The sequence below is a fragment of the Salvelinus fontinalis genome, chromosome 28 (genome assembly GCF_029448725.1).
Source record: "Salvelinus fontinalis isolate EN_2023a chromosome 28, ASM2944872v1, whole genome shotgun sequence".
NCBI lineage: Eukaryota > Metazoa > Chordata > Actinopteri > Salmoniformes > Salmonidae > Salvelinus > Salvelinus fontinalis.
The window spans coordinates 1,199,114-1,477,068 of record NC_074692.1 but is presented as its reverse complement, the minus strand read 5'-3'; the positions used below and the strand labels follow the sequence as shown (position 1 = coordinate 1,477,068).

The following is a 277,955-nucleotide window of genomic DNA, read 5'->3' as shown; positions in this document are numbered from 1 at the left end:
CCTGCAGTTCCACCACCCACATATGCGATGACATCACCTGGTTTCAATGATGTTTCTAGAGACAAGATCTCTCTCATCATCACTCAATACCTAGGTTTACCTCCACTGTATTCACATCCTACCATACCTTTGTCTGTACATTATTCCTTTAAACTATTTTATCGCCCCCAGAAACTTCCTTTTACTCTCTGCTCTGGTAGCTCTAGGCGACCAATTCTCATAGCTTTTAGCCGTACTATTATCCTACTTCTCCTCTGTTCCTCTGGTGATGTAGAGGTGAATCCAGGCCCTGCAGTACCTGGCTCCACTCCTATTCCCCAGGCGCTCTCTTTTGATGACTTCTGTAACCGTAATAGCCTTGGCTTCATGCATGTTAACATTAGGAGCCTCCTCCCTAAGTTTGTTTTGTTCACTGCTTTAGCACACTCTACCAACCCGGATGTATTAGCCGTGTCTGAATCCTGGCTTAGAAAGACCACCAAAAATTCAGACATTTTTATCCCCAATTACAATATTTTCAGACAAGATAGAACGGCCAAAGGGGGCGGTGTTGCAATCTACTGCAAAGACTGCCTGCAGAGTTCTGTTATACTATCCAGGTCTGTTCCCAAACAATTTGAACTTCTACTTTTAAAAATCCACCTCTCTAAAAACAAGTCTCTCACCGTTGCCGCCTGCTATAGACCACCCTCTGCCCCCAGCTGTGCTCTGGACACTATATGTGAACTGATTGCCCCCCATCTATCTTCAGAGCTCGTGCTGCTAGGCGACCTAAATTTGAACATGCTCAACACCCCAGCCACCCTACAATCTAAGCTTGATGCCCTCAATCTCACACAAATTATTAATGAACCTACCAGGTACCACCCCAATTCCGTAAACACGGGTACCCTCATAGATATCATCCTAACAAACTTGCCCTCCAAATACACCTCTGCTGTTTTTAACCAAGATCTCAGCGATCACTGCCTCATTGCCTGCATCCGTAATGGGTCAGCGGTCAAACGACCTCCACTCATCACTGTCAAACGCTCCCTGAAACACTTCAGCGAGCAGGCCTTCCTAATTGACCTGGCCGGGGTATCCTGGAAGGATATTGATCTCATCCCGTCAGTAGAGGATGCCTGGTCATTTTTTAAAAATGCCTTCCTCACCATCTTGAATAAGCATGCCCCATTCAAGAAATTTAGAACCAGGAACAGATATAGCCCTTGGTTCTCTCCTGACCTGACTGCCCTTAACCAACAGAAAAACATCCTATGGCGTTCTGCATTAGCATCGAACAGCCCCCGTGATATGCAACTTTTCAGGGAAGCCAGAAACCAATATACACAGGCAGTTAGAACAGCCAAGGCTAGCTTTTTCAAGCAGAAATTTGCTTCCTGCAACACAAATTCAAAAAAGTTCTGGGACACCGTAAAGTCCATGGAGAATAAGAACACCTCCTCCCAGCTTCCAACCGCCCTGAAGATAGGAAACACTGTCACCACCGACAAATCCACTATAATTGAGAATTTCAATAAGCATTTTTCTACGGCTGGCCATGCTTTCCACCTGGCTACCCCTACCCGGGACAACAGCACTGCCCTCCCCTCTGCTACTCGCCCAAGCCTTCCCCATTTCTCTTTCTCCCAAATACAGTCAGCTGATGTTCTTAATGAGCTGCAAAATCTGGACCCTTACAAATCAGCCGGGCTAGATAATCTGGACCCTTTCTTTCTAAAACTATCTGCTGAAATTGTTGCCACCCCTATTACTAGCCTCTTCAACCTCTCTTTCGTGTCGTCTGAGATACCCAAAGATTGGAAAGCAGCTGCGGTTATCCCCCTCTTCAAAGGGGGGGACACCCTTGACCCTAACTGCTACAGACCTATATCTATCCTACCCTGCCTTTCTAAGGTCTTCGAAAGCCAAGTCAACAAACAGATTACCGACCATTTCGAATCACACCACACCTTCTCCGCTATGCAATCTGGTTTCAGAGCTGGTCATGGGTGCACCTCAGCCACGCTCAAGGTCATAAACGATATCGTAACCGCCATCGATAGGAAACAATACTGTGCAGCCGTATTCATTGACCTGGCCAAGGCTTTTGACTCTGTCAATCACCACATCCTCATTGGCAGACTCGACAGCCTTGGTTTCTCTAATGATTGCCTCGCCTGGTTCACCAACTACTTCTCTGATAGAGTTCAGTGTGTCAAATCGGAGGGTCTGTTGTCCGGGCCTCTGGCAGTCTCTATGGGGGTGCCACAGGGTTCAATTCTTGGACCGACTCTCTTCTCTGTTTACATCAATGATGTCGCTCTTGCTGCTGGTGATTCTCTGATCCACCTCTACGCAGACGACACTATTCTGTATACTTCTGGCCCTTCTTTTGACACTGTGTTAACAACCCTCCAGGCGAGCTTCAATGCCATACAACTCTCCTTCCGTGGCCTCCAACTGCTCTTAAATACAAGTAAAACCAAATGCATGCTCTTCAACCGATCGCTGCCTGCTCCGGCCCGCCTGTCCAACATCACTACTTTGGACGGCTCTGACTTAGAATATGTGGACAACTACAAATACCTAGGTGTCTGGTTAGACTGTAAACTCTCCTTCCAGACCCACATCAAACATCTCCAATCCAAAGTCAAATCTAGAATTGGCTTCCTATTCCGCAACAAAGCATCCTTTACTCATGCTGCCAAACATACCCTTGTAAAACTGACCATCCTACCAATCCTCGACTTCGGTGATGTCATTTACAAAATAGCCTCCAAAACCCTACTCAATAAATTGGATGCAGTCTATCACAGTGCCATCCGTTTTGTCACCAAAGCCCCATATACTACCCACCACTGCGACCTGTACACTCTCGTTGGCTGGCCCTCGCTTCATACTCGTCGCCAAACCCATTGGTTCCAGGTCATCTACAAGACCCTGCTAGGTAAAGTCCCCCCTTATCTCAGCTCGCTGGTCACCATAGCAGCACCTACCCGTAGCACGCGCTCCAGCAGGTATATCTCTCTAGTCACCCCCAAAACCAATTCTTCCTTTGGACGCCTCTCCTTCCAGTTCTCTGCTGCCAATGACTGGAACGAACTACAAAAATCTCTGAAACTGGAAACACCTATCTCCCTCACTAGCTTTAAGCACCAGCTGTCAGAGCAGCTCATAGATTACTGCACCTGTACATAACCCATCTACAATTTAGCCCAAACAACTACCTCTTTACCTACTGTATTTATTTATTAATTTATTTTGCTCCTTTGCACCCCATTATTTCTGTCTCTACTTTGCACTTTCTTCCAATGCAAACCAACCATTCCAGTGTTTTTTTTAGTTTTTATTTTACTTGCTGTGTTGTACTCACTTCGCCTCCATGGCCTTTTTATATTTTTATTTATTTATACATATATCTGTTTGCCTTCACCTCCCTTATCTCACCTCACTTGCTCACATTGTATATAGACTTATTTTTTTTATCTTTTTCACTGTATTATTGACTATATGTTTGTTTTTACTCCATGTGTAACTATGTGTTGTTGTATGTGTCGAACTGCTTTGCTTTATCTTGGCCAGGTCGCAATTGTAAATGAGAACGTGTTCTCAATTTGCCTACCTGGTTAAATAAAGGTTAAATAAAATAAATAAAAAATAAATAGGTAATAGAGTAGCAGCAGTTTTCCGGGGGGGGGGGGGGGGGGGGGGGCATGCAAGTAGTCTGGGTAGCCATTTGATTAGCTGTTCAGGAGTCTTATGGCTTGGTGGTAGAAGCTATTTTGGAGCCTCCTGGACCTAGACTTGGCGCTCCAGTACTGCTTGCCGTGTGGTAGCAGAAAGAACAATGACTAGGGTGGCTGGAGCCTGACCATTTTTAGGGCCTTCCTCTGACACCGCCTGGTATAGAGGTCCTAGGAAGCTTGGCCCTAGTGATGTACTGGGCCGTACGCACTACCGTCTGTAGTGCCTTGCGATCAGAGGCCGAGCAGTTGCCATACCAGGCAGTGATGCAACCCATCAGGATGCTCTCGATGGTGCAGCTGTAGAACCTTTTGAGGATCTGAGGACCCATGACAAATCTTTTCAGTCTCATGAGGAGGAATAGGTTTTGTCGTGCAAGCTTCATGACTGTCTTGGTGTGCTTGGACCATGTTAGTTTGTTGGTGATGTGGACGCCAAGGAACTTGAAGCTCTCAATCTGCTCCACTACAGCCCCGTTGATGAGAATGGGGGCGTGCTCGGTCCTCCTTTTCCTGTGGTCCACAATCATCTCCTTTGTCTTGATCACATTGTGTTAGAGGTTGTTGTCCTTGCACCACACTGTCAGGGGTCTGACCTCCTCCCTATAGGCCAGGTGTGGGCAATTCCAGTCCTCGGGGGCCTGATGGATGTCACAGTTTTGAGTGAATAGGGAGTACAGGAGGGGACTGAGCACTCAACCCCTGAGTGGCCCCCGTGTTGAGGATCAGCGTGGCGGATGTGTTGTTACCTACCCTTACCACCTGGGGGCGGCTCGTCAAGAAGTCCAGGATCCAGTTGCAGAGGGAGGTGTTTAGTCCCAGGGTCCTTAGCTTAGTGATGAGGTTTGAGGGCACTATGGTGTTGAACGCTGAGCAGTAGTCAATGAGTAGCATTCTCACATGATGTTCCTTTTGTCCAGGTGTGAAAGGGCAGTGTGGAGTGCAATAGAGATCTCATCATCTGTGGATCTGTTGGGGCGGTATGCAAATTGTAGTGGGTCTAGGGTTTCTGGTATAATGATGTTGATGTGAGCCATGACCAGCCTTTCTAAGCATTTTATGACAACAGATGTGAATGCTACGGTTTGGTAGTCATTTAGGCAGGTTACCTTAGTGTTCTTGGGCACAGGGACCATGGTGGTCTGCTTGAAACGTGTTGATATTACAGACTCAGACAAGTGTAGTACGATTTGATCTTTGTCCTGTATTGCCTGTTTGATGGTTCGTCGGTGTGCATAGCGGGATTTCTTATAAGCTTCTGGGTTAGAGTCCCGCTCCTTGAAAGCGGCTGCTCTAGCCTTTAGTTCGATGCGGATGTTGCCTGTAATCCATGGCTTCTGGTTGGGATATGTACATACGGTCACTGAGGGGACGACGTCGTCGATGCACTTATTGATGAAGCCGATGACTGAGGTGGTTTAGTCCTCAATGCCATTGGATGAATCTCGGAACATATTCCAGTCTGTGCTAGCAAAATAGTTGTGTAGTGTAGCATCCAAGTCATCTAACCACACCCATATTGAGTGAATCACTGGTACTTCCTGCTTTAGTTTTTGCTTGTAAGCAGGACTCAGGAGGATATAATTATGGTCAAATTTGCCAAATGGAGGGCGGGGGAGAGCTTGGTATGCATCTCTTTGTGTGGAATAAACTTTGACTGTGATCAAATATGTTTGCCTGGGGCCTCTGGACACTATATGGTACTTATAAAGCACTGTGCAGGAAAAACAATTGATTGTGTCCATAAAACAGTGGTCCAGTCTGCACTTTTGTACACTCGCTTTAAGGGCTGTAGAAACCTTTTACTGCATCGTTGTATTTAAGATGATTTTTACACTCTTTTTAAGGGCTGCAGAAGGAGCAGTGACACTCTTCTGGGTGTTAACTCTGTGGATTTGGAAACTAGAAGTGCTCCTGAGTAGAATGGGCCCCCCTTTTACAGAGACACAGCGCACATCACGATGCAATAAATCACAGTACATACACAAAAAAACATTGTTGACAAAAAATAATTTTATGTATAATGTATAATAACAAGTATGAAATATAAAGGTGGTTGTGCATATTTTCCATCATTTTCAACCTGATTATTAATTTACTAAGTATACAGGACTCTTATTCTGAAGGATTCCAAAATTACATAACCCGGAACTACTTAATTATTCTTGCCTGCTTCACAGCGGTGGATTCGGTCATAGCTTTAGGGTTGCATGCAAACGGAGCTGGAGGAAATGCGAGAGGGGACCAATTAATTCGATTTACAATTCATTGGGTAAGCAACCCTCAAACGAATCACTCGATTGATAATGAAATGCATGGACTCAGACGACCACTAGTTTCCATGGGAGTTATGAGGGTGCATGGGACATTTGTGTATAAAACTGGTTTGTTGTTTGCATTTCGAAATCATGTCAGACAGACCATATACCTTCCCTTCCTTTGTTCGCTTGCGCCGTTTTTGTACACTGATGCGGGGTTTGTATGTACTGCTGGTTCAACATGGCTGACATTGTTAGAATCAAGTCAATCCACCTATTTGGCACTCGAGCGAATCAGTGCTTCAGGATGCACATGTGTTTACATATGCAACTGCAAGCAAAATAGTTCCTCCCTTTGACTTTTTATTTATTGTATAAATGGCAATCCTATACGTTCTTGGGTCACTCCAGAGAATATTGAGTAGATTTACTTAGCTATAACTGCTTTCCATGTCTGTTAAATAAAAATATAGTTAGGTCGGGGGAAATGAGACAGATACACATTGTTTCAATGTTATCTGTAGGTAAATATTTTTTGAAAACCATGTATGAACCGGGTGGAGCTAATTCTAATCCAAATTGTGTATACATTTTCAGGAATTACAGCCTATTAGGCTAGTGGCAAGGCTCCCACATTTTCTTGTTACCCCTATCTGAGGTAAAATAAACCACGTTTATCTCATGGACAAAGTGGATGGTTGTGTGACATTTGTTTTTACTGTAAAAGTGGTTAAATTGATAGATAGATAGATAGATAGATAGATAGATTGTGACACACACCCTTAACTCAAACAGTGCTAAATGATCCTGCCTGATAAAAAATACATACAGTAACACTTTTTATTTTATGTTGTGGCTATTGTAATCTGCTCTAAAGAAAACCTCCCCCTAAACTCAAAGTGCAGAATAATGCCTGACTGAAGAGAATGGGCCACATAAACTCATGTAACCCAATATTGCAAGCTCTGATATTGCTCTAATTTGGAATAAAAGTAGTCACCTGTCAGCCCTACATACATAAACAAACAGCATTAGGCTGTCTGAATGCATCTTGGAAATATAGACCTGTAAACACACAGATACAATAGGTGGAAATATCTATAATACACTGCTCAAAAAAATAAAGGGAACACTTAAACAACACAATGTAACTCCAAGTCAATCACACTTCTGTGAAATCAAACTGTCCACTTAGGAAGCAACACTGATTGACAATAAATTTCACATGCTGTTGTGCAAATGGAATAGACAAAAGGTGGAAATTATAGGCAATTAGCAAGACACCCCCAATAAAGGAGTGATTCTGCAGGTGGTGACCACACCATTTCTCAGTTCCTATCCTTCCTGGCTGATGTTTTGGTCACTTTTGAATGTTGGCGGTGCTTTCACTCTAGTGGTAGCATGAGACGGAGTCTATAACCCACACAAGTGGCTCAGGTAGTGCAGCTCATCCAGGATGGCACATCAATGCGAGCTGTGGCAAGAAGGTTTGCTGTGTCTGTCAGCGTAGTGTCCAGAGCATGGAGGCGCTACCAGGAGACAGGCCAGTACATCAGGAGACGTGGAGGAGGCCGTAGGAGGGCAACAACCCAGCAGCAGGACCGCTACCTCTGCCTTTGTGCAAGGAGCACTACCAGAGCCCTGCAAAATGACCTCCAGCAGGCCACAAATGTGCATGTGTCTGCTCAAACGGTCAGAAACAGACTCCATGAGGGTGTTATGGGTGCTTACAGCCCAACACCGTGCAGGACGTTTGGCATTTGCCAGAGAACACCAAGATTGGCAAATTCGCCACTGGCGCCCTGTGCTCTTCACAGATGAAAGCAGGTTCACACTGAGCACATGAGCACATGTGACAGACGTGACAGAGTCTGGAGAAGCCGTGGAGAACGTTCTGCTGCCTGCAACATCCTCCAGCATGACCGGTTTGGCGGTGGGTCAGTCATGGTGTGGGGTGGCATTTCTTTGTGGGGCCGCACAGCCCTCCATGTGCTCGCCAGAGGTAGCCTGACTGCCATTAGGTACCGAGATGAGATCCTCAGAGCCCTTGTAAGACCATATGCTGACACATGCAGATTTGTGGCCTGCCGGAGGTCATTTTGCAGGCCTCTGGCAGTGATCCTCCTTACACAAAGGCGGAGGTAGCGGTCCTGCTGCTGGGTTGTTGCCCTCCTACGGCCTCCTCCACATCTCCTGATGTACTGGCCTGTCTCCTGGTAGCGCCTCCATGCTCTGGACACTACGCTGACAGACACAGCAAACCTTCTTGCCACAGCTCGCATTGATGTGCCATCCTGGATGAGCTGCACTACCAGAGCCACTTGTGTGGGTTGTAGACTCCGTCTCATGCTACCACTAGAGTGAGAGCACCGCCAGCATTCAAAAGTGACCAAAACATCAGCCAGGAAGCATAGGAACTGAGAAGTGGTCTGTGGTCACCACCTGCAGAATCACTCCTTTATTGCTAATTGCCTATAATTTCCACCTTTTGTCTATTCCATTTGCACAACAGCATGTGAAATGTATTGTCAATCAGTGTTGCTTCCTAAGTGGACAGTTTGATTTCACAGAAGTGTGATTGACTTGGAGTTACATTGTGTTGTTTAAGTGTTCCCTTTATTTTTTTGAGCAGTGAATATATATTTATTTTGGGGGGGTTTAATGTTCCTTAAAGACTTTTGTATCTTTTAGCCCCTAGTATTTCAATAAAGTCATGGGGCCATCACATATTATCTTTATATTTTGCCTCATTCAATATGCCATCCAAAATTATTATTTTCCCCAGAATTGTGTAGTTTACAACACTTATGACTATAAAGGCTGGTGTGAATCAATTTGATTCAGAATCCAATATGGCCAACATGATTACACTCCAACACCTTCACCTGCACGTAAGTAGCCCTTGTTCATTTTGTATGTGTTATTCTGTCTTTTAAAATGGTTTCATAAGGCTCTTGGTATATCTTACTATGAGTGGCACTGCCATGACTCTGTGTTTCAATAGCCGAAGCCAACTTCAATGTGTTTGTTTTAATCTCATTCACACACTTACAGCATATCAACAATGGGCAATTCTACAAAATATAATAACAAGCCTTTCACGACAGAAGCACACAGTAGCGTAACCAAGTTACAGGAAAGCAACCATGATACCACACTCAGCTACTCTAGTAGTGTATATGTATAGCCCTCTTTTACCCACTAAAATTAAGTTTTGCAAGCTTGATCCAAAGTCTTTGAGGTCTCCAGGAAATGAGTGTGTTTTTAATAAAGGGAGAGGAGACAAAGTAGCTAGTTGTGGTTGTAGTTCTGGGGCCTGACCAGCTTACACAGCTAACTGGTCATTCTGGGCAAGCTGCAGCGGCAAGGGTGGTATCCTTCCTGTATGACTGGCGGGGTATTGGGGCTGTTGGGTGATCAGTTTCCATTTACACGGTTCGCTATAGGCAGTCAGCAGATGCAGCTTGCATACCAAAGAGACCCATTGACTAACTGGAATGTTATCGAAGCCTGAATGACACTGGGGATACTCCAGTATTGGAATGGTTGGTTGTCTGGTTGTGAGGGAAAGCCAGTGAAAGGGCTGTCACAAACAGACTTGCCTTTAGATCTTTCCAATGCCTAATTGGCCTGTGTGTAGAGTTTCTTATGTTGAATGTAGCAAAAAGTCATGCTAATCAATACTGTCATGTATGCAGTCTGACGAGATTGTTTAACTTTTTAACTGGATAAATATAAAGAGATCTGCTTACTTGGTAGCCATCTTGAAGGTACTGGCAGATGTGTTGCTTCATTCAAAATCAAACTTTATTTAAAATTCTCAGTCCTTCAAAAATGTTGCGGAGGATGACATCAGTCATGGACACTTGATTTTTCCACTTTTTTCATTATTATCATACATGAATATTCAGTTAATATTTTTTCTGTCATTTGAAAACATCTATTAGAACATCCATTTTTTTTTCTTCGGGATATTTAAATGTTACTCTGTTTAAATTACAACATAACATGCATTCAGACAGAGCTGGACGCGTTGCGGTAATGAGAATTTCATCAGAAAATGCTGTAAAATACTAAAGTAATTCATTCCTATGTTGAAATTACTCTTTGTGCAAGGTAGAGAACACATCTTTATTATGATATTTTGTTATATTACTAAATGACATGTTTTATATTTAAAAGCATTACTGCCATGGCATTTTAATGGTTTCATGAGAATGACCCGTGAAGTGTCAGCGTTTTTGTTGCTTGCATGTCATACCTAAGTTTGCTTATCTTGCCAATGAAAAGTCATTAAAGTAGTTGGTAATGTCAGTGGGTTTTGATGAATGAGCCATCTGATTCAACGAACGATGGAGCTGAAATGTCATTCTAAGGTGCTCTAAAGCTTTTTACTATCATTCTTTATATCAATAATTTTTTGTTTCATAGTATAGTTTCTTTTTATCTAGTTTAGTCGCATGATTTCTTATTTGCAGTACGTTTGCCAATCAGTTGGGCTTTCAGACTTATTTGTCATACCTTTTGCCTCATCCCTCTCAACCATACCGTTTTTCAAATCTTCATCAATCCATGGGGAGTAAACAGTTGTTAGGTTCTAAATAAAAAGAGTAAAAACTACCGGACAACTAGGACAAGCTCAAACCAAGTTTATTCACCCAATGGTTCAGACAGTTGAACAGACAAAATATATGTTCCCACCAGAACAAGCATGTACTCCCCACTTTAGGTGATGTCTCTTCCTTTTCTCTAAACATTACATCTTTATTGCTAGGCAGGAAGTTTAAGTGTGGGTAATTAACTGTTCCTTCTCCCATAATGTGACCTGACCTCGGCCCCCATTCTTCACTAATCCACAGCTCTCCACCCTTATCAGTGACCTCAACCATGTGATCGCCTATCCCTTACTCAGTAACATTCCCAAGCCCCTGGCTCATATCTAACCTGCATTGATCCCTATTCCCCCTACAGATAACCATTAACTTTTGGTGTAGCAAGTATTTCAAATTGAAACCCAACAACTGAAACCAGACTGTGGCCATTCTCCTTTCCGTAGGATACCTGATGTCTAACAATATCATGTTCTGACAGAATGTAAACGTTCTGGATTCCCCCCTCTCCCTTAGTGACTTGATTAAGCATATTTCAAGTTTATAGTCAGAACCCATCAGTTTTTACAGTCATTTTCTTAATGGGTGCGTGCTTATTATTAGCTGGAATAAGCAATTTCATAAATCTGTCAAGTGCAGTGTCTGGTTGCTCCAAATTAAACACCACAGACAAGCAAATATTCTTTACATCAACATATGACTCACTACAAAACGTATTGTATGACCTCTTATTCACTATATTATGCCCAGCCTTTGGAACTTTAGTTTTAGTTTTCCTAGATATGGCTACTATATTGTGATCCCTACATTCTATGGATACTGCTTTAAAGCAAATTTCTGCAGCATTAGTAAAGATGTGATCAATACATGTTGATGATTTAATTCCTGTGCTGTTTGTAACTGCCCTGATAGGTTGACTGACAACACCTTTTCTTGAGTGGGCAGCTTGATGAGAGCCAGTCTATTTAAATCACCCAGAAAATATACTTCTCTGATATCACATGCATTTCACACACATTATCCAGATACTGACTGTTTGCACTTGGTGCTCTATAGCAGCTTCCCACAAGAATGGGCTTTAGGTGAGGCAGATGAACCTGTAGCCAATTAAAACATTTCCCCCCCAATGTTGGCACTAAGGCAATTCCACAAAATACACAACATGAGCAGCATCAGATTAGCAAAAAATGAAATGGCACGTTATCTAAACAGGTTGTTGAATGGAAGCCTTTAGCCTAGTGTATTTACTTCACAAAAAGTCTCTATAAAAAAGCCTCTACAGTATAGCTTATAAAAGAATGTGTGCCTCTCTGACCTGTCTCTTCAGACAGTCACAAATTTGATAGGTCAATGAACAATTCACTACATATGCATCTCTGTCATAGACATGAAGTCTTTTAACAATACAGAGAGACATGAGGGAAAATGCTATCTTCACCTGTCCTAGAGCCTAGGATGTTTTCCTTTCCAGTCCCAACCTCACTAAAACCCAAAATCCTGACTCCCGTCTCACATGAAAATCCCAAACTTTGTTCTGTAATATGTAGGTCGCATTATCAAAGCATGTCTCTCCCCTATGCATGTCAAAGTACCTGTTAAGATACCTTGATATTTAAACTTTTTGCACTCTTCATCTCTCTGTTATTCATGAGCTGATCTGCTATCTGTATAATCATCCATTCTATTTTGTCAAATACAGTATAGGAGAAGTTATTCTGTAATTCATTGGAGGTTCTCTAGCAAGCTTAGCAACTTTGTCATTTTACTTTTGTCATTTGACTGCCGTTACAACATTTGTATAATTTAACAATGCTATACTCTGGGTGCGTCCTGAGCGCGCTCAGTGTCGAGATGAAATGCGATGAATTAACCGAGGAACATAATAACGCTCTGAATTTGTGAATGGCCGGTTTGGCAAAAAGAAAAACAAACACACAATACCCCATAATGACAAAGCAAACAGGTTTTCAGGAATTTTTGCAAATATATGAAAATTAAAAACATACCTTATTTTGTTAAGTGTTCAGTCCCTTTGCTATGCATCCTGTTTCCATTGATCATCCTTGATGTATCTACAACTTGATTGGAGTCCACCTGTGGTTAATTCAATTGATTGAATGATTTGGAAAGGCACACACCTGCACACACAGTTGACAGTGCATGTCAGAGCAAAAACCAAGCCATGATGTCAAAGGAATTGTCCGTAGAGCTCCGAGACAGGATTGTGACGAGGGACAGATCTGGGGAAGTGTACCAAAACATTCCTGCAGCATTGAAGGTCCCCCAGAACAGTGGCCTCCAATATTCTTAAAGGGAAGAAGTTTGGAACCACCAAGACTCTTCCTAGAGCTAGCCTCCCGGCCAAACTGAGCAATCGGGGGAGAAGCGCCTTGGTCAGGGAGGTGACCAAGAACCCGATGGTCATGCTGACAGAGCTCCAGAGTTCCTCTGTGGAGATAACCTTCCAGAAGGACAACCATCTCTGTAACACTCCACCAAATCAGGCCTTTATGGTAGAGTGGCCAGATGGAAGCCCCTCACTCAGTAAAAAGGCACTGAGTTTGCCAAAAGGCACCTAAAGGACAAGATTCTCTGGTCTGATGAAACCAAGATTGAACTCTTTGGCCTGAATGCCAAGCGTCACATCTGGAGGAAACCTGGCACCATCCCTACAGTGAAGCATGGTGGTTGCAGCATGTTTTTCAGAGACACAGACTGGGAGACTGGTCAGGATCGAGGGAAAGATGAACAGAGCAAAGTACAGAGAGATCCTTGATGAAAACCTGCTCCATAGCGCTCAGGACCTCAGACTGGGGCGAAGGTTCACCTTCCAACAGGACAAAGACCTTAAGCACACAGCCAGGACAACACAGGAGTGGCTACGTTACAAGTCTCAATGTCCGGACTTGAACCCGATCAAGCATCTCTGGTGAGACCTGAAAATAGCTGTGCAGTGACGCTCCCCATCCAACCTGACAGAGCTTGAGGATCTGCAGAGAAGGATGGGAGAAACTCCCCTCAAGCTTGTAGGGTCATACCCAAGAAGACTAAGCTGTAATCGCTTCCAAAGGTGCTTTAACTGAAGTACTGAGTGAAGGGTCTGAATACTTAAGTAAATGTGATATTTACATGGCTTTTATATTTATACATTTACAAAAATGTCAAACCAGTTTTTGCTTTGTCATTTTGGGGTATTGTATGTATATTGATGAAGGGGAAAAAACGATTTAATCCATTTCAGAATAAGGCTGTAACGTAACAATGTGGAAAAAGTCGAGGGGTCTGAATACTTTCCGAATGCACTGTGTAGCCCAACATTTGTATTACAACTAGAGTAACTTTAATAACTCTAAGCATAACCGCTCAACACAGAATAGCCTCATGTGCGCACTCCCTCAAATCATTTGGAGAAAGTATATTTTCTATTTTATTCAGCTATGTTCAATTCAGCTGTTTTTTTTTCTTCAAGTAAGACAACCAGGTGTGGAGAGTTCCGTACTAATCATTGACCTTAATTCATCAATCAAGTACAAGGGAGGAGTGGAAACCCGCAGACAACTCGGCCCTCTGTGGAATGAGTTTAACCCCTGTGATATAGGCTATACCCGCATTGTATCTGCAAGCTGTTGGCTAGAGCGCAGGTGCTAATACTAGTGGGCACACTCGCTATATACCACAATATTTTTTGGTGAGAAAACCATCAGAGTTGAAAATGTGGTGGAAACCCATTTAACTTGTATTCTTTTCGATACATGGGAATTTAACCGCAAAATGTATTTTTATGTGCACTACGTCATCACGCACACTACGTCATCACGCACACTACGTCATCACGCACACAGCCTTTTATCCACAACAAGGCAATTTTATGACAATGTTTAAATGCAAATCTTTACGTCTTCGCATGAAAATCTGTCGCCAATTGGGTGGAAACCTAACTAATGAGTTGACATGAGGAATCCGAAGAAATTGTCAAAAGCATGCCACGGACCCAACACATCCCATCCCACAACTAATATATAGTATCATTTCTCTATGTCTGACAAGTCGTATGTAGCTGCGGCTCAGAGTATTGTTTATTCATCCTATGTAATGTATTTCCAGTGAATTTGGTTATTTCTTTCCCCATCGTGTTCAGAGACATTAGTAATTGAAGTGGTTACATTTATGTCCAATTCTACATCCTGATATTACCAAGTTCTGAGCACTACATGGTGCTGTTTCAGTTGATTTTATTTTTTAAAGAACCCCCCCCCCCCTCCCCCACCCATTGGATGTGTGCATTTAAAACATTGGTCAGGTAAACAACCAATGCATGGGTTACTGTCATACCTTGTCCATAAACTGCTAACAGGGTAAGGAAACCAATACGGGATTTGGTGAACTATCCCTTTAACATTGGGGGTAGGGGGTGTAATCTTTAAAAAATAAATAACATAGTAGGAACAGCACTATCTAGTGGTCAGAACCTGGTAATCACAGTGTAGGATGGGATGTGAAATGAAATTAACAATTTCTCTGAAAAGATGGGGAAAAACCCACCAAATTTACTGATAATACATAACATAGGAGGAAGAAACCATACTCAGAGCTGCAGCTCCATACTACTTATTAGACATAGAGAACTGATTGATACTGTATACTCATTCTTAGAATGGGATGGGGGGGTCCATAGGTGGCTTTTGACAATTACTTTGGATTCCTCATGTCTTACACATTAGTTAAAAAAAATATTGAAAAGTTGGTCCAAATTGGATGTTAGGTACTATATTTATTGAATGTTATATGAATCCTATAAATTAAAATGGTATATTTCGGTGCAATCAATTAGCTTAATTTCTCAAAGCTCAAATTATATTTCAACCAAAAAATGTTACAGGAATGCTTATCTTATCTAACTACAGAAATTACTTCAGAACAATCTGAGATGGTGGGTGTCATGGCTTGCTGAAATGACATGGAACGATCTTATCAGGATGTTGGGATTATTGCAGTATAACTATGCATTTTTGTCAGGCAGGACCATACAGCACTGAATGAGCAAATTTGACTTTGAAAGTTGTATATTGAACTGCTACCAAAAAGTAAAGTTTACGTTCATCATAAATATTCATAGTTAATATTTCCGACTGTTGTATCTATGTGTTTAGAGGTCTATTTCCAAGATGCAAATAAAATGTTAATCGTCACATGCTTCATAAAAAACAGGTGTAGACCAACAGTGAAATGCTTATTTAAGTGCCCTTCCCAACAATGTACAGAAATAATAAAGTAATAACGCTTAATGAACAATAACTTGGCTATATACACGTGGTAGCAATACCGAGTTGGAGAGATTTGAGGTAGATATGTGCAGTTGAAGTCGGAAGTTTACATACACTTAGGTTGAAGTCATTAACTTGTTTTTCAACCACTCTACAAATTTCTTGTTAACAAACTATAGTTTCCAACAATTGTTTACAGACAGATTATTCCACTTATAATTCACTGTATCACACTTCCATTGGGTTAGAACTTTACATACACTAAGTTGACTGTGCCTGTAAACAGTTTGGAAAATTCCAGAAAATTATGTCAAGGATTTAGAAGTTTCTGATTCTCTCGTTAACAGTGTTGACAAGGACAATGCTGGAGATCACTCAATCACTGCTGATTGAGTTCGAATAACAGACTGGAAGCTTCAAAAAGAGGGTGGTGCTTGGAATCATTGTTCTTCCTCTGTCAACCATGGTTGCCTATAGGGAAACACGTGCCATCATCATTGCTTTGCACAAGAAGAGCTTCACAGGCAAGAATATTGCTGCCAGTAAGATTGCACCTAAATCAACCATTTATCGGGTCATCAAGAACTTCAAGGAGAGCGGTTCAATTGTTGTGAAGAAGGCTTCAGGGCGCCCAAGAAAGTCCAGCAAGCGCCAGGACCATCTCCTAAAGTTGATTCAGCTGCGGGATCGGGGCACCACCAGTACAGAGCTTGCTCAGGAATGGCAGCAGGCAGGTGTGAGTGCATCTGCACGCACAGTGAGGCAAAGACTTTTGGAGGATGGCCTGGTGTCAAGAAGGGCAGCAAAGAAGCCACTACTCTCCAGGAAAAACATCAGGGACAGACTGATATTCTGCAAAAGGTACAGGGATTGGACTGCTGAGGACTGGGTTAGTCATTTTCTCTGATGAATCCCCTTTCTGACTGTTTGGGGCATCCGGAAAAAAGCTTGTCCGGAGAAGACAAGGTGAGCGCTACCATCAGTCCTGTGTCATGCCAACAGTAAAGCAACCTGAGACCATTCATGTGTGGTTGTTGCTTCTCAGCCAAGGGAGTGGGCTCACTCACAATTTTGCCTAAGAACACAGCCATGAATAAAGAATGGTACCAACACATCCTCCGAGAGCAACTTCTCCCAACCATCCAGGAACAGTTTGGTGACGAACAATGCCTTTTCCAGCATGATGGAGCACCTTGCCATAAGGCAAAAGTGATAACTAAGTGGCTCGGGGAACAAAACATCGATATTTTGGTTCCATGGCCAAGAAACTCCCCAGACCTTAATCCCATTGAGAACTTGTGGTCAATCCTCAAGAGGCCGGTGGACAAACAAAAACCCACAATTTCTGACAAATTCCAAGCATTGATTATGCAAGAATGGGCTGCCATCTGTCAGGATGTGGCCCAGAAGTTAATTGACAGCATGCCAGGGCGGATTGCAGAGGTCTTGAAAAAGAAGGGTCAACACTGCAAATATTGACTCTTTGCATCAACTTAATGTAATTGTCAATAAAAGCCTTTGACACTTATGAAATGCTTGTAATTATACTTCAGTACTCCATAGTAACATCTGACAAAAATATCTAAAGACACTGAAGCCGCAAACTTTGTGAAAATTAATATTTGTGTCATTCTCAAAACTTTTGGCCACGACTGTACACCTGCATTGCTTGCCGTTTGGAGTTTTAGGCTGGGTTTCTGTACAGCACTTTGAGATATCAGCTGATCTAAGAAGGGCTATATATATACATTTGATTTGATGTTTCTCTGAGTCGTGGCTGGACATGGATAATATACATCTTGCTGTTTTTTTCTATGCTTTGTCAAAACCGTACGCCAGCGTTGGGTAAGGTTAGGGGGAGGTATGTGTCTCTTTGTTAACAACAAATGCTTGTGCGCGATCTCTAATATTAAGGAAGTCTCGAGGTTCTTCTCTCCTGCGTTTAGAATACTTCATGATTAGCTGTAGACCATACTATTTACCAATAGATTTTTCATCTATATTTTTAGTAGCAGTCTATTTACCACCACAAACCGATGCTGGCACTAAGACAACACTCAACGAGCTGTATTAGGCCATAAGCAAACAAGAAAATACTCTCAGAGAAACTGAAATCCATTTGACCTAATTTCTATTAACATTTCACCTGCGCAACCAGAGGACTTTTACTCCACACACAGAAACGCATACAAAGCTCGCCCTCTATTTGGCAAATCTGACTAACTCTATCTTCCTGTTTACAAGCAAAAACTCAAACGGGAAGTATTTGAACAGGAAGTACCAATAATGAAGTGGTCCGATGAAGCAGATGCTAGGCTACAGGACTGTTTTGGTAGCAAAGACTGGAATATGTTCCGGGATTCATCGAATGTCATTAATGAGTTTACAACATCAGTCACTGGCTTCGTTAAAAAGTGCATTTACGTCGTCGTCCCCACATTGCCCATATGTACATATTCTATCCAGAAACAATGGATTACAAGCAACAGCCGCACTGAGCTAAAGGGTGGAGCTGCCGCTTTCAAGGAGTGGGTCACTAATCCGGATGCTTATCCACACTGCCCTCTCCCACCTGGACAAGAGGAACACCTATGTGAGATTGCTGTTCATTGACTACAGCTCAGCGTTCAACACCATAGTGCCCTCCAAGCTCATCACTAAGCTAAGGACCCTGCATCACTGCTTGGTAAGGCAACTGCTTGGCATCCAGCCGCAGAGGGTAGTGCATAGGACCCAGTACATCACTGGGGCCGAACTACTTGCCATCCAGGACCTCTATACCAGGCGGTGTCAGAGGAAGGACCTAAAGATTGCCACCCAAGACATCAACTGTTATTTTTGTTACCGCATGGCAAGTGGTACTGATGCACCAAGACTGTAATCAACAGTACTCTGAACAGCTTCTACCCCCAAGCCATAAGATGGCTAAATAGTTATCCCGGTTAGCTATTTGGTTAACTATTTAACTATCTGCATTGACCCTTTTTTTCACAAACCTTTTTGACTCATCACATACGCTGCTGCTACTGTTTATCTATCCTGTTGCTTAGTCACTTTATTCCTAGTTATATGTACAAATCTACCTCGATTACCTTGTACCACTCCACATCGACTCAGGACTGGTACCCCGTGTATATAGCCAAGTTATAATTTCTTATTGTCTATGTATTATTAGTTTTATTACATGTTATTACTTATCTATTTTATCTCTTCATTTTTGGGAAAGGCCCGTAAATATTTTACTGTTAGTCTACACATTTGACAAAACAGTTTGATTTGAAAGCCCTTAAGTAAGCCTGCAACAAAATGATTTACTGTTTTGCCGTTGTTTTTAGGCAGCTAAACTACATGACTGTGTAATTGCTGAAGGATATGTCTATAGCACACATGAGTCAGCATGACTGACTGTGTTCATAACAGTTACATTTGGAGATAATTGCTAATGATGGCATTTTCTACCCCAAAGTCATTCATCATAATGTTGCAGAGTTTCTCTTCTGTGCCTCATGTTTAACACATGTTCATTTTTCAACAGTCTGTTTTCCTGCACTGGATGGGAGTGTCCCTCTCTCTCCTGATTCCCTAGTAGATACATTGTCACCCTATAGTCTGGCAGCCTGGCTGCTCACCTACATGTATATCAATGAAGACCCCATTTGGAAAGACGCCAGGCCAGCGCCCCAGAGCTGATGGGGGTGAGGGAAACTCACGGCTTGTGTACATGAATGTAGCCGAAACGTTACTACTGAACCATATGTTTTTTTTAAAGATATAAGTATGATACAGTGCCGGCCTTCAGAAAGTATTCACACCCCTTTACTTTTTCAACATTTTGTTCTGTTACAGCCTGAATTTAAAATTGATTACATTTAGATTTTTTTGGTCAATGCTCTACACACAATACCCCATAATGTCAAAGTGGAATTATGTTTTTAGAAATGTTTACAAATGAATAAAAAAATGTAAGCTGAAATGCCTTGAGAAATGTAAGTATTCAACCCCATGTTCACAAAAAAATGTGCTTAACAAGTCACATAAGTTGCATTGACTCACTCTGTGTGCAATAATAATGTTAAACATGATCTTTGAATGACCTCATCTCTGTACGCAACACATACAATTATCTTTAAGGTCCCTCGGCGGTGAATTTCAAACAGATTCAACCACAAAAACCAGGGAGGTTTTCCAATGCTTTGCAAATAAGGGCACCTTTTGGTAGATGGGTAAAAAAAACATTTAATATCCCTTTGAGCATGGTGAAGTTATTAATTACACTTTGGATGGTGTATTAATACACCCAGTCACTACAAAGATATAGGCGTCCTTCCTAACGCATTTGCCGAAAAGGAAGGAAACTGCTCATGGATTTCAGCATTAGGCCAATGGTGACTTTAAAACAGAGTTTAATTGCGGTGATATGCGAAAACTTATAATTCACTATCACACTTTCAGTGGGTCAGAAGTTTACATACACACCTAGTTGACTGTGCCTTTAAACAGCTTGGAAAATTCCAAAAATGATGTCAATGCTTTAGAATCTTCTGATGGCCTAATTGACATCATTTGAGTCAATTGGAGGTGTACCTGTGGATGTATTTCAAGGCCTACCTTCTAACGCAGTGCCTCTTAGCTTGACATCATGGAAAAATCAAAAGAAATCAGCCAAGACCTCAGAAAAATTATTGTAGACCTCCACAAGTCTGGTTCATCCTTGGGAGCAATTTCCAAATGGCTGAAGGTACCACGTTCATCTGTACAAACAATAGTACGCAAGTATAAACACCATGGGACAGCACAGCCGTCATACCGCTCAGGCTGGAGACGCGTTCTGTCTCCTAGAGATGAACGTACTTAGGTGCGAAAAATGCAAATAAATGCCAGAACAACAGCAAGGGACCTTGTGAAGATGTTGGAGGAAACGGGAACAGAAGTATCTATATCCACAGTAAAATGAGTCCTATATTGACATAACCTGAAAGGCCACTCAGCAAGGAAGAAGCCACTGCTCCAAAACCGCCATATAAAAGCCAGACTACGGTTTGCAACTGCACATGGGGACAAAGATTGTACTTTTTGGGAGAAATGTCCTCTGGTCTGATGAAACAAAAGTAGAACTGTTTGGACATCATCACCATCGTTATGTTTGGAGGAAGAAGGGAGAAGTTTGCAAGCCGAAAAACACCATCCCAACCGTGAAGGACGGGAGTGGCAGCATCATATTGTGGGGGTGCTTTGCTGCAAGAGGGACTGGTGCACTTCACAAAATAGATGGCATCATGAGGAGGAAAATGATGTGGATATACTGAAGCAACATCTGGAGACATCAGTCAGGAAGTTAAAGCTTGGTTGCAAATGGGTCTTCCAAATGGACAATGACCTCAAGCATACTTCCAAAGTTGTGGCAAAATGGCTTAAGGACAACACATTCAAGGTATTGGAGTGGCCATCACAAAGCCCTGACCTCAATCCCATAGAAAATTTGTGGGCAGATCTGAATAAGTGTGTGCGAGCAAGGAGGCCTACAGTCTTGACTGTGTTACACCAGCTCTGTCAGGGGGAATTGGTAAAAATTCACCCAACTTATTGTTAAACAATTTAAAGGCAATGCTACCAAATACTAATTGAGTGTATTTAAACTTCTGACCCACTTGAAATGTGATGGGGGGGAAAAAAGCTGAAATAAATCATTCTCAATTATTATTCTGACATTTCACATTCTTAAAATAAATTGGTGGTCCTAACTAACCTAAGACAGGGAATTTTTACTAGGATTAAATGTCAGAAATTATAAAACTTAGTTTAAATGTATTTGGCTAAGGTGTATGTAGACTTCCGACCAACTGTATGTATTTCATTTTCAATACATTTCTAAATTTCAAAAAACTTGTTTACACTTTATTTAGGAAAAACACGTATTTAGGAAAAATATATATTTAATACATTTGCAATTCAGGCTGTAACAACAGAATGTGGAATAAGTCAAGAGGTATGAATACTTTCTGTAGGCTGATTTATTCTTGTAATTCTGGGGAGATATTTCATGCACATGTTTGCTTGTCATTTTAGGGAATACTGGGGTATCTGCAAATCTGATCAAGAAGAAAAATTCCCACAAGTAAGTTCTCATTGTGTAGACACAGCATAAGACCGAAAGCAGGTTGTCTTCCAAACAGACAGATGTGTGGATATATTGATTTGACATTACGTACCTCCTTTCGTATTGGGATCTCTATAGGAAGCAGAAGAATGTTGGTCCAAGCAAGCCTATTGCCCAACCCAGACGAAACATGGTGGGCTGCAGGATAACGCACCAGTGGAAGGAAGATACCAAGGTTTCCCAGTGGAAAGGAACAGTTCTCGATCAAGTCCCTGTCAACCCATCTCTCTACCTGATCAAGTATGATGGATTTGACTGCATCTATGGACTTGAGCTTCACAAAGATGAGAGGGTGCAAGGCCTGGAGGTTTTACCAGACCGAGTTGGTAGGTATTGTGTAGACATGACAAAAGTCGGCCTTGCTCTACCATAAGCATATTGCATTTGTCTGTATAGTATGAGTATGTTAGAACCAATGCACTCGTGCTAGATGTGTATTTGATCATGCATACCTTATAAACTCTGCAAAAAAAGAAATGTTCTCTCACTGTCAACTGCGTTTATTTTCAGCAAACTTAACATGTGTAAATATTTGTATGAACATAATAAGATTCAACACGTGAGACATAAACTGAACAAGTTCCACACACATGTGACTGACTGAAATGGAATAATGTGTCCCTGAACAAGGGGGGGGTCAAAATCAAAAGTAACAGTCAGTATCTGGTGTGGCCACCAGCTGCATTAAGTACTGCAGTACATCTCCTCTTCATGGACTGCACCAGATTTGACAGTTCTTACTGAGAGATATTACCCCACTCTTCCACCAAGGCACTTGCGGGTTCCCGGACATTTCTGGGGGGAATGTCCCTAGCCCTCACCCTCCGATCCAACAGTTCCCAGACGTGCTCAATAGGATTGAGATCTGGGCTCTTCGCTGGCCTAGGCAGAACACTGACATTCCTGTCTTGCAGGAAATCACGCACAGAGCGAGCAGTATGGCTGGTGGCATTGTCATGCTGAAGCGTTATGTCAGGATGAGCCTGCAGGAAGGGTACCACATGAGGGATGAGGATGTCTACCCTGTAACGCACCACGTTGAGATTGCCTGCAATGACAACAAGCTCAGTTCGATGATGCTGTGACACACTGCCCCAGACCATGACGGACCCTCCACCTCCAAATCGTTTCCGCTCCAGAGTACAGGCCTCGGTGTAACGCTCATTCCTTCGACGATAAACGCAAATCTGACCAAACCGCGACTCGTCAGGAAGAGCACTTTTTCCCAGTCCAGCAACGGTGAGTTTGTGCCCATAAGCGACGTTGTTGCCGGTGATGTCTGGTGAGGACCTGCCTTACAACAGGCCTACAAGTCCTCAGTCCAGCCTCTCAGCCTATTGTGGGCAGTCTGAGCACTGATGGAGTGACTGTGCGTTCCTGGTGTAACTCGGCAGTTGTTGTTGCCATCCTGTACCTGTCCTGCAGGTGTTGTTACACGTGGTCTGCCACTGCGAGGACGATCAGCTGTCCGTCCTGTCTCCCTGTATCACTGTCTTAGAGTACAGTACGAACATTGCAATTTGTTCGCCTGGCCACATCTGCAGTCCTCATGCCTCCTTGCAGCTAGCCTGAGGCACGTTCACGCATATGAGCATGGACCCTGGACATCTTTCTTTTGGTGTTTTTCAGAATCAGTAGAAAGGCCTCTTTAGTGTCCTAAGTTTTCATAACTGTGACCTTAATTGCCTACCGTCTGTAAGCTGTTAGTGTCTTAACGACCGTTCAACAGGTGCATGTTCATTAATTGTTTATGGTTCATTGAACAAGCATGGGAAACAGTGTATAAACCCTTTACAATGAAGATCTGTGAAGTTATTTGGATTTTTACAAATTATCTTTGAAAGACCTGGTCCTGAAAAAGGGACGTTTCTTTTTTTGCTTAGTTTGTTACAAATTAGTTTACATGTCTTTTTATAGCCATATTTGCTATTCATTTGAAACTGCTCTCTGTAATGCAGCTCCAGCTCGCGTCAGTGATGCACAGCTAGCAGAAACCATGATAGGCAAAGCAGTGGAGCACATGTTTGAGCAAGATGAAGGACCAAAGGAGGAGTGGAGGGGCATGGTGCTAGCACGGGCTCCCATTATGAACACATGGTTCTACATCACTTACGAAAAGGACCCTGTTTTGTACATGTACCAGCTCTTGGATGACTACAAAGAGGGGGATCTCCGGATAATGCCTGATTCAAGTGAGTCCATCAGAAATGATATTTAGTGTTAACACTGTAGGCATTGTTTAATTTACATTTAATGTCTCTATATCACTCTTTCTTTAATAACATGTAATTCTAAGTTGTATTACGGTAGATAATCATACTACATAAATGTAGTCAACAAATTATCTCACTAAAGCTGGTAATATTCTATGCTTTTGCAGATGACTCGACCCCAACCGAGAGAGAGCCTGGAGAAGTGGTGGATAGCCTTGTTGGCAAACAAGTGGAATATGCCAAAGAGGATGGTGGCAAAAGGACAGGCATGGTTATCCATCAGGTTGATGCCAAACCCTCTGTGTATTTCATCAAGTTTGATGACGACTTTCACATCTACGTCTATGATTTAGTAAAAACGTCTTAGGATATTGAGAAAATCATTGATTCACAGACCGTGGCAAATGTTTTCAGGATTTCTTTGAGACATCAATTTCCAGTTAAATGGACAATTCCTTCACAGGCTACGAATGTGAAACTTGTCATTTCCTGTGTCACTGCTTCCAATGCGAAAGCTTTTAGTGTACTTTGTCTGAAGTCCACTTTTGTTTGAAAAGAGACCTCTGCAGAATTCACCATGTCTGAACATTTACTCTGTTCAATTGGGCCAGACACCAGGAGCCTAATCAGTTTTTCTTAACGTGAAAGAAAAGTGAGAATTTTTTTTTTCATGTCTATGATGCTGTAAATGAATTCTTGTGAGGTTCTCGTAACATGTTTCCACCACTTTTGTTAACTTGTGGGTTTAACATCCTCAGAATTTAGCATGCATCAGTCCAACAGCTGTGGTCCTTTGTAGCTCAGTTGGTAGAGCATGGCACTTGTAACGCCAGGGTAGTGGATTCGATTCCCCCATCCATATGTAAAATGTATGCACGCGTGACTGTAAGTCGCTTTGGATACAAGCGTCGGCTAAATGGCATATTACTGTATCAGTCAAACACCCTAGTAATCAGTTTAAAAAGAAGGGTATTACATGAAATTCTGTGATTTCATTTTATTCCTTACTTCTGTACTTGTATGAACTGCCATTGTGAAATTGTCCTTCACATAAGGCTAGTTTCTGAGACCAAGGAAATCCAAGCGCTTCTTCCTTTTAGTTTTTAATCAGTGTTATTTTATGTCGGCCACACTTGCATTCTCCCGATATGGGTGTCTAGACCTCTTTTACTCTGTCAAATCGAAATTGTATTCGAGTAATTTCCCTCAGCAATTTGGCTGATTGATTGTGCAAAGTTCATCAATTATTTAATTATAATATTTTTTGTTTACTGTGGCTTTTAGAATTCATTTTAATTTCCTTCAACCTGAAATGATTCGTTTTGTTATGTAATACTCTGTATCATCCAAATCTGATTTAAAATGTGTATTAACACATTCCACTCTTACCCCTTTGCTAGAGCTACTGTATTGCAACTTTGTCAAAAACACTAAAAGGATAATGATTGATACACATAACTAACTATACACTGAGTGTACAAAACATTAAGAACCCCTTCCTAATATTGAGTTCCACCTACTACCATACCCCACCCTGGCACCTACTACCCCGTCCATAGGCACTTAAATAGGCACTTGCCTATTCACCCTTTGAATGGCACGCATACACAAGCCATGTCTCAATTGTCTCGAGGCTTAAAAATCATTTTTTAACCTGTCTTCTCCTCTTCATCTACACTTGTAGTGTATTTAACAGGGGACATCAATAAGGGGATCATAGCTTTCACCTGATCAGTTTATGTCATGAAAAGAGCAGGTGTTCTTAATGTTTTGTACACTCAATGTATATGAAAGACGATTATAAATGCGGCTTGCATGAAATATAGTTCATCAATTATCTTCTTGTTAGCATTGTGATACATTTGGAAGTATTTTTACGACTTACCTTCAATTCTACATGCCCATTTTGCCTGTTTCATGTCTGTGCCATATGTTTTCAGAGTGATAGATCTCAGAAATGTTTCTATCAAAGAATGTGTGGTCTAAATTGAATAAGCAAAGGGTCTGTTAATGTTCTAATGGATTTTGGGTCATATGCTACTGAGCCACCTACCATCAATGAGGTTAATTTTGAAAATGTCATTGTTTAATTGAATTCAGCATCAATCCAATCCATACGCTTATTTCTCATTTAAGTAAATATGAATTGCTTGCTGTTTTCTGACCTGAGCCTAGGTTGATTTCATGATTTAACTTGATACTGTATAATAGTATTATACATCACTTGCAACATTTTGAATTTCATCCAAGGATTTAGAAAGCTATTTAAATGGTCAACATGTCATGGTTATTTTAGAATTGTTGTATTGTTAGCATGTTCAAATTGTGTTACTGAAGCCTATAGTGCATTTGGTTAAGTATTCAGACCCCTTGACTTTTTCCACATTTTGTTATGGTAGGTACAGCCTTATTCTAAAATGGATTAAATATTTATTTTCCCCTATTCAATCTACACACAATAGCCCTTTAACAAAAGCATAAATGTTTTTTTTTTAAATGTATTAAAAACAAAAAATGCAAATATCACATTTACGTAAGTATTTAGACCCTTTACTCAGTGCTTTTGTTGAAGCACCTTTGGCAATGATTACAGCCTTGAGTCTTCTTGGGTATGACGCTAAAAGCTCGGCACACCTGTATTTGGGGAGTTTCCCCCATTCTTCTCTGCAGATCCTCTCAAGCTCTGTCAGGTTGGATGAGAAGTGTTGTTGCACAGCTATTTTCAGGTCTCTCCAAAGATGTTTGATCGGATTCAAGTCGTGGCTCTGGCTGCGCCACTCAAGGACATTCAGAGACTTGTCCCGAAGCCACTGCTACGTTGTCCTGTTGGAAGGTGAATCTTCACCCTAGTCCTGAGAGCTCTGGATCAGGTTTTCATCAAGGATCTCTCTGTACTTTTCTCCTTTCATCTTTCCCTCGATCCTGACTAGTCTCCCAGTCCTTGAGGCTGAAAAACATTCGCAACGCATGATGCTGCCAGCACGATGCTTCACCGTAGGGATGGTGCCAGGTTTCCTCCAGACATGACGCTTGGCATTCAGGCCAAAGAGTTTAATCTTGGTTTCATCGGACCAGAGAATCTTGTTTCTCATGGTCTTTAGGTGCTGTAGAGATGGTTGTCCTTCTGGAGGGTTATCCCATTTCCACAGAGGAACTCTACAGCTCTGTCAGTGACCATTGGGTTCTTGGTCACATCCCTGACCAAGGACCTTCTCCCCTGATTGCTCAGTTAGGCCAGGATGCCAGCTCTAGGAAGTCTTGGTGGTTCCAAACTTATTCCATTTTAAGAATGATGAAAGCCACTGTGTTCTTGGGGACCTTCAATGCTGCAGACATTTTTTGGTACCCTTCTCCAGATCTGTGACTCGATAGAATCCTGTCTCTGAGCTCTACGGACAATTCCTTCGACCTCATGTCTTGGTTTTTGCTCTGACATGCACTGTCAACTCTGGGACCTTTTATATAGACAGGTGTGGCCATTTCCAAATCATGTCCAATCAATTGAATTTATCACAGGTGGACTCCAATCAAGTTGTAGAAACATCTCAATGATGATTAATGGAAACAGAATGCACCTGAGCTCAATTTTGAGTCTCATAGCAAAAGGTCTGACTACTTTTATTTTTTTATACATTTGCAAACATTTTTTACCTGTTTTTGCTTTTGTCATTATGGGTTATTGTGAATAGATTGATTTAATGTAATACCTTTTAGAATAAGGCTGTAACCTAACAAAATGTGGAAAAGGGAAGGGGTCTGAATACTTTCTGAATGCACTGTATGTCTGGAGCTTCTGCAGGTTTGCTTGCCACCACTAGTCACACTCCCGCACAAAGATGAGATCCTGCTAACCTCTGTAGTATTATTAAGACATCTTGAAAGCGGTCAACAGGTCTATTTAAAATCCTTGATTGCCCCTTCGTGATTTCCAAAGTGAGGAAATCATCATATGCTGCCAATGGCTGTGGGAGTCAAAGCATTTAACATTTTACATTACTATTGTAATGTACTGTGTGTATTGTCAGTTCCACTTCTGAAAAGCAGACTTATGTCGCATGCATATAGCTAAATGTAAGTTGATGTGAGTTGCATGTAAGTTTGTTTTCAAAGTTATTAGCATATGTCAATTGTGACATTTTGTTGTTTTTGTACTGTGCATTACAGGAACGCACTGATCATGCTAAATGAGTGCCAACTAAAGGTGCCAGTCTTGTACAGCATTTAAGGGGTAACATTTGTAAATAAATCATTTGTCAGTTTATTTAAAAAAAATGACTGGCTTATTTATATGTATCCATAAAGAGCTTTCCTTATTTGATTGGGAGAAATGTGTGTGCATGTAAGGATGGACCTTGTGCGTACATATTCAGTCAGTCGATATGTTAAAATAGATTTAAATAAGGGACAGTAGTAAAGTACTTTTTTTTTTAAGCAATTTGTATATGTTTATATATCAAAATAGAGGTAAAATTCTGTCTTAATGGCCTTTTTTTTAATGAAAATTGTTACAGTTTAGTCATCTGGCACAAACACTTTAATGTTACAGAATTCTTTAAGAAGAATTGATAATGAAGGACTAACCTGAATATTAAAAGAAATAAGTAGGCCTATGTAATGTTTATTTTTTTAATGTTATGTTTCGTTTTCACACAACAGTGGAAGATCCATTATTTGTGTGGCGGGTGTAGTAGTCCAAATGGGGTCCATGGAAAAGCTTTCTTAATATTGAGTGTTGCAGAACTCACATACTAGCCATTCCCTTTGTCATGCCAACTCTGAGAAATATGAATATAATTACATACAGAATATAAATTGTAGGATCTTTTGTATTTAGCTGCAGAATATTATCAAAGTTTGTATAATTTATTAGTTGATTTCTTTATCAATACTCAGGCATATCGTGAGCAGAAACAATAGTCTAGCTAGGCCTTAAATACTGCGTTTGTGATGTCTGAGGGTTGGACTGTGTCCCTGGCTGTCCATAAATACAAATATAAGAACAAGATAATTATGCTGTCTGATTTGCTTAATATAAGGAATTGGATGTATAATATTTGAGTACTTTTTCCACCACTGTACTTATATTTTAAACCAGAAACTTTTACTCAAGTATTATTTTACTGGTGGACTTTTACTTGAGTCATTTTAGTTTTTACACAATTTTTGTTACAAATATAGTACATTATTTATATACTTTACATACGTGGTACTTTTATACACAGTATTACATGATAAGAATACAGTTTGACATACACATTACACATGAAATGGTACTCATCATTACATTCTCTTGCAATAAGTGCCATGGGATCTTTAGTGACCAAAGAGTTGGGACACCCATTTAAAGTCCCATCTTCTTAAATTTTATTGAGGAACATTCCATTGTCAGTTAGTACTTCAACATTATTAAAATGAAATTAATTTTGTACAAATGTATAGTATAAATTACAGTGATCTGTCGTAGAAATGACTGCCGCCTTGTTCAATTCAGCAGCATATTTCTCTTTGGCTTTTGCCTTTCCCCAGGTGGCATTCATGTCTTCGTGCCCACAACTTGAAACGGAACACCATTGAATGGGAGACTTTTCCTCTCCCAACTTTGTTTTTTTCCTTCCAAAGGCTGTGCATGTGTTGAAGGTCAAGAATATGATGTATTACTATTAGAATGAAAGGCTTGTAAGGAACCTAATAACATTCCTCTATCAAATAGAATAACTCCTCTGTGCTTGGATAGGAATCCCTTATGTTACGCTAGCTCACTCATTTTAGATAAGAGTAGCAAAAGCTTATCTTAGAAAGAAAAGACAACTGAATTATGTGAGAAATGGCGGTGGAAACGCTTGATATAACACATTTTCTGACAAGCAAGCGCTTAGATATGGACATTTTTACGTTTACATACATTCATAGAATGTTTAGCAATATACTGTGTGAAAGCAGCCCTGCATTTGGACAATTAATAGACACTGCAGTAAATAAACCTAATAAAAACATCTGTCTTGTCCAGGACCAGAGTCTACACAGACTGATGTGCCATAGCCAATCAGAGCTACAGTAGGCCTTTAGAGCCACACAGTGGAAGTGTCATAAAACCTAGTGGTTAAACAGGGAAATGGTTCCAATCGTTTTTCCAATATTCATTTTTCACATAGGGTATTTTAGAAACACTTAAAATAAGGGCTGTGTTTCGTGTAGGCCTACCCTGGAATGACGTTTTAATAACCATGTATATCACGGACAAGGTGACTTTTGTCAATGTATTTGGTCTCAGTTTTGAAAATGCTAATTAGCATCAAAGTAGACATGCAAAACTACAAATCCCTGCAAGCTCATGCACGTCATCTCTAGCTGATACCTTTGCTAATAGGTATTGTCAATTTAAAACTTGCACAAGAAAGTTCACAGAATTGGCCATTTAAAGAAATGTATACTCTTTATTAATGACTACGGTTAGCTAACATTACATACAGTGCATTCGGAAAGTATTCAGATCCTTGACCTTTTCCACATTTTTTTACGTTACAGCCTTATTCTAAAATAGATTGATGATAAAATAAAAAAAAATCAATATACACACAATACCCCATAATGACAAAGCAAAAACAGGTTTTTAGAAAATGTTGCAAATGTATTAAAAATAAAAAAACACATCTTATTTACATAAGTATTCAGACCCTTTTCTATGAAACTCGAAATTGAGCTCCGGTGCATCATGTTTCTATTGATCATCCTTGAGGTGTTTCTACAACTTGATTGGAGTCCACCTGTGGTAAATTCAATTGATTGGACATGATTTGGAAAGGCACACACCTGTCTACATTAAGGTCCCACAGTTGACTGCATGTCAGAGTGGGAAAAAATCTGCAGCATTGAAGGTCCCCAAGAACACAGTGGACTCCATTCTTAAATGGAAGAAGTTTGGAACCACCAAGACTCTTCCTAGAGCTGGCTGCCCGGCCAAACTGAGCAATTGGGCCTTTATGGTAAAGTGACCAGACGGAAGCCACTCCTCAGTAAAAGGCACATGACCGCCCGCTTTGAGTTTGCTGGTCTGATGAAACCAAGATTGAACTCTTCGGCCTGACTGCCAAGCACCATGTCTGGACGAAAACCTGGCACCATCCCTACGGTGAAGCATGGTGGTGGCAGCATCATGCTGTGGGGATGTTTTTCAGTGGCAGGGACTGGGAGACTGGTCAGGATTGAGGGAAAGATGAACGGAGCAAAGTACAGAGAGATCCTTGATGACAACCAGTTCCGGAGCGCTCAGCACCTCAAACTGGGAGCGAAGGTTCACCTTCCAACAGGACAACGACCCTAAGCACACAGCCAAGACAACGCAGAAGTGTCTTAAGGACATTCAGAGACTTGTCCCGGAGTCGCACAGCCAGAGCCTGGACTTGAACCCGATCTAACATCTCTGGAGAGACCTGAAAATAGCTGTGCAGCGACGCTCCCCATACAACCAGACAGAGCTTGAGAGGATCTGCAGAGAAGAATGGGAAAAACTCCCCAAATACAAGTGTGCCAACCTTGTAGTGTCATACCTAAGAAGACTCCAGGGATTAATTGCTGCCAAAGGTGCTTCAATAAAGTACTGAGTAAAGGTTCTAAAAACTTATGTAAATGTGATATGTTTTTTTATGTTGCAAAAATGTCTAAAAACCTGTTTTTGCTTTGTCAATATGGGGTATTGTGTGTAGATTGATGAGGGGAAAAAACTATAATCCATTTTAGAATAAGGCTGTAACATAACAAAATGTGGTAAATGTCAATGGGTCTGAATACATTCCAAATGCATTGTAGTTAATCCAGAGATTCTTACCTTAGCCTTGTTTCGGAAGTCTCATCCAGATCATCATGGCATTTGTAGTTTATGATAACCATAATAGCAGATAATTAGCATTTCATTTTGGGGGGGTAAATACAGGTGAATATACTGATAAAAGTTATCTTGTCCGAGAGAGATTTCCACGGTTATCAAAATCTCAGGCCAGGGTAAATCTACATGAAACACATCCCTTATTTGAGCTAAACGACTATCCCTTAACTGAGCTAAACGACTATCGCCCCATAGCACTCACTTCCTTCATCATGAAGTGCTTTGAGAGACTAGTCAAGGATCATATCACCTCCACCCTACCTGAGACCCTAGACCCACTCCAATTTGCTTACCGCCCCAATAGGTCCACAGATGACGCAATTGCAATCAAACTGTACACTGCCCTAACCCACCTGGACAAGAGGAATACCTATGTAAGAATGCTGTTCTTTGACTATAGCTCAGCATTTAACACCATAGCACCTTCCAAACTCGTCATTAAACTCGCCCTGTGCAACTGGGTTCTGGACATTCTTACAGGACGCCCCCAGGTGGTGAGGGTAGGAAACAACATCTCCACCCCGCTGATCCTCAACACTGGGGCCCCACAAGGGTGCGTTCTCTGCCTTCTCCTGTACTCCCTGTTCACCCATGACTGCGTGGTCATGCACGCCTCCAACTCAATCATCAAGTTTTCAGACGACACTACAGTGGTAAGCTTGATTACCAACAACGACGAGACAGCCTACAGCGAGGAGGTGAGGGCCCTCGGAGTGTGGTGTCAGGAAAATAACCTCACACTTAACGTCAACAAAACAAAGGAGATGATCGTGGACTTCAGGAAACAGCAAAAGGAGCACCCCCCTATCCACATCGACAGAACAGTAGTGGAGAAGGTGGAAAGTTTTAAGTTCCTCGGCGTACACATCACGGACAAACTGAAATGCTCCACCCACACAGACAGCATGATGAAAGGCGCAACAGCGCCTCTTCAACCTCAGGAGGCTGAAGAAATTTGTCTTGTCAACAAAAACCCTCACATACTTTTACAGATGCACAATCGAGAGTATCCTGTCGGGCTGTATCACCGCCTGGTACGGCAACTGCTCCGCCCCCACAACCGTAAGGCTCTCCAGAGGGTAGTGAGGTCTCACCGGGGGCAAACTACCTGCCCTCCAGGACACCTACACCACCCAATGTCACAGGAAGGCCAAAAAGATCATCAAGGACAACAACCACCCGAGCCACTGTTCACCCCGCTATCATCCAGAAGGCGAGGTCAGTACAGGTGCATCAAAGCTGGGATTGAGAGACTGAAAAACAGCTTCTATCTCAAGGCCATCAGACTGTTAAACAGCCATCACTAACATTGAGTGGCTGCTGCCAACATACTGACTCAAATCTCTAGCCACTTTAATAATAAAAAATTGCATGTAATAAATGTGTCACTAGTCACTTTAAACAATGACACTTTATATAATGTTTACATACCCTACATTACTCATCTCATATGTATATACTGTACTCTATACCATCTACTGCATCTTGCCTATGTCGTTCGGCCATCGCTCACCCAAATATTTATAAGTACATATTCTTATTCATTCCTTTACACTTGTGTGTATAAGGTAGTTGTCGTGAAATTGTTAGATTACTTGTTAGAAATTACTGCATGGTCGGAACTAGAAGCAAAAGCATTTTGCTACACTAGCACTAACATCTGCTAACCATGTGTATGTTGCCAACAAGATTTTATTTGATTTATTTTAAGTGCTTCTAAAATCCCCTATGGGAAAAATGAATGTGGAAAACGACTGAAACCATTTCCCTGTTTGATCTCTTGGTTTTATGGGTATTATGACTTATACTGTGGTACTCTAGTCTGTTCAACCTCTCTTTCGTATCGTCTGAGATTCCTAAAGATTGGAAAGCTGCCGCGGTCATCCCCCTCTTCAAAGGCAGTGACACTCTAGACCCAAACTGTTACAGACCTATATACATCCTACCCTGCCTTTCCAAAGTCTTCGAAAGCCAAGTCAACAAACAGATCACTGACCATTTCGAATCCCGCCGTACCTTCTCCACTGTGCAATCCGGTTTCCGAGCTGGTCACGGGTGCACCTCAGCCACGCTCAAGGTACTAAACAATATCATAATCGCCATCAATAAAAGACAGTACTGTGCAGCCATCTTCATCGACCTGGTCACGGCATTTAACTCTGTCAATCACCACATTCTTATCGGCAGATTCAACAGCCTTGGTTTCTCAAATGACTGCCTCGCCTGGTTCACCAACTACTTCTCAGATAGAGTTCAGTGTGTCAAATTGGAGGGCCTGTTGTCCGGACCTCTGGGAGTCTCTATGGGGGTACCACAGGGTTCAAATCTCAGGCCGACCCTTTTCTCTGTATATATCAATGATGTCGCTCTTGCTGCGGGTGATTCCTTGATCTACCTCTACGCAGACGACACCATTCTGTATACTTCTGGCCTCTCTTTGGACACTGTGTTAACTAACCTCCAGACAAGCTTCAATGCCATACAACTCTCCTTCCGTGGCCTCCAACTGCTCTTAAATGCAAGTAAAACTAAATGCATGCTATTCAATCGATCACTGCCTGCCCGTCCAGCATCACTACTCTGGACGGCTCTGACTTAGAATACGTGGACAACTACAAATACCTAGGTGTCTGGTTAGACTGTAAACTCTCCTTCCAGACTCACATTAAGCATCTCCAATCCGAAATTAAATCTAGAATCGGCTTCCTATATCGCAACAAAGCATCCTTCACTCATGCTGCCAAACACCCTCGTAAAACTGACCATCCTACTGATCCTCGACTTCGGCGATGTCATCTATAATATAGCCTCCAACACTCTATTCAACAAATTGGATGCATTCTATCACAGTGCCATCTGTTTTGTCACCAAAGCCCCATAGACTACCACCATTGCGACCTGTACGCTCTCGTTGGCTGGCACTCGCTTCATACTCATCGCCAAACCCACTGGCTCCAGGTCATCTACAGGTCTCTGCTAGGTAAAGAAATAGCAGCCAGGAAAAGGTTGCTGTTGGGGAGACTGTAACGGTCCTGACCTGTTTTATGTTGTTTTTGTATGTGTTTAGGTCAGGGCATGTGTTTTGGGTGGGCAGTCTGTTATCTGTTTCTATGTTGGTTTTGGTTGCCTGGTATGGCTCTTAATTAGAGGCAGGTGTTTTGCGTTCTCCTCTAATTAAGAGTCATATTTAGGTAGGGTGTTCTCACTGTTTGTTTGTGGGTGATTGTCTCCTGTTTCTGTGTCAATGTTACACCATACGGGATTGTTTCGGTTTGTTCGTGCGTTCTTTGTAGTAAGTACTTGTTCGTTCGTTCTGCGTGTGTTATGTCAGTTCGTCGTATTAAGTCTGTCTACTTTCGTTTTGTTATTTTGTTAGTTTATTTCAAGTATAGTTTGTTTCGTTTCGTCTTATAAATAAAACTCATCATGTTTTCACAACCCGCTGCGCCTTGGCTCGATCACTACACCACCTCTTCTTATGAAGAGAGAGAGGAACGCCGTTACAGAATCACCCACCATTCCAGAGCCAAGCAGCGGAGTAATTGGAGTAAGGGACAGGAAAAGAAGGAGCAATGGACATGGGACGATATATTGGACGGAAAGGGTTGCTACACATGGGAGGAGATCCTGGCTGGTAGGGATCGCCTCCCATGGGAACAGCTGGAGGCACTGAGGAGAGCAGAGGCTACCGGAGAGAGGAACCGGAGCTATGAGGGAACGCGTCTGGCACGGAAGCCCAAAAAGCCCGTAAGTAATTCCCAAAAATTTCTTGGGGGGAGGCTAGGAGGTAGTGGGCCAAGGGCAGGTAGGAGACCTGCGCCCACTTCCCAGGCTTACCGTGGAGAGCGGGAGTACGGGCAGGCGCCGTGTTACGCAGTAGAGCGCACGGTGTCTCCTGTACGAGTGCATAGCCCAGTGCGGGTTATTCCACCTCCCCGCATTGGTAGGGCTAGATTGGGTATTGAGCCAGGTGTCATGAGGCCGGCTCAACGCGTCTGGTCTCCAGTGCGTCTCCTCGGGCCGGCATACATGGCACCGGCCTTACGCATGGTTTCCCCGGTTCGCCTACATAGGCCGGTGCGGGTTATTCCACCTCCCCGCACTGGTCGGGCGACCGGGAGCATTCAACCAGGTAAGGTTGGGCAGGCTCAATGCTCAAGAGTGCCAGTACGCCTCCACGGTCCGGTATTTCCGGCGCCACCTCCCCGCCCCAGCCTAGTACCTACAGTGCCTACACTACGCACTAGGCTATCAGTGCGTCTCCTGAGCCCAGTTCCTCCTCCACGCACTCTCTCTGTAGTGCGTGTATCCAGTTCGGTGCCTCCAGTTCCGGCACCACGCACAAAGCCTCCTGTGCGTCTCCAGAGCCCTGTACACACTGTATCTTCTCCCCCTACTAATCCTGATGTGCTTGTCCTCAGCCCGGTGTCACCAGTGCCGGTACCTCGCATCAGGGATAGAGTAGGCTTTGAGAGTACAGTGTGCCCTGTCCCTGCTCCCCGCACTAGTAGGAAGGTGCTTATCCTTAGCACGGTGCCTCCAGTTCCGGCACCACGCACCAGGTCTACAGTGCGCCGTATCCGGCCAGAGCCATCCGTCTCCCCAGCGCCATCTGAGCCATCCGTCTCCCCAGCGCCATCTGAGCCATCCGTCTCCCCAGCGCCATCTGAGCCATCCGTCTCCCCAGCGCCATCTGAGCCATCCGTCTCCCCAGCGCCGTCTGAGCCATCCGTCTGCCATGAGCCTGCAAAGCCGCCCGTCTGCCATGAGCCTGCAAAGCCGCCCGTCTGCCATGAGCCTACAGAGCCGTCCGCCAGACAGGAGCCGCTAGAGCCGTCCGCCAGACAGGATCTGCCAGAGCCGCCAACCAGACAGGATCTGCCAGAGCCGCCAACCAGACAGGATCTGCCAGAGCCGCCAACCAGACAGGATCTGCCAGAGCCGCCAACCAGACAGGATCTGCCAGAGCCGCCAACCAGACAGGATCTGCCAGAGCCGTCAGCCTGCCATGAGCGTCGAGAGCCGTCAGCCTGCCATGAGCGTCGAGAGCCGTCAGCCTGCCATGAGCGTCGAGAGCCGTCAGCCTGCCATGAGCGTCGAGAGCCGTCAGCCTGCCATGAGCGTCGAGAGCCGTCAGCCTGCCATGAGCGTCGAGAGCCGTCAGCCTGCCATGAGCGTCGAGAGCCGTCAGCCTGCCATGAGCGTCGAGAGCCGTCAGCCTGCCATGAGCGTCGAGAGCCGTCAGCCTGCATAGACCTGCCAGAGTCCCTCAGCCAGGATCTGCCAGAGTATATCAGCCGGGACCTGCCCCTTGTCCCGGTGTTGCCCCTTGTCCCGGTGCTGCCCCTTGTCCCGGTGCTGCCCCTTGTCCCGGTGCTGGTCTTTATCCTGGTGCTGCCCCTTGTCCCGGTGCTGCCCCTTGTCCCGGTGCTGCCCCTTGTCCCGGTGCTGCCCCTTGTCCCGGTGCTGCCCCTTGTCCCGGTGCTGCCCCTTGTCCCGGTGCTGCCCCTTCTCCTGGTGCTGGCCATTTATTTAGGGGATGTGAGTTTTAGGGTGGTCATTGGGAGGGGTAGACAGAAGCGTTGGGTGACTATGGTGGTGTGGGGACAGCGTCCAGAGCCGGAGCCACCACCGTGGTCAACTGCCCACCCAGACCCTCCCCTGGACTTTGTGCTGGTGCGCCCGGCGTTCGCACCTTGAGGGGGGGGTTCTGTAACGGTCCTGACCTGTTTTATGTTGTTTTTGTATGTGTTTAGGTCAGGGCATGTGTTTTGGGTGGGCAGTCTGTTATCTGTTTCTATGTTGGTTTTGGTTGCCTGGTATGGCTCTTAATTAGAGGCAGGTGTTTTGCGTTCTCCTCTAATTAAGAGTCATATTTAGGTAGGGTGTTCTCACTGTTTGTTTGTGGGTGATTGTCTCCTGTTTCTGTGTCAATGTTACACCATACGGGATTGTTTCGGTTTGTTCGTGCGTTCTTTGTAGTAAGTACTTGTTCGTTCGTTCTGCGTGTGTTATGTCAGTTCGTCGTATTAAGTCTGTCTACTTTCGTTTTGTTATTTTGTTAGTTTATTTCAAGTATAGTTTGTTTCGTTTCGTCTTATAAATAAAACTCATCATGTTTTCACAACCCGCTGCGCCTTGGCTCGATCACTACACCACCTCTTCTTATGAAGAGAGAGAGGAACGCCGTTACAGAGACTCGATAACTGTGGGGTCACTGCAGAGACCAAACAGAGAGGATGGACGATAGTGGCCGAGTCTGTCTCTGCCGTCGGGGGTATGGCAAGGGACAATGACGCCGTAAAAAAAGATGTGGGCCGACATCAAATCGGCTGCTAAGAAAAAGGGATCTGAGAAAAGCAGGGAGTTGAAGTAGACTGGAGGGGGGGTATCGACCGTTCAAGTGGATCAGCTAGAGGAGAAGGTGTTGTCCATGACAGGACAGACGTTGGTAGAGGGACTGCGTTCGGCGCATCGACTTGGACTGCGCGACCGGTAAGTTATCTAGCTAGCTAACGCGAAACAACATTAACGTTAGCTACTTAGCCAACATAGCTAACGATGTTAACGTTAGCTAATTTAGACAAGTTCTTCTTTGCAAATTGACGAGCTAACTCTAGCTAGATAAATCACGTTTAATTAGTTTTCTTGCCTTATTTAAATGTTCGGCAGCCATCTTTGGCAGTGGCCCAAGATTACGTTAATGGTTACAAAAGTATCCAGTCGTGCAGCTAACGTCACACTTGTTTACTTCTCTCATCATATCGAGCCTACAGCTCCTGAAATGTTGTTGTCATGCCAACACGATGTGTATGATCTTCCAGGAATAACACTGGACCTCATCCATATGCCCATGTGGCCGGATGTGGGAGCCATGGATCATTATGATCATTTGACAGAAGAACAAGCAAGAGGTACAGTGGTTCCTCCTTTGAAAGTTGCGAGCTTACACCGCGGGACTTAAAGGTACCCAGCGGCACGGCTTCATTGCTCCAGACCACCACAAGGGGGAGTTAGAGCACTCATTATGCATTTGGGTCCCAAGGTTTTTATATGACCAATCATATCGAGTGGTTCCAATGACGAATTTGACGCAAACCACCCGTCCCTGGTGACTTTATGGTGGAAGCAAATGTATGTAATTATAACGTCATAACAGGTCAAGCAAAAAAATTACAATTGAGAGGAATATGTTAGTTAATGTAGAGACAAACGATTGTGCATATTTGTTTGTCATAAAGTTAATTTACAAAAATTTCTATTTAGCAAGATTTTTCCAGTCATATCCAATACCAGGTGTATCAAACTCCATTCTTTGAATGATGCTGTGTATGCATGTATGTATTAAAATTATACACTTCAGTTTTTACCACTCCTGCTCCTGGGACATCGTAGATTACACATTGTAACTATGCAATAGACTAGACACATGATTTAACTAAAGGCTGATTTGTAAATCATATAAACAGAATAAAAAACAGTACATCCTTCCAGCACGCCCACAAGCGAGCCACTCAGGCGGAGAATGACGTGTGTAAAAGAGCGAGGAACGAGATGGAAGTAACAAGCCAGGCTATTTGCTCTGAGACCGGCATAATAATGTAATGAAACAAGCAGGGAGCAGGTTTCGAACCCTCAACAATCTAGCCCGAAGTCCAGCACAATATTGATTAATTGCACCAAATGTATTAATTGGGGTTGGGGTCGATTGTGTTTAAAAACACTTTATCAACTGGAATCTTTAACATGTGGAAAGGGAAAAAATATGATTATTGGTTTTCACAAGCGTAGCAGGATGGGCTATTAGCTGAACAATAGACTATTCAACCTTTACTAAAGAATTGTCTAATAGCCACGCCAGGTGTGAACCCCCCTCCCCCTCAATTTGCCATGACATCATGGCTCCAGAGTGGCTCAGCGGTCTAAGGCACTGCAGCTCGGTGCAAGAGGCTTTACTCCAGTCCCTGGCTTGAATTCAGGCTGTATTACATCCGACCGTGATTGGGAGTGCCATAAGGTGGCGCACAATTGGCCCAGCGTCATCCGGATTTGGCCGGGGTAGGCCGTCATTGTAAATAAGAATTTGTTCCTACCTGTCTTGCCTTGTTAAATAAAGGTTCAATTTAAAAAACTGGAGGCAACAACAGCGCAATCAATAAGAGGTGAACAGTGGCTGGTGCTGAAAATATAGCTAACTTGTTATGCAAGTGTTGCACACCAACAGATGGAGAAAACCTACACCAGTCAAGCAATTCATTTCAACAATAATCATTATTTTAATTTTAATTTACAAAAAACAAGAGGGCTTAATTTGAGTCTATTTCTTCAGAGCCTATATAAAATAACTTAACTGGCTGAGGTAGGCTATGAGGCAAACAGCCTAATATTAGTAGGATTTCTTTGCACATTTGTGGCCTGCTGGAGGTCATTTTGCAGGGCTCTGGCAGTGCTCCTCCTTGCACAAAGGCGGAGGTAGCGGTCCTGCTGCTGGGTTGTTGCCCTCCTACGGCCTCCTCCACATCTCCTGATGTACTGGCCTGTCTCCTGGTAGCGCCTCCATGCTCTGGACACTACGCTGACAGACACAGCAAACCTTCTTGCCACAGCTCGCATTGATGTGTCATCCTGGATGAGCTGCACTACCTGAGCCACTTGTGTGGGTTGTAGACTCCGTCTCATGCTACCACTAGAGTGAGAGCACCGCCAGCATTCAAAAGTGACCGAAACATCAGCCAGGAAGCATAGGAACTGAGAAGTGGTCTGTGGTCACCACGTGCAGAACCACTCCTTTATTGGGGGTGTCTTGCTAATTGCCTATAATTTCCACCTGTTGACTATTCCATTTGCACAACAGCATGTGAAATGTATTGTCAATCAGTGTTGCTTCCTAAGTGGACAGTTTGATTTCACAGAAGTGTGATTGACTTGGAGTTACATTGTGTTGTTTAAGTGTTGCCTTTATTTTTTTGAGCAGTGTATATTGATTGCAGTTATTCCCGAATGAGTTTTCATGTTTAAAGGATTAGCATTTCAATTAATATAAATATCAACTGTGTAGTGATTCCTTTTTTGTCTTTCCCGCTGTTCACAGTCCACACCCACTTCCCTTTGTCCACCAAGCCGTCATATCGGCTTAGCCCACTAGGGAACCTCCCCTATCATTTCCTTGTAACCTTATCTACTGTTTGTTTGTTTATGCATTTCTGTGATTATTTTGTTAGTTAGTAAATAAATGATTAAGACAATTGGTGTATGGATGATTCATAGTAAAGGCTGGGTTCGTACAGATAACCAACAATTTACGATGTTTGGAATGAGACTAACGTGAGGTAAAGAATAATTCATTAATTAGAAGACTAATTGATCAGATATTAAATTATCTAAGGAGTTATATTAGGAAAATATAACTTTGTAATCTGAAGATTTTCCTTGGTGCCTCGACTTCCTAGTTAATTACATTTACATGATTAGTTTAATCACGCAACAATAATTACAGAGAATTGATTTGATAAAATAACAGGCTTCACTTTAATGATGCCAAAGACACGATACTACTGAAATAATACATTTTGATGGTGTGCAAACTCTACTTATGTAGACATATTTTGACAGAAGCTGGTTATCGTCACTGACCTTTTCTGCCACATGGGTCCCATCCACAACACCAAGGACATTGGGGAAGTTAGCCACCTCAAACTTTTGTTTGGTGCTTATTTGTTCAGCTGCAGTTGATGAGAACTTGATGAATCTTTGCACATGACGACACAGTGCATCACACACCGCACTAGCCTCCCGACTCACAGAGGACTGACTAACTCCCACTGTCCCTGCAAGCAAGGCTTGAAAGGATCCCGATGCTAGGAATCTCAGTGCTATCATGATCTCATGGTCTTTCTTTTTAAGTTTTCATTTAGAAGATCAGCCAAGTACATGATAGAGTCTCGTGCTAGTCGATATTTCCTCACTAGAACATGGTCAGGGACATGTCGAGGATTCATCCGATCTCTGAGAGGTCTCTGTGGGTTCTCCCTCTCTCTAGCACCTACCCAAAGAATCATTTAATGTACAGTATTAGAAAAGCTTTGAATTACTAAATATTCCAGTTTGATTATTCTGTTTTTTGACTTATGTTATTTTAATAGCTTTTCTAATCAATACATTTGGCGTTTGTCATCATTTGATATTATGACCATTTCAAAAATTATAATAATAATATTAATTATTGTCAAATATGTCATTAAAAGCTTTTCAAATTAAGGTTTACATTGGTGTTTTTAGTTATGATGTATTTTTAAAATGCTCACCTCCTGGGCCCAGTCTGCAAACGAGAAGGGTTTAGCTGTCCTAAAGGTACATTTCCAAGAAGAAATCCTAAAGCATTATTTTCAAGAATCCATTTCTTCTGAAGGAAGAAACTCAGGAAAACAATTAAAAACATTTCCAATAACTTTATTGAGGAATAGCAACTTTGCTTAACTTTCTTCTTAAGTCTATAGTTAAGGAAAAAATGGCAGTTACTGAGAGACTGAAAAACAGCTTCTATCTCAAGGCCATCAGACTGTTAAACAGCCATCACTAGTACATTAGAGGCTTCTGCCTATAGGCATAGCCTAGGAATCACTGGCCACTTTAAGGAATGGAACACTAGTCACAGATCTGGCATTACTGATCTCATACACTGCTCAAAAAAATAAAGGGAACACTTAAACAACACAATGTAACTCCAAGTCAATCACACTTCTGTGAAATCAAACTGTCCACTTAGGAAGCAACCCTGATTGACAATAAATTTCACATGCTGTTGTGCAAATGGAATAGACAAAAGTTGGAAATTATAGGCAATTAGCAAGACACCCCCCAAAACAGGAGTGATTCTGCAGGTGGTGACCACAGACAACTTCTCAGTTCCTATGCTTCCTGGCTGATGTTTTGGTCACTTTTGAATGCTGGCGGTGCTCTCACTCTAATGGTAACATGAGACGGAGTCTACAACCCACACAAGTGGCTCAGGTAGTGCAGTTCATCCAGGATGGCACATCAATGCGAGCTGTGGCAAAAAGGTTTGCTGTGTCTGTCAGCATAGTGTCCAGAGCATGGAGGCGCTACCAGGAGACAGGCCAGTACATCAGGAGACGTGGAGGAGGCCGTAGGAGGGCAACAACCCAGCAGCAGGACCGCTACCTCCGAATTTGTGCAAGGAGGTGCACTGCCAGAGCCCTGCAAAATGACCTCCAGCAGGCCACAAATGTGCATGTGTCAGCATAAGGTATCACAAGAGGTCTGAGGATCTCATCTCGGTACCTAATGGCAGTCAGGCTACCTCTGGCGAGCACATGGAGGGCTGTGCGGCCCCACAAAGAAATGCCACCCCACACCATGACTGACCCATTGCCAAACCGGTCATGCTGGAGGATGTTGCAGGCAGCAGAACGTTCTCCACGGCGTCTCCAGACTCTGTCACGTCTGTCACATGTGCTCATGTGCTCAGTGTGAACCTGCTTTCATCTGTGAAGAGCACAGGGCGCCAGTGGCGAATTTGCCAATCTTAGTGTTCTCTGGCAAATGCCAAACGTCCTGCACGGTGTTGGGCTGTAAGCACAACCCCCACCTGTGGACGTCGGGCCCTCATACCACCCTCATGGAGTCTGTTTCCGACCATTTGAGCAGACACATGCACATTTGTGGCCTGCTGGAGGTCATTTTGCATGGCGCTGGCAGTGTACCTCCTTGCACTAAGGCGGAGGTAGCGGTCCTGCTGCTGGGTTGTTGCCCTCCTACGGCCTCCTCCACGTCTCCTGATGTACTGGCCTGTCTCCTGGTAGCGCCTGCATGCTCTGGACACTACGCTGACAGACACAGCAAACCTTTTTGCCACAGTTCGCATTGATGTGACATCCTGGATGAACTGCACTACCTGAGCCACTTGTGTGGGTTGTAGACTCCGTCTCATGCTACCACTAGAGTGAGAGCACCGCCAGCATTCAAAAGTGACCAAAATATCAGCCAGGAAGCATAGGAACTGAGAAGTGGTCTGTGGTCACCACCTGCAGAATCACTCCTGTTTTAGGGGGTGTCTTGCTAATTGCCTATAATTTCCACCTTTTGTCTATTCCATTTGCACAACAGCATGTGAAATTTATTGTCAATCAGTGTTGCTTCCTAAGTGGACAGTTTGATTTCACAGAAGTGTAATTGACTTGGAGTTACATTGTGTTGTTTCAGTGTTCCCTTTATTTTTTTGAGCAGTGTACTATATTCCATACTATTCTACGGTTTCTTAGTCACTCAATAATGTTTACATAGCTGGCATTACTCATCTCATGTGTATATACTGTTTTCTATACTATTCTACGGTATCTCATTCACTTAATAATACTTACATATCTTGCATTACTCATCTCATATGTATATACTGTTTTTATATGCTATTTTAGTGTATCTTAATCCGTTCCGCTCGGACATCGCTAGGCCATATGTATATAGTCTTAATTCATTTCTACTTAGATTTGTGTGTATTGGGTATATATTGCTAGATATTACTGCACTGTTGGAGCTAGAAGCACACGCATTTCGCTACACCCGCAATAACATCTGCTAAACACTTGTATGTGACCAATAAAGTTTGATTTGATGGTTTCTCATCGACCGAGGGATAGTGAAATGATACATGTTAAAAAAGTGGACTTTCTATTATTTATTGCAATGGTCATAAACTGTACAGCACAAGCGGAGGAGAAGTCTAAGACAATTGGAATGATTGTGAATGCAGCTGAACGTTTTTGGGGTCTTTGTGATTTCACAGCCGAGGCCTTGAAAGAAATCCTGTTGTTGAATGCTCTGCCATCACAGGACCCTGAGCGTGTGTATGGATGTATTTTGGAGTGGATTGTGATTGAAGTAGTATGGGTTTTGTTAGTTGAAGTGTTTAATTTTGTATGATGTCGTTTTCCCCCTTTTCCCGCAGTTTTTGTTTCTTATTCAATACCCCGTCCAGCTGGTGGCGGTAATTGCACCAATAAACCCCATCGAAGAGGAAGCAATTATACCATAGAAGAAGAAGCAGGCTCCTAAACATATCACTGTTGCTTTTGTGTGTGCTTAGCTGTCAGTTTCATCAGGACACAGAGGGCAACGAGAACGAGGTAATTTAGGAGCCACTGGATTAGCTCATTCAATCGACTTGATATTGAAAGTAGGTGATTTTGTGAAGTTTATACAATGTTGCTTCAACGAGGGGCATTGTCAGTCCAGTAGTCGCTGCGACGAAGTAACGTTAGCTAGTTCTGGTGGGTGGGTATAATTTGGGGAACGTTCCAACAGGAATCTGTTCCCAAAACTGCGTAAATAACAAGGATGTCAACAAACAATGCATACAACGTAACATGATCAATTCACCTAGCTAACTAGCTGCCGAATAGGCATCAACTCACCACGTAGCTTATTCTTAATGTTTGTCCATAGGCTACCAGTGTGAGGTTGGACATTTTTCGGAATAAACGTGGTGAGTGGAAAAACTCAACAAAATTTCTCACTCCCTACCTGGTATCTTACTCTGCCGCTATACAACGTTGTATGCGTTGTTTACGACGTTTCTGGAACAGATTCCTATTGGAACGTTCCACAAATTATACCAACCCAGTTCTGGTTTCTCAAGAGTTGGCTATCCAGCAATTATTGGGAACTTTGTTCCTAAAAAAAAAAAACATTCACACTTTTCAATGGTTTGTGGTAAGTAATGGTCGATATCTATGTTATCTAGCAGATAGTTAGCGGCTAAAAGATAGATAACGTTAGTTGGATAACTAGCCAGCTAACGTAAATTCGCTCCGTTAGCTACTAGCTAGCTATCTTTTGTGTGCGAGAGAATCATGTCATTGAAGCAGGCCCCTCGCCCGGCTTAGTATATCATTTGACTAAAGGTATCTAAATAAGTATAGAAACTACAAACCAACTGTTAGAATTCAAAATATGCTTCCTGTTAGAATTCAAAATATGCTTGTTTGTTAACTGACGTTAGAACATTGTGTTTTGCGAGTCGGAAACCCATGTCTTGTATGAACAAAGTTTTTGACAGTTGGTCCTGTTTTCATGCGGGATTCCATTTAGAGAACCAATGGGCTCTTTTAGACAAGCAGTTTTAGGCGGCTTCACATTAGGTGGTGAATGAGAATATTTAAAGTATGAATGCAAGATCAAAACAGGTGTAGCGGCCATTGCTGCTATTTTTAGCCAGTTTTCAGACCCCTCCAGCGACTTTCATTGGTAAGAGGCTAGCGACAAATCTCATGCTGATAGTTTTGTTGCCCGCTCTACAGACGGCTATATCCGTGCGGATACTACAGAAGTAGTAGTAGTAAAGGCCCAGTGCACTACTTTGGTGATATATATATATATATATTTATTTATTTATTTTTCATTCCGATTTTTCAGGGGGTCCTGCAGCACCCCATCCTATGCACAGTACACACCACAGCATGCCCACACTTGTCCACGAATGCACAAAACATAGCCTCTAGGGTTGGACTGTATTCAGATTTTCATACTGTCTATTTTTTTTTGTCTAATTTTTTTAGTATTTATTTAACTAACCAAGTCAGGTAAGAACAGTCTTATTTACAATGACAGCCAAACCCGGATGACGCTGGGCAAATTGTGTGCCGCCCAATGGGACTCCCTATCACGGCTGGATGTGATGTGACGCCTCTTGCACTGAGATGCAGTGCCTTAGACCGCTGCGCCACTCGGGATATACGTTGCACAAGGGTGCGCCAGAAAATTAAGAAATAACCATTACATTTGCTAACGAGCCCTAACGAAAATAACCAAATTGCAAAGATAGGCAATCCAACTCATAAAGTTTATATATGTGTGAGGGAGCTACCGAATGTCATTTTTGGTGAGTTTGGACATTTACAAGCGAATGTGAACAAGAGACATTGTGCAAATGAACAGTACTGGCTGTGGAGCAGCATGTGTAGGCTACACGTTGTCTGTCTGGAGTCCCTAGGGCAGGGCTGTTCTGATCTCCCTGTTCCTGGAGATCTACCATCCTGTAGGTTTTCACTCCAACCCTCATCTAGTGCACCTGATTCTAATAATTAGCTGCTTGAAAAGCTGAATCAGGTTGGTTACAACTGGGGTTGGATTGAAAACCTACAGTAGGATAGCTCTCCAGGAACAGGGTTGGACAGCCCTGCCCTAGGGCAACAGACCTGCTCTACTCCGAGAACAGGGGAGAGAAGACTTGTCAAACACGGCAGAAAGCTAACACAATATGATGCCCTGGCACTTACTTGGATTAAATAGCATGTTGAATTTAGGGGTTGTGTTAATGCAGAATTCAGAGTATTTCAACCCCCAAAAATTGCTTGCAAGATGAATAATGAACCAAAATCCCAACCCATAGATACAGTACAGATGGTTTATCATAGCTAGTCACCATGCATGAAATGCTGTAGTATGAATCTGCAGGTAGCAAAAGCTAACCAACTATGTTCAATGTCAGCTAGCTAACATTATGCTATAACTAGCAATGTAAATGGGATTTCTGAGATACAAATAATATTAAGACAAAGATCATACACGTGGTGTTATCTAGCGAGCCAACAAGCTAACATTCGATGGCTAGCTAACATTACACTTTAACCTGCAATGAAAATGACTTTCTGACGAAATTAGAAACATAATATCTGAAAATGTAGCTAGACTCTTCCAATATCCATGGATTAATGCTTTTTTTTGCCCGTGGTGTCAACCAATCTGAACTAATCTCATGTCCAGCCCATTAATTCTCAGCCAATCATGGCTAGCGGGAAGGTTCCTGGCTTTTTCCGTGGCTAAACCAACTAGACTCGTAATTTAACAATCTTATTTGTATTTACAGATGGCATGCAAGTTTGTTATTGAGGCACAGGAAATTTCATATGTTCCAGATCATTTTTTAAAAACGTTCTAATGCCTTCTGTGAAGTAGTGACATACGCCTAGCTTCCTGAAATAGGTCACAAATTGCATGGTATCAATACACTTAGGTATGTCACACCCAGGTTTACCATTTCCACTAAAATCTACTTTCTACGCTTGAAAATTAAACTAGAAATGGGCATTATTTCAGTGTTTCTCCCAACTCACTTTGACTACTGATACAGTTAAATCCAGCTGCTGGCTTGCTTTTAAAGCTAAGCAGGGTTGGTCCTGGCCAGTCCCTGGATGGGAGACCAGATGCTGCTGGAAGTGGTGTTGGAGGGCCAGTAGGAGGCACCCTTTGGTCTATGAAAAAATATTCCAATGCCCCAGGGCAGTGATTGGGGACATTGTCCTGTGTAGGGTACTGTCTTTCGGATGGGACGTTAAAAACGGGTGTCCTGACTCTGTGGTCACTAAAGATCCCATGGCACTTATCGTAAGAGTAAGGGTGTTAACCTCTCTGGGATATGTGGGACGTAGCGTCCCACCTCGCCAACAGCCAGTGAAATTGCACGGCACCAAATTCAAAACAACAGAAATCCCATAATTACAATTCCTCAAACATACATGTATTTTACACCATTTTAAAGATACACTTGTTGTAAATCCAGCCACAGTGTCCGATTTGAAAAAAGCTTTACGACGAAAGCAAACCAAACGATTATGTTAGGTGAGTGCCTATTCACAGAATAACACAGCCATTTTTCCAGCCAAAGAGAGGATTCACAAAAAGCAGAAATATAGATCAAATTAATCACTAACCTTTGATCTCCATCAGATGACACTCATAGGACTTCATGTTACACAATACATGTATGTTTTGTTTGGTAAAGTTCATATTTATATCCAAAAATCTGAGTTTACATTGGCGCGTTACGTTCAGTAGTTCCAAAACATCTGCACTTCTCCTTAATGAAACCGCTGTCAGATTTCAAAAAAGCTTTACGGAAAAAGCAAACCATGCAATAATCTGAGGTCGGCGCTCAGAGCCCAATCAAGAAAAAATATATCCGCCATATTGTGCAGTCAACATAAGTCAGAAATAACATTATAAATATTCACTTACCTTTGATAATCTTCACCAGAATGCACTCCCAGGAATCCCAGTTCCACAATAAATGTTTGTTTTGTTCGATGAAGTCTATCATTTATGTCCAAATACCTCCTTTTTGTTTGTGCGTTTAGTACACAAATTCAAACTCAGGAGGCGCGGGCAAGTCCAGGCGAAAAGTCATATTACAGTTCGTAGAAACATGTCAAACGATCATAATAATATCCAGAAAATTTCCCATATCTGTTACGATACTCGTTTTGTCCTACTACTCGGCACACCCCTAGTAAAAAGTGAAGTTTTTGGTCCCATATTCATACAGTGACTACAAATTTGTTGGATACATTTGCTGTTTTTACTTTTTGTACTTGCCAGTTAACAGTTCTGTTGTTAGCAGCCAATGGCTAGCCGTTTCTTAATGGCGATTAAAAACTGATTGCCATTTTTCTGAGTCATTACTGAATTATTTAATGTAACAAATCAAACATTAAACCTTAAACAGTTAATGCTATCTTTGTAAACAATTCATTTAGAGCCATTGTTTATTTGCTGAAATGTGTGCCATTGTCCGGCTATTAGAAGGGACAGGTGGCTATTTGAGACTGCATTTAATTGAAGTTTTGAAGTACATATTTTTTTGGGGGAGGGGTGTAAAACTCGAGGCCACACTTGAACGTCTAAAACTAGATAAAGTCTAGAAATTATACTGAACACCTTAATATTGAGTTGCAACTCCCTTTTTGTCTCAGAACAGCCTCAATTTCTTGGCATTCCACAGGGACTGCGTCCCAGTTTTCAAGTTGGCTGAATGTCCTTTGGGCCGTGGACCATTTTTGATACGCGGGATATTGTTGATTGTGAAAAACCCAGCAGCGTTGCAGTTCTTGACACTTACCGGTGTGCCTGGCACCTACTTACCATAACCCGTTCAAAGGCACTTAAGTATTTTGTCTTGCCCATTCACCCTTTGATTGGCACACATAATCAATGCATGTCTCAATTGTCTCAAGCCTCCTACCTTTCTTCGATACTGATTGAAGCGGATCATAGCTTTCACCTGGATTCACCTGGTCAGTCTGTCATGGAAATATCAGGTGATAAGGTTTTGTACACTGTATAATGGACCTATATATTTTCAAAAGACTAGCCTTTTTCTGGACCGCAAATCAATTTTGATAAACAAATTGGTCATAAAAAAAATCTGTGCGTCCCACAGTTTGAATTTAGAAAATCCGGTGTGGCCCCCAAGGCCACTTAATTATAGTATTTTTTTTTACCCATCTGAGATGAACTTAAGTTTCAGTCATGAGATGTTTTGGAGCTTTAACCCAGCCCTCATTAAACTGTACTCTCATGCCCTTAAAACAAATTATAAAATTTTAATTTTGACAGTTTATTACTCTCTGTGTGTGTATATAGCAGGGGTCTCCAACAGGTAGATCGTGAGCTTCCAGTAGCTCGCAGCCCACCTATGAGTAGCTTGCCATGCAATTCTGGAAGGAGGCTACATGCATTGTTTTTTTCATATTTTTTTCAATTTCGTTGTTTCTCTGAATAACTGTAATATTGAGAAAAAAAATGTATTAACCATTTATTGTACACCAAGGACCCGGGGAAGAGTTGCAGGGTAAAGCAGAAGAATGGGACTATTTGAAAGCTATAAAAAAACACTAGCTTGTGACGTTTCTTTTTTTTTTTAAAGTAGCTATCATGCTAGAAAAGGTTGCTGAACCTTGGTGTATAGAATAGTACTGGCAGTGACATCAATCAAAGTTGGCTTTGCCCTGTTTTATTTTAAGTATCGGGCTGTCCCTTTTCCTCTCTGTTATCATTGCCTATATATTCACACAACCTCTCAATCTTTTGCAGGTCAGGAAACAAAGACCGCTGACAAGTGGAAATCGAAGGCCCTCTGGAGAAATAGGTTTCCAGTGGATCATTTGACTGCAGTTTGGTTGAAGTGAAAGTAGTCTCAAACCTGCTCTGTGGTTGTTTTGGAGAGACAGGCGAGTTGTGTGTGTGCTAAAGGACTGCGATGCACCGCTTAAGGACTTGTGCTGCCCGGCTGCGGCCACTGACTGTCTCTCAGACCTTTTCACAGCAGAGGCCTGCGGCCGTACCAAAGACGTTTCAGCCAGTCAGGTGCTACACTTCACCTGTGGCTGCAGAGCCTTTCCTCAATGGAACGAGCTCTAATTACGTGGAGGAGATGTACTATTCATGGTTAGAGGACCCCAAGAGTGTGCATAAGGTAAGGCCCTTTACTTCCAGAATATTGGGGTGCTGGAGGGACATCTACCTCCTATAGAGGGAGATGTTCATTCTCTCTCCTGTCTCTGGGCGTTCTCTTTTTTTTGTGGTGTGAAATACATGGGCGGTTACAGTGCAGAGAATGCAGCATTGTTAACATGTATGATGGTCTAATTATCATAGACATGATTCAGAGGCATTTTTCTTTGGTTATTTTTAAAAACCGCTTGCAATACCAAGTGGCAAAGTATTTGTAGACTGCATCCCCAAATATGCCCATGCGTTACAAGGGTTTTTAATGTTTTGTTAATCCCCCCCCCCCCAAAAAAAAACCACGGTTATTAACCAATACTGCCAATGAAACATTCTCACTACTCGAACATTACAGTCCTGTGGCAAAAGCAATTGCTCCAGAATGAGTTCTGCTGCCATTTAACATTTAACTTACTCTTACTCCGTGCACACGCCAATTGTAGCTTTGAGTGATTGTTTGATGGTTTTAAACGTTACCAGTTTACATAATATAATGAATTTAGGAAAGCCAGGTTAATTATGTACAGCAGCATAGGCACCTGTTTGACAGCAAGGTCACATTGCTGGGATCCCTGTTTGTGTATTTATAGCTAGCTACTGGAGCGTTGTCATAGGATTGCTGTGATCTCTGACCACGGTCTGCCTGTCCTGCTATTATTAGGCTAGCCTTTAGCCTGAATGCAGGTCGGCAGTATAGACCAGAGCCAGTCCTCTGGCATTGCGATTAGTGCTTTGGTTATTAAAATAATAACGGTTTTGGGTTTCAATATTTTTTTCCAAAGCCAAAAATAGGAAACATTCAATTGCCAAAACATCCCATTGTCTCAGTCAGGTCCACATTGGGTAGACATCAATAGGAAATTTCTATGAAATAATAAAATATCTCCATTTGTGTATATTTCTATGTTTTTATTAGACTTTATTTTTCATTCCTTAAAGTCATCAAGTTCAAGCTCTATCCAACAGTGCAGTAATCAATATCAAAATAGTATAACTAATAAAATAATCTGTGTATATACAGTGGGGAGAACAAGTATTTGATACATTGCCGATTTTGCAGGTTTTCCTACTTACAAAGCATGTAGAGGTCTTTCATTTTTTATCATAAGTACACTTCAACTGTGAGAGACGGAATCTAAAACAAAAATCCAGAAAATCACATTGTATGATTTTTAAGTAATTTGCATTTATTGCATTTTAAAGATACTTGTTAATCCCACCAGTGTCTGATTTCAAAAAGGCTTTACGACGAAAGCATACCATGTGATTATGTTAGGTCAGCACCTAGTCACAGAAAAACACAGCCATTTCTCCAGCCAAAGAGAGGAGTCGCAAAAAGCAGATGGAGATAAAATTAATCACTAACCTTTGATGATCATCAGATGACACTCATAGGACTTCATGTTACACAATACATGTATGTTTTGTTCGATAAAGTTCATATTTATATCCAAAAATCTCAGTTTACATTGGCGTGTTATGTTCAGTAATGTTTTGCTTCCAAAACATCTGGTGATTTTGCAGAGAGCCACATCAATTTACAGAAATACTCATCATAAACGTTGATGAAAATACAAGTGTTATACATGGAATTATAAATATACTTCTCCTTAACCTGTTGGGGATGGGGGCGCTGTTTAGACTATTTATGCTAATTGGGTAATTTTTGAAACGGCTTCCCACAAAATCCTTGATCGTACAATATGCATATTATTATTATTATTATTGGATAGAAAACAGTCTATAGTTTCTATAGGAGTTGAAATTTTGTCTCTAAGTGGAACAGAGCCCATTCTACAGCAATTTCCCTGACATGGAGTCAGATTTGAGAAATGTTGGCCACTGTTCTGAAGTCAGTTAAAAGGGCACTGTCATTGCTATGACTATACGGACACTTCTTACGTCTTCCCCTGGATGCCTTTACGTGATGACGATTCCAATGGGGTCGATTGCGCGTTCACAGGCACTACAAATGAAAAAACCCTGAGGCTAGTCATTCTTTTGGAGCTGCGTCATGCGCCTAGAGGACACCGGCCCGCACCTGTTCCAAGCGTTAGTTTAGCCTGTTATATTTCTCCGGTCATCTTTTCACTCGTTATAGGAGTTAAAAACATCATAAGGTAGTTAATTTAAAGCGTTTTATAGCAATTTATATCCGTTTAGTGCGATTTTGGGACATTTATTTTTGAAACGATGTGAATAGTTGGGCACGCTTTTCAGTTCATCCCGAACGCAGTTGGCATTTCCACATGGCAAGAGGACAGCTTTCCACCAAAAGACGCTTACTCCCAAGAAAGGATCCTTTGCCCAAGATACTGATGGAAGAACAGCTCAAGGTAGGACATTTTTATTATGATAAATCGTGTTTCTGTCGAAACATTTTAGTGGCTTAGGACGCCATGTTTTTTGACGTAGCTTCGCTTGGCGCAAACTGTATTGAAAAGTAAGGATAAATTAAAAAATGTAATTCCGCAATTGTATTAAGAATTAAATTGTCTATCAATCCCTGTCCACCCTATATTTTTTAGTCACGTTTATGAGTATTTATGTATAAGAGTAGATCACTGTCTAAGTGGCGCAAGGACATATTCTGACCAGCTGAGTTACATTTCACATTGTCTAACCATGATTTTGGTGGCTAAATATAAACGTTTTCGATCAAACTCTATATGCATTGTGTAATATGATGTTACAGGAGTGTCATCTGAAGAATTCTGAGAAGGTTAGTGAAAAAATTTATATATTTTTGGCGATGTTGACGTTATCGCTCACTTTGGCTAGAATCAATGCTGTGCTGCTATGTGCTATGTGCTATGCTAATATAACGATTTATTGTGTTTTCGCTGTAAGACACTTAGAAAATCTGAAATATTGTCTGTATTCACAGGATCTGTGTCTTTCGATTCGTGTATGCTGTGTATTTTTACGAAATGTTTGATGATTAGTAAGTAGGTAAACACGTTGCTCAATGTAGTTTTTCTATTCCATTTGTGACGGTGGGTGCAATTGTAACCTATGCCATCTACCTGAAATATGCACTTTTTTCTAACAAAACCTATCCCATACCATAAATATGTTATCAGACTGTCATCTGATGAGTTTTTTTGTTGGTTAGGGGCTATAAATATCTTAGTTTAGCCGAATTGGTGATGGCTACTGGTGTTGGTGGACAAATAAAAGATGGTGGATTATGCTAATGTGTTTTTAGGTAATAGATGTACATCTTTACATATTGTGTCTTCCCTGTAAAACATTTTAAAAATCGGACATGTTGACTGGATTCACAAGATCTGTGTCTTTCATTAGCTGTATTGGACTTTAATGTGGGAAAGTTAAATATTTAAAAAAAATATTTTTTTTGAATTTCGCGGCACTGGTTTTTCAGTGGGGGGGGGGGGGGGGGTGTGCCGCTAGCGCCACGCTGATCCTAGACAGGTTAATGCAACCGCTGTGTCAGATTTCAAAAAACACCATGCAATAATCTGAGTACAGCGCTCAGAGATCAAAACAAGGCATACAGATACCCGCCATGTTGTGGAGTCAACAGAAGTCAGAAAAAGCATTATAAATATTCACTTACCTTTGATCTTCATCAGAATGCACTCCCAGGAATCCCAGTTCCACAAATGTTTGTTTTGTTCGATGAAGTCTATCATTTATGTCCAAATACCTCCTTTTTGTTCACGTTTAGTTCACAAATCCAAATTCACGATGCGCAGGCCAGATGAAAAGTCAAAGTTATATTACAGTTTGTAGAAACATGACAAACGATGTATAGAATCAAGCTTTAGGATGTTTTTAACATCTTCAATAATTTTTCAACCGGAGAATTCCTTTGTCTGTAGAAATGCGATGGAACGCAGCTACCTCTCACGGGGGCGCGCCTGACTGAGCTCATGGCACTCTGCAAGACTCAGCAGTCATTTGCAGTGCAGTTGGTGCCTCCACATTATCACTAGTCTGCAACAGACTACTTGGCACAAACTATTGTGGTTTTGACTGGTGTTTAGGAACATGATGAAGTTTTAATTAATCCAATATCCTTTGTCTTCTTGCATAATAACATTGCTCTGGGTTGTCCATATACAGTACAATGTCAAATAGCTCTTGCATATCACCTCAATAGATGGTTATCTGCATTAGCCATTGTAAGCCAAAACTCAATTCTATGTTAATACATAGTATTAACGATATACTAGAATCGGGCTTAGCGGATGGCAAGTTGGCCTATTATCTGAAAGAGGAAGATTAACGTCATGTTTGTGTCCAAAATGGCACCGTATTCCTTACATGGTGCACTATTGACCAGAGCCATATGGGCCTTGATCTAAGTATTGCACTATATAGGGAACGTTGCCATTTGGGATGTAATTCTTGGCTCTCTAAACTCAAGGGGTCGACAAACAATACACAAACAGGTCAGACGGAGCTTAGCGCAGTGCTGCAATGTTTTTCTTCACGAAAGGAGCGACTCCTTGTAATATGCTCTGGGGGGCAGTATTGAGTGAGTTTTTCAACTGAAGTCCCGCCCCTCTGTCTACATCACATCCCTTCTAGTATAAACATGGAAGAGATGGACCTTCTACTAGCAACCTTTTTTCTCGATTTGCTGCGCACAATTATGCATGTCCAGTTTTGAGTGTCTGTGCGAGCTGGTGAGAATAGGAGAACCTTTACAACCTTTCGATACGGTTGTATTTGGACAAGCATGAAAAAGACAACCGCTGGGTAGAGTTCACGAAATTTGATCACTGATGCTGATATCAAAGAAACATGGAGAAAGAATCGGGACCGGTATGTTGGCAATCTGAAAAGGTGTTACGTACGCTTCTTGGAGGGAACGCAACACCCTGCTACACTCAACTCACCTCCCCGTGGAGTGAAAGAGGTATGTGATTGTAGGTGCGGGTAAGGATGACGGAGGCAGAGACAACATCCGGTGAAATTGCAGAGCGCCAAATTCTAATTAAATTGCTATAAATATTTAACTTTCATAAAATCACAAGGGCAATGCATCAAAATAAAGCGTATCTTGTTGTAAATCCAGCCGCCGTGTCAGATTTCAAAAGAACTTCAAAAAGACTTACGGCGAAAGAATACCATGCGATTATCTGAGGACAGCGCTCGTTTTGTTCGGTAAAGTCCCTCTTTATATCCAAAAACCTCTGTTTTGTTAGCGCGTTTTGTTCAGTAATCCACTGTCTCAAACAACATCCGGTGAAATTGCAGGGCGTGAAACTCAACAAAACAGAAATTCTCATAAATCGCATGGTTTGTATGCATGTTTATCTGAACAGCGCCCAGCAGACAAATCATTACAAGCAGTAACCAGCCAAGTAGGAGTAACAAAAGTCAGAAATGGCAATAAAATGAATCACTTTCCTTTGATGTTCATATGGTTGCACTCCCAAAACTCCATGTTACACAAATGTTCGTTTTGTTTGATAATGTCCCTCTTTATTAGAGGTCAACCGTTTATGATTTTTCAACACCGACACCGATTATTGGATGACCAAAAACCGCAGATTCCGATTTAATTGGCCAACTATTTTTTTTAAATTTGTAATAATGACAATTACAACAATAGTGAATGAACACTCATTTTAATATAATACATAAATAAAATCAATTTGGTTTAAATAATTCAAAAACAAAGTGTTGGAGAAGAAAGTAAAAGTGCAATATGTGCCATGTAAGAAAGCTAACGTTTAAGTTCCTTGCTCAGACCATGAGAACATATGAAAGCTGGTGGTTCCTTTTAACATGAGTCTTCAATATTCCTAGGTAAGAAGTTTTAGGTTGTAGTTTATATAGGAATTATAGGACTTTCTATATATGATTTGTATGTCATATACCCTTGACTATTGGATGTTCTTATAGGCACTTTAGTATTGCCAGTGTAACAGTATAGCTTCCGTCCCTCTCCTCGCCCCTACCTGGGCTCGAACCAGGAATACATCGACAACAGCCACCCTCGAAGCAGCGTTACCCATGGGTAACAACTACTCCAAGTCTCAGAGCGAGTGACGTTTGAAACGCTATTAGCGCGCACCCCGCTAACTAGCCATTTCACATCGGTTACACCAGCCTAATCTCGGGAGTTGATTGGCTTGTAGTCATAAACAGCCCAATGCTTGAAGCATTGCGAAGAGCTGCTGGCAAAACTCACGAAAGTGCTGTTTGAATGAATGCTTACAAGCCTGTTGGTGCCTACCATCGCTCAGTCAGACTGCTCTATCAAATCATAGACTTAATTATAACATAATAACACAAAGAAATACGAGCCTTGAGTCATTAACTTCTTCTGGCTGCAAGTCCGAGGCCGGCCACAATATGACAACAGCCACTTCAAGTGCAGGGCACGAAATTCAAAATATATTTTTTAGAAATATTTAACTTTCACACCTTAACAAGTCCAATACAGCAAATGAAAGATACACATCTTGTGAATCCAGCCAACATGTCTGATTTTTTAAATGTTTTACAGCGAAAACAGCACGTATATTTATGTTAGCTCACCACCAAATACAAAAAAGTACAGACATTTTTCACAGCACAGGTAGCATGCACAAAGCCAACCTAACTAACCAAGAACCAACCAAACTAACCAACAAACAACTTCATCAGATGACAGATTTATTGAATAACATGTTATAAGACTATGTTTTGTTCGAAAAATGTGCATATTTCAGGTATAAATCATAGTTTACATTGCAGCTACAATCAGAAATTGCACCGAAAGCAGCCAGAATAATTACAGACACCAACGTCAAATACCTAAATACTCATCATAAAACATTTCTGAAAAATACATAGTGTACAGCAAATGAAAGACAGGCATCTTGTGATTCCAGCCAATATTTCCGATTTATTAAGTGTTTTACAGCGAAAACACAATATAGCGTTATATTAGCTTACCACAATAGCCAGAAACACAAGCCATTCCCCAGTAGCAAAGGTTAGCGACCGTAACAAACCAGCAAAAGATATATAATTTTTGACTAACCTTGATATGCTTCATCAGATGACAGTCCTATAACATCAGGTTATACATACACTTATGTTTTGTTCGAAAATGTGCATATTTAGAGCTGAAATCAGTGGTTATACATTGTGCTAAAGTAGCATATTTTTCCCACAACGTCCGGATATTTTTCTGACACTTTTTCTGACATATTCTGACCAAATAGCTATTCATAAACATAACTAAAAAATACATGTTCTATAGGAAATGATAGATACACTAGTTCTTAATGCAATCGCCGTGTTAGAATTCTAAAAATAACTTCATTACGACATACAGCTTAGGTATAGCGAGAGAGTACCCAAAAGCTAGACGCAAACGACTAGCACAACAAGTTCGACAGATATATGAAATAGCATCATAAAATGTGTCCTACTTTTGCTGATCTTTCATCAGAATGTTGTACAAGGGGTCCTTTGTCCAGAACAATCGTTGTTTGGATTTAGAACGGCCTTTTTCCCTCTCGATTTAGCAAGCACACTTGCCAAGTGGCGCGAATCTCTCCATGTCAACAAACGGAAGAGAACGGAACACGGCAAAACTCCCGAAAAAAATTCAATAATCTGATGAAACTATATTGAAAAAACATACTTTACGATGATATGGTCATATGTATCAAATAAAATCAAAGCCGGAGATAGTAGTCGCCTATAACGACAGCTTTTCAGAAGGCAATCCCCGGTTCCTTCTCGCGCCTTCCTGAAAACAGGAAATGGGTGACACGTCATTCCAAGAGGAATTATTCCACTTCAGACCAAGATAAACACTCCATTTCTTCTCTCACTGCCTCTTGACATCTAGGGGAAGGTGTATGACGTGCATGTATACTAATACGTATCATGCCCATTTATAGGCAGGACCTAGAACAGAGCCTCGATTTCAGACTTTCCACTTCCTGGTCAGGAAGTTTGTGCCAAATGAGTTCTGTTTTACTCACAGATATAATTCAAACAGTTTTAGAAACTAGAGTGTTTTCTATCCAATAGTAATAATAATATGCATATTGTACGAGCAAGAATTGAGTACGAGGCCGTTTGAAATGGGCACATTTTATCTGGCTACTCAATACTGCCCCTGCAGCCCAAACAGGTTAATATGGTCGAATCCGGAAACTATCATCTCAAACAAAACGTTTATTCTTTCAGTGAAGTACGGAACCGTTCCGTATTTCATCTAACGGGTGGCATCCAAAAGTCTAAATATTCCTGTTACATTGCACAGCCTTCAATGTTATGTCATAATTACGTAAAAGTCTGGCAAATTAGTTCGCAATGAGCCAGGCGGCCCAAACTGTTGCATATACCCTGACTCTGCGTGCAATGAACGCAAGAGAAGTGACACAATTTCACCTGGTTAATATTGCCTGCTAACCTGGATTTCTTTTAGCTAAATATGCAGGTTTAAAAATATATACTTCTGTGTATTGATTTTAAGAAAGGCATTGATGTTTATGGTTTGTTACACCTTTTTCGCGAATGCGCACTGCATCGATTATATGCAACGCAGGACACGCTAGATAAACTAGTAATATCATCAACCATGTGTAGTTATAACTAGTGATTTATGATTGAATGATTGTTTTTTATAAGATAGGTTTAATGCTTGCTAGCAATTTACCGTGGCTTCTTACTGCATTCGCGTAACAGGCGGGCTCAGAGCTTTGGACTAGTTAACCGTAAGGTTGCAAGATTGAATCCCTGAGCTGACAAGTTAAAAATCTGTCGTTCTGCCCCTGAACAAGGCAGTTAACCCACTGTTCCTTGGCCGTCATTGAAAATAAGAATGTGTTCTTAACTGACTTGCCTAGTTAACTTCTCTAGGCTAGGTGGGATGTTACATCTGGTGAAATGGCAGAGCGCAAAGATTCTAAATACACCATTCGTAGTATTAAACGTTCTTGTAAATACATGTATCTAACATCATTTAAAAGCTTAATCCAACTGCTGTGTCAGATTTCAGAAATGTTTTTTGGCGAAAGCATACCTTTCGATAATCTGACGACAGCGCGCCGCACACACAAGTATAACTAGCATTTTCCAACCAAGCAGTAGCGTCACAAGTTAGAAATAGCAATAAAATAATCAATTACCTTTGAAGATCGTCTTTTGGCAATACTAAAGGTCCAACCTTCACAATAAATGGTCGTTTTGTTCGATTAAATCCATTTTTATAGCATAACACGACACATTTTGTAAACGGCTTGTCATGAGTTCCGTCTCCAACTTTCGACGAAACATTCGATGTAATTACTCACACTAAATTTACGTTTATCTAGTCATGGTTGGTTTCATTGCAATCCTCTGTTAGTAACACAACCATACCTGATGGTTATTTGTACGGGACGTATTGACCGAAAGTAACTGATTTGAACACACCAAACAATGACCTCATTGCGCGCCAATGATATGACCAGTGCTTCTTTGACTGTATTTCGGCCCAATGACCACTGATCGTCTTGAAATCTAGCTTGGTAGATAGCCAATGAGCTGAGGTAAAGAGCAATATCTAATGGTTATATCCGGGAAGACCAGCTCTTGAACGAAAGTCTAGTTACACAGCCATTCGCCATTGAAATTTCTACCTGAAGGAGCCACTCTGTTTGCGTGTAGCAGTATTGAGTCGATCATTTTCCGCTATTTTATTGAAAGAATTATGGCTAGTAAATTTGGAAACTAGAGAAAGTGACAGAGTTACTAGAAGGTGAGACAAGATTGGATTCCCAATTTTGAAGAAATGTTTTTGTATGGAGAAGACGCAATTCTCGATTGGTAAGTAACTCTCATGCCGTTGTTTGAAATTAATTATATCAAATATTATTCATTTGAGTCTGAGATTTTTTACATTTATTTTATCTAAACATGGAATAGAACAGATCACCAAAATGATTGAGGTTCCCTACTCTCAATATAATCTGTGTGTCTGTGTCTTTATTTCACAGTCCCTCCGATTCTGATTGGGAGCCCCCACTGCCAAGGTGCCCATCCCCCACAGGAGTTCGTTCATCTAGCCGGACCCCTGCTGTCAATTCAATTCAATTCAAGGGGCTTTATTGGCATGGGAAACATGTGTTAACATTGCCAAAGTAAGTGAGGTAGACAATACACAAAAGTGAAACAAACAAAACGAATTAACAGTAAACATTACACATACAGAAGTTTCAAAACAATAAAGACATTACAAGTGTCATATTAAATATATACAGTGTTGTAACAATGTACAAATGGTTAAAGCACACAAGTTAAAATAAGTAAGCATAAATATGGGTTGTATTTACAATGGTGTTTGCTGTCTCCGGCTCCACACCTACCCCCGCCCTGCCAGGTTTGAAGTCTGTGACAAAGAAGCGGAGGTGCGGAAGAGATAAACCTGCAATCAGAGAGGAGGAGGGTCGTTGGCACTCTGTGCTGGAGGAGGATGTGGCGCCTCCACCTCCAATATTCAGACCGAAAAGGACATCAGGACCTCAGCTGGACATGACCTCCAAGTACAGCCCCATGCAACTTTTTCAGCTGTTTTTCACCTCATCTTTTGTTGATTCCCTGGTGTTGAACACTAATAAGTATGGCGCTAAGAAGCAGGCAGGCAAGAAAGAGGGATGGAAGCCCATTTCCATGGCAGATCTTTTTTGTTAACTGTCAATGGTCATTTACATGGGTCTTGTGGAGCTGAAAACCCTGAAAGACTACTGGAAAACTGCTCCCCTCTATCAACTGCCTTTCCCCTCCACTGTCATGTCATGCAAGAAGGGCACAGTGAGGAGGCGTCGATGTGCGCTTTGTCACAGGAAATGCCCCATCACCTGCACCACTTGTTCAGTAACCCTCTGCTTTACAGCAGAAAGAGACTGCTATTGGGTATGGCATCAGCAGCACAATATTGTGTAGAGGACTGAGGGTCTTCACAATATTGTATATTATACATTGAATGTGTGTAAATAGTTTCCCTTGTTATAATATTTTTTTTCTTCAAATTTTCATATTTTTTTTGTATAAATATTTTTTGGGGTGTGTGTGTTAGAATAGCATTTTAGTATTTTGTATATAGTCATTTACTTAAATGCATCACTGTACCAATTTGGTCACTTGGGTACATTTGGGCAACTTGTGTGGGACACCTGGGTGACTACATGCTCAATGTCATGTAGCTCACTTGTTCCTGAAGATATCTTTCTGAAACTTTTTTTCAAATACTGTTGCCTTATGTTCTGCATCAATTATCCCCAGCATCATATCTGAATGTTTTGCTGTTCTTGTTCAGTTGAAAGATGATGCAACGACAATAAAAAACAGAAAACGTATGTTTATTTCCTTGTATTTTCTTCTACCAGATCTATGGTGTTATATTCTCCTACAATCAATTCACATTTCCACAAATTGTGTTTTCTTTCAAATGATACCAAGAATATGCATATTCTTGCTTCTGGGCCTGAGCTACAGACATTTAGATTTGGGTTTGTCTTCAGGTGGAAATTGAGAGAAGGGGGGATTATCACAAAAGTTAAATAAAGGTGTAAAAAAATATATATATATATAAAATCAGCTAAATCTGCGTCCAAAATAACCGATTTCCGATTATGAAAACTTAATCTGCCCTAACTAATCGGCCATTCCGATTAATCGGTCGACCTCTACTCTTTATTTTCAAAAACCTCCGTGTTTTGTTCAGTCATCCATTGGAACAAAGCGCCGTCACAGCAGGCAGACAAAATCAAAAAGTACAATAAAATTTCATAGAAACATGTTTATAATCAATCCTCAGGTTGTTTTTGTCATAAATAATCGATCAGGACTCATGTCAGGACAGTGGAAATTTCCACTCATTGAAAGTAATGTTTCTCCTGCATTTTTTCAGAGTAAAATCCTGAAACAATGCCTAAAGACTGGCCACATGTAGTGGAAGCCATAGGGATCGTGAACTGGGTCATAAGTCTTTGTATGGTGGATAGGCTTTCAATGGAAAAACAGCCATTTCAAAATAATAGCATTTCCTGGATGGATTTTCCTCAGGTTTTTGCCATATCACTTCTGTTATACTCACAGACATTATTTTAACAGTTTTGGAACCTTTGAGTGTTTTCTATCCAATTATATGCATATCCTAGCTTCTGGGCCTGAGTAGCAGGCAGTTTTCTTTAAGCATTCTTTTCATCCAAAATTCCGAATGCTGCCCCCTATCCCCAAAAAGTTAACAAGGAATATATTTCCTTAACACTAAATGTCTGGAAAAGGGGCTGGACGGAACCAAAGCAAAGATAGTAAAATAGTCCCCTCTCCTACCTTACCTACCTATACTTAATGCAACCTGGCGCGCTAACCAAAATACCAGGGGTGGTCCGCCCAGGTCTTACCTAGTGTGCATAGACAGAGTACATACTACGGGAATATGTATCCCCGCAGGCCTCTTGCCTAAACACTCCCAAGGTGCCTTCCCCTTCGGGAACAAAAACAGATTAATTACTAAAGTAAAGTGAACAATTTCAATAATCAATAACAGTCCCTTTGGCATACACATGCCTCTGCAGGACCAACAATTTACCTAACCAACACAGCACATACCAAGAAGCTCTCTTTTCCCTAACAAAGGAACACTGGCTTTTATCCAGCTGGAGAAGGAGTTTGTAATTGAAACCAGCTGTTTCCCCTGATGAGAGGGATGGTTCAGAGCTTCAATCGTAGATGGGGCCGACCAATCAGTTGCTTAGAATCCAAGGAAGCCGTTTCCTGAAATACACACATACATATCCAAAACAACACAGAAACTGGGCGATGTAACATGGTGAAAGAGATGAGTGAGGCTGCCGCTCGTGTGCGTGTCCCACCGATTTTCTGACAATTGGATTGGCTTCGTGTTCACGTGAAACATCGTCAGACACGGTATACTCGTCATAAAGCCGAGTCCTTTTGTACTGTGTTGGATCTTATGTTTAGCAGACCTAGTTAGAACATGTGAGATTTGGCTCTTTTCTGGATTGGAGAAATTATGAGTAGGAAATATTCAGTGCTTGTGTTGTCAAATCATAATGATTAGCAGGGCTAGTTCAAACATCTGAAAACAGATTGTGTGTGCTAATTAGATTGAGACATTTATAAAATCAGTTACTTTGGGTATACATTTTAACTCAAATGAGCCAATGGAGATGTTTTAAGATTACTTGCGCTGTCGTTCGCCATCTGCTTGTAGGTTTTGGAGGGGGCAGAGCTTGAAGGCACATCTACAGCTGGTTCATCACCTCCCTGGACTTTTCCCCCAACCCCCAGGCCCTTCTCCCCAACACCCAACGTACTGTCCAGGAGCACTCTGTTCTGCAACTCCATCAACCTCCGCCCCATCTCCCTGACCCAGCTCCAATGGAGGAGGAAGACAGCTGAGGATCCTTTGGACACTGACATTATGCAGCAGATGGATGACTTAAAGAAATGGCAGCAGGAGTTACAGAAACGGCAGCAGTGTCCAGCAAAGGCCGTCTACAACGTCAAGGATGGTGTCTATTTTTGCTGATAAGTGTCTCCTGTTTGTCATGGACATGACAATGTACTTTCACAGGACCATCGATCAGTACTGTGTCCGCTCCGTCCGCTCTTGAGTGAGACAGAGCCCTACTCAACCCAAAAACTGGTTGTGTGCTTTTTTCTTAACGACTTAAAAAAAAAAATTACCTATTAAATCTGTGAATAACACTTGTATCTTTTATTAATGTTTATTATGAGTATTTCTGTGATTTGATGTGGCTCTGTGCAAATCCACAGGATGTTTTGGAGGCAAAGCCAAATGTAAACTGAAGGTTTTGGATATAAATATGAAGTTGATCGAACAAAACATACATGTATTATGTTACGTGTTGTTCCAGGAGTGTCATCTGATGAAGAATATCAAAGGTTAGGGATTAATTTTATCAATATTTCTGCTTTTTGTGACTCCTCTCTTTGCTTGGAAAATCGCTGTATGCTTTCTGTGACTAGTTGCTGACCTAACTAGAGGTCGACCGATTAATCGGAATGGCGGATTATTAGGGCTGATTTGAAGTTTTCATAACAATCGGAAATCGATAATTTTGGACGCCGATTTTGCAGGTTTTTTTATATATACACTGCTCAAAAAAATAAAGGGAACACTAAAATAACACATCCTAGACCTGAATGAATGAAATATTTTTATTAAATACTTTTTTCTTTACATAGTTGAATGTTCTGACAACAAAATCACACAAAAATGATCAATGGAAATCAAATTTATCAACCCATGGAGGTCTGTATTTGGAGTCACACTCAAAATTAAAGTGGAAAACCACACTACAGGCTGATCCAACTTTGATGTAATGTCCTTAAAACAAGTCAAAATGAGGCTCAGTAGTGTGTGTGGTCTCCATGTGCCTGTATGACCTCCCTACAACGCCTGGGCATGCACCTGATGAGGTGGCGGATGGTCTCCTGAGGGATCTCCTCCCAGACCTGGACTAAAGCATCCGCCAACTCCTGGATAGTCTAGTGCAACGTGGCGTTGGTGGATGGAGCGAGACATGATGTCCCAGATGTGCTCAATTGGATTCAGGTCTGGGGAACGGGTGGGCCAGTCCATAGCATCAATGCCTTCCTCTTGCAGGAACTGCTGACACACTCCAGCCACATGAGGTCTAGCATTGTCGTGCATTAGGAGGAACCCAGGGCCAACCGCACCAGCATATGGTCTCACAAGGGGTCTGAGGATCTCATCTCGGTACCTAATGGCAGTCAGGCTACCTCTGGCGAGCACATGGAGGGCTGTGCGGCCCCCCAAAGAAATGCCACCCCACACCATGACTGACCCACCGCCAAACCGGTCATGCTGGAGGATGTTGCAGGCAGCAGAACGTTCTCTACGGTGTGTCCAGACTCTGTCACGTCTGTCACGTGCTCAGTGTGAACCTGCTTTCATCTGTGAAGAGCACAGGGCGCCAGTGGCGAATTTGCCAATCTTGGTGTTCTCTGGCAAATGCCAAACGTCCTGCACGGTGTTGGGCTGTAAGCACAACCCCCACCTGTGGACGTCGGGCCATCATACCACCCTCATGGAGTCTGTTTCTGACCGTTTAAGCCGACACATGCACATTTGTGGCCTGCTGGAGGTCATTTTGCAGGGCTCTGGCAGTGCTCCTCCTGCTCCTCCTTGCACAAAGGCGGAAGTAGCGGTCCTGCTGCTGGGTTGTTGCCCTCCTACGGCCTCCTCCACGTCTCCTGATGTACTGGCCTGTCTCCTGGTAGCGCCTCTATGCTCTGGACACTACGCTGACAGACACAGCAAACCTTCTTGCCACAGCTCGCATTGATGTGCCATCCTGGATGAGCTGCACTACCTGAGCCACTTGTGTGGGTTGTAGACTCCTTCTCATGCTACCACTAGAGTGAAAGCACCGCCAGCATTCAAAACTGACCAAAACATCAGCCAGGAAGCATAGGAACTGAGAAGTGGTCTGTGGTCACCACCTGCAGAACCACTCCTTTATTGGGGGTGTCTTGCTAATTGCCTATAATTTCCACCTGTTGTCTATTCCATTTGCACAACAGCATGTGAAATTTATTGTCAATCAGTGTTGCTTCCTAAGTGGACAGTTTGATTTCACAGAAGTGTGATTGACTTGGAGTTACATTGTGTTGTTTAAGTGTTCCCTTTATTTTTTTGAGGAGTGTATATATTTTTTTATACATTTATTTAACTAGGCATGTCAGTTAAGAACCCATTCTTATTTTCAATGACGGCCTAGGAACGGTGGGTTAACTGCCTTGTTCAGGGGCAGAACGACAGATTTTTACCCTGTCAGCTCAGGGATTCAATCTTGCAACCTTGCGGTTAACTAGTCCAACGCTCTAACCACCTGCCTCACGAGGAGCCCGCCTGTTACGCGAATGCAGTAAGAAGCCAAGGTAAGTTGCTAGCTAGCATTAAACTTATCTTAGAAAAAACAATCATTCAATCATAATCATTAGTCATAACTACACATGGTTGATGATATTACTAGTTTATCTAGTGTGTCCTGCGTTGCATATAATCGTTGCAGTGCGCATTCGCGAAAAAGGACTGTCGTTGCTCCAACGTGTACCTAACCATAAACATCAATGCCTTTCTTAAAATCAATACACAGAAGTATATATTTTTAAACCTGCATATTTAGCTAAAAGAAATCCAGGTTAGCAGGCAATATTAACCAGGTGAAATTGTCACTTCTCTTGCGTTCATTGCACGCAGAGTCAGGGTATATGCAACAGTTTGGGCCACCTGGCTCATTGCGAACAAATTTGCCAGAATTTTACGTAATTATGACATAACATTGAAGGTTGTGCAATGTAACAGGAATATTTAGACTTATGGATGCCACCTGTTAGATAAAATATGGAACGGTTCCGTATTTCACTGAAAGAATAAACGTTTTGTTTTCGAGATGATAGTTTCCGGATTCGACCATATTACTGACTCAAGGCTCGTATTTCTTTGTGTTATTATGTTATAATCAAGTCTATGATTTGATAGAGCAGTCTGACTGAGCGATGGTAGGCACCAGCAGGCTCGTAAGCATACATTCAAACAGCACTTTAGTGCGTTTTGCCAGCAGCTCTTCGCAATGCTTCAAGCATTGCGCTGTTTATGACTACAAGCCTATCAACTCCCGAGATTAGGCTGGTGTAACCGATGTGAAATGACTAGCTAGTTAGCGGGGTGCGCGTTAATAGTGTATCAAACGTCACTCACTCTGAGACTTTGAGTAGTTGTTCCCCTTGCTCTGCATGGGTAACGCTGCTTCGAGGGTGGCTGTTGTCGATGTGTTCCTGGCTCGAGCCCAGGTAGGAGCGAGGAGAGGAACGGAAGCTATACTGTTACACTGGCAATACTAAAGTGCCTATAAGAACATCCAATAGTCAAAGGTATATGAAATACAAATGGTATAGAGAGAAATAGTCCTATAATTCCTATAATAACTACAACCTGAAACTTCTTACCTGGGAATATTGAAGACTCATGTTAGGAACCACCAGCTTTCATATGTTCTCATGTTCTGAGCAAGGAACTTAAATGTTAGCTTTCTTACATGGCACATATTGCACTTTTACTTTCTTCTCCAAAACTTTGTTTAAGTTTTCGTTCAACGTTTTCGTTCAATTGCGCAAGTGTTTGGACACGTGAAATACACATGCTAGCCAAAGTTGCTAATTTGACATAAGTAATGGACATTATAAAACAAAAAAAAACGATTTATTGTGGAACTAGGATTCCTGGCACTGCATTCTGATGAAAGATCATCAAAGGTAAGGGAATATTTATGATGTAATTTCGTATTTCTGTTGACTCCAACATGGCGGAGAATGGCTGAGCGCTGTCTCAGATTATTGCATGCTATGCTTTTTACTAAAGTTATTTTTTAAATCTAACACAGCGGTTGCATTAAGAACCAGTGTATCTTTTATTATATGTTAAACATGTATCTTTCATCAAAGTTTATGATGAGTATTTCTGTATTTCACGTTGCTATCTGTAATTACTTTCGCTATTTTGGAGCCATTTCTGAACATGGCGCCAATGTAAAACCACGATTTGTGGCTATAAATATGCACATAATCGAACAAAACATAAATGTATTGAATAACATGATGTCATATGACTGTCATCTGATGAAGTTGTTCAAAGGTTAGTGATTAATTTGATCTCTATTTGTGGGTTTTGTGAAAGCTATCTTTCCTGTGAAAGAATGGCTGTGTTTTTTGGGATATGGTGGTGAGCTAACATAAATATATGTTGTGTTTTCACTGTAAAACATTTTTAAAAATCGGACATGTTGGCTGGATTCACAAGATGTTTATCTTTAATTTGCTGTATTGGACTTGTGATTTCATGAAATTATATTATATTATATCCCTGTGGCACTAGGCTAGGCTATGCTAGTCAGCGTTTCTGATGACAGTTATCCCGGATCCCGGATGTGTGGTCCAGAGAGGTTCATTAATGCCAATTATTGTTTCTCTTCTCTTTTCCTTCAGTCTTGGGACATTTTCTTCCGCAATGCCAATGCAGGTGCTACCCCAGGCAAGGCACACCAGAGCCCTCTGAGCCTGGCCGGGCTGCCCCAGGCCCAGTCCCTGGTGGGGGCTCAGATCAATGTGGAGAAGCTGGTGGAAGATCACCTGGCTGTCCAATCCCTCATCCGTGCCTACCAGGTCAGTCTAGTCAGTCACCACAGGGTCTCACAGAGCTGTAAATTGAGAAAACGAGGACGACCATGTCCATATCTTAGTGAGCATGCCAAGTAGTCTAACCATTACAACAGACAGAAAGCTGTAACTGTTTAACAAAAATATTTTGTAAAATGCGTCTAGAGCTGTGGCTTTCGCGTAAGGTCGGAAAACTATTTCAGCCAAAGAATTGAACCAGTATTGCCTGTCCTCAATATTTGAGCAATTTCTACCTGTGTTTTAAGGTTTAAGATGTATAATCTGTTTTCTGTAAGCAAAGCTAATTATTTCCAACCAACTTAATGATGGACTAACATTCTAGTGAAATAGTGTCTTCAGAAAGTATTCACTAGACTTGATCCACTTTTTGTTGTTACAGCCCCAATTTAAATTGATTCAGTTGAGATTTTCTGTCACTGTTCTACACACACGCAGTACCCCATACTGTCAAAGTGGAATCATGTTTTCCAAAATGTTTACAAATTTAATGGCAAACCTAAATAAGTTCAGGAATAAAGTTACTTAACAAGTCACATTGTTGCATGGACTCACTCTGTGTGCAATAATAGTGTTTAACATGATTTTGGAATGACAACCTCATCTCTGTACCTTACACATACAATTATCTGTAATGTCCCTCAGTCAAACAGTGAATTTCAAACACAGATTTAACCACAAAGACGAGGGAGGTTTTCCAATGCCTCGCAAAGAAGGGCACCTATTGGTAGATGGATAAAATATAAAAAGCAGACATTGAATATCTCTTTGAGGATGGCGAAGTTATTAATTACACTTTGGATGGTGCATCAATACACTCAGTCACTACAAAGATACAGGTGTCCTTCCTAACTCAGTTGCTGGAGAGGAAGGAAACAGTAAACTACTCAGGGTTTCACCATGAGACCAATGGTGATTTTAAAACAGAGTTTAATGGCTGTGATAGGAGAACTGATCAACATGAATTATTCCACAATACTAACCTAATTGACAGTGAAAAGGAAACCTGTACAGAATAAAAAATATTCCAAAACATGCATCCTGTTTGCAACAAGGCACTAAAGTAATACTGCAACTGTGGTAAAGCCAATAACATTTTGCCTCTCATTTTTAACTTGTTAGCAAACATGTCGGATCAGCAACTGTAAGTCATTTTACTAGCTATGTAACATTGACAAGGGTTGACATTGGTTACGATTATGACCTTTGATGCATTTCAATCAAATGTATAGGCATGACGCAAGATAGGATTCCAAACAGATGTAAATGACAAGTATTGCATATCTAAGCTAGATAGCTAAATTTACTAACAGTGAGGAGAAACAGTAATACAACAAATTACTGTTGTAAATCTCTAAAACTGAAGCTGGTTTTACAATAAAAAATATTTGCCTGATAGACATGGCTGTAGGTAGATACTGTCTACCTACCTACCTAGGCTCATTTGTACAGTCTTGTCACTGTGCAAAGGTTGAGGGTTATGCCCTATTTCTATCTATTAGGCTACATATTGTTGTAAATGTAATCTCTGTGCCTGCGCACATGTATGTTCACATGTTCAACTAGTCTACCTTCATATTGATGTTATGCTGGCCCGGTTCAACTGTTGTTCGAGTATCATTTGGTTTGTGTTTTGTCTTAAAGACAACCTGGGCATCTTCCTGGAGTGGATTCTAGATACAGAATTTCTTTGCCTGTGTGTGTCATTGTAGCTGAACTGTATCCCTGGTTGTAGAGGGTGCAACAGGTCAGCACCTCAGGAGTAAATGTCAGTTGGCTTTTCATAGCCGATCATTCAGAGTATCTCTCTAGAGAGTTGAAAACAGCAGGTCTGGGTCAGGTTTCACATCCGGTGAACAGGTCAGGGTTCCATAGCCGCAGGCAGAACATTTGAAACTGGAGCAACAGCACGACCAGGTGGACTGGGGACAGCAAGGAGTCATCAGGCCGGGTAGTCCTGAGGCATGGTCCTAGGGCTCAGGTCCTCCGAGAGAGAGAAAGAAAGAGAGAAAGAGAGAATTAGAGAGAGCATACTTAAATTCACACCGGACACCGGATAAGACAGGAGAAGTATTCCAGATATAACAAACTGACCCTATCCCCCGACACAAACTACTGCAGCATAAATACTGGAGGCTGAGACAGGAGGGGTCAGGAGACACTGTGGCCCCATCCGATGATACCCCCGGACAGGGCCAAACAGGAAGGATATAACCCCACTCACTTTGCCAAAGCACAGCCCCCACACCACTAGAGGGATATCTCCAACCACCAACTTACCATCCTGAGACAAGGCCGAGTATAGCCCACAAAGATCTCCCCCACGGCATAACCCAAGGGGGGGCGTCAAACCGGACAGGAAGATCATGTCAGTGACTCAACCCACTCAAGTGACGCACCCCTCCTAGGGATGGCATGCAAGAGCACCAGTAAGCCAGTAACTCAGCCCCTGTAATAGGTTTAGAGGCAGAGAATCCCAGTGGAGAGAGGGCAACTGGCCAGGCAGAGACAGCAAGGGCGGTTCGTTGCTCCAGTGCCTTTCCGTTCACCTTCACACTCCTGGGCCAGACTACACTCAATCATAAGACCTACTGAAGAGATGAGTCCTCAATAAAGGCTTAAAGGTTGAGACCGAGTCTGCGTCTCTAACATGGATAGGCAGACCATTCCATAAAAATTGAGCTCTATAGGAGAAAGCCCTGCCTTCAGTAGTTTGCTTTGATATTCTAGGGACAATAAGGAGGCCTGCGTCTTGTGACCGTAGCGTACGTGTAGGTATGTTCGGAAGGACCAAATCGGAAAGATGGTTTGGAGCAAGCCCATGTAATGCTTTGTAGGTTAGCAGTAAAACCTTGAAATCGGCCCTTGCCTTAACATGAAGCCAGTGTAGGGAGGCTAGCATTGGAGTAATATGATACAATTTTTTGGTTTTACCAAAATCCCCTGCAATATGCGCAGGGGATATGGTCACTAGTGTAACCAGGAGGTGATGCCTCATTTAACACAGTACATTCATCAGGCTTAAGATACTGTTGGTAGCAGGCCAATCACATCAAGATTCTGATCATTGACTTTAACTGCCTTGGAAGTGAGGGATCTAACATTAAGTAGCTCTATTTTGAGATGTGAGATCACAATCTCTTTCAATAATGGCAAGAATGGAGGAGGTGTTTAGTTTTGCCCAACCTAGATCGAGGCATAGACACGGTCTCAATGGGGACAGCTGAGCTGACTACACTGACTGTGCTAGTGGCAGGCTCAACTAAGCTGGCGGGCTGGCTATCTCATTGTGGAGCTAGAGCCCTGTCTATGTTTGTAGGTAAGATACTGTTTGTTGTAGCACAGATCATTTTCAACCAACCTTAGAGATACCGTCTTCGTCCTTGATTCAGGGAAACGGGTGTCTCATAAAAATGTCTGTGTCCAGTTGCAGGGGGTCAATTTTGAATTTAGAAAATGCTCCTTATTCAAATTTTTTTTTTTTGCACTATAATGTAATCCCAACAATATGGCCGCTGCCATCGTCTTTCAAGTCTTTTCACTCATTGATTGAGACAGGTCTCTCATCATGACATGCAGCACTTTGGGGTGGACACCCACCTGTCTCGATCAATGAGAGAAGACTAGAAATAGACAAGATGTCAGCAAAAATCTTTGGGTAAATCACTATCTGGTGTACAAATCTAGCTACAGTTCTCAGCACCTGTCTTTACACCTGAGACACACTGACATTTACTGCACTGATAAGACATTAAAAAAAAACTTTTACCATATAACGTTGTTGAATACCCACTTCTCTTGAGGTCAGCATTAAAATAGTGTACAATTTCTTGTATTTTAGATATCCAATCTGAATGTCTAGCATCTGTTTGATGCTACAGAGCCCTGTACAGCTCATATAAATATCTTCTGTGAATCCATAAGGGCTGATATATTTCCAATTTTATGACGGTTCCAACCCTTTTTCCTGATGATCTACTGCCCTGTAGGTTTTCACTCAAGCCCTAATCTAGCACACCGGATTCTAATAATTAGCTGGTTGATAAACTGAACCAGGTTAGTTACAACTGGGGTTGGAGCAAAATCCTACAGGAGGTTGGCTCTCCAGGAACAGGGTTGGAGACACCTTTTCTACATGGTTTTATGCCAGGGTTCCCAGACTTGGTCCTGGGGACTCTAAGGGGTGCACGTTTTAGTTTTTTTTTTACATAGCACTACACATCGGATTAAAATAATCAACTAATCATCAAGCTTTGGTTATTTGAATCAGCTGTGTAGTGCTAGGGCAAAAAACGAAACCCCAGGACCGAGTTTGGAAAACACTGTCTTATGCTGAGCCATACTGGCTGCGTTTACACAGGCAGTCTAATTATGATCGTTTTTTCCATTAATTGTTCTTAATCATATCAGATCTGATTGGTTAAAAGACCAATTTAGTTTGAAAAAATATCAGAATTGGGCTGCCTGTGGAAATGCAGACTTAGTCCTTTATCCGGGTTCGGTACACTGGCAAAGGTGGGCTGAAGAAGATGTGCTTATGGTCTGCGGTAAACGGCTAGCTGAATAAGACACTGCCGAAAGTGCTGTAGGGCTTCTTTAAACACCAACTGTTTGTTTCTCTTGCAGAATATCTTATGGTACTGTACGGCTACTGGAAAGACACAGTTGTGGTCTTTTTGTTATTATTTTTGTGGAAGGGACGTAGGGAAATGGTATCAACTGAATTGGACCGGCTAGAGTATTGTTTAAGGACAATGAGGGGATAGTGGGAGTGAATGGGCTGGGGGGCTAAAGGTGTGAAAAGTCTTCAGAAGGCAGTTCTTACACAGTATGAATTTTTGTGTATGTGAGATTGAGGAGAAATGGCAACAATTAATTTACTGTCTAAGCACAACCAAAACCCCCTTCATCTCAAAGTACTGTCTAAACCTCCCCCAGCCCATTGACTTTGACAGATCATTCTAGTCATTCTAATAGTAGCCCTTTGCAGGGGAAATTTGTAGACATGTCTTTGTATTGTGTTGTTGAGAATCTGCATAGGGAAGAATTAGGTGGTTGTCATTACTGTTTTAGTCTTGATTTTATACCTTTTTTTGTCCCTTGCTGGTTTCTGTCCAACAGTCTTGTTGTGCTCTATAACGGTCTGCTCCTTTATGCTTGTGTACCCACAATACCCTTGCTTTGGGGTATTTTTCAGCAGTGCACTGGAATGACTCCAGATAACCTGAGTTTTACATAAAGAGAAGAGGGGTAGACTACATGGTTTGGAAGATACTCTGTGATCCTCAGGCTACCTCTAACCACATGTAACCCCATAACACAAACACTACCCAATTCATGTTTATACCATGCTTACTGTAATTTGTAAATCTTAGCTGTCAGCTTGTAAATATTTTAACTTACCGTTCACCTTGTGCAGAGCTAGTTGTTGGAAGTGCATGTTGGTGGAATCCGATTCTGTACGAACTACAACAAAATACACAATTTAACCACTCCACTAAATTGGCAGCAAGATTGCTAGCTTGCCAGCTGAGACTGTCTGAGAAGCAACCATAGACAATTTATACACATTCATAATTTCTACCAACACACAGAGTGAGCTAGATACTGTATATCGACAGTAACGGAGTGTTTTCCAGGCGAGGGTGGAATAGTTGGCTCCCAAATTGACTCTTCTTTGCTGACATTAGCTAGTTTACGTTAGTCAAAGATAGAACAAACATGTTTACTATGCTGAAGGTAGCTACCAATCTAGCAGTGACTACCATGGCGTAGGCGAAATGGATTGACAGTGTGCATACCAAAAGATAGATAAAAGATTTAGCTGATGGCTTTCAGCGTTCAATACCGGACCGTAATGTTAGTGAAAACAAAGGTTAATAAAAAAAAATCTTGCCTAGAGGAATTCTGAGATTACTGTGTGTTGATGGTTCGATGCAAACGATGCCATTATTCGAGGGCACTACCTAGTGGGCGGTATCAGGATTTGCTATGAATGCTGGACTTTGTGGTTCACTATGAGCAGACGAATACACAGGGAGTTGACTTCCTGATTCTACCAGTGAAATTAAAATGTGCTTGTTCTAGTTTGTGGTTTGGATAATTGTGACGTTTATGATAAAAACGTAATGTTGTTAATATCGTAATGACTATATGCCCTGGTGAAATTCCCCTTTAAGCACAGGCAAAATTCTAGAGGGAAACCTGGTTGGCTGCTTTCTACCAAACACTGGTATATGAATTCACCTTTCAGCAGGACAATAACCTAAAACACAAGGCGAAATCTACACTGGAGTTGCTAACCAAGAAGACAGTGAATGTTCTTGAGTGGCCGAGTTAGTTTAGACTTAAATCTACTTGAAAATCTATGACGAGACCTGCAAACGGTTGTCTAGCAACAACCAATTTGACACATCTTGAAGAATTTAAAAAATAATAACGGGCAAATGTTGCAAAATCCAGGTGTGGAGAGCTCTTAGAGAAGTACCCAGAAAGACACAGCTGTAATTGCTGCCCAAGGTGCTTCTACAAAATATTGACTCGGGTGTGAATAGTTATGTAAATTAGATTTATGTATTTCATTTTCAATACATTTCTAATATTTCTTAAAACATGTTTTCAGTTTGTCATTACAGGGTGGTGTGTGTGTGTGTAGATGGGTAAAAAAACAACTAGTTAATCCATTTTGAATTCAGGCTGTAACAACAAAATGTGGAATAAGTCAAGTGGTAGGAATACTTTCAGAAGGCACTTGTCCTGTGCTGAAATGGTTGACATTTGAAAGATGGGACAAGATGAGATGTCTGTTTTTATCCCATAAAGAACTAGTTACTTCATAACAGACATGCCTATTATGATATACTCTTGAATGTTTCATATTTTGATGTTGTATTGTTGTTTTAATTGAATACCTTGTTTTACCATGTGACTAATGTTACCTTATTTCCAGTTGAATGGCCATCACAACGCAGAACTTGATCCTCTTGGCATCAGTTGTATAAATTTTGATGATGCCCCAGTAGCTACTGGGGTTCAGAATGTCGGTGAGAAATGTTCCCTCACAGCTGTGCGAGACAACAATGAGCTTGTTTGTATTAATGTTGCTTTTCCCATTTCCTCTCTCTTTTTTCTCTTCTCTGTTTCCTTTCAAATCCCTTTCAACACTTATGTCTCTACATTTGTGCCCCCCCCCACCACCACCTGTCGGATGCTTTGTTCCATTTCCACTCAAACCTGTTTATGTAGATCCGTGGGCACCATGTTGCTCAGCTGGACCCTCTAGGGATAATGGATGCCGATCTGGACGCTCATGTCCCCAATGACATTATAACATCCTCGGATAAACTCGGTGAGAAGAATGAGCCACTCACTACAGAGCCTTCGTGAGGCTGGGAAGCTCTGTTTGGCTTGAAATGCTGGTCTATGTATCACCTACGCCGGCCTTCTCTGTAAACGTGCCCGTTTGTCCCTGTTTTCAGTCTGCCCACTGTCATGAAAGGGCTCCTAGCACCCTGGTTTTCTGAAATGCCAAATATATTTATGCTTTCTGACTTAACTTCAACCGTCCACAGTTGGAGTATGAATGGTTTTGTTTTCTGTAAAAAAAAAATTTAACAGCTGGATGGTTGATCCGCAGTGGTCGTAGATCATTTCCCTACAAGGCTTTATGATTAAGAGGTGGACTGTGGTTCATCTGACTGCTGTCCCTAGACCTGTCCATTTTGCATAGACTTGCCGGGAGTTACCTCCAATGGGCATAGCTCTGAGGGGTCATTGAGGTACTCAAGCCCCGTCACCACGACAAGGTGACAGTCCAAAAATCATCAACACAAATAGGCAGCTTCGTGGTTAGCACTTCTTTCTAGGACAGCTCTGTCTGACTTCTCTGTCTGCAGGCAGCCAAGCACAAATTGAACCGTCATAACAATATTGTCTGGAGTGCTCCAGTGTTAAGTTCACCTACAGTAGCCTTGTTGAGGACACACAGGTAGATTCCCAATTTGAAGCCAGTGTTGAACCATTGGTTTTTATGATATGATTTCATTGTCCCATTACACATGTGGAGGGACATTTCTAGACTGCTTCAGATTTCTTGGCTTAGCTTCTAGCTCTACTAACCTTTTTGCATGCCTTAAAACCTTCCTGGACTGGACCACATTTTCCCTCACATTACTCACACCCTTTCTTGAGTATGGTCGAGAAAGCCCCTCTGACTATTAATCTACTTCTAAGCGTGATACGGTGACAACTCCCAGCAATTCAACGCATTGGTCGTTTCCTGCTGAATGATGGGGGACACAGATGAGTTTTTCCTCTACTGCTAACTATAACATTTAGGCCTTAGTTGTCACTCACTGCTCACAACAACAGCTACCGTATGATTCCCAGCAGTAAGAGGTTAACTGTTTGAAAAGGTAAATCGCCTTCAACTTAGATTATAAGAAAAAAGGGTAGGGAAGGGACATCCCCAAGCAGCAGTTTTTACGCACCAGCATGCCCCTAAACCTTGGACCTCGCTTCTTGTTGATGACTGAATATCCTAATTAGTAGTACTCTCAAGGTTTGTATACCTTATGCGTGTCGTATGGTTGTCCTTTCCAGTACAGCATGTCTCAGTCTGCATGGGACGTTTTTCAGTGAGGCTTTGATCCAGGTGTGATGTTTGCATTTGTGCAGCCAGGCAGGTGTTGCATTTTCTATATATGATTGGCACCGAAAGCTTTGTTTGCCACCCATGTTGTGGTCAGTGCTGTCGCTAGAGTTCGGAGGCAGTCAATCAGTCGGTGTGTTGCTGTAGTGATTGACGTTGTGTGGTGAAGTCGAAGTTTGGGTGCTTCTCGCAAACAAAATCTAAGTTAAAATAACAAGCCAGTGGCCTAGCACGCTAAGCCACTGCCTCCGGCACATGTCTAGTGTCTGCATATGTTCCAATCCAGCCTACTGTCCTTAGACACAACCTCCCCTATCTTTCCCCACTGTCATCCGCTCTCTATAATGTCCAAAACTAGATACATTTAAAAAAAAAAAAATACCTGTTTGTCAGAGGTGTTTGCAACTGAAATGTTCTAACTTAGCAAACACCAACCCACCACTGTCTGATCAATTTAATTAAGTGGTGGGAGGGTTCCCAGTCGTTTATGCCTGCCCTGGCTGCTGACCATCATGATGGTGGTCTCTGGTATGCAGAGATGGTACAAATATTACCAAACTATCTTGGTGTTACATTCACACAAGCACTTTTCCATAACTAGGTAGCTAGTTATTTTGTTTCAAGGTAACTTGGCTGTGGTTGCCACACCCGGCAAAAACAAATGCTATTTATCAAAAACAATGCTCTTTGAACACTACTATTTTGTGAGCATGATAGCTGTACTTAAGCGTTCTCAACAAGTTCGAAACACATGAATGGACACGACTCGTTGCTCCGAGTTTTAAAAGTTGTATTTCGGAAAAGTCAGATTGGACATACTCGTGGTATTAGCTAGCTACATAGCTTGGTGTTGGCTACATCCCATACAGTCTGTTTATGGCAATAAATTAATTAAATAGTACCAAGTCATAGCAAAGTTGACAACCTGCTGCCACACATCACCAGCAAAAGATACTAGTGGCACTAGTAGCGCCACTTACTGTATCTGAGTATTATAGGTGAGAACATGACTTCACAGAGTATAATTTGAGAAAAGGACATCTTATTGTCTTCGAGAACCACCCACAGTTCCACTTCGATTCTAGTTTGCCAACCCCTTCGAGGTGTTTGCGTGAGTAGTGGTAGAGATGGCCCCCATGTCCATGATGGGGGCATGAGTCACTAACCTTTTCTGGGTCTCTCGCCCCCTGATGCCTCCTTCAGACCTGGCAATGTTCAAGGACCGTCTCAGTATTCTAACTGTTGGAGGTATGGAAACATAAGTCCCTGTAGTTCTGTCCCTCTATCTTTGTGCGTGAGTATTTGCTTTTTGTATTGTTCACGTAGGAACTTCTGCTTTATCTTTCTCATGTCTTTTTCCTCTTTTCAGAGTAGAATGCACTTGATAAACAACTAGTGGTGATGGGGGAAGAAATCGATGCAATTTACATATCGTGATATTATTTTTAATGTATAGTTTTGAGAATATCGCAATATTCTTTTGCGCTATTTGGCGGTACCTGCACCCAAACTCCAGTATTTTTCCTTCATAGCTTGTTCTCTGTCTTAAATAAACAATTGGTTCCCTATTATTTATTTTTTATCAGATGATTGGATGCAAAGCCGTTCAGACAGCCGCCCTGAAACAAAGACTGAGAAAGATAAAGAGCCTCTCTCTGTAGCAGCCCTAGTGTTTGGGTGTCGGAGCACACGGATGTCTTAAAGGGGAATGGAAACACTAGGATTTAGAACGCCAGCTAACTGAAAATCGCCATGTTGGCATTGTTGCTTCACTGGCAGGAAAGAATTTTGGAACTCCCAAAAATGGTGGCTGTATTTCATCCAGTCAGAGGTTCCTGTCAATCTGTCTGGATGGCGATATATTTTTTGGGACATGTCACTAATCCTTATGAAGGACTTCCTGGCAGAAGAGGTTACTCGAACCAGTCAGCAGCTGATATGCCAGTTAAATAATTGGTGAAATTTTGCCAAACAGCGCTGGTGATAAACATCGTTACAGGATACTGATGTATATACAGTGTAAGTCGGAAGTTTACATACATACACTTAGGTTGGAGACATTAAAACTCGTTTTTCAACCACTCCACAAATGTCTTGTTAACAAACTATAGTTTTGGCAATCGGTTAGGACATCTACTTTGTGCATTACACAAGTAATTTTTCCAACAATTGTTTAGACAGTGAATTATAAGTGAAATTAGCTATCACAATTCCAGTGGGTCAGAAGTTTACACACTAAATTGACTGCCTTTAAACAGCTTTAGAAGCTTCTGATATGCTAATTGACATAATTTGAGTCTATTGGAGGTGTACCTGTGGATGTCTTTCAAGGTCTACCTTCAAACGCAGTGCTGCTTTGCTTGACATCATGGGAAAATCAAAAGAAATCAGCCAAGACCTCCACAAGTCTGGTTCATCCTTGGGGGCAATTTCCAAACGCCTGAAGGTACCACGTTCATCTGTACAAACAATAGTACGCAAGTATAAACACATGGGACCACACAGCCGTCATACCGCTCAGAAAGGTTATGCGTTCTGTCTCCTAGAGATTAACGTACTTTGGTGCAAAAAGTGCAAATCAATCCCAGAACAACAGCAAAGGACCTTGTGAAGATGCTGGAGGAAACTGGTACAAAAGTATCTATATCCACAGTAAAACGAGTCCTATATCGACATAACCTGAAAGGCCGCTCAGCAAGGAAGGAGCCACTGCTACAAAACCACCATAAAAAAGCCAGACTATGGTTTGCAACTGCACATGGGGACAAAGATCGTACTTTTTGGAGAAATGTCCTCTGGTCTGATGAAACAAAAATATATTTGTTTGGCCATAATGACCATCGTTGTGTTTGGAGGAAAAAGGGGGATGCTTGCAAGCCGAAGAACACCATCCCAACAGTGAAGCACAGGGGTGGCAGCATCATGTTGTGGGGTGCTTTGCTGCAGGAGGGACTGGTGCACTTCACAAAATAGATGGCAGATATATTGAAGCAACATCTAAAGACATCAGTCAGGAAGTTAAAGCTTGGTTGCAAATCGGTCTTCCAAATGGACAATGCCACCAAGCATACTTCCAAAGATGTTGCAAAATGGCTTAAGGACAACAAAGGCAAGGTAGTTCAGTCAGGAGGAATGGGCCAATATTCACCCAATTTATTGTGGAAGGCTACCAAAACGTTTGACCCAAGTTAAGCAATTTAAAGGCAATGCTATCAAATACACTCAATTAGTATGTAAACTTCTGACCCACTGGGAATGTGATGAAAGAAATAAAAGCTGAAATAAATCATTCTTTCAGCTATTATTCTGACATTTCACATTCTTAAAATAAAGTGCTGATTCTAACTGGGGATTTTTACTAGGATTAAATGTCAGGATTTGTGAAAAATGTATTTGGCTAAGGTGTATGTAAACTTCCGACTTCAAGTGTGTGTGTGTGTGTGTGTGTGTGTGTGTGTGTGTGTGTGTGTGTGTGTGTGTGTATCCTATAACGATGTTTATCATCAGATCTGTTTGGCGCGATGGAAACACATTCACCTTTTGATTAGACAACCGGAGTTTGAATCGCAGACAGCATCCTGATTCATGAAATCTCATTCTAACCAATGGGGTGTGCTCATTTTAAGTACATTGTGATTTAGTTCTGGTGTCAGACTAACTTTTCTAAAGGTTTCGTTTGCAGTGCATACTATTGTAGCTGGAAACGGCTCATTTGACTTTTTTAATGGAATATCTACCAAGGCGTACAGAGACCCATTATCAGCAACCATCACTCCTGTGTTTCCAATGGCACGTTGTTAGCTATTGCCAAGAAAATGAAGATCTCGAACAACGCTGTATACTACTCTCTTCACAGAACAGCACAAACTGGCCCTAACCAGAATAGAAAGTGTGGGAGGCCCCGGTGCACAACTGAGCAAGAGGACAAGTACATTAGTGTCTAGTTTGAGAAACAATTGGCAGCTTCATTAAATAGTACCCTCAAAACACCAGTCTCAATGTCAACAGTGAAGATGTGACTTCGGGATGCTGGCCTTCTTGGCAGAGTTGTAAAGAAAAAGCCATATCTCAGACTGGCCAATAAAAATAAGATTAAGATGGGCAAAAGAACAGACACTGGACAGAGGAAGATTGGAAAAAAGTGTTATGGACAGACTAATCTAAGTTTGAGGTGTTCGGATCACAAAGAAGAACATTTTTGAGACACAGAAGAAATGAAAAGATGCTGGAGTGCTTGACACCATCTGTCAAGCAAGGTGGAGGCAGTGTGATGGTCTGTGGGGGCTTTGGTGGTGGTAAAGGGAGATTTGTACAGTGTAAAAGGGATCTTGAAGGAAGGCTATCGCTCCATTTTGCAACGCCATGCCAAACTCTGTGGATGGCACTTAATTGTAGCCAATTTCCTCCTACAACAGGACAATGACCCAAAGCACAGCTCCAAACTATGCAATAACTATTTAGGGAAGAAGCAGTCAGCTGGTATTCTGTCTATAATGGAGTGGCCAGCACAGTCACCGGATCTCAACCCTATTGAGTTGTTTTGGGACGTATGGTACGTAAGTGCCCATCAAGCCAATCCAACTTGTGGGAGGTGCTTCAGGAAGCATGGGGTGAAATCTCTTTAGATTTCCTCAACAAATTGACAACTGGAATGCCAAAGTTCTGCAAGGCTGCAATTGCTGCAAATGGAGGTTTCTTTAACGAAAGCAAAGTTTGAAGGACACTAAATATTTCAATAAAAAATTATTATAACCTTGTCAACGTCTTGACTATTTCCTATTTATTTTGCAACTCATTTCTGTATGTTTTCATGGAAAACAAGGACATTTCTAAATGACCCCAAACTTTTGAACGGTAGTGTAGGTATGCACGTCAGCTATGACGTTGGTTTTGCACATTGGCGTTAAACTAGACATCAGGCCGATGTTGGCATTTTTATCTAATATCGGCCGATTCCGATATCCTTACCGATAAATCACGCATCCCTAGTTACAGGTACTATATAAATGTCCAATCACTCAGACAGTTAGTGAATACACAGCATCCAGCACAGCAATCAATCAATCAAATGTATTTCACAAAAGCCCTTTTTACATCAAAATAATAACCACAGTGGTTATAGAGGGTGCAACAGTTCAACACCTCAGGAGCACATGTCAGTTGGCTTTTCATAGCTGAGCATTCATAGGTTGAGAGAGTAGAAACGGCAGGACCGGGACAAGGTAGCACATCCTTGGGGGGGGGGGGTGTTACACAAAACACTTCAGACGCATTTAGCTGGTTACCTTCAACTAGAGTTGCAACAAAGTTGTCCAGTTTCTAATGACCGGTTAACGTTACCTCAGGCTCCATTGCATTGACTCGCGCCACCTCTTCCGGTCAGTCTTATTTGCTTGTCTCCGAAGTAAGCGATGATGGTCGGTCGGTAACCCCTACACCATAACCCTCAATGTAAAATGGAGGTGCAAGCAGAGGGCTTCAACGTAGGCCTATGACTCCTTTCCATTCGGAAACTCCCAGTTGCCGAATCGAAAGTGCCCTTCCTCTCGAAGTCTGCTTCCGCGAAGTGCTGTCTGCAGATCCTGCTAGCTCGTGCTGACATGTTCTTCCTCTCAGGACATGGAGCCACTTCGAAAGTTGTGGGTCCTTGGGCAGTTGAACAGCCTGGAGCTATACAGTTTATGTTTGAATTACTACTTGTTGCCATCTTCGTTGTCTGCACCTAACCTCACTCTTTGATTCACTATACGCGTGAAAACTCAATTACCACAGATAATTTGATTCCTGCCAGTGACGCACTGGCGTCGGTCGTTACTATGGCAATTTAAAATGGCGCTGACCATAGCTCAAATAAACCTTGTTTTTATGTTAAATGCACGTCTTCATGTTTAGTAATGGTGGATTGAATACATATCTTTGCTTAGATTTACTTGCTAAGGTGTTTCCATTACTCTTTAAGACAATAAGCTCCTCTATGTCAGTGTACTTTTCACATTTTAGTGCAGTGTGTTTCTCAGGTCCTGCTCCTGCCATAGTCCTCCTATAGTGCTTTCCTGTCGTTGCTCCAGCTGAGTAGACACTGGGTGTGGAGTAGTCAATAGGTTTATTTAAATCTATCCACAGTGCCTTCAGAAAGTATTCATACACCTTATCTTATTCCACATTTTGTTGTAGCCTGAATTCATGGATTAAATAGATTTTTTTCCCCGTCTACACACAATACCCAATAATGACAACGTGAAAACATGTTTTTTAGAAATGTTTGCAAATGTATTGAAAATAAAATACAAAAATATCTAATTTACATAAAGTAGAATGCACTTGATAAACAACTAGTGATGTGGGAAGAAATCGTTGCAGTTACATATCGTGATATTTTTTTGGACGATGTATAGTTTTGAGAATATCACAATATTTTTGCGCTTGTTGGCAGTACCTGCACTCAAACTCCAGCATTCCTACTTCATAGCTTGTTCTCCATCTCTCAGAACTTATTTCCATGACCGATCAATTTTGTTTTTTTACATTTACATAAATATTCACACCTCTGAGTCAATACGTTGAAATCACCTGGCAGCGAGTACAGCTGTGAGTTTTTCTGGGTAAGTCTAAGAGCTTTGTACAATATTTCCACAATTTTTTTAATTCTTCAAGCTCTGTGCAGTTGGTTGTTGATCATTGCGACACAGCCCTTTTCAAGACGATTTAAGTGAAAACTGTAACTAGGCCTCTGTAGCTAAGCCACTCGGGAACATTCAATTTCGTCTTGGTAAGCAACTCTAGTGTATATTTGGTCTTGTGTTTTAGGTTATTGTCCTGCTGAAAGATGGATTTGTCTCCCAGTGTCTGTTGGAAAGCAGACTGAATCAAATGTATTTATATAGCCCTTCTTAGATCAGCTGATATCTCAAAGTGCTGTACAGAAACCCAGCTAAAAACCACAAACAGCAAGCAATGCAGGTGTAGAAGCACGGTGGCTAGGAAAAACTCCCCAAAAAGGCCAAAACCTAGGAAGAAACCTAGAGAGGAACCAGGCTATGGTGGGTGGCCAGTCCTCCTCATGCTGTGCCGGGTGGAGATTATAACAGAACATGGCCAAGATGTTAAAATGTTCATAAATGACCAGCATGGTCAAATAATAATAATCACAGTAGTTGTCGAGGGTGCAGCAAGTCAGCACCTCTGGAGTAAATGTCAGTTGGCTTTTCATAGCCGATCATTAAGAGCATCTCTACCGCTCCTGCAGTCTCTAGAGAGTTGAAAACAGCAGGTCTGGGACAGGTAGCACGTCCGGTTGAACAGGTCAGGGTTCCATAGCCGCATAGTCCAGTTGAAACTGGAGCAGCAGCACGGCCAGGTGGACTGGAGACAACAAGGAGTCATCATGCCAGGTAGTCCTGATGCATGGTCCTAGGGCTCAGGTCCTCCGAGAGAGAGAATTAGAGAGAGCATACTTAAATTCACACAGGACATCGGATAAGACAGGAGAAATACTCCAGATATAACAGTCTGACCCTAGCCCCCCGACACATAAACTACTGCAGCATAAATACTGGAGGCTGAGACAGGAGGGGTCAGGAGACACTGTGGCCCCATCCGATGATACCCCCGGACAGGGCCAAACAGGCAGGATATAACCCCACCCACTTTGCCAAAGCACAGTCCCCACACCACTAGAGGGATATCTTCAACCGCCAACTTACCATCCTGAGACAAGGCCGAGAGTAGCCCACAAAGATCTCCCCCACGACACAACCCAAGGGGGGCGCCAACCCAGACAGGAAGATCACGTCAGTGACTCAACCCACTCAAGTGACGCACCCCCCCTTGGGACGGAATGGAAGAGCGCCAGTGACTCAGCCCCTCTAATAGGGTTCGAGGCAGAGAATCTCAGTGGAGAGAGGGGAACCGGCCAGGCAGATGGCGGTTCGTTGCTCCAGTGCCTTTCCGTTCTCCTTCACACTCCTAGGCCAGTCTACACTCAATCATAGGACCTACTGAAGAGATGAGTCTACAATAAAGACTTAAAGTTTGAGACCGAGTCTACGTCTCTCACATGGATAGGCAGACCATTCCATAAAAATGGAGCTCTATAGGATAAGGCACTGCCTCCAGCTGTTTGCTTAGAAATTCTAGGGACAATTAGGAGGCCTGCGTCTTGTGACCGTAGCGTACGTGTAGGTATGTTCGGAAGGACCAAATCGGAAAGATGGTTTGGAGCAAGCCCATGTAATGCTTTGTCGGTTAACAGTAGAACATTGAACTCATCCCTTGCCTTAACAGGAAGCCAGTGTAGGGAGGCTAGCACTGGAGTAATATGATCACATTTTTTGGTTCTAGTCAGGATTCTAGCAGCCATATTTAGCACTAACTGACGTTTATTTAGTGCTTTATCCGGGTAGCCGGAAAGTAGAGCATTGCAGTAGTCTAACCTAGAAGTAGCAAAAGCATGGATACATTTTTCTGCATCATTTTTTGACAGAAAACTTCAGATTTTTGCAATGTTACGTAGATGGAAAAAAGCTGTCGTTGAAACAGTCTTGATATGTTCGTCAAAAGAGAGATCAGGGTCCAGAGTAACGCCGAGGTGAACCATGATAATGCATGTTCCAGCCACCACCATGCTTGTAAATATAAAAAGGTGTACTCCGTTATGTGTTGTTGGATTTACCTCAAATAGTGCCTTATTGCAAACAGGATGCATGTTTTGGATTATTTTTTATTCAGGACAGGCTTCCTCCTTTTCACTCTGTCATTTAGGTTAGTATTGTGGAGTAATTACAATGTTGTTGATCCATCCTCAGTTTTCTCCTATCACATCCATTAAACTTTAACTGTTTTAACTGTTTAGTCACCATTGGCCTTGTGGTGAAATCCCTGAGTGTTTTTCTTTCTCTCTGGCAACTGACGTAGGAAAGACACCTGTATTTTTGTATTGACTGGGTGTATTGACACACCATCCAAAATGTAATTAACTTGGCCATGCTCAAAGGGATATTCAATGTCTTTTTTTATGGATATACCAATAGGTGCCCTTTGCAAGGCATTGGAAAACCTCCTTGGTCTTTGTGGTTGAATCTGCGTTTGAAATTCAGTGCTCGACTGAGAGACCTTACAGATAATTGTATGTGTGGGGTACAGAGATGAGGTAGTCATTCAAAAAAGTATTTTTAACGCTATTATTACACATAGTGAGTCCATCTAGTAATGGTGAGGATTATTGCCGTTTTATTGGCTCTTAACCAACCGTGCTATTATTATTTTTTGCATTGTACAACTTATTTTGTACATAATGTTGGACATCAGAACAGTTATTACTCCCCTTGAATTGGATGAATAATTTTTCTCTAATGAGTCGGACGAGAGCGATTTACTCCTGACACCCGAACAGGCCCTCATCCCCGTCATTTGCAGGAGAAAGAGACGGAAGAGGTATCGCGGTAGGAGATCGGGGTGCCTTGTGAGGATCCGCCGACGAGTGGCTAATCTGCCTTTGCCATCGGTCCTATTGGCCAATGTACAATCGCTGGATATTAAATTGGATGAACTAAAAGCACGTGTATCTTACCAACGGGACATTAAATACTGTAATATCTTATGTTTCACTGAGTAGTGGCTGAACAACGGCATTAATAACACAGCTGGCGGGTTATACACTGTATCGGCAGGATAGAACAGCAGCCTCTGGTAAGACACGGGGTGGCGGTCTATGTATATTTGTAAACAACAGCTGGTGCACAATATCTAAGGAAGTCTCGAGGTTTTGCTCGCATGAGGTAGTGTGGTCTACAGCTTATCATGAGATACTCTATCTTCCAAGAGAGTTTTCATCTGTATTTTTTGTAGCTGTCTACATACCACCACAGACCGATGCTGGCACTAAGACCGTACTCAATGAGCTGTATACTGCCATAGGCAAACTGGAAAACACTCATCGAGGTGGCGCTCCTAGTGGCCGGGGACTTTAATGCAGGGCAAGATCTACCAGCATGTTAAATGTGCAACCAGAGGGGAAAAAAAACCTCTTGACCACCTTTACTCCACACACTGAGACGTGTACAAAGCTCGCCCTCCATCTGTCCTCCTGATTCCTGCTTACAAGCAATAATGAAAGCAGGAAGTGACTCGGTCAATAAAAAAGTGGTCAGATGAAGTAGATGCTAAGCTACAGGACTGTTTTGCTAGCACAGACTGTAATATGTTCCCGGGATTCTTCCGATGACATTGAGGAGTACACCACAACAGTCACTGGCTTTATCAATAAGTGAATCGATGACGTCATCCCCACAGTGACCGTACGTACATACCCTAACCAGAAGCCATGGATTACAGGCAACATCCGCACATCCGCACTTAAGCGTAGAGCTGCCACTTTCAAGGAGCGGGACTCTAACCCGGAAGCTTATAAGAAATCCCGCTATGCCATCCGACGAACCATCAAACAGGCAAAGTGTCAATACAGGACTAAGATCGAATCGTACTACACCGGCTCCGACCCTCGTCGGATGTGGCAGGGCTTGAAAACTATTAGACTACTCAGGGAAGCACAGTTGAGAGCTGCCCAGAGACACGAGCCTACCAGATGAGCTAAATTACTTCTATGCTCGCTTCGAGGCAAGTAACACTGAAACATGCATGAGAGCATCAGCTGTTCTGGACCACTGTGTGATCATGCTCTCCGCAGCCAAGACCTTTAAACAGGTCAACATTCACAAGGCCGCTGGGCCAGGCGGATTACCAGGATGTGTACTCCGAGCATGTGCTGACCAACTGGCAAGTGTCTTAAGATATTTTCAACCAGTCCCTGACTAAGTCTGTAATACCAAAATGTTTCAAGCAGACCACCATAGTCCCTGTGCCCAAGAACACTAAGGTAACCTGCCTAAATGACTACCAACCCGTAGCACTCATGTTTGTAGCCATGAAGTGCTTTGAAAGGCTGGTCATGGCTCACATCAACACTATTATCCCAGAAACCCTAGACCAACTTCAATTTGCATACCGCCCCAACAGATCCGCAGATGATGCAATATCTGTTGCACTCCACACTGCCCTTTCACACCTGGGCAAAGGAAACACCTATGTGAGAATGCTATTCATTGACTACAGCTCAGCGTTCAACACCGTAGTGCCCTCAAAGCTCATCACCAAGCTAAGGACCATGGGACTAAACACCTCCTTCTGCAACTGGATCATGGACTTCTTGTTGGGCTGCCCTCAGCTGGGAAGGGTAGGTAACAACACATCCGCCACACTGATCCTCAACACGGGGGCCCCTCAGGAGTGCGTGCTCAGTCCCTTCCTGTACTCCCTGTTCACTCATGACTGCACGGCCAGGCACGACTCCAACACCATCATTAAGTTTGCCGATGACGCAATAGTGTTAGGCCTGATCACATACAACGACGAGACAGTGTGGTGCATGGACAACCACCTCTCCCTCAACGTGATCAAGACAAAGGGGATTAGTGTGGACTACAGGAAAAGGAGGACCGAGCACGCCCTCATTCTCATCGACAGTAGTGAAGCAGGTTGAGAGCTTCAAATTCCTTGGCATCCACATCACCAACAGAGAATCCTGACGGTTTGCATCACTGCCTGGTATGGCAACTGCCTGGCCTCCGACCGCAAGGCACTACAGATGGTAGAGCGTACGGCCCAGTACATCACTGTGGCCAAGCTTCCTACCATCAGGACCTGTATACCAGGCGGTGTAAGAGGAAGGCCCTAAATATTGTAAAAGACTCCAGCCACCCTAGTCATAGACTGTTATCTCTGCTACCGCGCTGCACCAGAGTACCAAGTCTAGGTCCAAGAGGTTTCTAAACAGCTTAACCCCCAAGCCATAAGACTCCTGAACATCTAATCAATTGGCTACCCAGATTACCCCTTTACTCTGCTGCTACTCTGTTATTATCTATGCATAGTCACTTTAATAACTCTACCTACATCTACATATTACCTCGACTAACCGGTGCCCCCGCACATTGACTCTGTACCGGTACCCTCTGTATATACTCTTGCTGTTGTTATTTTACCGCTGCTCTTTAGTTATTTGTTATTCGTATCTCTTACATTCAAAAAAAAAAATTTTACACTGCATTGTTGGTTTAGGGCTTGTAAGTAAACATTTCACTGTAAGGTTCGGCGAGTGTGACGAATAAACATGTGATTTGATTTTGATTTGATTAAAACTAATGTGACTTGTTAAGCAAATTTTGACTCCTGAACTTATTTAGGCTTGCCATAACAAAGGGGTTGAATACTTATTGACTGAAGATGACATTTCAGCTTTTCATTTTTAAACAATTTGTAAAAACTTTTTAATAAATTCTATTTTGACATTATGGGGCATTGTGTGTAGGCCAGTGACACAAAATCTAAATGTAATACATTTTAAATTCAAGCTGTAACACAACAAAATGTGGAAAAAATAAAGGGCTGTGAATACTTTCTGAAGGCACTGTACATAAGTGTTAAAGTTGTAGTTGTTTGCTTACTGGTGGATGTGTGATGTGTGATGCCTAGTAATATTTCTCTCAAACTGTGGCGAATTTTGTTTAAATTGTCGGTAGGAATATTTCACTGAAAGTCCCAGTTGGATCTCTTCTAAAACCAACTTAAGTGTGTTTATCTGCTTCCACTTTGTTTCAGAATCTGACTGCGTGTCACATTTTAGAGCTGACAAACATTGGGAGAGTGGTAATAATCAAATCATTTGTCATAACACGCACCCAAATGCTCTCGTAGTTAGTTGCCTTATGCTAGGTTTTTGAAAATGTGCACAAGTTTTTGCACTTCACTGCTTGCATTACGACATACTGTAGAATAGCAGGATCTTGCCTTTGGATAACTGCGATTAAGAAATCATCACCGACCCTCGTTGTACCCTGATGATGCTTTTGCACAGCTGCTTTTGCACAGCTTTGGCCCAGTGTAATGCTAGAAGACTGCTGCTATGGAACCGCCATGGGTCACACTGTCTCTCACACCATATAAAGATGACGTGTGCTGTCTCGCTCGCGATGGTAATGACCTGGGCATTGGTGAACCATGTCTTATCTCCACTTTGCGGTGGAGAATGTGTATTCCTTGCTGTGTGCTGCTGCTGTCTGTCTGGCGTTAAGGAGCAGCCATGTTTGTTGCTGCCTTGTGAGCTGACAGTTTTGTTGTTGGAAGTGAACTTGCAGTCAGTGTGCAGAATCTGCAAGAAGCTGCTCTCCCTGTCCTTGGAGAAGCTTCACTACTGCAGGTCAGCTCTTCGGTCAGGTCAGCTAAATGCTGTTTGTTTCTGATGCCACAGTGTTATAGGATACCCATAGTTTGTCCTGCTTCCTGTCCAGTCGTTTGAAGCTTTTGTTCTGTCCCAGAGCTTTTGCTTGGATACTCTTCAGTATTGCTCAAGTCCTTAACACACCCTTTCAGTCAGTCATGCACAAACCCGCACACACATTCTTTAAAATGTTGATCTGTCTTTCTTTGATCTATTCTATGTAATATAGTCCCTATAACTGCCAATTTGTTGTAGCTAGAACTATTACAGTTGTTAAATGAATTTCCTATATCACCAATGCTCGCATTAAATTTTTTTTTGGTTTATGCATTGACTAGCCAAGGTCATAGTTGTTATTTTTTGCAATTACAATGTTGTTGCCCTTCTCTTCTTTTCCTGAGGCAATCAAAGAAACAGAGATGATTATTCTTATCTTAGATTGCCCTGACTTCTATTTCATTGCCTTTCTTTTGGCACTTGCATTTTAAGAGTTACCTCTACCATAAAACAACAAGCAATTTATTTAGTTATCCTCCTGGACCATAGATGCCACACTACAAATTTGGGTAATGAAATCTGATTATTTCTAAATTGCCTCAAAATATCTCTTTAAATTCGCTTTCATCTCCTGGAAAATCTAGTCCCCATAAAGATATGGTGGAAATCTACACTTAACTTTAAGCACGCATTGATCTGTGTGGATAGTTAGGTGTGTTTTCCCCCCCTACTCTTGCTCTGTTGGGTAGAGTTTTAACAATTTCATGTTTCCCCTACCAGCTATTGTTTGTCTAACAAAAGATTTTCGATGTGTCTGTACATTTTGTAGGAAAGGTGCTTATCCGGAGTAGGCTGTCTTTGAAAAACAAAATCTAATGTATCTGTGTTTCCTCTGGAAAATGTGTTGGCTGTGGGGGAAAAGTTAGCGGGGGTGGGGGGGGTTAAAATATATATATAATAATAATATAATATAAGTACTGAAAAGCTTGGTTCTGGTGACTTTTTAAAAGGAAAAAACTAAATATAATTTCCACCCCAAGAAATGAGCTCAATAACGTATCGGTAAAATTATTATAGTACATTCAAATCTTCTTACTCGTTTCATTGCAGAGAAGTCCTTCTCTCAATTAACGGAAGACACTGGTAAAGTCAGTGCGATTGCTGCCAGCTGTCTAAGGCAGGGGTAGACTGCCCCCACTCATCAAACTGTGAGGCCAGCTTTGTCATTGGTGTCAGCTGGTCCAAGCTCTGAAATACATGAAAAACAAAAAAATATACAACATTAAAGAAGAGTTACCTGACACTCTTGTCCCTATTTCCCCTTTCTCTTCCGCTGCTGTGGCTGGAAATATTACAATGAACTCATCTGAGAAAACAATGATCTAATCGAAGACCGATAAATGTAGCTATCTTGCTTGCACTTGATACAGTTCCAAACAAACTAGCTAGCTAACTTGCTTAACTAGTAACCATGTTTCTATCATCAACATACTTGTGGAATTCAGATAGCTAATTGGCGTTACAATTGTGGCAGCAATATTATAGATCTAAATTATGTTAGTAGAGTTTTTAGGTTATACCTAGCTTATGTAGTTAAGTAGTAGGCTAGCTAATGTTAGTCAAACAAGCTAATGTACCTTGCAGTTTCTCACACAAGAGCACTCTGAGGTGATTCAAGTTAATTGTGTTTCGCGCTGCAGAGCTTCTGTATTGCGCGCTGGTCACTCATGCACTGTTCCCTGGCATGCCATTTCTCGCACAGGCGCATTCTAACGTGATTCAAGTGAATTGTGTTTTGTGCCAGAGCACCTGTATTGAGCACGGGTCACTGGCGCGCTGTGTTGAGTTGCAGGCTGCCTGCCACAGCTCACAGAGCTAAATAACCTTAAGAACTGTGTTGAACCCAGACAGATCTATTTACCAAGAAAAGCGAATGTGCTTTACAGAACTTTATTGAAACTATGTTCGGTAGAAATGGATGTTTCCTTTGATGTAGAGGCAATGATTATGCCGTGGCGCAGCGCCACACTTAAATGAACGCAGAGGAAACACTGCTGTATCTGTTGACCTAAAACTGGTGTAGCCTTCCCTTACTTCATAGACATGCTCCACCAATCTGGGTAGTCTAGATGCTATTACCTTCTCCATACCCTCTCTAATAGAGAAGCACTGAAACCATATAGACACATGGGCTCATATTTGCATCACAGGAAACAGCATTTTGAAATTAACTTTGCAAATTGTTCATCACAGTTACCATTCTTTTCAAAGTAGATATAGTCCTACTTGATTGACTGGATCTTAAGGTGTATAAGAACATATGAAAAATTATAATTTTGGGTAGAGCTCAGGTCATAAGCGTTCTGCTAGACCCTGTAAAACCATGGATGTCTTTGCGGCCTACATTCTTTCCCTCTGTGTTTCTGGTCTCTGGGTGTTTTCTCCTCTGGCCTGACTGTCTCCACATATGCCCTCCTCCTCAACCCCCTCCCTCCTGCTCCTCTGCCCTTCTGGACGGTCTGCTGCCCCTGGATGCTGGACAGGCTTCTATGGACTGGATGAGTCGGACTTGGATAAAGTGTTCCGTCTGCCTACCACCACCTTCATCGGGGGCACTGAGACAGTCTTGCCCCTGAGGGAGATCATCCGCCGCCTGGAGGTATTCAAACTAAACCACACACGTCTGTCAAAGAAGTTGGGTTCCTGTCAACCGTTTTGTCTTGAATGGGTGAATGGTGTACAATACAGGCTTATTAGCCTTGTAAAGTGACAAGACACATTGTCCCATATTTCAGATGGCCTACTGCCAGCACATTGGGGTGGAGTTCATGTTCATCAATGACTTGGACCAGTGCCAGTGGATCAGGGAGAAGTTTGAGAAGCCCGGCGTCATGCAGTTCACCCTGGAGGAGAAGAGGACCCTGTTGGCCCGCATGGTTCGCTCCACCAGGTCAGAGCGACGCTCTACAACACTTCACTCACCCCCACCTACGCAAACATTTTAGTCAGCCAATCAATCAATCAGATGTATTTATAAAGCCCTTTTCACATCAACAGTTGTCCTTAAGTGATTTGACTCACCACCTGAATTTGGTCTTATGTAGCAAAATTTTTTATTTTTTTATTTTTTTACATTGGCCAAAAGTAGAGACTACAAAATGGTATATCATACACAGCATTTTTGAGGAACAATGGGAAACTAAAACACTTGTAAAAAATGGCCTTTGAATGTTTTGGTACCTGCTGGAGAGCTCTCCTTTGTATACACCGATTCAGTATTGTTCACACCCTCTTAAACCAGCCCCACCCATCTCATTAAGGATTCACATGTGAGGTCATGTGCTAAACAGTGAGTAGTGTAGTAAAGTTTAAGACTAAAAGTGGTAGTAGCCTACAATAAGGAAAAATTCCAAGTTAACAAAGTGTCCAGATAAAAAGTATTTTAGAAATATTAGATGACGCTTACCCTTACACACTTGTCTAAATTGATGGGTCATGTGAAAGAAATGCTGTAACCCCCAGCCACATCCACTGGTGGAAAAAGTACTAAATTTTCATATTTTATTTTTTATTTTATTTATTTTTTTGACTGATAGCCAGGGGCACACTCCAACACTCAGAGAATTTACAAACAAAGCATTTGTGTTTAGTGAGTCTGCCAGATCATATGCAGTAGGGATGTTCTCTTGATAAGTGTCAATTTGACAATTTTTCTGTCAAAATGTAACGACCACTTTTGGGTGTCAGGGAAAATGTATGGAGTAAAACGTTTTTTCCCCCAGAATGTAGTGAAGTAAGAGTTGGCAAAAATATAAATAGAAAAGTAATGTACAGATACCCCCCAAAAATACTTTAGTACTTTAAAGTATTTTTACTTAAGTACTTTTGACCACTGCCAAATGCCTTCACACCAGTACATAAGCATACATTATATACTGTTACACACACACGTATCACATAGTATTCCATACATAAGTTAAGGCCATGCAAACTGAGTTGAAACTTGAGTGAGGTGCACATGTACAGTACATAAACAGATGCATGCGCCATTTATTTGTGGTGGACACTTAATATTGTTGTGGTATGTCACAAAATTATGTTACAAACACGCATATCAATATTCATTTTATGGATCAATATTTTGCTAAGTGGATGGGTCTCCACAGAATGTGTAAACGGTACAGTCAAATGGTTACTTGCATAGTAGCAATATCAGAAATAGATACATGAAATAATACAATATATACGACTGTTTCTCATCGAATGATTAAAGGTTTCTAACAAACGTGTTCTTGTTTTGGCCACTGCATTTATCACAATTCAGGTCCACACGTGTTTCCCCAACCAGGCAATCACTACGTCAGGCAATCTCTAAGGCATCAGAGCGCTACGTATGTTTTTTGTTGTTGAACGCTGTTCGAATGCCGAAACCTGAACTAAAGACCTCGGTTTAAAAGCTGACAGTGTTTTTATGTAGTTTTATTTTATTTTGAATCCTCCGGCTCTGTTGGGTAAAATTGCGGTGAGCGCTGCTATCTGTCTCGCGATCCTGCCAGATTCTGTATAGGGGGAGAGACGCGAAAGCCCAGCTAGCGTAGCTTGCTCGGCGGTCTCAAATGGAGGCCGCTATTGAACGCTTCCAGCGTTGCAGGAGCTGTGTTTACTTTTCACTTGCGGAGGACTACAGGAGCGAAGTAGCTACTCTTAGCAAGCAAGTAGCAAACCTACATAAGCTACTGGGGAACCTATGCCCACCGTCTTTATCTTTTTTCTTCCACCCCAGTAGCCAGACGCCGCTCTGGTCTGGTGGAAGTTTCCCTGACGTGTCGGCTCTCCACAGCCGACTGGCCCGTGCTAGGCAGGGTTCCTTCCCCGAAGGGGTCTCCCCCTCCACTGGAGAACGTAGCTGATCTTGACCCAACCAACCAGCCATGGAGGTACGTCACTCGCCGTGGAAGTCGAAGAAGGCGTCCTCTGGCAAGAGGGGGGTCTCCATGGAGATGTTGAGCCCAGAACTGACACAGACCAGAAACAGCTTTGCCGCCCTGGATCCAGAGGTTCCGGCGCTTTCGTCCTGGGTGGCTTCCCAATCAAGATGGAATCCGGAGGTACCTGCGTCTTTGTCCTCGGTTCTGTCTCCCTCTCCAGTGGCTTCTATCTCGGGTTCAGATCCTCGGGGCTCCCAGCCTCACCAGACCGTGAGGCTGCCTGAGAGACCATCCCATTCAACATCACCAGCTGTCATCATAGGCAGCTCTATGGTAAGGAACATCTCGGTCGCCAAGGCAAAAACCCTGTCCTACCCAGGAGCACGAGTACAGGACTTAACAAGGGTGCTTCCGACTGTTCTACCACAGATGTTGGGAGCTGACACTGTCGTAGTCCATGTGGGGTCAAACAACGACAGGAGGGCTAGCTCGGAACATTTGAAAATTGATTTTAAAGAATTGATTTTAGCATTAAGACTCCAAAAAATGGCCAATAATTTCAAATCCAGTACCATCGTTGGGCTGTGGGTGTGAAAGATTCTACAGACTGCTAGCATTACACGTCTGGCTAAAAGACTACTGTAGCTCCGCTGCAGTCACTTTTATTGGTACCTTTGACACTTTCTGGAAACAGAAGATACTCTACAGGAATGACGGAGTCCATCCAAATCATCTCCTGGGCTCATTTCAAGGCTGCATTGAAACAATGACTGGTAAATGATCCAAGACCAGCTCAATTAATCCCTACCATTGTGACAATGAGTCGTCATAATACTGCATCAAATGTACATGATCTTAGGGGCATTGGCAAACACAATGTAAGTACTTTAATTTATGTTCCCCCAATTGCACCGAATACATCTGTTTATCCGACAGCTATTGTAAGCAGTTTTGTGACTTTGTATTAGTTAATGTGACGACTGTTGCTCATTGAATGATTAAAGGTTTCTAATTGCGTGATTAGATGAATCAAGCAATTATTAACTCATTAACCTGGGGCACCATGGGAAAATGTGTTTTATTAAGTTTCTATTTTCCAAATGAACTCAAAGAATATCAGAATATCGATTTTACAACAGTCGCTAATTAATCAGTTTCCTCTTCAATCTCATTCGGAACCTCGCATAATCCGGGAATCTGCACGGATCCAGGTCCCACAAATGAGTTCGTACCACACCAATCTTAGTTGATTATTTATTTACTAGGAAGCTAAAATGATGATAACAGATACACATACACAAAACACACTCTTGGCTATTGATTAGAGCTTAGTATAACGTGCCAACACACTATGGCGCGTGTTACCCAAAATGGGGATTTAAAAGACAGAGAAAAAGAGAAAGTACACGAGAGAAATATACATTTGGGTGCATTTGTCAGCAATGCTTATCTTAACCCTAGCCTTGCCCCGAACTGCCGTTCTTATGGGTCAGAATATAATGATGTAATTACGTGTTGGAGGTCTGAGGGGAAGCTCCGCGTGGGTGGTTTAGGCTTCTCAATGACGCACTTCTCCGGTGCAACTGTCTGGTTGTCCTCACGATGTCAGTGTCCTTCTGAGGACAGACAGCTCTGTAGCTCAGAGGTCACAGCGTAGGAATGAAACAGTGTAGATACCACGATTCGATGGAGAGTGGAGGCTAGATGGTCCGGCTTAAATTCACCCGCTTAATATTTATTTTTCTTCAGTCTTGTGTTGCGTTTTGGGTTCGACATTTTAGACCTTGGCTGCAGCTTGGGTCACTTAGTCTCCAATGTTAATTCTTAACTCACATGTCTTATACCCTCAGGTCAGAAGTGGGCGTAACCACCTTTAGGGCAATTCTCTGGGTGTACCAAGTTAACCTATCTTGGGTAGGGGGCAGTATTTTCACGTCCGGATGAAAGCGTGCCCAGAGTAAACTGCCTGTTACTCAGGCCCAGATGCTAGGATATGCATGCTTTTTTATAGATTTGGATAGAAAACACTCTGAAGTTTATAAAACTGTTTGAATGATGTCTGTGAGTATAACATAACTCATATGGCAGGCAAAAACCTGAGAAAAAATCCAACTAGGAAGTGGGACATCTGAGGTTTGTAGGGAATGGGGTCATATTGCACTTCCTAAGACTTCCACTAGATGTCAACAGTCTTTAGAACCTTGTTTGAGGCTTCTACTGTGAAGTGGGGGCGAATGAGAGGGGAATGAGTCAGAGGTCTGCCAGAGAGCCACGAGCTGACCAGGCGCGTTCGTGAGAGAGTTAGCTTGCGTTCCATTGCATTTCTGAAGACAAAGGAATTCTCGGGTTGGAACATTATTGAAGATTTACGTTAAAAACATCCTAAAGATTGATTTTATACATCGTTTGACATGTTTCTACAGACTGTAACGGAACTTGACTTTTCGTCTGCACCTAGTGATCGCGCGTCATGAATTTTGATTACTGGGCTAAACGCGCTAACAAAAAGGAGGTATTTGGACATAAATTATGGACTTCATCGAACAAAACAAACATTTATTGTTGAACTGGGAATCCTGGGAGTGCATTCTGATGAAGATCATCAAACATAAGTGAATATGTATAATGCTATTCTGACATCTGTTGACTACACAACATGGCGGATATCTCTTTGGGTTGTGTTGGTCTCTGAGCGCTGTACTCAGATTTTTGCATGGTGTGCTTTTTCCGTAAAGTTTTTTTGAAATCTGACACAGCGGTTGCATTTCTGTAAATTGATGTGGCTCTCAGCAAAATCACCGGATGTTTTGGAACTACTGAACGTAACGCGCCAATGTAAACTCAGATTTTTGGATATAAATATGAACTTTACCGAACAAAACATACATGTATTGTGTAACATGAAGTCCTATGAGTGTCATCTGATGAATTTCATCAAAGGTTAGTGATTCATTTTATCTCTATTTCTGCTTTTTGTGACTCTTTGGCTGGAAAAATGGCTGTGTTTTTCTGTGACTTGGCTCTGACCTAACATAATCGTTTGGTGTGCTTTCATCGTAAAGACTTTTTGAAATCGGACACTGTGGCTGGATTTACAACAAGTGTATCTTTAAAATGGTGTAAAATACTTGTATGTTTGAGGAATTTTAATTATGGGATTTCTGTTGTTTTGAATTTGGCGCCCTGCAGTTTCACTGGCTGTTGACGAGGTGAGACGCTACCGTCCCACATACCCTAGAGAGGTTAAGAGGCAAGGTATAGATTTTATTCAAATCGTGTTTTAAACAACTAACTTCAAATTTCATCTTTACCAAAACATTCTCTTTGATTTGGACATTTTCCACACAACGTACAATGTATAGACATCAAGCATATACTGGGAAAACTCTTAAAGTTACAATGTTTTTGTAATAACGTAATCTATTAACCTTTATTAACTAAACAAAAATTACATACATTTTCATATTCCATCTATCGTCATGACCACCATTGTGGCTGACGGAAACCATTGTTCCAAAGTCCCTTTATTGCATGTTTAATGTTCTGAGGCTGGTTCTCCATAGTGAGAGGACAAAGGAATTTTGTCTGTGGCCTAAGATTTACCATGGGCGTGAGGGGTCATAAAACCCCCACATCTTCAGACCCCTAGATCTTTCCTCCTCTGTTGGGGGTAAGAGATAATCTGTAGGGTTGTGGTCTCCTGTAACCTGACCTGATCAGGACAGTCATGACAGCAGTAATCATGAGCCTATAAACAGAGTTACACTGTTAGCACTGAAGCGGTGTGCAATAGTAGGAACACCACTTTATGCAGCTCACTCTGCACTATCAGCTCCAATGTAAATAACATGAGTAAGTCTACCTCTGAAAAGCTTCCCAGTAAAGCATTAAAAACAATCAAGCAACCCAGAAAAGTGCTAAAAATACCCCATATTAACATATGTAGCCTAAGAAACAAGGTCCATGAGGTAAATCACTTGCTGGTAACAGATGACAGTCATATCTCTGAAACTCACTTAGAGATACCTTTGATACAGTGGTAGCAATGCATGGTTATAACATCTATCGAAAATACAGAAATGCCAACGGGGCGGTGTTGCTGTCTATATTCAGAACCACATTCCTGTGAAGCTTAGAGACGATCTAATGTTAAATACTGTTGAAGTAATGTGGCTACAGGTTCAGCTGCCTCACCTAAAGCCCATTCTTGTGGGAAGCTGCTATAGACCACCAAGTGCTAACAGTCAGTATCTGGATAATATGTGTGAAATGCTTGATAATGTATGTGATATCAACAGAGAAGTATATTTTCTGGGTTATTTTAAATATTGACTGGCTATCCTTAAGCTGCCCTCTCAGGAATAAACTAACCAGTGCCAGCAACCTGGATCAGGTTGTCAGTCAACCTTCCAGGGTAGTTACAAACAGCACAGGAATTAAATCATCAACATGTATTGATCACATCTTCGCTAATGCTGCAGATATGTGCTTTCAGTTTTGCGTGAATGCTGCCATCAATCCACGGTTTCTGGTTTGGGAATGTTTTAATAGAAGCTGTGGGTACGACATCGCCGATGCACTTGCTAATAAACCCGCTCACCGAATCAGCGTATTCATCAATGCTGTTGTTCGACGCAGTGCGGAACATATCCCGGTCCACGTTATCGAAGCAATCTTGAAGCGTGGAATCCGATTGGTCAGACCAGCGTTGGACAGACCTGAGCGCGGGAGCTTCCTGTTTTAGTTTCTGTCTATAGGCTGGGAGCAACAAAATGGAATCCTGGTCAGCTTTTCCGAAAGGAGGGAGTGGGAGGGCCTTATATGCATTGCGGAAGTTAGAATAACAATGATCTAGGGTTTTGCCAGCCCTGGTTGCGCAATCGATATGCTGATAGAATTTAGGGAGCCTTGTTTTCAGATTAGCCTTGTTAAATTAGCCAGCTACAATAAACGCAGCCTCACGATTTATGGTTTCCAGTTTACATAGTGAAATTAAGTTATTTCAGGGCTGTCGATGTGTCTGCTTGGGGGGGAATATACACGACTGTGATTATGAGCGAAGAGAATTCTCTAGGTAGATAATGCAAATTTGATTGTGAGGAATTCTAAGTCAGGTGAACAGAAGGACTTGAGTTCCTGTATGTTGCTATGAACACACCACGTCTCATTAATCATAAGGCATACACCCCCACCCTTCTTCTTACCAAAAAGATGTTTGTTTCTGTCGGCGCGATGAGTGAAGAAACCAGGTGGCTGTACCGACTCCGATAGCGTGTCTCGAGTGAGCCATGTTTCCGTGAAACAAAGAACGCTAGTGCCCGATGAGACAAGGATATCCCTGCCAGCCAAACCCTCCCTGCCAAACCCTCCCTACCCGGACGACGCTGGGCCAATTATGCGTCTCCCCATGAGCCTCCCGGTCGCTGCCGGCTGCGGCAGAGCCTTTGCTCGAACCCAGAGTCTCTGGTGGCACAGCTATCACTGCGATGCAGTGCCTTAGTCCACTGCGCCACCCTGGAGGCATAGTGGGAGATTTTAATACAGTCTTAAATACCTCTATGGACCGGAAAGGAAATCACACTACAAACTATCACCTTCGGGCACTTAAGGAAGTCATGAATGTTATGGATATATTGGAATTAGTGAATATATGGAGACTTAAATACCCTGACCTAGTGAGATATACATGGTGGAGGCTTAATCAAGCTAGTTGTCTTGATTACTTTCTTATGCCATTCTCTCTGGCACCAAAAGTTAGTGTTGATAGGGGACAGAATGCGGTCGGATCATCACATAATTCAACATAGAAATGCTACAAAAAAAATGTATTGCAACTTGTTAGAAATGGAGTCATGCATAATTTACCAAAATATATTTTGAAAGATTAAGTAAAGTACTTTAAGAATATGTTTTCGTTTGTCTCCTCCATCTCCGCTAACTGAAGCTAATTGTATGGATTTTTCCCCTAATAATGTAAAATTAACATCTGTACAGAAAGACTCATGTGAAGGCCAAATTACAAAGTAGGACCTTCTTCATGCAATTAAAGCCTTTAAGGCTGGGAAAACTCCAGGGCTGGATGGCATACCAGTGGAAGTATACGCAACTTTTTTTGATATACTCAGAGGACCATTATTAGCATGTTTTAACCACTCCTATATAAATGGTAGATTATCAGGCATGCAACAAGAAGGTCTGATATCATTATTCCTGAGACAGGACCCAAGTGGTGTATATATAAAGATCCAGTCCATTAAAAAAATTGGAGACCTCTTACACTTCAGTGTTGTGATGCAAAAGTCCTAGCAAAATGCTTGGCACGTAGACTTAAAGTGTTGTCAGATATTATTTATCCTAATCAAACAGGTTTTTTACATGGACGATACATTGGAGATAATATAAGACAAGTACTGGAAACAATAGAATACTATGGCTTTTGATAAAGTGGCGGCGGCAGGTAGCCTAGTGGTTAGAGCGTTGGGGCGGCAGGTAGCCTAGTGGTTAGAGCATTGGGCTAGTAACCGAAAGGTTGCAGATCGAATCCCTGAGCTGACAAGGTAAAATTCTGTCATTCTGCCCCTGAACAAGGCAGTTAACCCACTGTTCCTAGGCCGTCATTGTAAATAAGAATTTGTTCTTAACTCACTTGCCTAGTTAAATAAAGGTTATCAACAAAAAAAGTACGAATGGAGTTTATATATAAATGCCTTGAATATTTCAACTTTTGGGAATCTCTTATAAAATGGGTTAGTTATGTATAGTAACCCAAGGTATAAAATAGTAAATAATGGCTACATCTCAGAAAGTTTTAAACTATCTAGAGTAAAACTAGGTTGTCCACTATCGGCATATCTATTTATTATTGCCATTGAAATGTTAGCTGTTAAAATTAGATCAAACAATAATATTAAGGGATTAGAAATCCGTGGCTTAAAAACTAAGGCGTCATTGTACGCTGCTGATTCATGTTTTCTTTTAAAACCACAATTAGAATCTCTCCACGGCCTCATAGAGGGATCTAGATACTTTTGCTATCCTCTCTGGATTAAAACCAAATTATGATAAGTGTACTATATTACGTATTGGATCACTAGAAAAATGTGAATTTTACATTACTGTGTAGTTTACCAATTCAATTGTTTGACGGAGATGTGGACATACAAATCCCAAAAGAAAGAAATGATCTCACTCCAATAAATTTTCAAAAAGTTAGCAAAAATAGATAAGATCTTGCTACCATGGAAAGGAAAATACCTGTCTATTTGTGGAAAAATCACCCCGATTTAACTCTTTAGTCATATCACAGTTGACCTATTTGCTTATGGTTTTGCCTATACCTAGTAACCTGCTTTTTAAATTATATTAGCAAAGAATATTATATTTTATTTGGAATGGCAAGCCAGACAAACTTAAAAGGGCCTATTTATATAACGAATATGAATTTGGAGGGCAGAAATTGAATATTAAAGCATTAGAACTCTCACTAAAGGCATCAGTCATACAAAAGTTATACTTAAATCCAAACTGATTCTCTAGTAAATTGGTAAGAATGTCTCATCCTATATTCAATAATGGCCTTTTTCCCTTTGTTCAGATTATACCTGCTCACTTTCAGTTGTTTGAAAAGGAAATAATCTCCAATATTGTTATTTTTTTAAACAAGCCTTAGAAAGTTGGTTGCAATTTCAGTTTAATCCACCTGAACAGACAGAACAAATAATACAACAAATATTGTGATTAAACTCAAATATACTAATTGATTGTTTTTTGTTGTTGTTTTTTTTAAAGAAATTTTTAAAATAGGTATAATTTTAGTGAATGGTATCATGAATAGGACTGGTGGAGTTACAGTGGGTCAAAAAAGTATTTAGTCAGCCACCAATTGTGCAAGTTCTCCCACTTAAAAAGATGAGAGGCCTGTAATTTTCATCATAGGTACACTTCAACTATGACAGACAAAATGAGAAAAAAAATCCAGAAAATCACATTGTAGGATTTTTAATGAATTTATTTGCAAATTATGGTGGAAAATAAGTATTTGGTCAATAACAAAAGTTTATCTCAATACTGTTGAGATGTTGTTGGCAATGACAGAGGTCAAACGTTTTCTGTAAGTCTTCACAAGGTTTTCACACACTGTTGCTGGTATTTTGGCCCATTTCTCCATGCAGATCTCCTCTAGAGCAGTGATGTTTTGGGGCTGTTGCTGGGCAACACGGACTTTCAACTCCCTCCAAAGATTTTCTATGGGGTTGAGATCTGGAGACTGGCTAGGCCACTCCAGGACCTTGAGATGCTTCTTACGAAGCCACTCCTTCGTTGCCCGGGCGGTTGTTTCGGGTCGTTGTCATGCTGGAAGACCCAGCCACGGCCCATCTTCAATGCTCTTACTGAGGGAAGATCTCGCGATACATGGCCCCATCTATCCTCCCCTCAATACGGTGCAGTCGTCCTGTCCCCTTTGCAGAAAAGCATCCCCAAAGAATGATGTTTCCACCTCCATGCTTCACGGTTAGGATGGTGTTCTTGGGGTTGTACTCATCCTTCTTCTTCTTCCAAACACGGCGAGTGGAGTTTAGACCAAAAAGCTCTATTTTTGTCTCATCAGACCACATGACCTTCTCCCATTCCTCCTATGGATCATCCAGATGGTCATTGGCAAACTTCAGACGGGCCTGGACATGCGCTGGCTTGAGCAGGGGGACCTTGCGTGCGCTGCAGGATTTTAATCCATGACGGCGTAGTGTGTTACTAATGGTTTTCTTTGAGACTGTGGTCCCAGCTCTCTTCAGGTCATTGACCAGGTCCTGCCGTGTAGTTCTGGGCTGATCCCTCACCTTCCTCATGATCATTGATGCCCCACGAGGTGAGATCTTGCATGGAGCCCCAGACCGAGGGTGATTGACCGTCATCTTGAACTTCTTCCATTTTCTAATAATTGCGCCAGCAGTTGTTGCCTTCTCACCAAGCTGCTTGCCTATTGTCCTGTAGCCCATACCAGCCTTGTGCAGGTCTACAATTTTACCCCTGATGTCCTTACACAGCTCTCTGGTCTTGGCCATTGTGGAGAGGTTGGAGTCTGTTTGATTGAGTGTGTAGACAGGTGTCTTTTATACAGGTAATGAGTTCAAACAGGTGCAGTTAATACAGGTAATGAGTGGAGAACAGGAGGGTTTCTTAAAGAAAAACTAACAGGTCTGCGAGAGCCGGAATTCTTACTGGTTGGTACGTGATCAAATACTTATGTCATGCAATAAAATGCAAATTAATTACTTAAAAATCATACAATGTGATTTTCTGGATTTTTGTTTTAGATTCCTTCTCTCACAGTTGAAGTGTACCTATGATAAAAATTACAGACCTCTACATGCTTTGTAAGTAGGAAAACCTGCAAAATCGGCAGTGTATCAAATACTTGTTCTCCCCACTGTATATCTAAAAATGATCATATACACCTGAATGTTCAACCCCCTAAGGTCAATTGATGCTCCCTAGCGTCACACAGTGATGTCATTATGTTTATGCTAGAGACTTGCCGTGTCTTGTGGTGGCTGCAGCTCAATCCCCTCTTTCCGCCAATATAAAGCTTGTTCCTATTCCATAACATGGGGCTTGTGAAATTGTTCTTTTTTTCTCTCTTATTTTTATTTTTACAAATTAAGATCCGGACAAGAAAATCTCTAAAATCCGAATCATTTGCGGTACAAACTAATATGTCACCATTATCGATAGGGGAGACTCTCACGAAGGTGTCGGTTGTTTTGCTCTACGATGCACACAAGTTTCAGGAGAGTCGTCTGAAGCTATTTGTAGATGTATTTATTAGGGATCCCCATTAGCTGCTGCCAAGGTAGCACCTACTCTTCTTTTGGTCGAAACATATTAAAGCAAAAATATTAAACAGTACATCATATAACATTATTACACCACTACATATCTACAATACAGAATGTTTAGTATCACCATACAACAGTATCACAATGTGTGCGTATGCAAGTGTCTGTACCGTTGTCTGTCTCTTCAGTCCCTGTTGTTCCATAAGGTGTATTTTTACCTGTTTAAAAAAATCTGACTCTACTTCTTGCATCAGTTACCTGATGTGGAATATACAATTGAAGTCGGAAGTGTACATACACCTGAGCCAAATACATTTAAACTCAGTTTTTCACAATTCCTGACATTTAACCCTAGTAAAAATTCCCTGTCTTAGGTCAGTTAAGATCACCACTTTTTTAAAGAATGTGACATGTCAGAATAATAGGAGAGAAGGATTTATTTCAGCTTTGATTTCTTTCATCACATTCCCAGTGGGTCAGAAGTTTACATGCACTTAATTAGTATTTGGTAGCATTGCCTTTAAATTGTTTAACTTGGGTCAAACATTTCAGGTAGCCTTCCACACAAGCTTACCACAATAAGTTGGGTGAATTTTGGCCCATTCCTCCTGACAGCTGGTGTAACTGAGTCAGGTTTGTAGGCCTCCTTGCTCAGACACGTTTTTTCAGTTCTGTCCACAAATGTTCTATAGGATTGAGGTCAGGGCTTTGTGATGGCCACTCCAATACCTTGACTTTGTTGTCCTTAAGCCATTTTGCTACAACTTTGAAAGTGTGCTTGGGGTCATTGTCCATTTGGAAGACCCATTTGCAACCAAGCTTTAACTTCCTGACTGATGTCTTGAGATGTTGCTTCAATATATCCACATAATGTTCCTACCTCTTGATGCCATCTATTTTGTGAAGTGCACAAGTCCCTCCTGCAGCAAAGCACCCCCACAACATGATGCTGCCACCCCCGTGCTTCACGGTTGGAATGGTGTTCTTCGGCTTGCAAGCCTCCCCCTTTTTCCTCCAAACATAACGATGGTCTTTATGGCAATTATGGCCAATTTTGTTTCATCAGACCAGAGGACATTTCTCCAAAAAGTATGTGCAGTTGCAAACCGTAGTCTGGCTTTTTTATGGCGGTTTTGGAGCAGTGGCTTCTTCCTTGCTGAGCGGCCTTTCAGGTTATGTCGATATAGGACTCGTTTTACTGTGGATATAGATACCTTTGTTCCGGTTTCCGCCAACATCTTCACAAGGTCCTTTGCTGTTGTTCTGGGATTGATTTGCACTTTTCGCACCAAAGTATGTTCATCTCTAGGAGACAGAACACTTCTCCTTCCTGAGCGGTATGACGGCTGACCCACTGGAATTGTGATAGTGAAATATAAGTGAAATAATCTGTCCATAAACAAATGTTGGAAAAATTACTTGGGTCATGCGCAAAGTATATGTCGTAACCAACTTGCAAAAACTACAGTTTGTTAACAAGAAATTTGTGGAATTGGTTGAAAAACGAGTTTTGATGACTTCAAATTAAGTGTATGTAAACTTCCGAGTTCAACTGTAGATCCATGTGTCATGGTTCTTTGTACTACTGTGTGCCTCCCATAGTCTGTTTTGGACTTGTGGACTGTGAAGAGACCTCTGGTGGCATGTCTTGTGGGGTATGCATGCGTGTACAAGCTGTGTGCTCGTATTGTCAACAGACAGCTCGGTACATTCAGCTTGTCAACACCTCTTTCAAAAACAAGTAGTGATGAAGTCAATCTGTTAAAGGAATTTTGATTCCTGTTTATTAACCAATTCAATTAAAACACTCTGCCCATAAATAAGAATTTGTAAGATAATTTTCTGCATAAAATGGACAGATACCAGTCTTAAAATCAATCAATCAATAGCGTTTATTCTCGAGAGTACTGAATCATAGTACAATTTACATCAGGTTATATAATAAAGATGATGTCATAGGTTATAATGTCCATCCTCCTCTAGAATACAATGGCAATATAGTTCACAGCCTCATTACTGTCTGCCACCTGTTAAACTATCTGCAACCAACTCAAGGTCTTTCCCCTCCCTGGGTAGAGACAGAATGTCCTGTAAGGAACACAGCATTCCAGCCTGTCTGAAGATAACTCCATTCTTTCTAATAAGAAACATATTACACTCAGCATTATGATTATAATAAGTTTCATTCATACAGTAACATCTAAGTCAAATGTATACATATTTTAGTCATTAAACACAAAAATCCCATAACACAATCTCTCTTCCACTTTGAGCCGAGAGATTGACATGCATGTCATTGTTAGCGCGCCGTGTACTTTTAAGGGCCAGCCTTGCTGCCCTGTTCTGAGCCAACTGCACTTTTCCCTAGTCTGTCTCTGTGGCACTCGACCACAACGACTGACCAGTAGTCTAGGTGCGACAAAACTAGGGCCTGTAGGACCTTCCTTGTTGATAGTGTTGTTAAGAAGGCAGAGCGGCGCTTTATTATGGACAGACATCCCCCCCATCTTAGCTATTGTTGTATCAATATGTTTTTGACACTGACAGTTTACAATCCAGGGTTACTCCAAGCAGTTTAGTCACCTCAACTTGATACATTTCCACATGATTCATTACGAGATGTAGTTGAGGTTTAGGGTTTAGTGAATGATTTGTCCCAAATACAATTCATTTAGTTTTGTTCATATTTAGGATTATCTTATTCCTTGCTACCCATTCCGAAACTAACTGCACCTCTTCGACACTGACTTTATGGAATTCAAAAGTACAATTCTTGTCTTTCATAATTTAGTTCGATATACTTGGATGTCATCCCTTTTGTTGCTTGCATGTCATCCCAGTTTGCTGATCTTGCCAATTTAAAAATTATTTAAAGTAGTTGGTAATATCAGTGGGTTTTGTGATGAATGAGCCATCTGATTCAATGAATGATGGATCAGAGTTGGCTTTTTTCCCAAAAATGTTGTTTAAGGTGCTCCAAAGCTTTTTTCTTTCTTTCCTTATATCATTTATATTTGTTTCATGTTATAGTTTATTTTTTATGTTGTTTAGTCACCTGATTTCTTAACCTCTAACGCCTCACAAACCCGGATCCGGGAGCACCCCCATCACAAAAGCTGACTAGCATAGCCTAGCCTAAAGTTACAGGGATATCATAAAATAAAATGTTCATGAAATCACAAGTCCAAGACACCAAATGAAAGATACAGATCTTGTGATTCAAGCCATCATCTCTGATTTTTAAAATGTTTTACAGAGAAGACACAATATGTAAATCTATTAGCTAACCACGTTAGCAAAAGACACCACTCTCATACTCCACCATTTTCTTACTGCATCAGTAGCTATCACAAATTCGACCAAATAAAGATATAAATAGCCACTAACCAAGAAACAACCTCATCAGATGACAGTCTGATAACATATTTATTGTATAGCATAGGTTTTGTTAGAAAAAATTGCATATTTCAGGTATAAATCATAGTTTACAATTGCAGCCCCCATCACAACTGTCACTAAAATGACTAGAATAACTACAGAGACCATCGTGTATTAGCTAATTACTCATCATAAAACATTTCTTAAAAATACACAGCGTACAGCAGATGAAAGACACAGATCATGTGAATATAGCCAATATGTCATATTTTCTAAGTGTTTTACAGCGAAAACACAATATAGCGTTATCTTAGCTTACTACAATAGTCAGTCACACAGCAGCATTGATTCAAGGCAAAAATAGCAATAACGTTATAAACCACCAAACACTATTAATTTTTTCACTAACCTTCTCAGAATTCTTCAGATGACAGTCCTGTAACATCATATTACACAATCCATATAGGTTTTGTTCCAAAATGTGCATATTTAGCAGCACAAACCGTGGTTATACAATGTGATCAGTAGCAACAGGGCATGCATTCTGGCCGGCGCCATCTTGGAAAGCCACCTACTCTAATCGAAAGCTATTCATAAACTTGACAAAGAAAATACAGGTTGGACAACATTTGAAAGACAAATTAGTTCTTAATGCAATCGCTGAGTTAGATTTTTAAAATTAACGTTATTAGACATACAGTGTGCGTTACAGCCAGACTAGTGCCGCAATAATGGCGGACAAATACGTTCACATTTTTCCACATAAATACGGAATAACATCATAAATAGCTCTTACTTTTGGACGAGCTTCCATCAGAATCTTGGCGAAGTGGTCCTTTGTCCAAAAGAATTGTTGCTTGGTTGTAAAAAGTCGTGTTCAAATTCGGAAGTAGCAGCTTACAAGTAGCTATACCAAACAGTATGCCCAAAACGTTATACTCAATACTAAGGAAATTCCGAAAATAGCAATATACTCGCATAAACTGATATAACTCGGTTTAAAATAACTTCGTTATGATGTTTCTAACACCTATAACGAATTAAATTACAGACGGATATATCTAAGGTCAATAACTGAGCGTTCCAAAATGCCATCCTGAGGTCTTGCTTTGCGTAATGGCGAGCGTTGAAAAGATAGGTCCTCTCGCTCCTTGGCCTTTTATAACCTCTGGGAACTACGCAGAAAGTCCATTCCACTTCTCATTGGTTACTGACATCCAGGGGAAGGCGGGTGCAGTTCATGTCGACCCATAGGATACACACAGATCTTTAAACTGATCCGAGAGCAGAGCCTAGTTTCCAGACCTTCGCAGTTCCTGTCATGGATTTTGCTGCAGAGAGAGTTCTGTTTCACCCACAGACATAATTCCAACGGTTTTAGAAACTAGAGAGTGTTTTCTATCCAATAGTAAGAATAATATGCATATTGTACGAGCAAGAATTGAGTACGAGGCCGTTTACATTGGGTACACATTTGTGCTATGTCGAAATGGCACACCCCTAGTGGCAAGAAGTTTTTGCAGTACGTTTGCTAGTCAGTTGGGCTGCAGACTTATTTGCCATACCCTTTGCCTCATCCCTCTCAACTATACAATTTTTCAATTCCTCATCAATCCAAGGGGATATAACAGTTTTTACAGTCATTTTCTTAAAGGGTGCGGGCTTATTAGAACTGGAGTAAGCAATTTCAAATGTATCAAGTGCAGCGTCTGGTTGCTCCTCATTACACACAACAGACCAGCAAATATTCTTTACATCAACATATGAATCACTATAAAACTTATTGTATGACCTCTTATACACTACATTAGGCCCAGCTTTGGAACTTTGGTTTTCCTAGATATGGCTACTATATTGTGATCATTACATCCTATGGATTTTGATATTGTTTTAAAGCAAATTTCTGCAGCATTAGTAAATATGTGATCAATACATGTTGATGATTTCATTTCTGTGCTGTTTTTAAATACCCTGGTAGGTTGACTGACAACCTGAACCAGGTTGCAGGCACTGGTTACAGTTTGAAGCATTTTCTTGAGTGGGCAGCTTGATGAGAGCCAGTCAGTATTTAAATAACCCAGAAAATATACTTCTCTGTTGATATCACTGTATCATCAAAGGTATTATCTAAGTGAGTTTCAGAGATAGTCAGAATATGATTGTCGTCTGTTACAATCAAGTTATTGACTTTGTGGACCTTGTTTCTCAGACTGCATATGATATGGGCTATTTTTTAGCACTTTTCTGGGTTGCTTGATTGTTTTTAATGCTTTACTGGGAAGCTTATCAGAAGTAGATTTGCTCATGTTATTTATATTGGAGCTGATAGTGCAGGGTGAGCTGCACACAGTTGTTTTTCTACTAGGGCACGCCACCTCAGTGCCAACAGGTAACCCAGTACCGTGCTGTAAAAATAGCACTACATGCATAGGGGTTTTATATATGAATAACTTGACCAAACATGAGTCTTAATTATTTAATTGCGATCTAAGAACCAATCCTTAATCTATTGACACAGCTGTGCGTCAATTTTAAATAAAATATTTTAAAAATATCCTCATCAAAATACATCAGGTTAAACTAGAGATCTGTTTTGTTTTGCATGGGCTGGGTCTCAAGCCACCGCATCCGCCTATGTCGGTATTCCGCATCTGTGGTGGAAGGTGGCCAAGCTACAGCGGTGTTTGTCAGACCATGAGACATCTCTAAAATCGTTGTTCTCCCAAATGTCTGTAGCATCTGAACGGTTTGGCCCATAAAAAAAAGAAATACTATGGAAAGGTGATTCTCACCAACATGATGGTGTTCTCCATTTTGCTCTACAACCCCCACAAGTGTCACGGGACTCATCTGAAGGTAACTCATACAAATGAATGGAAGTACGGAGGCAGTTTTGTGCCAACAAAAATAAGGGGTTAATGTGTACAAAAAGACCAAAATATTTCCTGAGCTTTCTTATATGGCTTAGAAATAGTACAGACACTTCAAAACCTTATTCCTTAGGATACCTTTTTTTTAATTTTTTTTTTTACAATTTATTCAATGCGTTTCTATGGGCATTATACAACGGGTGGGTATAATCCTGAATGCTGATTGGTTACAACAGCATTCCAGCCGGTGTCTTCCACAAGTTACCATCGGCTAAATCTGACGTTAAAATGCCTATTTACTCTGTTCCATCTGACTGCACGATTCACTGTCTCATCAGCCCAGCCAGGCACTTTATAAACTTGATCTCCACTATAAAAAGCATCTCGACATTATCTCACATTTCTTTTAGACTTAACATTTAGTTTTCAACAGCGGAGATTTGTATAAATATTGCTGTTTGTCTCTCTGAAATCTGCAACAGTGTTTCAATATTCAAATTCGATCTCCAGCTGTCCCATAGTAATGAACGTGTCGGGATGAGACAGGCAGGCAGCGTTTCTCAGCCAGTCGAAATCATGAACCAGATGGCATAATTTTTATGGAAATATGTATACAAAGAAATGAAAATATAAAAAAGGTAAAATGAAACGAAGTGCAGCTAGTTTGCAGTCTTTCCAGCTTCAATTTTAATTGATTGTGTTAGCTGTGTTGTTGGTTAGCTCTTCTGAACTACAGTGTCCTGACGAGTGAGCACATTAGCTCATTGTTATGGATGTATCCAAATAAATGTCACTTGAAAACAGTTTAAACAAATGCAAATGCAGCTACTTTGCTGTTATTCTGGCTGCACTTTTTGAGGGGGATGTAAATTAGCCGTAGTTGCTTGCTTGCTAGCTAGACAAGGGATAAGAACGTTGCCAGCCATTATGACAATGGAACATTTTGAACAAACGACTGGGTTGCGTCCATAGATACAGAACAAAAAGACTGAACGACTGGGTTGCGTCTCTAGTAACCGTACCGATAGAACGAATGACCACCCCGCTTGGGTAGCAACCCTAGATTTGTGTTGGGACTGTATCTTGTGGAAAAATGTAATAGTATGGATAAATTCACAAAAATAACTTTTTATGAAAATACAGTACCAGTCAAATTTGGATACTTACTCATTCCAGTGTTTTTATTTTTTACTATTTTCTACATTGTAGAATAATAGTGAAGATATCAAAACTATGAAATTACACATATGGAAACATGTAGTAACCAAAAAAGTGTTAAACAAATCAGTGGGCAAAGCTGTCATGAAGGCAACGGGTGGCTACTTTGAAGAATCTATATTTTGATTTGTTTAACACAAATACTTATTTGAGATACGTAAAATTTTAAATGATCCATGGTATGAACATCTTAAAACAATTCCATATATTACAATCCCCCCCCACCACGGCATAGACTTTTAGAGGTTTAATAGGCTATATTTGGTTATTATGATATATATTAAAAAAACAGTAATATAATTTAGCAATGCAAGTCATTACTGAATTCCTTAGAATTGCATTTGATTAATTGCATTCATTTTATCTCTAAAGTAAGTCATTTTGAGAATAGGATGCTGCCTCTTTAAGACAAACGTTCTTAAAGAGATATCGACTTGCTGTTTTTTTATTTTTTGTAGCCTTCTTTTTGCAGACTGTCAACAGCATATTGCTAGTATGTCCGCTATTGAAGGTTTACTTTTGTAAATCACTTTCCTTAAGTAAATAAGTTCAGTGAGCAGATTGATGGGTGCCTCTTTTTGCTCCGGACAGCTTGTGTATGATGTGTAGACTTATGTAGTCTACTGAACGGGAAAGTTGTGACTTTCGGGAGCATGGTGATGATTGAATGAACGGCCAATTATATTGCTCAAACACAAATAGCATGACTTTTCCGCATGTGGTCTTCAATTGTTTTTAATGGTAGACTGCGACAGAGCAGGTAAGTGTTGAACTGGAACGCCAAAATTACAGTTTCGGGAGCGCTAACACACCTACCTATGCTGATACTCTTAAAACAGTGCAGTTTGTGCAAATTTAGAGGAGTTATGAAGTAATAATGGGAACCTGGGATCCCCTCTCTTTTTAACAAAGTGGGGGGAAGGTTTTTTCCCGATTTTTGCATTAAGAAATGTGGTGCATTGTCTGCTTATCAGAATGCATGGCGCTCTCCCTTTTTGAACTCGCAACTTGAATGCACCTCTAGAGGAATATTTATTTCTCGCATGGAGCGCGCAACGACAAGCTGACTAGGTTAACTATTCTACAATGGGGTTGTCTGATTCTGCTGTTCATTCCTCGTTTTGTTGTCAGAAGCCCTATGTCTCTCCCAGTCTTCTCTTGCTCTCTTTGCTTCTTAGAAGTGGCTTGCTCTGTTTCAGCTGATGCAACATTGCATGCGCAAGAGCAAGTAACACAGCCTACTATTGCCTCCTTGAGAAAATTCAGACAAATTACTAGACAGACATGATTCGCTCAGTCAGTATACGACGCAAGACTTAATTGATAGAAGTGCCGAAAGTAACACAAATTCTACTACTGAACCATTATTCATGTTCTAGTATCGAAAAAGTTCAGAAGTTTCGGTATACCGTGCAACACTACATTGTGCTAATCCTACACACTAATATCAAAGGAGATTTCTGGAGTCCTTCTCTCCAAAGGGATATGGCTGTGTGCTGACGTCGTATGCTGTGTACCGCAGGTTCGAGGAGTTTCTCCAGAGGAAGTGGTCATCAGAGAAGCGGTTCGGCCTGGAGGGCTGCGAGTCTCTGATCCCCGCCCTCAAGACCATCATTGACAAGTCCAGCGAGAAGGGTGTGGAGAACATTGTCATGGGCATGCCACACAGGTAGGTAACAACAGGAACGCTTGAGTTTCTGCTAAGTGGTTTCACTGTCTGCCTTATCTGACAAGTGCTCCTCATTTTTTAGGGGTCGTCTGAACGTCCTGGCCAACGTCATCCGCAAGGAGCTGGAGCAAATCTTCTGCCAGTTTGACTCCAAGCTGGAGGCTGCTGATGAGGCGAGTCCCATCTAGCCCACCCACTGCATGGGAATTCTCGATTCTGTAATCAATCCAATACAACTGCTTTCAGTGGGATATGGCTGTGTTCTTTCAGGGCTCTGGAGACGTAAAGTACCACCTGGGAATGTACCACAGGAGGATCAACCGTGTGACGGACCGCAACATCACCCTGTCCCTCATGGCTAACCCCTCCCACCTAGAGGCCGTGGACCCCGTGGTGCAGGGCAAGACCAAGGCCGAGCAATTCTACTGTGGAGACACAGAGGGACACAAGGTACCAACCCACTGACTGACACAGCTGGTTTTAAATGCAGTTTGAATAGCGATATATGCATTTTCTCAAAGTGTTGGAAGTCCTTGTAAAGATCATTGTCCTTTTTTGTTCTGTAAAGAATGCACCCTTAAGGTTCAATCCCGGGTTTCGGCAGCAACAAAAAGAAATGCACCTTTTTCTGCCCTTCACATACACGCTGATATGTAACGGATGAGTGAAACTATGTTTTTCACCATGTCGGTTTCACCAATCTGACTTTATCTGATGCGTTATTACCTTAAATATTGGGTTGTAAATGGTTTTTGAAGTTGGATTGTTTGTGTTCCAGGTGATGTCTATCCTGATGCACGGTGATGCTGCCTTTGCCGGCCAGGGCGTCGTGTACGAGACCTTCCATCTCAGCGACCTGCCCTCCTATTCCACTCACGGCACGGTGCACGTGGTTGTCAACAACCAGGTGCAGACACACACTCACACCAAGCTAACCACAGACCACACCTGGTCTAGAGAAGATAGAAATAGACTTTGTTCCACGTGGGTTACAGCCATGCCAGGAAACCATTAGTGGTGTGGATGGATGGCATGCTAACCCTATCACCCTGTCTACCCCTAGATTGGCTTCACCACTGACCCCCGTATGGCGCGTTCCTCTCCGTACCCCACTGACGTGGCCAGGGTGGTCAATGCTCCCATCTTCCATGTCAACGCTGACGACCCTGAGGCTGTGGTGTACGTGTGCAACGTGGCAGCCGAGTGGAGAGCCACCTTCCACAAGGACGTGGTGGTGGACCTGGTGAGTAAGAGTTCCCCACTCCCTGGAAATGATGATTAAGTTCAACTCACTCTGGTTATAGGATAGGATGAACTTTAATGTCCCCAAGGGGACATTTGACACACAGTTGTCTTTGACACACTGTACTGCAATATACAAATTAAACATAATACACTAAACCTAATATATACATAGCACATTACTCATGTCATACACATAGTACACACACATTACACCATAGAGGTTAGGGGAAATAAATATGAAAATAGGTCTAATTACTCACGTATGCAGGAGTGCCCGTGTAACCCCCGTCTTATGAACCATGTCCACAGCAGTCATCATTATCACTGTTTGTGCGGTTTTGTGTTTATCAAGCAGCAGCAGTAATGTTTTCGTGTCCGCAGGTGTGCTACCGGCGATTGGGCCACAATGAGATGGATGAGCCCATGTTTACCCAGCCCCTGATGTACAAGCAGATCAAGAAACAGAAGGGAGTGATGCAGAAGTATGGCGAGAAGCTAATCGCCGAGGGCGCCGTCTCGAGACAGGAGTACGAGGTCAGGGCTTGACCGCTCTGACCCGATCTCTCTCTCTCTCTCTCTCTCTCTCTCTCTCTCTCTCTCTCTCTCTCTCTCTCTCTCTCTCTCTCTCTCTCTCTCTCACTCACTCACTCACTCACTCACTCACTCACTCACTCACTCACTCACTCACTCACTCACTCACTCACTCACTCACTCACTCACTCACTCACTCACTCACTCACTCACTCACTCACTCACTCACTCACTCTCTCACTCTCTCACTCTCTCACTCTCTCACTCTCTCACTCACTCACTCACTCTCTCACTCACTCACTCACACACACAGAGTCTTGTGGTGATCATCTAACTCCATGTCTGCCCCCACCCTCATCTCCCTCTCTACAGGAGGAGATAGCCAAGTATGATAAGATCTGTGAGGAGGCACATGTTCGCTCCAAGGATGAGAAGATCCTCCACATCAAGCACTGGCTGGACTCTCCCTGGCCTGGTGAGTGTGCTAACTGCTCAGACACATACTAGGGGTGTGAATGTTTAAACTAAATTGAGATCGTTAAAGAAAAAATCCTTAACCGAAAAACTGATATAAAGCACTCCGCACGTCATTGTCATTAACAGTTGAAAAAATGGCAGAGAAAAGCAAGAAACGGCAGCAAAGTCCTGTATGGCAATACTTTGAAAGTTAAATGAGACGGTGGTGAAATGCAAACTTAGCGAGGTGTAATGGTAGTACAGGTGCAATGCTTAACCATCTGAAAGGGATGCACAATGAGAACCAAACCGTTACTGGCAGCAGCGCAGGCCCCACAGCAACAGACATTAGATGGCTTCACACAAAAGAAGTGCGATAAGGGACCGTGAGAAAATCACTGCGCTGTTTACAGAAGTGATTGTAGTTGATATTCAGCCATTGTCAATAGTTGAGAATGCCTTGATGGGTGTATCTAGAAGCAGACTACAATATGCCATGTCAATAGAACGTAATGGCCCGGGAGGACATTTTTTACAATGATTACTCTACAATTACAAAATAAATCTTGCCAGCTTATAGTCCTAAAAAACAGAAATTAGTTAGCAATGGCTTGTTTGTCAAAGCCTTTGGGGAAATGAAAGGGAATTTTGTAGGGTTTTTAGATAAACTCTGAAAATAAGGTCTGAGGTTAACCCCCTAGAGTCGATGTCCACTCCCCTGCAGAAATATAATTATAATAATAAAAAAATCCCCTTAAAAATCTATCAGTTTAAGCAAGATATATCCATTTTTGGATTATGCTTCTCAATCCACCGCATAGGCCTATGTAACACTTCCTAATCTGCGGTAAAAGGTGACCGAGCTAGAGCAGTGTTTGTCAGACCATGAGACATCCCGAAAATTGGTCTTCTCACAAAATCGTCTCTAGCGTCTGAATGGTTTGGCCTACAAACTATTTTGACCCTTCTATGGAAAGATGAGACTAGGACTCTGAGTAACACGATGGTGTTCACCGTTTTGCTCTACGACCCCCAAAAGCGTCTTGGGACTCGTTTGAAGTTGGCACAGTCGATTTGACATCTTCTGTCTGTAGTGTCCGATCAGTTTGCTCTAGGATGCCCACAGGCCTCACAAGACTCGTCTGAAGGTCCCCCTGTACCAGTTGCAAAAATAAATGGAAGTAATATGGGGGACTGTTTAGTGACAAAAAAGAGTCGAAAGCCTTGGCCAGGTCGATGAAGACGGCTGCACAGTACTGTCTTTTATCGATGGCGGGTTATGATATCGTTTAGGACCTTGAGCGTGGCTGAGGTGCACCCATGACCAGCTCAGAAACCGGATTGCACAGCGGAGAAGGTACGGTGGGATTCGAAATGGTCGGTGATCTGTTTGTTAACTTGGCTTTCGAAAATGTTAGAATGTTTCCAATCTTTAGGGATCTCGGCCGATATGAAAGAGAGGTTGAACAGACTGGTAATAGGGGTTGCAACAATGGCGGCGGATAATTTTAGAAAGAGAGGGTCCAGATTGTCTAGCCCAGCTGATTTGTACGGGTCCAGGTTTCGCAGCTCTTTCAGAACATCTGCTATCTGGATTTGGGTGAAGGAGAAGCTGGGGAGGCTCGGAAAAAGTAGCTGCGGATGGTGCAGAGCTGTTGGCCGGTGTTGGGGTAGCCCGGAGGAAAGCATGGCCAACCGTAGAGAAGGCCTCCTCTGCCCGTCTGAACTGTGGGGAAAGATCATGGGCAGAAGATCATGCAGAATTTTGTAGAAAACCCTCAGAATTTCACATAAAACGCGTAGGATTCTAAAGCGAAAAATAAACTACCAGCTGATAGATAAGTTCACTAAGATTGACTTGAATTTATTTCAATCACCCAAAAGTTTAGCCAGAGTAGTCCCACTCTCCCAACTGTAGCCCCTCTCCTGTGTGAGTGGTGCAGACAGCAGTGAGTGAATGGCAGCTATCTTAGGAATACTTCAGTGCAGTTTGAATTCAATCGACTACCGAACAGCATCAAACTGCAGTGACGTTATCTAGCTAAAAATGCCCAGATTTACATCAGAGGAGCTGAGGAGTAAACACTTGGCGATCAGAAGAACGGCCAGGCACAGGGCCTGGGAGTTTCTAGCTAAACTTTACGAGGATGGAGGAGTACTTTTCTGTAGACTGTCAGAATTCAATCGACTACGTAACAGCATCAAACTGCAGTGGAGCACCTGATTTCACACCAACACAAAATAGGAGGGCTAGTGGCCAAGGTAAGCGTTCTAATGCTTTAGCTAGCTGTCTAGCTGCAGATATACACTCGTGGCCAAAAGTTTTGAGAATGACACAAATATAAATTATCACAAAGTTTGCTGCTTCATTGTCTTTAGATATTTTTGTCAGATGTTACTATGTAATACTGAAGTATAATTACAAGCATTTCATAAGTGTCAAAGGCTTTTATTGACAGTTACATTAAGTTTTGCAGAGTGTCCATTTTTGCAGTGTTAACCCCTCTTTTTCAAGACCTCTGCAATCCGCCCTGGCATGCTTTCAATTAACTTCTGGGCCACATCCTGACTGATGGCAGGCCATTCTTGCGTAACCAATGCTTGGAGTTTGTCAGAATTTGTGGGTTTTTGTTTGTCCACCCGCCTCTTGAGGATTGACCACAAGTTCTCAATGGGATTAAGGTCTGGAGTTTCCTGGCCATGGACTCAAAATATTGATGTTTTGTTCCCCAAGCCACTTAGTTATCACTTTTGTCTTATGGCAAGGTGCTGCATCGTGCTGGAAAAGGCATTGTTCGTCACCAAACTATTCCTGGATGGTTGGGAGAAGTTGCTCTCGGAGGATGTGTTGGTACCATTCTTTATTCATGGCTGTGTTCTTAGGCAAAATTGTGAGTGAGCCCACTCCCTTGGCTGAGAAGCAACAACCACACATGAATGGTCTCAGGTTGCTTTAATGTTGGCATGACACAGGACTGATGGTAGCGCTCACCTTGTCTTCTCCGGACAAGCTTTTTTCCGGCTGCCCTAAACAATCGGAAAGGGGATTCATCAGAGAAAATGACTTTACCCCAGTCCTCAGCAGTCCAATCCCTGTACCTTTTGCAGACTATCAGTCTGTCCCTGATGTTTTTCCTGGAGAGAAGTGGCTTCTTTGCTGCCCTTCTTGACACCAGGCCGTCCTCCAAAAGTCTTCTGCCTGCTGCCATTCCTGAGCAAGCTCTGTACTGGTGGTGCCCCGATCCCGCAGCTGAATCAACTTTAGGAGATGGTGCTGGCGCTTGCTGGACTTTCTTGGGTGCCCTGAAGCCTTCTTCACAACAATTGAACCGCTCTCTTTGAAGTTCTTGATGATCCGATAAATGGTTGATTTAGGTGCAATCTTACTGGCAGCAATACCCTTGCCTGTGAAGCCCTTTTTGTGCAAAGCAATGATGATGGCACGTGTTTCCCTATAGGCAACCATGGTTGACAGAGGAAGAACAATGATTCCAAGCACCATCCTCCTTTTGAAGCTTCCAGTCTGTTATTCGAACTCAATCAGCATGACAGAGTGATCTCCAGCCATGTGCTCGTCAACACTCACACCTGTGTTAACGAGAGAATCACTGACATGTTAGCTGGTCCTTTTGTGGCAGGGCTGAAATGCAGTGGAATTTTTTGGGGGGGGATTCAGTTCATTTGCATGGCAAAGAGGGACTTTGCAATTAATTGCAATTCATGTGATCACTCTTCATAACATTCTGGAGTATTTGCAAATTGCCATCATACAAAATGAGGCAGCAGACTTTGTGAAAATGTATATTTGTCATTCTCAAAACTTTTGGCCACGACTGGACACCTGCTCGACGAAAATCTCATTCCATAATCATAGTCATAAATATGGAGTCACTCCCCCCTTTGCTGCTATAACAGCCTCCAGGCTTCTGGGAAGGCTTTCCACTAGATGTTGGAACATTGCTATGGGGAGTTGCTTCCATTCAGCCACAAGCTTTAGTGAGGGCGTGCACTCGCTTTGTGCAAGGGGGCATTGTCATGCTGAAACTGGAATGGGCCTTCCCCAAACTGTTTTCATAAAGTCGTAAGCACAGAATCGTCTAGAATGTCATTGTACAGTGTGCTGTAGCATTAAGATTTCCCTTCACTAGAACTAAGGGGCCTAGCCCAAACCATGAAAAACAGCCCCAGACCATTATTCCTCCACCTAACTTTACAGTTGGCACTATGCATTTTTTTTTTTTTTTTTTTTTTTTTTTTCCTCCCACCTTTATTTAACCAGGTAGGCTAGTTGAGAACAAGTTCTCATTTGCAACTGCGACCTGGCCAAGATAAAGCATAGCAGTGTGAACAGACAACAACACAGAGTTACACATGGAGTAAACAATAAACAAGTCAATAACATGGTAGAAAAAAGAGAATCTATATACAATGTGTGCAAAAGGCATGAGGTAGGCAATAAATCGAATAATTACAATTTAGCAGATTAACACTGGAGTGATAAATCATCAGGTGATCATGTGCAAGAAGAGATACTGGTGTGCAAAAGAGCAGAAAAGTAAATAAATAAAAGCAGTATGGGGGTGAGGTAGGTAAATTGGGTGGGTAGTTTACAGATGGACTATGTACAGCTGCAGCGATCGGTTAGCTGCTCGGATAGCAGATTTTTAAAGTTGTTGAGGGAGATAAAAGTCTCCAACTTCAGAGATTTTTGCAATTCGTTCCAGTCGCAGGCAGCAGAGAACTGAACATTCGAGACGTGTAGTCCACTTGTCATTCCAATCTCCTTTGCATTAGCGGAGCCTCTTCTGTAGCCTGTCAACTATGTGTCTGTCTATCCCTGTTCTCTCCTCTCTGCACAGACCATACAAACGCTTCACACCGCGTGGCCGCTGCTACTCTAACCTGGTGGTCCCAGCGCGCACGACCCACGTGGAGTTCCAGGTCTCAGGCAGCCTCTGGAACTGCCGATCTGCGGCCAACAAGGCAGAGTTCATCTCAGCCTATGCTTCCCTCCAGTCCCTCGACTTCTTGGCACTGACAGAAACATGGATTACCACTGATAACACTGCTACGCCTACTGCTCTCTCCTCGTCTGCCCACGTGTTCTCGCACACCCCGAGAGCTTCTGGTCAGCGGGGTGGTGGCACTGGGATCCTCATCTCTCCCAAGTGGACATTCTCTCTTTCTCCCCTGACCCATCTGTCTATCGCCTCCTTTGAATTCCATGCTGTCACAGTTACCAGCCCTTTCAAGCTTAACATCCTTATCATTTATCGCCCTCCAGGTTCCCTTGGAGAGTTCATCAATGAGCTTGACGCCCTGATAAGTTCCTTTCCTGAGGATGGCTCACCTCTCACAGTACTGGGTGACTTTAACCTCCCCACGTCTACCTTTGACTCATTCCTCTCTGCCTCCTTCTTTCCACTCCTCTCCTCTTTTGACCTCACCCTCTCACCTTCCCCCCCTACTCACAAGGCAGGCAATACGCTTGACCTCATCTTTACTAGATGCTGTTCTTCCACTAATCTCATTGCAACTCCCCTCCAAGTCTCCGACCACTACCTTGTATCCTTTTCCCTCTCGCTCTCATCCAACACTTCCCACACTGCCCCTACTCGGATGGTATCGCGCCGTCCCAACCTTCGCTCTCTCTCCCCCGCTACTCTCTCCTCTTCCATCCTATCATCTCTTCCCTCTGCTCAAACCTTCTCCAACCTATCTCCTGATTCTGCCTCCTCAACCCTCCTCTCCTCCCTTTCTGCATCCTTTGACTCTCTATGTCCCCTATCCTCCAGGCCGGCTCGGTCCTCCCCTCCTGCTCCGTGGCTCGACGACTCATTGCGAGCTCACAGAACAGGGCTCCGGGCAGCCGAGCGGAAATGGAGGAAAACTCGCCTCCCTGCGGACCTGGCATCCTTTCACTCCCTCCTCTCTACATTCTCCTCTTCTGTCTCTGCTGCTAAAGCCAATTTCTACCACTCTAAATTCCAAGCATCTGCCTCTAACCCTAGGAAGCTCTTTGCCACCTTCTCCTCCCTCCTGAATCCTCCTCCCCCTCCTCCCCCCTCCTCCCTCTCTGCTGATGACTTCGTCAACCATTTTGAAAAGAAGGTCGACGACATCCGATCCTCGTTTGCTAAGTCAAACGACACCGCTGGTTCTGCTCACACTGCCCTACCCTGTGCTTTGACCTCTTTCTCCCCTCTCTCTCCAGATGAAATCTCGCGTCTTGTGACGGCCGGCCGCCCAACAACCTGCCCGCTTGACCCTATCCCCTCCTCTCTTCTCCAGACCATTTCCGAAGACCTTCTCCCTTACCTCACCTCGCTCATCAACTCATCCTTGACCGCTGGCTACGTCCCTTCCGTCTTCAAGAGAGCGAGAGTTGCACCCCTTCTGAAAAAACCTACACTCGATCCCTCCGATGTCAACAACTACAGACCAGTATCCCTTCTTTCTTTTCTCTCCAAAACTCTTGAACGTGCCGTCCTTGGCCAGCTCTCCTGCTATCTCTCTCAGAATGACCTTCTTGATCCAAATCAGTCAGGTTTCAAGACTAGTCATTCAACTGAGACTGCTCTTCTCTGTGTCACGGAGGCGCTCCGCACTGCTAAAGCTAACTCTCTCTCCTCTGCTCTCATCCTTCTAGACCTATCGGCTGCCTTTGATACTGTGAACCATCAGATCCTCCTCTCCACCCTCTCCGAGCTGGGCATCTCCGGCGCGGCCCACGCTTGGATTGCGTCCTACCTGACAGGTCGCTCCTACCAGGTGGCGTGGCGAGAATCTGTCTCCGCACCACGTGCTCTCACCACTGGTGTCCCCCAGGGCTCTGTTCTAGGCCCTCTCCTATTCTCGCTATACACCAAGTCACTTGGCTCTGTCATATCCTCACATGGTCTCTCCTATCATTGCTATGCAGACGACACACAATTAATCTTCTCCTTTCCCCCCTCTGATAACCAGGTGGTGAATCGCATCTCTGCATGTCTGGCAGACATATCAGTGTGGATGACGGATCACCACCTCAAGCTGAACCTCGGCAAGACGGAGCTGCTCTTCCTCCCGGGGAAGGACTGCCCGTTCCATGATCTCGCCATCACGGTTGACAACTCCATTGTGTCCTCCTCCCAGAGTGCTAAGAACCTTGGCGTGATCCTGGACAACACCCTGTCGTTCTCAACTAACATCAAGGCGGTGACCCGTTCCTGTAGGTTCATGCTCTACAACATTCGCAGAGTACGACCCTGCCTCACGCAGGAAGCGGCGCAGGTCCTAATCCAGGCACTTGTCATCTCCCGTCTGGATTACTGCAACTCGCTGTTGGCTGGGCTCCCTGCCTGTGCCATTAAACCCCTACAACTCATCCAGAACGCCGCAGCCCGTCTGGTGTTCAACTTTCCCAAGTTCTCTCACGTCACCCCACTCCTCCGCTCTCTCCACTGGCTTCCAGTTGAAGCTCGCATCCGCTACAAGACCATGGTGCTTGCCTACGGAGCTGTGAGGGGAACGGCACCTCCGTACCTTCAGGCTCTGATCAGGCCCTACACCCAAACAAGGGCACTGCGTTCATCCACCTCTGGCCTGCTCGCCTCCCTACCTCTGAGGAAGTACAGTTCCCGCTCAGCCCAGTCAAAACTGTTCGCTGCTCTGGCACCCCAATGGTGGAACAAACTCCCTCACGACGCCAGGTCAGCGGAGTCAATCACCACCTTCCGGAGACACCTGAAACCCCACCTCTTTAAGGAATACCTAGGATAGGATAAAGTAATCCTTCTAACCCCCCCCCCCCCTTAAAAGAGTTAGATGCACTGTTTTGTAAAGTGGTTGTTCCACTGGATATCATAAGGTGAATGCACCAATTTGTAAGTCGCTATGGATAAGAGCGTCTGCTAAATGACTTAAATGTAAATGTAAATGTAAACTGGAAGGAAAGGCGTCCAAATGAGGTTTTGGCTTTAGGGATGATCAGTGAGATACACCTGCTGGAGCGCGTGCTACGGGTGGGTGTAGCCATCGTGACCAGTGAACTGAGATAATGCGGCACTTTGCCTAGCATAGCCTTGTAGATGACCTGGAGCCAGTGGGTCTGACGACGAACATGTAGCGAGGGCCAGCCGACTAGGGCATACAGGTCGCAGTGGTGGGTCGTATAAGGTGCTTTAGTAACAAAACGGATGGCACTGTGATAAACTGCATCCAGTTTGCTGAGTAGAGTATTGGAAGCTATTTTGTAGATGACATCGCTGAAGTCGAGGATCGGTAGGATAGTCAGTTTTACTAGGGTAAGTTTGGCGGCGTGAGTGAAGGAGGCTTTGTTCCGGAATAGAAAGCCGACTCTAGATTTGATTTTGGATTGGAGATGTTTGATATGAGTCTGGAAGGAGAGTTTGCAGTCTAGCCAGACACCTAGGTACTTATAGATGTCCACATATTCTAGGTCGGAACCGTCCAGGGTGGTGATGCTAGTCGGGCGTGCGGGTGCAGGCAGCGAACGGTTGAAAAGCATGCATTTGGTTTTGCTAGCGTTTAAGAGCAGTTGGAGGCCACGGAAGGAGTGTTGTATGGCATTGAAGCTCGTTTGGAGGTTAGATAGCACAGTGTCCAAGGAAGGGCCGGAAGTATACAGAATGGTGTCGTCTGCATAGAGGTGGATCAGGGAATCGCCCGCAGCAAGAGCAACATCATTGATGTATACAGAGAAAAGAGTCGGCCCGAGAATTGAACCCTGTGGTACCCCCATAGAGACTGCCAGAGGACCGGACAACATGCCCTCCGATTTGACACACTGAACTCTGTCTGCAAAGTAGTTGGTGAACCAGGCAAGGCAGTCATTAGAAAAACCGAGGCTATTGAGTCTGCCGATAAGAATATGGTGATTGACAGAGTCGAAAGCCTTGGCCAGGTCGATGAAGACGGCTGCACAGTAATGTCTTTTATCGATGGCGGTTATGATATCGTTTAGTACCTTGAGCGTGGCTGAGGTGCACCCGTGACCGGCTCGGAAACCGGATTGCACAGCGGAGAAGGTACGGTGGGATTCGAGATGGTCAGTGATCTGTTTGTTGACTTGGCTTTCGAAGACCTTAGCTAGGCAGGGCAGGATGGATATAGGTCTGTAACAGTTTGGGTCCAGGGTGTCTCCCCCTTTGAAGAGGGGGATGACAGCGGCAGCTTTCCAATCCTTGGGGATCTCAGATGATACGAAGGAGAGGTTGAACAGGCTGGTAATAGGGGGTGCGACAATGGCAGCGGACAGTTTCAGAAATAGGGGGCCCAGATTGTCAAGCCCAGCTGATTTGTATGGGTCCAGGTTTTCCAGCTCTTTCAGAACATCTGCTATCTGGATATGGGTAAAGGAGAAGCTGGGGAGGCTTGGGCGAGTAGCAGCGGGGGGGGCGGGGCTGTTGGCCAAGGTTGGAGTCGCCAGGTGGAAGGCATGGCCAGCCATTGAGAAATGTTTGTTGAAGTTTTCGATTATCACGGACTTATCAGTGGTGACCGTGTTATCTAGCCTCAGTGCAGTGGGCAGCTGGGAGGAGGTGCTCTTGTTTTCCATGGACTTAACAGTATCCCAGAACTTTTTGGAGTTAGAGCTACAGGATGCAAATTTCTGCTTAAAAAAGCTGGCCTTTGCTTTCCTGACTGACTGCGTGTATTGGTTCCTGACTTCCCTGAACAGTTGCATATCACGGGGGCTCTTCGATGCTATTGCAGTTCGCCACAGGATGTTTTTGTGCTGGTCGAGGGCAGTCAGGTCTGGAGTGAACCAAGGGCTATATCTGTTCTTGGTTCTGCATTTTTTGAACGGAGCATGCTTGTCTAATATGGTGAGGAAGTAACTTTTAAAGAATGACCAGGCATCCTCAACTGACGGGATGAGGTCAATATCCTTCCAGGGTACCCGGGCCAGGTCGATTAGAAAGGCCTGCTCGCAGAAGTGTTTCAGGGAGCGTTTGACAGTGATGAGGGGTGGTCGTTTGACCGTGGACCCGTGGCGGATACAGGCAATGAGGCAGTGATCGCTGAGATCTTGATTGAAGACAGCAGAGGTGTATTTGGAGGGCAAGTTGGTCAGGATAATGTCTATTTGGGTGCCCATGTTTACGGATTTAGGGTTGTACCTGGTGGGTTCCTTGATGATTTGTGTGAGATTGAGGGCATCAAGCTTAGATTGTAGGACTGCCGGGGTGTTTAGCATATCCCAGTTTAGGTCACCTAACAGAACAAACTCTGAAGCTAGGGGGAGCGATCAATTCACAGATGGTGTCCAGGGCACAGCTGGGAGCTGAGGGGGTTCGGTAGCAGGCGGCAACAGTGAGAGACTTATTTCTGGAGAGATTCATTTTTAAAATTAGAAGTTCGAACTGTTTGGGCATAGACTTGGAAAGTATGACAGAACTTTGCAGGCTATCTCTGCAGTAGATTGCAACTCCTCCCCCTTTGGCAGTTCTATCTTGACGGAAAGTGTTATAGTTGGGTATGGAAATCTCAGAGTTTTTGGTGGCCTTCCTAAGCCAGGATTCAGACACGGCAAGGACATCAGGGTTGGCAGAGTGTGCTAAAGCGGTGAGTGAGGCAAACTTGGGGAGGAGGCTTCTGATGTTGACATGCATGAGGCCAAGGCTTTTTCGATCACAGAAGTCAACAAATGAGGGTGACTGGGGACATGCAGGGCCTGGGTTTACCTCCACATCACCCGAGGAACAGAGGAGTAGTAGGATGAGGGTGCGGCTAAAGGCTATCAAAACTGGTCGCCTAGAGCGTTGGGGACAAGGAATAAAAGGAGCAGATTTATGGGCGTGGTAGAATAGATTCTGGGCATAATGTGCAGACCAGGGTATGGTGGGGCACGGGTACAGCGGAGGCAAGCCCAGGCACTGGGTGATGATAAGAGAGGTTGTATCTCTGGACATGCTGGTCTCAATGGGTGAGGTCACCGCATGTGTGGGGGGTGGGACATTGGTGCAGGTAGCGTTCTCCTGGCATCCGCCAAACCCAGATTCGTCCGTCGGACTGCCTAATGGTGAAGCGTGATTCATCACTCCAGAGAACGCGTTTCCTCTTTTCCAGATTGCAATGGCGGTGAGTTTTACACCATTTCATCCGACGCTTGGCATTGAGCATGGTACTCTTAGGCTTGTGTGCGGCTGCTTGGCCATGGAAACCCATTTCATGAAGTTCGGGACCAACAGCTCGAACTTGAGATCCAGTGCCTTAGACTGCTGCGCCACTCGAGAGCCCATGTCAAGTGGTTATTATCACTGTACACTGTCACAGAGGGGAGCATAAAAGAGGTCATCTCGGAACCGCTCTGTCACTGCCCATTTGCGTGCCCAGAATTCCACTTTCCCCGAGTGAAGGTGATAGTTTCTCTCTGCTTGTGTCAGTGTGCGGGAGCCATATCCAATGACTTTGTTTGCCACTTTGTTCTTGGTATAACACACCTCCCAATGCTTCTTCGGAGGCATCAACGTGCAAGATAAAAGGGTTCATGAAATCTGGGTAATCAAGCACAGGTGGATTAATCAACACCATCATGAAATGTTCTAATGCTCTCTGGTGCGCATCCTCCCAAATATCTTTTGGTGAGGCGGAGCCTGTCCCGACTGTATAGCTATCTTGGTCCTTCGCTTCCCGGATGCTGAGGTCTCTGACTTCTCTGCTAGTAAATCAGAGACATTTTGCATGTTGTGTGAAGTTCTGTACATAACCCCTGTAGTACCCTATAAAGCCCAGTAGTTTCCTCAGCTCTCTCACGTTTGTTGGTGGCCTGTTTACCAAATTCTTGCACTGCTACAATTTCTTTAATATCCATTCTGTTACCCTCAGCAGAAATATTTTTTTTCCTAAATAACGGACCTCATTCCGCCCTAAGTTTAATACCCCGTTTATTTTGCTGCCTGAGTACCTGACGGACATCTTCCACATGTTGTTCAAATGACTGACGACAAATAATAAGCACATCCAATATGGTATACAGATGTCATCTTTGGCAAAAATGATTGATTCCTTTCTGAGCATCTGTTTGATTAAAGCCTGTTCTTGGTTCATGTGCTGTATAGCTACAGGTGGGTCCCACCACTCTGTGACCGGTGTCAGGGCCAGGCTCCGATGGGCATCTCATGTGGGCACAGGAATTGGGTGACACGCTACAGCTCTTTGTAACGTCCCTGTCACTGTTTGTCTAAGGTAATGTCATGTGTGGTAGTATTCACTACTGCAATGTTTCGAGATGGGCGTTTTGATGTTTTCACTACCTGACTTTGTAGGTCTAGGCCCCAGATCACTCTTATGTGTGGTTCAAAGAACACCATTTCATCATTGAAGGAGGCCTCTTTTGGGATACAGGGACGAATCCATTTTGTTTGTCAACCTGGAATGACAAAGTCACGTTTGCCTGCTGTAAGCAAGCATTCCTCCATGTACTGAAGCAGATTGTGTAGATTATTTGCCTTGTCGTTTCCTAGTTTAAGTGCATTTCTTATCGTCTTTACTGTATACATCAGCTCTGAGGGCTCATTGTTACTTTTAGTTTTTACTATTTCTTCAATTGCATTAAACCCAATGATTGGTTTCTCCAGTCTTTCATTTGTGACTAATAGAAGAATCCTCAATTATTTTCCTGCAATGGCATCAGCTTTGGGATCAAGCAAACTAAAACAAATGTCCATCCAACCCAGAAAGGGAATTTCAGTGCCATTGGATGCCCTCAGATTTCTGCCAGTGGTCTAATTTGTGTTTCTTTGAGTGATGGATACCTGAGCCCTAGCTGTTTCCAATGATCTGATTTCCAAAGTTTGCACACTTTGGAACAATCAGCAGCTTAATGACTCTGAGGTTCTCTCTCCCTTTGCACTGCAGCCGCTGCAACCCTGGATGGAACTAGATGTATCTGAGGTCACTCCCCGCTCCAGGGTTGTGAACCCCAGGCATTTCCTGATGGGTGTGCGTTGCCCCTGATTCTACATCTTACTGCCCAATGGCTATCACTGCCACATTTGTAGCAATGTTGACCAGTCTCATAACTTTTGCATTTTATTTTCTCTCTGTTGGTTGTATTTGGTTTTCTGTTGGAGCAATTCCTAACTAAACTGTCCCACTGGCCCTGCACTGACTGTTCTAATGATGCTACCTGACAGGTCAGTTCTTTGATTGCTTCATTGCTTGCAAAAAATTTAACCGGGAGACGATTGTATTTCTTTCGTTTTCGGACTGTGGTCTGTGGGGGCTCGACCTGTGCACATTCCTCTCCACTATGTCTGTTATCATCACTCTGTACTGCGTTCACTCATGTGAGTGTGAACTTGAGTGAAATCCCGCCCTTTGGCATGCGCGCACTCTAATTTCCCTGGGCAATTTGCATTTTCTAAGTTCAGCACTGGTGTTAATATTCTGGAAATGCACTCTCCTCTCTGCCCTGACGTTATCATTTGTTAATCCAGTAACAAACAATGGCCTGCAGGCATTGGCTCTAACTCTGTGCTATTTTTCAGTACTGATTGGGCACGAGCTGAGGCTAACACTTTCTGTCTCAGGTCGAAGAATCTGACTAGGAAGTCCAAGGTGGACTCTCCCGACTCTTGTGTTGCCTAATTCAACTTGTGATACAGTTCAGTGAAGTCCTTCTCTGCATAAGGTGTCCTCAAGATTTGCCTTAGTGTGTAGATTGTAGGGCTGACCGCATTTAGTCAACTGGTCGATTGTTTGGTTGATAGGCTTTTGGTTGACTAAGATTTCTTTAGTCGACCAGTAGCAAAAAAAGACACCTGTCTGACTCGTGCTTGCGAGTGGACTGCTCAATTGTGGAGGCCGTTGGGATGGCAGAGTCCATCAGTCTAAGACGTGCTACTGAAATTGTATGTGGTTATGTTTCATAAGAACAATGGTGCAACACTAATAAAAATATAATTTTATTACAAATGCGCTTTCTCCCTCGTTGGATAGCGGTTGTTGTCCACGGATCTGAAATCATCAGGGCGCTGTTGAATTGGTGCCTTTTCCTAGACCATGTTGCTATGTGCATAATAGCAAAGTTAACCAGCATATTGGTGTTGAGAACAATGCCGTGGAGGCAGCAGCAGAATGAGGAGATGAGGAGAAAACAGCCCTTGCCTTATTGTCTAAGAAAAGTGAGGAGAGAGGAAACCCAAATTTAATTAGGTCTATAAATCAACAGCCTAACTGTTAAATATGCCTCGCTTTATAAGTCAATATATCAATTTATCATGTCACATTTTATTGGTCACATACACATGGTAAGCAGATGTTATTGCGAGTGTAGTCAAATGCTTGTGCTTCTAGTTCCGACAGTGCAGTAATATCAACAAGTAATCTAACAATTCCACAACTACCTAATACACACACATGTAAAGGGGTGGAATAAGAATGTTATATATGGATGAACAACAACCAAGCGGCATAGGCAAGATGGTATAAAATACAGTATATACATATGGCATGAGTAATGCAAGATATGTAAACATTATTATTAAAGTGGCATTATTAAAGTGACTAGTGATCCATTTATTAAAGTGGCCAATGATTTCGAGTCTGTATGTAGGCAGCAGCCTCTCTGTGTTAGTGAAGGATGTTTTGTACCGACCTCTGTACTGACCTCGCCTTCTAGATGGTAGTGGGGTGAACAGGCAGTGGCTCGGGTGGTTGTTGTCCTTGATGATCTTTTTGGGCTTCCTGTGACATCGGGTGCTGTGGTTGTCCTGGAGGGCATGTAGTTTGTCCCCGGTGATGCGTTGTGCAGACCGCACCACCCTCTGGAGAGCCCTGCGGTTGAGGGCGGTGCAGTTGCCGTACCAGGCGGTGATACAGCCCGACAGGATGCTCTCAATTGTGCATCTGTAAAGGTTTGTGAGGGTTTTAGGTGACAAGCCCAATTTCTTCAGCCTCCTGAGATTGAAGAGGCGCTGTTGCGCCTTCTACACCACGCTGTCTGTGTGGGTGGACCATTTCAGTTTGTCTGTGATGTGTACACCGAGGAACTTAAATCTTTCCACTTTCTCCACTGCTGTCCCGTCAATGTGGATAGGGTTTGATAGCTCTGCTGATTCCTGAAGTCCACGATCATCTCCTATGTTTTGTTAACGTTGAGTGACAGGTTGTTTTCCTGACACCGCACTCCGAGTGCCCTTACCACCTCCCTGTAGGCTGTCTCATCGTTGTTGGTAATCAAGCCCACTACTGTTGTCGTCTGCAAACTTGATGATTGAGTTGGAGGCGTGCGTGGCCACGCAGTCATGGGTGAACAGGGAGTACAGGCGGGGGTGGAGCACGCACCCTTGTGGGGCCCCAGTGTTGAGGATCAGTGAAGTGCGGGTGTTTCCTACCTTCACCACCTGGGGGCGGCCTGTCAAAGTCCAGGACCCAATTACATGCGTGGGTTTGAGACCCAGGGCCTCCAGCTTAATGATGAGCTTGGATGGTAGTATGGTGTTGAATGCTGAGCTGTAGTCAATGAACAGCATTCTTACATAGGTTTTTTTCTTGTCCAGATGGGATAGGGCAGTGTTACAGACGGATGGCGATATTTTTGTCTGTGGACTTAATGGGGCGGTAAGCAAACGGAATTGGGTCTAGGGTGGCAGGTAAGATGGAGGTAATATGATCTTTGACTAGTCTCTCAGAGCACTTCATGATGACAGTGAGTGCTACGGGGCAATAGACATTTAGTTCAGTTATCTTTGCATTCTTGGGTACAGAGACAATGGTTGACATCTTGAAGCATGTGGGGACAGCAGAGTGGGATAGGTAGAGATTGAATATGTCCGTAAACACACCAGCCATCTGGTCTGAGCATGCTCTGAGGACCCGGCTAGAGATGCCATCTGGGCCGGCAGCCTTGCAAGGGTTAACACGTTTCAATATCTTACTCACGTTGGCCATGGAGAAAGAGAGGGGGGTGCCCACAGTCCGTGGTAGCGGGCCGCGTTGGTGGCGCTGCATTATCCTCAAAGTGGGAAAGGTGTTTAGTTTCTCTGGAAGCAAGACTTCAGTGTCCGTGACATGGCTGGTTTTCTTTTTGTAGTCCGTGATTGTCTGTAGAGCCTGCCACATACATCTCGTGTCTGAGCCATTGAATTGCAACTCCACTCTGTCCCTATACCGACATTTCGCTTGTTTGATTGCCTTGCGGAGGGAATAACAACACTGTTTATATTCTGCCATATTCCCAGTCATCTTTCCATGGTTAAATGTGCGCTTTCAGTTTTGCACGAATGCCACCATCCATCCACGGGTTCTGGTTAGGGTAGGTTTTAATAGTCAGTGGGTACAACATCGGCAATGCACTTCCTCATAAACTCACTCACCGAATCAGCATACAGATCAATGTTATTCTGAGGCTGCCCGGAAAATGTCCCAGTCCGCGTGATCAAAACAATCTTGAAGCGTGGATTCCGATTGGTCAGACCGGCATTGAACAGTTCTTGTCATGGGCACATCCTGTTTTGAGTTTCTGCCTGTAGAACAGAAGTAGCAAAATGGAGTTGTGGTCGGATTTTCCGAAAAGAGGACGGGGGAGGGCTTTGTATGCACCGCGGAAGTTAGAGTAGTAGTAATCCAGTGTGTTGCCCGCACGAGTGCTACAATCAATATGCTGTTAGAATTTAGGTAGCCTTGTTCTCAAATTTGCTTTGTTAAAATCCCCAGCTACAATAAATGCAGCCTCAGGCTATATGATTTCCAGTTTGCATAGAGTCCAGTGAAGTTCCTTGAGGGCCGTTGTGGTATCGGCTTGAGGGGGGATATACGATCACCGACGAGAATTCTCTTGGGAGATATGGTCGGCATTTGATTATAAGGAATTCTAGGTCAGGTGAACAAAGGACTTGAGTTCGTGTATGTTACGGGGGCTGTACTGACTCACACATATCACGAGAGAGCCATGTTTCTATGAAACAGAGAATGTTACAATCTCTGTCTCTCTGGAAAGCAACCCTTGCCCTAATTTTGTCTACCTTGTTGTCTAGAGACTGGACATGGGCAAGTAATATACTCGGAAGCGGTGGGTGGTGTACACGCCTTCGAAGTCTGACCAGGAGGCCGCTCCTTCTACCTCTTTTGCGGCGACGTTGTCATGGGTTGGCCACTGGGATACATAAAAATGCTGCATAGTTTCCTAAGGACTAGAAGCGAGGCGACCATCTCTGTCGGTGCCACAGCAAGCTGTGACATGTCTGAGTATGCAGGCCATGGAATAACTGGGAAATGATCAGCTTCCAGCAATTATGTGTAGATCCTTGCGACATGGAGTCATGCATTATCATTCTGAAACACGAGGTGATGGCGGCGGAGGAATTGAACGACAGTGGGCCCCAGGATCTTATGTGCATATCTCTGTGCATTCAAATTGCCATTGATAAAATGCAATTGTGTATTTTTCCCATAGCTTATGTAACCCCACCGCCACCAAGGGGCACTCTGTTCCCAACGTTGACTTCAGCAAACTGCTCGCCGTATGCTATCTGCCCGGTACAGTTGAAACCGGATTCATCTGTGAAGAGCACGCTTCCCCAATTGCCATCGAAGTTGAGCATTTGCCCACTGAAGTCAGTTACAACGTCAAACTGCAGTCAGGTCCGGACACTGAGCAAGCAAATGAGCTTCCCTAAAACGAGTTCTGATAGTTTTTGCAGAAATTCTTCGGTTGTGCTAACCTACAGCTGGTCTCAGACAATCCTGCAGGTGAAGAATCCAGATGTGGCGGTCTTGGGCTGGCGTGGTTACACGTGGTCTGAGGTTGAGGCTGGTTTGATGTTCTGCCAAATTCTCTAAAACAAGGTTGGAGGAGGCTTATGGTAAAGACGTTAACATTTAGCTTCTTAATATGCCACATGTGTCTTGTGGATGTATTATCTTGGCAATGTAGAAATGCATTTATTCAGTTCATTAATTATTTCAGCTCATGAAACATGGGACCAACAGTTAACTTGTTGCGTTTCAATAAAGTACCAGTCAAAAGTCTTTCTAGATTTTTTTACTATTTTCTACATTGTAGAATAATAGTGAAGACATAAACTATGACATAACACATGGAATCATGTAGTAAACAAAACTGTTAAACAAATGAAATTATTTTATATTGAGTTTCTTCAAAGTAGCAATGTTTTGCCTTGACCGCTTTGCGCACTCTTGACATTCTCTCAACCTGCATCATGAGGTAGTCACCTGTAATGCATTTCAATTAACAGATGTTCTTTTGTGGAATTTCTTTCCTTAATGCGTCTGAGCCAATCAGTTGTTGACAAGGTAGGGGTGGTATACAGAAGATAGCCCTATTTGGTAAAAGAACAAAGTCCATATTATGGCAAGAACAGCTCAAATAAGTAAGGAGAAACGACAGTCCATCATGACTTTAAGACATGAAGGTCAGTCAATCCATACAATTTCAAGAACTTTGAATGCTTCTTCAAGTGCAGTCGCAAAAACCGCCAAGCGCTATGATGAAACTGGCTCTCATGAGGACCGCCACAGGAAAGGAAGACCCAGAGTTACCTCTCCTGCAGAGGATATGTTCATTAGAATGACCAGCCTAAAAAATTGCAGCCAAAATAAATGCTTCAGAGTTAAAGTAACAGACACATCTCAACATCAACTGTTCAGAGGAGACTGCGTGAATCACTACTAAAGGACACCAGTAAGAAGAGACCTTCTTGGGCCAAGAAACATGAGCAATGGATATTAGACTGGTGGAAATCTGTCCTTTCGTCTGAGTCCAAATTTGAGGTTTTTGGTTCCAACCGTGTGAGACAGAGTAGATTAATGGATGATCTCCGCATGTGTGGTTCCCACCGTGAAGCATGGAGGAGGAGGTGTGATGGTGCTTTGCTGGTGACACTGTCTGTGATTTATTTAGAATTCAAAGCACACTTAACCAACATGGCTACTACAGCACATTCTGCAGCGATACGCCATCCCATCTTGTTTGCGCTCAGTGGGACTATTATTTGTTTTTCAGGACAATGACCCAACACACCTCCAGGCTGTGTAAGGGCTATTTGACCAAGAAGGAGAGTGATGGAGTGCTGCATCAGATGACCTGGCCTCCACAATCACCCGACCTCAACCCAATTAAGATGGTTTGGAATGACTTGGACCGCAGAGTGAAGGAAAAGCAGCCAACAAGTGCTCAGCATATGTGGGAACTCCTTCAAGACTGTTGGGAGAGCATTCCAGGTGAAACTGTTTGAGAGAATGCCAAGTGTGCAAAGCTGTCAAGGCAAAGGGTGGCTACTTTGAAGAATCTCAAATCTAAAGTAGCTATTTGATTTTTAATTTTAGGACCCCTTTATATCTATTTTTTTATAGAGATATATCTGGCATTAACTACTGTAGCCCAGAGAAACGCATTGAATAACACATTCATAAATGAAGTCAAAAATGACAGTCAAAAAAATGTATCACAAGAAGCAAGGTTTTGATGTGTTTGGAATATATCTAGGATATATAAGAGCTCTTTATTACACATTTAACCCATTTTTTGGCATAAAGCTACATTTTTGATCATTTAAAAAATAAATAAAATTGTACTGGTTACCTTCAGACACGTTCTGTGACACTTGTGGGGGTCGTAGAGCAAAACGGAGAAAGCCACCACGTTCGTGATAATCTCCCTTTTCCACAGTGTGTAGCCCAAACAGTTTGAACACTACAAACAGAAGTTGGCATATCGACTGTACCGACTTCAGACGAGTCCCCTGACACTTATGGGGGTCGTAGTCTCCCTTTTCCATAGACTGGTCACAAAAGTTTGTAGGTCAAACCGGACGGTACAGATGTTTTCGTGAGAAGACCGATTTTCTGGGATGTCTCATGGTCTGACAAACACCACTCTAGCTCTGCCACCTTTCACTGCAGATGTTGAAGTGCGATATCAGAGAATGTGGTGGATTGAGACGCATCCAATGCAAAAAAACACAGAATTTGATGGGGATTTTTTTAAATGTTACTTACATTGACGCGCTGGTGTGTCAATCGACTGTAGGGTGTTATTGATTTAGCCCTACAAATCAAACATGCTAAACTTGGAGTTAAAGTTGTGCATATATTCCTGGCCATCTTGTTGTATGCTGGTGACATAGTTATCCTTGCCGAGACTGAAGATCACCTCCAGAATATGTTGAATATGGTTAATTTATGGTGTAGTAAATGGAGACTTTCGATAAATCAAGAGAAGACCCATAATGTTCATTTCAGACAGAAGGGCATGCAGAAAAGTGCATACAAATTTTGTTTTGGTACAACCCCATTATTTTACACTAGGCTCTATAAATACCTTGGTTTCACTCTGGATGAAGAGATGACCTTTGAAGATGGCATTAGATCACTAGCAGATTCTGCAGGTAGAGCCTTGGGGTCATTGTTAAACAAAATTAAAATATGTAAGGATCTTTGTTACTTTGCTTATTCTCAGCTCTATACATCCTGTGTTTGCCTAGTGATGGACTATGCTGCTAGGTTATGGGGATCCAAAGTGCGTACTAATTGTAAAACAGAGCAATCCGCTGCTCTCTTTGTGTGCACAAACTGACTCCAAACCCATCTGTGGAGATATGGGTTGGGAACCATGTGTGGTTAGGCAAAAGATGACATGGTATGTCTATGGAACGGACTGTTAAATATGCCAGAAAACAGAATCACAAAACAAGTGTTCAACTGGGACCTTACTCATAACTATCCGTGGGCTAGAGAATTATCTATTTTTTTGTGAAACTGATTTGCAGAATATATTCAGGAACAAATTACCAAGTGGTGTTAATCAAATCAAGGACAAGCTTTTTCTGATCCACAATGTAAAATGGGCAGCTGATATTTGGTTTAAACTTTAACTTAGAACATACACTCTCATCAAAGAGAACTACAACAAAAAGCCGAAGGTTAGTTTGTGCACAACAGATCCGGCACCCTCCCCCTGGCTATAGACAGGTAGATTTAACAGAGTACCTGAGTGCCTGTTTGTGGATAAATGGTAGATATACTTGCCATGATTATTGTATGTGTATAATTTGTTATTTTGCTTTGAGTACAAGGAAATTATACTGTGTTTAGTAGTGTCTTGTATGCCTAGGTGGGCTGGGCACCGGTAGGTGTATGCACTTAAATACATCATATCAACCAATCGTAAGGCATTACTCTATTCTTTAGAATTGCATTGTATTAATTATACTGAACAAAAATATAAATGCAACATGTCAAGTGTTGGTCCCATGTTTCCTGAGCTAAAATAAAAAATCCCCCAACATTTTCCATATGCACAAAAAACTTTTCTCTCAAATTTTGTATACACATTTGTTTATCTCTGTTAGTGAACATTTCTCCTTTGTCAAGATAATCCATCCACCTGACGGGTGTGGAATATCAAGAAGCTGATTAAATGGCATGATCATTGCACCTTGTACTGGGGACAATAAAAGCCCGCTCTAATATTTGCACTTTGGTCACACAACACAATAGCACAGATGTATCAAGTTTGGGGGCTGGTCATGCTGACTGCATGAATGTCCACCAGAGCAGTTTCCAGAGAATTTAATGTTTATTTCTCTACCATAAGCCACCTCAAATGTTGTTTTAGAGAATATTTTCACTACGTCCAACCTGTGGAGCCCAGGATCTTCACATCTGGCTTCTTCACCTGCGGGGATCGTCTGACACCAGCCACCTGGACAGCTGATGAAACTGTGGCTTTGCACAACTGAAGAATTTCTGTCTCGGGCAAGCTCATCTGCGTGCTCGTCGTCCTCACCAGGGTCTTGACCTGACTGCAGATCGGCGTCGCAACTGACATCAATGGGCAAATGCTCACCTGGAGAAGAAGGGCATACAGAAATTGATGATACAATTGTGGGGGCTGTCTTGTTAGACTTCAGTGCAGCTTTTGACATTATTGATCATAGTCTGCTGCTGGAAAAACTTGTGCTATGGCTTTACACCCCCTGCTATAATGTGGATAAATAGTTACTTGTCTAACAAAACACAGGGTGTTCTTTAATGGAAGCCTATGAAATATAATCCAATTAGAATCAGGAATTTCCCAGGGTAGCTGTTTAGACCCCTTGCTTTTTACATTTTTTTACTAATGACATGCCACTGACTTTGAATAAAGCCAGAATTTCTATGTATGCAGGTGACTCAACACTATACACGTCAGCTACTACAGCGACTGAAATGACTGCAACACTCAACAAAGAGCTGCAGTTAGTTTGAGTGGGTGGCAAGCAATAAGTTAGCCCTACATTTTTATAAAACTAAAAGCATTGTATTTGGAACAAAACACTAACTAAACCCTAAACCTCAACTAAATCTTGTAATAAATAATGTGGAAATTGAGATGACTAAACTGCTTGGAGTAACCCTAGATTGTAAACTGTCATGGTCAAAACATATTGATGCAGTAGTAGCTAAGATGGGGAGAAGGTTGTCTATAATAAAGCGATGCTCTGCCTTTAACAACACGATGAACAAGGCAGGTCCTACAGGCCCTTGTTTTGTCGCACCTTGACTATTGTTCAGTCGTGTGGTCAGGTGCCACAAAAAAGGACTTAATTGCAATGGTCTCAGAACAGGGAAGCACGGCTGGCCCTTGGATGTACACAGAGAGCGAATATTAATAATATGCATGTCAATCTCTCCTGGCTGAAAGTGGAGGAGAGATTGACTTCATCACTAATTTTATTTATAAGAGGTATTGACATTTTGAATGCACCGAGCAGTCTAAACTACTGGCACACAGCTCGGACACCCATGCATACCCCATAAGACATGCCACAAGAGGTCTCTTCACAGTCCCCAAGTCCAGAACAGACTATGGGAGGCACAGAGTACTACATAGAGCCATGACTACATGGAACTCTATTCCATATCAAGTAACTGATGCACATTAGATTTAAAAAACAGAAAAATATAAACAGATAAGATAAACACCTTATGCAACAGCGGGGACTGTGAAGCAAGACAAACATTGGCACAGACGCGTGCACACATACACACACAGACACACACACACACACTAACATACGCACTATACATACACATGGATTTAGTACTGTAGATATGTGGTAGTGCTGGAGTAGGGGCATGTGGGCACACAGTGTGTTGTGAATGTATTGTAATGTTTTAAAATTGTATGAACTGCCTTAATTTTGCTGGACCCAAGGAAGAGTTGCTGCTGCTTTGGCAGCTAATGGGGATCGATAATAAATACAAATACAGTGTGTCAACGAGTGCCCCATGGTGATGGTATGGGCAGGCATAAGCTACCGACAATGAACACAATTGCATTTTATGGATGGCAATTTGAATGCACGGAGATACCGTGACGAGATCCTGAGGTCCATTGTCGTGCCATTCATCTGCCACCATCACCTCATGTTTCAGCATGATAATGCACAGCCCCATGTCACAAGGATCTGTACACAATTCCTGGAAGCTGAAAATGTCCCAGTTCTTCCATGGCCTGCATACTCAGACATGTCACCCATTGAGCATGTTTGGGATGTTCTGGATCGACGCGTACAACAGCGTGGCATATCAAGAAGCATGTTCATGGATCGACGTGTACGACAGCGTGTTCCAGTTCCCTCCAATATTCAGCAACTTCGCACAGCCATTGAAGAGGAGTGGGACAACATTCCACTGGCCACATCAACAGCCTGATCAACTCCATGCGAAGGAGATGTGTCGTGCTGCATGAGGCAAATGTTGGTCACACCAGACACTGACTACTTCTCTGATCCACACCCCTACTTTTTTTTAAGCCATCTGTGACCAAAAGATGCATATCTGTTCATATTTCCTTTTATGAACTGTAACTAAGTAAAATAATAATGCCAAATGTACAAATGGCACGACTTTTCTGTGTGTAGTCTCCAATGGTATACTGTGACAGAGCAGGTACAGTTGCAAGAAAAAGTATGTGAATTATCTGGATTTCTGCATAAATTGGTCATAAAATTAGATCTGATCTTCATGTAAGTCGCAACAACAGACAAACACTGTCTGCTTAAACTAATAACACACATTGTCGGACCCTGCAGTGTGTGTGTGTGTGTGTGTGTGTGTGTGTGTGTGTGTGTGTGTGTGTGTGTGTGTGTGTGTTGTAGGTTGTGAATAATGTGCCTGTTTGTGTGCAGGTTTTTTCAACCTCGATGGCCAGCCCAAGAGCTTGACCTGCCCGACAACCGGCCTGACTGAGGAGGAGCTGATCCACATCGGACAGGTGGCCTCTTCAGTGCCAGTCGAAGACTTCACCATCCATGGTGGTGGGAAACCCTCTTGACCGTTGCATAAATATTACATAATAATATGATATCATGTATTTCTTGAGGTAGGGAGGCCAAAAGAGTGAACACATGGCTTTTCAATGACTGGCTTTAAACACACATTTGATGGCACCTTTGTTTTCTGTGCATACAGTAAAATGTACACACCATAAGATTGGAGCGGTTTTAGGTGAGAACAGATTACAAAAAGACTGCCTCGTTACCTGGTGACGAACGTCTGGTTTTCTGCTACTCCGCAGGTCTGAGCCGTATCTTGAAGGCCCGAGGAGAGATGATCAAAAACCGCACAGTGGACTGGGCCCTGGGGGAGTATATGGCCTTTGGCTCACTGCTCAAAGAGGGCATCCATGTTCGCCTCAGTGGCCAGGATGTGGAGAGAGGCACCTTCAGGTGAGGAGAAGGGGGGAAAAGAGTCTCGATCTCAGACAAAACAATGGTTTCCATTTTTGAGTGTGTAATCTTGGCTTGTGTCAAACGGGCCTTTTTATAGTGCACTACTTAATTTTTTTGTACCTTGTACAGGGTGTCGTGCTGAGACCAAGGTCTCTTTCACAGATGAGCCCTATATACACATCAATATACACTATACACATACATTATTGACATCCCATACATGAAATGAAAAACACAATCATAGAGAACACACTCTTCAGTAAAAATGTCCCCAATCAGCTCTTTGATCTGCCAAAGAGGCACCAATTCATCAAACTTTAGAGAGCCTTGGAGATTACAAGTAAGGTGCAGAAAACCTGAAAGCAGATTTACCTAACTCCGTGGAGATCGAAGGGATCTACAGAGTTAGCCATCCCTGAGACCGGGTCTGGTATCGTACATTTTAAGTTAGCAATGAAGTAAGGTACGGCGGAAGTTTCTGCAGGAGGGCTTTATAAACAAAAAGAGTACAATGCATTGACCTATGAGACTTGAAAGACGGCCAGCCTGCTTTCTAATACAGATTGCAGTTATGTGTACTTAACCTATCACATGTAATAAAGCATACTGCGCTGTGACAAACTGCGTCCAATGGCTTTAATACAGTGGCAGCTGCATTTAGAGGTCGACCGATTATGATTTTTCAACGCCGATACCGATAATTGGAGGACCAAAAAAGCCGATACCGATTAATCGGCAGATTTTTTGTTTTTTTTGTAATAATGACAATTACAACAATACTGAATGAAAACTTATTTTAACTTAATATAATACATCAATAAAATCAGCACTTTAGTATTGCCAGTGTAACAGTATAGCTTCCATCCCTCTCCTCGCCGCTACCTGGGCTCGAACCAGGAACACATTGACAACAGCCACCCTCGAAGCAGCATTACCCATGCAGAGCAAGGGGAACAACTACTCCAAGTCTCAGAGCGAGTGACGTTTGAAATGCTATTAGCGCGCACCCCGCTAACTATCTAGTCATTTCACATCGGTTACACCAGCCTAATTTCGGGAGTTGATAGGCTTGAAATTATAAACAGCAGAGCTGCTGGCAAAACGCACGAAAGTGCTGTTTGAATGAATGCTTACGAGCGTGCTGGTGCCCACCATCGCTCAGTCAGACTGCTCTATCAAATCATAGACTTAATTATAACATAATTACACACAGAAATACGAGCCTTAGGTCATTAATATGGTCGAATCCGGAAACTATCATCTCGAAAACAAAACATTATTCTTTCAGTGAAATACGGAACCGTTCCTTATTTTATATAATGGGTGGCATCCATCAGTGTAAATATTCCTGTTACATTGCACAACCTTCAATGTTATGTCATAATTACGTAAAATTCTGGCAAATTAGTTCGCAATGAGCCAGGCGGCCCAAAATGTTGCATATACCCTGACTCTGCGTGCAATGAACGCAAGAGAAGTGACACAATTTCACCTGGTTAATATTGCCTGCTAACCTGGATTTCTTTTAGCTAAATATGCAGGTTTAAAAATATATACTTCTGTGTATTGATTTTAAGAAAGGCATTGATGTTTATGGTTAGGTACACGTTGGAGCAATGACAGTCCTTTTTCGCGAATGCGCACTGCATCGACTATATACAACGCAGGACACACTAGATAAACTAGTAATATCATCAACCATGTGTAGTTATAACTAGTGATTATGATTGATTGATTGTTTTTTATAAGATAAGTTTAATGCTAGCTGGCAACTTACCTTGGCTTCTTACTGCATTCGCGTAACAGGCGGGCTCCTCGTGAGGCAGGTGGTTTGAGCATTGGACTAGTTAACCGTTAAGGTTGCAAGATTGATTCCCTGAGCTGACAAGGTAAAAATCTGTCGTTCTGCCCCTGAACAAGGCAGTTAACCCAACGTTCCTAGGCCGTCATTGAAAATAAGAATGTGTTCTTAACTGACTTGCCTAGTTAAATAAAGGTGTAAAAACCTTTTTTTTAATGAAAACTCGAAATCGGCCCTAATTAATCGGCCATTCCGATTAATCGGTCGACCTCTAATATAGATCCTTCAAACTCAACACTGCTTTTTTTTATTGTTCCACTCTACTCAGGGACTGATTTAGACCTGGACACCAGGTGTGTGCAATTAATTTTCAAGTAGAACAGAAAACCAGCAGGCTCCGGACATCATAGGGATTAATGAAAGGCATGACCTATTCCTATTATTGAACTCATCAAGATGCTTTTTGAGAGATGGCTTTTCGTCAATTCAGATACCCAGATATTTATAAGCGGGGACTCGGATCAATGAGGGCTCCATCCAAATAACATATGCATAAATCATCAGATACATTTTTGTGATTTGTAGAGTAACATATACACTGAAAAACAATATAAACGCAACATGTAAAGTGTTGATTTCATGAGCTGAAATAAAAGATCCCAGAAAGGTTCCATACGCCAAAAATGTTATTACTCTCAAATTTTGTGCACAAATTTGTTTACATCTCTGTTAGTGAGCATTTATCCTTTTGCCAAGATAATTCATTCTTCTGACAAGCGTGGCATATCAAGAAGCTGATTAAATGGCATGATCATGAATTGACGTGTACGACAGCGTGTTCCAGTTCCTTCCAATATACAGCAACTTCGCACGGTCATTGAAGAGTGGGGCAACATTCCACAGGCCACAATCAACTGCCTGATCAACTCTATGTGAAGGAGATGTGTCGTGCTGCACGAGGCAAATAGTGGTCACACCAGATACTGGCTGGTTTTCTGATCTAGGCCCCTGCCTTTTTTTTAAGCTACAGTATCTGTGACCAACAGATATACAGTTGAAGTCGGAAGTTTACATACACCTTAGCCAAATACATTTAAACTCAGTTTTTCACTATTCCTGACATTTAATCCTAGTAAAAATTCCCTGTCTTCGGTTAGTTAGGATCACCACTTTATTTTAAGAATGTGAAATGTCAGAATAATAGTAGAGAATTATTTTTCAGCTTTTATTTATTTCATCACATACCCAGTGGGTCAGAAGTTTACATACAGTCAATAAGTATTTGATAGCATTGCCTTTAAATTGCTTAACTTGGGTCAAACGTTTTGGGTAGCCTTCCACAATAAATTGGGTGAATATTGGCTTATTCCTCCTGACAGAGCTGGTGTAACTGAGTCAGGTTTGTAGGCCTCCTTGCTCGCACATACTTTTTCAGTTCTGCCCACAACTTTTCTATGGAATTGAGGTCAGGGCTTTGTGATGGCCACTCTAATACTTTGACTTTGTTGTCCTTAAGCCATTTTGCCACAACTTTGGATGTATGCTTGGGGTCATTGTCCATTTGGAAGACCCATTTGCGACCAAGCTTTAACTTCCTGATGTCTTGAGATGTTGCTTCAATATATCCACATAATTTCTCCTCCTCATGATGCCATCTATTTTGTGAAGTGCACCAGGCCCTCCTGCAGCAATGCACCCCCACAACATGATGCTGCCACCCCCTGCTTCACGTTTCAGATGGTGTTCTTCGGCTTGCAAGCATCCCCCTTTTTCCTCCAAGCATAACGATGGTCATTATGGCCAAATAGTTCTATTTTTGTTTCATCAGACCAGAGAACATTTCTCCAAAAAGTGCGATCTTTGTCCCCATGTGCAGTTGCAAACCATAGTCTGCCTTTAATGGCGGTTTTGGAACAGTAGCTTCTTCCTTGCTGAGCGGCCTTTCAGATTGTGTCTATAGGACTGGTTTCACTGTGGATATAGATACTTTTGAACCCGTTTCCTCAAGCATCTTCACAAGGTCCTTTGCTGTTTTTCTGGGATTGATTTGCACTTTTTGCACCAAAGTAGGTTAATCTCTAGGCTCCCAAGGATGAACCAGACTTGTGGAGGTCTACCATTTTTTTTCTGAGGTCTTGGCTGATTTCTTTTGATTTTCCAATGATGTCAAGCAAAGAGGCACTGAGTTGAAGGTAGGTCTTGAAATACATCCACATGTACACCTCCAATTGACTCAAATGATGTCAATTAGACTATCAAAAGCTTCTAAAGCCATGACGTAATTTTCTGAAATTTTCCCAGCTGTTTAAAGGCACAGTCAACTTCTGACCCACTGGAATTGTGATTAAGTGAAATAATCTGTCTGTAAACAATTCTTGGAAAAATTATTCGTGTCATGCACAAAGTAGATGTCTTAACCGACTTGCCAAAACTATAGTTTGTTAACAAGAAATTTGTGGAGTGGTTGAAAATTGAGTTTTAATGACTCCAACCTAAGTGTATGTAAACTTCCAACTTCAACTGTACATCTAATTATTAATTGCCTGAAGCGCTGGCAATCAGCTACCAAGTCAGTTTTTCTATCCTTGGCCCAGGCCTGATTTCTCATCATAATGACATCTGAAAGTTCTATAGAGAACCAAGGATCAATCTTTATTTTTTTATTTGTTTTAACTAAGGTGTTTAAAGGGGCATTTTTTTGTCTGCCAGAAATAAAAAATAAAAAATGAATAGATGAGAAGTTCTAGAGCCAATTCAGAGTCCGGCATAATAAAGGCAAGTGCGGAGCAATCCATATGAAGAAATGTCTGGTCAAAAGAAGTGCACTATAAAGGGAATAGGGTGCCGTTTGGGATTTGCAGATCTTGTCCCTCATTGTCCTTGTTGGTGTGTTTCCCTCCTTGCCAGTCATCGTCACCATGTGCTGCACGATCAGAACGTGGACAAGAGGGTCTGCATCCCCATGAACCACGTGGCCCCCAACCAGGCCCCCTACACCGTCTGCAACAGCTCCCTGTCGGAGTACGGTGTGCTGGGTCAGTCTCGGTCTCTGTGTGTCTGTCTCGGTGTCTGTGTGTCTGTCTCGGTCTCTGTGTGTCTGTCTCGGTCTCTGTGTGTCTGTCTCGGTCTCTGTGTGTCTGTCTCGGTCTCTGTGTGTCTGTCTCGGTCTCTGTGTGTCTGTCTCGGTCTCTGTGTGTCTGTCTCGGTCTCTGTGTGTCTGTCTCTGTCTCTGTGTGTCTGTCTCTGTCTCTGTGTGTCTGTCTCGGTCTCTGTGTGTCTGTCTCGGTCTCTGTGTGTCTGTCTCGGTCTCTGTGTGTCTGTCTCGGTCTCTGTGTGTCTGTCTCGGTCTCTGTGTGTCTGTGTCTGTCTCTGTGTGTCTGTCTGTGTGTCTGTCTCTGTGTGTCTGTCTCTGTCTGTGTGTGTGTGTCTCGGTCTCTGTCTGTGTGTGTGTCTCGGTCTCTGTCTGTGTGTGTGTCTCGGTCTCTGTCTGTGTGTGTGTCTCGGTCTCTGTCTGTGTGTGTGTCTCGGTCTCTGTCTGTGTGTCTCGGTCTCTGTCTGTGTGTTTCGGTCTGTGTGTCTCGGTCTCGGTCTCTGTCTGTGTGTCTCGGTCTCTGTCTGGGTGTCTCGGTTTCTGTCTGGGTGTCTCGGTCTCTGTCTGGGTGTCTCGGTCTCTGTCTGTGTGTCTCGGTCTCTGTCTGTGTGTCTCGGTCTCTGTCTGTGTGTCTCGGTCTCTGTGTGTGTCTCGGTCTCTGTCTCGGTCTCTGTCTCTGTCTCGGTCTCTGTGTGTCTGGGTCTCGGTCTCTGTGTGTGTGGGTCTTGGTCTCGGTCTGGGTCTCTGTGTGTCTCGGTCTCTGTGTGTCTCGGTCTCTGTGTGTCTGGGTCTCGGTCTTGGTCTCTGTGTGTCTCGGTCTCTGTGTGTCTGGGTCTCGGTCTCTGTGTGTCTGGGTCTCGGTCTCTGTGTGTCTCGGTCTCTCTCTTTCTCTCTGTGTGTCTGTCTGTCTGTCTGTGTCTCTCTCTCTCTCTCTGTGTCTGTCTCTCTCTCTCTCTGTGTCTGTCTGTATCTTTCTCGCACACACTGTCGTGACTTAACATTAATCTGAAGACTGTTATTTATCTAATCAACTAACTATGTTTAATTGTTACCCGATTTTAAATTAATCGTGATGGATCTGGGGTACCACGAGAGCGGTTCTTTAAAGAGTTACAATCTCCGGAATTAAACTGTAAATGTTTATAAACAGTCAACTTATTAATCATAATGTAAAGGCAGTCAATGTTGTTCTCCCCCTTTAACGAGGAGGAGCATGGATAGGACCAAGATGCGGATTGAGGGAAATAAGCCATCTTTTAATGAACACACAGCAAACAAGACACTACAAACTACAAAACAACAAACGTGACTAACCTTCAACTGTCCTGTGAGGACACAGGAACAAACACCCACAAAACACCAGTGAAACCCTGGCTGCCTTTGTATGACTCTCAATTAGAGACAAACAATACACACCTGTCTCTAATTGAGAATCATACCAGGCCGAACACAAAACCCCACATAGAAATACAAACATAGACAAACCCACCCAACTCACGCCCTGACCAACTAAAATGAATACAAAACAAAGGAAAACAGGTCAGGAACGTGACAGAACCCCCCCCTTAAGGTGCGAACTCCGGGCGCACCAGCACAAAGTCTAGGGGAGGGTCTGGGTGGGCGTCTGTCCACGGTGGCGGCTCTGGCGGTGGACGAGGTCCCCACCCCACCATAATCAATCCCCGCTTCTTTATCCCCCTCCCAATGACCACCCTCCCACTAACCCCACCTAAATGAAGGGGCAGCACCGGGACAAGGGGCAGCACCGGGACAAGGGGCAGCACCGGGACAAGGGGCAGCACCGGGACAAGGGGCAGCACCGGGACAAGGGGCAGCACCGGGATAAGGACCAGCACCGGGATAAGGGGCGGCAGGTCCTGGCTGAGGGACTCCGGCAGGTCCTGGCTGAGTGGCAGCTCCGGACTGTAGGGCAGCTCCGGACTGTACGGCAGCTCCGGACTGTAGGGCAGCTCCGGACTGTCGGACGTCTCTGGCAGCTCCTGACTGGCGGGCGTCTCTGGCAGCTCCTGACTGGCGGACGTCTCTGGCAGCTCCTGACTGGCGGGCGTCTCTGGCAGCTCCTGACTGGCGGGCGTCTCTGGCAGCTCCTGACTGGCGGGCGTCTCTAGCGGCTCCTGACTGACGGACGGCTCTAGCGGCTCCTGACTGACGGACGGCTCTACTGGCTCGGGACAGACGGGCGGCTCTAATGGCTCGTGGCAGACAGATGACTCAGACGGCGCTGGGCAGACAGATGGCTCAGACGGCGCTGGGCAGACAGATGGCTCAGACGGCGCTGGGCAGACAGATGGCTCAGACGGCGCTGGGCAGACAGATGGCTCAGACGGCGCTGGGCAGACAGATGGCTCAGACGGCGCTGGGCAGACGGGCCGTTCAGGCACCGCTGGGCAGACGGCAGACTCTGGCCGGCTGAGACGCACTATAGGCCTGGTGCGTGGTACCGGAACTGGAGGTACCGGGCTGAGGGCACGCACCTCAGGGCGAGTGCGGGGAACAGGAACAGGGCACACTGGACTCTCGTGGCGCACTCTAGGCCTGGTGCGTGGTACCGGAACTGGAGGTACCGGGCTGAGGGCACGCACCTCAGGGCGAGTGCGGGGAGAAGGAACAGTGCGTCCAGGGCTCTGGAGACGCACAGGAGGCTTGGTGCGTGGTGCCGGAACTGGAGGCACCGGGCTGGAGACACGCACCATAGGGAGAGTACGTGGAAGAGGAACAGGGCTCTGGAGATGCACTGGAAGCCTGGTGCGTGGTGTAGGCACTGGTGGTACTGAGCTGGGGTGGGAAGGTGGCGCCGGATATACCGGACCGTGAAGGAGGACACGTGCTCTTGAGCACCGAGCCTCCCCAACCTTACCAGGTTGAATGGACCCCGTAGCCCTGCCAGTGCGGCGAGGTGGAATAGCCCGCACTGGGCTATGCAGGCGAACCGGGGACACCACCTGTAAGGCTGGTGCCATGTACGCCGGCCCGAGGAGACGTACTGGAGGCCAGATACGTTGGGCCGGCTTCATGGCATCCGGCTCGATGCCCAACCTAGCCCTCCCAGTGCGGCAAGGTGGAATAGCCCGCACTGGGCTAAGCACGCGTACTGGGGACACCGTGCGCTTCACCGCATAACACGGTGTCTGACCAGTACGACGCCCTCTTACTCCACGGCAAGCCCGGGGAGTTGGCTCAGGTATCCAACCCGGCTTCGCCACACTCCCCTTTAGCCCCCCCCCAAGAAATTTTTGGGTGAGCCTCTCGGGCTTCCGTGCTAGCCGCGTACCCTCATACCTGCGCTCCTGGGCTGTGGCTGCCTTCTTCTCCTCCCGAGAGCGGCGATTCTCTCCCACCTTAGCCCAGGGTCCTTCTCCATTGAAAATTTGCTCCCAACTCCATTCCTCTTCTCTCCATTGCTTTAGTTCTTTCTCTCTCTCCTCAATCCGCTTGGTCCTGTTGTGGTGGGTGTTTCTGTAAAGGCAGTCAATGTTGTTCTCCCCCTTTAACGAGGAGGAGCATGGATAGGACCAAGATGCGGATTGAGGGAAATAAGCCATCTTTTAATGAACACACAGCAAACAAGACACTACAAACTACAAAACAACAAACGTGACTAACCTTCAACTGTCCTGTGAGGACACAGGAACAAACACCCACAAAACACCAGTGAAACCCTGGCTGCCTTTGTATGACTCTCAATTAGAGACAAACAATACACACCTGTCTCTAATTGAGAATCATACCAGGCCGAACACAAAACCCCACATAGAAATACAAACATAGACAAACCCACCCAACTCACGCCCTGACCAACTAAAATGAATACAAAACAAAGGAAAACAGGTCAGGAACGTGACACATAACCTAATATCATATAATTCTGAACAGTCGTAACCTCCTTGCATCTGCAAAAACCTGAGCCTTACTTATGATTCAGTACTACACAAATTGGTTTAATTATTTATTTACTAGATAGTAAATGGTAACACAGGATAAACATACACACTTAATATGTTAAAAACAGGTCCCTAGCAGACTGTCAACAATATGGCTGCTTGTTACAAAAGACATGGAGATGGCGTGAGAGAGAATGGGACAGAGTAACTTAACGCTGGTACATTTAGAAACTACTCTGTTTTAGTACTCTTATACTTTGCACACGAACCACCGGACGCTTGCACGTGAATGTATTTACGTGCAATTCCTTGGTTCGCCGTGTATCTCTCGGAACCGGGCCGCCTTAGAAAGGGGGTTGGGCCTTTTCGCGGCACGCTTGTAAGGCTCTGATTGTCCCAAAATGGTTCCACAAGTCTTCTACTGTTGTTCTCCTCTGCAGTTGTCCAGTAACCGGTGACTTGTCGTGTAGTCCTGAACAGAACTACAGAGTTGATTCTCCTTCCATTCACTCTGGAAGATGCCTTTTTGAAGATAGGCTAGCCAGCCGTGTCGATGGTTCGCAGTAGGGTGATGAGATCCCACTTAAATTCACTTTTCTAGATACTGAGGACAGCTAATCAGCCGTACCAGTGATGGTCCGGGAGTTGAGTTTATCGTCTCTACCTCGCGTTGAGATTGAGTTCAGACCACAGACCTGCAGCTCTACATCTCTCTGGTCTGATATGTTCATTCTTTTATACAGTTTGTTAGGAGGCGGTTCCGTCCGGATGACACGCTCTGACCTCACTACTTACTGTGCACAGTTATAGAAACACTTTTCTCTTATAGTTTCTCAAATCACATCCCTCTCAACAAAAACACATTCTTTTCATATTTCATACACAACACATAGGATGGAAACTTCGTACTTGTAGTAGGTACACTTTCCAGGTTACAGTATTTATTTTTATAATATTTTTAAAGACATCACAAAATAACATACCAAAACGACTTCACTGTTCTTTGGGGTGGAAGGTAGCCTAGTGGTTAGAGCGTTGGGCCAGTAACCGAAAGTTTGCTAGATCTTTAGATCGCCTCTGACCATTCCCCACGTTCTATGTTAGAAACATTGTTCCAGTAGTTGCCCTTGAACGTGTTAGTTTTGGTGGGAAAAAAACTCCTGAAACAAAGGCACATTCCTTTGGTGAATTTGGAGAGGGAGAGATGAATGTTCTGTCCTTGATTTACAACAGGGTGTGAATTTTTAACCCCCACCAGTTCCTTCCTCCACCCCTCTGTGGGTGAGAGGGGGTCTGGTTGAAGTCATTCATTGCAAACCTGATCTGACCTATTTGAATCCTCATAGGACAGTCATGACACCACACTGACACACACAGTATCCTCCCTCACATACTCACTCACTCACTCACTCACTCACTCGCATTTAGTGTGAAACTACAATTGGAGAAACTGGAATACACAGGAATGCTCATTCAAATAACCGCTTACTACTATCTCCACCGCTACTAACTGGGGACTCACACTTCGTGAGATAATCAGCGACCAGTCCTTTTCAATGAACGTAGATGCACAGCAGCAGCCAACATTCAACAATTCAAATTTCAGTGACCCGACAGCCAATTGGGAAAGGGCAGCTCTTGCCATTGGCTATAACAACTGCCGTCATGCATTCTGTTTGAATGATACACCCACCAGAAGAGATCTCAACGACTTGCTCATTGATTATCATCTCGGCAAGTGTGCATCGTCCAGAGTTATGAACCTCTCTTACTCTCTCTCAGTTGCATTCTCTTTCCTTTTCTCCCTGTCTGTGTTGTTAGGTTTCGAGCTGGGCTTTGCCATGGCCAGTCCCAATGCCCTGGTGCTGTGGGAGGCTCAGTTCGGAGACTTCCACAACACAGCCCAGTGCATCATCGACCAGTTCATCTGCCCCGGCCAGGCCAAGTGGGTCCGCCAGAACGGCATCGTCCTGCTGCTGCCCCACGGCATGGAGGGCATGGTGAGTCCTCCAGAGCGCCAATTGGAGGGAGGAGATGGAGTGTCAATTGTTCATAATCATTAATTTACCCTTTTACACATTTACACAATCATTAATTTACAATGACTTATCAATTGGCAGACACAATGTAAGTAACTTAATTTCCAGAATACCTCTGTTAATCCTACAGCTATTGGATGCAGTAATCATGAGCCTATAAATCAGAGTTACTGTTAGCACTGAGGCGGTGTGCCCTAGTAGGAAGACCCCTTTGTGTAGCTCACCCTGCACTGTCAAGTCTACTTCTGATAAGTTTCCCAGTAAAGAATTAAGACTTTAAGTGCTAACAGTCAGTATCTGGATAATATGTGTGAAATGCTTGACAATGTATGTGATATCAACAGAGAAGTACACTGCTCAAAAAAATAAAGGGAACACTAAAATAACACATCCTAGATCTGAATGAATGAAATATTCTTATTAAATACTTTTTTCTTTACATCGTTGAATGTGCTGACAACAAAATCACACAAAAATTATCAATGGAAATCAAATTTATCAACCCATGATAAACCCAGGATTTGGAGTCACACTCAAAATTAAAGCGGAAAACCACACTACAGGCTGACCCAACTTTGACGTAATGTCCTTAAAACAAGTCAAAATGAGGCTCAGTAGTGTGTGTGGCCTCCACGTGCCTGTATGACCTCCCTACAATGCCTGGGCATGCTCCTGATGAGGTGGCGGATGGTCTCCTGAGGGATCTTCTCCCAGACCTGGACTAAAGCATCCGCCAACTCCTGGACAGTCTGTGGTGCAACGTGGCGTTGGTGGATGGAGCGAGACATGATGTCCCAGATGTGCTCAATTGGATTCAGGTCTGGGGAACGGGCGGGCCAGTCCATAGCATCAATGCCTTCCTCTTGCAGGAACTGCTGACACACTCCAGCCACATAAGGTCTAGCATTGTCTTGCATTAGGAGGAACCCAGGGCCAACCGCACCAGCATTTGGTCTCACAAGGGGTCTGAGGATCTCATCTCGGTACCTAATGGCAGTCAGGCTACCTCTGGCGAGCACATGGAGAGCTGTGCGGCCCCCCAAAGAAATGCCACCCCACACCATGACTGACCCACCGCCAAACCGGTCATGCTGGAGGATGTTGCAGGCAGCAGAACGTTCTCCACGGCGTCTCCAGACTCTGTCACGTCTGTCACATGTGCGTGTGAACCTGCTTTCATCTGTGAAGAGCACAGGGCGCCAGTGGTGAATTTGCCAATCTTGGTGTTCTCTGGCAAATGCCAAACGTCCTGCACGGTGTTGGGCTGTAAGCACAACCCCCACCTGTGGACGTCGGGCCCTCATACCACCCTCATGGAGTCTGTTTCTGACCGTTTGAGCAGACACATGCACATTTGTGGCCTGCTGGACGTCATTTTGCAGGGCTCTGGCAGTGCTCCTCCTGCTCCTCCTTGCACAAAGGCGGTGGTAGCGGTCCTGCTGCTGGGTTGTTGCCCTCCTACGGCCTCCTCCACGTCTCCTGATGTACTGGCCTGTCTCCTGGTAGCGTCTCCATGCTCTGGACACTACGCTGACAGACACAGCAAACCTTCTTGCCCCAGCTCGCATTGATGTGCTATCCTGGATGAGCTGCACTACCTGAGCCACTTGTGTGGGTTGTAGACTCCGTCTCATGCTACCACTAGAGTGAAAGCACGCCAGCATTCAAAAGTGACCAAAACATCAGCCAGGAAGCATAGGAACTGAGAAGTGGTCTGTGGTCACCACCTGTAGAACCACTCCTTTATTGGGGGTGTCTTGCTAATTGCCTATAATTTCCACCTTTTGTCTATTCCATTTGCACAACAGCATGTGAAATTTATTGTCAATCAGTGTTGCTTCCTAAGTGGACAGTTTGATTTCACAGAAGTGTGATTGACTTGGAGTTACATTGTGTTGTTTAAATGTTCCCTTCATTTTTTTGAGCAGTGTATATTTTCTGGGTGATTTAAATATTAACTTGCTCTCATCAAGCTGCCCACTCAAGAAAAAGCTTCAAACTGTAACCAGTGCCTGCAACCTGGATCAGGTTGTCAGTCAACCTTCCAGGGTAGTTACAAACAGCACACGAATGAAGTCATCATGTATTGATCACGTTTTTACTAATGCCGCAGATATTTGCTTTAAAGCAGTATCCAAATCCATAGGATGTAGTGATCACAATATAATAGACATATCTAGGAAAACCAAAGTTCCAAAGGCTGGGCCTAATATAGTGTAAGAGGTCATACAAGAAGTTTTGTAGTGATTCATATGTTGATTTAAAGAATATTTGCTGGTCTGTGGTGTGTAATGAGGAGCAACCAGACGCTGCACTTGACACATTTGAAATAGCTTACTCCAGTTCTAATAAGCCCGCACCCATTAAGAAAATGACTATAAACTGTTAAATCCCCTTTGATTGATGAGGAATTTAAAAATTGTGATGAGGCAAAATAAATGGCAAATCGGTCTGGTTGTACAACCGATTGGCAAACGTACAGCAAATTAAGAAATCATGTGACTAAGCGAAATCAAAAGAAACTATACTTTGAAACAAATATACATTATATAAAGAATGATATTAAAAAGCTTTGGAGCACCTTAAATGACATTTTGGGGGGGAAAGCCAACTCGGCTCCATCATTCATTGAATCAGATGGCTCATTTATCACAAAACCCACTGATATTTAATTACTTTTTCATTGGCAAGATAAACATGCCAGCAACAAACGCTGACACTACACATCCAAGTATATCTGACCAAATTATGAAAGACAATAATTGTACTTTTGAATTCTGTAAAGCCAGTGTGGAGGAGGTGAAAAAATGATTGTTGTCTATCAACAATGACAAGCGACCAAGGTCTGACAATCTGGATGGAAAATGACTGAGGATAATAGTGGACGATATTGCCACATCTTCAAATTAAGCCTACTAGAAAGTATGTGCCCTCAGGCCTGGAGGAAAGCTACAGTTATTCCACTACCCAAGAAGAGTAAAGCCCCCTTTACTGGCTCAAATAGCCGACCAATCAGTCTGTTACCAAACCGTAGTTAACTTCTGGAAAAAATGGTGTTTGACCAGACAATGCTATTTCACAGTAAACAAATTGACAACAGACTTTCAGCACGCAAAGAGAGAAGGACACTCAACAAGCACAGCACTTACACAAATGACTGATGATTTGCTGAACGAAATTGATGATAAAATGATTGTGGGGGCTGTCTTGTTAGACTTCAGTGGGTGAACGCAGAGGGTGTGCTTTAATGGAAGTCTCAAACATAATTCAGGTAGAATCAGGAATTTCCCAGGGTAGCTGTTTAGGCCCATTAAGAGCTGCAGTTTAAGAATGGGGAGCAAGGAATAAGTTAGTCCTAAATATTTCAAAAACTTAAAGCATTGTATTTGGGACAAATCATTCCCTAAACCCTAAAGCTCAACTACGTCTCGTAATGAATCATGTGGAAATTAAGCAAGTTGACTAAACAGCTTGGAGTTACTCTGGATTGTATACGGTCATAGTCAAAACATATTAATACAACAGTAGCTAAGATGCGGAGAAGTCTGTCCATAATAAAGTGCTGCTCTGACTTCTTAACAACACTATCAACAAGTCAGGTCCTACAGGCCCTGGTTTTGTCGCACCTGGACTACTGTTCAGTCGTGTGGTGAGGTGCGACAAAGAGGGACTTGAGAAAATTGCAGTTGGCTCAGAACAGGGCAGCACGGCTGGCCCTTAAAAGTACACGGAGAGCTAACATGCATGTCAATCGTTCATGGATCAAAGTGGAAGCGAGATTGACTTCCTCATTACTTATTTTTGTAAGAGTTGTTGACAAGCTGGAGGTACCGAGCTGTCTGTTTAAAGCACTGGCACACAGCTTGGACACCTATGCATACCCCACAAGACATGCCACAAGAGGTCTCTTCACAGTCCACAAGTCCAGAACAGACTATGGGAGGCGTACAGTACTACATAGAGCCATGACTACATGGATCTCTATTCCACATCAGGTAACTGATGCAATCAGTAGAATCAGATTTAAAAAGCAGATAAAAATACACCTTATGGAACAGCGGGGTCTGTGAAGTAACACAAACATAGGCACAAACACATGCATACACACACATGATAGCATGCTGTCGTGGCAATTTCCTGTATTACCAAATGAGGAGAGTTACAAACCACACACCAGTCAGAGTTATACTTAAACTTCATCTTTAATAATATGAGCTTTACAATAGCCCTTTGACTCTCAGATCAATTCAGTGTCTATAATGAATTCTGAGAGTCCCTACATAAGAATACAAATATATTTTATAGCCAAGATACACCCCTCTCAACTTACATGACGAGCCACAGATCTTAGGAAAAGTTCACAAAGGGCCTTTTACTTGAGAGAGGAATATCCCATAGCCAGATAGCATTCGCTATAAATTATCGTTCAGTTTGGTCTCTAAGACGAGGTTCTAATATCATTCCTGGTACTTCATAGTACAAAAACATTACCTCATCCAAGGCATAACTCAATTGTCAACTCTAGATACTCCCATTCTCAAGTCAACCCCCTCTTGACCCCACTCCTGGACAAGCTCACTGAGGGGAGTGACTTGCGCACAGACATTGTAGAGACAAGTAATTGGTTCCCCCTTAATCACGCCATCCCTTCACATGGTTTAACAGATACATTCACATATGAAGACAATGTTCCATCCTGTCCTCTTCCCTTTCTGATATTCTGCATAGCACCAAGGACATGTGAAAGACAAGCCTGACCTCTCCCCTCTCTGGGCCCCAAGTGACTGAGCCCTAGCTGAGAAGGGAAAAGTGCAACTGTCAACACTATAGTCCAAAGGGATACATTCTAATAAAAAGTATATCACATAAGAATATTATGCAGATATGACATCTTAATTACTTATGTTACCCAACTAATTCTGATTCATCCACCACAATGGATTTTGTGTTGTAAATATGTGATAGTGGAGTATGGGCCTGAGGGCACATGTTTTTAAAATTGTATCACTTCCTTAATTCTGCCTGACCCCTGGAAGGCATCAGCTACTGGGGATCCATAATAAATACAAATACACTACATGCTTTTGGGTAAAGTATATCTACTTGACAATAAAGTTAGTTACACGATTATACAGTGACTGTGCCAGCCCTTCTGACCTCCTTTCTCTTCTCTCCACAGGGCCCAGAACACTCCTCTGCTCGTCCAGAGAGGTTCCTCCAGATGTGCAACGATGATCCTGACATGCTCCCAGTGGGTCCATCCCTGTCTCCTAATCATTCTGCACTGCCTCTTGTATCCAAAATACCACTCACTTTCATTTACTCGTTCATGCCTGACATAGCTAGACATTTTCTTCCAAACAGATTCGATGCTTTCGCTGGGGTAATGTTATTAAAAGAATACTGCAAGATTCTGGCAATGTGCTACTGTACCTGTGGTCTTCCAGTCATTGCGTTAATGCTAGTTACCATTGGCTCATGAAACTTCCTTCATACTGCACGCAGAGATATAAAAGTGGTATCCACAAGATAATCTGACTGGGTAAATCAGAATCATACAGTAACCCCTCAAGGCAATTTTGCAACTGAAACAGGTGGTCGATGTGTCTCCTGCACACTGTGTGAACTCGCAAGTGTATACATTAGTCACATAGACCTTCGTCAGACATGAAGACAAAGACTGAGGGGGTAGAATATAAAAGTCCCATAAACAGAATTTCAAATCAAATTTAAACACACCTAAATCTTCAGTGGCATGGTACATAATGTGAGAACACAAAGTATCAGTGGAAGTGTAGACTGTATGTGGATGAAACAGTGACTGGTCCTCACCCTCCTTCCCACCAGAGCATCACAGACGACTTTGCCATTCGCCAGCTCCATGACTGCAACTGGATTGTGGTCAACTGCTCCAACCCTGGCAACTTCTTCCACGTGCTGAGGCGGCAGATTCTGGCGCCCTTCAGGAAGCCTGTGAGTCCCCGTAAACAACAGGTTGACCCTAAAGCTGCTTATTAGAGCTCATTGACCTCTGATCTGTCCTTTCTTATAGCTCATTGTTTTCACCCCCAAATCCCTGCTGCGCCACCCTGATGCAAGGTCCAACTTTGACGAGATGTTGCCAGGTAAGAGTGCTTGTGTGTTTGCGTGTGTGTGTGTTTGTTGGTGTGTAGGCGTGTGTGAAGGACAGTGCTGGTGTATATGCCATTTGGATGTCTGGCAGTCAGTGAGTGTTGCCGTGTCCCGACGCTGTGTTCCAGGCACAGAATTCCAGCGCCTGATCCCAGACAGTGGCCCCGTGACCCAGAACCCAGCCGGGGTGAAACGCATAGTCTTCTGCACAGGAAAGGTGTACTACGAGCTAACCAAGGAACGCAAGGCCCACGGCATGGAAGACATGGTCGCCATTGCTCGCATGGAGCAGGTAGCACACACACACTCAACACGTATACAGGCATACATCTCAGGGCTCCTACCTACATAAAGGTATGTGCTAGAAAAATGCTCAGTTGAAAGGTGAAAAGAATTGAACTTTTGCCTGACCTAAAGTGTTTGACGTGTTCTCTGTGTATATGGTGTCCTAAACCGACTGGTGCTTCCGTTGGCTATCCGAGCTACCTTCCCCTTACTCATCACATGACCCTTGTCTCTGTATGCAGCTGTCTCCCTTCCCCTTCGACCTAGTGAAGGCTGAGTCCAAGAAGTACCCCAATGCCGACCTGGTGTGGTGCCAGGAGGAGCACAAGAATCAGGGCTACTATGACTATGTCAAGCCCCGCATGCGCACCACCATCGAACGCGCCAAGCCAGTCTGGTAAACAAACCCTTCATCTCTTCTTGTCTTCTCTCTGTGTTTAAACTCTTATTAAGCTCTTCCATCACGTGTGTGTTCAGGTATGCTGGTCGCCCACCTGCCGCGGCCCCAGCCACAGGAAACAAGAAGGCCCACCTAGTGGAGCTGAAGAATTTCCTGGACACTGCCTTTGATCTGGATGCCTTCAAGGACCAGATGTAACCATCTCCCCCACCTCCTCGGTCCCAGGAGAAGGGGTAGCCTTCACCCTCTGCAACCCAGAAGCCCCTCCGTCCCATACACGCACACACATATGCCCACATACCACCCGAACTTGTCGCTCAGAGCAAACCTACTCTCCTGGCCGGGGTCTCTCTGCCTAGTCCACAACAGCACCAGTCCTGTTCATTTTAAACCACTGCTATCTTTCCCCTACCCAGACCCTCCCTCATCCACTCCTCTTGGTTCTGTTTGAGCATGCCCTCTCCCACCTTCATCAGACACATGCCCCGAAACCACACTCAGCAGTAGAGAGCCAGCCAGTCAGTCAGTGGTCAGGAAAGAGAACCTTTGTACAGTCAGTGATAAGTGATCCTTAGCTTCATTTCATGTTCTACTACCGAATTAATGACATTTTATTTTCATGTCAAATTGGCAAGCCATCCTTTATGGGATTAATTGACACATAAACAAACATTACAATTTACTATGGTCATTAAATGATCATTCTTCTTCTGGTGTTCTCTACCTGTATTTCTCTACTTAACACTCCACTCACCAACAATATAACCTTCTTGTGTTGGATTTTGCTTCTTAAGCCGTGTGTGTGTGTGTGTGTGTGTGTGTGTGTGTGTGTGTGTGTGTGTGTGTGTGTGTGTGTGTGTGTGTGTGTGTGTGTGTGTGTGTGTGTGTGTGTGTGTGTGTGTGTGTGTGTGTGTGTGTGTGTGTGTGTGTGTGTGTGTGTGTGTGTGTGTGTGTGTGTGTGTGTGTGTGAGCTGTACTGGTGATTGTATTTAATTCTGTTGCTATCACAATTGTCATCCTTTCGAAAAGCACCTTCATCCTTTGGCTCCTTACATAGCCAGAGGATGGGGCAACCAGTTTGAGATAACTACAGCTAGTATTTGGCAAACACACAACGGTTAGTTCAATTTTGATAGGAATCAGGTGTTCCCACCTCCTGTTCTCTGCTCTGAGTGCATTGCAGTGATGAAACCCCTTCCCTTTCCTCTCTGAGCTCCAGGGCTATCCCCTTTGTGAGTGTTGCTGATATCACCATCTGCAACAGATTTACCTTTTAGTTAGTTTATTGGTTGTTTTATTTTTTTGCTTTTCAAATCAACGTTCTCGTAATGGCTAATAGAAAAAGAGATATTGAATAAGGGGAATGGGCGATATCTTTGGATTCACTCACAGTTGTGTTCAGTGAAATACTAGTACATTTAACTAGATGAATGATCTTATTTTTCTCTATCTTGCACAGTTTCTTGCGAAATGGGCTGAGAGTTGGATGAGGGAAATTGGAATGTTGAAATGGTGAGATGACTTAGTACCTTGTTTGTCCTTCTGCAGTGCAGGACAAGCAGGTTGGAGCTGATCTTGACATATCCCCCACCGTGCCAAAACATTTTTCCAAGCATTTATAATTTGTTTGAGGGTGTGTATGAATTAATTACCAGAGGATTTATTTTTAGCTAGCTGCATACCTAATACAAATAGATTTATAACATTTTGTATGGAAAGAAAGCTAATTATTTATTTTCAAATAGGGGATTGAGATTCTTCCCCTTTTATTATTTTGCTTTATTCAATAAAGACTTATCTTCCCAAATAAGGTGTTGAATTCTTGTGCCTCTTTCAAATAATGCTCATCAGATGCCATCTCTGGCATTACTGCCTTAGTTAACTCCAGGAAGAGTAACTGCTGCCTTGGCAGCAGCTAATGGGGATCCATAACAAATACAAATGCAAATCTCACTACCTCGTTCAAATAAGAGCCGATCTCTCGTGCCAATGTTCCCAGGAGCAAATGCAATCAGAGATTGTAATTTGACTGAGGGGCAATGGGTTGTGGTATGGGTATGGGTTGTGGTACCAAGGGAATTGGCATGTTTTGCAACAAGCTCATTCAAAACTATATTACAGTGAGTCCGTTACTACATTTGGGTGAGTATGTCAGTGACCTCTGAATGTCCTTCATCTGTCTGAGTCATTCCATTTTGACCGTTGAATTCAGGTCAAGTTAATCCTTTGTTATTTAGGAACCTGCACCATATTTCCAGTCTCTATGAGATTTAAGAATAACATCTTATCTCCTCAAATTCAAAGCTTTACATTGAGCCATATTGCCACCTTTAAGTATGCTAGCTCACTCGGCTTTCATGAGTCATGTCATCCCATTCTTCTGGTTAGGCAAAATATTGATCACTGGGTCCCTCTTTAAATCAAATCAAATGTTATTTGTCACATGCACCGAACACAACAGGTACCTTACAGTGAAATGCTTACTTACAAGCCCTTAACCAACAATGCAGTTTTAAGAAAAATAAGTGTTTAAGTAAAAATAAAAGTAACAATTTTAAAAAGCAGTAAAATAACAATAGAGAGGCTATAGACAGGGGGTACCGGTACAGAGTCAATGTGCGGGGGCACCGGTTAGTTGAGGTAATATGTACATTTAGGTAGAGTTAGTGACTATGCATAGATAATAAACAGAGTAGTAGCTGTATAAAAGAGAGGGGGGGGGGGGGCAATGCAAATAGTCTAGGTAGCCATTTGATTAGCTGTTCAGGAGACCTGTGTCTTGGGGGTAGAAGCTGTTAAGAAGCCTTTTGGACCTAGACTTGGTGCTCCGGTACCGCTTGCTGTGCGGTAGCAGACAGAACAGTCAATGTCTAGGGTGGCTGGAGTCAATTTTTAGGGTCTTCCTCTGACACCGCCTGGTATAGAGGTCCTGGATGGCAGGAAGCTTGGCCACAGTGATGTACTGGGCTGTACGCTCTACCCTCATTTGTGCCTTGCGGTCAAAAGGCCGAGCAGTTGCCATACCAGGCAGTGATGCAAGCCGTCGGGATGCTCTCGATAGTGCAGCTGTAGAACCTTTTGCGGATCTGAGGACCCATGCCAAATTTAGTCATTTGTGTTTCTTCATTTATATTTGCAGTGCTTAAAGCATCAGGCAAAGTAGCCTGCATACACTGGTTCCTCCTTAAAAAGTTGTCATACTGCAGCACACGTTGCGGGCTGCTGCAGCATTCTGTGGCACGTTAACTAATTGTCGGCCATTTGTTCTGTTAATGCAAGTTAGTGCTAGTTTGACCACTAGAGGGCATCTTTGAGAAGCGTTTGATAGGCTCTATACCTTTTTTGATATATAAAATACACTGAAACCAAAATACCTTTAGTATTTTTGATCCTTTCAGCTCCAGCTCATTTTCAAGTCCTCTGGTGGTTACAGTCCTAACCCTGGAATGGGTAGCACCATAGAAAGAAGCTGGCTTGATGAAAACTATGTCCATTTTGTCTGTTCTCTTTGGTCCCAATGTCATTTTTTTTAGATAAGCAGCTCGTTTTTGAATGGTAACTTTGTTAAGGGTGGAGTTTTGGTCCGGGTGAGGAAAGGTGTGACTTTCAGGTTACAATAGGCTTTGATTATACTGTAGTGCCATTAAGGCAATCAGCAGGAATGGAAAATCTACTGGAGACATAAAAAAATAAAAAAATGATAGACTTGGGGATTTTGGTCACGGACAGTGCTATTTGCAAACACTGTCATCAGATGCCTGTTTTAGTCCAGGAAAATTAACAGGTACAGTAGGCGGCAATACTGTAAAGTAGGCCTAATAATGCTAAAAATAATGCTTAATTAAATTGACTGCTGGTCTTTACTGTATGCTGCATATTTTTACATTGTATTTCATTTCCAGCGAGACTGTTCAAGCCTTTGACTCACTGATGAATGAAGACGATGAGCGATCGGCAAAGGCCATCTGTAATCTGCTGGCATCACGGCACAACATCAACATTCCTCTAATCAGTCAGAAGACAGTTGAAGAAACTTGTGTAGACTTATGGAAAGGCTCGATAAGAAATGTTTTATATGTTTTATTTATATATATATTAATTATATATATATTTTTTTAATTCTCTGAACATTAACCATGTGTGTAAGCTTGTTCTGTAGTTTCGACCTAGTGGATCATGGCTGGTGAGACTTTCAATGACGTCATCTTCACAGACGAATCAACCGTGGCCCTTGAGCAATTTGCTCAAAATTGCTACAGAAAAAAAGGAAGAAAATCAAGAAACCCGAGTCCCAAGAATCCGCTCACACTCCATGTGTGGGGAGCAATTTCTCCCCAGCGACCAAGCCCATATTTTATTTTTAATGGTACGTTTGGCTATAATGGTACATAAAATATTGTAGCCTACACCTCACAAACTGTTATGTGTTTCACAATAATTCACTCTTGCCTCCTTTTTCGGGTATCATGGCTCGTCTTTCTTTGAGGAAGAAATCATCGAGATATGCTGGACCCTATGTCAGGGAGGTGTTTTTGGGACCACGTCGTTTCTTTCAAGGTAGGATTATAGCGACATTTTGTTTAGACCTATTTACATGTACAGTTGAAGTCTGAAGTTTACATACACCTTAGCAAAATACATTTAAACTCAGTTTGTCACAATTACTGACATTTAATCCTAGTGAAATTCCCTGTCTTAGGTTAGATAGGATCAACACTTTATTTTAAGAATGTGAAATGTCAGAATAATAATAGAGAATGATTTATTTCACCTTTTATTTATTTCATCACATTCCCAGTGTGTCAGAATTTTACATACACTCAATAAATATATGCTAGTATTGCCTTTAAATTGTTTAACTTGGGTTCAACATTTTGGGTAGCCTTCCACAAGCTTCCCACAATAAGCTGGGTGAATATTGACCTATTCCTCCTGACAGAGCTGGTGTAACTGAGTCAGGTTTGTAGGCCTCCTTGCTCGCACACGCTTTTTCAGTTCTTCCCACAAATTTTTTATAGGATTGAGGTCAGGGCTTTGTGATGGCCACTCCAATACCTTGACTTTGTTGTCCTTAAGCCATTTTGCCACAACTTTGGAAGTATGCTTGGGGTCATTGTCCATTTGAAAGACACATTTGCGACCAAGCTTTAACTTCCTGACTGATGTCTTGAGATACTGCTTCAATACATCCACATCATTTTCCTGCCTCATGATGCCATCTATTTTGTGAAGTGCACCAGTCCCTCCTGCAGCAAAGCACCCCCACAACATGATGCTGCCACCCCCGTGCTTCACGGTTGGGATGGTGTTCTTCGGCTTGCAAGCCTCCTCATTTTTCCTCCAAACATAATGATGGTCATTATGGCCAATCAGTTCTATTTTTGTTTCATCAGACCAGAGGACAATTCTCAAAAAAGTACAATCTTTGTCCCCATGTGCAGTTGCAAACCGTAGTCTGGCATTTTTATGGCGGTTTTGGAGCAGTGCTGAGCGGCGTATCAGGTTATGTTGATATAGGACTCGTTTTACTGTGGATATAGATACTTCCTCCAGCATCTTCACAAGGTCCTTTGCTGTTGTTCTGGGATTGATTTGCACTTTTCGCAGCAAAGTACGTTCATCTCTAGGAGACCGAACGCGTCTCCTTCCTGAGCGGTATGACGGCTGCGTGATCCCATAGTGTTTATACTTGCGTACTATTGTTTTTACAGATGAACGTGGTACTTTCAGGCGTTTGGAAATTGCTCCCATGGATGAACCAGACTTGTGGAGGTCTACAAAAACAATTCTGAGGTCTTGGCTGATTTCTTTTGACTTTCACATGATGTCAAGCAAAGAGGCACTCAGTTTGAAGGTAGGCCTTGAAATACATCCACAGATACACCTCCAAATGACTCAAATTATGTCAATTAGCCCATCAGAACCTTCTAAAGCCATGACATAATTTTCTGGATTTTTCCAAGCTGTTTAAAGGTACAGTCAACTTAGTGTATGTAAACTTCTGACCCACTTGAATTGTGAATTAAAAGTGAAATAATCTGTGTAAACAATTGTTGGAAAAATGACTTGTGTCATGCACAAAGTAGATGTCCTAACTGACTTGCCAAACCTATAGTTTGTTAACAAGACATTTGTGGAGTGGTTGAAAAACGAGTTTTAATGACTCCAACCTAAGTGTATGTAAACTTCTGACTTCAACTGTAGGTGTGAACCTCCCCCTCACCAACTTGCAACAAATCATTTGTATCTACCTTTCCACATCTACATACAAACATATCTACCTACACACGGTTAATGTTGTGAAAGTATATATATATTTAGTTATGGATCCATAACGAATTACTATGGGAATAAATATCACTGAATTACAGAAATATTTGAACAAAGTTGTCTAATGAAGGTGAGCAAATTGTTGCTTACTGGAAAGTACTCTTTCAAACACACAGTCACGTTGTATAGCACCATTATGGCTTTTAGCAGGGCCACATTTTGGCCTTCATAAATATTATTTTGGCCTTTATTCAAATTACAATCGCTCATCTCCAAAATGTTGTTATATAGGCTACCTGGGGTGGCAGTAGTAGTGGTTAGTATTTGTGTGGTTAGAAGTCTTGTGTTTTGGGTCAATATTTATGTCTTTGTGCTCATTATTTGTGTGGTTCAGTAGTTGTGTGGTTAGTAGTTGTGTGGTTGTGGTCAGTAGTTGTGGTTCAGTACTTGTGGTGAGTAGTTGTGTTGTTGTGGTTCAGTAGTTGTATGGTCAGTAGTTATTTGGTCAGTAGTTGTTGTGATTTGTTGTGATCAGTAGTTGTGGTCAGTAGTTGTGTAGTTGTGGTGAGTAGTTGTAGTCAGTAGTGTCTCTAAGTATTTGTGTGGTCCAGTAGTCATGGTCAATAGTTGTGTGGTTGTGGTCTGTAGCTGTGGTCAGTTGTGGTGATTAGTTTTCTTCGGTAGTAGTGGTCAGTATAGGTGAGTAGTATAGGTCAGTAGTTGTGTGGTTGTGGTCAGATGTTGTGGTGAATAGTTGTCTGGTTGTGGTCAGTAGTTTTGTTGGTAGTTGTGTTCAGGAGTTGTGGTCAGCAGTTGTGTGGTCAGACGTATTGTGTTTGTGCTCATAATTTGTCTGGTTCAGTAGTTGTGTGGTCAGTAGTTGTGGTCAGTAGTTGTTTGGTTGTAGTCAATACTTGTGGTCAGTAGTTGTGGTAAGTAGTTGTGGGTGGCAGGTAACCTAGTTGGGTAGCAGGTAGCCTAGTGGTTAGAGCGTTGGGCCAGTCACCAAAAGGTTGATGGATTGAGTCCCCGAGCTGACAAGGTAAAAATCTGTTGTTCTGCCCCTGAACAAGGCAGTTAACCCACTGTTCCCTTGTAGGCCGTTATTGTAAATAACACTTTGTTCTTAATAAAGTAGTTCTGTGCTTTTGGTCAGTAATTGTGGTTTAGTAGTTGTGTGGCTATGGTCAGTAGTTGTGATCTGTAGTTTTGTATTTTTTTCAGTAGTTCTGGTAAGTAATTATGTGGTTGTGGTCAGTCATTGTGGTTTAGTAGTTGTGGTCAGTAGTTGTTTTCAGTAGTTGTTTTCATTAGTTGTGTGTGTTATGGGTGTAAGATGGCACAGTGATGCCATCTGTTGGTAAATGTTCATTACTGCAACTCATGTGTTTATACCGGGGTGCTTGAGATACCCGGATGTGTTGTGATGTACAGAACAGGGCTGGTTACTCTATGAATGTCTCTGTCTCGTCATTTAACAGTGTGGTTCAGTAATTGTGTCAGTCTGTTATAACTGGACTATTTCTCCTGTCTTATCCGGTGTCCTGTGTATCTTTAGGTATGCTCTATCTAATTCTCTCTTTCTTTCTTTCTTTCTTTCTCTCTATCAGGGGACCTGAGCTCTAGGACCATGCCTCAGGACTACCTGGCCTGATGACTCCTTGCTGTCCCCAGTCCACCTGGCCGTGCTGCTGCTCCAGATTCAACTGTTCTGCCTGCGGCTATGGAACCCTGACCTGTTCACCGGACGTGCTACCAGTCCCAGACCTGCTGTTTTCAACTCTCTAGAGACAGCAGGAGCAATAGAGATACTCTGAATGATCGTCTATGAAAGCCAACTGACATTAACTCCCGAGGTGCTGACCTGTTGCACCCTCGACAACCCCTGTGATTATTATTATTTGACCCTGCTGGTTATTTATGAACATTTGAACATCTTGGCCATGTTCTGTTATAATCTCCACCCGGCACAGCATGAAGAGGACTGGCCACCCCTCATAGCCTGGTTCCTCTCTAGGTTTCTTCCTAGGTTCAGGCCTTTCTAGGGAGTTTTTCCTAGCCACCGTGCTTCTACAGCTGCATTGCTTGCTGTTTGGGGTTTTAGGCTGGGTTTCTGAACAGCACTTTGTGACATCAGCTGATGTAAGAAGGGCTTTTTTAAATAAATTTGATTGATTGAATTTGATTGAAAGATGTAATAACAGCGGCAGACAGCATATGATTCATGAATTACAGTGCTACTCGAATATTCTATCAGATCATCACAATTGCGGTGGCTCCTAACCAGCCTTGGGCCCCCAGTTGGCCCGAAGGTTATCTTAAGAGCGGGTGAGGTGGCGATGACGGGACTGGCTTCCTCTCTCACATCAAAACATACCTGCAGACGAGTGATAGATGGATAGAGAGAGAGAGCATGATTAAGCCTTGTTTTTTTAGTGCCTATAAGAACATCCAATAGTCAAAGGTATATGAAATACAAATGGTATAGAGAGAAATAGTCAAAAAATTCCTATAATAACCTCAACCTAAAACTTCTCACCTGGGAATATTGAAGATTCATGTTAAAAGGAACCACCAGCTTTCATATGTTCTGAGCAAGGAACTTAAATATTCGCTTTTTTACATGGCACATATTGCACTTTTACTTTCTTCTCCAACACTTTGTTTTTGCATTACTTAAACCAAATTGAACATGTTTCATTATTTATTTGAGGCTAAATTGATTTGATTTATGTATTATATTAAGTTAAAATAATAGTGTTCATTCAGTATTGTTGTAATTGTCATTATTACAAAAAAATAAAATAATAATTTTTTAAAAATTGGCCGATTAATCGGTATCGTACAGCAACGGCTCAGTGAAACTTAAGCTATTACAGTTTTAATGTCCCATTGGTAGGATAGTCTCGAACGGAGCTCATTCAGTTTATTCTCCTGTGATTGCACATTGGCCAATAGGATGGATGGTAGAGACGGGTTACACACTCACCGACGAATTCTCACAAGGCACACCGATCTCTGCCCCCTGTAACTATGTCTTTTCTTCATGCGAATAACCGGGATTTGGCCCTGGTCTAGGAGAAACAGTATATCCTTTGCTTTAGACTCATTAAAGAAAAAATCTTTGTCCAGTTCGTGGTGAGTATTCACTGTTCTGATATCCAGAAACTCTTTTCGGTCATAAGAGACGGCAGCAGCATCATTATCTTCAAATCAAGTGGGTTGACGTGCAGGTACCGCTAATAATTAGAAAATAAGGGGTGTTGGGCAAATACAACTAACTAATAGTTCAGGGCTGCTGAAACTGCTAACAAAGGGCTGGCCTTTTTAATAATACCCCTAGTCTATGTTTTTTTTTTGCATTGGATGCATCTCAATCCACCGCATCCGGTGATGTCGCATATCTGCAGTGAAAATGTGACAGAGCTAGAGCCCTGTTTGTCAGACCATGAGACATCCTGAAAATCGGTCTTCTCACAAAATCACCTAACCTTTATGACCCATCTGTGGAAAGATTTTTTTATTTAACCGTTATTTTACCAGGTAAGTTGACTGAGAACACGTTCTCATTTGCAGCAACGACCTGGGGAATAGTTACAGGGCAGAGGAGGGGGATGAATGAGCCAATTGTAAACTGGGGATTATTAGGTGACCATGATGGTTTGAGGGCCAGATTGGGAATTTAGCCAGGACACCGGGGTTAACACCCCTACTCTTACGATAAGTGCATTGGGATCTTTAATGACCTCAGAGAGTCAGGACACCCGTTTAACGTCCCATCCGAAAGACGGCACCCTAAAGATGAGGCTCCCATGAACACAATGGTGTTCTCCATTTTGCTCTACGACCCCCACAAGCGTCTTGGGACTCATTTTATAGTCCTTGTTGGTATTAGATAGAACGCCCACTTGTGGGGAAAACAACCCGTGGTTCCCTAAGTTACCCCATTGGCTCAGTTCAAAAACATGACCCCATTTAAACACAGTTTTCTTGTGGTCTGCTTGTTTTAATCAATTACAAAACTACATTTAAGAAAAGCACATGTCTAAAGATTACTGCTCCAAAGCATTCTCACTACTTAGAAAAACGTAATATTGTAGGGCTTCCCTCATGCCCCTTTTCATGACAGTGCAAGCAGCAACTTGGGTGAGTGCTAGCTACCGACAGGAACATTAAGCTAGCCAAGACCAACAACACAAACAAATAGACTACACAGATACAAGTAGTGAGTGGAGTATACTAACAAGTTAAATTGATTATTTGTGATAAAATGTTTTTCACACAAATGTTTTCCACTTGCAGCCTACTTGGCCACCGTGTCCCCACATTTCTCACTCCCATGCCAAATAGCCTGAAGATTTTTGACCTGGTTACACAGCAGCTTTGGCATGCTTTGTTATCCTGTATAACAAAATAGACTTTTACAATGGTGGTCCATTGGAAAGAATGTTTGTTTTCCCAATGCTGTGGGCGCGGTCGAGGGAATTAATTATTATTACGTGATTATCGACTCGGAATAGCCTAAATACAAATATAGACTCTGAGTGTTGCGTGACGATACCGTAACAACCGCGTGACGCAACATGACAACGTAAACGCGATTGGTCGACAGTCTTTGTTCAATATCCAATGGGATTTCTATCTCCTCTTTTCTGTGATATCTCTGGCCTTTACCCCTCAAACGCTCCCTGTGCCAAACATGGCTTGTGCTTAAGGAGCTGCATCCCGGGATATGTAGTCAGTCATTTAGCGACATACCTCCAATTCCAAATGCTCTACCCATCAAAACACAACAAGGACCATGATGCTGCTCGAAATTGCGCATGGGATATCAGACAGCCGATAACTCGTCTATTATGCTACTTCGCTGAAATATAAAGGTACCAGAAAACTGCGAGCGAACAACCATTGGAGCCACTTGAGAAAGTAATAAAGTAAAATATGTACTTTTTCCTGATTTGTGTAATTTAAAGGATGGGATGCGTATCGAAGTGTTTCTCAAATACACTCAATCCATAGGTTGCTTTCTGACTCAGCCTGCCCGCTCGGTGCCTTGATTGAAACAATGCATACAAAGCTTAGTTAGCGAGGATTTGTTAGGCTAGTAGTTAACCTTAGCTAACGCTACATTTGTCGTATGCAAAGTTGAAATGGTAACCTAGTTATCGTTTCATATTATTTTCAGCGCTTCTACAACGCACTGGTCAGCATTTTAGTTGTACTTCACATGAACTCGTGTGTAAGTTAGCTATTTGCATTGCGTGCACATTTAGCATTTTGCCTATTGAGAGGCTAGTTACTGTAGCAAACAGCTATAGCATCCCCCTGCCCGCCATCTTTTTAAAGGAATAGATGTGATGCACAATCATATGCACCCGGTCGCTAAATTGTAAATGGCTACTATTTTGTGAAATAAAGGGTGTACGCCCAGTCGAGTAACTAGCTAATCTGTCTACATTTAGCCATATGGATTTGTGATTGCTAAACGTGCCGGATTTTGGCGTAGTTTATTATCCTACAATGTGTACTTTTGTGAATGTTGATCTCTGCATCATTGCTGTTGCCCAGCGAAATGCTCACTTATTTGTCCCTGTTAACAATTCTAAGTGGTCTGTGTAAGTTATATTACTTTGGCTACATGTATGTGTACTCGCATTTTAGATTCATTTGACTTTTAGTTTATTAGAATTTAGCCACCACTCCATAGCTCAATCATTCTCATAAAATATTAGCCCAATTGACTCGATTTGACTACTGTCTGTGAGGATGGCATCTGAAGGTCTCATATTTTCTGAACAACACTTCTTTCATTTTCTAATTCCAATATTTGACTATTTTGTTTGGCAGGGCACATACACTCAGGTGGTGATGGGATGTGTGTACTGCTGGAGGAATAATGAGCTGAAAGAGGAGCAAAGTATCCATTGAAAACACTAGACTCAGACGTTTTGTAGAACAGGGAAGAAGTGCTCTCCTGTTGCCAGTATGTCGGCTGTTCCTGCGTCCGCCCCAGCACTTGTCAATCCCTCGCCACCAGAGTTCACCAACCCCAACAAGCCTGGCCGGAAAACAAACCAACTACAGTACATGCAGAACGTTGTGGTGAAGACTCTATGGAAGCATCAGTTTGCGTGGCCCTTTTACACACCTGTGGATGCCATCAAATTATGTCTCGCCGTAAGTCAATTCCACACTCAGTAGTTTTCTCTCTGTTATTGGTCGTCAGTATGGGGTACTAAAAGCAGAGCCTTAATGCTAGAATCCTTAATTGAAACAATAACAAAGTGTGGACCCCACCTCTGTTTTGGTAAAAAGCTGAGGGATGGACCTGGAGAAATGTAACCACTCTCAAATTCATAGACTGAGCTATGGATTCAAGGACTGACCATCCATAATATCAAATGCATAGTTTTAACCATGTTTTGAGGCTACAATGTTTGTTTACGTTTAACAAACATTGGAGTGAAACAGGCTTATTTATTGGGTTCTGATGGGGTATGACAGTTGAACTATTCTCATGAGACATTTCTAAGTTATATTCTCCAAGAATCAGTGGGTATATGTCATTAATGTCTAAGTCTAAAATGTATGTAGTAACAAAGGATTCTAGCTTTGACAATATTTGGCTCTGGGTAAAAGTAGGTTGTTGCATTTTAATGTATACACTCTGTGGATGTGTGTACATTTTGGTGTGATTCCTAACTAACCCTAACCCCTCATTGTTGAACAATCATAATCTTAAAATGTTTTCTTTATTCCCTGGCTGTTATGTTATTGCTCATTCATAGTGAATTCCACTTCCCTCTTGATGCTGTCATATAGGACTATCATAAAGTTATCAAGAGCCCAATGGATATGGGAACAATAAAGAAGAGGCTAGAGAATAACTACTACTGGAGTGCCAGCGAGTGTATGCAGGACTTCAATACAATGTTTACCAACTGTTATATCTACAACAAGGTAAATTCTCCTTTGCCATTCATAAAAATATAGATGTGAAAAACAGCAAGGTCCGCACTCAACAAGTAGTTCAAAGAGCTTATTTCCTTTAGCAGTTTTTTCACTGGATCACATACAGATGTTTACACACACAGATGGTTTTTCAGTGACACAAGACTTTTGAACTGTATTTTGACTCATTACGAGGAGGATGTATTTACACTTCCTCTAGTCGGTCTAGAGGTGCCCCGTAGGCATTTTTGATAGCTGTGATGATTTTGATCAAGCAAACCATCTGACCTTGTTCACCTTAATCTTGACCCATAACTCATCCTTTCTTGTGTTCCCACAGCCTACAGATGACATTGTGCTGATGGCCCAAGCTCTAGAGAAGATATTCTTACAGAAAGTGTCCCAAATGCCTCAGGAGGAGGTGGAGCTGCTACCACCGGCGCCCAAAGTCAAAGCAGCCCGCAAACCAGGGGGGCCCGTTAGTGCAGGCAAGTCCAGCCTTTCACAGTTGATAGGGACTCATGCGCTGAGGAAATGTCTGTCATTTACACATTTTTGCTTCCATCATCTTTCTTGCAGAGAGCCAAGCACAGGGTGAGTCGACGGATTCACCCCCATCTTCTTACCCCAGCTCCCCTCCACTTCTGTCTCAGACTCCTGTCATAGCAGCCACGCCAGTGCCAACCATTACATCTGTTACCCCTGTCCGAGCTGTGCCTACCGCTGCCTCCATGATGGCTGTGGTTCCGACGGCACAGCCAGTCATCAAAGTAAGTCGCAGAGAGACAGGCCGCTCTAGGGGGTCTTTTCATTTAGCTCTACAGTCCCAACGGAATATTCTTGTGCGGAGCGCATTTTACAGTTCTACTCGTCAAAATGTTCTCTTAGGATATAATCTATTAGAGATCTGAGAGAAGTTCTAATATGCCATATCTTGATGAAGAGAAACAGGCTACTGATATATTTGCGTTTGGCCATTGTCATTTCCACAGAAAAAGGGGGTGAAGCGGAAAGCGGACACAACAACTCCCACCACCTCAGCAATCTCGGCCAGTAGAAGTGACTCCCCTACCCAGCTCCTAGAATCCAAACAGGAGAATGTCTTGTCCAGGCGGGAGAGCACAGTGCGGTCTGTCAAGCCCCTCAAGAAGGACACAGAGGATGGAGAGGTGCCCCTGCTCAGTGGCAAGAAAGGCAAGCTCGGCGAGCAGCTGAAGCACTGCGAAGTCATCCTGAAGGAGATGCTGTCCAAGAAGTACACGGCCCACGCTTGGCCTTTCTACAAGCCTGTAGACGCAGAAGCGCTAGAACTGCATGACTACCATGAGATCATCAAACACCCCATGGACCTGAGCACTGTCAAAGTAGGTTCCCTATTCACTCCCTCGACTCACTCCTAACTCTTCTAAATTACCCTCCAAAGCCTGGCTGTTTGCTTGGTGGAGGAAAATAATACGACCAATGTTTTTATTTGGTGGTTAAGAATAGTTCAAATGGAACTATCCCTCAACAACAGTCACTGCTAAGGGGAGGACAATTAAACCTGTTTTGCTAGTATATTTGTTTTGAGTTTTATAGAGATCTTTATCTCAGTAATAAGGCTCTGACTGTTTGCTCTGTAACCACAGAAAAAAATGGACAGTCGAGATTACCAAGATGCCCAAAGCTTTGCGACAGACGTCCGGTTAATGTTTTCAAATTGCTACAAGTACAACCCCCCTGACCACGAGGTTGTTGCGATGGCCAGGAAGCTCCAGGTAGGATAAGATGAATCAGATATCTACACCACCTCATTGGAGGGCTGTCGGTTGAACTACCCCTTGTCTTGTGTTTCTCAGGATGTGTTTGAGATGCGATTTGCCAAGATGCCAGACGAGCCCATCGAAGCCACCCAGCTCTCCACCATGCCGGTAGTAAGCAAGAGTACAGAGAGCAGTGAGAGCAGCGGCAACACCTCCAGTTCGGAGAGCTCCGACTCAGAGGAGGAGCGGGCCACGCGGCTCGCCGAACTGCAGGAACAGGTGGGTTCGGAACAGGTGGGTTCTCACAACCAAGGACCAAGATCCAAAACCCATGGATGGATGAACAGGGAGATGCCCCCCTCATGCCCCACTTCAGATTTAGACCGCTAACCCTTAAAAATCAAAGCCACTCCACGATGTTCAGAGATGATTTTCAGCCAGCCATCCAGAGTAAAAGTGACATAGTTAACCCTCTGCCGCTACAAATGCTGCAATAAACTGTTAGAATAACTTGGTATTATGGCTTGCATGCTGAAACTGTAGAGCTCACATTTTTAGAGCAATGTTTTACATTTCATTCATACCAATGGTGACATTATTTAGCTCTAATGAAATAGTTTGTTGTGCTACTAGAATGTTAACATGATCTTTGGAGTTTTCTATCTTTGTCCCCTGATTTCCCCTTTGGCTTTCTTACCAGCAAATCACTGTGGAGCACCCCAATGGTAACAGGGCGGGGGGAAAAAACGGGTGTGCCAAACGTTTTCAGGTGATTTATCTCTTACTTCCCCGTCCCCACAAAACTTTTTATTTTTGTATTGCACCTTGTTGAAAGAGCGGTAGAGGGTTACATGTGGGGATGAGAACTATTAAACAGGTTGTACGTGTGCTAAAGGTCTTTCCCTCAGTAGTCAGCTTGCTCTTTGACATGTAGACCTAGATATTCCTTTTTAAGGCTTTTTGTAAGATGCAGGTAGTTACTTTTTCTCCCATTGTCACATTCTTTTACTGGTTTAAAAATGGGAAATGTTAGTTTTCATGGTGGTGACAGTGTTTGCTGGTGTTGGTAGTGTTAGTGTTTTTTTAAATGATTCTGGCAATGATTTCAAATGCTTTTGTTGCGTTGTAGGTTCAGTATTTCTTCCTTTTTTCAAGTTGAATAACCTCCTAAAGAACAATGTTTTTGTGCTGAAGACAAGGAAGTGTCACTGAGAGCGTTCACAATTCTATGTTATCGTTTTCTTTTTCTGTTTTATATTACTTGTTTCTTCAAAAAGCAATCAGTCAATGCGTCACTTTGGGAGTCAGCATTTGCTTATTGTTTTAAAGTTTTCGGTAGACAGCTACATTACAGGCTGGTGTGCCTCTCTGACAGCTTTTTTCCAGAGGCCAATGGGATATTATTTAATGAGAATCCTCTTTTCCATGCCAGTATAGTACTGTTTTTCTGAGATCAATGACTGTACACTATTTACACACACACTCTTGATTGTTTCCTCTATGACTATTCTGAGCTTTCATTTGAGAATATATGTAGAAATATGAGTAGTTTATAGTTAATTAATGCACATACAATATATGAATAAGGTAACTTGAGGATGATTTAAGATGCAGCAACCCTTTAAAAGTGAAATCAATCAAGCAAACACATGAATTGGCTAGAAAATGAGACCCCTTCAAAGTCAATGGAAAATAAAACGTTCCTCCTAGGGCTAATATATAACTAATATAACTGTCATAATTGTGACATAATGGTCCAAGACATATTCTGCAACAGGTTACACATACCTACATCCCACAATAGCTAACCCTTGATGCCTGTATTTTTCCATCACTTCCAGTACCTTGTCCCAGTCTCTGCATCCACTTCACCCTATATAAACCAACATCTGGGCTCATCGGTGACTCTTTATTCTGCTTCTCTCCTCAGCTGAAGGCCGTTCACGAACAGCTGGCTGTTCTGTCGCAGGCCCCAGTAAGTAAACCAAAGAAAATGGAGAAAAAGCAAAAAGATAAGAAGAAAGACAAAGAGAAGGACAAAGCCAACAAGGGGAAGGCTGAAGACGAGAAGAAGCCCAAGTCAGCACAGCAAACCAAGCCAGCTAATCAGAAGAAGGCTCCAGCTCGGAAACCAAACCGCACGGGGGCGGCTACCAGGTACTACTGCCCAGTCTTATCATACAGTGCCTTGAGAAAGTATTCGCACCTCTTGACGTTTTCCAAATGGTGTTGTGTTACAGCCTGAATTTAAACTTTTGTGTCACTGGCCTACACACAATACTGGAATTATGTTTTTAGAAATTAAAAATGAAAAGCTGAAATATCTTGAGTCAATTAAGTTCAGGAGTCAAAATTCACTCTGTGCAATTGTGTTTAACATGATTTTTTAATGACTACCTCATCTCTGTACCCCACACATACAATTATCCGTAAGGTTCCTCAGTCGAGGAGTGAATTTCATACACAGATTTAACCACAAAGGCCAATGCCTCGCAAAGGGCACCTATTGGTAGATATGTAAAAAGCAGAAATTGAATATCCCTTTGAGCATGGTAAAAGTTACACTTTTGATGGTGAATCAATACACCCAGTCATTACAAAGACACAGGCGTCTTTCCTAACTCAGTTACCGGAGAGGAAGGAAGCCGCTCAGGGATTTCACCATGAGGCGAATGGTGACTTGAAGTCAGTTATGGAGTTTAATGACTGTGATAGGAGAAAACTGAGGATGGATCAACAACATTTACTCCACAAAAATAACCTAAAATAACAAAGTGAAAAGAAGGAAGCCTGTACAGACTAAAAAATATTCCAAAACATGCATCCGATTTGCAAAAAGGCCCTAAAGTAAAACTGCAAAAAAATTGGCAAAGAAATGTACTTTATTTCTTGAATACAAAGTGTAATGTTGGGGGCCAATCCAACACAACACATCACTGAGTACCACTGTTCATATTTTCAAGCATGTGGCTGCACCATGTTATGGGTATGATCGTCATCGGCAAGGACTAGGGAGTTTTGAGGGGATAAAAAGAAACGGAATATAGCTAAGCACAGGCAAAATCCTAGAGGATAACCTGGTGTTCAGTCTGCTTTCCAACAGACACTGGGAGACATTCACCTTTTCAGCTGGACAATAACCTTAAACACAAGGCCAAATACACTGGAGTTGCTTACCAAGACGACAATGAATGTTCCTGAGTGGCCTAGTTAGTTTTAACTTAAATTATTCTAACGTATCGACTCGGGTGTGAATACTTATGTAAATGAGACATTTGTATTTCGTTTTCAATACATTTGCTACAAATTCTAAAAACATGGTTTCACGTCATTTTTATGCTGCATTTTGTGTAAAAAAATATCTAATTTTGAATTCAGGCTGTAACACAACAGAATGTGGAATAAGTCAAGGGGTATGAATACTATCTGAAGGCACTGTATCCGTTTCGGAATTTGTCACAATTAATTTGCTCAATACTGCAGGGAACTTGAACTTTTGGATAAATCATCATTACCCATGCCACTTGTTGTAACAGTGTTACGCTCTGCTGTGTTACACTTTCCCCTTGTAGTCTGATCCAGACGTGTCCGTCTGTCACACATCATCTGTACTTAAAACTTCTCTCAGTGCTAATTTGAGCATCCTGAGAGAGGCAAAACCCGTAGGCCTATCAAAGATCTGACCAAAACATTTTCAGGCAACCGAAGAAAGGGACCAAGGTGGCGGCGGCGAACAACGAGTCTGAAGAGGAGCCATCCCTTCCCATGTCATACGACGAGAAGCGCCAGCTCAGCCTGGACATCAACCGTCTTCCGGGTGAGAAGTTGGGCAGGGTGGTCCACATCATCCAGGCCCGGGAGCCTTCGCTGCGTGACTCCAATCCGGACGAGATAGAGATAGACTTTGAGACACTCAAACCCTCTACCCTTCGTGAGCTCGAACGATACGTCAAGTCCTGTTTGCAAAAAAAGCAGCGGAAACTTTTACGTAAGTTGTGAGCTATTACTCTTGTTGTTTTTACAGATGCCCTTCTCCAGTCGCTAATGGTTACCTGGTTCTTCAGGGGTAAACCTCTCTTTTCTCTGCCTGTTTACTAAATGCTCTCAAGCTCCCTTGCGTTTGTTCCCCCCCTTTTTAACACTGATGTTACTCACCCTCCCACCCTTCGCAATTGCTTTTTGGTATTTTATTAGGATCCCCATTAGCTGTTGTGAAACCATCAACTATTCTTCCTGGGGTCCACATGAAACATGACATATTACAGAACATAAATAGACAAGTAAAGCACAAGGACAGAACTACATGAATTTAGAAACGGCACACACAGCCTAAATTTCAATACATATACACAAAATATCTAGGTGAAATAGGGAAGAGGCGTTGTGCCGTAAGGTAGTGGTGAACGGGTCAACTTCAACCGCCCGACTATATGCTAATAAGTGAAACTTTGAGGCCTGCGCCCAACCCTTAAGCCGGAAATATAGAAAATGCGCTGGAGGCTACAGTCAGACTGCAGAAAAAAAAATTGAGTGTGTGTGCAGGATTTTGTTTTTTCCTGATTTAGGTATGTTTCTGCTTATAATATCCAATAATAATAATATTGTCTATAATTAGATATATGTAGTAGAGGACGACCGATTTAAGATTTTTCAATGCCGATACCAATTATTGGAGGACCAAAAAAAGCCGATACCGGTACAGATTAATCGGCCGATTTAAAAAAATAAATAAATAAATGTATATAATATATATAATATTATATACATAGATATATATATATATAGATATATAATAATAATATTTTCTTTATATATATATATTTTCTATATATATATATATATATATATATATATTTTCTATATATATATATATATATATATATACTGCTCAAAAAAATAAAGGGAACACTAAAATAACACATCCTAGATCTGAATGAATTAACTATTCTTATTAAATACTTTTTTCTTTACATAGTTGAATGTGCTGACAACAACATCACACAAAAATGATCAATGGAAATCAAATTTATCAACCCATGGAGGTCTGGATTTGGAGTCACACTCAAAATTAAAGTGGAAAACCACACCACAGGCTGATCCAACTTTGATGTAATGTCCTTAAAACAAGTCAAAATGAGGCTCAGTAGTGTGTGTGGCCTCCACGTGCCTGTATGACCTCCCTACAACGCCTGGGCATGCTCCTGATGAGGTGGCGGATGGTCTCCTGAGGGATCTCCTCCCAGACCTGGACTAAAGCATCCGCCAACTCCTGGACAGTCTGTGGTGCAACGTGGCGTTGGTGGATGGAGCGAGACATTATGTCCCAGATGTGCTCAATTGGATTCAGGTCTGGGGAACGGGCGGGCCAGTCCATAGCATCAATGCCTTCCTCTTGCAGGAACTGCTCACACACTCCAGCCACATGAGGTCTAGCATTGTCTTGCATTAGGAGGAACCCAGGGCCAACCGCACCAGCATATGGTCTCACAAGGGGTCTGAGGATCTCATCTCGGTACCTAATGGCAGTCAGGCTACCTCTGGCGAGCCCATGGAGGGCTGTGCGGCCCCCCCAAAGAAATGCCACCCCTCACCATGACTGACCCACCGCCAAACCGGTCATGCTGGAGGATGTTGCAGGCAGCAGAACGTTCTCCACGGCGTCTCCAGGCTGTCACGTCTGTCACATGTTCTCAGTGTGAACCTGCTTTCATCTGTGAAGAGCACAGGGCGCCAGTGGCGAATTTGCCAATCTTGGTGTTCTCTGGCAAATGCCAAACGTCCTGCACGGTGTTGGGCTGTAAGCACAACCCCCACCTGTGGACATCGGGCCCTCATACCACCCTCATGGAGTCTGTTTCTGACCGTTTGAGCAGACACATGCACATTTGTGGCCTGCTGGAGGTCATTTTGCAGGGCTTTGGCAGTGCTCCTCCTGCTCCTCCTTGCACAAAGGCGGAGGTAGCGGTCCTGCTGCTGGGTTGTTGCCCTCCTACGGCCTCCTCCACGTCTCCTTATGTACTGGCCTGTCTCCTGGTAGCGTCTCCATGCTCTGGACACTACGCTGACAGACACAGCAAACCTTCTTGCCCCAGCTCGCATTGATGTGCTATCCTGGATGAGCTGCACTACCTGAGCCACTTGTGTGGGTTGTAGACTCCGTCTCATGCTACCACTAGAGTGAAAGCACCGCCAGCATTCAAAAGTGACAAAAACATCAGCCAGGAAGCATAGGAACTGAGAAGTGGTCTGTGGTCACCACCTGCAGAACCACTCCTTTATTGGGGGTGTCTTGCTAATTGCCTAATTTCCACCTTTTGTCTATTCCATTTGCACAACAGCATGTGAAATTTATTGTCAATCAGTGTTGCTTCCTAAGTGGACAGTTTGATTTCACAGAAGTGTGATTGACTTGGAGTTACATTGTGTTGTTTAAGTGTTCCCTTTATTTTTTTGAGCAGTGTATGTGTGTATATATGTATATGTATATTTATTTATTTATTTATTTATATATATCAACCCATGGAGGTCTGGATTTGGAGTCACACTCAAAATTAAAGTGGAAAACCACACCACAGGCTGATCCAACTTTGATGTAATAAATAAATATACTTATACATATACTTATACATATAGAAAAAAAGAAATGCATTTGTAATAATGACAATTACAACAATACTGAATGAACACTTATTTTAACTTAATATAATACATCAATAAAATCGATTTAGCCTCAAATAAATAATGAAACATGTTCAATTTCGTTTAAATAATGCAAAAACAAAGTGTTGGCGAGGAAAGTAAAAGTGAAACATGTGCCATGTAAGAAAGCTAACCTTTAACTTCCTTGCTCATGAAAGTTGGTGGTTCCTTTTAACTAGTGATTATGATTGATTGATTGATTTTTATGAGATACGTTTAATGCTAGCTAGCAACTTACCTTTGCTTCTTACTGCATTCGCGTAACAGGCAGGCTCCTAGCCTGTAATGTGGTTAGAGCATTGGGTTAACCATTGGTTGCAAGATTGAATCACCTTGCTGACAAGGTAAAAATCTATCTTTCTGCCCCTGTAGAAGGCGGTTAACCCACCGCTCCTAGGCTGTCATTGAAAATAAGAATGTGTTCTTAACTGACTTGCCTAGTTAAATAAAGGTGTAAAAAAAAAAAAAAATAGCGAAATCGGTGTCCAAAAATACCGGTTTCCAATTGTTATGAAAACTTGAAATCGGCCCTAATTAAATCGGTCGACCTCTAATATGTAGCTTCTCTTTTGTCATTATGTGTTTCCCTAAAATATACCCTTGCTCAACAGAATAATGTAATAGCTTGATAGAATGAATGCTTCAATCTAGTTGACATCGGTAAAGTTTTCTCTGTCGTCTTTCGCAGAGCAAAGACCTTTCTGGACTGGGGAGAAAATACAATGCAATACAGTAAAAAAAAAAAAACTTAAGACTTTCTGTGAAAAATGTCCAAATGACATCAGTTTGACCAGTTGTAAGGCAAAAGAATAATGTGAAAACGACCCAACGTGTTTCAGTTCGGCTTCAATGCATATTTTATGTGGTTGAAATTACCCAATCGTCGTACTTGATTAAAGTAAAGATAACTTAATAGAAAACGACTCAAGTAAAAGTTGAAAGTCACCAAGTGAAATTCTACTTGTCTAAAAGTATTTGATTTAAAATATACTTAAGTATCAAAAGTAAAAGTATAAATAATAAAACATTCAATATTAAACTTCTTATGGCTGGGGGCAGTATTGAGTAGCTTGGATGAATAAGGTGCCCAGAGTAAACTGCCTGCTACTCAGTCCCAATTGCTAATATATGCATATTATTAGTATATTTGGATAGAAAACACTCTGAAGTTTCTAAAACTGTTTGAATGATGTCTGTGAGTATAACAACTCAAATGGCAGGCAAAAAACAGAGAAAAAATCCAACCAGGAAGTGTGAAATCTGAGGTTGGTCGTTTTTCAACTCATTCCCTATTGAAGATACAGTTGGATATTGGTAATGTTGCACTTCCTAAGGCTTCCACTAGATGTCAACAGTCTTTGATGCTTCTACTATGAAGTGGGGCAGAATGAGAGGGGATTGAGTAAGGTCTGCCATGAGCTGAACATGCGCTGACCATGCGCATTTCTGAAGACAAAGGAATTCTCCGGTTGGAACATTATTGAAGACATGTTAAAAACATCCTAAAGATTGATTCTATACTTAGTTTGACATGTTTCTACAGACTGTAATATGACTTTTCGTCTGAACTTTTGCCTGGACCTGCCCGCGCGTCGTGAGTTTAGATTGTGTACTGAACGCTAGAACAAAACGGAGTTATTTGGACATAAATTATGGACATTATTGAACAAAACAAACATTTATTGTGGAACTGGGATTCCTGGGAGTGCATTCTGATGAAGATCATCAAAGGTAAGTGAATGTTTTTAATGTTATTTCTGACTTCTGTTGACTGCACAATATGGCGGATATCTTTTTGTCTTGTTTGGGCTCTGAGCGCCGTACTCAGATTATTGCATGATTTGCTTTTTCCGTAAAGCTTTTTTGAAATCTGACACAGCAGTTGCATTAAGCAAACCAGACAGCACCATTTTCTTGTTTAATTTTTTTTATTTACACATAGCCAGGGGAACATTCCAACTCTCAGACATCATTTACAAACAAAGCATGTGTGCTATGAGTCAGCCAGATCAGGGACAATAGGGTTGATCAGGGATGTTCTCTTAATAAGTGCGCGAATTGGACCATTTTCCTGTCATGCTAAGCATTCAAAATGTAAATACTGCTTTTGGGTGTCAGGGAAAATGTATGGAGTAAAAAGTACATTATTTTCTTTAGGAATGTATTGAAGTAAAGGTTGTCAAAATTATAAATGGTAAAGTACTGATACTTTAAAGTATTTTTACTGAAGTACTTGACATCACTCGTTGATATACTGTCACCTTTTATGATGCTTTCATGATGAAGACAGCACCTCTAAAGATCATATCTAACTCAGCATTGCATTCTCTCAAGATGCAGAAGGATATCATATTTCTCTACTCCTGTTCCCAAGTCCAAATTTTGCGTACATTTGGTGTATAATTTTACTGCAAGGAATGCTTAGTTCTGCAGGAGTTATTAGTAATGCCCTATTCGCATTGGGACTAGTTATGTATTTATTATCACAGAATGTCTGTTAATCCAGAGGACAATTCGGACAGGATAAGTTTTTTCCAAACTGCCCCCTGTAATAAATTTTTTATATATACACACTACCGTTCAATAGTTTGGGGTCACTTAGAAATGTCCTTGTCTTTGAAAGAAAAGCAAAAGTTTTGTCCATTAAAATAACATCAAATTGATCAGAAATACAGTGTAGGCATTGTTAATGTTGTAAATCACTATTGTAGCTGGAAAGGGCTTATTTTATTTATGGACTATCTACATAGGCGTATAGAGGCCCATTATCAGCAACTGTCACTCCTGTGTTCCAATGGCACGTTGTGTTAGCTATTCCAAGTTTATCATTTTAGAAGGCTAATTGATCATTAGAAAACCCTTTTGCAATTACATTAGCACAGCTGAAAACTGTTGTTCTGATTTAAGGAAGCAATAAAACTGGCCTTTAATGCAACCGCTGTGTCAGATTTCAAAAAAGCTTTACAGCGAAAACACATCATGGACTAATCTGAGTACAGCGCTCAGAGACCAAAACAAGCCATACAGATATCCGCCATGTTGTAGAAATAGCATTATAAATATTCACTTACCTTTGATGATCTTCATCGGAATGCACTCCCAGGAATCCCAGTTTCACAATACATTTTAGTTTTGTTTGATAATTTATGTCCAAATACCTCCTTTTTGTTCGCGTGTTTAGTACAGTAATCCAAATGTGCAGGCACTAGGTCCAGACAAAGTCCAAAAAGTTATATTACAGTTCGTAGAAACATGTCAAACGATGTATATAATCAATCTTTAGGATGTTTTTATCATAAATCTTCAATAATGTTTCAACCGGACAATTCCTTTGTCTTTAGAAATGAAAAGGAACGCAGCTAGCTCTCACGGGCGTGCGCATGATATAGTTCATGGCATTCTGCCAGACCTCTGGTTCAAACAGCTCTTATTCTCTCCCCGTTCACAGTAGAAGCCTGAAACAACGTTCTAAAGACTGTTGACTTCTAGTGGAAGCCTTAGGAAGTGCAATATGACCCCACAGACACTGTATATTGTGGATAGGCAAAGACTTGAAAACCTACAAAACTTTCCCACTTCCTGGTTGGATTTTTTCTCAGGTTTTTGCCTGCCATATGAGTTCTGTTATACTCACAGACATCATTCAAACAGTTTTAGAAACTTCAGAGTGTTCCTATCCAAATCTACTAATTATATGCATATTCTAGCTTTTGGGCCTGAGTAGCAGGCAGTTTACTCTGGGCACCTTTTCATCCAAGCTACTCAATACTGCCCCTTAATCCCAAAGAAGTTAAACTTATTGAGTATCTGGAGCATCAGCATTTGTGAGTTTGATTACAGGCTCAAAATGGCTAGAAACAAAGACCTTTCTTCTGAAACTCATCAGTCTATTCTTGTTCTGAGAAATGAAGGCGAGAAATTGCCAAGAAGCTGAAGATCTGGTTTAGAGACAGTTTAGAGCCAGTTAAAAGGATCACCAGCTTCCATATGTTCTCATCTTCTGAGCAAGGAACTTAAATGTTAGCTTTTTTACATGGCACATATTGCACTTTTACTTTCTTCTCCAACACTGTGTTTTTGCATTATTTAAACCAAATTGAACAAGTTTCATTTTTTATATATGTATTGTATTAAGTTCAAATAAGTGTTCATTCAGTATTGTTGTAATTCACATTATTACAATTAAATAAATGAAAATCGTCCGATCAATTGGTATTGGCTTTTTTTGGTCCTCCAACAATCGGTTTCGGCGTTAAAATCATAATCGGTCGACCTCTAGTGTGTATATGTGTGTGTGTGTGTATATACAGTTGAAGTCAGAAGCTTACATACACCTTAGCCAAATACATTTAAACTTAGTTTTTCACCATACCTGACATTTAATCCTAGTATAAATTCCCTGTTTTAGGTCAGGTAGGATCACCACTTTGTTTTAAGAATGTGAAATGTCAGAATAATAGTAGAGAGCAGTGGAGAGAATTATTTATTTGAGCTTTTATTTCTTTCATCACATTCCCAGTGGGTCAGAAGTTTACATACACTCAATTAGTATTTGGTAGCATTGCCTTTAAATTGTTTAACTTGGGTCAAATGTTTTGAGTAGCCTTCCACAAGCTTCCCACAATAAGTTGGGTGAATTTTGACCCATTCCTCCTGACAGAGCTGGTGTAACAGAGTTAGGTTTGTAGGCCTCCTTGCTCACACATGCTTTTTCAGTTCTGCTCACAAATGTTCTATAGGGTTGAGGCCAGGGCTTTTTGATGGCCACTCCAATACCCTGACTTTGTTGTCCTAAAGCCATTTTGCTACAACTTTGAAAGTATGCTTGGGGTCATTGTCCATTTGGAAGACCCATTTGCGACCAGGCTTTGACTTCCTGACTGATGTCTTGAGATGTTGCTTCAATATATCCACATAATTTTCTTTCCTCGTGATGCTATCTATTTTGTGAAGTGCACCAGTCCCTCCTGCAGCAAAGCACAACATGATGCTGCCACCCCCGTGCTTCACGGTTGGGATGGTGTTCTTCGGCTTGCAAGCATCCCCCTTTTTCCTCCAAACATTACAATTGTCATTATGGCCAAACAGTTCTATTTTTGTTTCATCAGACCAGAGGACAATTCTCCAAAAAGTACAATGTTTGTCCTCATGTGCAATTGCAAACCGTAGTCTGGCTTTTTTATGGCGATTTTTGGAGCAGTAGCTTCTTCCTTGCTGAGTGGCCTTTCAGGTTATGTCGACGTAGGACTCGTTTTACTGTGAATATAGATACTTTTGTACCTGTTTCCTCCAGCATCTTCACAAGGTCCTTTGCTGTTGTTCTGGGATTGATTTGCACTTTTCGCACCAAAGTATGTTCATCTCTAGGAGACAGAACGCGCCTCCTTCCTGCGCGGTATGACTTCTGCGTGGTCCCATGGTGTTTAGAGGTCGACCTAATATGATTTTTCAACGCCGATACCAATTACTGGAGGACCAAAAAAAGCCGATACCGATTAATAGGATGATTTATTAAATTTATTTATTTATTTGTAATAATGACAATTACAGCAATACTGAATGAACAATTTTATTTTAACTTAATATAATACATCAATAAAAATCTATTTAGCCTCAAATAAATAATGAAACATGTTCAGTTTGGTTTAAATAATGCAAAAACAGTGTTGGAGAAGAAAGTAAAAGTGCAATATAAAAAAGCTAACGTTTAAGTTCCTTGCTCAGAACATGAGAACATATGAAAGCTGGTGGTTTCTGTTAAAAAAACGTAATATAATATTCCCAGGTAAGAAGTTTTAGTTTGTAGTTATTATAGGAATTACAGAACAATAGGACTATTTCTCTCTATACCATTTGTATTTTATATACTTTTGAATTTTGGATGTTCTTATAGGCACTTTAGTATTGCCAGTGTAACAGTATAGCTTCCGTCCCTCTGGGCTCGAACCAGGAACACATCGACAACAGCCACCCTCGAAGCATCGTTACCCATCGCTCCACAAAAGCCGCGGCCCTTGCAGAGCAAGGGGAACAACTACTTCAAGGTCTCAGAGCGAGTTACGTAACCTATTGAAACGCTATTAGCGCGCTCCCCGCTAAGTAGCTAGCTATTTCACATCGGTTACACCAGCCTAATCTTGGGAGTTGATAGGTTTAAAGTCATAAACAGCTCAATGATTGAAGCACAACGAAGAGCTTCTGGCAAACGCACGAAAGTGCTGTTTGAATGAATGCTTACGAGCCTGCTGCTGCCTACCACCGCTCAGTCAGACTGCTCTATCAAATGTCAAATCATAGACTTTATTATAACATAATAACACACAGAAATAAGAGCCTTAGGTCATTAATATGGTCAAATCCGGAAACTATAATTTTGAAAAACAAAACGTTCTTTCTTTTAGTGAAATACGGAACCGTTATGTATTTCATCTAACGGGTGGCGTCCCTAAGTCTAAATATTGCTGTTACATTGTACAACCTTCAATGTTATGTCATAATTATGTACAATTCAGGCAAATTAATTACGGTCTTTGTTAGAAATAAATGGTCTTCACACAGTTCGCAACGAGCCAGGCGGCCCAAACTGCTGCATATACCCTGACTGCTTGCACGGAACGCAAGAGAAGTGACACAATTTCCCTAGTTAAAAGAAAGTTATGTTGGCAGGCAATATTAACTAAATATGCAGGTTTAAAAATATATACTTGAGTATTGATTTTAAGACGGGTATTGATGTTTATGGTTAGGTACACATTGGTGCAACGACAGTGCTTTTTTCGCGAATGCGCTTGTTAAATAACCGTTTGGCGAAGTAGGCTATGATTCAATGATAAACTAACAGGCACCGCATCGATTATATGCAACGCAGGACAAGCTAGATAACTACACATGGTTGATGATATTACTAGTTTAACTAGTGATTATGTTAAGATTGATTGTTTTTTTATAAGATACGTTTAATGCTAGCTAGCACCTTGGCTCCTTGCTGCACTCGCATAACAGGTAGTCAGCCTGCCACGCAGTCTCCACGTGGAGTGCAATGTAATCGGCCATGATCGGTGTCCAAAAATGCAGATTACCGATTGTTATGAAAACTCGAAATCGGCCCTAATTAATCAGCCATTCCGATTAATCGGTCGACCTCTAGTGTATATACGTGCGTACTATTGTTTGTACAGATGAACGTGGTACCTTCTGGGATTTGGAAATTGCTCCCAAGGAGGAACCAGACTTGTGGAGGTCTACAAAAAAAAATCTGAGGTCTTTGCTGATTTCTTTTGATTTTCCCATGAAAAGAGGCACTGAGTTTGAAGGTATGCCTTGAAATTCATCCACAGCTACACCTCCAATTGACTCAAATGATGTCAATTAGCCTATCAGAAGCTTCTAAAGCCATGCCATCATCTTCTGGAATTTTCTAAGCAGTATAAAGGCACAGTCAACTTAGTGTATGTAAACTTCTGACACACTGGAATTGTGATACAGTGAATTATAAGTGAAATAATCTGTCTGTAAACAATTGTTGGAAAAATTACTTGTGTCATGCACAAAGTCCTTTGGCAAGTCCTAACCGACTTGCCAAAACTATAGTTTAACAAGACATTTGTGTAGTGGTTGAAAAACAAGTTTTAATGACTCCAACCTACGTGTATGCAGACTTCTGACCTCAACTGTATATGTGTGTGTGTGTGTGTGTGTGTGTGTGTGTGTGTGTGTGTGTGTGTGTGTGTGTGTGTGTGTGTGTGTGTGTGTATATGTACTCAACCGTTCAAAAGTTTGGGGTCACTTAGAAATGTCCTTGTTTTTGAAAGAAAAGCACATTTCTTGTCCATTAAAATAACATCAAATTGATCAGAAACACAGTGTAGAGATTGTTAATGTTGTGAATGACTATTGTAGCTGGAAACGGCAGATTTTTAAAAATGGAATATCTACATAGGCCTACAGAGGCCCATTATCAGCAACAATCACTCCTGTGTTCCAATGTCACATTGTGTTAGCTAATCCAAGTTCATAATTTTAAAAGGCTAATGGATCATTAGAAAACCCCTTTACAATTCAGCACAGCTGAAAACTGTTGTACTGATTAAAGAAGCAATAAAACTGTCCTTCTTTAGACTAGTTGAGTATCAGGAGCATCAGCATTTGTGAGTTCGATTACAGGCTCAGAATGGCCAGAAACAAAGACCTTCTGAAACTCGTCAGTCTTTTCTTGTTCTGAGAAATGAAGGCTATTCCATCTGAGAAATTGCCAAGAAACTGAAGATCTTGTACACCGCTGTGTACTACTCCCTTCACAGAGCAGCGCAAACTGGCCCTAACCAGAATAGGAAGAGGAGTGGGAGGCCCCGGTGCATAACTGAGCAGGAGTACAAGTATATTAGAGTGTCTAGTTTGAGAAAGACGCCTCACAAGTCCTCAACTGGCAGCTTCATTAAATAGTACTTGCAAAACACCAGTCTCAACGTCAACAGTGAAGAGGCTAAATGTAGAGAGCAAAACTGTCTTGAGCAGGAACTATTGTTTTGGTCCAATTGAATTTCAAGTGGACTCGTTAGCACCACCAAAACAGAAAAATGACAAGTTAGAGGGGACGGAAAGATGTAGTTTGTTGTCACATCGGCGACGTAAACATGTGGGAACTTATTCAATGGCGTTGTCTGCCGGATTGGGAAAAATAGTGCCAAGAACTGGTTCAGGAAAACAAAAAAAAGAGTTAGAAAAGCGCCTACAGGACGTGAGCAGACAACTGAACCACATTAAGAAACTGCCAGCTTTGGGATGTGTATAATATATTGTCCATTTGATGCTCTCTGTGAAAAGGATCTTTGTCTATTTTTCTATAGTTGATATGTCTGGATTTGACTGTATGCCTCAGTATTAACTTTCCCCTTACCTCCTTCCTTCTCCTTTGCAGAGAAGGCAGGCTCGGCGCCAGCAGGGGGCGCCTCTCGAATGAGCGGCAGCAGCAGCTCCTCTGACTCTGGCAGCAGCAGCTCCAGTGGCTCCAGCTCAGAAAGCAGTGACTCCGATTGATCAGAGAAAGAACCACATACAGTCCAGTCCCCCTCTTACCGTAGTTAATTTACCCCCCTTTTTAGCTAGTACTCTACTCTCTCTTTTTTTCTTCCCCTGGATGACTTTTATAAGATAATGAAAAGACTTTCGATGATGAGGATATTGATAATGTTTTGTATTTAGAAATGCCTTTAAAGAAAAAACGTAGGAAACGTGTAAGAAGATATAGCTGACTGAACATAGTCAGGATTTGTTTTTGCTGGCCCTTAAAGGGAAATGCCTGGTATCACCAGAACAACATGCGTTTAGTTAATATTATAATTTTTTAAAGACTATGTTACGTAAGTAGTAAACCGATAAGAAACACTGAGATTGATTTTGGTTTGGACAAAATTGTCTCAAGGAACAAATATGGTCTTTCTCTTTCTGGGATGGCTGTTGCCTCTAGTTTGACCTTTGCCACCACACATTATTCCAATTTTTTTTCTCGGTTTAATGGATACAGCTATATTTAAGAAATTAAGATAATTGTTATTTTTATGGTCATACATATAATTTCTGTTGACAATGTAAAACAAATGGTTTTAACGATCATCAATAGAAGATAATTGATAACTGTTTATTTTTGTTCTCAATCTTCCATTCTCCATTGAGTGTTTGTAAATCTGTTGTCTCAAGGGTCTGTTCAATGTAGTTGACGGTTAACACTAGACTGCGGTTGAATGATACATTGACTTAATCATGGCCCTACTTGTATTTACTGAGTGTTTTATCTACACATTTATGGCAAAGTAAAGTTGCTGTTTGATAAATTTTCTGATTGTCTTAAAGATTATTTTTGAGTCATGCTTTGATATTCTGTCCCCAGTATGAGGTGGCATATACAAATTCACTTTTTGCAGCCAGTGTTAATGTTAAATGCTCCCCAACTAAGATGTAACACACATCACACACTCTTGTGGTTTGTTTCGCAGCCTGTTTGTATATTTGGCATGTGCCATATCTGACAACTTTCATTATTGAATGTTATAACTTTTTCCTTTGTCTGTGTATGGGCTAGTCTTTCATTTGAACATTATGGTTATATTCCATATGTAGGTGAATTTACACTCAGTATAGCCTGTTTCTTTTAAGAGTGGAGAGCAATGGGCTCTCTGTCTCCTCTGTGTAAACGACTAATCGCCACGTGTACAAAAACTTACACAAGACAGAAAATTAGAATCTAAAAGTGAATAATCTTATTGTTATTTTGTTAATATTTGAGCATTACAAAGACCTCTGTAAACAAAACTAGGTAGATGTGTCATAATACACAATCTAGTCTTCCTTACAAATTCACAATCATGAATTCAAACTGCTTGTTTACCTTTTACAATACATCTGTCGTGACTGGATTTTTACAATTATGTATGTGTAATTTCTGAGGTGGTAAGTGTATTTTCTATCAATTTTAGATCATTTACAACTGCAGTTCACGAAGCTGAGATCATTTGGTTAGTTGTTAGTAGTGGTGATGTTTTAAACTTGATCTGCTAAATCCCCATTAACCTCATTATACAGATTCAGACAACCTCTTACATAAAAAAAAAAGCTGGTTTTGCCTGAGGGATGTCATACGAATTGTTTTCACCATATTCACTTATTTGTTCATTTTTAGTTCTTGGTCAACATATAATAGATAATTTTTATATTTTAATAAAATAATTTTATGTATTTGCATGCACTCCTGCTGTAACTTTCTGAAATATTTTTTAGCACTGTATTGTAACTTCTGTAGACATCAATCTTTGAGAACTAAAGATTTGTGTTGTAGTTTTAGGGTTGTTTAAGGGTGAAATTACATAGGGATGCTGGGCAAACAAAAAGTTGATATTTGATGTAATTATTTACATGGGATACCATATTTTCTGAGTTCCTTTGTTTTCATAAATAAACCACATAAACATACACGATTGTGCGCTCCTTTGTATCCCATCCATATCACAGCTGTTTAGGCCAATAACTGTCAGGGGCATAGCTATGTCAAAGGTTTGTGTTAAGTCAGAACTTATAGTAGTAGACAGACATTTAATTGAAAGAGCACACTTCTATTCCACATGACAGTGCACATAATTAACCTCTACTTGCTGTTGGAACAGTTAGTTTATTTTTTGTAATTGTTTCAGTTTGTCAGTTTAGTTACGATAATACTGCATTGAAATGCAAAAAAATCTAGAAATTATACATAGGCCTGAGCTTATACTGCCATGCCCCAATACATACACAGGTAGCCTCTTTTAGAATCAGAGATTGAAATACTTACACATTCATCTCCAACATAACATAGGCTCAGCATTCCCGAACAGTCTCATTACAAGTCAGAATGTTGAACAAACTTAATTTCAATTTCACCTGTTGTCTGCAAATTTTTGTCCCTATGTCGGCGGTAATCTAATACAAAATCACACTTTATTTGGATATGACAGAAAGTGTCATACTATCTGTTGATAAGCAACTACTTGCTAATGTCACAGTTAGGGTTAGGTTTAAAATAAGGGTAAGGGTTAAGGTAAGTGATGAGCGATTAACCAACATTTGTTATTTTTCGGATTTAAAGCAACTAATTGTTTTGTTGTAGTTTTTTTCCTCTGTGCTCTATGTGCACATTGCACAGGTTCTCTAGAGATAAATCAGATCCAGCCTGAACTGTGCAATGATAGTAGGGAGTTATAGTGCAGAAAACATGGTAATTACCTACAATGACCATAATCCATTGCACCTACTTGTCCGGTCTGTGTGTTTCGTTTATGCCTGCTATGGAAGAGAGAAGACTGCACACCTAAACTCAGCAAAAAAATAAATGTCCTCTCACTGTGAACTGCATTTATTTTCAGCAAACTTAGCATGTGTAAATATTTGTATGAACATAAGATTCAACTGAGACATAAACTGAACAAGTTCCACAGACATGTGACTAACAGAAATGGAATAATGTGACCCTGAACAAAGTGGGGGTCAGTATCTGGTGTGGCCACCAGCTGCATTAAGTACTGCGGTGCATCTCCTCCTCATGGACTGCACCAGATTTGCCAGTTCTTGCTGTGAGATGTTACCCCACTCTTCCACCAAGGCACCTGCAAGTTCCCGGACATTTCTGGGGGGAACGGCTCTAGCCCTCACCCTCCGATCCAACAGGTCCCAGACGTGCTCAATGGGATTGAGATCCGGGCTCTTCGTTGGCCATGGCAGAACACTGACATTCCTGTCTTGCAGGAAATCACACACAGAACGAGCTGTATGGCTGGTGGTATTGTAATGCTGGAGGGTCACGTTAGGATGAGCCTGCAGGAAGGGTACCACATGAGGGAGGAGGATGTCTTCCCTGTAACACACAGCGTTGAGATTGCCTGCATTGATAACAAGCTCAGTCCGATAATGCTGTGACACACCGCCCCAGACCACGATTGACCCTCCACCTCCAAGTCGATCCTGCTCAAGAGTACAGGCCTCGGTGTAACGCTCATTCCTTCGACGATAAATGCGAATCCGACCATCACCCCTGGTGAGACAAAACCGCGACTCGTCAGCGAAGAGCACTTTTGTTTTTGGTCCAGCGACGGTGGGTTTGTGCCCATAGGCGACGTTGTTGCTGGTGATGTCTGATGAAGACCTGCCTTACAACAGGCCTACAAGCCCTCAGTCCAGCCTCTCTCAGCCTATTGCGGACAGTCTGAGCACTGATGGAGGGATTGTGCGTTCCTGGTGTAACTCAGGCAGTTGTTGTTGACATCCTGTACCTGTCCCGCAGGTGTGATGTTCGGATGTACTGATCCTGTGCAGGTGTTGTTACACGTGGTCTGCCACTGCGAGGACGATCAGCTGTCCGTCCTGTCTCCCTGTAGCCGTGTCTTAGGCTCTCACAGTACGGACATTGCAATTTATTGCCCTGGCCACATCTGCAGTCCCCATGCCTCCTTGCAGCATGCCTAAGGCATGTTCACGCAGATGAGCAGGGGACTCTGGGCATCTTTCTTTTGGTGTTTTTCAGAGTCAGTAGAAAGGCCTCTTTAGTGTCTTAAGTTTTCATAACTGTGACCTTAATTGCCTACTGTCTGTAAACTGTTAGTGTCTTAACGACCGGCGCATGCTCCACAGGTGCATGTTCATTAATTGTTTATGGTTCATTGAACAAGCATGGGAAACAGTGTTTAAACCCTTTACAAGGAAGATCTGTGAAGTTATTTGGATTTTTACGAATTATCTTTGAAAAACAGGGTTCTGAAAAAGGGACGTTTCTTTTTTTCCTGAGTTTACTTGTCAGGTCTGTGTGTTCATTTTATGCCTGCTATGGAAGAGACAGAAGAATGCGCAATCATGAGGGGATATAGAGAGCAGCTGTTGCTTCGCAAGCTACCTGAAAATTCAAGACCTAAGTAATTGATAGTTGGTATTCCGCAGTCATAAAAGTATGCCTTATTTACTTTGAAGTACTACAAAATAGTGATTTTGTCAGACAGCATAGGCAGCAGCTCTGTAGACTTGAAATGAAATAATAAAGTCATCAAATAAAACAAATTTAATGTACACAACAACTGAAATATTTTAATTCAAGTAAAGTTGTGAATAAATTATGGTTAATAAGTGATAAATCAAATCAAATCAAATTTTATTTGTCACATACACATGGTTAGCAGATGTTAATGCGAGTGTAGCGAAATGCTTGTGCTTCTAGTTCCGAAAATGCAGTAATAACCAACAAGTAATCTAACCTAACAATTCCACAACTATTACCTTATACACACAAGTGTAAAGGGATAAAGAATATGTACATAAAGATATATGAATGAGTGATGGTACAGAACGGCATAGGCAAGATGCAGTAGATGGTATAGAGTACAGTATATACATATGAGATGAGTAATGTAGGGTATATAAACATAAAGTGGCATAGTATCACCATGTAGTGATAACCAGTCCGTCACTACCATCATGAGATTTTTATTAATCGTTTTATTCTGTGTTGTTACAGCATTCAACCCACATAATGTATATTTTTTATTATAGAAATGGAAAACCATGATTATTTTTTACTAATCTAACCGAAACTGAACAGAGCTCAAAAAGCACTAATCGCTCAGAACTAGATTTTAATTTAATTCAACTACCACCAAGCTACTGCAAAATGTAGATAAATGGTGTAGTGCTATTTTTTTAGGTGAGGGAGCGCAAAAAAATATTTAAATAACGTCATCAGTTCATCAATCAAAGTTTGTTCTGACAGATATAGACTATTGAATAGCCTATCATTATAGAATATTCATAAAATGCATCCTCCAATTGCAACATCTGCCTATGCCCACACTTAGGCATACCTCATTTCAAAACAGGCCATCATTACTGTCAATTGTGAATTATAATTATTTATAATTTTACCGGTTAAAAGTCCAAACTGCATCTGCATGCTAATCAATCGATTGACCTAAATCAGTTGGGAATATGCATTTACCTTATTACATTACATGACCAAACGTATGTGGACACCTGCTTGTCAAACATCTCATTCCAAAGTCATGGGCATTAATATGGAGTTGGTCCCCCATTTGCTGCTTTAACAGCCACCACTCTTCTGGGAAGGCTTTCCACTAGATGTTGGAACATTGCTGCGGGGACTTGCTTCCATTCAGCCACAAGAGCATTAGTGAGGTCGGGCACTGATGTTGGGCGATTAGGCCTGGCTCGCAGTCGGCGTTCCAATTCATCTGAGGTGTTCGATGGGGTAGAGGTCAGGTCTCTGTGCAGGCCAGTCAGGTTCTTCCACACCGATCTTGACAAACCATTTCTGCATGGACCTCGGTTTTTGCACAGGGGCATTGTCATGCTGAAACTGGAAAGGGTCTTCCCCAAACTTTTGCCACAAAGTTGCAATCACAGAATCATATAGAATGTCATTGTATGCTGTAGCGTTAAGATTCCCCGTCACTGGAACTAAGGGGCCTAGCCCGAACACCATTATTCCTCCTCCACCAAACTTTACAGCTGGCACTATGCATTGGGGCAGGTAGCATCCTCCTGGCATCCACCAAACCCGGATTTGTCCGTCTGACTGCCAGATGATGAAGTGTGATTACTTCAGGGAACATGGTTCCATTGCTCGGGAGTCCAACAGTGGTGAGCTTTACAAAACTCCAGCCGACGCATGGCATTGCGCTTGGTGATCTTAGGCTTGTGTGCAGCTGTTCGGCCATGGAAACCAATTTCATGAAGCTCCCGACGAACAGTTCTTGTGCTGACGTTGCTTCCAGAGGCAGTTTTGAACTCGGCAGTGAGTGTTGCAACTGAGGACAGACGATTTTTACGCGCTACGCACCTCAGCCCTTCGTTGTCCCGTTCATTGAGCTTGTGTGGCCTACCACTTTGCTGCTAAGCTGTTGTAGATCCTAGACGTTTCCACTTTACAAAAACAGTACTTGACCAGGGCAGCTCTAGCAGGGCAGAAATTTGACGAACTGACTTGTTGGAAAGGTGGCATCCTATGACACTGTCATATCGAATGTCACTGAGCTCTTCAGTAAGGCCATTTTACTGCCAATGTTTTTCATTGGAGATTGCATGGCTGTGTGCTCGATGTTATACACCTGACAGCAATGGGTGTGGCTGAAATAGCCGAATCCACTAATTTGAAGGGTTGTCCACATACTTTTGTATATAGAGTGTATATATTAGATCCAAATACACCAATAAACAAACAAAGCATATATCCTGCCTAGTGGCACGCTCTGTTGAGTTTTGGCGCATGAGAAAACATTAGTGACTATTCAGCTTCAGCTTTTTTTCATCATAAAATCTCAGAATGAGGAGGTGTTTTTTGTGAACGTTATATGCCTAATATGCGATGCTATTATATTCGGTTATGTTATGTAAAATTAAAATAATCATGTGATCTTGCGAGACATTGATTAATCTTTGATCTAACTTTACTAAACGAGCACCATTGAGAGATGTGATAATATTCTATTTGTAATAATATTAATAATGTGTGATGAGTAGGACTTATTATGCTTTTGGGGGGGGGGGGGGGGTCCAGCAACATTAAGGCAGTTATATACAATTTAAAATTTGACATGACATTACATTTCATAACACATTTCACAACACATTAAGTGTCTGACCTCAGGCCACTACTTTACTGTCACATATCTACAATACAAAATCCATGTGTACTTGTGTGTAGAGTGCGTGTCTTATCATGTGTATGTTTATCTGTGCCTGTGTGTGTGTGTCTTCACAGTCCCCGCTGTTCCAAAATGTTTATTTTTATCTGTTTTTTAAATCTGATTCTACTGCTTGCTTCAGCTACCTGATGAGGAATAGAGTTCCATGTAGCCATGGCTCTATGTAGTACGAGGCATATACAGTAGCCAAAAGATCTTGATGAGTGCAATTTGAGTGACCTTCATGGTACTGAAACAATAGCGCCACTTTAGCATTGTTAATGATAGTTGTGCCTTTTCATGCACTCTTCATTGCTTGTGTTGGAAAGGTTTTTTTCTGCAGCTATTTCAGCTGTGCGATGTGATTTGAACCACTATGACTTTGGACAAACACCGTTCGTTTGAAAGTGTCAACCCTTGAGACTTGTAGACTGACTGATGTGTGACAGCACATGTTTTTCAGCCCAGCTTACCTTCTTTACAATCTATCCATGGGTATGCCTCCTGTTTGTTCCTCCACATACTGTTTGTCCATACATCAGTGCATAGTAACAGGCCTATTGGTGCCTTGGTGGTGGTACCAGCTGCAGGGAGAGGAGCTGTCCTGTCATCTGAGGGAACCGAGGTAGCTGAGGTGGTGGTGGGATTGGTAGCTGAAGACATGTTGGGATCGGTAGCCGAAGTGTTGGCATGAGGTGGTGTGATCGGGAACTGTCAGTGTTGCGGAGATTGGGCCAGGACCCGGGGACTGGGAGGGAGCTGTCAAGGTCGTGGTGGGGGCTGCCATGCTAATAGCCAGGTCAGATGAGGAAGGACCTGGATCAGGATCAGAATCTTCACCTATGTCGACTTGCTGACTGTTGTTTGTGTTTTTGTTTGGCCTATTTGTGGTGGTAGTTGCTGCAGCTTTTGCATATATTTTTAAATATTGCACCAGTGCTTATTTGTTTTCTCGCCATTATGCCAAAAAAAAATGTGCCTCTGCTAAACGTGCATGCTGGAAAGTGAGGTAATGATGATGCAAATCTAAGGATTTTTTTTCAACCTTCTGATTGGCCAAAGTGGCCAAGCCTCTGATGGCCCTCTGTATTGCACACACATAGCCTACAGTTCTTCATCATTCTCGCCACCGCCAGGGAGAAGACTGGGAAGAAACCACCATTTACTTGCCTCTAGGCTGCTATACATATTTATTTGGTTTGTCATTCTACAGTTTTTCATGGAATTTTTATGATAACTAAATATAGTTCATTTAGCATCTATCAGAATGCATTTTCCAGAAATAGTTTCACCAGCTTTGTGTAATCTCAAATTGAAAAAAGTGAGGGAGTGCTGCTACACACATGCTACTCCCCAACACAGGTTAGTTGAAATGTTACTGATAGTCTGTAGACTGTCTGTAGAACATCTACAGATGTACTATCCAAACAAAATGTTATCGCATTATCACTTGAAGAAGTAAAACAACTTTTACTTCTTCAAATTACTAAGATATTGCATTTTATCCATATCAGTTTCCTTCAACTAGGACACTCAAGACCCTCCAAATCACTACTGCTAATATACTCGAATCACTCTCAAACAATGTTCTGCTTTTCTCCCTATTGCTGTCACGCTTGTTGAAATGAGTGGACCAAGGCGCAGCGTGCGTAGAGTTCCACATTATATTTAATAGTGAAACTTACAACCAAAACAAAAAAGAATAAAACAAACGTGCAGTATTGCAGTGCTCAAGGCAACTATACAAAAACAAGATCCCACAAAAAAAAACTGTGGGAAAAGGCTGCCTAAATATGATCCCCAATCAGAGACAACGATAGACAGCTGCCTCTGATTGGGAACCATACCAGGCCAACATAGAAATTAAAAAACTAGACTACCCACCCTAAACACCCTGACCTAACCAAAATAGAGAATAAAAAGGATCTCTAAGGTCAGGGCGTGACAATTGCAAGGTTTCAAAACAAAACACACATGATAACTTTCTCCATATTGGAAGGCATTGTTTAAATGTTTGTCTACCCTAACAATGTCACTCTATATTTGTATTACCAATCTCTGTTGGATATTCACTTTCTGCTTCACTCTTATTAAATGTCTATTATTGTAGGATAAACATTTAATGCGTTGAGTTTATCATCGGCCAATTCAGAAGGGAAGAGATGAACTTTGGAGGGACATTATCGAACAAAACAAACATTTCTTGTGGGAGTCCTGGGAGTGCATTCCGACGAAGATCAGCAAAGGTAAGTGAAGATTTATAATGCTTTTTATGAGTTTTGCTGACTGCACAATTTGGCGGGTAACTGTATGGCTTGCTTTTGTGGCTGAACGCTGTTCTCAGATTATTGAATATTGTGCTTTTGCCATAAAGCTTTTTGAAATCTGACACAGCGGTTGCATTAAGAACAAGTGTATCTTTAATTATATGTAAAGCATGTATCTTTCATCAAAGTTTATGATGAGTATTTATGTTATTTGACGTGGCTCTCTGCAACTTCTCCTGATATTTTGGAGGCATTTCTGAACATGGCGCCAATGTAAACTAAGGTTTTTGGATATAAATATTAACTTTATCGAACAAAACATATATGTATTGTGTAACATGAAGTCCTATGAGTGTCATCTGATGAAGATCATCAAAGGTTAGTGATTGATTTTATCTCTATTTCTGCTTTTTGTGACTCCTGTCTTTGGCTGGAAAAATAGCTGTGTTTGTCTGTGACTTGGCTCTGACCTTACATAATCGTTTGTGGTGCTTTCGCTGAAAACCCTTTTTGAAATCGGACACTTGGGTGGGATTAACAAGAAGATTATCTTTAAAATGGTGTCTAATACTTGTATGTTTGAGAAAATTGAATTATGAAATTTCTGTTGATTGAATCTGGTGCCCTGCAATTTCATTGGCTGTTGGCGAGGGGTTCCGCTAGCGGAACAGGGTTCTAGACAGGTTAACTGAATCAGGGCGGTAATAGAGACACTAGGTCCAGCATTGGGGAAAAGAAAGTAGCAGCTAAGTTAAATAAACTGGTTAAGGTGTGCTGGCTCTCCGAGGAAGTTAAAAGGTCGTCAGCTGTGGTGGTAGTATGTAGGCTAAGCTGCTTCGAGGCATTGCTTCTAGGCAATGTGCTTCCCACACAACTTCAGTTCGAAGGATAACATGAAGGGAAAATGCTCACATTTCTGTTGACACCATCTATAATAAACACTTGGGCTTTATTGTTTCATTAGTGATATTGATATGATTGTAATGATGACTAGTTAGTATAAAAATATCCCAATAATGGTGTCAAACAGGTCTAGGCTGCAAGAAGGGTGATTTGACAACCACAAATCCATATGAAGCTCTTCACATAGATGAGCCATCACAGAAGATTAATATGTATGCCAGAAAATGTACACTGAACCAAAATATTCAAATATTTTACTGAGTTCATAAAAATAAATCAGTCAATTGAAATAAACAAATGAGGCCCTAATCTATGGATTTCACATGACTGGGAATACAGATATGCATATGTTGGTCACAGATACCTTATTAAAAATAAGGTAGTGGATTGGATCAGAGAACCAGTCAGTATTTGGTTTGACCAACAATAGCCTCATGCAGCGCAACACAACTCCTTCGCATAGAGTTAATCAGGCTGTTAATCAAGCTATCATTTTCCCCAATCGCACTACACCGGCTCCGAAGCTTGTCGGATGTGGCAGGGCTTGCAAACTATTACAGACTACCCAGGAAAGCACAGCCGCAAGCTGCCCAGGGACACGAGCCTACCAGATGAGCTATCGAGGCAAGTGACACTGAAACATGCATGAGAGCATCAGCTGTTCCGGGCGACTGTGTGATCATGCTCTCCATAGCCGATGTGAGTAAGACCTTTAAACAGATCAACATTCACAAGGCCTTAGGGCCAGACGGATTACATTTACATTACATTACATTTAAGTCATTTAGCAGACGCTCTTATCCAGAGCGACTTACAAATTGGTGCATTCACCTTATGACATCCAGTGGAACAGCCACTTTACAATAGTGCGTCTAAATCTTTTAAGGGGGGAGGGGGGGGGTCAGAAGGATTGCTTTATCCTATCCTAGGTATTCCTTGAAGAGGTGGGGTTTCAGGTGTCTCCGGAAGGTGGTGATTGACTCCGCTGTCCTGGCGTCGTGAGGGAGTTTGTTCCACCATTGGGGTGCCAGAGCAGCGAACAGTTTTGACTGGGCTGAGCGGGAACTGTACTTCCTCAGTGGTAGGGAGGCGAGCAGGCCAGAGGTGGATGAACGCAGTGCCCTTGTTTGGGTGTAGGGCCTGATCAGAGCCTGAAGGTACTGAGGTGCCGTTCCCCTCACAGCTCCGTAGGCAAGCACCATGGTCTTGTAGCGGCTGCGAGCTTCAACTGGAAGCCAGTGGAGAGAGCGGAGGAGCGGGGTGACGTGAGAGAACTTGGGAAGGTTGAACACCAGACGGGCTGCGGCGTTCTGGATGAGTTGTAGGGGTTTAGTGGCACAGGCAGGGAGCCCAGCCAACAGTGAGTTGCAGTAATCCAGACGGGAGATGACAAGTGCCTGGATTAGGACCTGCGCCAATGCCTGTGTGAGGCAGGGTCGTACTCTGCGGATGTTGTAGAGCATGAACCTACAGGAACGGGCCACCGCCTTGATGTTAGTTGAGAACGACAGGGTGTTGTCCAGGATCACGCCAAGGTTCTTAGCGCTCTGGGAGGAGGACACAATGGAGTTGTCAACCGTGATGGCAAGATCATGGAACGGGCAGTCCTTCCCCGGGAGGAAGAGCAGCTCCGTCTTGCCGAGGTTCAGCTTGAGGTGGTGATCCGTCATCCACACTGATATGTCTGCCAGACATGCAGAGATGCGATTCGCCACCTGGTCATCAGAAGGGGGAAAGGAGAAGATTAATTGTGTGTCGTCTGCATAGCAATGATAGGAGAGACCATGTGAGGTTATGACAGAGCCAAGTGACTTGGTGTATAGCGAGAATAGGAGAGGGCCTAGAACAGAGCCCTGGGGGACACCAGTGGTGAGAGCGCGTGGTGAGGAGACAGATTCTCGCCACGCCACCTGGTAGGAGCGACCTGTCAGGTAGGACGTGTAACTCCACGCATGCGCTGACCAACTGGCAAGTGTCTTCACTGATATTTTCAACCTGTCCCTGACTTACTCTGTAATACCAAAATGTTTCAAGAAGACCACCATAGTCCCTGTGCCCAAGAACACTAAGGTAACCTGCCTAAATGACTACCGACCCATAACACTCACGTCTGTAGCCATGAAGTGCATCGAAAGGCTGGTCATGGCTCAAATCAACACCCGTATTCCAGAAACCCCAATTTGCATACCGCCCCAACAGATCCACAGATGATGCAATCTCTATTGCACTCAACACTGCCAATTTCACATCTATGTAAGAATCGTGTTCATTGACTAAAGCTAAGCGTTCAGGAACACTGCCAAAGGAACATCTATATAAGAATCCTGTTCATTGACTACAGCTCAGCGTTCAGGATCCTGGACATCCTGACGGGCCGCTCCCAGGTGGTAAGGGTATGTAACAACTCATCCGCCACGCTGATCCTCAACATGGGGGTCCCTCAGGGGTCGATGCTAAGTACCCCCCGTACTCCCTGTTCACTGATGACTGCAAGGCCAGGCACGACTAACACCATCATCAAGTTTGCCGATAACACACTGATCACCAACAACAATAGAGACAGCCCATAGGGAGACAGCCCATAGGGAGGAGGTCAGAGACCTAGCAGTGTGGTGTCAGAACAACAACCACTCCCTCAATGTGATCAAGACAAAGGAGATGATTGTGGACTATAGGAAAAGGAGGACCGAGCACTCCCCCTTCTCATCGACGGGGCTGTAGTGGAACAAGTTGAGAGCTTCGAGTTCCTTGGTGTCCACATCACCAACAAACTATCATGGTCCAACCACACTAACAGTCATGAAGAGGGCACGACAAAGCCTATTCCCCCTCAGGAGACTGAAGAGTTTTGGCATGGGTCCTCAGATCCTCAAAAGGTTCTACAGCTGCACCATCGAGAGCATCCTGACTGGTTGCATCACTGCCTGGTATGGCAACTGCTCGACTCCCGACCGCGAGGCACTACAGAGGTTAATGCGTATGGCCCAGTACATCACTTGGGCCAAGTTTCCTGGCATCCAGGACCTCCATACCAGGCGGTGTCAGACGAAGGCCCTAAAAATTGTCAAAGACTCCAGCCACCCTAGTCATAGACTGTTCTCTCTGCTACCGCACGGCAATCGGTATCGGAGCGCCAAGTCTAGGTCCAAAAGGCTTCTTAACAGCTTCTACCCCAAGCTTCTACCCCAAGCTTCTACCCCAATACCCCATTGTATATATCAATGATGTTGCTCTTGCTGCGGGCGATTCCCTGATCCACCTCTACGCAGATGACACCATTCTGTATACTTCTGGCCCTTCCTTGGACACTGTGCTATCTAACCTCCAAACGAGCTTCAATGCCATACAACACTCCTTCCGTGGCCTCCAACTGCTCTTAAACGCTAGTAAAACCAAATGCATGCTTTTCAACCGTTTGCTGCCTGCACCCGCACGCCCGACTAGCATCACCACCCTGGACGGTTCCGACCTAGAATATGTGGACATCTATAAGTACCTAGGTGTCTGGCTAGACAGCAAACTCTCCTTCCAGACTCATATCAAACATCTCCAATCAAAAATCAAATCTAGAGTCGGCTTTCTATTTCGCAACAAAGCCTCCTTCACTCACGCCGCCAAACTTACCCTAGTAAAACTGACTATCCTACCGATCCTCGACTTCGGCGATGTCATCTACAAAATAGCTTCTCTTCTCAATACTCTACTCAGCAAACTGGATACAGTTTATCACAGTGCCATCCGTTTTGTTACTAAAGTACCTTATACGACCCACCACTGCGACCTGTATGCCCTAGTCGGCTGGCCCTCGCTACACTGGCTCCAGGTCATCTACAAGGCTATGCTAGGTAAAGTGCCGCCTTATCTCAGTTCACTGGTCACGATGGCTACACCCACCCGTAGCACGCGCTCCAGCAGGTGTATCTCACTGATCATCCCTAAAGCCAAAATCTCATTTGGACGCCTTTCCTTCCAGTTCTCTGCTGCCTGCGACTGGAACGAATTGCAAATTTTTTTGAAGTTGCAGACTTTTATCTCCCTCAACAACTTTAAACATCTGCTATCCGCGCAGCTAACCAATCGCTGCAGCTGTACATAGTCCATCGGTATATAGGCCACCCAATTTACCTACCTCACCCCCCATACTGCTTTTATTTATTTACTTTTCTGCTCTTTTGCACACCAGTATCTCTACTTGCACATGATCATCTGATGATTTATCACTCCAGTGTTAATCTGCTAAATTGTAATTATTCGATTTATTGCCTACCTCCTCATGCCTTATGCACACATTGTATATAGATTCTCTTTTTTTCTACCATGTTATTGACTTGTTTATTGTTTACTCCATGTGTAACTCTGTGTCACACTGCTTTGTCTGTGTCACACTGCTTTGCTTTATCTTGGCCAGGTCGCAGTTGCAAATGAGAACTTGTTCTCAACTAGCCTACCTGGTTAAATAAAGGTGAAATAAAAAAATACAATTTGATTTGAAAAGAGGAATTAGGCAAGGTTACCCAATTTCGCCATACCTCTTCCTGCTTGCAACCCAATTTATTACAAGTTTTGTTAAATCCAGAACATAAAAGGGATCTCTATTGCGGACAGAGCTATTATCATAAGTCAACTTGCAGATGACACAACCCTCTTTTTGAAAGATGCTAACCAGATTCCTAGAGCAGTCGATGTGATAAATATATTTTCCAAAGCATCTGTTTTTTTTCTAAACCTGAATAAGTGTGAATTGTTTGCTGTTAAAGACTGTGTGATACCCTCTATATGCAATATTCCAGTCAAGGAAAAAATAACATGCCTTGGGATTACCATATCTAAGTATCAACAGGATGCTTATTAAATTTTATACCTATTATTGAAAAAAACTAAAAGAAGTTGTCACGATCGTGTGGAGAGACGGACCAAGGCGCAGCGTGATTCGAGTTCCACATCTTTATTATAGTGAAACTTAAACAAACCAAGAAACAAACAACGACCATGCAGTACTGAAGTGCTACATGCACTCGCTCAAAAAAAACAATATCCCACCCACACAGGTGGAAAAACGGCTACCTAAATATGATCCCCAATTAGAGGCAACGATACCCAGCTGCCTCTAATTGGGAACCATACCAAGCACACCAACATAGAAATATAAAAACTAGAACACCCCCCTAATCAGGCCCTGACCTACAATACCATAGAGAACCAAGGGCTCTCTATGGTCAGGGCGTGACAGAAGTTGAACCATTGGTTGCAGAGGGATTTATCCTTGAAAGGTCGAGTATTGCTTTCTAAAGCTGAAGGTATCTCCAGACCTACTTATGCAGCCCCGTCTCTATATCTTGACAACAAAATAGGTAAAGCGATTGACCAGGTGCTTTTCAACTTCATCTGGAAAAATCGTGCACATTGTATTAGGAAATCTGTTGTTATGAACTCATATGAATATGGTGGACTCAATTCTTTAGATTTTCCTACTTTGAATAATACTTTTAAGATACATTGGGCAATTTTGTTTTTTAAAGAATCCTACTTCAATTTGGAATTTCATCCCTCATTATATCTTGTCCCGTTTTGGTGGCCTTAATTTTATGTTACTTTGTAACTATAACATTGATAATATTCCTGCAAAATTATCTACTAAGTATTCTTAGCGTGGTCAATAATATATAAACACAATTTTTCCCCTCATACGTATTTAATTTGGAACAATAAGGACATTTTGTATAGAAACAAGTCTTTATTTTTTAAGAACTGGTTCAATAATCATATCCTACCGGTGAGTCAACTTTTTAATGCAGAAGGATTGTTACTTAATTATGAGGAATTTTTATCTCGTTACAATATCCCTGTAACACCTAGAGAGTTCGTCATAGTCTTTGATGCTATTGCATCTGGAACTCTCATGTTATTTAGAGGTGTAGCCAGACCTCACCTTCTTGACCTACCCTCGCTTAATCCAGTTGACTCTCCACTCTCCAATAGGGAAAATGTGTTTCTCCTTGCTCCCCCCAAAAAATAGGTCTATACGTGTTTTATTTCAAAGGGATATTGTATCCATTCCTTATGTCACAAGTTACTGGAATACATTGGTCGCTAATATCTGTTGGAAAAAAGTCTGGTTATTACCACACAAATACTTGCTTGTTAACAAGGTCAAAGAGGTCTCTCAGAATGATCCATAAGTATTACCCTGCGAATCATTACCTGAAGAAACTCAAAAAAGACATTAACATTGATTGTACTTTTTGTGTTGAGCATCCAGTTTCGCATTTATTTTGGCATTGATATTCAGCTTTATAATTGTTAACATTCTTGATGACTTTTGTTTTTTATGGGAGAATGTGCTGCTCGGTTTCCTTAACCATAATAAAGAAAATGAAAAACAATTTTACCTTAAAAATCTAATTGTGCTAATGGAAAAATGTCATATTCATGAATGTAAATTCACAAAAAAAAACACTCCTCTGTTTTCTATAAGGAATTTGAGCAGTACATTAAGACCATTCTACATTCTTCTAATAACAAAGCTGTTAAAACAATCAATATGTGTGCATCTTTTAAGGTCTTTGTATAATCTGTCGTTTGTTGTACCCCCTAGCATATGTTATCATTGTCTGTTTATATACTTCTTGTATGTATACTGATTTTTCTACAATAAATAAATAAATAAATAAATAAATAAATACTCCGACAATTAATCCACACATAAAACGGTCAACCGAATCGTTTCTAGTCATCTCTCCTCCTTCCAGGATTTTTTGTCTTATATGGTGATTGGCATCTACACTTTCATAGTATTACCGGCAAAACAGTTCGTCTTTCAATCACCCACGTGGGTATAACCAAATGAGGAGATGGCACGTGGGTACCTGCTTCTATAAACCAATGAGGAGATGGGAGATGTAGGACTTGCAGCGCGATCTGCGTCAGAAATAGGAATGACTTATATTTTACATGCTGACCAGACCAGACACGTCGCGCGCCAACGAGCGTCTGCGTTGCCAAGGGCTAAAATAGAAGTCATTCCTCTTTCTGCCAGCCAGGCTGCGCTGTTCTGAGCCAAATGCAATTTTCCCAAGTCCCTCTTAGTGGCACCTGACCACACTACTGAACATTATTCTAGGTGCGACAAACCAGGGCCTGTAGGACCCACCTTGTTGATAGTGTTGTTAAGAAGTCAGAGCAGTGCTTTATTATGGACAGACTTCTCCCCATCCTAGTTACTGTTCTATCAACATGTTTTGACCATGACAGTTTACAATCCAGGGTTACTCCAAGCAGTTTAGGCAATTTCCACATTATTCATTACGAGATGTAGTTGAGTTTTAGGGTTTAGTGAATGATTTGTCCCAAATAAAATATTTTTAGTTATGGAAATATTTAGGACTAACTTATTCCTTGCTACCCTTTCTGAAACTATCTAGAGCTCTTTGTTAAGTGTTGCAGTCATCTCAGTCGCTGTAGTAGCTGATTGTATTGTGTTGAGTCATCCGCATACAAAGACACACTGATCGATAATGTCAAAGATGCACTGAAGAGATGCATACAAAGCTCACCCCTGCACTCCATTTGGCAAATCTGACAATAATTATATCCTCCTGATTCCTGCTTACAAGCAAAAAATAAAGCAGGAATTACCAGTGACTCGCTCAATATGGAAGTGGTCAGATGACGCAGATGCTACACTACAGGACTGTTTTGCTAGCACAGCCTGGAATATGTTCCGGGATTCATCCAATGGCATTGAGGAGTACACCACCTCATTCATCGGCTTAATCAATAAGTGCATCGACGACGTCATCCCCACATTGACTGTACGTACATATCCCAACCAGAAGCCATGGATTACAGGCAACATCCGCATCGAGCTAAAGGCTAGAGCTGCTGGTTTCAAGGAGTGGGAGACTATTCCGGACGCTTATAAGAAATCCTGCTATGCCCTCAGACGAACCATCAAACAAGCCAAGCGTCAATATAGGAATAAGATTGAATCCTACTACACCAGCTCCTACTACACCAGAGGATCTGAGGCAAAAGCAAACCATGCTATTATCTGAGGACAGCTCCCCATCAAACAAACACATGAAAATCATAATTCAACCCACCAGGCGCGACACAAAACTCAGAAATAACTAAATAATTAATGTATTACCTTTGAAGATCTTCTTCTGTTGGCACTCCAATATGTCCCATAAACATCATAAATGGTCCTTTTGTTTGATAAATTCCGTTGTTATATCTCCAAAATATCCATTTATTTGGCGCGTTTGATTCAGAAAAACACTGGTTCCAACTCGAGCAACATAACTACAAAATATCTAATAAGTTACCTGTAATCTTGATCCAAACATTTCAAACATCTTTCCTAATACAACTTTAGGTATTTTTTAACGTAAATAATCGGTAAAATTTAAGACGGGATAAACTGTGTTCAATACCGGACGAAAATAAAGTGGAGCGAGCTTTCAGGTCACGCGCCCCAACGACAACAGTACACAAGACTCGACCCTCATTCTGAACAGCCATACTTCTTCATTACTCAAAAGAAAAACATCAACCAATTTCTAACGACTGCTGACATCCAGTGGAAGCGATAGGAACTGCAAGCAAGTGCCTTAGAAATCTAGATCCACATAGAAATCCCATTTTCCACAGTACACCATCATGTTCAGTATGTTGCAGTAAATACACCACAAAACATCAATACAGTACTTTATTGTTGAATTATACAGAAAAAATGATTGCTAATAGTGAATATGTAATTATATATTACAGCATACCAACTGATACTTGGTTTTTCATAGCACTTGCACTTTAGGCCTTAACAAAGGCTTCTAACCTGACAGTAACTACAAGACAAAACAGATCAAAAGGACATTGCTAGCCACTCAACCATTACAGGTTTAACACTACCACTCTGATCTGTCCCTTCCATAAAATAATTTGTTATAAATTAAATCGTACCACATTCTCACTAAAGGGTGCAACAAATATAGCCTCTTAGAAGACACACCTCAAAATACGTTAATGAGTCAGAAACAACAATACCATGTATCCACTAGTGTTGTACATAAGGTTTTGATACAGTATACTATTTTAGCCTTCTCACTCATGGGCGCAACAAATATAGCCTCTTACAAGGCCTACATTAAGATATGTTAATGAGCCAGGGATTATTTTAACATTTTCCCACAATGCATCATAATTAAATCTGTAAAACACATTCACGGTATTTTACTGTGCATTCTACGGTGTTTTACGGTTGAAATGACAGAAAAGTCTTACAGTGTACTGCCAAAACAATGACCATGTGACGAATGCATTTGCCAGGGTGGGGTGTAAGGAAAGGTTTGATGTTAAAACGATGAGGCATGCTTGTCCAGAGACGTGAATGTCTGAGCTCAGGCAGGTATTCATAGAGTGCTGAGTCAGACTTGAGCTTCAGTAAAGTTACTGGATCACCATCATGAGAAGGAGGAGGAGGAGTGGTAGGAGTGGTGGTGGTGGTGTTTGGACTGATAAAGGCAGCTGCTTTATGAGCCTCAGTCTGTCAGGAGCAACTCGGACTCAGGGGTAGACGTAACATAGTAAATGTATCAAGTATTAATTTGTGGATTTCCATCATACATCTCATATGATTTGAATTGCAATTCTTATATGTTAAGAATTGCAATTTCAACAATGTATTACATATTTGCAAAACGTATGATATGTTACAAATTCCAATTTGTTGTGGCTAACATTAGCTAGGTGGTTAGGTAGCTTATGCTAACATTACCTAAGCTAACATTAGCTAGGCTAGGGATTATGGTTCAGGTTAGGAGTTAGGTTAAAGGGTTAAGGTTAGGGTTAGGTGAAGGGTTAGTTAACATGCTAAGTAGGTGCAACGTAGTTAAAAAGTAATAAGTACTTGCAATGTTGCTAAAGTTGTTTGTGATGAGATTTGAACACACAACTTTTGGGTTGCAAAACATTTGTGTTATACACCTACCCATCCCCCCTGACCAACCACCCTACCTTTGTATATGCCTTACCTTACCTTATGTCTTATGTAACCATACCAAACGTAACATATCATACTAATTTGAGTGTCCTGGATTTACAGTTACTATGTTACCTTTAGTCTATGAGACCAGGCAGGAGAGGCAGCACAACAACAACCTTGTGTTAGTGACACCTTCTGTGAAACACAGACTGCCTCTGCTGCAGCAACAACAAAATTCCCCTGACGGCCATTTTAATTGCCAAACAAGATACTTACCATTGCAACTGTGAGACTAAGATCACATGACAGGCATAAGAAAAATGCACTGATGTCTCTCGCTCCCATTCTCTATCTCTCTCGCTGACACACACAAATACATTACATGGCCACATACAAAAGTATGTGGACACCCCTTCAAAGAAGTGGAATCGGCTATTTCACCCACACCCGTTGCTGAGGTGTATAAAATCGAGCAAACAGCCATTCTATCTCAAAAGACAAACAATGGCAGTAGAATGGCCCGTACTGAAGAGCTCAGTGACTTTCAACATGACACAAGTCAGTTCATCAAAATTCTGTCCTGCTACAGCTGCCCCGGTCAACTGTACTGTAAGGGCTGTTATTGGGAAGTTGTGGGCCACACAAGCTCACAGAATGGAACAGCCGAGTGCTGAAGCGCACAGTGCGTAAAAATGTGATGAATCAACATCTGGCAATTCGACGGACGAATCTAGGTTTGGCGGATTCCAGAAAATCACTTCCTGCCCCAATGCATAGTGCCAACTGTACAATTTGGTGGAGGAGGAATAATGTTTTTCATGGTTAGGGCCAGGCCACTAGTTCCAGTGAAGGGAAATCTTAACGCTACAGCATACACTGACATTCTAGACGATTCTGTACTTCCAACTTTGTGGTAACAGTTTGGGGAAGGCCCTTTCCTGTTTCATCATGACATTACCCACATGCACAAAGCGAGGTCCACACAGAAATGGTTTGTCGAGATTGTTGTGGAAGAACTTGACTGGCCTGCACAGAGCCCTGATCTCAACCCCATTGAACACCTTTGGGATGAATTGGAATGTTGACTGGGAGCCAGTGCCTGACCTCACTAATGCTCTTGGGGCTGAATGGAAGCAAGTCCCCACAGCAATGTTCCAACATCTAGTACAGGGGTGTCCAACCCTGTTCCTGGAGAGCTACCTTCCTGTTTGTTTTCACTCCAACCCCAGTTGTAACTAACCTGGTTCAGTTGATCAACCAGCTAATTATTAGAAATAAGTGTGCTAGATTAGGGTTGGAGGGAAAACCTACAGGATGGCACAGTAGCTCTCCAGGAACAGGGTTGGAGAGCCCTGATCTAGTGAAAGCCTTCCCAGAAGAGTGGAGCCTGTTATAGCAGTAAAGGGGGGAACAACTCCATATGAATGCCCATGATTTTGGAATGAGATGTTCGATGAGCATACTTTTGGCTATGTAGTGTATATACGGGATAAAGGTCCATAATATTGCATTACATTACTATGTTGATGAATACCATTGAATAAATAGTTGAATTGACATATTAAAATTGAGTTTGGTTCAGGCACATCCAACAAATAATTGCCATGTTGACAAAGTGTACAGCTACTGTATAGCGCAGAGGAGGGTATTGTTAAAAGGTGTCCTAGATGGAGCACACCTCTGTAAAAATAGAATGCACCTACATAAAATGCACCTGCATCTCGAGGGCACTGTCCCTTATGTTCTCATCCATACAAAATGTCACACATTTCAGCAAATCAATTGAGGATATCATTTATGTTTAATGGATATGCCAATACATAGACGCATGCGTGTATACACTATTCAAGATCAGATAGTACATGAAAAGATTGCTGGTAACATTTCATTGTTCAAAGATAAATGACCCACTTTGTAATAGAATTAAACCAACCCTAACCCATCCATCTGAATTCAAATCAATCTGTTCAGTGAATGCTTACTTACTGAATAGTTTATTATTACGCAACCCTGTCCCACACCTTACTTATCCAAAATGTTGATCTATTGAAAAATCTCATTTCAATCTTAACTTTTGTTTTAACCAGTAACTGTAGACTGCCTTACAAAAGGACAGCAGTTTCATTATGTGGTGGCATGAAAAAAATTACCGCATAGAAATATTTTGATCTGAATGCCTCAGGAAGCTATCGCTTACACATTTGAAACGGACAACACTTAAGGCAAAACCCACAAAATTAAACACAATATAAGGTGTGTTGCTGAAATTACTGTAAAGAAAACGTAGAGACACGTATTTCCATTCATGTAAAAATAGCATCTTAGGCAATTAGAACAGCATCAGTTTTTCACAATTCCTGACATTTAATCCAAGTAAAAATTCCCTGTTTTAGGTCAGTTAGGATCACCACTTTAGTTTAAGAATGTGAAAAGTCAGAATAATAGTAGAGAGAATGATTAATTTCAGCTTTTATTTCTTTTATCACATTCCCAGTGGGTCAGAAGTTTACATACACTCAATTAGTATTTGGTAGCATTGCCTTTAAATTGTTTAACTTGGGTCAAACGTTTCGGGTAGCCTTCCACAAGCTTCCCACAATAAGTTGGGTGAATTTTGGCCCATTCTTCCTGACAGAGCTGGTGTAAATGAGTCAGGTTTGTAGGCCTTCTTGCTCGCACATGCTTTTTCAGTTCTGCCCACAAAATTTCTATAGGATTGAGGTCAGGGCTTTGTGATGGCCACTCCAATACCTTGACTTTGTTGTCCTTAAGCCATTTTGCCACAACTTTGGAAGTATGCTTGGGGTCATTGTTCATTTGGAAGACCCATTTGTGACCAATCTTTAACTTCCTGACTGATGTCTTGAGATGTTGCTTCAATATATGCACATCATTTTCCTGCCTCATGATGCCATCTATGTTGTGAAGTGCACGAGTCCCTCCTGCAGCAAAGCACCCCCACAACATGATGCTGCCACCCCTGTTCTTCATGGTTGGGATGGTGATCTTCGTCTTGCAAGCCTCCCCCTTTTTCCTCCACATATTACGATGGTCATTATGGCCAAACAGTTATATTTTTGTTTCCTCAGACCAGAGGACAAAAAGTACGAAAAGTACGATCTTTGTCCCCATGTGCAGTTGCAAACCGTAGTCTGGCTTTTTTATGGTGGTTTTGGAGCGGCCTTTCCTTGCTGAGTGGCCTTTCAGGTTATGTCGATATAGGACTCGTTTTACTGTGGATATAGATACTTTTGTACCTGTTTCCTCCAGTATCTTCACAAGGTCCTTTGAGGTTGTTCTGGGATTGATTTGCACTTTTCGCACCAAAGTACGTTCATCTCTAGGAGACAGAACGCGTCTTCTTCCTGAGCGGTATGACGGCTGCGTGATCCCATGGTGTTTATACTTGCAAACTATTGTTTGTACAGATGAATGTGGTACTTTCAGGCATTTGGAAATTGCTCCCAGGGATGAACCAGACTTGTGGAGGTCTTTTTTCTGAGGTCTTGGCTGATTTCTTTTCATTTTCCCATGATTGTCAAGCAAAGAGGCACTGAGTTTGAAGGTAGGCCTTGAAATACATCCACAGGTACACCTCCAATTGACTCAAATTATGTAAATTATGTAAATTAGCCTATCAGAAGCTTCTAATCATTTTCTGGAATTGTCCAAGCTTTTTAAAGGCACAGTCAACTTAGTGTATGTAAACTTCTGACCCACTGGAATTGTGATACAGTGAATTATAAGTGAAATAATCTGTCTGTAAACAATTGTTGGAAAAAATGATTGTGTCATGTACAAAGCAGATGTCCTAACCGACATGCCAAAACTATAGTTTGTTAACAAGAAATGTGTGTAGTGTTTGAAAAACAAGTTTTAATGACTCGAACCTAAGTGTATGTAAACTTCCGACTTCAGCTGTATATGATGCTCACAAGCCACACAATAGTTGGATATTCATTTCCCACTGAGCAAACCATTTCTGTACTTACAGCATTCTTAGAAATTAATTTAGTCAGGTTTTTGATTGGCAGACCAACATTTTTTATTGACATTTGTCAATAAAACTCATGAATGCAACTGTTTATGTCAAATTATTCTACTTGTAGCCCTAAATGTCCTGAAAAGAAAATGGTAAAACACTTAGTTTTAAGGCTAAATATGGACTGCAGATAAATGAAAGTAGTGAAGAAAAAAAATTATTTTTGCTGTGGGTCCTTGGGCCTGATAATGCTCTTTTGACACCCCTCTTTCAAAGTAACTGAGATCTCTTCATCTTGCCATGGTAGCCAAAGTAATGGGCAACTAGGCATTTTATACATGACCCTAAGCATGATGGGATGTTAATTGCTTTTTTAACTCAGGAACCACACTTGGTTGGAAGCATCTGCTATCAATATACTTTGCGTCCCTCATTTACTCAAGTGTTTACTTTGGCAGTTACCTGTATCTTCTCCTGCATACTGTACACAAAATATCTGACAGTGAGTCATGTAAAAGTGTGTCTTTCACAAAATCCCTGATAGCTTATGATTGTTTTACTGATACTAGCAAATTTTAAATACATACACTTTCAGGTGCAGAGAATGAGTTTTAAAAACACTGTTTTTTTATAGTAAAAAATTAATTGTCATATATGTTGACAAAACAAAAAATTGTGGATCAAAATGTAATAAATAAACGCTAGTCAGAAAGACATCGGAAATGTGTCACAAGGATGCATTAATTTCCTTGCATACTGCATTTACACTGGAGAAAGAAATTCAGTCAAAGCTGAAAAAAAACGTATTATCTAGGGGTAAATGTGATTAACATACATTATGTCTTCATAGACTTCTATTTAAAATGACATGAGGGCCAGTGAGGGGCTGTGACAGAAAAACGTAACTAAAATAGGGACCGAGGGATAGGAGGATGTCAAGCTTTTGTGGGTTTCCTAAAATGCTGATATTGTCATTAGAGGGGGATCCAACTGAGTTTCCCGATGGAGATCAAAGTCTGACAAGTGTTGGAGGGAAGCCACACCATTTCAACTAGATTGAAATGGAGATAGCCCAATGCAAAACCAAATCCCACATCTGTCAGGTGGTGGCGGCCAAGAAGAACGCGGGACATGCCGGCCAGGAAAGCCCACAGCACCAGTAAGATGCGCAGAGGGACAGCGAGCACTAAGTGTGACAAAAGGAACTTGGATACCATGGCAGCCCGGCTTGCATGTGCTGCTGGGAAAGAGTAAATGTCCATCGCTATGTAATCAAAGAGGCCAGGCGTCATCTCCCATGGTCCTTTGCGCTTCACGAGTTTCTGCATTCCGGCGACGGTCATTACATCCAGTAAAAGAGCTGAGGAGGGAGAGGAAATTATGTGTTAGCGTAAAGGATTAACAGAAAACATCTTAGACCTAGATGATAGATGATAGTAGGATATCTGAGTCAGGACCTGCACAAGTTTTACCAGTGCCAACCACTTGTTTTTAAAGTTGGCATGCCCCAAATCTGTCCCTGTTTGTAGATTCCAGCCCATCTAGCCTAGCCAACTGTACCAATCACACAAAGGGGTTTATAGGGTCTGGAGAGCAGTTGACTTGCATTGGTTTTTGGACAAAAATGCCCAAAAAATAGCATTGCAGATAGTGACCAGGTAAACAAAAAAAAAGCGTGAATTGCTGTCTTACCTTGTCCATAGACTGCTAATAAATTAAGGAAACCAAAGCGTAATTTTGTAACTATCCCTTTATGATGATCTCATAATCCATTATAAGCCTTGTCAGTATCCATGAACTGTTTATAATCTGTTAGTATCATATTATAATGAATCAGTTATCAGTCACACATTTTGTTGTGTTACAGCCTTAATTTAAAATTGATTAAATTGAGATGGTGTATCAATACACCCAGTCACTACAAAAACACAGGCGTCCTTCTTAACTCAGTTGCCAGAGAGGAAGGAAACAGCTCAGGGATTTCACCATGAGGCTAATGGTGACTTTAAAACAGTTACAGAGGTTAATGGCTGTGATAGGAGACAACTGACACTGGATCAACAACACAACACACAATACAACCACAATACTAAACGTAATGACAGTGTGAAAAGAAGAACAAATCAACCCAAAGAGATATCCGCCATGTTGGATTTAACATAAATCAGAAATAGCATTATAAATATTCACTTACCTTTGATGATCTTTTTCAAAATGCACTCCCAGGAATCCCAGAAAATGTTTTATTTGTTCCATAAAGTCCATCATTTATGTCCAAATTACTCCTTTTGGTTCGCGCGTTCAGTACACAATCTAAACTCACGTCGTGCGGGCAGGTCCAGGCAAAAGTTCAGACGAAAAGTCATATTACAGTCCGTAGAAACATGTCGAACGAAGTATAGAATCAATCTTTAGGATGTTTTTAACATAAATTTTCAATAATGTTCCAACCGGAGAATTCCTTTGTCTTCAGAAAAGCAATGGAACAGAGCTCGCTCTCACGTGAACGAGCGTCACGTGCTCCTGGCATTTTGCCAGAGCCCTGACTCATTCCCCTCTCATTCGGCCCCACTTCACAGTAGAAGCATCAAACAAGGTTCTAAAGACTGTTGACATCTAGTGGAAGCGTTAGGAAGTGCAAAACGACCCCATAGACACTGTGTATTTGATAGGCCAAGAGTTGAAAACCTACAAACCTCAGATTTCCCACTTCCTGGTTGGATTCTTCTCAGTTTTTCGCCTGCCATATGAGTTCTGTTATACTCACAGACATCATTCAAACAGTTTTAGAAACTTCAGAGTGTTTTCTATCCAAATCTACTAATAATATGCATATATTAGCAATTGGGACTGAGTAGCAGGCAGTTTACTCTGGGCACGCTTTTCATCCAAACGTGACAATGCTGCCCCCTATCCATAACAAGTTAAAGCAAGGTCCCTGAACTCTCATGTATTTTCTGCACTATGCAATGATATGGGGAGTGCTGGTTATCAAGGGGCAATGTATTGACACATTTTTTTTAAATTGAGAGACAAGCTTAAAGTTTTCTTTACGGATTACACCAAAAACTGGATTTGTTATCCCATTCATGCCCTGAACAAGAGCCTCGTCAAAATTGCAACAAGCAGTCCGCACACTGGCCCCTATTATTAGCATTTTATTATTATTATTATTATACAACAAAAAATATTAGAAAGGCCCATGTGGCTGAATATGTACCAGCCCATCTGGCATATGATAGAATTGCCCTGTGGCCAGTCTATCACTGATGGTAGCCTATTGAAAACATTCTTTATATTGTGAATCAGCTCATGACCAGTATTCCAACTGTTTCAACATGAGAGAGCTTACTGAGGACACAGATATCACAGACAGCTTTCCTAGACACGTCTGGATGGGGCCATAAACAAACACGAAACCCCTCACCCAGAGTAAGCTAAAATTCTAGACCACTTTTATTCTACCTACAAAAAATGCATGCAAGGCAGGGCTGTTGTGTAGCGGGTCGAGAGCTTAAAGTTCTTTGGTTTCCACATCACTAAGGACCTAACATGGTCCACAAACACCCGCACAGTCGTGAAGCAGGCATGGCAGCACCTCTTCCTCCTCAGGAGGCTGAAAAGATTTGGCATGGGCCCTCAGATCCTCAAAAAATTAGACAGCTGCACTATTAAGAGCATCTTAACTGGTTGCATCATCGCTTGGTATACCAAATGAACGCAAACGCTACAGAGGGTGGTGTGGACAGCCAAGCACATCACTGAGGCTGAGCTCCCTGCCATCCAGGACCTGTATATCAGGCGGTGTCAGGGGAAGGCCCCAAAAATTGCCAAAGACTCCAGGGCCCGGTTGCCTAAAACATCTTAAGTAAATTTCCCTCTTACCTTTTCCCTTAAAGTTTCCTTAACTTTAAGTCAGTTGCACAAAACATTTTAAGGAAAATGTCCCTCTTAAATTAAGTGAAAAATGGCTCCCATGAGGTCCGTTAAGTGCTTCATTCAGTATGAAAATGATGCCACTCTAATGATGATTTGAAAAAAGTTGCTTGAAAGGCATGAGCTCTGCTTAGTTTTTTGTGCAGGCTGTACACACTACATCAGTCACTCATTCACAATTTGACAACACTTGATAATGCCTAGAATTTGTGTGGCTGTAATGCACGCAAAAAAATCCATGCCTTTTGTGGTTAGTGGCCGTTGTGCCCTTCTCTCTGAGTGCTGCGCGCTCCATCAAGTGATCGGGTCTCTCTCACAGGCTACAAGTGACGACAGACACATTGGGGACGCAATTGCATGCGTCCTTATGCAATTCTGAGGTCCATATTGAAGATATTGGAAGAACTGTCCACATTGACTTTTCGTCAGCCAACAAGATGAGTAGGCCTAATGAACAGCAAAAGCACTAGCCTATGTCAATTTACTATCCCCCATAGTACAAAATATTATTTAATCACATTATAAGCGCAGCAATGTGCACATGGTAGTAGGCTACAAGCACAAATGTTCCATTAGCAGAAAACACCATTATCAAAAGTGACCGCAAATTCAATTATTCATGTAATGCTTCTATTATAAAGGTGCATTTATATGCTGAAAATTATCCTCCCCCAACTTGAAACTCATGTGCTGCTCATGTATGCCAGTTAGGCTCTACACCCCTTGTAAAGCAGATTCATGTGCTTAATTTGAAGTTATTTGGCCACTTTAGTTGTGATACAAACCATATTTAAACATATAGGCCTATGGGCTAGGCTACATGAGGTGTGGAACTATGATTCGAAAAAGTCAACAACAAAGAAAGTAATTGTTTCTTATGCTATTCTTGATTTAATACTGTCTTACATATACTAAATAATATATGTGTGAAATTTGTTTTGATTTAGAATGGACCTGTATCGAAACAGGGACAGTGGGAAAAGATACATGTGATCTGGTACAGGTAGCTCCATTCTTGTGTTCTTTTTTTATTCCGCATGCTACTATTTTATTTTGTGCATCGTTGGTAAGTGAAGTCTACACCAGTTGTATTCATTGCATGTGACACATATAATTTGATTTGAATAAGCTGTACCCAAGGTATGGAATTAAATGCACAGACAACATCCTATGAATACTCCTCAAGAGTGGTGGGAACAAAAACTCAATTCAGTCAGATAAAACCACTGTGAAGACGTGTCCCTTATGCTTGAATGATTCGAGTCTGCGACATTTGATGAAGAAAAGGTCAATCGAAAAATGTAATCACTTACCAAGAAGCAAATTGACCAGAACTTCTTGTCCTGCCATTGTGTTGCTTCTGGTGAGACATATAATTGTGCCAATAATCCAAGGGATGCCATGACCAGTGATTGCAAGCAGGTTGACCATGGAGCGCACACTGCCCCATGAGGAGTGAGAATATGCGCAAACCCCAAGCCTTTTGGACATGCATATATCAATCGCCAAAAGAGAGTTCATTGCAATGCCCTTAAAGGAGGGGTTGAGTTGTATGCAATCCTCTTCTGGAAGTTTAACAGATTCTCTGCGGTCCTCAGTGTTGTTTTCAAGCGGCTCCTGCTGTACATTTTGAGGTTGCTGCTGCTGCTGTTGGCTTGGCTGGCGTTTCAGTAAACCAGGCCGTCTTAATGTCCCCCGTGCCTCGTTGCTATTTCTGAGAGGCTGGTTCAGTGACATAAACTCGGGTCTGTTGATCGGGTCATTCCGATCTCTTATCCTGGATCTGGTCGGATTTATTGGCATTTTGATTCTGATATCAAATCAGCAAAACCTGACTATTCCCCCTTTCCATGTAGCGGGGACGTTATTACCGATATGGCGAAGAGTTGTCTGCAGAGAGATCAAGTGTTGCTCTGAGGCGCCAACTCAGTGCGAGTTATAAATAGATCTACTGCCTTACTTCTGTATCTGTATGACTGCACGTCTCCTTGATTTCAGCGGCTAATGTTCCATTAGCGGAAAACACCATTATCAAAAGTGACCGCAAATGCAATTGTAAATGTAATGCTTCTATTATAAAGGTACATTTTTATGTTGAAAATTATTATCACCAAACTTGAAACTCATGCGCTGCTTATGTCAGTTATGCTCTACACCCCTTGTAAAGCAGATTAATGTCCTTAAATTAAATAAGTTATTTGGCCACTTTAGTTGTGATACAAACCTTATTAAAACATATAGGCCTATGGGCCAGGCTACATGAGGTGTGCGACTATGATTGAAAAAGGCGACAACAAAAAAATATATTGTTTCTTATACTGGGCATCATTCACCAGTGATAATATATAATTCACAAGTGGTAGGCTAATATTGTCACCCATCAGACTATTCTTGATATAATATTGTCTTAACATATAGTAAATACTATATGTGTGAAATTTGTTTTGATTTAGAATGGACCATTATCATGCACCTATATCGAAACAGGAGCAGCGGGAAAAGATACATGTCATCTATGCATTTAAATAGCGAATGGAGGATGCTTTTCCCCGTGGTTCATTTTTCAAATAAATATAGTAGGCCTAGCCTATAGAAGCTGATGGGAACCTCGTCTTTTTATTAGTGGCCATCACTCTGTTTTCTCCCGCAATTGCATAGCCTATAGAAAGGGTGCACAACATGAGCGCATGGACTCTCATGAAGTGTTTGATTAGATTTTAGAATATATTTGCATTGATGTCAGAGTGATTAGAGGGACAATAGAGGGCTGAGTACCAGGCAGTTAGTTTGGTGGGCTACTAATGACCAGCAGCAGCATCATAGCTTGGAGAAGCCTAATTACTGTGACTAAACGGTCATGTGGAACTTGACTGCCTTCATGACTCGTGACCACCGGTGTGGTGGTAATACAGTCACCGCAACAGCCCTATCTGTACACATCTACCTGAAATACCTCTGCACATAGATCTGGCACAGGTAGCTCCATTCTTATGTATTTCTTTTCTTCCTCATGCTACTATTTTATTTTGTGCATAGTTGGTAGGTGAAGTCTACACCAGTTGTATTCATTGCATGTGACACATATAATTTGATTTGAATAAGCTGTACATAAGGGATGAAATGAAATGCACAGACAAAAACCTATTAATACCCCTCAAGAGTGGTGGGAAAGAAAACTAAAATCAGTCAGAAAAAAACACTGTGAAGACGTGTCCCTTATGTTTGAATGATTCGAGTCTGTGACATTTGATGAAGAAAAGGTCAATCGAAAGATTTAATCACTTACCAAGAAGCAAATTGACCAGAACTTCTTGTCCTGCCATTGTGTTGCTTCTGGTGAGACATATAATTGTGCCAACAATCCAAGGGATGCCATGACCAGTGATTGCAAGCAGGTTGACCATGGAGCGCACACTGCCCCATGAGGAGTGAGAATATGCGCAAACCCCAAGCCTTTTGGACATGCATATATCAATCGCCATAAGAGAGTTCATTGCAATGCCCTTAAAGGAGGGGTTGAGTTGTATGCAATCCTCTTCTGGAAGTTTAACAGATTCTCTGCGGTCCTCAGTGTTGTTTTCAAGCGGCTCCTGCTGTACATTTTGAGGTTGCTGCTGCTGCTGTTGGCTTGGCTGGCGTTTCAGTAAACCAGGCCGTCTTAATGTCCCCCGTGCCTCGTTGCTATTTCTGAGAGGCTGGTTCAGTGACAGAAACTCGGGTCTGTTGATCGGGTCATTCCGATCTCTTATCCTGGATCTGGTCGGATTTATAGGCATTTTGATTCTGATATCAAATCAGCAAAACCTGACTATTCCCCCTTTCCATGTAGCGGGGACGTTATTACCGATATGGTGAAGAGTTGTCTGCAGAGAGATCAAGTGTTGCTCTGAGGTGCGAGTTATAAATAGATCTACTGCCTTGCTTTTGTATCTGTATGAATGCACATGTCTCCTCGATTTCAGCGGCTAATGTTCCATTAGCGGAAAACACCACTATCAAAGGTGACCGCAAATTGCAATTATTTATGTAATGCTTCTATTATAAAGGTGCAGTTTTATGTTGAAAATTATTTTCACCAAACTTGAAACTCATGCGCTGCTTATGTCAGTTATGCTTTACACCCCTTGTAAAGCAGATTAATGTCCTTAAATTGAAGAACTTATTTGGCCACTTTAGTTGTGATACAAACCTTATTAAAACATATAGGCCTATGGGCCAGGCTACATGAGGTGTGCGACTATGATTGAAAAAGGGGACAACAAAAAAAATATATTGTTTCTTATACTGGGCATCATTCACCAGTGATAATATATAATTCACAAGTAGTAGGCTAATATTGTCACCCATCAGACTATTCTTGATATAATATTGTCTTAACATATAGTAAATACTATATGTGTGAAATTTGTTTTGATTTAGAATGGACCATTATCATGCACCTATATCGAAACAGGGGCAGCGGGAAAAGATACATGTCATCTATGCATTTAAATAGCGAATGGAGGATGCTTTTCCCCGTGGTTTATTTTCAAATAAATATAGTAGGCCTAGCCTATAGAAAGCTGATGGGAACCTCGTCTTTTTATTAGTGGCCATCACTCTGTTTTCTCCCGCAATTGCATAGCCTATAGAAATGGTGCGCAACATGAGCGCATGGACTCTCATGAATTGTTTGATTCGATTTTAGAACATATTTGCATTGATGTCAGAGTGATTCGAGGGACAATAGAGTGCTGAGTACCAGGCAGTTAGCAAGTTTGGTAGGCTACTAATGACCAGCAGCAGCATCATAGCTTGGAGAAGCCTAATTACTGTGACTAAACGGTCATGTGGAATTTGACTGCCTTCATGATTCTTGACAGCCGGTGTGGCGGTAATGCAGTCACCGCAACAGCCCTATGTACATATCTACCTGAAATACCTCTGCACATTGATCTGGTACAGGTAGCTCCATTCCTGTGTATTTTATTTATTCCTCAGGCTACTATTTTATTTTGTGCATCGTTGGGAAGTCTACACCAGTTGTATTCATTGCATGTGACACATATAAATTGATTTGAATAAGCTGTACACAAGGGATGAAATGAAATGCACTGACGAAAACCTATTAATACTTCTCAAGAGTGGTGGGAACGAAAACTAAATTCAGTCTAAAACACTGAAGACGTGTCCCTTATGCTTGAATGATTCGAGTCTGCGACATTTGATGCCAAAAAGGTAAATTGTATAAAATAAATACTTACCAAGAAGCAAATTGACCAGAACTTCTTGTCCTGCCATTGTGTTGCTTCTGGTGAGACATATAATTGTGCCAATAATCCAAGGGATGCCATGACCAGTGAATGCAAGCAGGTTGACCATGGAGCGCACACTGCCCCATGAGGAGTGAGAATATGCGCAAACCCCAAGCCTTTTGGACATGCATATATCAATCGCCATAAGAGAGTTCATTGCAATGCCCTTAAAGGAGGGGTTGAGTTGTATGCAATCCTCTTCTGGAAGTTTAACAGATTCTCTGCGGTCCTCAGTGCTGTTTTCAAGCGGCTCCTGCTGTACATTTTGAGGTTGCTGCTGCTGCTGTTGGCTTGGCTGGCGTTTCAGTGAACCAGGCCGCCGTAATGTCCCCCGTGCCTCGTTGCTATTTCTGAGAGGCTGGTTCAGTGACATAAACTCGGGTCTGTTGATCGGGTCATTCCGATCTCTTATCCTGGATCTGGTCTGATTTACAGGCATTTTGAATCTGATATCAAATCAGCAAAACCTGACTATTCCCCCTTACCATGTAGCGGGAACGTTATTACCGATATGGTGAAGAGTTGTCTGCTGCGCCAACTCAGTGTGTCAACTCAGTGCAAGTTATAAATAGATCTACTGCCTTGCTTCTCTGTATGACTGCACATGGCTCCTCGATTTCAGCCGTTTTTATTTAGCATACAAGACAAGTGACTGTACATCACTGGGGCCGAGCTCCCTGCCATCCAGGAACTCTAAACCAGGTGGTGTCAGAGGAAGGCCCTAAAAATTGTTAGACTCCAGCCACCCAAGTCATAGACATTTCTCTTTGCTACCGCATGGCAAGCGGTACTGATGCACCAAGTCTGGAATCAATAGAACCTTGAACAGCGTCTACCCCCAAACCATAAGCCTGCTAAATAGTTAGTTACTGTAAATAGTTAACGAAATAGCTACATGGACTATCTGCATTGAACCTTTTTGCATAAACATTTTTCTTATCTATCCTGCTGCCTAATCACGTTATTGCTAGTTATACAGTGCATTCAGAAGGTTTTCAGACCCCTTGACCTTTTCCACATTTTCTTAAGTTACAGCGTTATTAAAAGATGTATATATTGTTTGTTTTTCTCATCAATCTTGACACAATACCCCATAACGACAAAGCAGAAACTGGTTTTTAGAAATTGTGCAAATGTAATAAAAAAACTGAAATATCACATCACAAGTATTCAGACCCTTTACTCAGTACTTTGTTGAAGCACATTTGGCAGTGATTACAGCCTCGAGTCCTGGGTATGAGGCTGAAGAAATTTGGCTTGTCACCTAAAAGCGCCACAAACTTTTAAAGATGCTCCATTGAGAGCATCCTGTCAGGCTGCATCACTGCCTGGTACGGCAACTGCACCGCCCACAACCGCAGGGCTCTCCAGAGGGTGGTGCGGTCTGCACAACGCATCACCGGGGGCAAACTACCTGCCCTCCAGGACACCTACACCACCCGATGTCACAGGAAGGCCAAAAAGATCATCAAGGACAACAACCACCTGAGCCACTGCCTGTTCACCCCATTACCATCTAGAAGGCGAGGTCAGTACAGGTGCATCAAGCTGGGACCGAGAGACTGAAAAACAGCTTCTATCTCAAGGTCATCAGACTGTTTAACAGCCATCACTAACACAGAGAGGATGATTCGTACATACAGACTTGAAATCATTGGCCACTTTAATAAATGGATCACTAGTCACTTTAATAATTCCACCTTAATAATCTTGAAATATATTGCATTACTCATCTCATATGTATATACTGCATTTTATACCATCTAACGCATCTTGCCTATGCCGCTCTGTCATTGCTCATATTTATATGTATATATTCTTATTTCATTCCTTTACTTAGATTTGTGTGTATTAGGTAGTTGTTGTGGAATTGTTATATTACATGTTAGATATTGCTGCACTGCCGGAACTAGAAGCACAAGCATTTCGCAACGCTTGCAATAACATCTGCTAACCATGTGTATGTGACCAATACAATTTGATTTGATTTATAGCCAGGTTATTGTTATTCATCGAGTATTTATTATTATGTGTTATTACTTTTCTATTATTTCTTTATTTGATTTCTCGGCATTGTTGGGAAGGGCCCATAAGTAAGCATTTCACTGTTAATCTATACCTGTAGTTTACAAAGAACATGACGAATACGATTTGATTTGAAATGACTGACAGTAACCTCAGCCAATCGACCATGGACTATTATTAAGATATAAAAATTATAGCTGCAGAAGTTGCACCACAGGTTCAAAAGTTTTTCCTGATCTCATGACCTGGTCATTAACGTAAACTTTTTTCTCACTGCACCGAACAGAATTTCTATTGGCCCGGAAATGGAGTAGTTTATCAATGGGGCGCTGCCCCTTTAAGACAATTGCATTCCAAAAAAATATATAAACCTGGCTACAGTAGACTAGCCAGACGAATGCTAAAGTGTATTTTGTTTTTGTAGACTATCAACAGTAGCCAGCATTTTGAAGGTTTACTTTTGTAAATCACTTTCCCTAAAATAAATAAGTTCAGCTAGTAGATAGATGGCTGTACAGTATTGGAGAAAAGTTGAAAAAACTGACCCCTCCGACGCTGTACGTTACATCATGACGTGTCATGGCGTAACGTACAGCACGCGTAAAGCAACTAATTTTGTCTTACAGCCTCTCTCCACTAGGTGTAGCACTTCTCTCACCATTCAAAAACAAGAAAGGGACAGGGACAGAGTAAGGGGGGATACCTAGTCATTTTTTGCGTCATCACTGCAAGCTATCATGACTTTTAAAAGCTGCTGTTTACTTCTGAAGATCACTTTAGCAACGCCCTAAAAACCCGATTCAAATTCGACACAAACCTTCAAATAGGTATGTAATGACACATTATATAAACTCTTTATAGTGTTTTATTTATATCTTAGAGGCGATAAGCTGATAAATTGGACAGATCGAGTGAAAAAAGCCGTTTCCCAACACGACATCTCTCCTTCTCACTATCACACAATAGGTTAGCTTCCCCACCCGACATTTAAAAAAAGACCTGATGGAGCTCATTGCCTTCTTGGATCATGCAGCGATGGGCATCATGAAGGCCTAGTCATTGATTTTGTTGGAAAGGGGAGAAATTGTGCTTTACATTGGTATTGATATTACAGTTGATCTGGAAGTATTACGTTTTTTGGGCACTAAAATAAGGTCAATTGTACGGACCAGCGCGATGTACAAAAGTGAGGGAGTTTATGTTAGCTACCACCTTTTGTACTACTCAAGTGCTCGAGTAGTTGTGACTCATGGAAGCGTAGTGGTGCTTGAATGAACGGCCAATCATTTTGCTTAAATACAAATAGCACGACTTTTCCCTACAGAAAAAAACAGCATAGACCATCATTCGTTGTGTTTTCGCTGGTGACCAGCCTTTGTTGTGTTTTCACTGGTGACCAGCCATAATTGTGTTTTTTCATTGGTGACCAGCCATCGTTGTGTTTTTGCTGGTGACCAGCATAAGCTGACTTGCAAAGAGATGTTTATTTCCTATTGGAATCCAGGTTTATTAGGGCAATCCAACATTTTGAACTTTTATTCAGCCACAACCTGCATTCAGAATGACTGCCAGTGTTAGAAAAAAATGTATGAATGAGACTACCTAAACCATCTAAACTGGAACAACGATTTCAGTAATGGGTAAAATAAGTCCAACAAACAGATTGGATGTATGTTATTTATCTTTGTGTAGCATAAGATAAATGAAGTTATAAATGAATCAATCAATGTAGGCTACATGTCATTCTAAAAATGTAACTGCAATAGAGCATGTTGGGAAATGTGATCATCATGGGTGTGGTTTAGCAGACCAGCTTGACCACAATGGGGCAGGATACACTCTAAAAATATGATACATGTACAGTTGCAAGAAAAAGTATATGAACCCTTTGGAATTACCTGGAATTCTACATAAATTGGTCAAAACATGTGATCTGATCTTCCTCTAAGTCAACAATAGACAAACAGTGTGCTTAAACTAATAACACACAAATTATTGTATTTTTCTTGTCTATATTGAATACTTCGTTTCAACATTCACAGTGTAGGTTGGAAAAAGTATATGAACCCCTAGGCTAATCAATGAGATTGGAGATGTTGGTTAGAGCTGCCCTGCAATATAAAAAAACACTCACAAAATGTGAGTTTGCTATTCACATGAAGCATTGTCTCATGTGAACCATGCCTCAAACAAAAGAGATCTCAGAAGTACTAAGATGAAAAATGTTTGACTTGCATAAAGCTGGAAAGGGTTACAAAGTACCTCTGAAAGCCTTGATGTTCATCAGTCCACGGTAAGACAAATTGTCTATAATTTGTCTCCCTAGGAGTGGATGACCTACAAAGATGACTGCAAGAGCACAGCGCAGAATACTCAATGAGGTTAAGAAGAATCCTAGTGTCACCTAAAGACTTACAGAAATCGCTGGAACATGCTAACATCTTTGTTGACGAGTCTACGATACGTACAATTGAAGTCGGAAGTTTACATACACGTAGGTTGGAGTCATTAAAACTCGTTTTTCAACCACTCCACAAATTTCTCGTTAACAAACTAAAGTTTTGGCAAGTTGGTTAGGACACCTACTTTGCGCATGACACAGGTAATTTTTCCAACAATTGTTTACAGACAGATTATTTCACTTATAATTCATTGCATCACAAATCCAGTGGGTCAGAAGCTAGCAAACACTAAGCTAACTGTGCCTTTAAACAGCTTGGACAATTACAGAAAATGATGTCATGGCTTTAGAAGCTTATGATAGGTTAATTGACATCATTTGAGTCAATTGGAGGTATATCTGTGGATGTATTTCAAGGCCTACCTTCAAACTCAGTGCCTCTTTGCTTGACACCATGGGAAAATCAAAAGAAATCAATCAAGACCTCGGAAAAAAATTGTAGACCTCCACAAATCTGGTTCATCCTTGGGAGCAATTTCCAAACACCTGAAGGTACCACATTCATCTGTACAAACAATAGTACGCAAGTATAAACACCATGTGACCATGCAGCCGTCATACTGCTCAGGAAGGAGACGTGATCTGTCTCCTAGAGATGAACATACTTTGGTGCAAAAAGTGCAAATCAATCCCAGAACAGCAGCAAAGGACCTTCTGAAGATGCTGGAGGAAACAGGTACAAAAGTATCTATATCCACAGTAAAACGATATCCTATATCAACATAACCTGAAAGGCCACTCAACAAGGAAGAAGCCAATGTTCCAAAACCTAAGGTTTGCAACTGCAAATGGGGACAAAGATCGTACTTTTTGGAGAAATGTCCTCTGGTCTGATGAAACAAAAATAGGACTGTTTGGCCATAATGACCATCGTTATGTTTGGAGGAAAAAGGGGTATGCTTGCAAGCCGAAGAACACCATCCCAACTGTGAAGCACGGTGGTGGCAGCATCATGTCGTGGGGGTGCTTTGCTACTGAAGGGACTGGTGCACTTCACAAAATAGATGGCAACATGAGGCAGGAACATTATGTGGATATATTAAAGCAACATCTCAAGACATCAATCAGGATGTTAAAGCTTGGTCACAAATGGGTCTTCCAAATGGACAATGACCCCAAGCATACTTCCAAAGTTGTGGCAAAAAAAGGACAACAAAGTCAAGGTATTGGGGTGGCCATCACAAAGCCCTGACCTCAATCCTATAAAATATTTGTGGGCAGAACTGAAAAAGTGTGTGCGAGCAAGGAGGCCTACAAACCTGACTCAGTTACACCAGCTCTGTCAGGAGGAGTGGGCCAAAATTCACCCAACTTATTGTGGAATGCTTGTGGGAGGCTATCCAAAACGTTTGACCCAAGTTAAACAATTTAACTTCTTATGGCTGCAGGGGCAGTATTGAGTAGCGTGGATGAAAGGTGCCCAGAGTAAACGGCCTGCTCCTCAGTACCAGTTACTAATATATGCATATTATTATTAGTATTGGATAGAAAACACTCTAAAGTTTCTAAAACTGTTTGAATTATGTCTGTGAGATTAACAGAACTCATATGGCAGGCAAAAACCTGAGAAGTTCCACTTCCTGTTTGGATTTATTCTGGGGGTGCCATATTTTCAACAAAGCTCTCATTGAAAATACAGAGAGATATGGATGGGTTTTCAATTCCTACGGCTTCCACTAGATGTCAACAGTCAATAGAACTAAGTCTGATGACTCTAATGTGAAGGGGGGTCGAAGGAGACAGAAATTAGTAATCACTGCCATGAGGTGACCATGCATTCAACGCGCGTTCACGTGAGAGGCAGCTCCGTTCCATCTCTCAATTGAAGTCGATGTAATTCTCCGGTCGGAACTTTATTCAAGATGTATGTTAACAACATTCTAAAGATTGATTCAGTACATTGTTTGACATGTTTCTACTGACTGTAACGGAACGTTTGGACATTTCGTCACGTTATAGTGGTCGCGCTTTGAGACTTTGGTTAGGGTGTTTGGTAAACAATTCGAAAGTAGCTAATTTGACATAAATAACGGACATTAACGAACAAATCAAGCATTTGTTGTGGACCTGGGATTCCTAGGACTGCATTCTGATGAATTTATCAAAGGTAAGGAAACATTTATCATGTATTTTCTGGTTTCTGTTGAGTCCAACATGGCGGCTAATTTGGCTATTCATCTGAGCTCCGTCTCAGATTATTGCATGGTTTATTTTTCCGTAAAGTTTTTTTGAAATCATTTCACATTCTTAGAATAAAGTGGTGCTCCGTCTCAGATTATTGCATGGTTTATTTTTCCGTAAAGTTTTTTTGAAATCATTTCACATTCTTAGAATAAAGTGGTGATCCTAACTGACCTAAGACAGGGAATCTTTACTAGGATTAAATGTGAGGAATTGTGAAAAAACTGAATTTAAATGTATTTGGCTAAGGTGTATGTAAACTTCTGACTTCAACTGTAAATCACTAAACAAGAATGGTGTTCATGGGAGGACACCACGGAAGAAGCTACTGCTGTCCAAAAAAAACATTGCAGCACGTCTGAAGTTCGCAAAAGAGCATCTGGATTTTCCAGTATTGTCCACAAAATATTTTGTGGACAGATGAAACTAAAGTTGAGTTATTTGGAAGGAACACACAACACCGTGTGTGGAGAAAAAAAGGCACAGTACACCAACATCAAAACCTCATCCCAACTGTAAAATATGGTGGGCGGAGCATCATGGTTTGGGTCTGCTTTGCTGCCTCAGGGCCTGGACAACTTGCTATCATCAATGGAAAAATGAATTCCCATGTTTATCAAGACATTTTTCAGGAGAATGTAAAGCTATCTTTCCGCCAATTGAAGCTCAACAGAAGTTGGGTGATGCAACAGGACAACGAACCCAAACACAGAAGTAAATAAACCACATAATGGCTTCAACAGAAGAAAATACGCCTTCTGGAGTGGCCCAGTCAGAGTCCTGACCTCAACCCGATTGAGATGCTGTGGCATGACCTCGAGAGCGGTTCACACCAGACATCCCAAGAGTATTGCTGAACTGAAACAGTTTTGTAAAGAGGAATGGTCCAAAATTCCTCCTGACCGTTGTGCAGGTCTGATACACAACTACAGAAAACGTTTGGTTGAGATTATTGCTGCCAAAGGAGGTTCAACTAGTTATTAAATCAAAGGGTTCACATACTTTTTCCACCCTGCACTGTGAATGTTTACACAGTGTGTTCAATAAAGACATGAATACCTGGCTACTGGATGCAGTGAAAGTATGTTAACTTCACTAGGGTAGGGGGCAGCATTCGGAATTTTGGATGAAAAGCATGCCCAAATTAAACTGCCTGCTACTCAGGCCCAGAAGCTAGGATATGCATATAATTGGTAGATTTGGATAGAAAACGCTCTAAAGTTTCCAAAACTGTTAAAATAATGTCTGAGTTATAACAGAACTGATATGGCAGGCGAAAACCTGAGGAAAATCCATCCAGGAAGTACTATTATTTTGAAAGGCTGTTTTTCCATTGAAAGCCTATCCACCATACAAAGACTTAGGACCCAGTTCACGATCTCTATGGCTTGTTCTACATGTGGCCAGTCTTTAGGCATTGTTTCAGGCATTTACTATGAAATATTAGGGAGATACAGCACTTTCAATGAGTGGACAGTGGACATTTCCAGACATGAGTGCAGCGCGTGATCGGGAGCGCGCCTTTCTTGTTTCTCCTTTTCTATTGATGAAGCTTTTGTCCGGTTGAAATATTGAAAGTATCGTTTTACATCTTTCTACAAACTTTTAATGTACTTTTTTGACTTTTCGTCTGGATGTTGAGAGCGCGCTTTGTGCCTTTGGATTACTGAACTAAACGCACCAACAAAACGGAGGTTTTTGGACATAAAGAGGGACATTATCGAACAAAACGAACATTTATTGTGTAACATGGAGTCCTGGGAGTGCCACCAGATGAAGATCAAAGGTTAGTGATTCATTTAATCGTTATTTCTGACTTTTGTGAGTCCTCTCCTTGGCTGGAAAATGTCTATGGTTTTTGTGGCTAGGCGCTGTCCTAACATAATCGCATGGTGTGCTTTCGCCGTAAAGCCTTTTTGAAATCGTACACTGTGGTTGGATTAACAAGAAGTTTCTTTAAAATGGTGTATAATACTTGTATGTTTGAGGAATTTTAATTATAGGATTTCTGTTGTTTGAATTTGGCGCCCTGCAATTTCACTGGCTGTTGTCGAGGTGGGACGCTAGCGTCCCAATGATACCAGAGAAGCTAAACAACAAGTTGCTAAATTTTTACAGCTGAATTAAGGTGTTTAGGCTGTAAAAGTACAGTATTCTGCTGAATGCTGGTTAGTTGAGACTACACCAAAAGCACAATGAAGGCTGGTCATAAGGCAAAAAAACAGCAAAGGCTGGTCACCAGCAAAAACACAATGAAGGCCGGTCATCAGCGAAAACACAACTAAGGCTGATAACCAGAGAAAACACAACAAAGGCTGGTCTGCCAGCATAACCAGCTAGACTGTGCTGATCAGACCAGCTTGACCATCTATTCCATGATGGTCAGACCAGCTTGACCAGCATCTGACCAGTACAGACCAGCATAGACCAGCATGGACCAGCTTGAAATGTATGCTGGTCTATGCTTTTATTCCAGCAGTGTTCTGTGTGTAGTCTTCAATGGTTTTAATGGTAGACTGCAGCAGAGCAGGTAAATGTTGAACAGGGAAGAGAAGTTACTAGCCCGGTCGGTGCTGCTGATTTGAAAGTGGAAATGCTGTCTCGCCACATATTTTCCGGCGGCTCTGGATAGCCGTATATCAACATATATTTAATAAAGTTGGTTACACAATAGCTCATCTTGTAACAAGTAGACTACCCTAAATGATAACCACACATAAGGCAGCAGCCGGTGCAGCTAAGCAATCATTTTGCGTTTATTGAAATATTATACTTGGTCTAAATATTCAGGTCTATATACAAAGTCTAAATAAAGGAAACACTTGAGTAAATGAGTGATAGGAAAAAAACATATGTTTTTATTGTTATACAAAGTATGATGGGTGCTTCCACACAGGTGTGATTTTCTGAGTTAATTAAGCAATCCCATCGTGCTTAGGGTCATGTATAAAAATGCTTAGTTGCCCATTATTTTGGCAAACATGGCTAGAAGAAGAGACCTCAGTGACTTTGAAAGAGAGGCCTCAAAGACCATAGGGGGTTTAAAGCATGTGTGTGTGTCTCAGTCTTAGTCACCATATCTCAACCCAATTAAAACACTTATGGGAGATTCTGGAGCGGCGCTTGAGACTGCGTTTTCCACCACCATCAAACAAAACACCAAATTATGGAATTTCTCATGGAAGAATGGTGTCGCATGTCTCCAATAGAGTTCCAGAAACGTGTAGAGTCCATGCCAAGACACATTAAAGCTGTTCTGGCGGCTCGTGGTGGCCCAACCTCCCTATGAAAACATTTATGTTGGGGTTTTTTGCATTAGATGTGTCTCAATCCACCACATCCCTCTATGTCGCACTTCCGCATACAACTCAGAGTTTCCTTTATTTTGGCAGTTACCAGTAGATAGATTTGAGAGTAGACATACACACTTCAAACAGAAATTATGTTTAATAGGCCAATCCACAGTGCTATACACTCCGTTGATATGAGAATAAATTATGCTTCAGACTTGCATATTGCATGCATACAGTTTGGGGTGATGGGGTTGCTCTAAACCTGTGGAGGAATTATTATTATGTTGGTCTGGTGGCCCCGTGTTCGCATGAGCAATAACAATTTTCTACCAACACAATAACTGGAAATATTGACATTTCATGGGCTTATTGCATGTTTTGAAAGAGGAACTCACTACAACTACATTTCCCAAGTAGCAAGCCATGTTAGAGGGAAGTCTTGCTCTAAGACCTCTTGGTTAAAAAAAGAGCCACAGCAGCTGAGGTATGACATTACCCTACACATGACAGGAGGATTCTTCAATACACATGCCATTATTGGCCACAGGACAAGGACAAATAAGGTCCCCTAGTCCTGGACTGGATGGTTTACTATTTACAACTTTGCAGTAGAGATACACCTCTTCAGGAGCTTTCTTAAAGTTTAACAAGAGCTTTTTTAAAGTTGTACATATTCGTTAAATGTGTAGCCTATTATTAAAACCCCCTAAGGTCGATGTCCACATCCCCACGGACATCTAATTAGCATCATAAAAAAATCCCCATTAAAAAAAAATACTTTTTATTTTTTTGCATTAGATGTGTCTCAATCCACCACATCCCTCTATGTCGCACTTCCGCATATGCGGTGAAAGGTGACAGAGCTAGAGTGTTTGTCAGACCATGAGACACCCCAAAAATCGGTCTTCACACAAAATCGTCTGTACAGTTTGGGCTACACACTAATATGACCCCGCTGTGGAAAGTCTCTCACAAGCATGTCGGTTGTTTTGCTCAAGGATGCCCACAGGCCTCACAAGACTCCCCAGTTGAAAACAAATAATGAAAGTACAGTATGTATGTACACTGTTTAGTTCCAAAAATAAGAGGTTAAATAGATGTACAATTTTTTTTACAAATGTTTCCTGATTTTTCATATATCTCTCAGATATAGGACAGACACTTCAGAACAAACTTCCATAGATGTTTTTTTTGTTGGGACCTGTCTGTTGTTCCATGTAGTGAATTTGTTATTCAATGTGTTCGTATGGGCTAATAGCATGAAGACCAAATAAACATGTTAATACATTTTATTTTTATTAACATGTTTATTTGGTCTTCGTGCTATTAGCCCATTGTTATGCTGGTCACAACAATAAACACAAATCAAAAAGTAAAAGATTGGAATTAAGAAACATATAAATATTAGGATGAACAATGTCGGAGTGGCATTGACAAAAATAAAGTAGAACAGAATACACTATAGTATATACAGTACCAATCAAAAGTTTGGACACACCTACTCATTCCAGGGTTTTTCTTATTTTTACTATTTTCTACATTGTAGAATAATAGTGAAGACATAAAAAAAGAGTTTAAAAAATCTAAATATATTTTATGTTTCAGATTCTTCAAAGTAGCCACCCTTTGCCTTGATGACAGCTGTACACTCTTGGCATTCTCTCAACCAGCTTCATGAGGTAGTCACCTGGAATGCATTTCAATTAACAGGTGTGCCTTGTTAAAGTTAATTTGTGAAATTTCTTTCCTTCTTAATGGGTTTTAGCCAATCAGTTGTGTTGTGACAAGGAATGGGCTGGTAAACAGAATATAGCCCTATGTGGTAAAAGTACAAGTGCATATTATGGCAAGAACAGCTGAAAAAAGCAAAGAGAAGCAACAGTCCATTACTTTAAGACATGAAGGTCAGTCAATACAGACAATTTCAAGAACTTTGAAAGATTCTTCAAGTGCAGTCGAAAAAAACATCAAGCGCTATGATGAAACTGGCTCTCATGAGGACCGCCACTGGAAAGGAAGACCCAGAGTTACCTTTGCTGCAAAGAATAAGTTAATTAAAGTTAACTGCACCTCAGATTGCAGCCCAAATAAATGTGCGGTTTTTGGTTCCAACCACCGTGTCTTTGCGAGATGCAGAGCAGGTGAGCGGATGATCTCTGCATGTGTGGTTCCCACCTTGATGCATGGAGGAGGAGGTATGATGGTGTGGGGGTGCTATGCTGGTGACACTGTCAGTGATTTATTTAGAATTCAAGGCATACTTAACCAGCATGGCTACCACAGCCTTCTGCAGCGATATGCCATCCCATCTGGTTTGCGCTTAGTGGGACTATAATTTGTTTTTCAGCAGGACAATGACCCAACACACTTCCTGGCTGTGTAAGGGATATTTGACTAAGAAGGAGAGTGATGGAGTGCTGCATCAGATGACCTGTCCTCCACAATTACCCGACCTCAATCCAATTAAGATGGTTTGGGATGAATTGGACCACAGAGTGAAGGAAAAGCAGCCAGCAAGTGCTCAGCATATGTGGGGACTCCTTCAAGAATGTTGGAAAAGCACTCCAGTTGACCACCTCATGAAGCTGGTTGAGAGAATGCCAAGAGTGTGCAAAGCTGTCATCAAGGCAAATGGTGGTGAATTTGAAGAATCTAAAATATATTTCGATTTGTTTGGCACTTTGTTGGTTACTACATGATTCAATGTGTTATTTCATGTCTTCACTATTATTCTACCATATAGTAAAAATAAAGAAAATCTTTGAATGAGTAGGTGTGTCCAAACTTTTGACTGGTACTGTACATATGAGATGAGCAACGCAGTATGTAAACATTATTAAAGTGACTAGTGTTCCGTTATTAAAGTGGCCATTGCTTCCATGTATATAAAGCAGCAGCGTCTAAGGTGAAAGGTTAAGTAACCGGCTAGTGATGACTATTTAACAGTCTGATCGCCTTGAGTGTCTTGGTCCCAGCTTTGATGCACCTGTACTGACCTTGCCTTCAGGATGATAGCGGGGTTAAAAGGCTGTGGCTCAGGTGGTTGATGTCCTTGATGATATTTTTGGCCTTCCTGAGACATCGGGTGCTGTAGGTGACCTGGAGGGCAAGCAGTGTGCCCCCGGTGATGCGTTGGGCAGACTGCACCACCGTCTGGAGAGCCCTTATGTCACGCCCTGACCTGAGATATCTCTGTTTTCTTTATATTTTGGTTAGATCAGGGTGTGACTAGGGTGTGTACGGTAGTTTTTGTATTGTCTAGGTTTTTTTGTATGTCTAGGGTTTTTGTAGGTCTAGGTGATTTGTATGTCTATGGTGGCCTGATATGGTTCCCAATCAGAGGCAGCTGTTTATCGTTGTCTCTGATTGTGGATCATATTTAGGTAGCCATTTTCCCTTTGGTGTTCGTGGGTTCTTGTCTATGTGTAGTTGCCTGTCAGCACTCGTTTTGTATAGCTTCACGTGTCGTTTTGTTATTTTGGTTAGTTTGTTCAGTGTTCTTTCTTATTATAATAAAGAATGTAAGCATACCACGCTGCGCCTTGGTCCGATTCATATGACGAACGTGACACCTGCGGTTGCGGGCAGTGCAGTTACCGTACCAGGCTGTGATACAGCCCTACAGGATGCTCTCAATAGTGCATCTGTAAAAGCTGGTTAGGTTCTTAGGGGCCAAGCTGAATTTCTTCAGCATCCTGAGGTTGAGTCGCTATTGTGCCTTCTTCACCACACTGTCTGTGTGGGTGGGCACTTTTCAGATTGTCAGTGATGTGTACGCTGAGGAAATTGAAGCTTTCCACCTTCTCCACTGGGGTCCCATCTATGTGGATAGGGGCGTGCGCCCTCTGCTGTTTCCTGAAGTCCACGATCAGCTCCTTCGTTTTGTTGACGTTGAGGGAAAGGTTATTTTCATGGCACCACTCCGCCAGGGCCCTCACCTCCTCCCTGTAGGCTGTCTCGTCATTGTCGGTAATCAAGCCTACTAATGTTGTGTCATCTGCAACCTTGATGATTGAGTTGGAGGCATGCGTGGCCACGCAATCATGGGTGAACAGGGAGCACAGGAGGGGGCTGAGTACGCACCCTGTGTTGAGAATCAGGAAAGTGGAGGCGTTGTTTCCTAACTTCACCTCCTGGGGGAAGCCCTTCAGGAAGTCCAGGACCTAGTTACACAGGGCGGGTTTCAGCCCCAGGGCCCGAGCTTAATGATGTGCTTGGTGGGTACTATGGTGTTGAATGCTGAGCTATAGTCAATGAACATAATTCTTACATAGGTATTCCTCTTGTCCAGACGGGATAGGGCAGTGTGCAGTGTGATGGCGATTGCATCGTCTTTCGATCTATTGGGGCAGTAAGCAAATTTAAGTCGGTCTAGGGTGTCAGTTAAGGTAGAGATGATATCATCCTTGACTAGCCTCTCATAGTCATTTTGTTCAGTTATCTTTGCCTTCTTGGGTACAGTAACAATGGTGGACATCTTCAAACAAGTGGGGACAGCAGACAGGGGTATGGAGAGATTGAATAGGTCCGTAAACACTCCAGCCAGCTGGTCTGCGCATGCTCTGATAACGTGGCTAGGGATGCCCTCTGGGCCGGCAGCCTTGCGAGGGTTTAAACTTCTTATGGCTGCAATCCCGCTAACGGGATGATATGACAACAGCCAGTGAAAGTGCAGGGCGCCAAATTTAAAAAACAGAAATCTCATAATTAAAATGATGTCTTATACCATTTTAAAGGTAATCTTGTTGTTAATCCCACCAAAGTGTCCGATTTCAAATATGCTTTTCAGCGAAAGCACTTCAAACGATTATGTTAGGTCACACCAAACAACAATAAGCACAGCCATTTTTCCAGCGAAAGATAATTGCATAATTTGATAAGGGCGTTTTCCCGCTAATGGAACATTTGCACTTATAGCCTACTGCCATGTGTGTATTGCTGCGCTTAAAATGTTGAAGAAATAGCCTAATAGTATATTAACATTTTAAGCAAAACGTTCTGATCAGCCACATTGCGTAAAAAAGTGTTTTGATGCTAGTGGTTGTATTAATTTGGGATCTTTCGCATCCGACAACTGTCCCAGACTATGTTTGGAATATGTATTTCTCACACAGAATAGGTAGGTTTTTGTACTATGGGGATAGTAAATTGACATAGTCTAGTGCTTTTGCTGTTCATTGGGCCGACGAATGGTAAATGTGGAAAGTTCTTGCAATATCTTCAATATGCACCTTGGAATTGGATAATGGCATGCAGTTGCGTCCCCGATGTGTCTTTCTTCACTTGTAACCTGTGAGAAAGACCCGATCACATGATGGAGAGCTATGTGAATGAGAGCATTCAGGGAGAAGGGCACAATGGCCACTGGCCGTAAAAAGGCCTGGATTTGTTTAGGGTGCATTACGGCCACACAAATGGGACGCCGCTGTGAAATTCGAGGTAATGTCAAGTGCTTGTCAAATTGTGAATGAGTGACTGATGAAGTGTGTACAGCCTGCGCAAAAAACAAAGCAGAGATCATGCCTTTCAAGTTACTTTTTTTAGAATCATTTTTAGAGTCGCATCATGCAGCCTTACAATGTATTAAAAATCAAAACATATAGCCCAACGTTTGTAGAACAACTAAAGTTGCATTAATAACAATAAATGAAGCATTTAGGAATACCTATTGTCACGTTGTCTAATGATTGGAGACAGGCGCAGGAATACATAATAGGGTTTTTTATTTTCTCCACCCAAACAAAAGAACGAGGTGGAAACCTCTACATAATATACGGGACGAGACCCATAAAACAAATGCACAATAACACGTATCATGGAAGCTGATACAATAGCACAGGTACTCACAGGACCAATGGACATGGCAACAATAATCAACAAGGACAATGGGAAACAGAGGGCACATACATACACACACTAATCAGGGGGAATGGGAACCAGGTGTGCGTAATGAGACAAGACAGTCCGGGGTTGGTGGTTATGAATCCAGTTCAGTGACGCCTAGAAGGCCGATGACGTAGACTGCCAAAGCTGGTGAACGGAATGCGCAGCGGTACCTGGGTGATCAGTGACACCTATTTCTTTGTTAACCGCTCAACACAGAATAGCAGCATGTGCACACTCCCTCAAATCGTTTGGAGGAAACATCCTTTCTATTTTATTAAACTTTGTTCAATTGTATTCTTCATACTATAAAATAATGCCGTGGAAATTTAAGCAAATCTTGTTTGCTAAAGGAACTAGTGTCACAGCCATTTGGGGTAGTCAGATCAGGATCTAACATAAGGACAACTCAGAGTATGTTATTCTGTTCTTCTGAAATAGACTACATTATCATCATCTCATGCTTCTTTAGACCTGTCTGTGTAGGCTATATTACATGGATTTATTATACTTTTTAAAATGTAGATGTTCCAAAGGTCTGCATCAGTAGCTTGTGTGGAAGCCAGGAGATGCTAAATGTGTTTATGTTAATTAACAGTCAATTACCGTGAGACCTACAGTTGTTTGCTTGACAATCACCGGCTGACGAAATTTTGTGACTGCCATAGCCCTCGTTATGATGTTGGCAAATAATGTTCAATACTGTTTGTGTGTGTGGTTTCTGAAAGTACAGAATAAAGAGGAACTATTAGTAATTAGAATAAAATATCAGTATGTAGCAATAAAACAATATTACAATGAAGTAACATAACAACACTGCTATAAAATTATAAGTTTGTCACGCCCTGACCATAGAGAGCTTTTTATTCTCTATGTTGGTTAGGTCGGGGTTATCTAGGTGATTTATACATCTATGTTGGCCTGGTATGGTTCCCAATCAGAGGCAGCTGTTTATCGTTGTCTCTGATTGCGGATCATATTTAGGCAGCCATTTCCCCTTTGTACTTGGTGGGATCTTGACTATGCATAGTTGCCTGTTAGCCCTATTGATAGCGTCACGTTTCGTTTTGAGATTTATTATTTTTGTTTTGCTGTGAGTTTCACCTATAAATAAAAGATGTGGAACCCAGATCACGCTGCGCTTTGGTCCACTCATTATAACAAGCGTGACAAAGTTGCATTTACAACATCACAATTATGAATGATATAGAAACAATAAGAAATAGTGACTGAAGATTTTCACAAGGTGACAGAGCAGAGCTATATTAAACCGTCCAAATGAATACACAGGCCATGGTCATGATAAGGCCAGAGCAGCTTCAAAGGATACAACTCAAGCTAATTCTTCTCTGATGCCATTAGCATTGTTTTACAGAGCTAACTGAAGAATGTAACTAGCTACATAAGCACAATTGAGCACAACACCATAAAGGTTATGAATTAGGTACCTTGCGTGTCCATAATTACAAAATAGTACACAAGGAATACATTATGCTCCATACATAGCTACAAATGCTGTGTTACAGTAGGAATGACAGAACATGATATACAGAAACAATTATGATAACGTAATAAGGCACTTACTTTGACAGGAATGCACACATTTTCAACGGATTTATTATTAAGGAAACATCCATGAAGGCAATGCGGGAGCCAGCCAGAAAATGCGCCACAGGGAAAAAGTTGGGTCAGGTTTGTTCTGACTGGAGATGTGCAAATGTCTGCATACTTGAACTGGCAAAACCCTGGGGAAGTGCTTGGGCTCTCATCGAAGAGAGAAGTTTGTCTGGCTCATCTAGCTAGTCCTCGCCTTACATGAGCATAACATGCCTCAAATGTAAATTGTCCGCCACAGTGAAAAGGGCTACTTCTATGTGAATTAATATGGATCGGAAGCTTTTTTTCAATTTTTGCCTAAAGTGACATACCCAAATCTAACTGCCTGTAGCTCAGGACCTGAAGCAAGAATATGCATATTCTTGATAACATTTGAAAGGAAACACTTTGAAGTTTGTGGAAATGTGAAATTAATGTAGGAGAATATATCACATTAGATCTGGTAAAAGATAATACAAACAAAAACCAAGCGTTTTTTGTTAAAAAAATGTATCGTCTTTGAAATACAAGAGAAAGGCCATACATTAAGATAGGATCCTAGGTGTAATTTAGATTTTGGCCAGAAGATGGCAACAGTGTGCGTGCAAAGCTTCAGACTGATTCAGTGAAGAATTACCTCACTACACAATATTTTGGAGCCTGTCAGGAATTTTCCCAAATGTGCCTGAATTGGTCAATTTATACATTTTCAAGTACATAACTATAGAGAACATCCAACAATGCTATGGTAATAAAACATTTAATTTACACACTCCCAGGAATGTCATACAGAAAAGACACTAACCTTCACACATCTAGATGGCCGGGCGGGGTGGGGTTTGGAGCCAGAGACAGCAGTGGGGTCAAACTGAAGAACCCAGATGCTACATTTGAATATACAAATATATTTTTTCAAACAAAACTACACTACATTTTATCTTTGGGAACCTCAGGATGACAAATCAGAGCAAGATTACTGAATGTAAGTACATTATTTACCTTCAGAGGTGAATGTATCAAACCAGTTGCCATGATAAAAGTGTTTTGTTGTTGTGCACTATCCTCAAACAATAGCATGGTCTTTTTTTCTGTAATAGCTACTGTAAATTGGACACTGCGGTTAGATTAACAAGAATTTAAGCTTTCTGCCCATATAGGTCATGTCTATGTCCTGGAAAGTTGTCTATTGTATACAATGTTTTCCACTCACATTATCGCATATTGAGCAACAACTATCCCGTATAGGTTTTAACGAGGAGGAGGACCGCACCTCATTTAAACTGAAAATATATTGTTGTTTATGTCATAAGGTGAACGCACCAATTTGTAAGTCGCTCTGGATAAGAGCGTCTGCTAAATGACTTAAATGTAAATGTAAATGTTTAAAAATATTTTGAAATTAAGGGCCTCCCGGGTGGCGCAGTGGTCTAGGGCACTGCATCGCAGTGCTAACTGCGCCACCAGAGTCTCTGGGTTCGCCCCCAGGCTCTGTCGCAGCCGGACGCGACCGGGAGGTCCGTGGGGCGACGCACAATTGGGCTAGCGTCGTCCGGTTTAGGGAGGGTTTGGCCGGTAGGGATTTCCTTGTCTCATCGCGCTCCAGCGACTCCTGTGGCGGGCTGGGCGCAGTGCGCGCTAGCCAAGGAGGCCAGGTGCACGGTGTTTCCTCCGACACATTGGTGCGTCTGGCTTCCCGGGTTGGAGGCGCGCTGTGTTAAAGAAGCAGTGCGGCTTGGTTGGGTTGTGCCTCGGAGGACGCATGGCTTTCGACCTTCGTCTCTCCCGAGCCCGTACGGGAGTTGTAGCAATGAGACAAGATAGTAATTACTAGCGATTGGATACCACGAAAATTGGGGAGAAAAGGGGATAAAATTTAAAATAAAAAAAAATAAAAAAATAAATATATAAAAAAATATTTTGAAATTGACAAGTTGAAGAAAAACATAGTTGGAGATATTTGGAACTAACAATACACACCAACAATAATTGTAAATCTTGAACCATTCAAGATAGAGCTGCTTAAGCAACTTTCACATTTTCAGGCTATCTTAGCCTATCAACCAACCAATCAATCAATCCACTTACCTTTTCAACCATAACTAGTCACCACCATTACTACTGCAGACTATACCACTGCTATAACTTATTTCAAAACCGTATATACTTTAAAGCAAGCTAGCAAGCGCACTACATCTTTTTCAGGGATCACTGTTAGCCTAAAGAGTTTATTTATTAGATAGAACTACAGCTAACTACCAGTAAGTCTAAATGCAAACCTGTTCTACATAGTTCATTAACTACTGTAAAAATGTTTTAAATAGCTGTCATCACTAGATGCACTATCATATTTCTCTCCCCAAATGATAGCCCAAAACGTTCTAATAATTAAATCATTCAAACTAAAATCAAACTTAATTTACACTGAACGTTTTTCAAAAATAAATATTGCATCTATTTATTTGAAACCTACAGCATGAATGATTCAGAATTGCTTTGCTTTCCATTACCACAAACATACTTTTAAAGAGCTAAAGCAAAACCCATAACTTTACTTGTAAAGTTACCATCTAGTTATTATTATTATTTTGAACACTACTCCTCTTACACAGTTTCAGCTAGAAACGTTTTTCAAACTTTACCACATGCCTGGAATAATGTGGTTGTATAAAACTTTTTGATATATTTTATACTTTTTAACGAGTCACCATCCCGGATCCAGGATCCTCCTCATCAAAAAAGCTGACTAGCATAGCCTAGCCTAACGCTACAGGGATATCATATAATATAATTTCATGAAATCACAAGTCCAATACAGCAAATGAAAGATAAACATCTTGTGAATCCAGCCATCCTTTCCGATTTTTAAAATGTTTTACAGCGAAAACACAATATGTATTTCTATTAGCTAACCACAATAGCCAAAGACTCAACCGCATATTTTCACCATGTGTCTACCGCATAGGTAGCTATCACAAAACCGACCAAAAAGAGATATAATTAGTCACTAGCCAAGAAACAACTTCATCAGATGAGAGTCTTATAACATGTTATACAATAAATTTATGTTTTGTTCGGAAATGTGCATATTTGAGGTATAAATCATAGTTTTACATTGCAGCTACCATCAAAAATATCACCAAAGCAGTCAGAATAATTACAGAGAGCAACGTGAAATACCTAAATACTCATCATAAAACATTTATGAAAAATACATGGTGTAGAGCAAATTAATGAATGAATCCAGCCAATATTTCCGATTTTTTAAGTGTTTTACAGCGAAAACACAATATAGCATTATTGTAACGCTCTGAGTGTCGGGAGGTGCGAAGTCAGACGCAGGAACAGCAGAGCTTCAATATGTTGAGTTCTTTACTACTCAACTTGCACACACAATGTCCAACACGGACGTACTGGGTGTCACACACAACGGTCCAACGACACGATAAACAAACCCAGTCCACAATAATAACATCCACTCCCGAAATCCAAAAGCCACAATGAAACAATCCCGTACAAAGAAGTGTACGGGCTGGCTGACTAATAAAGCCACACTAATTAACAATTAACTGAACACAGGTGATACAAATAAACACATAAGGAGGGGGAGGAAAAAGAGTCAGTGGCAGCTAGTAGGCCGGTGACGACGACCGCCGAGCGCCACCCGAACGGAAAGGAGAGCCTGCCTCGGTTGAAGTCGTGACAGTACCCCCCCTCTGACGCGCGGCTCCCGCAGCGCGCCGACACCGGCCTCGAGGTCGACCCGGAGGACGAGGCGCGGGGCGATCCGGATGGAGGCGATGGAAATCCCTTAACATAGATGGATCCAAAATGTCCTCCACCGGTACCCAGCACCTCTCCTCCGGACCGTACCCCTCCCAGTCCACGAGGTACTGCAGGCCCCTCACCCGGCGTCTCGAGTCCAGAATGGCCCGTATCGTGTACGCCGGGGACCCCTCGTCCAGAGGGGGGGGAGGGACCTCCGGCACCTCACCATCCTGCAGGGGACCAGCTACCACCGTCCTGAGGAGAGACACATGAAACGAGGGGTTAATACGATAATAGGAAGGGAGTTTTAATCGATAACACACCTTGTTTATTCTCCTCAGGACTTTGAAGGGCCCTACACACTGCGGCCTCAGCTTCCGGCAGGGCAAGCGGAGGGGTAGGTTTCGGGTCGAGAGCCAGACCCTCTCCCCCGGTACAAACACGGGAGCCTCACTGCGGTGGCGGTCAGCGCTCCTCTTCTGCCTCCTAGTGGCTTGTTGAAGGGACTCCTGGACAGCCCTCCAGGTCTCTTTGGAGCGCTGTACCCACTCCTCCACCGCAGGAGCCTCGGTCTGGCTCGGATGCCATGGTGCCAGGAGCGGCTGGTACCCCAACACACACTGAAAGGGGGACACATTAGTGGAGGAGTGGCGTAGTGAGTTCTGGGCCATCTCGGCCCAGGGAATGTATCTCTCCCACTCCCCTGGCCGGTCCTGGCAATAGGACCGCAGAAACCTACCCACCTCCTGGTTCACTCTCTCCACCTGCCCATTACTCTCGGGGTGAAAACCGGAAGTCAAGCTGACCGTGACCCCCAGACGCTCCATGAACGCCCTCCATACTCGGGACGTGAACTGGGGGCCCCGATCAGAAACGATGTCCTCCGGCACCCCGTAGTGCCGGAAGACGTGAGTGAATTAGGCCTCCGCAGTCTGTAGGGCAGTAGGGATACCGGGCAACGGGAGGAGTCGGCAGGACTTAGAAAACCGATCCACAATTACCAGAACCGTAGTGTTTCCCTGAGAGGGGGGAAGATCGGTCAGGAAGTCCACGGACAGATGAGACCATGGCCGTTGTGGAACGGGGAGGGGTTGCAACTTCCCTCTAGGAAGGTGCCTAGGAGCCTTACTCTGAGCGCATACCGAACAGGAGGAGACATAAACCCTAACGTCCCGAGCTAAGGTAGGCCACCAATACCTTCCCCGAAGGCTCCCCACGGTCTTCGTCACCCCAGGGTGACCCGAGGAGGGTAGGACATGAGCCCACCGAATCAGTCGGTCCCGAACACCAAGCGGTACGTACTTACGGCCCGCCGGGCACTGAGGAGGTGCGGGATTCTGTAACGCTCTGAGTGTCGGGAGGTGCGAAGTCAAACGCAGGAACAGCAGAGCTTCAATATGTTGAGTTCTTTACTACTCAACTTGCACACACAATGTCCAACACGGACGTACTGGGTGTCACACACAACGGTCCAATGACACGATAAACAAACCCAGTCCACAATAATAACATCCACTCCCGAAATCCAAAAGCCACAATGAAACAATCCCGCACAAAGAAGTGTACGGGCTGGCTGACTAATAAAGCCACACTAATTAACAATTAACTGAACACAGGTGATACAAATAAACACATAAGGAGGGGGAGGAAAAAGAGTCAGTGGCAGCTAGTAGGCCGGTGACGACGACCGCCGAGCGCCACCCGAACGGGAAGGAGAGCCTGCCTCGGTTGAAGTCGTGACAATTATATTAGCTTACCACAATAGTCTAACACACAACTGCATTTATTCACCGCATAGATAACATTCGCAAAAACCAGCAAAAGATATAAAATTAATCACTAACCTTGACCAACTTCATCAGATGACAGTCTTATAACATCAGGTTATACAATACACTTATGTTTTGTTCGAAAATGTGCATATTTAGAGCTGCAAACCGTGGTTATACATTGTGAATACGTAGCATCGATTCACCAGAATGTCCGGAGCTATCTTGGACACTCACCTAATCTGACCAAATAACTCATCATAAACTTTACATAAAAATACTTGTGGTATGGCAAATGAAAGATACACTGGTTCTTAATGCAACCGCTGTGTTAGATTTTTAAAAATAACTTTACCATAACGTACAGCTTGCGTTATTGAGAGACAGCGCCCGCCAAAACAGCAGAGAATAGGAACCAACATTTTCCACAGAAATACGAAATAACATCATAAATTGTTCTTACTTTTGCTGAGCTTCCATCAGAATCTTGTACAAGGAGTCCGTGGTCCAGAATGAATCGTTGTTTGGTTTTAGAATGTCCTTTTCTCCTATCGAATTAGCAACCTTAGCTAGCCATGTGGCGCGAACATGTCCATCTCCTCTTGACGCAAAGAACGGAAAATTCCAAAACTCCCAATAAACGTTGAATAAACTGATAAAACTCGGTTGAAAACACCTACTTTACGACGTTATTATCACATGTATCAAATCAAATCAGAGCCGGAGATATTAGCCGTCTATACCGAACGCTTATCAAAAGACAATATGGAGGAGCTTCGCACGCGAGAGAAGAGAAAGACATTTCCAGACCAGTCACTACAACAGCTCTTGTTTGGCCTCAGATCAAGCTAGACACCCCATTCCACCTTCCACTGCCTGTTGACATCTAGTGGAAGGCGTATGAAGTGCATGCATATCGATAAATATTAGGCAATTGAATAGGCAGGCCCTGGAACAGAGCATCGTTTTCAGATTTTTCACTTCCTGTCTGGAAGTTTGCTGCAAAATGAGTTCTGTTTTACTCACAGATATAATTCAAACAGTTTTAGAAACTTGAGAGTGTTTTCTATCCAATAGTAATAATAATATGCATATTGTACGATCTAGAATAGAGTACGAGGCAGTTTAATTTGGGCACGATTTTTTCCAAAGTGGAAACAGCGCCCCCCCTATTGACAAGTTAAACAATTAAGCTTTTTGTGCTTTCCTTGTCCATCGTCATTCACTTTCATGGAACTTTTTTCAACATTCAAAATCTCCCCACAGTCATGACTGGCCTGCTCGGGTCAGGTTACCGTGGACCACAATCCTACAGAGAGATTTCTCCCACCCACCAGAGGGGAAGAGATCGAGAGGTATGGAGATGGAGGGGGTTTATGACACCTCACGCCCATTGTAAGGCAGCAGACAAAATTCCTTTGTCCTCTCACTATAGAGAACCGGCCTCAGAATATTAACATCCAATAAATTGACTTTGGGACAATAGGTTTCGTCAGCCACAATGGTGGTAATGACGATAGATTGAATATGAAAATGAACGTTGTTTTTGTTATGTCATTAAAAGTTAAGGACAACGTTATAACGAAAACATTGTACCTTTAAGAGTGTTCTTACTATGTGCCAACTGTTTGCATATTGTACGGTGTGTGGAAAATGTCAAGATCAAAGAGAATGTTTTTGTAAAGATGAAATGTGAAGATGGTTGTCTAAATTGGATCTGAGTCAAATCCATATCTTGCCTCGTAACTTGGTACACCCAGAGAATTGCCCTGAAGGCGGAAATGGCAATTTCTGACCTGAGGGCATAAAACATGTGAGTTAAGAATGAACATATTAGACTAAGGACCCTGAGCTGCAGCCAAGGTCTGAGTGGTCAACAAACCCAAAACGCAACACGAGGTTGAAGAAGACAAAGGAACCTTCTAACAACCTATGCTACGGACGAGTAGCTGTATCTAAAGGGGGTGAATTCAAGCAGGACCACTCGGTCACCATTTTCCAAGGAATCGTGTGCTCTACAACTTCCCACGCTGGAACCATCCCCACAGCTGATGAGCCCTCCTCCAAAGACCCCTTTTCAGAGAAAGGGCGAGGAAACAAAGCACTAAGAGAAAGGACACTGACATAGTGAGGAGAAACAGAGAGTTACACCCGGTAACCGAAGACAGACCGTCATCAGAGAAGTCAGAACCATGGTCCACGCAGAGACCCCCATCGGAGACCTTCAACACATAATTACATTCATTATATTCTGACCCATAAGAGCGGCAGTTCGGGGCAAGGTTAGGGTTAAAATAAGCATAGCTGACATATGCACCCAAGTGTATTTTTCTCTTGTGTACTCTCTCTCTTTTGAAATCCCCATTTCGTGTAACACGCGTCATATTGTGTTGGCCCGCTAGGGACCGGTTCATCGTACTAAGTTCTAATCAATAGCCTAGACTGTATGTTTGTGTATGTGTATCTTATATTATAATTTTAGCTTGTTAGCAAATAAATAATCAACTCAATTGGTGGGGTACGAACTTATTTGGTGAGACTCGGATTTGTGCAGATTCCAGGATAGTGGGATGTTCAGAATGAGACTGTAGAGCACATTGATTGATTAGCAATAGTTGTAAAACCGTATTCTGATATTCTTTGAGTTAATTTGGGAAATAGAAACTCAATAAAACCAAACTTTCTCATGGTGCCCCAGGTTAATGAGTTGATAATTACTTGATTCCTTTAATCACGTAATTATAAACCGTTAATCATTCGATGAACAGCAGTCATCACATTAATCAATACATCGTCGCGACACCATTGTGACATAATCACTTCCAACATTCAATACACTGTAAATGCAACAACGCAACTTTTGACACAAATCTGCTATGTTGACAAAAAACTTAGACAAAAAGTGAGAGCATAACCAAATCTTTGTCTTCTTCTCTGCTATTCAAATCCGGGAATATTGTTATTATTACTTTTTTAAATCTTGTACCAATCTAACGATACAGCTGTTTTAGTAACCGCAATAATAACATTTCCTCTAACATATTATACAACTGATATTGACCACTGCCAAAAAGTTATACAAAAAGTTAGAAGTCCAACATCTTCGTCTACACAAAAATATATATGTTACCAATCTAACGATACAGATGTTTTAGTAACAGCATTAAAAAAAATCCCTGAACTTTTTGCAAACAACTGAAATTTTACAACTTTCGCAGCAAACCTCAAAGGATATGTCATCTTGGTCTAGTTCTATGCTACTCAACAGAATGATCTTCTACCAATGAAAAGCTACAGCTTTATGTTGGAGTTTAGCATGCCTTAATGTAGCTAGCTTACAGACACCTGTGTGTCTTTTGACACTATACAAATTAGTCATCCCGCAGTGTTTGTCATTATACCCTGATGAAGACAGCTTGTCTGTCAAAACATTGGACATAAATATTTTTGCATCTGAGCTCCTAGTGTGCAGCTCTCCTTTATTGTTTTAAGTGTTCCACTCCGCTAGCCAGCACCTTGCCTAAATAGGTGTGCGTTTCTTTTGCCTATAAATCATTCTGTTTCCCAGTAAACAGCACCCTACCGACAAAAAGCTCTACAACAATGCCGAATGATAACTTTTTTCCTGACACTGGTCAAAGACCCCAAAAATATTACTTTGAAGATAGCCAAAGGGAACGTGATAAGATAATTGTATTGATAGAAAACACTCTAAAGTATCTAAAACAGTTAAAATTATGACTGTGAGTATAACAAAACTGATATGGCAGGCGAAACCCCGAGGACAAACCCCCCCCCCCAAAATTCAGCCTACCACTGTTTTCAATGGCTGTCACTTTTATTGTAAGGTGAAATCCTCCCAGATTGCAGATCCTAGGGCTTCCACTAGATGTCAACAGTCTTTAGAAAAAGTTTCATGCTGGTTTTTGGAAAAATGAGACAGAAATTGTAGTTTTTCTAGGTGGCTCCCATTTTGGCTGTAGTGTTTCCAAGCGCGTGGAAGAGAGCACGTTCTTTGGTATTTATCTCCGGTAAATACAATAACGATTCTCCGTCTTACATTTTATCGTTTCTTTATTAGGGTACCTGAGGTTTGATTATAAACGTTGTTTGACTTGTTTGGAAAAGTTTATTAGTAACGTTTGGGATTCATTTTGTATGCATTTTGATGGAGGAAAACTGGGTGGATTATTGACTGAAGTGCGCAAGCTAAACTGAGTTTTTATGGATCTAAAGAGGGACATTATCGAACAAAAGGACCGTTTGTGATGTATCTGGGACCTATTGGAGTGCCAACAGAAGAAGATCATCAAAGGTAAGGCATTATATCACTATTTCTGACTTTCGTGGCGCACCTGCCTGGTTGAAATATGTTTTTCATGTTTTTGAATGCGGGGAGCTGTCCTCAGATAATCGCATGGTGTGCTTTCGCCGCAAAGCCTTTTTGAAATCTGACACAGCGGCTGGATTAACAAGAAGTTAAGAAGTTAAAATCAAGAAATTCAGCCAAGACAAAAAAAGACAAGGCAGAGGACAAAGTCTACTTCTGGAGGAACCCTGACAAAAGAGGTCCTGCTCCTCCTCTTCATGACAGATGCAGGAGGGATGCCGCTTACTTCTATCCACCCCTGTCTGACCAACACACTCCAACCAGTGCCTCATCTGCTTCCAGTGCCAGTTTTTTATCCAACGAGAGACTGGGCCGACGGAAGGGCGGAGGAGTCCGCGGGCAAGCGCACTGACGACATGCCGCACCCGACGGGGTAAGAAGAAACGACTACCAGAAGCAGAGGGGACCGTTCACATGGGAATCCACGGCACTGAGTGTTTTTAATTTATCAAGCAAGATATTGAGCCCTGCCCATATCTCCTTGCTTAGTAAAGGGTTATCTTTTGTGCCTACAACTCAGTGCAACAATTTTGATGTTAAGGTAGACATGTTTAAAACTTCTTGTCAATAGGGGGAGCTGTTAGCACTTTGTAATAATGACGCTCCCAAATTAAACTGCCTCGTACTCAATTCTTGCTCGTACAATATGCATATTATTATTACTATTGGATAGAAAACACTCTCTAGTTTCTAAAACCGTTTGAATTATATCTGTGAGTGAAACAGAACTGGACTTAGAGCAATTTTCCTATGTGTATGTGAGAATGCCAAATTTTCCAAGCTGCTCTGAGACCTGTGTATAAATCTGCCTGTCTTCTATTGGTTGAGATGCACTGCATACGTCTTCCCCTGGTTGTTAGCGAATAGGGAGACTTGGAATGGAGTCTCTACGTAGATCTCAAAGGTTATAAATCACTTGGCAACGACGTGTATGTTCTTTTCCCTCTTCGCTCTGACGCACTGAGGACCTTGGCATATTGTACTAGAACCATCGGTTATAGATCTTAGACATTTCCGGCTGTGTTTTTATTCGATATAGGCTTTAAAGACATCATAATCTTGTTATATTAAACCGAGTTATATCAGTTTATATCGGTATATTACGATTTTCGGATATTTATTTGTACTGCGTTTTAGTGAGTCGGACACGTCTTTGCCACATGGATAATGTTTACTGCTAATTGCTACGTTGAAGAGGACGTTATACAACCTAGCAATGATTCTTTTGGACAAAGGACACCTTTCCCAAGATTCTGATGAGAGTTCATCAAAAAGTAAGAACTATTTATGCTGATAATTCGTTGTTCTGTTGAAAAAGGTCAAATGCATAAGCCGCCATTAATTGCAGTGCAGCCTCGCTTTATCGCACGCTGTATTTTGAAGTAGCGTTAATTTTAAAAATGTAACCCAGCGATTGCATTAAGAACTAATTTGTCTTTCAATTGCTGTCCAACCTGTATTTTTTTAGTCAAGTTTATGAATAGTTTTCGATTAGAATAGGTGCCTCTCCAAGATGGCGCCGGACAGATTGCTTGAAGTTTTGGCCACTAATCACATTGTATAAGCACGATTTGTGCCGCTAAATATGCACATTTTTGAACAAACTCTATATGCATTGTGTAATATGATGTTATAGGACTGTCATCTGAAGAATTCTGAGAAGGTTAGTGAAAAAAATAATATATTTGGTGGTTTATACGTTATCGCTATTTTTGCCTTGAATCAATGCTGTTGTGATGTTTGCTATTGTGGTAAGCTAATAAAACTGTAAAACACTTAGAAAATCTGAAATATTGGCTGGATTCACAAGATCTGTGTCTTTCATCTGCTGTACGCTGTGTATTTTTAAGAAATGTTTTATGATGAGTAATTAGGTAATACACGATGGTCTCTGTAGTTATTCTAGTCGCTTTGGTGAGAGTTGTGATAGTGGCTGCAATGGTAAACTATGATTTATATCTGAAATATGCAAATTTTTCTATCAAAACATATGCTATAAAATAAATATGTTATCAGACTGTCATCTGATGAAGTTGTTTCTTGGTTAGTGGCTATTTATATCTTTATTTGGTCGAATTTGTGATAGCTACTGATGGAGTAAAAAAATGGTGGAGTAAAAAAGTGGTGTCTTTTGCTAACGTGGTTAGCTAATAGATTTACATATTGTGTCTTCCCTGTAAAAAAATCCGGGTTTGTGAGGCGTTAGAGGTTAAGTTTTTTAGAAACATCCGTTTAAGGGAATACTTTAGCTCCCAAACAAATACACTACTGACCACTACTGAACAAAACTACTGACCAACCACACAGCTACTGACAACAAACAAATACACTACTGACCACTACTGAACAAAACTACTGACCAACCACACAACTACTGACCACAACTAATGAACCATACAGCTACTAACCAACACTGCTTAGCAAAACCACTGACCAGTACTGACCACAACTACTCACCAAAACTACTGACCACAACCACACAACTACTGACCACAAAACGTCTGAACCACACAATGAATGACCACAACAACACAACTGTCCACAACTGCTGACCACTAATACTGACCATAACCACACAACTTCTGAACACAAACTTCTGAACACAAATTAATGCAAATTAATTACTTAAATCATACAATGTGATTTTCTGGAATTTTGTTTTAGATTCCGTCTCTCACAGTTGAAGTGTACCTATGATAAAAGATTACAGACCTCTACATGCTTTGTAAGTAGAAAAACCTGCAAAATCGGCAGTGTATCCAATACTTGTTCTCCCCACTGTACTACTTGTTCAGCTATAACCAGTCACCACCATTACTACTGCAGACAATAACCCTACTATCACTTATTTCAAAACCAAACATACTTTAAAACAAGGTATTACACCACATTTTATTTTCTTCAGGAAATGTACTTTTCAGAAATCACTGTTGGCATAAAGAGTTTATTTATTTGATAGAAGAACAACTAGCTATCAGTAGGTCTACATACAAACCTATTTTACATAGTTCTTCAACTACCAAGAAAATACTTTTATCCTTTTCACATGTGAGTTTGGAATATCTCTAACAATTCACCCAGTGTGAGCTTTTTTATGCACGTGATGTCAGAATGCACTCACTGTTAACACGAGTACATTTCTAATTATTTTCAAACAAGTTTTATTCAACAACAGTTTGAATTGAGTCGTGTTCCGCCTCCTCAATAATACACACAGAAGTAGCCCATTTCACTTTGGCTGACAATTTACGTTTGATGCATTACAATGAGCCGGACAAACGTCTGTCTTCGATGAGAGCCCAAGCACCTCCCCAGTGTTTCCCAGTGGTGGAAAACGTACTCAGTTGTCATACTTGAGTAAAAGTAAAAAGTACAAGTAAATGTTATACATCAAATTCCTTATATTAAGCAGTGGTGGGAAAAGAACCCAAAAGCCAAACTTGAGTGAAAATAAAGATACCTTACTGGATAATTACTCAAGTAAAAGTGAAAGTCACCCATTAAGACTTTTACTCAAGTAGTATTCTATAGTACCTGATATTAAATAGCCGTAAGGTAAATGTACTTAAAACTAGGATAAGGGGCAGCATTTTCACATTTGGATGAAAAGCGTGCCCAGAGTAAACTGCCTCCTACTCAGTCCCAGATGCTAATATATGCATAGTATTATTAGTATTGGATAGAAAACACTCTGAAGTTTCTAAAACTGTTTGAATCATGTCTGTGACTATAACAGAACTTATTTGGCAGGCAAAAAACTGAGGAAAATCCATCCAGGAAGTGCCATTATTTTGAAATGGCTGTTTTTCCAATGAAAGCCTATCCACCATTTAAAGGGATAGCACAGGTGTAGACCCAGATTTCGTTCCCTATGACTTCCACTAGTTGTGAACAGTCTTTAGACATTGTTTCAGGCTTTTATTCTGAAAAATTAGGGAGAATGACCACATTGAGTCAGTGGATAGTGGGATGTCCCCAGAGCTGGTTGTTGCACACGACCGAGAGCACGCGCCTTACTTGTTTTTCTTTTATATTGACGGCGCTATTGTCCAGTTGAAATATTATCGATTATTTAGGCTAAAAACAACCTAAGGATTGATTAGAAACATCGTTTGACATGTTTCTACGAACTTTACGGATACTATTTGGAATTTTCGTCTGCCCGTTGTGACTGCCTTTGAGCCATTGGATTACTGAACAAAACGCGCCAACAAAATTGAGGTTTTTGGATATAAAGAGGGACTTTATCGAACAAAACAAACATTTATTGTGTAACTGGGAGTCTGTGAGTGCAACCATACGAAGATCATCAAAGGTAAGTGATTAATTTTATTGCTATTTCTGACTTTCCTGACTAATCTACTTGGCTGCTATGTTTTGTGTGCTGAGCGCTGTGCATGGTTTGCTTTTGCCGTAAAGCCTTTTTGAAATCTGACATCGCGGCTGGATTAACAAGAAGTTAAACTTTATTTTGATGTATTGCACTTGTGATTTCATGAAAGTTAAATATTTTTAGTAATTTAATTTGAATTTGGCGCTCTGCAATTTCACCGGAAGTGCTTTTCTGGTTGCATCAGTCATGGGTGGAAACTTCTGAGACATAGTATTCATGATGAACACCCAGAGGTTCACTGGTAAACCACATTTGCCTCGGGATCCATCCCAGTTTCTATTCTGTGCCCACTCGTGGTATCTCTCTTCGGTTACACATCTCCACCTGACTCTCCGCCAATTGCCGCCTGACTCTCCGCTACTCAGGAGTGACTCTCCACAAATACCACCTGGCTCTGGACCATATCTCTGCCCTCAGAATGTTTCTCTTTCTGATGGTCTGCCATCAATGACTTGATCTCGGTCTTTAAAGTTTGAATCTCACCCATGAGCACTTCATCAGAGCAGAATGGTCCTGCCCTGAGCCCCCATCGATTACAGTGGCCTATGATAGAAACGGTAGATCAATTAAGAATTAAAAGTGACTCCAACACACAAATGCTGCGTACACATTTTAAGAATCTAGCTTAACTAACCTCTTTATTGGCGACCATGCATTTTTTCGGTGCGACCCGTTGTCTAGCCCTTTGTCCACTGATCTCCACGGATGGTTGTCGGCATAGTTGTAAGCTCTGCAAAAACATATTCACGTTTTTAGTACACAATTATCGATTTTATTATACAGTATGCCTACACATTGATAGGCTATATACCTGTAAAATGCTCTGAAACGAAAATACCTTTAGTTTTGGTGATCCTCTCAGCTCTGGCTCATTTTCAAGTCCTCTGGTGGTTACAGTCCTAACCCTGGAACAAGTAGCACCATAGAAAGAAGCGGGTTTGATGAAAACGCAATGTGATTATTTTTTATTAATAGCTCATTTTGAATGGTAACTGTGTTAAAGGTGGAGTTTTAGGCAGGGTGAGGAAAGGCGTGACTTTCAGGTTACAATAGGCTTTAAGTATACAGCAGATTACCTCACCAGATTGTCCTCACTTTGATTATACCGTAGCACCATGACCAGGATCTCTATTCTTTGAGCAGGTTAGGGCTTTCAGGAGGAATGGAAAATCTACTGGAGACATTTCAAAAAATTACTTGGGGATTTTGGTCACGGACAGTGCTATTCGCAAACACTATCATCAGATGCCTGTTTTGCGCCGAACTCGAAAGCCCAGGAAAATGAACAGGTACAGTAGGCTACGATACTTTAATGTAGCGGGCGGCAGCGTAGCCTAGTGGTTAGAGCGTTGGACTAGTAACCGAAAGGTTGCAAAATTGAGTCCCTGAGCTTACAAGGTACAAATCTGTCATTCTGCCCCTGAACAAGACAGTTAACCCACTGTTCCTAGGCTCATTGAAAATAAGAATTTGTTCTTGCCTAGTAAAATAATGCTAAAAGGAATGCTTAAATAAATCGACTTCTGGCCTTTACTGTATGCTGCACATTTTCACATTTCAAAAAATTATCAGAACATTAACCCTGATTGTTTGCTTGTTCTGTTACTGTTCTGTAGTTTCGACCCAATTATTCATCTGACAAACAAAGAACTTTGCGTCCTGCAGGCCCAGGCATGGATCAAAGCTGGCGAGACATTCAATAATGTCATCTCCACAGACGACTCAACCGTGGCCCTTGAGCAATTTGCTCAAAGATGAACAGGTCAAGGCCATCAAGATGTTTTGGCTAGAGAAATTGACGATACAACAATGCAACAATGCAACAAATACACCTGTGGTCGTGGAGCTGGGTGGAATTGCGACTAAAATGTAGTTTATATAAGCATCCGCATTTGAATGTCTTTTTTCTCGTTATTTTCTGTTATTAACAAAAGCATAAAGATGTTGCTTAATAAATACTGTACTGCTGTTTTGAGTTAAAAATGTAACACTTTAGAGTACTTAAGCATCAAATACATTCCAAGTTGGGGGATTTTTCCCAACAGTAGCCGGGTTATAAAAAGTCTATTGTCCTGCTAATAGGAAACACTTGCATGATGGGCTGCACCTGCTACAGTTGTGGAAACAAGTACTTGAAAACCTGTTTTCAAAATGCCTCCAGTTGTCCATCACTACTGTAAATCATTCTTTATTGTGTCACAAATCATTTGTATCTACCTTTCCAATTACTTTCAGTGTTTGGGATTTAAAAATGTGCACTTTTAATTATTAGTTACTTTGTTTAGATTGAACGTGCAGACTTTTTTTCTTTAAATTATTGTTTTATGTAGGATGCTACATTTTTGACCAGTTGCAATTGTAAGTAGTCCTTATAAAGCCTCATAGCCTACCTCAGCCAGTTAAGTTATTTTATATAGGTCTAGGCTCTGAAGAAATAGACTCCAATTAAGCTCTCTTGTTGTTTGTAAAGTCAATTTAAAATGAAGATTATTATTGAAATGAATTGCTTGACTGGTGTAGGTTTTCTCCATCTGTTGGTGTGCAACACTTGCTTAACAAGCTAACTATATTTTCAGCACCAGCCTTTCCCAGCACCAGCCTACCCCGGCCAGTGAAGGCCTGCGCCAGCCAAACCTGCTGGGCCAGAACATTAACTGTGTGTAGGTAGATGTGGAAAGGTAGATACAAATAATTTGTTGCAAGTTGGGGAGGGGGGGTTCACACCTAGCTCGGCTCTTATGTACCATTTTGTACTGTTTTTTATTCTGTATATATAAATGATAAAATCATGTTTCTAGTCTATTGCATAGTTACAATCACTGAAGCTGGAGATTCATATCTCCATCACTAACTTTAAGCATCAGTTGTCAGAGCAGCTCACAGATCCTTGCAGCTGTACATAGCCCATCTGTAATTAGCCCATCCAACTACCTCATCCTCATATTGTTATTTCTTTTTTTTGCTTCTTTGCACCCCAGTATCCCCACTTGCACATTCATCTTCTGCACATCTATCACTCCAGTGTTTAAATGCTAAATTGTAATTACTTTGCCACTTACTTCGCCATTTTTTCTATTGTGGTATTGACTGTACGTTTCTTTATTCCATCTTGTGTTGTTGTTTGTGTCGCACTGCTTTGCTTAATCTTGGTCAGGTCGCAGTTTTAAATGATCTCAACTAGCCTACCTGGTTAAATAAAGGTGAAATAAAAAATATTAGACAATTCTTTAGTAAAGGTTAAATAGTCTATTGTTCAGCTAATAGCCCATCTTGCTACGCTTGTGAAAAACTAATAATAATACTTTTTCCCCTTTCCACATGTTAACCTGTTGAGGACAGAGGGCGCTGTTTTCACTTTGGGGGAAAATCATGCCCAATTTTAACGGCCTCATACTCAATTCTTGCTCGTACAATATTTGCTTCCCCGTAATATTTTGTCAGCCAACTTTGCTGAAGAAAGTCACCAGGGAGGGGTGGCTCCGCATCAATTTTGTCATTGGAACCACTCGATATGATTGGTCATATAAAAACCTTTGGACCCAAATGCATAATGAGTGCTCTAACTCCCCCTTGTGGTGGTCTGGAGCAACGAAGCTGTAACGCTGGGTACCTCTAAGTCCCGTGGTGTAAGCTTGCAACTTTTAAAGGAGGACCCACTGTACCACTTTTAGTCTTAATATTTACTGCACTACACAATGTTTAGCACATGACCTCACATGTGAATCTTTAAAGAGATGGGTGGGGCTGGCTTAAAAGGGTGTGAACAATGCTGAATGGGTGTAGACAAAAGAGAGCACCCCAGTAGGTATCAAATCTTTCAAATGCCCTTTTCTCAAAAGTGAGTTTACAAGTTGATCAACTTTCAAAGCAGAATTCCTCAATTGCAGTGTATGATATACCATTTTGTAGCTCTGAGTCTCAATTTCCCAAACCCAATATCAAATTTTGCTGCATACCGATTTGAGCTGGTCAGTCACATTTGGTCCCTTTCCCCCTTGGTGGTGCACATGTAGCCCATAGCCTGTTTTAGAGAAATGTCATCATCGAATATTGTAAGAGCTTTCATTGTCTGCTTATATGCCCCTTTTATTTATCCTACGGTTCTGACTTGGTGTACAGGGAGAATACTGTAAGAACAGTCCATGTTCTGAATTCCTTCGCTGTACTTTTCAAAAGTGCTGAACAAATAGTTATATTGACTACGTCCGTCCAAGCTCGCTCATTAATGTCTTATTCTAAATTACGGATTGTCTTTTATCTGCTCGTTGTGCCCTTATGCCATGGTTTGTACATCTGAATTGTCAGTAGAAACCACATTTGTTTAAGCAAGTCAGCCATATCAGCTCTGTTTTTTAAAAAGGCAGTAAACGAGGCTGAATTAACTGTTTTGCTGCCAGATAAGGCTCCGCTGATAGCCAGGGGTAGCGGTGGTAAGGATTCACTCCATGGAGCTGAAAAGAAAGCTCTGCCGTTTGGACAGCTTTATGCAAGCCCTAACAGTTTGTGGGCACCGTTTGGCACCATTATAGTGCAATTAATGTATTGTTTAGTGTTGTGTAGTGGCTTTACTGTATTGCATCAAAAATATCTTGCCCCACCAAGATGTTCATGCTAAGATTGCTATGGCAAACAGTGTGAAGTCATACATTAAACATATTTATTTAGTCAGGCTTTTGACGTTCATCTTCACATTTAGAACAAATACTGACATTTTAGTGATGACATATAGGCAGTCAACAAATTACAAATAAGCAGGTGTAGTTTTGTAGGCTACAACTCTTGTGCAACTCGTGTAGCCTATGTAGGCTTAAATCTAAACATTTTCAATATTGTCCATAGGTGAACGTCTGTAGGCATGATGAAATACCACATATGGATGGACTACATACATTTTACATGCAGGGTAATAAAATAGGCGCAGGGTTTGCAAGAATTTGCCACATAGTCGAACAAGAGACGTGCAAGTTAATGAATCATCCATCTTGAGGTAGCATTCGATACTATGACATTCCTAGTGGAACATTTTTGGATAGCTGGAAAAATAAATGCTGGTTAGGAGAGACATATTTACAGTCTGGTCCATTCCATCTCTCAAATCCCATTTCACCTCAGTCCACAACAAAAGTGAAGTTACATTTCACATGCATCATTCTTGGAAGGGTCCCAACACAAGGATACAGAAGCCTATCTCCGATAATGATGGGAATAGGAATATGTTTTGGGTGTTCACTTTGAACCCGGTTAATTTCCTTTTACAGAAGATAAATGAGGTGTAGTTTATATTTTTCATAAATATGTCACCACAACATGTGCATTAATTAATTAAATGAATACCGGGTTAGAAAGGAAAATGTGTCAGTCTTTACAGTAAAAACAAAAACGAAATACAAGAGCGTGGGTAGGCTACCAGAGAAAGTTTGGGGAGAAATAGTGGAAAAGGAAATTGAAGCAAACAAGGGTGTTGAGCAAAATTTGGCATTTAGATTGTTTACGCCGGTTGCCCCAAGACCCTCACTATGCTTAAAATTCTTCCTCCGTCTTTGCTCATCCTTTAGTGATCAAAACCGATTCTGTGTGTGAGAGAAAAAAGACAGAAACATCAACACCTACAGTCTTGACACATTACCTAAATAGTTGACACAGTGTTAACTCCAAACCCTGGTCCTGGAGAGCCAGGTTGTAGACTTTTGTTCTAACATTTAGATCTTGATTCAGTTGGTTTATGGGTCTGAAACGGAAACCTGGGGGGTCTCTATAAGACCAGGGTTGGTGACTCCTTTGTAATAGCCTACCTTCCGTTTGGGACACACTCTCCTCCACACCGTTCTCCATACCGCACCTCTTAGTGCTGGGCTGCCCCAGATGTACAACGCTGGTGTGACCAATGCGTTAAACCTCGCCAAGATGGCAAACAGATTCGTTGCCTCATTCCTAAACTTCAGACCACGGTAAGTTAGCTGCCGCACTATGATATTGACAAAGGAGGGAGCCCATAACGCTAAGAAGCAAATGACCACAAACACTATGATGCGCAGAGACTCTTTCTTGTTATCTCTCTCAGTGCTGGGTGCCTCTCGCCCTAGCTGGTTTCTGGCTATGATGTACAACTTGATGGTCATCAATACCTTGGTGAGAACTATTATTTGCAAAGTCATAACGCCGAATGCATTGATCTGCGCAGCTTTTGAGATGGGAACCATGTTTTGCACCATTAATATGGAATAGGTGTAAATCCAACAAAATGCACAAATTCCAATGACAAACGAACGCGAGATGAAGCGATTGTAAAAAAAGGGGTGGCACACTGCAAAGTACCTGTCAAATTGTGCAAACAAAAATGTGAGCACATTCACCCCTAGGAATGAAGGCAAAATGTAAAACGTTCCATTTCTGGATGGGTAGCCTTCTTGAACGTCGAAGAGACCGAGGTAGTAAATGGAAAAACCAGTCAGTGTGTCACTGATGCTGGTGTTCAACATGAATATGAACCGATTCTGTATTCGCAGAGATCTCGTGCTAAAGATAGCGATCACTACCGAGCCAGCTAGGAGAATGGCACTTGTAGCGAACAGAATGTGGAAAATAAAGATAAGAACGCCCTCGGGGCTGTCGAAGTCAACCGACAGTGGAATGGTCGCATTTGAGAGCATCGTGACGTTCAGTCAGATGGTGAGCGATGAATCAGTATTTATAGCCGAACCACCATGTCTAATGAATGCACGTCTCTCCTGAGGGGCAGCACATTGTCACCAGAGTAAATATGTTTACAGGCACACAATTAGCGTTGTTATGCAAGGTCAGGGGTAGATTGGGCCTGAGATGTGAACATGGAAAGTTTAACCACTATATGATTTGTATTGGCTGAAAAACAATGCCTTATCATATTTAGATTACAAAATGTATAAAGGACAATAACTTAATTGCCATGTCAAGGAATTCATGTTTGCCATCGCCAAATCCCAATGCTCTTTATTATCCGAGGTGAGGGGTAGAAGGAGCCTAATTTCCTCTCTTACTTACTGCTAACTATACACATATTGGGCCTTGCTAGGGAAAGAAGAGCCCACACATTAGTTGGAGTTAATTAGACCTGTAATCAGTAGGCTATAGGCCTAATGGTAACCTCTCAACCTGATTCCTCCCTCCATAGACTGTCTTGAATGATGTCACTGTTACGAGATTGTGTTTAGAGGTAGGTGAAGGAGTCAAGTGCAGGAGAGAAGAGATGTCCGAGATGCGTTTTTTAATAGGCAAGTCCACAAACATATAGGTCAGGTACAATACCAAAATAAACGCCATTGACAACTGAGAAACCAGTTACTCACGGAAGGAGGAAAAAGCAACACTCCTAAACTTATTCACACTTGGTATAATACTTGAAAACAAACAAGGCACAACCTTAACGGGCAACATCAAACAAATAATCCCGCACAAACCTAGGCAGGCAACAGGGGTAATTAAACACACAGAAATTAAGGCAAATGAAAACAGGTGTGAAAGAACCGAAGACAAAACAAACAGAAAAGGAAAAAAGGATCGGTGATGGCTAGTAGGCCGGCGATGCCAACCGCCTAGCGCCGCCCGAACAGGGAGAGGAACCATCTTCGGTGGAAGTCGTGACAGTAACCCCCCTGATCGTGGCTCCCGCAGCGCGCCGACGCCGGCCTCGAGGATGACCCGGAAGACGAGGCGCAGGGCGATCCGGATGGAGGTGGTGAAACTACGTCCTCCACCGGCACCCAGCATCTCTCCTCTGGGCCGTACCCCTCCCAATCCACGAGGTATTAAAGGCCCCTCACCCGATGGCTCGAGTCCAGTATGGACCGAACTGCATACGCCGGGGCCCCCTCGATGTCCAGGGGGGGCGGAGGGACATCCCGCACCTCAGCTTCTGAGGAGAGACACATGAAACGAGGGGTTAATACGGTAATAAGGGGGAGCTGTAACCTATAACACACCTCGTTTATTCTCCTCAGGACTTTAAATGGCACCACAAACCGCGGACCCAGCTTCCGGCAGGGTAGGCGGAGGGGCAGGTTTCGGGTTGAGAGCCAGAACCGGTCTTCGCTGCGGTGGCGGTCAGCGCTTGCCTTCTGCCGCCCTTCGGCCCGTTTAAGGTACCCGTGGACGGTCTCCCAGGTCTCCCTTGAGCGCCTCACCACAGGAGTCTCGGTCTGGCTCTGATGCCACGGTACCAGGACCGGCTGATACCCCAAAACGTACTAGAAGGGCAACAGGTTCGTAGAAGAGTGGTGGAGTGAGTTCTGGGCCATCTCTGCCCATTGGATGAACTTCTCCCACTCCGCTGGCTGGTCCTGGCAATACGACTGCAGAAACATACCCACATCCTGGTTCACTCTCTCCACCTGCTCATTACTCTCGGTGTGAAAACTCTCGGTAAGGCTGACCGAGACCCCCGGACGTTCCATGAACGCCTTCCACACTCTGGACGTGAACTGGGGACCCCGATCAGAAACGATGTCCTCAGGCACCCTGTAGTGCCGGAAGACGTTTGTAAACAAGGCCTCCGCAGTCTGTAGGGCCGTAGGGAGACCGGGCAAAGGGAGGAGACAACAGGACTTAGAAAACTGATCCACAACGACCAGGATCGTGGTGTTGCCCTGTGACGGAGGCAGATCGGACAGGAAGTCCACCGACAGATGTGACCAAGGCCGCTGTGGAACGGGAAGGGGTTGTAACTTCCCTCTGGGCAGGTCCCTAGGAGCCTTGCACTGAGAGCACACCGAGCAGGAGGACACATAAACCCTCATATCCTTGGCCAAAGTGGACCACCAGTACTTCCCACTAAGACTTCGCACCATCCTACCGGATGACCAGAGGAGGGGGACGTGTGAGCCCGCCAGATCAGCCTGTCACGAACCTCAAGCGGAACGTACATCCGTCCAGCTGGACACTGTGGTGGAGTAGGCTCGACACGCGATGCTCGCTCGATGTCCGCGTCCACCTCCCACACCGCCGGTGCCACCAGACAAGAGGCCGGAAGAATGGAAGTAGGATCGATGGACCGCTCCTCCGTATCACACAGTCGGGACAGTGCATCTGCCTTAGTGTTCATGGAACCTGGTCTATATGATATAGTAAAACTAAATCAGTTGAAAAACATAGCCCACCTTGCCTGGCGAGGGTTCAGTCTCCTCGCCGCTTGGATGTACTCCAGAATACGGTGGTCAGTCCAGATGAGCAAAGGGTGTTGAGCCCCCTCAAGCCAATGTCTCCACACCTTCAGAGCTTTGATGACAGCCAACAACTCCCAATCCCCCACGTCATATTTTCGCTCCACTGAGCTGAGCTTTCTCTAAAAGAATGCACAGGGGCTGAGCTTCGGTGGCGTACCCGAGCGCTGTGAGAGCACGGTTCCAATCCCAGCCTCGGACGTGTCCACCTCCACTATGAATGCCAAAGAGGGATGCGGATGAGCCAGCACGGGAGCCGAGGTAAACAGAGCCTTTAGGCGACCAAAAGCTCTGTCCGCCTCAGCCCGACCACCGCAGACGCACCGGTTCCCCCTTCAGCAGTGACGTAATGGGAGCAGCCACCTGCCCAAAACCCCGGATCAAATCCGGTAGTAGTTGGCAAACCCTAAAAACCGCTGCACCTCCTTTACCGTGGTTGGAGTCGGCCAATTACGCACGGCTGCAATGCGGTCACACTCCATCACCAACCCTGATGTGGAAATGCGATACCCTAGAAAGGAGACGGCCTGTTTGAAGAACAAGCATTTCTCAGCCTTGACATACATGTCATGCTCCAACAGTCGCCCAAGTACCTTGCGCACCAGATACACATGCGCGGCGCGTGTAGCGGAATAGACCAGAATGTCATCGATATACACCACCACACTCTGCCCGTGCAGGTCCCTGAGAATCTCGTCTACAAACGATTGGAAGACTGCTGGAGCATTCTTCAACCCGTATGGCATGACGAGGTACTCATAATGGCCGGATGTGATACTAAACGTTGTCTTCCACGCATATCCCTCTCGGATACGCACCAAGTTATACGCACTCTTGAGATCCAGTTTTGTGAAAACGTGTGCCCCGTGAAATGACTCAATCGCTGTGGCGATGAGAGGTAGCGGGTAACTGTAGCCCACCGTGATGGAATTTAGACCTCTATAGTCAATGCATAGACGCAGACCTCACTCCTTCATCTTCACAAAAAATAAACTCGAGGATCTACCAGGAGATTTATCGCACAATCCCCTCGTAGATGAGGTGGTAATTGGGTCGTCTTATTTTTACAGAAGGCGATAGCCAAATCGACATATTCTGAGGGAATGCGCACGGTGGAGATTTGGTCTGGACTCTCGTCGTTGCACCGATGGAAACCCCAACACACCTACCTGAGCACTCCTCTGACCACCCCCTTAGAGCCCTCTGTTGCCACGAAATCTTAGGGTTGTGACAGGCCAACCAGGGGATCCCCAGCACCATCGGAAACGCGGGAGAATCAATGAGGAAGAGACTAATTCTCTCCTCATGACCCTCCTGCGTAACCATGCCCCAGTAAAACTGACTATCCTACAGATCCTTGACTTCGGGGATGTCATCTACAAAATAGCTTCCAATACTCTCCTCAGCAAATTGGATGCAGTCTATCACAGTGCCATCCGTTTTGTTACCAAAGCACCTTATACCACCCACCACTGTGACCTGTATACTCTAGTCGGCTGGCCCTCGCTACATATTTGTCACCAGACCCACTGGCTCCAGGTCATCTATAAGTCTATGCTAGGTAAAGCTCCGCCTTATTTCAGCTCACTGGTCACGATAACAACACCCACCCGTAGTACGTGCTCAAAATCAACACGCCCTTTGTCCGCCTTTTTTCTTCCAGTTCTCTGCTGCCAGTGACTGGAACGAATTGCCAAAATCACTGAATCACTGCTGGAGACTTACATTTCCCTCACTAACTGTAAACATCAGCTATCTGAGCAGCTAAACGATCGCTGCAGCTGTACATAGTCCATCTGTAAATAGCCCACCCAATCTACCTACCGCATCCCCATATTGTTTTTATTTACTTTGCTGCTCTTTTGCACACCAGTATCACTACTTACACATCATCATCTGCTCATCATCATCTGCTCATCTATCACTCCAGTGTTAATCTGCTAAATTGTTATTACTTTGCTACTATGGCCTATTTATTACCATACCTCTTCATGCCATTTGCACACACTGTACATAGACTTTCTTTTTTCTATTGTGTTATTGACTGTACGCCTGTTTATTCCATGAGTAACTCTGTGTTGTTGTATCTGTCGCACTGATTTGCTTTATCATGGCCAGGTCGCAGTTGTAAATAAAGAAATTGTTCTCAACTAGCATACCTGGTTAAATAAAGGTGGGGGAAAAAATGGAGTATACAGTGGTTAAGAGAGCAACAAATACCTATCACAGCCTGACAAGTAGTCAGGCACCAAACCCTACTATAAGTATGAATGAACTAATGAATGTGAAGGGGTTAAACCAAGGCCTCATACCTTTCAAAGGGTTAATAACTTGATAAACTGTAAGGTCTCCTGCCAGGAGACCTCTGTGTGTGTGTTAAAATCTATTTTGAGTGATATGGCCTGCAGACGCTATCAGAAGGCGGAAACTGCCTACGCTCATACTCCTCCTGTCTGGGTCCCACTGTGACTGTCTGAGGTTCTGAGAATACGACTGGTTTTCTGAGAACACAAGGCCACCGCAGGCCTGATGGAAACCGCCACCTGGCAGAAGATGCTTAGACCTATCTGTTGTGAAATGTCATTGGAGAGGCTATGTAAGTTGCAAGATGTCTTAACCTGTCTGGCACCGGGGTTCCGCTAGCGGAACTCCTCCCACATCCCACTGAAAAGGCAGAGCGCGAATTTCAAAATATATATTTTTGAAATATTTAACTTTCACACATTAACAAGTCCAATACAGCAAATGAAAGATACACATCTTGTGAATCCAGTCAACATGTCCGATTTTTTAAATGTTTTACAGCGAAAACACCACATATATTTATGTTAGCTCACCACCAAATACAAAAAAGGACAGACATTTTTCACAGCACAGGTAGCATGCACAAAGCCAACCTAACTAACCAAGAACCAACCAAACTAACCAAGAAACAACTTCATCAGATGACAGTCTTATAACATGTTATACAATGAATCTATGTTTTGTTCGAAAAATGTGCATATTTGAGGTATAAATCAGTTTTACATTGCAGTTACCATCGCAGCTACCGTCAGAAATAGCACTGAGCAGCCAGAGTAATTACAGACACCAACGTCAAATACCTAAATACTCATCATAAAACATTTCTGAAAAATCGATGGTGTACAGCAAATTAAAGACAAACATCTTGTGAATCCAGCCAATATTTCCTATTTTTTAAGTGTTTTACAGCGAAAACACAATATAGCATTATATTAGCTTACTACAATAGCTTACCACACTACCGCATTCATTCATCAAGGCACGTTAGCGATAGCAATAGGCACGTTAGCGATAGCGAATAAACCAGCAAAATATATTAATTTTCACTAACCTTCATAAACCTTCACTAGATGACAGTCCTATAACATCAGGTTATACATACACTTATGTTTTGTTCGAAAATGTGCATATTTAGAGCTGAAATCAGTGGTTATACATTGTGCTAACGTAGCATCTTTTTCCCAGAATGTGCGGATATTTTTATGACACTCAACTATTCTGACCAAATAACTATTCATAAACGTTACTATAAAATACATGTTGTATAGGAAATGATAGATACACTAGTTCTTAATGCAATCGCCGTGTTAGAATTCTAAAAATAACTTAATTACGACATCCAGCTCAGGTATAGCGAGACAGTACCCAAAATCTGGGCGCAAACGACTATTTCACATGTTCGACAGATATATGAAATAGCATCATAAAATGGGTCCTACTTTTGACGATCTTCCATCAGAATGTTGTACAAGGGGTCCTTTGTCCAGAACAATCGTTGTTTATATTTAGAATGTCCTCTTCTCCAGTCAATTAGCATGGAAAGCTAGCAAAGTAGCGCGAAGCTCTCCTTCCTGAACAAAGACACACAACGCAACACGCCTAACGTCCCGAATTAATTTCAATAATCGAATAAAACTATATTGAAAAACCATACTTCACGATGATATTTTCACATGTATCAAATAAAATCAAAGCCGGAGATATTAGTCGTCTATAACGACAGCTTTTCAGAAGGCAAAACCAGGTCCCTTCACGCGCTCTCCAGAAAACAGGAAACTGGTGACACGTCATACAAAGAGCTTTTATTCGACCCCAGATCAAGTTATACACTCCATTTCTTCTCTCACTGCCTGTCGACATCTAGTGGAAGACGTATGAAGTGCATGTATACTAATAAATATCAAGGACATTTATAGGCAGGGCCTAGAACAGAGCCTCAATTTCAGATTTTCCACTTCCTCACAGGAAGTTTGCTGCAGAATGAGTTCTGTTTCACTCACAGATATAATTCAAACGGTTTTAGAAACTAAAGAGTGTTTTCTATCCAATAGTAATAATAATATGCATATTGTACGAGCAAGAATTGAGTACGAGGCCGTTTGAAATGGGCACCTTTTATCTGGCTACTCAATACTGCCCCTGCAGCCCAAACAGGTTAACTTCTTACAGATCATTGGGACGCTAGTATCCCACCTCGACAACATCCGGTCAAATTGCAGAGTGCGAAAATCAAATGACAGAAATCGTAATATTAAACATTCATGAAAATACAAGTGTTATACATCAGTTAAAAGCTTAACTTCTTGTTAATCCAGCCGCTTTGTCAGATTCCGAAAAGGCTTTACGGCAAAAGCACACCACACCACCTGAGGACAGCGCCCCGCACACAAAGGCATTACATACATTTCCAACCAAGCAGAGGCTTCACGAAAGTCAGAAATAGTGATAAAATAAATCACTTACCTTTGAAGATCTTCATCTGGTTGCAATCACAAGGGTCCCAGCTACATAACAAATGGTCCTTTTATTCGATAAAGTAAGTTTCAATGGCCCGCTTGACTCAGTATTCCACCGGTTTCCCTCATTCAAAATGCATACAAATGAATACCATAAGTTACCAATAAACCTCTTCCAAACATATCAAACAACGTTCCTAATCAATCCTCAGGTACCCTAATATGGAAATAAATGATCAAATTTAAGATGGAGAATACCGGAGACAATTACCGGAGATAAATAATGAAGTGCACACCTGAAAGCCTGAAACTCTTTCGAAAGACTGTTGACATTAGTGGAAGCCCTAGAAACTGCAATCTGGGAGGTCTTCCTTTTATATTCCCATTCCCAGCCATTGTAATCAGTGGTGAGCTGGGGGGGAAAAAATCTGAATGCATTGTCCTCGGGTTTTCACCTGCCATATCAACTCTGTTATACTCAAAGATATTATTTGAACTGTTTTGGAAACTTTAGAGTATTTTCTATCCAATACTACCAATTATATGCATATCCTAGCTTCTGGGCCTGAGTAACAGGCAGTTTACTTTGGGCATCTCATTCATCCAAACTTCCGAATACTGCCCCCTAGCCCAAAGAAGTTAACTGTAATTCGGAAGCTTTCTGTAGAAATTACTCTAACATACTGTATCTACTTACAGTAATAGCTTATGCCTACTGTAGGTTCAAATGATCCATTTCAGGCGCCAACCTCGTGCTGTCAGGTGAGACACATGAAGCTCAGACAATTTTTGCAAATAGCTTCTTGAAGCGGCTGTGAAGTGGAATAATATTTTCATCAGCTGCTGGGTAGGTACCTTGCCTTGTTTATAAGTATATTTAATGCTTGCCAATGTTGAATTACTGCACGTTTCCTTAGATAACCTAGCTAGATAGCTGGCTAATGTTTGCTAGCTAGCTAGCTCAAATTGACAAAAGCCATTTCGGTCTGCTCTAAATTTCTCGTAAATATCTAGCTTTGTGACCTAGAAAAACATCCCCTCTGAGTGCCATAGAGAATACACTGAGCGCAGATTCGTGACCGTTATTTTGCCACCATTACTACAGAGAAAATGGCTTGTTTCCAGCAGTTCAAAAGATTACCCATATTTTTTCAGAGTGACACCTAAATCATGATATGGGCCGTACTCGCGAGCCGCTAAACCTGATGCGAATGACCAGTGCACCATGTTGTATCGAGGTGCCTGCCGACCTAAGGGAGTTTGTAGGCATAGCAATGTTTTATTAGTTTGCTAGGGTTCGAAGTAGGTGTATCCAGCTGTCTTATTTATATTTGTTCAATGCCTCAATTGATTTCATCAACTATATTGGATATATGCTGTAGGTTCAAATCAACCCAAGATGAATCCTGAAAATGGGACAGAGTGCATCAATCAATCAAATGTATTTATAAAGCCCTTTTTACATCAGCCGATGTCACAAAGTGCTATACAGAAACCCAGCCTAAAACCCCAAACAACAAGCAATGATTTAGAAGCATGGTCTCTAGGAAAAACTCCCTAGAAAGGCAGGAAGCTAGGAAGAAACCTAGAGATGAACCATGGCCATTAGCCATGGGCCTGTAACAAATGGATATTTGTCATCGGATATTCATAACATAGGCAATAGCTGATTAAATTGCATACATTTTTCCCTTGACATCTCAACCCATATTGTTAGGCTATACAACCATTCCCTTGAATACGAACAATGCATTAATTAGAATCCAAGGGAATTGAGCCCATCCCTGTTAACCAGCCAAAGAGAAGTCTGGTCCCCTCGTGCATCTTTTATATAAACCCAGTGTCCAGTCATAGATGTGGCACACCTATCACCCGCAAGTGCTTACAGTGCGCACCTCTCCACCTCTCTCTGACTCTTTAGAAGCGCGAGCTATGGCATGAGTAACTAGACTGACGCTCTCTCTCTCTGCTCCCTCTCGTATCTCTCAATGAGTAACCACAGTGTGGGTCTGTCACCCGTGTTGCCCCTCAATAGTTTCGGGAATGTGCTGATGTTTCTTTTCAGCATAGTGCTGGCAGCCGCAATTATTTTCCTCAACATCTCGGTGTTTCTCTCAATCATGATGAACAAGTCGCTGCGCAGTGAGAACCGCTTTATGTACATGCTGAGTACCTCTTTCAGCGACATCTGTTCTGGGGTATCCTATTACTATGTGGGCGTCCTAGACGTGAGGGACAGCTATGACTCCCCTAAAAGAACGTTTTACATCGCTCCCACATTCCTGGGGCTCTCGTACATGGCTATACTGGCAGCACAGTCCGATAGGTATCACGCAGTGACAGCACCTTTTAAATACTCCCAGAGGATGACCCGCAACAGGACGCTGCTTGTCATTCTATTTTACTGGGTTTACGCTTTTGCCATTGTAGCGGTGAACAATCTAGTTTCAATGGGGATCGCGAAACAAGTCACGGGTATCGGTACCTTTGTTGGGAACATTTTCACTGTGATCATTATGATTGGGCTGAATATTAGACTGTTCTTTATAGCTAAATTCCAGTTGGAGAGAGAGCCGCCCTCTGTGGAGAGAGAGAACAAGCGCTCCTCGGTGTACCTAATCATAGTAGTAGCAGTGTTTTTCCTGGCGGCATGGTTACCCATTTTCATCCACATAATTTGTTGTAATTTTATCGGGTCAACGTGTTATTCGTTTAGAAACGAAGGAACCGATCCCCTTAGAATTCTTCCACGCTTAAATGCTGTGTTGACCCCGCTGTTGTACATCAGAGGCTGTGCCTCACTCAGGGCAACGCTGTTCACCAAGGTTTGGAAACCTTGCTGTAGAAGGAGGTATTGGTCAAGCATTTTGGACACCTTTCTTGTAATCTTGAATTGGAGTCTTTATGTGTTTAGGGCACATTTCTACCCGAAAGTATGTTTAGAAAAAGTATTTGTTATGCCTGCACGCCAACTCTCCAAAAGTTGATTGTGCAATTAAACATTTTCAGGCCAAGCACCTAGAAGTGTATTCTTTGGTTGTACAAGAATGCATAATTTGTCATTAGTTGATATACATGTGAATATGCCTGTCCACATCCATTTGTTTCTATGTAAATGATTATACATCTTATTAGGATTTATATCTTAAATCTGACTGTAATGCTGATTTATGCTTCCAAAAAATGAAAGTTCTATTTTAAAGTGAGCTTATTACAAAGGTTTCTGCTCGTTGAACATCTCATTCCAAAATCAAGGGCATTAATATGGAGTTGGTCCTCCCTTTGCTGCTATAACAGATGTTGGAACATTGCTGCGGGGACTTCCTTCCATTCAGCCACAAAATAATTAGTGAGCAGACGGCGTTCCAATTCATCCTAAAGGTGTTCAATGGAGTTGAAGTCAGGGCTCTGTGCAGGCCAGTCAAGTTCTCCCACACCGATCTCGACATACCATTTCTTCATGGACCTCGCTTTGTGTACAGGGGCATTGTTATGCTGAAACAGGAAAGGGCCTTCCCCAAACTGTGTTACCAAAGTTGTAAGCACAGAGTTGTCTAGAATGTCATCGTATGCTCTAGTGTTAAGATTTCCCTTCACTAAAACCAAGGTGCCTAGTCTGAACCATGAAAAACAGCCCCAGATAATTATTCCTCGACCAAACTTTAAAATTGGCACTATGCATTCGGCAGGTAGCGTTCTCCCGGCATCTGCCACACCCATATTTATCTGTCGGACTGCCACTATAGAACGCGTTTCCACTGCTCCAGAGTCCAATGGCATTGAGCTTTACACCACTCTAGCTGACGCTTGGCATTGCGCATGGTGTGGTGAACTGAGGTTTGTGTGCGGCTGCTCTGCAATGAAAACCCATTTAAAGAACCTCCCAATGAACAGTTCTTGTGCTGACGTTGCTTCCAGAGGCAGTTTGGAACTCGGTAGTGAGTGTTGCAACCAAGGACAGATGATTTTTATGTGGCTGAGCCGTTCTTGCTCTAAGACATTTCCACTTCACGATAACAGCTCTAACAGTTGACCAGGGCAGCTCTAGCAGGGCAGATATTGGACAAACTGACTTGTTGGAAAGGTGTCATCCTATGACGGTGCCACGTTGAAAGTCGCTGAGCTCTTCAGTACGGGCCATTCTATTGCATATGTTTGTGTATGGAGATTGCATGGCTGTGTGCTTGATTTTATACCCATGTTAGCAACGGGTGTAACTGAAATTGCCGAATCCACTAATTTGAAGTGGTGTCCACATACCCCATCATGCAGATTTTGTTTAATGACTTTGAAGGGTTGTGCTTTATATTAAATTTTTAACAGATATCTTCTTGTTACAATTAATTAGTTGTCATACTGTGGAGAGTTCTCCACTTTCTATTGGAAAATAATTGGATATATAAATAGGTCTCCATATATATTATTAGCCTATGATAATTCTGTTTTATTTATTTCTAAAGTAGCCAATATTACACTGTTCATTTTCCATGTTGAGTTACGTGGCCTTCTTCTCCTTTGAGGAAAACCAATTTTTCCTTATAGGCAATTTGGATGAAAATGTACCTGTCATGTGCCCACATTATGAGTTCCTTAAAACTCAAAATGTGAAAATGTCCTGAAGGCTACGTAAGGGTTGTTTAACATCTGAATGCTTCTATGTCCTCTTTTCTCTAGTGTGAGTCCAGGACCACGACGACCTGGACCTAACGGACATCTGGTCAATACTGTCTTCAAAACATGAGGTTCCCTTACTAACAAGAGAGGATCATCTCAAAACATTAGGAATGTTGCAATAAAGGGGGACAGGACATTGAAGATAATTTGATTCTAAGTGTGAATATGTTGAAAATAGGTACTGAATTATATAGGTTAAAGGCCTGTGTAACTATTTCTCATGTAGGTTAAAAACATTGTTACACTGTGGGTAGGCCTATGGCTACTATCGAAGGTTAGATGTGATTAATTAATGAAATAATATGATCATTGTCATTCAAGCTTTGATAATCCTGGTAAATTGTTTATCTCCTAACCCAGACACAATTTTAACACTGTCTTCCTTTCCCTGAACAATTTAGGTTATATAATAATTATTTATTGTTGATGAATTAAAACAACAAAATGTAGCTTTGTTGAAACCATATTTGGAAATGTAGCTTTTTTTCCTACACAATAATAACGTTATTCTATTGTAATAGAAAATAGTTTAGCTGGATTGAAATGGGTGTAATTGAACAAAATTTGATGAGAATAGGTTAAGCCCAAATGCTTCTTTGGTAGGATAATTCATGTCCAATCAAAATGATATGTTTTGGTGAGCAGAGTTATTGTTTTAACACCTTTTAAAAACGACATTTTATATTCTCTACTTTTTGCCTATTGATGTGTTAATTACTGTTTAAAACTTTTGAGTACTCCTGCAAAACAGAGGATAGTGCGTACGGCCCAGTACATCACTGGGGCCAAGCTTCCTGCCATCCAGGATCTCTATACCAGGCGGTGTCAGAGGAAAGCCCTAGAAATTGCCAAACACTCCAGCCACCCTAGTCATAGACTGTTCTCTCTGCTTCTGCACTGCAAGCGGTACCGGAGAACCAAGTCTAGGTCCAAAACGCTTCTTAACAAGCTTCTACCCCCAAGTCATACGACTCCTGAATAGCTAATCAAAGGGCTACCCAGACCCCTCTTTTACGTTGCTGCTACTCTCTCTTTATAATCTATGCATAGTCACTTTAACATTACCTACATGTACATATTACCTCAATTAGACTTCTGAACAGCTAGTCAAATGGCTACCCGGACTACTTGCATTTGTCATGCGCTCTTCACTACGGTGTCCTTGTGGTTAGACCATTTCAGCTTCTCTGATTTGGCCTGGTTTGCTAACTAACTCTCTCAAAGAGTGCAATGTATAACGTCAGAACATCTGCTGTCTCAGCCACTGCCTGTCACTATTTTTTTATTTTTTTATTTTTTATTTTACCGTTATTTTACCAGGTAAGTTGACTGAGAACACGTTCTCATTTGCAGCAACGACCTGGGGAAGAGTTACAGGGGAGAGGAGGGGGATGAATGAGCCAATTGTAAACTGGGGATTATTAGGTGACCATGATGGTTTGAGGGCCAGATTGGGAATTTAGCCAGGACACCGGGGTTAACACCCCTACTCTTACGATAAGTGCCATGGGATCTTTAATGACCTCAGAGAGTCAGGACACCGGTTTAACGTCCCATCCGAAAGACGGCACCCTACACAGGGCAGTGTCCCCAATCACTGCCCTGGGGCATTGGGATATATATTTTTTTTTTAGACCAGAGGAAAGAGTGCCACCTACTGGCCCTCCAACACCACTTCCAGCAGCATCTGGTCTCCCATCCAGGACCAACCCTGCTTAGCTTCAGAAGCAAGCCAGCAGTGGTATGCACTAAGGGAATACCCCAAGGCTCGAATATAGGCCCCACACTCTTCTCAATTTACATCAAGAACATAGCACAAGCAGTAGGACGATCTCTCATCCATTTATTTGCCAATGATAAAGTCTTATACTAGACTGGCCCCTCCCTGGATTTTGTGTTAAACGCTCTACATCAAAGCTTTCTTAGTGTTCAACAAGCTTTTTCTGCCATTAACCTTGTTCTGAACACCTCCAAAACAAAGTTAATGTGGACTGGTAAGAAAAATGCCCTTCTCCCAACCGGTGTGATTACTACCTTTGATGGTTTAGAGCTTGAGGTAATCACCTCATACAAGTATTTGGGAGTATGGCTAGACGGTACACTATTCTTCTCTTAGCACATATCAAATCTGCAGAATAAAGTTAAATCTAGACTTGATTTCCTCTATCGTAATCGCCCCTCTTTCACCACAGCTGCCAAACTAACCCTGATTCAGCTGACCATCCTACCCATGCTAGATTACGGAGATGTAATTTATAGATCGGCAGGTAAGGGTGCTCTCGAGCGGCTAGATGTTCTTTACCATGTGGCCATCAGATTTTCCACCAATGCTCTTTATAGGACACATCATCGTACTCTATACTATTCTGTAAACTGGTCATCTCTGTATACCAGTCGCAAGATCCACTGGTTGATGCTTATTTATAAAACCCTCTTAGGCCTCATTCCCACCTATCTGAGATATCTACTGCAGCCCTCATCCTGCACATAAATACAACACCCGTTCTGCCAGTCACATTCTGTTAAAGGTCCCCAGAGCACACACATCCATGGGTCGCTCGTCTTTTCAGTTCGCAACAGCTAGCAACTGGAAAGAGCTGCAACAAACTCAAACTGGACAGTTTTATCGCAATCTCTTCATTCAAAGACTCAACCATGGATACTCTGACAGTTGTGGCTGCTTTGGGTGATGTATTGTTGTCTCTACCTTCTTGCCCTTTGTGCTGTTGTCTGTGCCCAATAATGTTTGTTCCATGTTTTGTGCTGCTACCGTGTTGTGTTGCTGCCTTGCTACGTTGTTTCCTTAGGTCTCTCTTCGTGTAGTCTTGTGTTGTCTCTCTTGTCATGATGTGTGTTTTGTCCTATATTTATATTTACATTTTATTTATTTTTAATCCCAGCCCCGGTCCCCGCAGGAGGCCTTTTGCCTTTTAGTAAGCCATCATTGTAAATAAGAATTTGTTCTTAAACTGACTTGACTAGTTAAATAAAGGTGTGGCACAAATTGAGTATCTGTTCATAAATTAATGGAGCTGTTTCAGTCTGATAGTCTTTTATAAATAAATGTTTTGACCAAGTTAATCTGCTCATGTTGTGTGTGTTCAATTATTTGTGACCTGGTTACAATGAAGAATGTAAACAAAATAAATCCTATTCATTTTGAACGCGTGTTGCAAGTTTATTTTTCCTTATTTATTTTTTTACTCATTTATTTTGTCTCCTGTGCCCAAACTGCACCATTTGGTTTCTCGCCATCGCCCACACGCACTTTAAACATTTGGATAATAAAGCATTTAAAGGCTGACATTGGTTGATTTTAATAC

The 277,955-nt window shown here is 42.2% G+C and overlaps 7 protein-coding genes across 21 annotated transcripts; 3 read left to right on the top strand and 4 right to left on the bottom strand.

Moving 5' to 3' along the window:
• The first annotated feature begins 5,910 nt into the window (after positions 1–5,910).
• On the top strand, positions 5,911–29,238 carry LOC129825934 (spindlin-Z-like). Of its 2 annotated transcripts, XM_055886066.1 has the most exons (7): positions 5,915–6,000; positions 6,584–6,644; positions 19,396–19,555; positions 21,927–21,975; positions 22,096–22,343; positions 23,976–24,209; positions 24,398–29,238. In XM_055886066.1, the coding sequence occupies exons 3-7, from the start codon at positions 19,504–19,506 to the stop codon at positions 24,595–24,597; spliced, it is 783 nt and encodes a 260-aa protein (XP_055742041.1). In that variant the 5' UTR covers positions 5,915–6,000; positions 6,584–6,644; positions 19,396–19,503; the 3' UTR covers positions 24,598–29,238. The 2 variants fall into 2 exon arrangements, with proteins under 2 accessions (XP_055742043.1, XP_055742041.1); XM_055886068.1 differs by lacking the exon at positions 6,584–6,644 and having other exon boundaries at positions 5,911–6,000.
• A 15,908-nt stretch (positions 29,239–45,146) lies between these two features.
• LOC129825932 (2-oxoglutarate dehydrogenase complex component E1) lies at positions 45,147–161,824 on the top strand. 9 transcript variants are annotated; one of them, XM_055886057.1, is made up of 25 exons: positions 45,147–45,254; positions 50,998–51,379; positions 69,439–69,615; positions 76,873–76,975; positions 79,481–79,525; positions 90,932–90,979; positions 94,091–94,206; positions 94,343–94,497; positions 115,300–115,446; positions 115,529–115,619; positions 115,717–115,896; positions 116,225–116,353; positions 116,510–116,689; positions 117,073–117,225; positions 117,595–117,697; positions 141,822–141,950; positions 142,211–142,361; positions 147,073–147,200; positions 152,980–153,158; positions 158,377–158,448; positions 159,045–159,170; positions 159,250–159,322; positions 159,458–159,621; positions 159,857–160,011; positions 160,092–161,824. In XM_055886057.1, the coding sequence occupies exons 2-25, from the start codon at positions 51,164–51,166 to the stop codon at positions 160,210–160,212; spliced, it is 3,141 nt and encodes a 1,046-aa protein (XP_055742032.1). In that variant the 5' UTR covers positions 45,147–45,254; positions 50,998–51,163; the 3' UTR covers positions 160,213–161,824. The 9 variants fall into 9 exon arrangements, with proteins under 9 accessions (XP_055742032.1, XP_055742035.1, XP_055742036.1 ...); XM_055886058.1 differs by having other exon boundaries at positions 45,164–45,304; XM_055886059.1 differs by lacking the exon at positions 45,147–45,254 and adding an exon at positions 45,728–45,840.
• Positions 161,825–171,040: 9,216 nt separating this feature from the next.
• Positions 171,041–192,641, top strand: LOC129825931 (bromodomain-containing protein 3-like). 6 transcript variants are annotated; one of them, XM_055886053.1, is made up of 12 exons: positions 171,042–171,164; positions 172,132–172,461; positions 173,107–173,244; positions 173,576–173,723; positions 173,815–174,005; positions 174,228–174,599; positions 174,864–174,992; positions 175,074–175,271; positions 175,678–175,746; positions 176,908–177,134; positions 178,676–178,965; positions 190,594–192,641. In XM_055886053.1, exons 2-12 carry the CDS (start codon positions 172,270–172,272, stop codon positions 190,710–190,712), a joined length of 2,073 nt encoding a protein of 690 aa, XP_055742028.1. In that variant the 5' UTR covers positions 171,042–171,164; positions 172,132–172,269; the 3' UTR covers positions 190,713–192,641. The 6 variants fall into 6 exon arrangements, with proteins under 6 accessions (XP_055742030.1, XP_055742028.1, XP_055742023.1 ...); XM_055886048.1 differs by having other exon boundaries at positions 171,042–171,210; XM_055886049.1 differs by having other exon boundaries at positions 171,042–171,218.
• Positions 192,642–212,814: 20,173 nt separating this feature from the next.
• On the bottom strand, positions 212,815–220,854 carry LOC129825930 (inactive phospholipid phosphatase 7-like). Its single transcript, XM_055886047.1, has 2 exons — positions 220,268–220,854; positions 212,815–216,378 (listed from the first exon to the last, which is right to left on the bottom strand). Exons 1-2 carry the CDS (start codon positions 220,755–220,757, stop codon positions 215,993–215,995), a joined length of 876 nt encoding a protein of 291 aa, XP_055742022.1. The 5' UTR covers positions 220,758–220,854; the 3' UTR covers positions 212,815–215,992.
• Positions 220,855–222,232: 1,378 nt separating this feature from the next.
• Positions 222,233–222,896, bottom strand: LOC129825859 (inactive phospholipid phosphatase 7-like). The gene has a single exon (XM_055885990.1). It carries the CDS (start codon positions 222,728–222,730, stop codon positions 222,233–222,235), a length of 498 nt encoding a protein of 165 aa, XP_055741965.1. The 5' UTR covers positions 222,731–222,896.
• A 278-nt stretch (positions 222,897–223,174) lies between these two features.
• LOC129825857 (inactive phospholipid phosphatase 7-like) lies at positions 223,175–224,785 on the bottom strand. Its single transcript, XM_055885989.1, has 2 exons — positions 224,198–224,785; positions 223,175–223,191 (listed from the first exon to the last, which is right to left on the bottom strand). The coding sequence occupies exons 1-2, from the start codon at positions 224,685–224,687 to the stop codon at positions 223,175–223,177; spliced, it is 507 nt and encodes a 168-aa protein (XP_055741964.1). The 5' UTR covers positions 224,688–224,785.
• Positions 224,786–261,724: 36,939 nt separating this feature from the next.
• Positions 261,725–262,654, bottom strand: LOC129825856 (G-protein coupled receptor 183-like). Its single transcript, XM_055885988.1, has one exon. It carries the CDS (start codon positions 262,652–262,654, stop codon positions 261,725–261,727), a length of 930 nt encoding a protein of 309 aa, XP_055741963.1.
• Positions 262,655–277,955: the final 15,301 nt, after the last annotated feature.

Excerpts from the sequence above, each read along its gene's own strand:
- LOC129825934 (XM_055886068.1), top strand. The coding sequence starts at position 19,504 with ATGAAGACCCCATTTGGAAAGACGCCAGGCCAGCGCCCCAGAGCTGAT. Across the intron at positions 19,556-21,926 it reads GCGCCCCAGAGCTGATGGGG|GGAATACTGGGGTATCTGCA; the intron begins GTGAGGGAAACT and ends TTGTCATTTTAG. Across the intron at positions 24,210-24,397 it reads CCGGATAATGCCTGATTCAA|ATGACTCGACCCCAACCGAG; the intron begins GTGAGTCCATCA and ends ATGCTTTTGCAG.
- LOC129825932 (XM_055886057.1), top strand. The coding sequence starts at position 51,164 with ATGCACCGCTTAAGGACTTGTGCTGCCCGGCTGCGGCCACTGACTGTC. Across the intron at positions 94,498-115,299 it reads CGCATGGTTCGCTCCACCAG|GTTCGAGGAGTTTCTCCAGA; the intron begins GTCAGAGCGACG and ends TGTGTACCGCAG. Across the intron at positions 116,690-117,072 it reads AGGACGTGGTGGTGGACCTG|GTGTGCTACCGGCGATTGGG; the intron begins GTGAGTAAGAGT and ends TCGTGTCCGCAG.
- LOC129825931 (XM_055886053.1), top strand. The coding sequence starts at position 172,270 with ATGTCGGCTGTTCCTGCGTCCGCCCCAGCACTTGTCAATCCCTCGCCA. Across the intron at positions 173,245-173,575 it reads ACTGTTATATCTACAACAAG|CCTACAGATGACATTGTGCT; the intron begins GTAAATTCTCCT and ends GTGTTCCCACAG. Across the intron at positions 177,135-178,675 it reads CGCACGGGGGCGGCTACCAG|GCAACCGAAGAAAGGGACCA; the intron begins GTACTACTGCCC and ends AAACATTTTCAG.
- LOC129825930 (XM_055886047.1), bottom strand. The coding sequence starts at position 220,757 with ATGCCAATAAATCCGACCAGATCCAGGATAAGAGATCGGAATGACCCG. Across the intron at positions 216,379-220,267 it reads TCTGGTCAATTTGCTTCTTG|CTCTTTTACTGGATGTAATG; the intron begins GTAAGTGATTAC and ends CTCCCTCCTCAG.
- LOC129825859 (XM_055885990.1), bottom strand. The coding sequence starts at position 222,730 with ATGCCTATAAATCCGACCAGATCCAGGATAAGAGATCGGAATGACCCG.
- LOC129825857 (XM_055885989.1), bottom strand. The coding sequence starts at position 224,687 with ATGCCTGTAAATCAGACCAGATCCAGGATAAGAGATCGGAATGACCCG.
- LOC129825856 (XM_055885988.1), bottom strand. The coding sequence starts at position 262,654 with ATGCTCTCAAATGCGACCATTCCACTGTCGGTTGACTTCGACAGCCCC.